At 47.1% G+C, this 215,262-nt stretch overlaps 3 protein-coding genes across 6 annotated transcripts; 1 reads left to right on the top strand and 2 right to left on the bottom strand.

Moving 5' to 3' along the window:
- The first annotated feature begins 20,224 nt into the window (after nt 1-20,224).
- On the top strand, nt 20,225-98,866 carry ABCG4 (ATP binding cassette subfamily G member 4). Its single transcript, XM_061550798.1, is given in 16 exon segments — nt 20,225-20,444; nt 37,765-38,035; nt 61,713-61,830; nt 63,415-63,547; nt 65,701-65,751; nt 79,584-79,729; nt 80,909-81,032; nt 86,672-86,786; nt 89,027-89,184; nt 93,324-93,428; nt 94,100-94,268; nt 95,041-95,141; nt 96,306-96,359; nt 96,361-96,465; nt 97,674-97,792; nt 98,610-98,866. Coding segments are annotated over 16 exon segments (2,043 nt in total). The 5' UTR covers nt 20,225-20,402; the 3' UTR covers nt 98,842-98,866.
- Nucleotides 98,867-115,312: 16,446 nt separating this feature from the next.
- LOC133342021 (beta-secretase 1-like) lies at nt 115,313-144,679 on the bottom strand. 4 transcript variants are annotated; one of them, XM_061550888.1, is made up of 10 exons: nt 144,272-144,679; nt 140,987-141,271; nt 134,129-134,217; nt 133,281-133,497; nt 132,038-132,169; nt 130,555-130,689; nt 128,628-128,729; nt 127,921-128,070; nt 124,690-124,861; nt 115,313-122,724 (listed from the first exon to the last, which is right to left on the bottom strand). In XM_061550888.1, the coding sequence occupies exons 1-10, from the start codon at nt 144,344-144,346 to the stop codon at nt 122,474-122,476; spliced, it is 1,608 nt and encodes a 535-aa protein (XP_061406872.1). In that variant the 5' UTR covers nt 144,347-144,679; the 3' UTR covers nt 115,313-122,473. The 4 variants fall into 4 exon arrangements, with proteins under 4 accessions (XP_061406872.1, XP_061406873.1, XP_061406875.1 ...); XM_061550889.1 differs by having other exon boundaries at nt 144,290-144,679; XM_061550891.1 differs by lacking the exon at nt 144,272-144,679 and adding an exon at nt 144,006-144,029.
- A 19,196-nt stretch (nt 144,680-163,875) lies between these two features.
- On the bottom strand, nt 163,876-214,310 carry LOC133342020 (ATP-sensitive inward rectifier potassium channel 10-like). Its single transcript, XM_061550887.1, is given in 3 exon segments — nt 163,876-176,785; nt 176,787-176,925; nt 214,150-214,310. Coding segments are annotated over 2 exon segments (1,188 nt in total). The 5' UTR covers nt 176,898-176,925; nt 214,150-214,310; the 3' UTR covers nt 163,876-175,708.
- Nucleotides 214,311-215,262: the final 952 nt, after the last annotated feature.

Raw genomic sequence — 215,262 nt, 5'->3', positions numbered from 1 at the left:
GGGCTGGGTGGGGAGGGTGGGGCTGGGAGGGGTGGGGCTGGGTGGGGGTGGGAGGGGTGGGGCTGGGTGGGGAGGGGCTGGTCACCCCGTGGTGCCCTTATAAAACTCAACGTTTAACCTACTCACGCCGGCTTGTGCCCGCCCTCACAATTGGGCATATTTGCGGAATACACCACGCCGCCGTTGACCCTGGCCATTGACCGAGCAACCCAACGTTCCTACCAGCTCCCTCCGCAGGAATGTGTTTTGTTCTAAAAAAAATGTAGTTCGTTTTTGTTTAGCTTTAGATGTGTTGGAATTACCGCATAGCAATATTTATTTTCTCCCTATTAGAACCAAGCAGGTCGATGGCTTTGATGATGGAGTATTAGTCTCTAACACAACACGTGCCCACCGACATTACCTTCTCATGCAACTGCTGGTGGGAAGACGACCACAATGGACAGCACTGAAGAGCTCCTCTCGAAGAGGAGATTGTTTTTTTTGCCTACTCCTCCACGCTTGCCAGACGTCTTGGAAGAGGTGGGAGTTCCAACACTTTACCCCACCACTCACCACCTACCGATCAACTGTGGTGTCAGTGTGTGTCTATACTACTGCCGCACCAGGAGATGGAATGGAACCGGCGACCTCTAGATTGAGATGTGTTTTTTTGTTTACCAGGTAAGGAGGTCCACTGAGATACACAGCGCTTTTTAAGAATCGACCTGGCCACAAATGATAGCTCAACGAAGTGGCTTATCACGTGTAAATCTCTTAACAGTCAAATACTCTAAGGGCCTGTCGACTTTAAATGTGGAGGGAAAACCCAGAGGACCTGGAGAAAAATCCACGCCACCAGCGAGAGAGAACATGCACACGTCAAATTGACAGGCATCTTGATCGAGATCGAACTCACAACATCCTCCATACTAGGCGAGGCAGATAACGTCTCAATTCTAATGCGCTGAATATCACACACCGGCAGTATCCAGTCCCTCGTGTGTCAAGTTTTTTTTCTTCCCCCAAACACTGGTTCCTCTTGCTAAATAATACAGTACTCCGTAGGCATTGGCCATGGATCCCCAATAGGAATATGAAAGAGTCTTGAGGACACGCATGCTCCCCAGCATTCACCAACCTACGCTGGCTCGCGTGGTGAAGTATGGGCAAGTGGGGGGCCCCACATGGCTTTGGAGATGTTCTCATTTGGTAGGGTGGATAGGCTAAACTTGTAAATGTATACGATAATTTTTCGATTTAAAGCTTTCGTGACTGCAGAGATTAATCTTCTTGGTTTTTTCGGTAAAGTCACGTAGAAGGGAAGTAATAAAATAATAAAAATAAAACATAATAAAATAATTCTCACGACGTTTCGGCCACAACGCAAGCAGCCGTCCTCAGGACGACTGCTTGTGTTGTGGCCTCAGGGCGGCTGCTTGCGTTGTGGCCGAAACGTCGTGAGAATTATTTTATTATGTTTTATTTGTATTATTTTATTACTTCCCTTCTACTTGACTTTGCCGAAAGAATCCAAGAAAATGTATACGAGGTAAAACATTTTTTTTTGCTATTGTGCCAAATAGCAGAATATGAAAATAGCGAGCGCACAGAAAGCCAGATTGAGTACGCTTTTGTATACCCTCTGGGATCATTGATGCCCGGAGTTGAATGACGGGCCCGAGAGAAATAGCCCCAAGGAAGAACTCCCGATAACGTTCGTCTGCGTTAGTCCACGAGTTCCTGCCCTGGCATAACGAACGGTAAGGCACCAGTAATTCCACACAGCAATGCATTTTTTGCAGACCGAGTTAGGGGCCGTCCATAAATGACGTCACGCACCTAGGGGGGGCGGGGGGGTCAGACATTTGTGACGATGTGTGACGAGGGGGGGGGGGGTGTTGAGAAATGTGACGTCACCAAAATGCGCAATTTTAAATAAATATAGTCAACACGTTCGACTTAATTAAATAGACTTTTTTTTATAAATGTTTTCTCCAACATCAGTGCAGCGCCATTTTAAATACGCACTAGAATGACAATTGTTTAAAGAGATTTGAAGCATTATGAGATCTCCTTTACCAGTGTCAAAATATAGTAATAGGTTTTTACTCTTTTAACTGGTACAAAATCTGACACCTTTATACAAGGCATCATGTTTGCAATAACCTCAACACAAGAAGTTAAAATGCAAACAAAAAGAAACAACTCTGATGATAATGATATGCACTGTCCTTGAAGTTGATTGGTCCACACCCGAGACAGCTTTCTTTAGAGCCTAGTCTCACATGGTGTTGTACCAGATGACGCCAAAAGATTTGAAGCATGTTTTATTTTTTTTTTGGGGGGGGGGGGGGGGGGCACAGAGCTTTGTGACGTAATATTTGAGGGGGGGGGTCTGGCTTTTTGTGACGCCGTGTGACGAGGGGGGGGGTCAAAAATCGTCCATAATCGCGTGACGTCATTTATGGACGGCCCCTTACCTCATTAGCTCATCAAGTTTTTTTTTTTTTTAAGTGCGTTGACGGCATATCGACTCCGTAGCATCATGGCCCTCGTGTTAAAGGAGAGGACGCAACACCGACTCAGCGCGGAGGAGTGGAGGGGGGGTGCCACGACACAGTCAACGTGAAATACGCTCTCCGCGGTGGCTGGACGCGCGACAGAGCGAGCTGAGATGCGATCTGCTTGTTGTCCCCACCGTGTACTCGACTCGAGCTTCAACACCCCGCTCGTGGTGCGCACGAGGAGAGGCTGCTAAGCACCAGAGGTCGCAAACGGGTTTTGATTCCTTACCCGTACCCGGCCGCACCAGCGTCGAAAACGGGTACCCGTACCCGGCCGGGTAGGGTACGGGTATCGGGTACCTGATTGCGACCTCTGGGATGAAGCCATGTTGCAGGCGCGGGTGGGTTGGTTCTAGGAACTCGAATTGTGAGAAGAGACACAATACGTTGGGAAATGAGTGACAAACGGTTACTCACCAGTGACTCACGGTCTACCCGTACCCGGCCGCACCGGGGTCGCAAACGGGTACCCGTACCCTACCCGTACCCGGCCGGGTACGGGTATCGGGTACCTGATTGCGACCTCTGGGATGAAGCCATGTTGCAGGCGCGGGTGGGTTGATTCTAGGAACTTGAATTGTGAGAAGAGACAAGACGTTGGGAAATGAGTGACAAACAGTTACTCACCAGTGACTCACGGTCTACCCGTACCCGGCCGGGTACGGGTAGCCGGGTATCGGGTAGGGTATGGGTATCGGGTACCCGGTTGCGACCTCTGCTAAGCACGCCGCTTAATTGCAATAATTGCTACGTTTCGTCCAGCGCCCTGCAATGAACATCGCTTTACTTGATCAGAATTTAGAAGGAGACTGACTGGGGCTTCATCAGGAGGAGGAGGCGATCATCCCCCATCCCTGATTAGCACGGTTGGCTACGTACGGCGCGAAAGAAGTCCAGCATATTTAATACATACTCCATACCCCTCATCCCAGGACACTAGGGGGCCTGCAGCCATCACATTCACGGCGTTGTTGAACCTTTGCTCCGTCTGCTGGAATTAGCTGGGCACTTTCTGAGCATCTACGTGACTTTACCGAATGACCCAAGAATATGAATTCCTGCAGTCACGAAAGCTTTAAGTCAAGATTTTTCACAGTAAAAGTCGCGTTACACAGTACTGCGTCGCCAAGACGCTCCTTTGAGATATTTAAAAGCGAGCGGTAGCAACTTGTCATGAATTCAAGCCTCAGTGAGTTTGCATGCGCTTACGGGTTTGTGTGTGTGTGTGCCATAAAAGCCAGGCAGTAGCCCTCCAACAACAACGTAGGGCAGATGAGCGACGCTCACAACAACGAGCGGAGCGCCGGGCGACTAAAGCACAGCTAGTTGGCACATTAGGGGGGCACAGGTGGTGCATCGGCCACTCATCTCAGTCAGTCGACCCGTGGCACCTGCTGGGTCTGCCCCGTGACCTCCTGCCAGCGGGCGTTCGATACTTCACGTGGCCTCAACGTGCACCTAGCCTGGCACAAGCGCCGTGGGGACGTCACCGCCACTTAGTGGCGGTCGTTGTTGTTGTTGTGTGACGGGTGGGTAGCGGTCAGCGCGCCGCGCTACGAACCGGTGACAATTATCTGAACCGGTCCTGGGCCTCCTCCCCTAGGTCGACTCAGCCTCAAATGATTACCTGGCGCGGTGTGGAGTAAACATCGCCACGCAGTTTACAGATGACTGCGCCATGGTCCCCACGCACAGATATTCCTGAACGCCGACCAGGGCTGTTACAGACGCACTCAACACACCGCACCGATATCAACGAGACTGTTCTGTACACAGGATCATGTTGTACGGGTTCTCATTTATTTTTTTATAAATATCAGCATTTGTTTGTTCACGATTTAGAACAGCGGATGCGCGTGTACCCCCCCTCCCCCATCCCTGTGGTGGCGATGCTGGAGCTAGAGAATGCCGCGTTTCTTCTTTGTCTGCATTCTATGACAGCGCTTTATCCCACAGTTTGCACTTTTGGACACTTTCACACCGAACTGTAATTTTGTTTAAAATTTTCATCGAAAATATTTAAATTTGTAAAAGTAGGTCGCTTTGTACCCAAAATCGGATAAATATATCGGGAACATCTTCCCCCCCCCCCCCCCATCTTCCCCAAAGCGCACTCAAAAAAATACCATGAGTCCCCCCCCCCCACCTCTTGGGTTGCAGCAACCAATTTGCTGAGACGCGTCGCGTCAAATCGCCGTCGGGCGTTGCATCCGTTGGCCTCCACCACCACTCAACTTCGCCTGGCTCTGTGTCGACCAACTTCACGAACATCGCTTCCTCGCCGCGATGTTCCCTGCCTCAGCCCGCACCCCTTTTTCTGAGTTGTTTCGATTGTATTTTATTTGGGGCCGTCCATAAATGACGTCACGCGATTTTGGACGATTTTTGACCCCCACCCACCAGTCACGCGGGGTCACAAAAAGTCAGACCCCCCCCCTCAAATATGACGTCACAAAGCTCTGCACCCCCCCCAAAACCATATTTCCATTTTGGAAATGAAACATGCTTCAAATCGCTTTAAACTATTGTCATTGTAGTGCGTATTTAATGTGGCGCTGCACTCTGATGTTGTAGGAGTGTTATTCATAATATAGGTTTTTGGGTCAGATCGCGTTATTTATAAATGTGTCGTAACCCTCCACCACCCGACACGGCCAATCAGTAAAAAATGTGTCACGTTTTTAAAAGGACAAATTAATTGACTTCTTTAGCCCACCGGTGTGCTGAAGAGAGAATCAACAGCATTTTAATTTTTTTTACTGATTGGCCGTGTCGGGTGGTGGAGGGTTACGACACATTTATAGATAACGCGATCTGACCCAAAAACCTTTATTATGAATAATATTGGTCGCGAAAGCCTACGTGTTAAATTGTAGGAGTGTTGTTATAACAATTCTATAATTTTTATTTATAGCTTTCGTGACTGCAGGGATTCATATTCTTAGTTCTTTCGGTAAAGTCACGTAGAAGGGAAATACATTTTTTTTATATTTTGTATTATTATTATTTCCCTTCTACGTGACTTTACCGAAAGAACCAAGAATATAATTATATCATTATTTAAAGTTGCGCATTTTGATGTGACGTCACATTTCTCAACCCCCCCCCTGTCACACATCGTCACAAATGTCTGACCCCCCCCCAGGTGCGTGACGTCATTTATGGACGGCCCCTTACGCATTCGAGACTGAACATCCTCTTCAGGGTCCCGCTGTCCACGTGGCTTCTCCCCGAAGTGTCACAGCGCTCAGTTCCACGCGGCTGACGCGAGAGGGTGCTCTTCAGACGCGGAGCTGTGCAGCTCTGGCAGCTAAAGCAATGCCCCCGTAAGCATCGTATTCGTCATATCAATAGGGCAATAACATATGAAGAATGTCTCAAACCATACACGTAGGTATAAAATAAAATAAATTTAATCTCGACGTCTCGGGCGCAACACAAGCGGTCCGTATGGATCGCTGCAGTCACGAAAACTTAAAATCTAGATTCAATGTCTCAAACCCTTTGCCAATCGCCTGCTGGATGGAGGTCTCCCTATATAGCGTGTCGCTCATGGGGAGTGTTTGACCGAGCCTCATCACACCGCTAAATCTATGCCGTGCGAAACAAAATACAACTAAAAACGTGAATCAGAAAAACATATTAAAACGAATAGAACATCTCAATGTTTTTTTTTTTAAATGGCATGCATCTCTGTTGCCTATCGTGCCACAGCCCCCTTGCGTCGCTGCACTTTATTTGCTTTAGAGGCGACACGCGCTAAGAATAACCCTGCCTGCTGCTATTCCGTTATTGCAAACTAGCATTGTGCCCGTCCAAGGACGGGTGTATTGCAGTAAATCTGAAACTTGCAAACGAAAAGCAGACCGCGACGTGATATATTCATTGCATGAGTTCGTGTGCAATTTGTAAGGCCGCGGTGACACAGACTTATTTCATTTACAGGTTATAATCCCTTGTTCATCATGACGTCCTTTTTGCTTCGATGTCTCAACAGCGTGACGGAGATCGCGTGACGTGAGGGTTCTGCCTTGTGAGTGAGGGTTGTAAGTTGACGCCGAGGAGGGGGAAGGAGGCGCCTCGCCCCCCAATCTGGAGGGACGTCACCCGCTAATTATTATTAATGGAGAGGGGGGGGTCCATGTGGAGGACGTCACCTGCTCATGATTATTAATGAGGGGGGCTGCTCGACGCGGAGTGACGTCACGCGCGTTACACACAGACATTCTTGGGTAAATATCGTGCAGTCAATATCGAGATCCGCTCGCCACGAGAAGGTTTCAGCAGAGTAGTCGGTGTCGCTTTTGCTGTTCCTCCTCCTCCATCAAATGAGCGCAGGCTACAGTGGTTGTCTACGATATGGTCCATATCGTTTGGGTTGCGTGGCAACACAACCGCTGTGGCTTGTGTCTTTAAATTGTCGCGGTTCAATGCCAGGAGACGTGCCCATCGGTCGGCCTGCCGATATCCTGACCCGGGTTGATGGTCGTAGCGGCGTCCTCGAGGAGGGAATGTTCAAGCCACGAGGTGCGACGTTGCGTGCCTGCCGCCGAGCGGGCGATTACAACATCGCATGAGCGTGAGATGTGGCGACGCGTTCGGTGGTGGCGGCGGAGGACTTCATGCAGCAGTGGATTGAGCAGGGCAGCTGATGATGAAGACTCACGCGTGCGCGGCTTCTCTCTCGAGCACGATGCGTCCTCAGATGTGTACGAAGCGAAACGAGACAATCGGCGTTTGTACCGTCGCACAAACAACAGCAGGGCAGCGTTCACTTTTGAAAGTGTCTGGGGTGGCCTCTGCCCCCGTCGCGCTAATTGCATCCCACCACCACCACGGGCAGAATGTGTGTGAGACGACCTCCCTTTTAACCTTCACACGAGGGTCAACACGAGGCAAGGTCAACGGGCGAGTTGAGCAACGCTGCCAACAACAACAACAACCACCTCAGAATCATCACCGAGACCATTAGATATCCGTGTTAAATGTTTGTGAGTGACTATGCATTTCTTTTGCACCGTACGTAGTCAAAAATGTGTACACACTGCAGCTTGGTAATGTGTACATAGCATGGCAGAGTTACACTTTGGCTATAGGTGTGGGATGTCTTTGGGTCTCCAGTAAAAAAGTTAAATCAAAAGGTATAAATTTCAATTTAAAGCTTTCGTGACTGCAGGGATTCATCTTCTTGGTTCTTTCGGTAAAGTCACGTAGAAGGGAAGTAATAAAATAATAAAAATAAAACATAATAAAATAATTCTCACGACGTTTCGGCCACAACGCAAGCAGCCGTCTTCAGGTGAAAACCAGGTCTGTCGGGGAGACAGCGTCTGAATGAAACAGCACCATGCTTGGAGCATATAAGGTGTAATTCAGGTTTTTTTTGGGGTTAGATCGCGTAAATATATAACTGTGTCGTTAAAACCGCCATCACCCGACACAACCAACTTGTGAGGGTTGTCACGTAAACAGAACGTGCCAATTCGTCACTAGTACAGCACACCGGTGTGTTGGAGAGCCAAGCCACAACACTTACAATCTGAGAACGACGTTTCGCCAGTAATTACAACCAGCTTCATCAGGCGACAGCCAGATTTGTGGAGAAATCCTCCTGTTTCGTTCCTTAAATAGAGTGGTAGATGTGATGGCATCACTTGTGAGCCCTTCTTGAGCGAAGTGGGGGGGGGGGGGGGATTAATGAATGTATATAAATGACAATGGGCATCCATTGCCGGTTGGGTTATGTATATGGTAATCAACGAACATTATGCATGCGCATTATGCAAGCCGATTGTTCTTGTACCTCTTCTGTCGATTGTGTGCACTAAAATAGCCGTGCCTGTTATTTTTAAACGGTAATCCCTATTGAAGTATGGTGACCTGTATAGGCATGCATTTAAACAATTCATTATTTGATGATTCGCTTCCAAGCAGCACTAATTCTGTAGCTATCCGAACGGTTAAAGTTATTTTTTATTTCTCTCAATTTCCATAGATTATATCATTAATCTTGATTCTATAATTAATTAGTCTTGGCCAGTAGTAACTAGTTATCAAAATCAATCGAGTGTCCTTGTAGACACGCGTTTTATGCCACTGCCAATCATAATGTTAATAACTACATAGAGGGTTTGATGAAACAAAGTAGTTGTACTTACGTGTCCTTGCTTAATTTGTCTTTCGATAATTTACCGTAAATATAAAAAAATGTAGCCATGTCTCGCACCCCCAGAAAGGGCATCTCGCTCCCCCATGAGGTGCCGTGACATCCCCAGGAGGTTAGGAACCACCGCACGAGAGAAAGCTGCATAAGAACCACATCTCGAGGCGCATCTTTTGACCACATTTAACCCTATCCACACGCGACCCTCCCGGCATCGACTAACTGCGGTGCAACCTGTTCACGCTGCTGGCTGGAGAGTGGTGACCTCCGGCTTGCAAATCCATTGTGCCGACCGCTTCACCGGGGCAGCATCCCCCCATCGAATGGAAACCTGCCCCCCCAAAATGTGTTTGTTTTGTCAATCCACGAATTCAATAATACGCGTTTCAAAGTGCACCTGACATTTTACTGCTTGCAATCAATAATCGTCTGGCCCACTCAGCGACTGAGACGGCGAGGCTGTAAAGAAACCCTCCCCCGCCGCCATAACTCCCTGTCCACAAGTCTCTCTTCACCTGGGTCCACACCAGCTGTGCAACTTTGGTTGCATGCAACTGAATCGCTTAGAGTTGCTGCCTATTACGCAACCGGTTGCTCACAGTAGAAACTACTTTAAAGCGATCTGCACAGCAATTCATCATCTATGTGCAGTTGTGAGCGCACTGCACCATAGGGTACAGTAATGTATGATTATTATGGCTGAGTGCACTCTAGTGGTAGTGCCTTACGCCGGTAATCCCACCTGCAAGCCAGCCTAGCGTCGTTCCGGAAATTATCTCATGCGAAATGAAGCCTTGGCTGTATATTAGAGTGAAATTTGGCACGGCAGGGCAGTGGTGTGGGTAAAATCAGGAGTGCAGTACAACTTGAGTCCACAAGGGGGAGAGAGAGCCCACTGAGACAGAGAGAGAGACCGAGACAAATGATGGTTCAAAACAACCGTGAAAGAAAGTGAGCAGCCCAAACATACAATAGCAACATTAAATAATCAATGTAAATACGGTATGCTCCGGATTATAAGACGCCTTCCCCGCGCCCGGTATTTTTAAGCAATCTAATACTCCGAAGGGCGTGTGCCCAGATTTTGTATAACTTTATTGACGCTCGGGCGCATGATTTAAACATTTCCTGAGCGTCTTATAATTCTTTTTGGTTTTTTCGGTAAAGTCACGTAGAAGGGAAGTAATACAATAATAAAAATAACACATAATAAAATAATTATTATAAAAAATAAAAGTAATAAAATAATAATTATTATTTTATTGTTTTATTTTTATTATTTTATTATTTCCCTTCTACGTGACTTTACCGAAAAAACCAAGAAGATGAATCCCTGCAGTCACGAAAGCTTTAAATCGAAATTTTACGTCTTATAATTATTATCGAGAACACGATGCGTGCAGGAACGATGTTTTAATTGAATAATTTTAAGCGATACACTTCACGCAATAAAATTGCCACGTTTGAGTAAAAATGAACAGGAGTGTTGATTTTTTTCGTGGCCAATGCTTACCACGTGGATCGACCTCCAGAGGTGTGGGAGGTCGAGACCTTTACAGCATTCCTCTGGGGCAGGGGTCGGCAACCTACGGCTCCGGAGCCGCATGCGGCTCTTTACGGGCTGCTTCTTGACGATGAGTACGTATGTACAGTATGTACTCAGATGCATTGCGGCTCTTGAAATACTGAATTTTGTACCGAATTGGAAAGAAATGGCTCTTCTTGTTATTTTGGTTGCCGACCCCTGCTCTGGGGCTTTGGTCTCCAGCTGTGACCTTTCTGTTCAAGTTAAAATCGAACATTTGAATAAATGCCATTAAAATAAATGCGTGCATTGTATTGAATGTCCCAGTATGAAAAATAACAACAATAAAAAAAATAGCTTGTTAAATAAAAAAAACTAAATTGCTAATAGAGCTTCGTGGTTAGTTGACATGTCTCCGAGCGACTGAGAGCTTAGTTCGTAAGGCAGATGGATGCCACTTTGTGGACACCGTCGCCCCGTCTTGATGCGCAAACTCCTGCAGCAAATTGCGCTCACTTCAGTTGACGCTCCAAGTGAGAACTGCGACTCTCAAAGGAGCGGTTGTCTCCCCGTGATATGTGGCTCAAACAAATCGTTCGAGACGCCGGTGTATGGCAGCACGAGCAGTTTGTGCGAATGCTGTCACAAGACGTCACACGTTTGGCGCAGCTGTCCTTCGCCGGCTCTGCGCGATGAATAAATTGTATGTCTCGTAAGGGGGTAGGCGGTAATAAAAACTAGCGTTGGAGACAACTGACCGAGCCAAAGCTGTCACTGGGGGAGACCCAAGAGGCCAGGTAAGCCCCCTGGGTGAGAAGAAAGCAGCCTGACCCTGCAGAGACCACCTCGTCCGTCGGGACCCCACTAGATCTGGACACGGATAAAAGGTTTGGCCAAAGGGGGTCCTGCCATCCCATTGTGTGTGGTTCCTCTGGGAGGCTCGTTGTCGAGAATATCCCAGCTGCATGTTTCCCTTCAAGTTCGTTCCAGTTCTGATAATTACGACGTCTGAATTTCCGTTCACAAGCGGTTTGTGTAAAAAAACAAAAACCTTTTGTGACATTTCCAATGAAGTGCTTTCCCTGCGGTAATGGTAAATGTTTTTGTACGAAGCTATTTTTTTAAAATAAGTACTAGTTATGTTATACAGTATATGTATGTAAGGTGTAGCCACATCATCTCATCTGGCTATTTTCAGGAGGGTTCTGCGATTCTAGATTTGAAGTTTTCGTGACTGCAAGGATCCATACTCTTTGTTTTTTTCGGTAAAGTCACGTATGTAAAAAATATAAAATAAAAAAATAAAACAAATAAATTAAATCACGACGTTTCGGAAGCGTTGTGATTTAATTTATTTGTTTTAATTTTTCATTTATTTTATATTTTTTACCTACGTGACTTTACCGAAAAAAACAAAGAGTATGGGTTCTGCGATGTTTGGCAGAATTAAATTCAGTTTAAGAGGGTGCTTTTGTGCGTGTGTTTTTACGAGGGAGAAAACGAAAGTGTAGAAAGAAAACAAACGCACAGGATGGGATGGCACTCAAACGCCTGCACGGGCTGGTCACAAACCCATTTACTGTACTGCAATCCCTTAGCCAGTTTGTAGCCTTGCAGGCAAGGCAGCTTCGCACGTGTGGATGGTTTAGGCTTTCGCGACCAATATCCATAATAAAGGTTTTTTTGGGCTAGATCGCATAAATATATTAAATGTATGTATGTTAAAAAAATTGTAACAGTACGTAGCCAACATCTACGATCCACCAACCATTGCCTCCAAAGCATTAGATTACTCATGACCATTAACCAAGTCACCTACGTGATCTTCTTGGTTCTTTCGGTAAAGTCACGTAAAAGGGAAGTAATAAAGTAATACAAATAAAACATAACAAAATAATTCCCACGACGTTTCGGCCACAACGCAAGCAGCCGTCTTCAGGTGGAGAACAGGTCTGTCGAGAAGGCAGAGTCTGAATGAAAAATTCACCTACGTGACTTTACCGAAAGAACCAAAGAGTATAGATTACTGCAGTCACGAAAGCTTCACATCAAGATTGATTTTCACATTTAAAAAATAAGATAATACAAATTTGCAACCATATTTTTCCCATGCACTGGCTGAATGAAGGCCTCCCTACAACATGCCAGTCACGTGGGGTTGTTTGACCATACCTCACCAAACTGGTCAGTTAAGGTTCATGAAGTGGGTAGACGATACGAGCTCAGATGTCAGTGACTCTCCGCTGGCGTTCACTGTGGCCGCGAATAGAACTCGGGCCACCAGCTTGACAGAGCAGTGCCCGAGACGGTTGTGTCACTGCTGTACATCCAGGCGCATTCAGTCAATAAACACACAATGACAGTACTATCAAGTGAAGTTCATATCTATGCCACTCACATGTACAGTACAGCAATGACAACACCAGTTACTGCAGAGGGCAGCTTTCATACAACGCAAAGGTGCAGCCCTGCAATTGCCTGATTTCGCCACTGCAGGCTGAAAACGCCTCCCCCAAGAGGGGAGCTCTACGGGGTGTTTGGCCTACTCTTCCACGCCGGCGGAGACGTCTCGGGAGAGGGTTTTCACTCGGCCAGGTGCCTCTCATCGCCGAGCCTTTGCGACAGCGTGATCGGCTGCCCGCGTGCGAGTTCTCGTGACACCCGCCACAACGAACTCTGTAGGGTCCGTGGACGGTCACCAACAATAACCGCAGCACGCGCGACGTTTCTTTGTTACAGCACCACGGCTGCCTGTCATTGAGTCAACCCCCCAGGCGGGTGGAGGCTGGCTGGAAGCGAGAGAGATAGAGAGAGCCGGCACCTGGTCAAGCGTGGCGTGGCAGGTTGAAGCCAGGGTGGGTTTTGAACCCGCTGGAGGATCTGCGATAAGGAACCGGTTTGGTGCGCAAAAGGTTGCCCGCCGTTCCTGTCCGTCAGGCCAGTCTCCGCCTGGCACGTCGAGAATGAATTGAATGTCGCGCGGCAAAAGGGTGGATGTCGGAGGTGCTCGTGTGGAGCGAGCGGGCAGCCTCGGGCTTGGCGTTTTGCGTCTTTCTCAGTGGCGGAGTAACGCCACATTTGATCGGCTCAAGGGGGGTGCGGCAATGGGTCAGGTGGGGCCCCCGACATTTGATTTGTCTCGCACGGTCGCATCCTCGACTAGAGGCTATTGTCCATCGCGGCTCCTCTTGTCTCATCACATCGTCGTTACGCTCACGGTCTCGAACATTTAGCGCTGTAGGGGTGCTCCATCTTCGCAAAATAAATTTTATTTTACACTGTTGTTGAAAGCATATTCTCATGGTGGTTGTCAAGGGGGGTCCAATTTGTAGCTTTGGCAACGGGAGGTGGTGGTTGTGGGGGGGGGGGGGCAAGGCACCCTCTGCCCCCCATGCTGTACGGCCGATGTAGATGCCAGAGCCACGTCTACGATGTCACGTGCACCACGTGGTCAAGCCCAAGACGGCCGCGTGGGGAGCAGTGGATTGTGTCGTCTCTGTCACGTCGCCTTCGCATTTGCGGATCGGACATTGCGTCGTCAACATGCCGTGCGGTCCGTTCTGGATGACCACAGCAGCACACCGATGGAGAGCTTGTATTTCTTTATTTTCAATAATAAAGGGTTTTGGGTTGGATCGCTTAAGTATAAATGCGTCAAATTTCGATTAAACTCTGCCTTCTCGACAGACCTGTTCTCCACCTGAAGACGGCTGCTTGCGTTGTGGCCGAAACATCGTGAGAATTATTTTATTATGTTTTATTTTTTATTATTTTCCTTCTACGTGACTTTACCGAAAGAACCAAGAATATAAATGTGTCGTAACCCTCCACCACCCGGCACAGCCAATTGGTAAGGGGTTTGTCACGTAAACAAAACACCAATTAGTTGACTACTTCAGCCCACCGGTGTGTTGGAGAGTAAATCCACAACATTTACAATTGTAAATTTCCTGTGTCCTGTGGAGGACGGTTATATTTGTAAATGTTGTGGATTTACTCTCCAACACACCGGTCGGCAGAAGTAGTCAACTAATTGGTGTTTTGTTTAGGCGACAAACCCCTTACTAATTGGCTGTGTCGGGTGGTGGAGGGTTACGACACATTTACAAATAACGCGATCTAACCAAAAACCCTTTATTATGAATAACATTGGTCGCGAAAGCCAGCTACGTGTTAAACTTGTTTATTTTCCATTTGCTCATCGAGGTATCCGCATCTCCTGCCATGGGTTGTGCCGTGGATGCCATTTATGGTGCACCATGAAGCTTGCACCACAAGCAACGCCATGGGGTGGCGTCCGTCTCCGAGTAGCTGGCAAGTTGCAACTTCCCGTCGAAGGAGTGCTGCTTAGGACTGGAAGTCGTGAGGAGGGCTCGGCCGAAAGGTTCTCGAGATGATGATAGTGGTGGTGAAGCATGGCCGTAGCCATGGAGTCAACATTGGGGGGGACCAAATCTTCCAGGGGGTCTGACCCCCCCCCCCCACCAGAAAAATGTCTAAATTTGAAAGTTAATTTCCTGCCTAAAATATTTAAAAAATCACTAACAAATAGGATGGACTTTTCATTTATTTTTTACAATAATGTCTAATAGTGTATTGTATTACATTGCTCTGTTTTTTTTTACCTTTTCTTGTTTCATTGTATGCAATGGCAGAGATTAGGGATTAATAAAGTACAACCATAACCACAATCATATAAACAGAAATCTACTTTATAGCGATATATTGGGGGGACATTTTGAGCATATTTGAATATTGGGGGGGATGTGTTCCCTCTTTGGAGTACTCTGCCGCTGAGCAGCAGAGAGCGATCGTCAAGTCGAGCTGCTCGCGAGCGCCACGATGAAGCAGCCAGCTTGTAAAGGAGGTTTTTGTTGTTGTTGTTTCCTTTAGCTGCTGCTGCTGCTGCTGCTGCTTTCTTCAGATGTGTGGAAGAGTCGGGAGTCACCCACACTTTACCCCATCACACGCGACCTGCCAGTGGACACATTATCGCGTCGCCGTGTCCACTGCTGGGTGGACAGAGGCACGGGGCAGGGGCGACTTGACAAACTTGCACCATTGTCTCAAATTCCCTGCCGGTGAGATGGGATTGAACCGGCGACCTCTGGATTTTGTGAAAGTTCAGCGGCGATAACTATTGCACCACTGTGGGTAGCATGGTAATAATGGGGCGCGACGGTGGTGAGATGTTAACTACCTCGCCTGGAATACAGGATGGTCGTGGGTTCGATCCCGACCACGACGCCTGCTGCTGTATATTTGGAGTTTGCATGTCTTTTTCTCCCCGTGGTCGCGTGTTATTTTTCTCTGGATTCTTCGGTTTCGACCTTCACATTTGGAAACATGCGTTTGTAGTATTTGGCTGCAAAAGATTTCTACGCGATAAGCCACTTCGTTGAGCTGTCATTTGTGGCCAGGTCGCTTCTGAAAAAGAGCTATGTAGCTCAGTGGGCCTTACCTGAAAAAATAAAAAAAATAGTTTTAAATAGTGTTAACAGGGTAATATCAGTGGTATACAGACAATTGACTCAGATATTTAATTCACTGATAGCGTCCTTAAAATGTGCACAGGAAGTTACGTTTAAAATGCCAGGAGGGACTAACGACGTGGTGAATTCTATTAAAACAAAAACAAACATAGAGCTGTGGGAGGAGGCTGAGACGACAGCAGATGCCGCTTTTGGAGAGATGAATGGAGACTGGAGGGAGGTGTGTGTGTCTTGTTCAGGGTGAGAGGGTTGTGGGGGCGAGCGTTGTTTTGCAAGCGTCTGAAGGGGGGAAAAGAGAGCCAGGCAGAGGAACGCAGAACGGGCGTCATTCAGTCTTCATCAGAGGCCGCCAGATGGCCCGATCAGAAGGCAAGGACACTTCATGCACTATTCATGAGATCTCGCCGAAGGACCGCCCGTCCCGTCTCAAAAACAACAGGACAGATTCAGTCAAGGCCATCCCAGACAATTGGTCTGTCACGCTGCGAGACAGCAGGGGTTCCGCTGGTACCGTGGGCGAACGATGCGAGTACACGCCACCTCTGCAAGGGGTGCCACCTGTGCTCACACATGGACTGCAGTTACTTGAAACAGCAATCGTGATGTGACGGTTCCACCTGAAGACGGAAGCTTGTGTTGCCTCCGAAACGTCGTGATTTTTTATTTTACTTTTATTAATTTTAATTTAATTAAATTTTTTACCTACGTGACTTTACCGAAAAAACCTAAGAGTATGAATCCTTGCAGTCACGAAAGCTTCAAATCTAGAATTAATGGGCTGCAGTAGTAGAGGTTGGAAATTGTCACGCTTTTTGGGGGTAGGTTATTCATTTGGAGCAAGGGATTTTTACGTTTACCATACTTCACCAGGCCGGACTGCTATTAATCTCCCTATCGAGCACAGCTACTCAGGTCGAGAAGGCACACAGCGCTTCTTTGCCGCAGCAAAGGCAGTGCTCCGTTGAAGAAGTGTGATAGCTACACTTTTAAGTGATGTCTTTTACCCAGAATCACTGTGTACCGATTCTTCCTCTTTCATCTGCACTAGACACCACTCGTCCGGTTACCCATGCATCAATGCATCATGTTAGTTCTGCTTAACCGAGAATAAGTTTGAGCCTTTCATCCGTGCTCATTTGCAGATGAGTCATCCAAAAGTGGTCTCTTTGGATCGCTAGATTCCTATTGTTCAACATTACATTTTTTGTTTGTTTACGCATTCGATTTGAGAATGTCGGGTGGAGCGGTGGCGCAGTAGTTAGCGCTCTGCACCATGAACCGAACGACCTAAGTTCGATTCTCAGCCATGGCGAGTGATATGTGACCCCGTTCTGGGCTCCCACTTCACCAACCCGCACTGACCAGTACGGCGAAGTATGTTCAAATAAACTCCATAACGAAAGGGGTGGGTAGGATTTCATCCAGCAGTGGACACATAACGTGCTGTACATATGACACTACTATTGCCTTCTATTTGGGACTGCGTCTCTTCTGACGAGCCTTCAGTGCGTGTCTGTCTCGTCTTGAATAGAACATGTAACCTACAATTTACTTGATGCTTCCCGATGTGGCTTTTTAAACAATGCTGAAAGTGCCTTAAATGACCCCACCTCTGTCTACCAGCAGTACCGCATACACGGGCACAATCATAGTCCATCGGCAGGCCCGCGTGTGGTGGGGGTGAAGTGTGGGTAACTCCCACGTGTTCCAGCGTGGAAGAGCTCGATTCGTTGCTCCGGAGGAGGTCCTGCACCTTTTCCAAACTGCTACGCGAGCAAGCACTTGCAGGGGCTGTGCCTTCATCTCCTTACGTCGGGGGAACATGAAGGTGAGCAGTGTGTGTGTTGCTGGTTCGGAGTCACACTGAGCTGTATAGTAGACAAAGTGTCACGTAGCGACGACAAACAGCTATTATACCCTATTCTACGGGTTCGAGGCCGTCCATAAATGACGTCACGTACCTGGGGGGGGGGGGGGTCAGACATTTGTGACGATGTGTGACGAGGGGGGGGGGTTTGAGAAATGTGACGTCACATCAAAATGCGCAACTTTAAATAAATATAGACAACACGTTCTACTTAATTAAATATACTTTTGATAAATGTTTTCTCCTACAACATCAGAGTGCAGCGCCACATTAAATACGCACTACAATGACAATAGTTTAAAGCGATTTGAAGCATGTTTTTTTTTGGGGGGGGGTGCAGAGCTTTGTGACGTCATATTTGAGGGGGGGGGGGGTCTGACTTTTTGTGGCGCCGTGTGACGAAGGGAGGGGGGGTCAAAAATCGTCATTAATGGACGGCCCCTTACGAAGCAGAATTTTCACCCGGTATTTTTAAACCAAAAGTTTGGGGTTAACCTTCTTAGAATCCGGTAGGTGCTCGTGTGACTACATTTGTACAACTTTATTGACACGTGTTTGGGGAGTGGGGGGATGGGTGCATCTTAGTCCGACTCACGACCATCACCGATGTGAGCATCACCACGGGAGGCGCTCTCTTCATCACATCGAGAACAATGGCACTCACCAACTCACAACTCTACATCTGTTCTCCTATCTCCTGAACTTAATTTTTGTAAGATATGTGTTTTACTAGGGAAGGCCTATTGAGCTATATAGCTCAAACGATCTGGCTATCACAAATGATAGCTCAACGAAGTGGCTTATATTTCGATTTAAAGCTTTCGTGACTGCAGGGATTCATCTTCTTGGTTCTTTCGGTAATGTCACGTAGAAGGGAAATAATAAAATAATAAAAATAAACCGATAAAATACAATTCTCACGACGTTTCGGCCACAACGCAAGCAGCCGTCCTCAGGTGAAGAACAGACCTGTGATAATAATTTTATAATGTTTTATTTTAATTATTTTATTATGTTTTATTTTAATTATTTTATTATTTCCCTTCTACGTGACTTTACCGAAAGAACCAAGAAGAAGTGGCTTATTACGTGGAAATGTATAGCAGTCAAATATAATCTAAACGCTTGTTTCTAAATGTGGAAAACCAGAGGACCAGGAGAAAAATCCACGCAAGCACGGCGAGAAGATGCTATCTCCTACTAGCACCACCTTAATATATCAGCAGCATGCCAGCATCCACTCATCGTTACCTCTGCTATCATATACACCGTCACTTACACGTTCATAACATAACCCTGACTTCACACCGGCATCAATTCCCTGAACAGCGTTCACGCTTTCATCAATGATTTCACGCCGTTATCGTCGTCAATCACATTCACACCGTTTGCGTGAGTCCCAGACCAATTCTAGATTTGAAGCTTTCGTGACTGCAAGGATTCATATTCTTAGGTTTTTTCGGTAAAGTCACGTAAAGTAAAAAAATTAAAATTAAACGTCGTGAATTTTATTTTACTTTAATTAATTTTAAAATTTTACCTATGTGACTTTACCGAAAAAAACCTAAGAATATAAGCCCCAGACCAGATGCAACTTCTCTGACACGCACAATCGCTCTCAATCACCACGTCTCACGCGCTCTTTAATGATCTCCAAACGCTTCCCGAATTGTGGCGAGTTATACTCGCTTGGGGAGTTCACCACTTCACCACCACCAAAACCACCACCGTTAGTGGGGTTGTGGATTACCCCATGGGGGGGGGGGGGGGGTTCGAATCATTAAAAAATTTGCGCACTCCACGGCCCACCACCCTTCACCCTCCCAATGTGAATGTATAACATCCTGGTGAGATAACAGAAGGAGACATCAACAATAAATACAAAATATGAATAGTCTCTATGTTAACGAATGCAGCTCATGTTAATCAACACGGGTTTATTTTTCACTCCGCACACTTATTTGATATTTATATTCTTAGGTTTTTTCGGTAAAGTCACGTAGGTAAAAACATTAAAATTAATAAAAGTAAAATAAATAAAAATCACGACGTTTCGGAGGCAACACAAGCTTCCGTCTTCAGGTGGAACTGTCACAGCCACGACAGCTGTATCAAGTAAATGAGAGATTGCAGGAGCTACCACTTCGTATATATAATGGTTGGAGAGGGGGGAAGGGCCAAGTACAGCACACTTTTTATTCATATGGTAAGGTGAGGCTTAAGAGGGTGAGCCTTTGTTATGGTTTGTGACAACTAAACATGGTAAACATGGTACACCTGTAATAGTTGTCTGTCAAATAATAAATAAGATTGGTCAAATAAGTGTAGTTAAATCTATTTGATATTTGTCACGAATTCCCCACCCACCACCACCACTTCCCACCAATGAACTACTCGGGATCCGTGTAAGCTTTTTGCTTGGGTTGTTTACCACCACCACCATCAACAACAACAACAGCAGCATAAACAACTTCTGTCCCGACCACTGAATGGGGGGGGGGGCAGTCTCTGCGTGGCCACGTGATGCGGGCAGCAGCACCACCACCAGCATCAGCAGCGTCGTCTGCTCCTGCTGCCGGCTAAGCGCGCATTGTGCTGCCACCTGCCCTGCTGCTGCATCCGGGCCAGTCAGCAGATGCCATCATCATTTAATTCTCTCTCCTCCCACACACACACACTCTTTCTCTCTCTCTATTCATTGTTGTTAGAGGCTGTGTCATTGCTGGCTGTTGTTGTCGCTGAGAGCAGCTGAGAGCAGCAGCAGCGACTCTCCCGTGTTTCGGTGTGGCCGTGGGCTCTCTTCCCACGTATGGCTTGCCTCACTGCTGCGTTCTCCTCCAAGATAGCCAAGGTGTGTGTTGTCTGTGTGTGTGTTTATGCCACTACTACATAGCACACACACACGTGTGGTTTGTATGTCTGCACGTACACGATGTGTTTTTTGTTGTAGATTTTTTTAAGTGTGCTAAAATGAAGGGTCGTTGCCCGAAACGTCGTCTATTTTGTGTGTTGTTTCGCCCATAGGCTAGTGTTATTGAATGACGAATGTGTAGAGTTTGTTGTTATTTGTGCTCATGCACCACTGCTGCCAACAAACAAAACCCTTTATGTTATACGGGTAAGCTTACAATCGACATGTGATCTGATGTAGGTGTGTCTAGTATAATATGTATAGAGTACAGTACTGCAATATACAAACCGGTTATGATTAATTGCCGAGTCTGTGATATTCTGTGTGCTGTGCAATGATTGCGATACACACACATTCTAAACATCGTCTTGTTCACTCTGTACACGGCAATATAGTTACACGTTCAGTATATTTGTGCAACTCGCTATACTCTCTGCCACCATGGAAGTTTGTATCCCTTCGCATTGCTCAAATCAACACAAACCAGGCGTGGTGTGCGTCTCCTGCAATTCACCCAGTAGATACACACACACACTATACACCTTGCAATAGATATATGCAATGATCCATATGTACATTTTGTGTGTGCGCGAAGCGGTGCACCGTGCCCGGTTTTTATCAAACTGCGCAGCATGAAGCACCTTGCGGAAATCTCTCCGAGTGTGCGCGTGTGTGTAGACTGCATGCAGTATACACAATGCAGCGCTTGTGTGTGTGTGTATATCCTGCATAGGTGTGGGAGACAACATTGACCTTCTCTCGCGGCTTTAATCGCTACATTGTTGCAAGCACGGAGGCGAGCTCCGATTGTGTAAAACAAAAACTTGTCACGATCGCTACAGTCCAAGCGTCAGTCTCGACATCATCAGCTGATCCATCCGCCGGTGTCGTGCCCGCAGCGATGTTTTCCCATCGCCTCGTGCAAGCGACAAACTCGACATCCGCACGAATCGTTGGTTGGTTTGTTTGCTTTGCTGCGTGCGAATGTGATTTGCTAAGCTTATGTAAGAATCGTACGCGCACAGAGACGCGTTGGCAACACAAGAGGAGGGACATTGATAGATAGATAGATCGTTTATTGTCATTGTCACCAGTACAACGAAATTAAAAATGCTCACCAGTCAGGGCATCATGCTCACCAGTCGGTACAACGAAATTTAAAATGCTCACCAGTCAGGGCATCATGCTCACCAGTCAGGGCATCATGATGATGATGTTGTTGTTGTGACTGCACTGGTTATAACATCAGCGTCATTTTCAATGGGTGATGCTATCCCCAGAGCTCTGTGTTATCACCACCACCCCCTCGACCGTGCTGTTCGGTAACAAATGTGTCGCCGTCTATAGAGGATGTGTTGCGTGTTCACACTCGCAGCTCGAAGGCTTCTTCTTTCCGAAGAAACTTTACCCAGACCTTACACAGAGCTCTAATTTTATTCGCGGTGATGTGATGATGGGACCTTCATCACGGATCATATTATTGTGTGGAAGTGCGTGGGGATTAAAGGGCCCATCCATTTAGTATGTACGCAACATATATGTCAAAACTTGACCGCCCCCCCCGAATCCTATAGAACGGCCGATATTTAATTCACGCAGAAACGATAAAGGATCAATAATATTGACGTGTTGAAGCAGACAGTCCACCGCCGGGCGATCTAACTTATTTGAAGGCCAATGTAGACACATTATTATCGAGACTTCACTACCCCCACGTGTTTCCTATGCGTACGAAGATTGTCAGTAGACCCCCCCCCCCCATACACACGCATTTAGGTTAACCCCCTTCCATGCGTATGCACTAAACGGATGGCCCCTAATGGGGAGATGGATGGTGGGGGGTGGGTGTGGGGTTAGTTGCTTGGCGTGTGACCGATTTGCGACACGAAATAATCGTGGAAAGATCATCGCGGATTTATTGGAAGAATGGGGATGCGGATAGTAGGGCTTCTTCGCGGGAGTCTGCATATACCACTTCCCATATAGGGTGGAGGTAATAGGGTCGCGGATAAGAGTTCTCAGAATCTAAATGTTGATTTCAGCTCGAGGAATCCGATGAGCTATTAAGCTCTTTTAAAAAAATGAAATTAAAATTAAAAAAAATAAAATAAAAAATCACGACGTTTCGGAGGCAACACAAGTCTCCGTCATCAGGTGGGACCGTCACAGCCGGAGACTTGTGTTGCCTCCGAAACGTCGTGATTTTTTATTTTTTTATTTTTATTAATTTTAATTTCATTTTTTACCTACGTGACTTTACCGAAAGAACTAAGAGTATGAATCCTTGCAGTCACGAAAGCTTCAAATCTAGAATTTTTTTTTTAAATTTACTTCCAGCAGTTTCACAGATGTCTCCATTTAGACAAACGTTACGTTTGAGTTTTTCACTTCTGAATTGTATTCTGTTGCAGCAAAATCCACGTTGTGCTGTACTTCTATGCCCCCCCCTCCCCGATACAAACACGGGCTGACCAGCCGTGGTGAAGTATGGTCAAATATAACCTGCAGCCTTGCTGGACATTCCGTGGCTTCTGCTGTTATTGTCGATGTCAGGCCGTACTGTATCTTGTAATGACAGGCGACAACGGGGACGCGACGTCAGGATTGAGGTTTTGATCGAGGGCCCTTTATTAAATGAAGGTGCGAGATACGAATCGATGCGTTTTCTTGTGCGTCGGTCAATATTATCCTTTATTTGAAATTAATCACCCACCCAACAAATATTCATGTAAACAAGGCCAGTTGTAGTGATTGGGTGGACGGATAGTGGCAGGAGTAGTTTAAGTTATTAAACCGGCCCCCAAAAAATGTTGTTCCATTTCCCCGAAATATCAAATTTCTGATTAAATTCGGTTATCATTGATATGGCCAACCTTACAAACGGAAGCGATTCCGATTCTGCGCGTCCCACGCGAATCGAATTGCGGCAACAGCGTTGTTCAATGGACTAGAATCGATTCGCGATCGTCGTCAAGAATCGATTCCTGCTGACTGCTAGTAACCTCCCCGTGTGACCGATAGTAACCCCCAGCCGCGTATCGCAAAACCCATTTGACATTTTGGTATAGCAACAAAAGCGCGCAAGCTCCGTACGAAGGACAATTAAACAACACCTCACGGAGTAAATCCTCAGTGTTCACTTATTAACACGTTGAAAAAAAACCTGCAATGCAGAAGTAATAGATTAATAACACAAATTGCTCGTTCGGTAAAACTGTATGCCGATATCGCAGTGATAGTGTGCGCATTTATTGTGAAGCCGTAACCAATTATATGGATAGTCATCGGTTATGTACTCTTATCAGGATGATGTGTACATTTTCACGAGGTAATTGTGGATTACAGTGACAATGCAGCGCCTTAAATATGCAGAACAATACATTGAGATCGATGCTTGCATACGGGACGATAATATAATTGCCCTTCTTCTTGGTTCTTTAGGTAAAGTAACGTAGAATGGAAATAATAAAATAAAATAAAATATTTTTATTATTTCCATTCTACGTGACTTTACCGAAAGAACCAAGAAGATGAATCCCTGCAGTCACGAAAGCTTTAAATCGAAATATAATTGCCCTTGTTCTGGAATTATATTGGAAAGAAAGTGGCCATCGTTTTGATCATCATTACTGGCTGATTGTTTGTGTATTGCAACGACACGTTTGACTCTGACGGTACCGCAGTGCAATGCTGCGCTTCCTGTATTGAGAGCTATTAAAGCCTCACATTCCTCAGTGGAATTATGACAGTTCATTGATGGTCATCAGTTATTGATGGCCTCATAAATAATACAGCAACGCATTGCTGTTCAGTATTTGTCTAACATATGGTGAAATCCGTGTGGTTTAATCCACATATAGGTGCACTGCCAAGTCCCAATGTAATACTGTACAGTACCACGTTTCGGCACTGTGCCCGTATTGCATTGATATCGTCAATACTTTACATCATTATACACATTTTTTTTCAATAACATCTCAGAATTGCGGTGTTGTTCATTTATCGCGAAACCGGTGCTGCTGTAACCGTGGTCGGGGCGTGAATGGAGGAAACGTAGCCCGCATGTACACATCGTTCTTCCACGTTTGATTAAATGCCCCTTGGAAACATTTCCCTGGCCAGTGCGCAATCATCCACGTCAGTGTCCTTCACTCGTTTCCAGAGGAGAGGCCACGCTTTCGCTGATAAGACATCGTCGGTGTGAGGGCCACCACACGTTTGAAACCATTGGGGGGTGTTTAACAGGAACACGATGAACGGGGCAGGGTGTTTTCATATTTGTGTGTTGTCGGGGGCCGCACAAAAGGCCACCCAGGACCCCCCAGTGACCAGCGGGCCTTGCAATGAACAACACCGCTCTGCAGTCTACTACAGCAGTGCTTCTCAACCGGTGTGTTTTCAGAATCGCAAGTTGCTGGGAACAAACTCCCTCCGTGCCGTTCAGTGGCCGATCCACCCACCACCTCCCCACTCTGAAGCCCTCTCCACATTGGCCGTGCGAGCGCGCAGTACGGCGGGTGGTAGATGGTCGTCGGCCCTCGTCATAGGGCCCCCCTCGTCCTAGAGCCCCCCTCAACCTCCCCCGTGGTCGCACAAGCGAAGTCGGGCAAAACTGTAATGTGCAGTCAAAAACGGGCAAAGAAGCACCGCTCACACCGGATTTGACATGGGAGCTGTTTGGGGTAAGGATACACTGCGATATTGAAACGTTCCCCCCCAAAGAGAAAATTCGGCAACGTCGTACGATATGAGGTCAATGATAGTCGTATCTTTCGATTTAAAGCTTTGGTGACTGCAGGGATTCATCTTCTTGGTTCTTTCGGTAAAGTCACGTAGAATGTCTGTGTTGCTGAAATATCGTCGAATCGTTGATGGGCATTGCTCGTTTTGTTGTTAACATTTGATTTGATTTCCTGACAAAATGTCTATGGATCAACAATAGTTCAGAAACACGGAGGCAATTATGAAATGGTAAAATAAAGTAGCCGCTACTCATGAGAGTAATGCTTTCTAAAACGTTTCCTGTAGTTTTAAGACGTCATCGTCATTTCCGTAGTTAATTAGATGAATTGATCATTTCTTTAACTGTCACTTGCGTGTGCTTTTTATGAGCGTTATATATTGTACAGTTACTATGATTACTCGCCTAGTGGCAGCTGGCTTATGTTGAGTGAACTGCAACTGAGCAACCTTTAAGTATCGCACAGTACTTTTCATTCGTACACGAAGCACAATGGTTCAAAAACAAGACTATAAAGATGGAATTTAACATGACAAAGTTGTGAGAAACTGAATCGCCAACTTCAAGATCCTCCATGGACTCGCCTCAGTCTACATCTCCGCTCTCATCTCATTCTGCTCCCCTGAATGAGACGAGAGGGAAGATGTAGACTCAAGGGCTTCCTCTTCACCTCTGCCTTGTAATGGTTACGATACACCGTATGCATAGCAGCCACATAGCAGCAAGTAACTGTACCTGTGGGATGGCAGGAAGGACGGCAAGGTCAAATTTCGATTTAAAGCTTTCGTGACTGCAGAGATTCATCTTCTTGGTTCTTTCGGTAAAGTCACGTAGAAGGGAAATAATAAAATAATACAAATAAAACAATAAAATTCTCACGACGTTGCGGCCACAATGTAAGCAGCCGTCCTCCTCCCACCCAGCTTAAAATACGCTGCCAAGCTTAGCAGTGTTAATTAGGACGCTGTCTTTCCGATAGCTTTGTTTCTTCACCTGAGGACGGCTGCTTGCGTTGTGGCCGAAACGTCGTGAGAATTTAATTTTATTATGTTTTACTTTTAATATTTTATTATTTCCCTTCTACGTGACTTTACAGAAAGAACTAAGAATACAGAAAGGTCGTTTATATGCGAGCTAAATTTGGTTGTTTTACCGTCAGGCGTGTGAGTTTTCGCCAGATATTCCAGTTCGCCCCCGCCCGAAAGCAGAAAATACTGAGAACGTGACCCAAGCGGTGAGGTGCAAAAGAAAGCGTAGCACGTGACTATTAGCCTCATGCCCTATTCACAATTAATATTTCACAACATTTACGCTAACCATAGGGTACAGAAATATTAAACATCTCAAACTTTTTGACGGAATAACATAAATAACAGTTTTTAGAATTAGACCATTGTGGTTACATTGGCAGATATACTGTGCAGGTGTTTGGTATAATATGCTAAATGAAGCTAAACAATACCATGCAGGACTAAATTACAGGAATTAAGACCTAACATGTCCATTGTTCAAATGTGTAAATGTTTGTGACTGTAATGACCAGGACCGCCAAGAGGTTGCTGGTGTCCCCAGGCCGGATAGAGCCTGGGTAGAATGTCACGTGGGGGGGGGGGTGGGGGGGTGGGGGGGGTGGGGTGGCCCTTATTAAGCTGGCAAAAATCAGGTCGGTTGTGGGGCCTCTTTGTGTGGTGCCTGTGGCAAAATTCCCCCTTTGCCCTCCCCTCCCTCTTTGGGCACACCTGGCAAATACTTCACATGTTTTTAACCCTTTCCCATTCCAAGACGTCTGCAAGTTGCAGGGTGGGTCCCGTTCACCGCTGAATCTTGGAACGTGCAAGCGGTTGGCGTTAGTTTTATTTAGAGAGGTGAAGCGACGCTGTTTTTAAAGAGATTGTACTGTACTCACCGCAGAGAACTGTAGCGACACGACCGCACTCTAAGATAGCTGGTGCCCAACTGTGCCACACGCCCTCCCGCATGGAAGTTTTACTTCCGATTCCATTCAGAATCGATTCCGATGACGTAAACGTACGTAATCGGAACAGAATCGGAAGAAATGCTGATAACGTACACGAACGTCATCGAAACGGGGAAGGGTGACTAGAAACATGACATGGCATGGCGGTAGCGCACTCACCGCTTGTTGCAGATGCCCACGGTTCGAATCTAATGGTCGCCCTGATTAATACTGCAGTTATTTTAACCACACAAAAATACACGCCCTTCTGCTGTGCAGTGGATTGTCAAAGATCCTGTGACGTTGTTCACAAGAGTGGGCCTCTGTGTGTCGGCGTCATGGTCTGCATTTGGAAAATAATCCGCAAAATTCTAAATTGGAATCTAACCAGAAAACATTGACGTCAACTGCGAAAACTTGGCAGTACCCTCTTGAAAAAAACCTCTTATTTGTAATACATTACTAATAACAATACCTTTTGGCATGTACAATTTTCAACTAATGCTGGGGGGGGGGGGGGGCATGCTAAATTTCTTAACAATGATAAAATTTGATTTAAAAAAACGTTAATGTTTTGTTGCTATGGGAGACCGACCTTGACAGAGAAGAAAGAGAGCGAGAAAAACCAGCGCTAAAAGGCTGCTATATAACATCATCAGTCGCCTATGGCACTGTTGGAGGAAGACCTCGCCATGTATGTGGCATTGCTCAGCCTTGCGCTGCCACCATTCATCTCGCTCATGTAATTGAGCTAAATACGGCACACTGCCTTAACAACAAGGGCAAATTACGAATCGATTCCACGTGCTCCTCCCCTTCACCAGTCGACCCTTTGCCGATGGAGGTGCACTCCCTCCACACTGCTTCTGACACTGCAGACTCGAGCGCTGCCGTTAATGTTGCTAATTAAACTGCGGTTGCCAATTAAACAACTGAGTACTTCCGAGGACAAAATGCACGTTGGAAAGCGCTACTAAAAGCCATTTCATGTGCACGATTTGTCTTGTTTTTTTTCGTTGATCACAGAAAAGGGTGGACGTACCGTTTCATTCGTCACCTGCCACCGACAATCGGCGCATGTAGTGGCATCGCGTTTCCAAAAAGCAGCCCTTGCTGGCCATTAAAAAATTTGGAATCGTGTTAACCGGTCCAAGATTTTCCCCTTGTCGTACAAACTAATTCCACTTGCAAATACAGGGTGCTTCAAAACAATGTTAACACTTACGTGGGACTATCGGTTTTAATAGAAAAATGACGGATAATGATAACAAATGTATGTTAATAGCGTCAAAAAGTCAGTCTCCACTTTTTCGCCACCATTGTCAAAACGTGCCTGGAATCTTCTCCAGGTGGTGTCCAGAGCCTCAGAGGTGTGGACTCGAGTCATGTGACTTGGACTCGAGTCAGACTCGAGTCATGAATTTGATGACTTCAGACTCGACTTGGACTTGCATAACAATGACTTTGTCCCACCTCTGGCAGAGCCCGGAGGCACATCTCTCGTGGTATTGTTGCAAATTCTCCGAAGTGTTCACATTTTTTTGAAGCACACTGTATTATCTTCTTGGTTCTTTTGGTAAAGTCACGTAGAAGGGAAATAATAAAATAATAAAATAAAACAATAAAATAATTCTCACGACGTTTCGACCACAACGCAAGCTGCCGTCCTCAGGTGAAGAACAAGTCTGTCGGGAAGACAGCGTCTGAATGAAACATTATGTTTTATTTTTATTATTTTATTACTTCCCTTCTACGTGACTTTACCGAAAGAACCAAGAAGATGAATCCCTGCAGTCACGAAAGCTTTAAATCGAAATTCACCCTGTATTAATCTGGAAAAAGGCCCACACACAGGCTTTCAGCTCAAATATTTTGTTATAGACACTAGTGAGACCTCCTACCCTCTACAGCCTTTAGTCAGAGAGCGGCGCGCTGAGGATGGTGGCAGAGGTGTGTGCGCTTGCAGGTGGGGAGCGGCAGTGTAGCGGTTAGCGCGCTGCACTACGAACCTCGCCACCTGGGTTTCATTCCCACTCTACGGCCAACACCAGTGACGATTATCTGAGCCGGTCCTGGACCTCCCCTAGGTCGACTCGGTCTCAAATGAGTACCTTGGTGCGATGTGTGAATATCACCACTAGGGAGACAAGTCAGACAACGGTGTTGATCGGGTGTGGTTTTTGGCCACCCAACCCGCTCGTGTGACGTGCCGAGCCTTAATGGGTGCCACTCGCGAAACAGCACTTGCCCCCAAAAGTCTGCTAAGGCTACACGGGTGGGAATCTTTGTCGTCTTTTGTGCCTGCAGGCGACAGACGAGCGTGGTTGTGGGTTGCCGTGTGGGCATTCGCGAGGAGCTTTGGCGAGAGGGAGGGCTGCATTTTCAAATCTGACATCACAAGGCATACAGCCGCCCTGCCACTGCGCACTCCCCAGCAGATGATGTCACGAGCGCCTCTTCCAGTCCTCTGCATCTCTCCCACTCCCACCAAGCAACAGCAATCCATCCAGCCAGCCTTGAGCCTTGAGGCAGGCATGAATATTTAATATCGACTCGCAGCTTGCGCGCACGCAGGCAGGCAGGCACACACACACACGCGCTACCAGCCGCAACGTATTCCTTATTTAGCGCATTTGGAGCCGACGCAAGTGTATACGCTAATTAGCTTTGTGTTGATTGTTGGTGCGTTGGATGTTGAAGGCTTCACGTAATTGTCCCACGAAGAAAGCTGTGTGGCTGAATGTTGACGTCAAGGTCATCCCAGTAAACTCGGTCCCCAAACGGTGCTCGCGTAGAAGTCGCGGTAGTAGTATACAGTGTGTTGCAGATACAGCGTGAGACGACAGGGTTTGCTGTGTGTGTGAGAGCAGTCTCCAGCCACACGGTGCCATCCAGGTGCTGTAATTGGACCGAGACTCGCACCTGTAGAGGTGAGTGTATAGTGACATTTACTAGTCGGTGTAACGGTGTAATGCCGGACCTTTGCTTCAAACGCTCTGTAAACCCACACACTTTTGTGTGTTGTTCCCTCCGCTCACCACCACTGCCGCTGCACCTTCGATTAGCACGGTTAGCTACGTACTGCGCGAAATTAGTTAAATGTGCACTTGTCACTTAGGGAAAGGGGTGCCTGCCTGTGTGTGGGCGTGCATGTTTTTCTTAATGCAACAGTGTTGCATGCGGACGATAATTCCGAATAGGTAATCGCATTTTGGTTTGTTCACAATACGTGTTGAACTGACTTTGGTTTGTCATCAGTTGTTTTCACGTTCCGTATGCGTACAAGACAACCGAATTGCTACTTTATCATGCTTTGAATGTCTGCTGTGAGTTGGACTGCGTCTATAGGCCACGTGACCAAACATAGCCGGTGTGTTGCGAGCAATCGCAAAGTGAGATCTAGAATTTGGTGAGGAGTTTCACGCAAACCATTAACTTGCCTGAAAGGCAAAGCAACGGAGATAAGCGATTTAAAGATATCTATGTATAATTTAAATGTGCACATTCTGTACCAAAAAAATAACACATCTACTTCATAGGTTATCACCTGTCCTGGTTTTCCCTGGATCGTTTTTTCCCTGAGTTTGCTTTCGCGGGAAATCAATACATCTTTCGAGAACATTAAATATAAGTATTTTGAGAAGGTCTACTTCCCATGATGATACACTGTATCCCGGTTTCTTGTACGGCAAGAAGTGGAAATTCGCATACTGTACTGCACTGCACTATTAACTATTCTATTAGGGAATCTGTTAAGGAATTGTACCGGATCTGTACAAGAAAGTAGTTCGTCGTCAACCGCTCTGAAACCGCGTTATAACGGCACGCATTCCTCGTTATGACGCGCGCCTTCTGCGTTATAACGGTACGCGTACCGCGTTATAACGGGAGCGTACCGCGTTATAACGGCGTGTGTTCCGCGTCATCGTGCGCGCCTTCCGGGTTGTGCGAAAAGTGTGGAAGAACCGCGTTCAGTTTTTTAGAAGGGAGTTTTAACTATCAAAGTCCACGTGGTAGTTAAAATGCATCAACTGCTACTTGCAAAGCACCGTGGTTGAGTGAGCACAAAGACAAATAAGGGCATTGGAGGGTAGTGAGTGAAGTCCATCGTGAAGGTGTTGCATGAAGTGTTAGATCGGTTCTGTGTTGCCCTTAATGGAAAGCGGAATGCTTTTCCCTCTTCCATGTACAGATATTCAGGATGTGTTCCTGATGTTCGGATTGTTCAGATCAGTTACATTTGGCGCCGAGAAACAACATTTAAAAAAAAATGTGATTACGAATCAAACTGATAATAATTACGTCAAATGAAGTGATATCTCTTTCACGACGTTGCAAAAAGTGATATTGCATGCCGTTCGGGTAACACTTTTTCGCGTGCAAACAGACACGTTAAATTATAACACAAAGTGATTAACGTATCTTGCCAAAAAAAAAATGAAATGCATAACTCTCATCTCTCGTGTAGAGGCAAGGCTAAAGTCAAGGTTGGGAAGGGTGTTACCTGAGCCGACGTGCTGAGGTGCGGTAACTAAACACCGAATGCTTTCTTTCTTTGCACGTGGACTTAATCGTCCGCACCTTGTATGGGCGTAAATGTGCTCATGTGGTCCCTCTCCTGCCTTGGGTGGCTTCTTGAGCCAATGCTCTCGAGCCAACCGCGGTTTGGAGAGCTTACAAGAAGGTTGAGAGAGGGGCTACATTATTAATCAGCACATTCATTCCACTTCCACGAAAGGGCCGTGTCGACTCCCAACAGCCAAACACGATTTATTATGCGGTGTTTTGTTTTACCAGGTAAGGCCTACTGAGCTCTATATAGTTATTTTTTCAGAAGCGACCTGGCCACCACAAATGACAGCTCAACTGTGTGGCTTATCATCACGTGGATAACAAATTTATATCAGCCAAATCCTCCTGAAGTGCGTGCTTCTTAAATGTGGAGGGGAAATAACTGGTGGGGCCGGAGAAAAATCCATGCCACCACGGGGAGAACTGGGTTAGCATCGAACCCACAACCTCCTGCATACCAGGTGAGGTTGTGAACATCTGGCCACTGTGGTGCCCCATAATTCTACTTAATCATCCCTATCTCCTGCAAATGGCTCTTACATTTGAAGGCGCAGAACATCGCTTTATCCGCAAATGGTACCGATGTACTAATTATGTGCGCCCCTCAACCCACCAGTGACAACCCTCCAACAATAACAGAAGAAGCAAACGGTGTACAGGAGGACCCTCTCACTAGCTGCGCGAGCCCTCGTGTGACCTCCGCAAACCCTCTCGTTGCTAGACGCGGTTGTCCCACGTGGCCAGGATTCTTCTGCTCGTTATCACTGCCCCGTGGAATCCTTCCTCCTTTCAGACTTCTCTTTTCACAGCCAAACTCGGCCCAATGCTGTAATGAGAGCGCATAGTCGGCGAACGTTTTGACTGCTCTTCTACCCCACGGCCTTTTGCAACAACAATTTGTTTTTGCTACCTCGTTGCCGGCACAAAGTGCTCAATGTATTCAACCGCGTATGCAGTGCAGGAAAGCCTCGCTGAACGTGGGGCGGTGGGGGTGGCTGGTTACGTTCCTGGAAAATGCCGCGTTGGGCAAAGCTGCGTTCGTTAAAACCGCGTTCAAGGCGAGGAGGGTTCTCCGAAACTCTAAACGCGCTATTTAGAGAGACGTGTTTTGTTAGTGTTTTGCCTCTTCTCCCGCTCTCCCGTAAAGACTTGACAACATTTAAGGAGATGGACCGTATTCTCTGTATTTTAAAGTAAGGCACGCACCTCAAGCATTGGGGGACATTTTGGAGAGAAAAAAAACCAGCCCAACAGTTATCTGGGAAATATCAACGTCCATAATAAAAGTCTCTTGTGAGAAAAAAATTGCACGTCTAATATATGAAACTATAACCATATACGAAATTTCTACTCTTTGGTTCTTTCGGTAAAGTCACGTAGGTATAAAATAAAATAAATCACGACGTTTCGACCACAACACAAGCAATCATCATCAGGTGGGGAACCACAGCAATATTTTTTTTTTGCTGAAGTGGGAGAGATGCCGTGGTAAGAGGTGTTATATAGGTGAGAAAGGGGGGAGGGGCAAGGGGGGGAGAGAGAGGGGGGGGGCTGTGTGGAACGCTAGCCTTTCTCACTTATGTAGGACTTGAAATATGACGCGCCACGCGTTCGGTTGTTCTGTTGCTATGCAAGCGAGCGGTGTACAGTGGGGGGTATCATAGGACGGGGTTGTTGTTGTCGGGCGTGAGGGAGACGTCGTTAAGATGGGCGACAGGTTTTAGGGGGTAACCGAGGATGCAGGCCGGTGATTGGTTAGGAGGGTGAGTAGTTAATGACCGGCGCCGCTCTGGCGGGAATAACAAGGCCACGTGAGGCTGGGGGCCTGGGGGCGAGTGACGAAGCAGGGGGGGGGGGGGTGAGATAATTGATTGGGACTAATTGGTGTGGGGATAAGAGGATAGCGTAACAGAGAGACGGGAGTCTTCATTGGGATTGGAGCTGGAGCGGTTGGTGCCAGGGAGAGAGACGGAGCAGCAGTGAGTAGAGAAGATACGATAACGGTAGCAGTGGATAGAGATAGGATAGAGTTCGGTAACAGTGGATAGAGATAGGACAGAGTACGGTAGCAGTGGAGAGAGAGAACGCAGAGTGCGGTAGCAGTGGTAGCAGTGCATCGGAGGAATAGAGAACAGGGTAGCAGCGGAGTAACGGACCTTGGGAGAGCAGGAGAGCTAACGGAGAGACATAGAGTGTCGTTGATGGCGGATAGTGTAACGGAGCGGACGAGGAGACACGGAGCGGTGATGAGGACAAGGTGTGAACTCTAAAGTGTGAATAAACGGAACGAGAAAGACAACCGGAGTACGTACACTTATATAACACCTCTTACCACGGCATCTCTCCCACTTCAGCAAAAAAATCTTGCTGTGGTTCCCCACCTGATGATGATTGCTTGTGTTGCGATCGAAACGTCGTGATTTATTTTATTTTATACCGACGTGACTTTACCGAAAGAACCAACGAGTATGGATTCCTGCAGTCACGAAAGCTTCAAATCAAGATTAGACGAAATTTTATTTTTAGTATGCGAAACCGCCGAGGTATTCGCGCTTTTCAGAGGTGGCCGGATGAATGCCGACACCACCAAGCGAGCTCTGGTGGTCACCCATCCACGTGCTAACCAGGTGCACCGCTGTTTAACACATAGTAAGCTTTCGTGACCAATGTCATCCTTAATACAGGTTTTTTGGGTTAGATCGCGTTAATATATACACGTGTCATTAAACCCGCTACCACCCGATACAGCCAATTCGTAAGGGTTGTCACGCAAACAGAACGTGCCATTTCGTTGCTAGTACAGCACGCTGGTGTGTTGGCGAGCAAATCCACCCCTGCTTAGCTCATCTGATAAATCCTTAAGCAACAGCTTTGGCGGATGATCAGGTACGCATGACACCTGGCAAAAGCAACGTGTGAGCTTATTTTATGTGGTCGTTTCCGTGCCCCCCCCCTCCTTTTTTTGCTTAGATCTAAAAGTGTTGCAAATATTGAAGTCCGTATGAAGCGCTGCCTTTTTTCCAACATTGGGGTCTAAAAATAAAATAAAAATCTCGTGTATAATGGTCGTTCATGCAAATTGAATTCTCACAATAGCTTGAATAACCACACGACAAGCTGGAAGGCCCCGAGGCAGTGAGCCGGTGCCAAGGATTGCTCTGCACTTCTCTATAATATTAAACAACAAAACTTAAACTAATAGGGGTTTTCCCCCTTTTTTCTGGCAACAAAACTGACACCTTTTGCAAGGAATCATGTTAACATTAACCACAATACTTGCAGTCAAATGCAAACAAAAAACACAACTCTGATAATTTATGCATTGTCCTTGAAACTGATTGGTCCACACCAGAGACAGCTTTCTTTAGAGCCTAGTCTCATATGGTGTTCGACCAGATGACGCCAAAAGGCGCACAGTTCAAAGACAACACATTATCAGAGTAATGAGAGCTTGGGGTGAGCAGCTACATCATGGGACCTCCTTTGCCAGTACCAAAATATACTAATAGGGGTTTTTCCCCTTTTTTCTGGCAACAAAACTGACACCTTTTGCAAGGAATCTTGTTAACATTAACCCACAATACTTGCAGTCAGAAAAAAGGGGGAAAAAACCCTATTAGTATATTTTGGTACTGGCAAAGGAGGTCCCATAACAAAACTTAAAGCAATTTTTAAGTTTTACCAGGTAAGGCCAACTGAACTACGTAGCTCTCTTTCAGAAGCGACCTGGCCACAAATGATAGCTCAACGAAGTGGCTTAAGTGGAAATGTATAGCAGGCAGATATTCTTAAACGCGCATTTCGAGAATATTCAAATGTTTCCAGCCAATTGGTGTATTTAGAGAAGGGGTGCTACACAGTGTGTGCTACTTTGAGCTATTTCGGGACGAGAGTCATTCGTTACCACTCGTATTGTAAGATTTTAGGTGGTAATTGATGCACTGACTGGATTCTTTCCGTTGACTATTAAGTTGTACTTTTTGTCATCATCCATGTTCAATCCACTGCTTGATGACATATCCCCCGCAAGATGCTGCCACATGTATATCATATTATTCATGATATATGCAACTTTTTATTTATTTAACTACTGCAGTTAAAAATTTGTTTTTTTAATTTAATCCCTTTTCTAAACGTGTACATTACAGTACTGTGTTTGCTTGTTGTAAAAATTAATCCTTTTGTGGCGAAAAATGGTACATTAACAGTTTTGCAGTGTTATATATTTTAAAAAAGTCAGAGTATTTCAACGATCGTATGTATGTGAACTTTCGCACCGTACGTAGCCAACCGTGCAAATCGGAGGTGTCATGTTTGCTTCAAAATCAAGTCGTTCTGAACTATTTCAACCACATTCACCCTTTGATTCGAGGAACCGCATCCAACTGCAATCTACGGACTGTCTGCCGTGCTAAAATTAGCCCTTTGAGCAGATGGTTAACAGTGATCTTTTGCCAAAAATGCCAAGTTCCCTTGCTTGACACCATTACACATGCATGCGCTCTCATGCAGAAACATTGACAAATGCATATTTCGCTGTATTAAAGGGACATTGTGGATGTGTTATTTTTCACACCTATTGTAACCCTTCGTGAAGGGGTGCATGAATGTCAAAAGCCAGCCGTTTCCCTTGTGAAGGGTGGCACAGAATGTGCACTTCTCGGATGTGAAAGTCTGTAATGCGAATGGGCCCATTTCGGTCGGCTGATATGAACGCAAAAAAAAAAATCTTAACCAAGGGTATGTGGTATGCAAAGCTTCGATTTTGTCACCTTTGCTGGTCTCGTCAAGGAGCATGAACCATCACGCGAGCTCCGGTCATCCTCGCAGCGGCTGCTTTTGGTTGGCCATCGAGCAAAGGTGGTCACCGCATCGCGCGCTTTCAGATGCGCTTTTGCAGGCGCCTGCAACACTCTTCCGATATTGGGAAGCAACTGGGGCTATGCACTTTTAAATCGAGCTTGAAAACTTATTTCTTTAGAACTGCTTTTTGTGTGCAGTTTATTGTTCTTCCCCAGGCACCTCCAATTAGCACAGATGGCTACGTACGGTGCGAAAAGAAGTTCAACATATTTATGTCCAACTGCCTAACCTCGTGTGTTTTTACAGCCGTTATCAAGATTTCACTTCACACTTGATGCAAACTCATGAAATCTGTGACCTTGACCGCCATACCAAATTGTAGCCATGATTAAATGTCATAGTTTTTCCGCCGATGAAGCAGAGCAATAATGTGAATTAGGTTTCGTTGTTGTGAGCAGACATGCTGACCTTACAGCAAAGTCCGTACCAGATTGGTTTGTTATCACCTTCTTCTTTATTGACTATTACTAAACATAAGTATATTATTATTTTGTTAATGTTTTTTTTATTTTCAATGTCCCCCCCTCCCACTAAACATGAAACAAATTGTCTCCCGGGTCACGACGGAATGGTCAAAACATGTAGTCGTCAAAGTCTCGGCGCGAGACCTAGTTTGTCCCGCAGCAGCAGCCCACGTTTGCTGCTGCCTCCCCTCCACGGTGAGTCACATGGTGGCGTAGGAACAGGAAACCATTCAGAAAAGCGTTGGCTACGCACGCTTTGGAGATCCGTGAAGTGCCGTGGATGTGGTGTACAGGCACACGCCGGTACCATCCCCACCAGCTGTCGCCACGAGTGTGAGATGTTAACTACCTCGCCTGGTATACAGGAGGTCGTGGCTTCCACATTTAGAATCGACATGTCTTTCCAGTATTTGACTGCTAGAAATGTCCACGTGATGAGCCACTTCGTTAAGCTATCAATTTTGATAGCCAGGTCGCTGCTGAAAAAATATCTATATAGCTCAGTGGGTCTTACCTTGAAAAAATAAAAATAGTTTAGTTTAAATTGTCATCAAGTCGGTTGTTTTGGCACGATGACGATGATGACGATGACGATGACGAGAGAGAGAGAGCGAGTGATTCGGAGACGAGACCCTGACAGTCCGGTTGCCCGTGCCTCTGCAGAGCTTGGGCGTGAACATGGAGAAGGAGGGCGATCACGTGAACGTGGCGATGGAGCCCATCGCGTGCCCGCTGCCGCCGTCTGCGATGTCCGGTGGTGGCGGCGCGGCGGCGGCGCCCGACGTGCCGCTGCTCGCCACGCACCTCAAGAAGGTGGAGAACCACATCACGGAGGCACAGCGCCTCTCGCACCTGCCCCGTCGGCCCGCACTCGAGCTCGAGTTCCAGGAGCTGAGCTACTCTGTCCGCGAGGGCTCCTGCTGGAGGAAGCGAGGTTAGCTGCTGCTGCTGTTGCTGCTCCTGCTGCTGCTGTTGCTGTTGCTGCTGCTGTTGCTGCTGCTGTTGCTGCTGCTCCAGCTGCTGCTGCTGCTTCTCTCTGCTGCTTGCCGCTGCTGTTTGGTCTGTCGATCGTTGTGTACGCGCGTGCTCTTTATTTCTTTCTATTATTCCGCTTGTTTAACCCGGTACTCTCGGTTTCACGAGGGTCCTGCCAAGTGTTGCCAATTGGTGGTGGTGATTGCAGTGTATATTGCAATGGAATAATTTGGGCTGTGATTTTCTAATTTGGAAACGCGTTTGGAGCGTTGGTGCAGTGGTCAGCTAGCGCACTGTGCAAGCAACCGAGGTGGAAACTGGTTTCTGAGCCAGTTCTGACAGTTGTATGGGGTTATATAAATGTGAATTCTTGATATTATTTGGGCAATAAGTACCTGGTGTGGTGCACGAACGGTATCTTTCTCTGCACTTACAGGCTGTTCACTTGTATATGTTGTTGTGTACATGTCTGTTCACATCTGTAAATGCATATTCACGGGATGCATGTGTGGTTATCACATGGCACGCATTTACACTACTGGCAGTCTTGGCTCCATTCTCATCCATTCTCATCACTGGTGTCATTCAGTTTCTCAATCTGGCCTGGGAATTCCCTTAGGTCGACTCGGAATTATTTGAGTACCCGATGCAGTGTGTCTAGATGAGAGGTCACTTAATTGGCGGATGGACACATCTTGTCAAGGAGCATAGACCATCACGCGAACTCCGGTCATCCTCTTAGGCAGCGGCTTTTGGATCAATCATCGAACAAAGAAGTCAGACGCGCTTCTGCGGCCGTCCGGAACGCTCTTCCTTCCGATATTAGGATGCCACTGGAGCTATGCACTTTTAAATCATCTCGATTGAAAACTAATTTCTGTAGAACTGCTCTTTTTTGTTTAGTTTGTCCTTCCCCCGCACCTCCGATTAGCACGGATGGCTACGTACTGTGCGAAAAAAGTTCAACATACTTCCAGTTCTGTGGTCAATCATCAGTCGGCCTGTGGAAACACTGGACCCCACCATAACATGGTGGAATTTCCACCTTTGTTTCAGGCCGGCCGATAGGAATGGACTCCACCGTAAGCTTGTGTGAGCAAGGTGCTGCTCGCCACAAGACAGCCACTGGACACTCAGTAAATGCGCGATTGTTTTTCTTCGTTTGATTTTGTAGATTCTAGACCAACACATTGACCGTAGTTTCACCCGTGAGCCTATTTTGCATTTTGTTCCCATCTATGTTTGAACAGGTGTGCTTTACAGTTCCGTGACAGGCATTGGCACCCGTGATTGGAACAATAGCAGTTGCACTAATTACACATTTTATGTTATTTGGCCAAATATGTCCACAAGGATTGATGAAAAGATGCCCCCCCCAACAAGAGGGGGGGGGGGGGGGGAAGACTCCACTCTTGTTGAGCTCCTCTTGATGAAGAGGAAAAAAAAGCTCAACACATTCGTAAAATTAACACGACCAATATTATTATGTTGATCAACTGTGAAACACATTCCTGCGGAGGGAGCTGGTAGGAACGTTGGATTGCTCGGTCAATGGCCAAGGTCAACGGCGGCGTGGTGTATTCCGCAAATATGCCCGACTGTGAGGGTGGGCACAAACCGGCGTGAGTCGGTTAAACGTTGAGTTTTATAAGGGCACCACGGGGTGACCAGGCCCTCCCCACCCACCCCCTCCCCACCCAGCCCCTCCCCACCCAGCCCCTCTCCACCCTCCCAGCCCCACCCTCCCCACCCAGCCCCTCCCTCCCCACCCAGCCCCTCCCCACCCTCCCCTCCCTACCCAGCCCCTCCCTGCACGACGGACGGACGGACACAATAATCCCCTGTGGGCTGGTGTAACCAGGAGGTTCCTACCAGTATGATCTATTCATATTGTAATTTATATTAATACGTTAACCCTCCCCCTTTTCTCATCGCACTGGATCGGTTAACAAGTGACGACATCACTTTTTTCCCTCTATTTAAGACCCAGACAGAAGAATTTCCCCACAACTCTGGCTGTCGCCTGATGAGACTGGTTGTAATTACCGGCGACACGTCACGGTGCTTGTATGGTAAATAATTGTGGGGTTTACTCTCCACCACATCGGTGTGCTGAACTAGTAACTAATTGGCCACGTTTTGTTTACGTGACAAACCTTTACTAATTGGCTGTGGCGGGTTTAACGACACATTTATACTTACGCGATCTCGCCCAAAAACCTCGATTATGAACATTCGTCAAATAGCGTTGCCCTAGAAGGAGTAAAGATATCTTCACACAAGTGACGTTTCAGCCCATAGCCCTTCTTCATTGCCACGTGCTATATGACCAAGGGTCATTACCCAATACGTCATCTCTTATATATTTTTCCCTTTTAGGGCAGTGTTGTTTGACAAATGTTGGTTTTTGTTGCCGTTTTTGCTTGTGCACCACTTATCCTTTCGTGTGGATTAATAACAGCAGATTTTAGATGTTATCCACTCCATTTAACACGTAGGCTTTCGCGACCAATATTCATAACAAAGGTTTTTGGGTTAGATCGCCTAAGTATAAACGTGTCCGCTCCATTGTCTGTCCGTAAGCAGAGTGGATCTCGCGTCCGTTCCTCCTTTACAGGAGTGACGGCAGCGGTAGCGGCGGCGTGTTCACGATGTGGCTCGGCGGTTTGGGATTGGTGGCCGCACCGCTCGCAGGCCGCCGCAATCTTCCATGCGCCATTTGTGGCATCGGGTGGCCGCATCGGCCACTTGGCCCAGGTCCCGATTCGGTTGATGGTCGACCATTGGCGGTGTGGACGGTTGAAACCCGGGGGGTCCGACGGTAGGGTTGTGCTGCACTGCCCAATGCAGTATCACAGAAATACGTTTTTGTTGTGTTTCATTCCAGTGATGAAAGGTTGAACACAAAGTTGAGTGGATCGCATTGTTGTAAAGTGTTGTCCTTCGGGCAGTTTGGAGACTCACAGCGGGTTGTTGCCACACGTGGTGGTCCGAGATGACGTGATACAGCTGTCGGGCTGTGACGGTTCCACCTGTGTTGCCTCCGAAACGTCGTGATTTTTATTTTACTTTTATAAATTTAATTTTTAATTTTTTACCTACGTGACTTTACCAAAAAAACCTAAGAAATAGACGTGACAATTCTTTAATTGAAACTGATTATTGTATCGCAACGATACACGCGCGCTCCATCCATGTATTACAACAACCAATTCATATTTAGGAATTATGAAAATGGCAGAGAACAAGACGGAACAAAATGTGAAACGGTGCAAAATGAGACGGAATGAACGCGACAAAAATAGGAGAGATGACAGTGATGTTGTCCGGATTCATGACAGTTCATCAATTTGTGAAGTTCACGTCGATTCCAAGTGCTGGTCAATTAGAACTTTGTATTCTAGTTTATTCCGCAGCTGTTGAGGGCTGTGAGAAGTCAAGTTGTGAATCGTTGCTTTATCGGACTGTCCTTTAAAGTGACAACTCGAGGTATGGTAACGTTGTGAGTATTATCCAAAGAAGAGACGTCGTTATTTGCACTGCATGTGCTAACTTACCCATAGCCTATATGCAGCCCTGTTAGATTGAAGTCATGCAGTTAAATATTGCTGTGTGCCTGGCCACAATGTATGTAAGTATACTGAACTTATTTCACATTCTTCTTGGTTCTTTCGGTAAAGTCACGTAGTTAGGGAAATAATAAAATAATAACATTTAAACATAATAAAACAAAATTCTCACGACGTTTCGGCCACAACGCAAGCAGGACGACTGCTTGCGTTGTAACCAAAACGTCGTGAGAATTTTATTTTATTACGCTTCATTTTTATTATTTTATTATGTTTGATTTTTCTTATTTTATTATTTCCCTTCTACGTGACTTTACCGAAAGAACCAAGAAGATGAATCCCTGCAGTCACGAAAGCTTTAAATCGAAATTCTTTCGCACTATAACCAACTGTTCTATCAGTAAATGAGATACCAAAAGGAACACGCGTAAGATTTAATTGGGAGATGGCACGGGATGCACTTGCGATGTCTCGGCTTGCCCCCACTAATTTAGTCACAACGTTTTTTCATACGCACGTTAATGTAATCAATGCTGCACATACTGCTGCATGTATGTATGTATGTTAAACTTCTTTCGCACCGTACGTAGCCAACCGCACTAGTCAGAGGTGCAGGGGAAGGACAACAAACTAAACACGAAAATCGGTTTTAAAGAAATTAGTTTTAAATCTAGATTTTCAAATGCCTAGCTCCAGTGGCTTGCTAACATTGTAAGGAAGAGCGTTCCAGACGGCCGCAGAAGCGCGCGATGCGGTGACCGTCTTTGCTCGATGGCCAGCCGAAAGCTGCTGCTGCGAGGATAACCGGAGTTCGCGTGATAGTTTAGGAAACCACGCAGTGTCTGTTTTAGGGAAGCATTTAATCTTCAAGCCAAAGTGACCGCAGCAGCCCCGCGCGGGGCACAATGTGACTTGCGTACGCTCAATTTGTCCCGGTAATCGGGGTCCGTTTTCTCCGTCACGGTTGTTGAGCGCAGGCCCCGAAGGCCCAGAAATGCCACGCGGCCAGCAATTAACAGCACACTTTTTTACACTTTGAACCTCGTGTTAGATGAATAATGCGTCTTGAATCGAGCAAGGGTCGTTTATACGAACCTTGGGGTGGTTGGGGGGGCGAGCTGGGGGAAGGAAAGAGACAATGGGAGGGAATTGCAAAGTTGAGCAGTAGAAGGGAAGAAGCGGAAAGAGGAGTGTTTTTATTTTCCTGGTTCTTTCGGTAAAGTCGCGTAGAAGGGAAATAATAAAATAATAAAAATAGCTTTTAAAAATATATATAAATGTTTATTATTTCTCTTCTACGTGACTTTACCGAAAGAACCAAGAATATGAATCCCTGCAGTCACGAAAGCTTTAAATCAAGATTTAAGGAGTGTTTTTATTTTATTACGTGCAGCGAGCGCGGTGGGTGGACACCGTGCGCACGAGACAACACGGTCCGGCAGACCGAACCTTCGACGGGAATCAATGACTCAAGTTCACGGGAAAATAATAACAATGGTGTAGGAGTTATAGCGGAGCGGGTAATGGGGAGACAGACCGCCGGTTAGGTTTAGTTCTATTTTTGTCTGCAGCGCGAGCGAGAAGGCACTGTTTAGTCCTTCGCATTCAATAAGCGCACCGCTCTGCGTTTCTGTGCTAATCACCGGTGCTGTGGTCGCTGCACACTCGAGATAAATGTTTGCTGTTGTACGATTGAATGGGCTTTCAAAATTAGGTGTTCGTGTATGCGTCAGATTGGTGGTGGGGAGCCGGATTTAGACGTCTAAACAGTCGTAAGGCTATGTTGTAGGCTCGCGTACAGTAGATCATCAACCTACTTGCTGTACTGATGCCTATAGGTGGCCTCACTGCCCTTGCAGGTGGGTGTCGCATTTGAAGATCTCCGCTCGATCCACATAGCTGAGTACAATTTGAGAAAGTAAGCCACACTTTATGCAGCCCTTTATCTGGTCATCAACTATATTTCTGTTTCGATTAAACCACAAGTATAAAATGTGCTATGCGAATGCTGAATACGGTTTTGGGGATTGGTTGTGGTAGCAATGCAGGACAGAAACATTTCAGCTTATCCGCAACAACCTAGGGGATGAACTTCATGGATAATAGCAGCAATTATACTATGCTCATATCTGAAAAAAATCAAATCATTGCGTAGTAGTAGTACTAATTTGTCCAATCAGCTCCTCTTATCCGTAAACAATTTGCGGATTAAACGGAGATTGAGTGATAAAATTGTTCAGGAGCTTGCATGGATTGTTGCATCACAGAACCGTGAGAGTTGACGATGGCTTGGGCAGGCCTTTATTCAGCAGCGGGATAGATCGTGGCTGATGATGGTGCACATAAGCTGCCATCGGGAGAAACAATCTTCCGGAGCAATTCAAATGAAATAAACGGTCTCCCTGGATTGAAATAAGAGACGTGCCCATGGCATTGCACTAATCGATGTGAATTATTTTGTGTTATCACGTGCATTAACAAATGAGAACTTAAAAAAAATAATGAAGTGTAATGCCAACGGGCGGTGATGGATAGTTGCCGACTCTACGTCACGCTTAGTGGAGAGCGGAAAGAAAGGTCACCGTGATGTTTTACGTACAAAGAGTTTTTAAGCCGTTAAAACTGCCCTTACATTTTATAGCGAAACAGCGCACGCCACTGTCTTTATAAATCCTTGGTCTGAAGTGCACAGTTTTCAAGTTTTTTTTGTAACAGTGCAGCTATTATTGTTATCATCATCTCAATATTGCCTCCTTTTTATATTTATTCAGCTTGAGCAGAGGAGTAGTCGGGGCACCCTTGTTGCAAGGACAACCCAGTCGCACGTAAAAAAAAAACAACACTCGTAACAGTGACCCGCTGAAAAGACACGGACAAAAATGACCAGCCCGCAGAGGTCGCAGTCGGGTTCCCGATACCTGTACCCTACCCGATACCCGGCTACCCGTACCCAGCTGGGTACGGGTACCCGTTTGCGACCCTGGTTCGGGCAGGTATGGGTAGGCCGTGAGTCACTGGTGAGTAACCGTTTGTCACTCATTTCCCAACGTCTTGTGTCTCTTCTCACAATTCAAGTTCCTAGAATCAGCCCACCCGCGCCTGCAACATGGCTTTATCCCAGAGGTCGCAATCGGGTACCTGATACCCATACCCTACCCGATACCCGGCTACCCGTACCCGGCCGAGTATCGGGTAGGGTACCCGTTTGCGACCCTGGTGCGACCGGGTACGGGTAAGGAATCAAACCCCGTTTGTGACCTCTGCCAGCCCGTGTTCCAGTAACCCTCAACACACCCCGGTTGTTAATGAGATCGTTCACACTTTTAAGGACAGTGAGTGGGTCTTGGGCAGGACACTTTGCTAGGAGGGATGATGGCCGGTGGCTAAGTAGAAGAACAATGACAACGGAGTGGTAGCCGAGGAACGGAACGGGTCAGAGAGGACGTCCACCGGAGAGATGGAGCGATAAAATCGGTTTCAGCTGCAGGGTGTATTTTTGCATCTCGGGATCGCGAGAGGTGGCGGCGGCAGCTTTTGGAGACCTTCATCAAGCAGTCGATTGATCATGGCTAACGATGGTGAATGCCTCTAACGGCTTAGCTAAAGAAATGCCAGACAAATATATACGCTGCAATCCCAATTCTGCGGCCTGCGGGTTCGCCTTCTCTTCACCGAGACGTCTGTTAAAAAGAGCTTCATAGCTCATCGGATTCCCTGAGTGCAGATAAATCTGTTTCCTACATTCTCAATTTTCGTTGCGCGTCGTCGTCGTTGCGAGGCGATGCCGCCGCCCAGTGACCTCTCGGAGCGAAATACCTCGACGAGCGACAACGGCGGTTGCTGCTCGGGCCTGCGGTGGTGATGCCGAGTGCGGTGTGCCGCATGGAAGCGGTTGGCAGCAGCAGGTGCACGCTCCCAATACCTGCAATTTCCCTTCAGCGCGAGCCAGGCGTAACTCACGCCGGCGTCGTGTCTCCGACGTGCCCCTCTGTCATCTCCGACCCTGAGGGGAACGGGGAGAGGGGTGGGGGGGGGGACGATTTTATAATAAACAGAGGGATTTTTTTTTTTTAGGATTGTTCCCGTTCACCTGCCCCGACTGCTCGTGCTGCAAAATTGTACAGCTTTTCAGCTGTGGGTCACTTGTCTGCTGTGAGAGTTGTATCGGGTGCACATCTTTAGATAAAGCGCAACTCCATCCGTCTCGGTGGCAAGATGTTAACTACCTCGCCCGGTGTACAGGAGGTCGTGGGTTAGATCCCCCCGACCGTGACGGCTGTATATTTGAAGTTTTTCCATGTCGTATGGATATTTCTCCGGGTCCTACGGTTTTTCCCTCCATGTAGAATCAACATGCGTTTAGAGTATTTGGTTGCTATTCATTTACACATGATAAGCTATTTATAATAGTTTTAGTTTAAACTCAACAATGTTTTATCTTACCAGGTAAGGTCCACTGAGCTATGCAGCTCTTTTTCAGAAGCGACCTGGCCACAAAAGATAGCTCAACGAAGTGGCTTATCACGTGGAAATTGATATCAACCAAATAATCCTAAACGCACGATTCTAAATGTGGAAGTTAAAGGACCGGAGCACCCGGAGAAAAATCCACGCGACCATGGAGAGAACATGCAAACTCCAAATATACAACAGGCGTCAGGGTCGGGATCGAACCCACGACCTCCTGAATATCAGGCGAGGTAGCTAACATCTCGCCACCGTTGAGCGTGAGAACTGTTCAGCAGTGGTAACAATGTCAGTAGTTTTGTCTGCCCAAGTACGTGCGCTGTGTGGCCACAAAAAAACATCACGAAATGAAGAGTTGCCTATGTCCTGAAAATGTTACGCGGCTGTTCAGTTGCGCGCGCGCGCGCGAAGGTCGCGTACGATCTGTGCAAGCCGACTCAGACTCGACGTGCCATCTGCGGGGAAAACCGAGTTAAATCATAGCCATCATTAGTCACGATGACGATCACGGTTTGTAAACCGTTTACTCAGGCTCGTCCAGAAACACAACAGCGACGGCCTCAAAAGGTTGAATGATATTGCAACTTTAAAGGGATGCCGTCGTGGGTGTAATGCAGAGGTCGCAAACGGGTTTTGATTCCTTACCCGTAGCCGTACCCGGCCACACCAGGGTCGAAAACGGGTACCCGTACCCTGCCGTACCCGTACCCTACCCGTACCCGGCCGGGTACGGGTAGGGTACGGGTATCGGGTACCTGATTGCGACCTCTGGGATGAAGCCACGTTGCAGGCGTGGGTGGGTTGATTCTAGGAATTTGAATTGTGAAAAGAGACAAGACGTTGGGAAATGAGTGACAAACGGTTACTCACCAGTGACTCACGGCCTACCCGTACCTGGCCGCACCAGGGTCGCAAACGAGTACCCGTACCCGGCCGGGTACGGGTAGCCGGGTATCGGGTAGGGTTTACGGGTATCAGGTACCCGGTTACGACCTCTGGTGTAATGATGAGGCGGGCTGGGCTTGCAATGCAGAGGTTGCCAGTTCCATCTCGTGGCGTGGCAGCCGAGTTGACACAATGGGCACGCTTCGTAAACACCCCACCCCTACCCCCCCCCTGTGTCTACCAAGCAGTACTCTCTGAATGAGTTCACCGCAGGTCTTGTGGTTAAGTGTTGGGGGTGCTCCCACCAATAACACACACCCAGTGCTGGATTATCCTTGTAGCCAGAGTAGCATATGCTACGGGCCCCGCGCTAAATGTTTTGAGCTATCTATTCCGTTTCGATTTAAAACTTTCGTGACTGCAGGGATTCATCTTCTTGGTTCTTTCGGTAAAGTCACGTAGAAGGGAAATAATAAAATAGTAAAAATAAAACATAACAAAATAATTCTCACGACGTTTCGGCCACAACGCAAGCAGCCGTCTTCAGGTGGAGAACAGGTTTGTCGAGAAGGCAGACTCTGCCTTCTCGACAGACCTATCAATTCCGGTTCGGTGATTCTGCACTTGCTCTATTACTATTGTTGTTGCAGGGCTGCACCTTTTACCTGACAGCGATTTGCTTCTGTGTTTGTGTTCGTGCTATTTACCGCTGCCTCCAATCATCGTCTCTACAGCCTCGTTCCTGTCATAAGCTCGTGGGTCATGCATGTGACACTGGCGCATACGCTGTGCCAGGAGAGGCACCGTTGAGCGATGGCTGATTGGTATTGACTCTCTCGTGCTCTTGCGAGCGCCAGTCACTTCACATGATCGGCAACGAGCTGCAGATTGGATTTAAGGAAATGGACTCTGTGGAATTTTTGCAAAAGGTCCTTCGGCTCACTAGATCAGCAGTGCGCACGTGTCCAGTTAACTTAAAACAAATTATAATGAATTTTTATTTGTTCGGCTTACAGCTAGATGTATTTTCGTGGAGCGAGGCTGGTGCGTGTGCAGACGGGGACTTCCTTGTGTGCTTGCGGTTGCCTGCGCTAGATTTCGCTGCTGCTCGTGCCGCGGCCTCGTATCATTATCATTATTATTGTTATTTTCTATCATGGTTGCTAAGCGCAGGTGCAATGGCCAAGCCGCCAGCAGCAAAACAACACTCAAGTTTGTAATAGACAAAGAGTGAATTCGTTGCTTGGGGAAAGTTTGACGAGTTTTGGGAAAGAGATGATGGCCACGAATTCCAGCGTGGAGGAATCGATGAGAGGGAAGAAACAGAAAGATAATCTTTGTGGCATTGGTGGTGGTGGTTGAACGTGGTGCGCAGAATGAGACAAAAAGAGCCCGTGTCTGACTGATCGAGACCTCAACATGGGTAGAGGAATCAATGAGTTTAGTTCAGAATCAGAATATTTATCCTGGAGAAATCCCATGAGCTATGAAGCTCTTTTTGACAGATGGTCCGGTAGGGGCGGGTCAGCAAGTTACAACAACAAACAATACAAAAACAACGATAGGAATTAAAAGTATAGGAAAGGTAAGAAAATCAACAATAAATAAATTGAAACTAAACTGTTTTAATTTTACATGGAAAAGCTCACTGTGCTGTTAGTTATTTTTTCAGAAACGTCCTGGCCACATTATAGCTCAACAATGTGGCTAATAATGGATAATCTAAACGCGTGTTTCTAAATGTGGAGGGAGAAACCGGAGGACCTGGTGGGAAAAAAAAAATCAACACAACCACGACGAGAACATGCACGTTCATGGCAGTAGCGATGAAAGGGTAACAGGGAGGCAGCCGATTGCCGGTGAGCGGGTGGCTGGAGTGAAACTTTGAGACGGATCATCAATCAATCTGACTGCTTTACGTTCCATTATATCATGCGTAGTGGGGTAGGAACTGGATGCTTCGCCCCAGATGTGACGGCATCATTTGAACCCCGGTCAAGTTTGGAGTTGAAGTAGGAATCTCACCCCGTTCTGTGCCTTCTGTTGTTGTCAAGTCGCGTCTGGTTGGGTGCGTCGAAGCCAGACAGCGGAGAGGTGAACCCTGCGTGGGGTGCCGGCTGCAACCGGCGTTCGTCAACGCCCCACAGACCCCCCTCCACCCGATCGTTTGCGAGACTAACGAAGGCTCGGTCACGGCTTGGTAATCAACTCGGGGTGCCCTAGCAGAAGCGAGGGTTGCAGCTTTGCGCCTCCTCCAGGGATCGCCAGCTGTCTCGGCCGTAGAGCGAGCGGCTCGCAAAATGTGGGGGGTTTGTAAGAGGATCGTTACGATGCCTGATGTATATTTTGATTTTGCGTGTCTCTTCTCCCCGTGGTCGTGTGGATTTTTCTCCCCGGGTCTTCCGGTTTTACCCCCTCCACATTTTAGAATCTTCATGCGTTTGGAGCATATGACTGCTATACATTTCCACACGATACGCCATTTTGTTGAGCTCTCATTTGTGGTGAGGTTGCTTCTAAAAAATAGCTGTATAGCTCAGTGGGCCTTACCTGGTAAAATAAAAATATTTTAGTTTTATAGTTTGGTTTTGTTCATTGGAGCAGCAAAGCACAGACCAAAGTCTTCAATGCGCTTAACCAAAGTCAACACTTAAGGTCACAGCCCGAATGGTCATCTAGAGATAATGGATTAGTTGTCTGCAACCACACGGATTCTCTGGATGAAGCCAAATCAATTGTTATCGGTTACAATCATCAATTGAATTTTCCTATTTGTTGGCTTTAACGGTGCATCCATTGACCTTGATTTTATTCTAAGTTAAAAAGGCACAAAAAGGTAATATCACAATTTCAGTTGCATTGGATGTCTTAAATTTTCATTCGTATTGATACAGCTTTGATCTTGACTTAAAGCTTTCGTGACTGCAGGAATTCATGTTCTTTGGTTCTTTCGGTAAAGTCACATAAATGGGTTCAAAGAAAATAACAAAAAACTACGACATTTCCATCACAACAGGGGGGGGTTTAACCCCCTTTTCCTGATGACGACCGCTTGTGTTGCGATCGAAACATTGTAGTTTTTGGTTAATTTATTTGAAACAGCTTTGGTTTTGTCTAAAGAGAAGGAAGATGCTCGGCGAATTGAGACGTGCCGTGCCGCATAATTCAAACTCCGCTTTTATCGCAATTTGTAAGCGCTGTAAGTGACATCGATTTCGGCTGGAGATTAAACACGGACTTCTGCATTGGAAGTAAGCAATTGTTTTTTTTCCAGTGAGATGAGGAAGAGCATCATTATCGTGTTTGTTTGAGAGTCTTGGGCAGTGAGCACAAAGACAACTAATTTATAACCAATGTTTATCTAAATTACTTCCCTTCGTCAATCAGCTGCTGGACGAAGGCCTTGCTGGACCGTATTTTTACCGCACGGCTCAATCGTGGGCACCAAGACCAGCTGGGGTATTGCTCACCACCGGCGTTAGCCGTGGCCGGGACTTGAACTCTGCTCGCCGGATTCACAATACTGTTGTTCCATTGGAACCTCATTGGCCAGTAAAAAATTATAATTGGTGTTTTACCCTTCTATCTGGCAACAAAACTGATCCCTTTTTTACAAGGAGTCATGTTTGCATAGACCACAATACCTGCGCCTTTTGGCGTCATCTGGTCCAACCCATGTGAGACTAGGCTCTAAGGAAAGCTGTCTCGGGTGTGGACCAATCAACATCAAGGATAGTGCACATTATCAGAGTTATGTTTTTTGTTTGCATTATGACTGCAGGTATTGTGGTCTATGCAAACATGACTCCTTGTAAAAAAGGGGTCAGTTTTGTTGGCAGATAGAAGGGTAAAACACCAATTATAATCCTGTTGTTTTTTTGGCGCTTTGTCATTGCAATGCCGGATATAGGCCTCCTTGTGTCTTGTCAGTCATGGGCGTTGATTGACGTTACTTCACCACGATTGTCAGCTGGTTGAGGGAAGAGGGGTGGGCGCCAGTACTGGTTCGGGTATCGCATGCCACCAGTGTTAGTCAGGAATTTAACTTGGGTGGGCAGGTTCGTAGCACGAGCGCGATCCTCGCTCCACCACAGTTGCCAATGCTCGATATTTTACCACGGCCATATCTATATATTACTTGCATTCACTGTGGGTTTGATCATCATCCACCAACTACAGGATGCAGGTCACGCGGTACTGTATTGCTCCAAGTAGGTTGTGAAATCTGAGCTGTGTGTACAGGTTCAGCCCTGCAGTTGCTTGCTCCTGCAGGTGGAAGGGCCTCCGCAAATCTGCGTGCGGTCACCTTTTGTTTGTTTCTTGTTTACCCGCAGAGAGAGCCTCACCGAGTCTCAAGACTTTTTTAGGGAGGTCCTGCTTAGTGCTCGCAGTAGAAGGGGGGGTTATGTTGCTGCTGTGCGTATTCCTAATTGAGTAATTTGTCACGTAATCTTTCAGCATTGGGATGTTTTGGCCAATACCGGCTCCACTGAATGTGTTTATTTTTTGCAATGGGAGGCAATTTTGTAGAATCTGTAGGAAAACCTTGCAGATAGGGGTAGAGCATCCAAACTCAACACGGAGATGCGCACCCACTTTGGGAATCGAAGCCAGGGCCTTCTTGCTGTGAGGCATGAGCATTACCACGGTGCCACTACCCTGGCGAATTTGTTGTTATGCAGAGCAAGGCACAGCATCACACTTGTACCGTCGTTCCTTGAGAGCACAGATAATGCTGGCATGCCACACACAACCCTTCCCTCGTCACGCTCACCGATGCAACCGTGAACCTTTCGTCTGTGTTGCGCGAAAGATGGCTGTCGCTTGTTTCTTGTCGTCCTGCGTGTTTGTTTTGTAAGCACACGCGGCACCTCTGGCCGTATCCGGTAACCGTAGCCGGCGATGGCCGGTCCTGTTTCACGTTTGGTGCCATCAACGAGAAGACAACGGCAGCGTGCAATTTGTAAATGTAATTATCCTTAAGAGAGGCTGCCCCGCGGTTCCACCTGTTGCCACGTGTGCCACCGCAGTGGCTAGGAGATGTTAACTACCTCGCCTGGTATGCAGGTGGTCGTGGGTTCGATCCCGACCCTGACGCCTGCTGCTGTAAATTTGGGAGTTTGCATGTCTCTCTCCCCGTGGTCACGTGGATTTTTCTCCGGGTTCCTTTGGTTTTCCCTCCACATTTAGTAACGTGCTTTCAGAGCATTTGGCTGCTATAAATTTCCACACGATAAGCCACTTCACTGAGCTTTCATTTGTGACAGAGGTCGCGAACGGGTTTTGACCCCTTACCCGTACCTGTACCCGGCCGCACCAGGGTCGCAAACGGGTACCCGTACCCGATACCCGTACCCTACCCGTACCCGTACCCGATACCCGGCCAGATACGGGTAGCCGGGTATCGGGTAGGGTACGGGTATCGGGTACCCGATTGCGAACTCTGATTTGTGGCCAGGTCGCTTCTGACAGCTATACAACTCAGTGGGCCTTACCTCGTAAAATAAAATATAGTTTTAGTTTATATGTCCACGTGGGGCCCCCTTATTTATTATTATAACAAGAACGGGTTCGTTGCAGAGCCCTCTTTTCTATGTGTGTCGAACTTATTTCGCGCCGTACATAGCCAACCGTGCTAATCGGAGGTGTGAAGCCCAAGATAAAATGACCCTTTTTGCACCCCCCACCTCTGCCCCCACCTTCTGGGTGGCCCTGACATTAAAGTAACGCGCAACTTTGCACTCGGTGCGCGTTGTACTGCATAGGGATTAGGACCACCACCACTACATCGTCGTGTTATTGCTACCAAAATCGTGCCGTTTAAATCCAAATTTCAAAGTTTTTCTTACGCCCTCGATTGCGGGGACGGTTGCACGCCCGCTGTAGCCCTGAACCAGTGGTGCAAATTCCACATTCCTACGGCAGCGGTGAGCCCCTAACCACATTATCCACTGTGGGGCATCATTATATCGAACGCAACATTTAGCGAGAATTCAACAGTCGTTCACAATGACGGATGAACCCATCCCTGCGCCACGAGAGTGTGGAATATGCGGAGAGACGAAAGGGGGGGATGAGTTGACCCCCCCTTCCTGCCCCCCAAATGGGATTTGAACTCGCAGGCTTCACGTTGATCGTCGTACACTCCAACCATCAGTGTTGACCCCTGGCTGAGTTGAGAAAGGAGCTTATTATCAGTATTGCTCGTGATTTTGATGTTGCGGTGTGCTTTGATACCACTGCTGCTGCTGCTGCACCAGAGTGGCCACTTAGGTAATGAGAGGTGGGAGTCAGAAAAAAGCAACCATTAAATTAGCCCGCTATGGGACAAACAAGAACAAAGAAAAAAAAACACGCCATCTGATTTCAATCGCCCCGCGGAGGTCAAAGTGGAGAATTAAAAGACGCCAGGAAGGCCAAAGTGCTCGATTGAAATACCCCGGGAAGGTGAAAGCTTTAAAGATAAATCGCCATTGGCCGAGTGCACGGACTCGCAGACATTAAACCGTTGTTGCGTAGCTCTCGCTTGAGCCTTCAGATGCTGCCACGGTGGTGCAACTTGCGGCGGCATTCCGGAGGTCGCCGGCTCGTTTGGGCTCTCGCCCCCTTCACTTGTCCACCCCAGCAGTACAAATGGGGACGCCGCAGTCCATCTGTAGGTCGTCTGTGTGGTGGGGTAAAGTGTGGGTACTCCCACTTTTTCCAACATGTTTGGCCAGCGTGGAAGAGTAGGCCAATATGTCCTCCCCATGGGGCTCTCCAGATCTCCTTCTAGTGGAGGAGGCCCTTCTGCCAGCACTGGCGTTAACCGGCGATTGCAGGGCTGCACCTTTAACACCAGAGCAGCAATAGGCGGTTGAATGTAATTTTTACATGACCCAGCGCTTGCCCGACAGCGAGTGCAGATTCTAAATGCGTTAGAATGGCAGAAAAAAAATCTAAATTGAGACCCCTGAATTGTGACAATTCATCAAAATGCACAGGAGGTGAATAGTTTCAAGCTGACCAAATGGTGTCTGTGGCCTCTGCTTAAAGATAAATGGCAGTTCCCTTACAGCTAAATTGGCTCATTTGTGGCACAATTTTCCATGACAAAAAACGTTGACGGATTTTGAGCATCGACCCTTGCCACTTCTGAAGGCCATGCAGCTGTGATCTGTGAGCTATAAACAGATCAACAAGACGGCCCTTTTTAAAAGCTCAAATCAGAAATGCTGCCTTCTTACCGCCGCATTCTGTGAACAATTCATTTGTGCTCACTGAATTCTCCCGTCAAGAGGCAATGGAGCAGTTTCCCTGCCTCCAGTGAATCGTAGCTGATTTGCTTGGTCGGTTGGTTTCTCTGGGGGCAGTTGGAAGTGGTGCAGAGATCAGTAGTGAGATGGATCATATCAGAATGTAGGGCAACAGAATACAGCCCCGATGCACGCGCGCACCCTGGATCTCCAGCTCCGCGTAGCCGGACCGTCTACACACGTTTATTATTCATATTAATGGGTTTAAGTGGTGCACAGAACACAGTATTCGTACGATAAAACTGGGACATCTGTTATTAAATTTATAAGTCCAACTGTGCCCCAATGATTTCGATTTAAAGCTTTCGTGACTGCAGGGATTCATCTTCTTGGTTCTTTCGGTAAAGTCACGTAGAAGGGAAATAATAAAATAATAAAAATAAAACATAATAAAATAATTCTCACGACGTTTTGGCCACAACGCAAGCAGCCGTCCTCAGGTGGAGAACAGACAGACCTGTTCTCCACCTGAGGACGGCTGCTTGCGTTATTATTCCCATTCTACGTGACTTTACCGAAAGAACCAAGAAGGTGTGCCCCAATGCTTTCATTTTTAAGATTCCAGAATCGTCGTTTGTCATCATCATCGTTAGCCAGTGGCCGACGGTCAAGATTAACAATAATAATAATAAAAACGTGGCAGCCCAAGGAATTGGATGCGTCCAAGATGACATCCACCAAGGTGGTAGAGCGATGGAATTGAGCATCGCCTGCTGAGGCTCTACCACGCGGTGGTGCTCTTCTACGGAGACTGATCCCCACCATAGGAATATGGAATTTACACAACACAATTCACTCGGAGATCTCAAGGGAGAGCATGGAGACCATGTTTCCATGGTCCTGCTATATGATAATAATAATTCGAATCTACAGAGCACCTGCACACGGACAATAGAACATCGCGGCTAAACCTTCATAACATACCCGCGAGGGCGTTGCTATCTAACGAGCTGAAATTTCATGAGATGAAGTAACAAGTTGCGAAAGTCATCGACATCGAACCAATTCTAATTGGCTAGATGATCCCCCCGACCCCCTCCTGATTTCCAACGGCTAATATTCCTTGTTGAAAAACAGACCATAGCCGCAAGCAGTTTTCAGAGCGACCTGAGCTCATATGTACGCACGATTGACACATAGACTGAGTTCATGTCGACGTGAGTGACATAGACTGAGTGAAATATAGATTGTGGACGCCTTTGCGCAATTTTAGTTTTCACGTTGAACTTCTATCGCACCGTACGTAGCCAACCGTGCTAGTCGGTGTCTGCGTGTCCAGATGCCGGGTTTCAAGCCAAGTAGCAGATTATAAGACGAATCCCCAACTTCTGCTTTCCAATAATAATGAAACAAAAAGGGGACTGTCTTATAATAATCAGGAGAAATGCGGTTCCCCACACACCGCTCGCCCTGCGTGTCTCACATTTACGATTGCTCTGCGTGCACAGTGCTGTTCACCTACGCCATCGGGGCATTCACACAAAACAAATAATTGACCACCGACGTGCACTCGTTTTGCACACGCGCAAGCGCTTCGCCTCGGCATTGCCTATCGATTTCCGAACAACACCTCCGGCATCGCCTTATGGATCTCCGTTTTTGTGCAAATAGCGCTTGCCCAAAATGCGGTTTACGTGCTGGCTGCTGCTCGCGGCAAGATAGGCCGGGTTACCTTGAGCCAATGCCCTCCAGTAAACCCTCGGCAGCATTTCCGTGCCGGTTTCCGGGAGGAGGAGGAAGGAGCGACACCGCCGCCGTTGCCACTGGCAGCGATTGACGGGAGCGCTGTGTGCGCGAGATGCGGGGGGGGCGGCGGTGATTGGCTCTCCCAGAACGCGGAATGAACGCGTTGCCCGGCTCGTGGCGTTTTGGGTAATCTGGGTCATTAATTCTAGATTTGAAGCTTTCGTGACTGCAAGTATTCATATTCTTAGGTTTTTTCGGTAAAGTCACGTAGGTAAAAAAATCTAATTAATAAAAGTAAAATAAAATAAAAATCACGACGTTTCGGAGGCAACACAAGCTTCCGTCTTCAGGTGGAACCGTCACAGCACGCTAGCTGTTCCACCTGAAGACGGAAGCTTGTGTTGCCTCCGAAACGTCGTGATTTTTATTTAATTTTTATTTTACTATTATTAATTTAGATTTTTTACCTACGTGACTTCACCGAAAAAACCTAAGAATATAATCTGGGTCAGGCTAGCGTCGTTCTCAGGGTGCTCGTGGCTGGCATTGAAGGCGCCTGCGTTGTCGTACCTTTTTTATGATGTGGGATGTTGATGAGCGTTGAACCCGTTTGACTTTTGATCGTGTTATTGTCTTCTGGCCCAAGTGTGGCAACTTGGTTTGGTTATTGTCATGTTTATGTTTGCTAACTTGATCATCATCGTCATCACGCTCTCTCTGTGTGTTATGTCCTCTCTCAAAGCCGTCGGCAATCGTGGCCTTCCATTTAGCCGTGTCCACGATGTTATTCAAGAACTTTGCATTCGATCGTCGGTGTAATTATGGGTATCTGCTTGGCTTCACGAGCAGATATGCTCCTGAGAAGTGGTCCCTAAAAGCGAAATTCCCATTGCCTCCCATTTTATAATTGGAGATGCGTTCTTACGCGGTAAAAATCCGGCCCCGAGGCGTAATTGAATCACACTCTAGAATGCAGCAAACTTTTTTTGAAATCACATTGACTAGAAAATCGATAATTGTATGATAAAATATGAATAATACTCAAAATAAGTCTGTAAATAAAAAAAATACTGTACAGTGCTGGTTAGAAACTGTGGTGATTGTCGCATGAGGCAATTGGTGCACACCTAGTATTTTTGCTTTCAAGTAATTGAAAAAAAATGATAATGTTTTATAATAATCAGGAGAAATGCGGTTCTCCCCACACAACGCTCACACTGCGTGTCTCACATTTGCTATTGCCCTGCTTGCACAGTGCTGTTCACCTACGCCATCGGGGCATTCACACAACAACAATAATTGACCACCGACGTGCACTCGTTTTGCACACCCGCAAGCGCTTCGTCTCCGCATTGCCGTTCGATTTCCGAACAACACCTCCGGCATCGCCTTATGGATCTCCGTTTTGCGAAAATAGCGCTTGCCCAAAATGCGGTGTACGTGCTGGCTGCTGCTCGCGGCAAGATAGGCCGGGTTACCTTGAGCCAATGCACTCCAGTAAACCCTCGGCAGCATTTCCGTGCCGGTTTCCGGGAGGAGGAGGAGGAAGAATGAGCGACACCGCCGATGTTGCCACTGGCAGCGATTGAAAGGGAGTACACGTAGAGTGAAGTACCAGCCCTGGGAATCTCCTGCACTGCGCTGCACGCTGCAGTACCAGGCGGCAAGGGCGGCACCATTTTTACATCCTTTATATTAAGTTCGCTTGCTTGCTTGCTTGCGCGCTTACGACCGTGCAAATCTTTCGGTCGTTTTTTAACCCACTTCCCGTCATCCAATCGAGCTGACATTTTGCACACAGACTCGTTGTGCGTGACAATTTATTTTCGTGAAATTTTTTCCCCAAAATTTTACACATTTAAGGAAAAAATGTATTATATTTAATTACCAATTGCTTAATAGTGGCAGGCAATCATCTGACCCATAGGTGGCAGCCATCTCAAGCCAGAGGAACGAGAGGACTCTAGCCGCCACGCATATGAAGGATTTATAGTGAAAAACTTTGTTTTTACGGGTTAATTTTTTTCCCCCACAACATTTAGAATGTAGAGATTCGAAATTCTGTAAAATGCGAATTTAACATGACACGTATTGAATTTGTGCCTTAATTTATACGTTATGTGAAACAGAAATTCCATACATTGAGTCGCCATATACGATGGATGGCTCCAATAACGGACTGGCAGTCAAGGAATGGTAATTGTCCCGGGGGCCATGGCCACGGAGGAGATGGAACGATGAAATCGGTGGCTGTTGCAGTTGCCATGTGGATTATTACACCGCAAGAGTTGGTGACGGCTTGAGGAGCTTCATACGGTAGTGGATTGACCATGGCTCATGATGATAGACGAACAAGTGATATCAGTGGATTGCAAAATCGCTGTGAATGATTATAATGCATGTATAATTAGCGACTGCCATCATTGTCCAAATGTCATCATAATCACCGTCGTAATCATTGAATTACCATAGCGTGTAGTAACGCCTGACTTTTATTATTGCCCGAATTCAAATAGTCGTGACTTTGACGAGCATCATAATCGCAATTATCTTCTGACTGGTTATCCACCAAAGCGGTGCGTCATTTGCCCTTTCCCCATATATTGTGTGCCCCGGTCTCGTGCCTGTGATAGGTGACCCCAATCTCTCAACCTGCAAAGAAACCATCTCTGGTTATCATTTCTCTGACACAGGTAGCTCGATACATTATCCAAATACATCCCTGGGCTAGACCACAAGAACATTATCTGGGTGGCTTTTTTTTTCTTCCCGTGAAATCCGATACGTTTCTGACCCTGCTTGCCATTAAGGCTGCTCCTTCGTTTCTATATTTGCCAATACTGTATATTATAGTTTATTTTTACAACGACGCGACGTTCATCTTTTATTCAGTAGAGCGAGCGCACTGTTGTTGTCGTTTGACTTTGGGCCTGCCTCCCTTTTGTCTGCACAGTAGAGAATAACGCTGCTTTTGTGTCGGTTTTTTTTGTGAGCAGCCTTGCAAACGACATTCAATTGAATTGTCCATATCAGTTGATTAAAATATCACATTGTATTCATAGTTGTGAATTATCTTGGTGGGAGCATAGCTGTGTTCCCGATTCCTCGAATGGTTTATATGTCATTACTTTCGTCAAGTGGTCTGTCTGGCTGTTGTCCCAGAAGAACCATTTCCCAAAACGCACAAATGTGTTCATCTTTCGGGAAGTGTTATTGAGCGACGTGTGAGTCAGATTTTATTATCACTGTTTGTCTATCACAGTATCATCATTTTTTCTTGATTCAACTAGAAAATTCTCAAGACGGTTCTTTCTTCACGAGCGTACTACTTTAGTAATTGTTTGGCCAAATCCTTGAATATTTTCAGTACGAATTGGAGGTAACCAGAGCACCATAAAGAAAAAAAGACTTGTGCATAAATGGAGATGATATTCAAGCTCTCGTACAGATGGCCTGCTAGCAACCTACTTTCTCTACGGACTCCTGCAGCAGGTTGCATTGTTGTGGGCAGCGGAGCACCGTTGTGGGTTATGGACTAAGTTCGCTTGTACGGGGAGGTGGGCAGGTGACTCCAAAGTCAAAGTGCTGAGCTGGCACTGATGCATGCATTGGTTTGAATCCAGGCAGCCGCCTGTAAATAACTAACACGAAACAATTTTTTTTATTTTACCAGGTAAGGCCCATTGACCTATATGGCTCTTTTTCAGAAGCGACCTGGCCACATGATAGCTCAGCAACGTGGCTTTATCACGTGGAAATGTTCATCAGCCAAATACTCGAAAAGAATGCGTCTAAATGTGGAGGGAAATGCCAGAGGGCCAGGAGATGAATCCACGCGACCATGGGGAGAGAACATGCAAACTACAAATATACAGGCATCGGGATAGGGATTGAACCCACGACCTCCTGCATACCAGGCGAGGTAGTTAACATCTCACCACCGTGGCGCCTGTGATTGCGACCGGGTCCCCGATCGTAGTGAGTTGATGGTCACCAATGACTGCACAAAAAAGCCATCGCAAAATTGTATTCTGCACTCGATTTTGAAAAAAGAATATAGCTCTTGACTGTTGTGTGCATCGGAAGTGGCAAGTGCTGCCATCTACTGCCTGCAGGCTGTATATCGCTGGAAGGGATCTCAGAGGTAGCTCTATGATTCCCACTTCTGTGGGCCGTTCTCCGACACGAAGGGTGTCTCCGCTCTGCGAGAGATCCGAATGGATGCTCCGTCACGCGACGACGTGACGCCAGACGGCACAGTCGGGACGACGTTTGGGTCAAATGGCACAACGAAAAATGGATGAGGAAAAAGAATAAATGCTTGCGCAGCTGTATGGCGGCCGCACAGGAATGTGGAAGAGGATTGGATTTCAAGTTGCATTGAACTGTCAGCTTGGTGGAGCCTAAATTGAATTCTGCCTAGAAATAGGATAATGCCGATGCGAGCAAACTCATTGCTGAATTTTTGCCCAAAGCTTTGCAGTCCATTTTCTGAGAAAATCCATTGAGTTTTAAAATGACTTGACTAAGAACCTTTTTTAAAAAGTTGGTATTGCTTTGGGAACACCAGCTATGGCACACTTACATTGAAATGGCATGCGTAGAATAATCTATTTAGATATAGGTTTATCAAATATGTTTCGTATTATAGGTCCTTATATGTAAAATCTTTGAAACAAAATGCTTAAACACATTCATGCGGAGGGAGCTGATAGAGGAACGTTGGGTTGCTCGGTCAATGGCCAGGGTCAACGGCGGCGTGGTGTATTCCGCAAATATGCCCGACTGTGAGGGCGGGCACAAGCCGGCGTGAGTAGGTTAAACGTTGAGTTTTATAAGGGCACCACGGGGTGACCAGCGCCTCCCCACCCAGCCCCACCCCTCCCACCCCCCACCCAGCCCCCCCTCCCCACCCAGCCCCTCCCCACCCAGCCCCTCCTCACCCTCCCCTCCCCTCCCCACCCAGCCTCCGTCTTGACCCCCACAGGCTGCAGTGTGAGCGACGCATGACCTCTGTCTTGACCCCCACAGGCTACAGTGTGAGCAACGTTTGACCTCTGTCTTGACCCCCACAGGCTGCAGTGTGAGCGACGCTTGACCTCCGTCTTGACCCCCACAGGCTACAGTGTGAGCGACGTTTGACCTCTGTCTTGACCCCCACAGGCTGCAGTGTGAGCGACCCTTGACCTCCATCTTGACTCCCACAGGCTACAGTGTGAGAGCGCTTGACCTGCATCTTGACCCCCACAGGCTACAGTGTGAGCGACATTTGACCTCTGTCTTGACCCCCACAGGCTACAGTGTGAGCGAGCCTTGACCTCCATCTTGAACCCCACAGGCTCCAGTGTGAGCGACCCTTGACCTCCATCTTGACCCCCACAGGCTACAGTGTGAGCGACGCTTGACCTGCATCTTGACCCCCACAGGCTGCAGTGTGAGCGACCCTTGACCTCCATCTTGACCCCCGCAGACTACAGTGTGAGCGACGTTTGACCTCTGTCTTGACCCCCACAGGCTACAGTGTGAGCGACCCTTGACCTCTGTCTTGACCCCCACAGGCTACAGTGTGAGCGACCCTTGACCTCCGTATTGACCCCCACAGGCTACAGTGTGAGCGACGTTTGACCTCTGTCTTGACCCCCACAGGCTACAGTGTGAGCGACCCTTGACCTCCGTCTTGACCCCCACAGGCTACAGTGTGAGCGACGTTTGACCTCTGTCTTGACTCCCACAGGCTACAAGACGGTGCTCAAGTGTCTCTCGGGTAAATTCTGCAGCCGAGAGCTCGTGGGCATCATGGGACCATCGGGCGCGGGAAAATCGTCGCTCATGAACATCCTGGCCGGATATCGGTGAGTGGCGTCCTCGCATCAAACGAAGTCCCGCACTTGAGTACGCGCGCTCGTTTCTAACACAGCGCCTGTGTTTTTCACAGGCGTGCTGTGCAGTACGCGCTCCGAAGGGGGCCATGATCGATATCTTTTCTCCCAATTGTTGCGAGGGCCTCCCAGTGCCGTGTCAGTCAGTTATGGGGTTTAAATGACCGTGCTGTCACCCTGCTCGCCATTGCGGCTTGGTGAAGGGCGGGGCCTGTTTACCGTTTTTTAGATGTCACCCGTAACCGATGTTGGCCGTGATGGGGGAATTGATTTCAGGTTATCGGGTTTATAGCGCAGTACGCTAACCGCTGTTTTCTACCGCGCCCCGCCTTGAGTAGCAATCACTTGAGCAATCTACTATTGAGACAAAACTATCTTGAATTCATTGATTGATCTCCTAATACCTTCAAGGCGTGGATATTGCAATACTTTGTTGATCTAGGCTGTGGCCTGGCAAGTTGACAATAATCATCTTCTTAATGCATTAACAGAATGCTGCTTGGGAACACACACGCACCGCTTTATCGCTCTACTCGTCCGATAGAGAAAAACTACATTGGCTCCCAGCCTCGGCGTGCATTGCTTTGAAGACGGTCATTATCTTTTCCGTTGGAACGATCGCTGTGGGGGTGAAGCAATGTGTGCTCCTGGGGTTTAGTTGGCACCCTGCGCTATGAACCCAGCAACCTGAATTCACGATTAACATCTGTGGCGAGCGATGTCTGAACCGTTTCTCGGCTCGCCCCCAATTCACCGGTCCGCACTGACCGTGTGCTAACGAAAATGAAACATTTTGTATTTTTTATTTTACGAGGGAAGGCCCACTGAGCTATGTAGCTCTTTTTCAGAAGCGACCTGGCCGCAAATGATGAATCAACGGAGTGGCTTATCGTGTGGAAGTTTATAGCGGCCAAATATTCTAAACGTTTGTCGATTCTAAATGTGGAGGGAAAAACCGGAGGACCCGGAGTAAAATCCACACATCCACGGGGAGAACATGCGAACTCCAAATGTACAGCAAGCTTCAGGGTCAGAATTGAACCCACGACCTCCTGTATACCAGGCGAGGTAGTTAACATCTCGCCAATGCGTGCCCTATTATCGTCGAAATGGCTTGGGTGAAGCCTTCATCCAGCATTAGATTGATTAATGGCTATACAGTACATAATTATTGTTGCTGTTATTGTCGGTAGTGGTGGTGGTGTAGAAGCCTCGACGGACCCCAATTGATGCCATCTGCGATCCGCAGCCCACGATGAGCTGCTGCTGTACCTCCCCCTGTGCATAGCTTGTGGAGCGCTACGGCCGGCGCAGTTTTGGGGTTCTCTGGCCCGAAGACCTGGAACCAGTTACTTGCGAGATGATGATGTTCGGGATCCATCCTCGAGTCTGAGCCAGTTTTGTATCGGGATTAAAAGCCGTGGTGTTCCAAAGAGCTTACCGCGGTGCGATCAGGCGCGGCGCATTCGTGATGGACTGCGAAAACAAGTGCTCACGCTTGCCTGGTCGTGGCCGAGAGAGAACCAAGTGCTGCTTCTGCTGCTGTGTGCGGTGCAGGAAGACGGGGATGAAGGGACAGATCCTGGTGAATGGGAATCCACGCGACCCGCGCACCTTCAGGAAGATGTCCTGCTACATCATGCAGGACGATGTCCTCCTGCCACACCTCACAGTGCAGGAGGCCATGATGGTGAGTGGCGTTAGTCTCCCTCGGGTGTGCGAGATTCGCGCTTTCCTTCCTTCGCCATTTGAGAGTGCCGCATGGCAGTCGTACCGCGAGTCTTGTAGGCACAGGGGATGCTGCTGCTGCTGCGGTGTAACGGTTCAGCACACTGTGACATGAAATCCACAGTTCGACAGTTTTGTATTTGATCACCCAGTGTGGCATTCGAAACAATGGAGCAAGTTTCTTAACTCTGTGCCCCCCCCCTCAACCCCCCACCGCCCCCCCCCCCCCCCCCCAGTCTCTCTGGACGCAGCAATCTCAATGGGTTCACCAGAGTTTAGTCGACCGGCGGTCGCACGTGGCGTTGTAAAGTGTGGGTACTCCCATCCTTTGACGGGCTGGCCAGGCTTGGAAGAGTAGGCCAAGACACCTTCTGGAGGGGGCTGTCTCAAGCGTCTTCTAGTGGAGGCCCCTCTACCGCCTTCAACTTGGAGGGTGTCGCTTCGTTTGCCGACATCAGTCGAGGAAAAGCTGTCGCTCGGCATTAATTTCAGGCTTAGTGGGCCCAGCGGAGGCATTCGGCAATTGCGCTAATTCATCTTGTTCGGTGATATAGAGCCACAAATTGGGTTGCCACCTGTCCTGGTTTCCCCAGGGTGTCCTCTTTCCCAGGTAGCTCTTCAGTTTTTTTATAGTCCTGGTTTTTGTAAACATGTTATTGATACACCACTCAAGACAGTGACTTTACGTGTAGGTCTCCCCGCTGTCTGGTATTTAGAGATTATTTTTCCCGTAATATTTTTTTGTACATCAGTAGTAGTGGTAACCTTGTTCACACCGCTGGGATCAGACCCATGTTCTTGAGATGGCATCTGATGGAAATTCCACTCCTGGTTCATTCCATTTACTTTATTTGTACCATAGTGAAGCTAGCATTGTAAAACATATATAAAAAATATATGCATAAAATAAAATGATTATCGGATGGATGGCAAATCTTCAATTCCAGTGTGGGGCTTCCAAAGAACCCGTTTCACCTTTTGCCTTCGCTGCAACCTGCTCCTATCCTGCTTCTATTTCCATCGAGAGAAGCCGACAAATAATGTTAGCCCGTAACCCCATCCTGGATCAATACGCCGCCGGTACCCAAAGCGGTCGCGACTGCGCGCATCCGGCAACAAAGTGCCAAAGCGACAAAGCCGTGTGACCGCCTCGTTAGTTGCGGTGCAATTATTATAATTAGGGGGTTCGCACCACGGAGCGATGGCACTTAGACCGTGACGTTTGCGAACGACGCCGTTGTGACGTTTGCGGAGGCCGCTGTGCCGTTGGGGGTTTGCACGCTTGGCATCCGGTGAGGGGACAAGGCTCCGGTTACCGATTTCCCAGTCAAGGTGGTAGGAATCTTAAGAGTGAGGTTCTTGTTCCATTATTGCTTCAATGCCACCCAGTGTTAACATGGAGGAAGACAGTTGATAGTAGATTCGAAGTTTTCGTGACTGCAAGGATCCATACTCCTTTGGTTCTTTCGGTAAAGTCACGTAGGTGAAAATAAAAATAATAAAATAAAATTATATTTTTATTGTTTAAATAAAATAATATTTTTATTTTTATTATTTTTATTTTCACCTACGTGACTTTACCGAAAGAAAAAATAAAATAAAATTATATTTTTATTTTTTAAATAAAATAATATTTTAATTTTTATTTTCACCTACGTGACTTTACCGAAAGAACCAAAGAGTATGTAAAGATAAAAAAATATATATTACATAACAGGGTAGAGCTGCAGCCCTGCAATTGCCAGCTCATGGCCATTGCTGGCGGAAGGGCCTCCACTAGAGAGAGCCCTACAGAGGCCCTCTGGAGTTTGTTTACATTTTAACCACTCGCAGAAATTGCCTTCTTCATTAGCATGATCATTGGCCCTGGCCGATCCCCTGCTGGATGAAAGCCTCCCCAAGTCCCTTGCCATCTCTCACGATCTTGCGATGTAACAATCGCCCTCTGCACACGAGGCTATTTTCATAGTTCCATCTCCTTGGTGGGCCACCCTCTCGGACACATTCTGCCCTCGTTGAGTGTAAATCCTGAAACGGAATTCTCTAAAATCTGCGCTGCTTTACCGATTTCTTTAGCCAACGGCTAACTCTCTGCTCCTCATCTCTTCATCGCAGGTCTCCGCAAATTTGAAATTGCAAGAGAAATTGGACGAGAAAAAGAGGCTGGTGAGTTGAGTTTGGATGAAACTGCTAGTGTGTGTCACGTGATTTTAATTGTTATTTGTTTGTATATATATTGTTTCTCCAGTACGTTGTATCATCCGTCTCGTGTTCATTACCGGTGCGGACCCCACCACCCCGTACGTCAGTGCTTTATTTGTCTTTAAATGGAATACTCTTGCCAATAACGTCTGGTAATCTGGCAGCATTTGGTTCAGAAACACGGCTCTGCTGCTGAGACCCATCATCTTGCAAACAAGTCCAGAGTTTGCTTGCTTGCTTGCTTAAATAAACACCGCTTGATAATGTTGGTCTGGAAATTCGGTAGGCTGCTGGACGAAGGAACGTTTTTAATTGTGTGTTACCAGCAGAGGCGGTTCCAGAAACAATTCCTCCGTAATTAGGTTATCGTAATAATGTCAGCAACGTACCTTTTGCAACTAGCTGTTCCACCCCCTAAGGTGCTGAACAATCGAATAAAAATTAAGTACAAAGATTGGAACATCTCGTGAAGAAGAAATTAATGCGGGGAAGATCCACGGGGGGGAAGGGGGGTTAGAGGAGGGGGGGGGGTTGGAGGAGGAGGGGGTGGCGGTTGGAGGAGGAGGGGGAGGGGGGGTTAGAGGAGGAGGGGGAGGGGGGGGGTTGGAGGAGGAGGGGGGGGGTTGGAGGAGGAGGGGGGGGGTTAAAGGAGGAGGGGGGGTAGAGGAGGGGGGTAGAGGAGGGGGGGGTAGAGGAGGAGGAGGGGGGTAGAGGAGGAGGGGGGGGTTAAAGGAGGAGGGGGGGTAGAGGAGGGGGGTAGAGGAGGGGGGGGGTAGAGGAGGATGGGGGTGGGGGCCTTCCGAGCTGTCGCGTGACCCCTGAGAGAGAGGAGACTTTGCGTTGTGACTCTCTCCGCACAATGGTGGCGCAGCGCGTAACCCGCCGGGTCTGTTGCGTCGTGCGGACGGCCGCCTGCTCTCCTCCACTCTTCGTTCGCCAGACCTCGCCGCTCGTTCGCACACGCACAAAGCACAAAGCACTTGCCGCAAATAAAAACCGCGGTACCTTTGCTGCTGCTGCTGTCGTCAAGCAGCAGCAGCAGCGGCGGCTTTTGGCTGCTGCCCATCGAACAAAGATGGAGGTCACCGCATCGCATGGCGCTTTCAGATGCGCTTCTGCGGCCATTTGAAACTCTCTTCCTTCCGATTTTAGGATGCCACTGGAGCTATGCACTTTAAAAGCTAGACTGAAAATTCATTTCTGCACAACTGCTTTTTGTGTTCAGTTTGTTGTCCTTCCCCCGCACCTCCGATGAGTACGGTTGGCTACGTACGGTGCGAAAGAAGTTCAACGTACAGCCATGGGTGAAGCGACACCCCAAGGCGACGCCACCTCTCACGATCCTGCGACTTAACAATCCACCCAACTTTCGATTTAAAGCTTTCGTGACCGGAGGGATTCATCTTCTTGGTTCTTTCGGTAAAGTCACGTAGAAGGGAAATAATAAAATAATAAAAATAAACCAATAAAATAATTCTCACGACGTTTCGGCCACAACGCAAGCAGCCGTCCTCAGGTGAAGAACAGGTCTGTCGATAAGACAGTCTGAATGAATTATTTAATTGTTATATTTTTATTATTTATTATTTCCATTCTACGTGACTTTACCGAAAGAACCAAGAAGATGAATCCACCCAAAGTCTGCGTACGCACAGATTTTATTGCTCCGTCTCCGCGCTGGACGTACTCGCGATCGCGGTCCATTCTTCGACTGCCGCTCTGTTTGGCCATTGTCCCTCCGAGTGGCGGCTTCCGATGGGCTTCAGCACTGCACAGCACTGATACATGTTTACTGCATGCAGTTTTGTTTATGGAGGCAATGAACGTGAGCACAATAGTACACTTGCAAGCGCGTCATATTCAGCTGTGAACTGCTTGCAAAGGCTTTGACGGTACAAAAAAATATATTTTCACCTCTAAAAATGTGTGAAAGAGACACAGACCGCGTGTCAAGAGTGTGCCGTACTTTGCTTGTCCAGCATATTTTCTTAGGAACCATTATCGGAGTGCTGTTACAGCCACTAGATATTGTCAGAATGCATGGCTGGCTGTTTCCAAACCATCTTCCCTATCACAGGCGGGTATCAGCACAGCATTACAGAGTGTGCTGTCCTCTGTAAGCCTGGTTAATCGCTTTCTGATACAATATTTACCGTATTCTCTGCAGTGTAACATGTTCCGGAAATCAAGGTGCAGCCCAAACTTTTGCCCAGTGTCAATATATTAAACAAAATCTGGTCACACACACACACCAGATTCTCAGACGCGCACCCCAACATTTTTAAATACAGGGAAAAAAGCACGTTTCATCATCTGGAGAAGGGTACAGTACAACTCGGCAGTATGAGGTTCCTTGTCGTGCAAACAATTTCACCTCCCGCTGCCCACTTGAGGAAGAAGGGGGGGGGGCTTCATAGGCAGCGTCTCCTCATTAATTTCCTTTCACCTCCAATTCATCGCGATGGTGCCGTCGGCGTCGTGTCTATCGGCGTTAAGAGTCGTGTTCGGGTCGCCCTCGAAGCAAGTGCGGCCCTGTGCGGTAGAGAAAGGGCCCACGAAAGCGGATGTCACAGAACTACCTCTGAGAAAATTCCTTCAAATCGGTGACGCAATATTCTCGGCATTATTTCGAGGAATCTGGCTGCCGTAAAGTTCCACGTGATAAGCCACTTCGTTGGGCTATCATTTCTGATGGCCAGGTCGCTTCTGAAAAAGAGCTGTATAGCTCAGTGGGCCTAACCTGGTGAAATAAAAATAGCAAAAGTACAGGTAGGAACAACAGGTTCCACACTGCCCACCAGGGATTATTTGTCTGTCGTGTATAGCCCCTCCCAAACATGTACGCTCCTGGATTGGTTTAAGTGCGTCATGTGACTGTGAGCTTTCTGTCGTGCACGAATGCGCTGTGGAACCAAGTTCCTACCTGCCCACTCCGAAGGAACGTGTTTAAATAGTTTCATCCCAGGTGACTGCCTGGATTCAAACCCAGGATCTAAGCGGTGCCAGCTTGGCACTTTAGCTGGCCACCTCGTTGTAAGAGGGTAAGAGTTTCGCGACCAATATTATTCATAATAGAGGGTTTTTTTAAGGTTAGATTGCGTAAATATGAATTCGTCGTTAAACCCACCACCATCCGACACAGCTAATTAGTGGTTTGTCACATTTTTGGCTGTCGCCTGATGAGGCTGGTTTGTAATTACCGGCGAAACGTCGTACTCGAATTGTAAATGTTGTGGATTTACTCTCCAACATACAAGCGGTGTGCTGAACTCGTAACTAATTGGCACGTATTGTTTACGTGACAAACCTTACTAATTCGCTGTTGGATGATGGCGGGTTTAACGACACAAAGTTACGCGATATAACTAAAAAAAAAACCTCCATTATGAAGGCGAATAAGTGAATCTGTGCGAGTTTTGTAAATATCTCGAATACAAACATGAAGGGTGCTCACCATCTGTGGTTTTACTTCGTACGCATCGTGCACCGCTACTTCGCTCTGTAGGCTCCAATAGAGGAGGAGGGGTAGTCCCCTCCGACAACAACAACAACAACGGAGGGTGGAGGAGTGATGCTCACAACAACGGGCAGAGTGCCGGCTGGCTAATAATACACAGCGAGTTGGCACAGTTGGGGGAGCACTGTTACTGGATCATCCGGTCATCTCCGCCTGTTATCCCATTTCACCTGGGTCTGTTCCGTGATCACCTGCCAGCGAGCCTGCGACACTTCACATGGCCTCAAAGCCGCACCTAGCCTGGCGCAGTCGCTGTTGCGATAGTCACCTGTCAGCGAACGGCGGCGGTTGTTGTTGATTGCGCTTGGTGGCCCAGTGTCTGTGTGCGGGACCTGTCTCCGCACTCCTATTAGGGCCTCTGCTGCTTCGTAAGTAACGGGTGACACTCGCTGCCCTCGAAATTAATAGTTTGCTAAGAATGTGAATTGGCACCAGGGCGGTGTCGAAACGGTCAATTGGAGAGGAACCCGCCAAAATAGTTGGAATCTGGTTTGGTGAGGCCCACCTCAATACTAATAATTACACAATCTAATTCTGCTCTGAATCGTCATGCACAAATTGCTGCATGTAAAGTTGTACCGCTGTAATTGCTATATTAACAACAGTGCTTAGTCCAAGGGTAAGTCTGCTTGCGGATTGGTTTGAAAGCGAGTGCTGTTTAGATGGCGCCATTTTTATTTTCTACAATTACACACGGGCATACTTAACCGAATGTGGAATTATTTACCCACTTTGTATTTTTTTGCCGATTTTCCGAGATTCACCGATGGCCACGGCAATCCCCCCCCCCCCCTCGTGCTAGGGAGTGGGATGGACCGTGGCAACCGCAGGACCGCGAGTGAGGGATGATGACAACTTGGGGAGGCCTTCATCCAGCAGTGGACAGAACACTGCTGATAATGATGATTGTCTGGCTTCGAGTCCAGCAGTGCGCCTGATGGGACATTAAGGAGTTTGGTGTCAATGTAACACCACGCTTAGGTCTTTTGCAAATAACAACACTCAAAGGTGTGTTCATAAACAGCAGGAAGGCACGACTCCCATCATGCTTTTGGTGCATGTCATGTTATCACCACATTCGCACGGTTGGCTTCATACAGTGCGAAATAAGTTGAACATAGATACATAAGTACAATGCTCACATTTTTGTCTAAACCACCAATGCATAAGAGTTGTTACATGCAACTTGGTGGTCACGTGACATACACGCAAGGCATGCTGGGAGCCGTGCCTTGATGCTGTTTGTGAGTAGGGGCGCACCCTCCAGCCTGCACGAATTGTCCCGTTGCGATGGGTTCTCTCATCATTTCGCAGAACGTGTTGGGTTTGACGTTTAAGCCTGTTGCCCTTTTTAGCGTGGGATCCGATGCACACGGCACGCTTGTGCCCTGTGTTGCGTTATGGCGGAGCGTGTCGGAACGGTACAAGACGGATGATTCGCATTACCAGCGTGTTCCATTTCCTTGCATCCCAAGCTGACGGTGTGGAATGTGATGAATGGAGCAGTTAGTTCGAGTGACCTGCCTGGCGCCCGCTGTGGTGCTCAGAGTTTCCTGGGTAATTAGAGCGCTGGATGCGAGTGCCGGGATCGTTGTCTAAGACTGCAGCGTGCTCTCCCTCTACACACGGAGCCCAAATTATATATACACAGTCGTAGCAAGCTCTTAGGCGATGGGGCAGTGACACGATTGCGATAACTGCTGATGATAATGATGACAGTGGGAGTCGAGCAGTGGCAGAGTGATTAGTGCACTGCAGACCTGCACTGTGAACCCGGAGAGTCAAGTTCGATTCCCGGCTCACGGCGAGCATCAGTGGCGAGGTGACACCTGAACCGACCCTGACTGCCCCATTTTACCAAACTGCGCTGACCAATTTGGCGAATTACAGTCAAACAACCCCCAATACTCACGCGGTATGGAGAGGCATTCATCCAGCAGTGGATTGGCAAGGGTTTTAGGTTACTGCTAATATTCCGCTTGAGGTCGTAACGATTTGCCCCTATGAATGAAGTCATCCTTGTGCTTCAGGATTGCTGTTCCGTTCAATAATTTGTTTATATTTTATCGTGTTGAATCTAGCGGCCTCTAGTGGCTGTAGGGATTCTGTGAAGCCCATTTGATATAGCAAGCACACAAAAAATTATTGAAATCTTAACGGCAGGAATTCGATGTGGGCACCGGGAACATACGGACTCGATATTAACTGATGAGTTGATGCATCGTTCCACCACACCGCTGCTAATCAGCAGTGGGTGAGTGTCTCACAAGCTGGCATTATCACCAGACAATGAGAATTACCCCCCTCCCCCCCCCCCATCAAGTGGCAAAAAAACCCACCCCAGATTAATTTTTAAAAGGCCACAGGTGTTTTGTATTTTGAAGGTTATTCGCTCAAACGACCTGTCACACACTCGCACCTGCCCATCGTTGGTGGCCGTTCATCACGTGGTTATTTCCCACGCTGGCCTGCACCATTACATACTTTACATTTAGGGAAATTAAAGTCGAAAGTGATGTTCTGCTCCCATTTGCATCCCTGGGTCAGTGGTGGAAATTCCACGTTCCTGGGGCCGAGGGTGCGAGCCTCTCCAGGGGACTACTGCCTTGGCGACGCAACGTTTCCGTCGCGTTTCAGCACCCCCCCCCCGCTCCCCAATGTATTTTTCTTGGTTTATTTCACGTAGCGGCGATTTGCATAAATCAATCTACGTCTTTGAACCTCGTCTTTTAAATCAGCGGGGACGCGCAGGGTTCGTGCAATGCCCTGCGCTATTACCCCCGACACGTTAACAGAGAAATGTCACCTTGGAAATAACCAAAAAAAAAGGGAGGAGCGCTGTGGAAATATGGCGTGGCAATGGTAGCCGCTCGCTGCGGCTTACGTAACACCCAGCAGCAGCAGCAGCCGCAGTGAGCTGGGGGTCGGAGGCTCCCAGCTCCGAAGGAAGATCGGGACGTCCCTTGGGAATTGTTGCAGTCGAGGCCCAGGCGTCGCTAGAGATCTGCGGCACTCTGAGATGCCTCGTGTTGCATTAATCGTGATGTCGTGCTTGTGGGTCACGGTGCTGGTGGTGTTGGTGTTGATTTGTGCGTGCCGTTCACCTGGCCGTTTCTCCTCCTTTGAACAAAAAATATTGAACAGTACGTATTCGTAGAATGAGCATCTTGCCACTCTGTTTAGCGATCAAGTCAACGTGTCTTTGGTTTTCACCTATTCCACAGATTTGTTTAATCGGCGCACGGGCTATGACAAAAACTGTGCAGTAAACTGGTAGACAACCATTCCTGCCTCCTGGACACTTCATTTAATTTACGTAGCGCCCTGGTGAAAGCGCTGAACAAACAATTAAATATTTGTACGGCAAAAAAATAGTGTGCGTTGAGATGAGGTTGATTAGAAAATGATGTCGTAGCACGCAATGTGAATATGACGATAAACGATGATGGGAGTGACAATGAGTGGTGAATGATGAGCGACTGATGATGAACGGGTGAGGGAAGTTGACAAGAGGGGATGGAGTAAATGATGGGGAAGGGAGGTGGAAAGGGAGTTTTGGGGGTGGCAGGGGGTTAACGCGGGGGGGGGGGGGGGGGGGGACAAGCCAGTTTTAAGGGCACGACAAAAAAATTGACGGCAAGGCTGATTGCCTGACATGTAGGGGACAGTTTGTTCCAGTGCGAGGGGGGGCGGGCAAGGAGCGACAAAAGAACAAAATCATGATTGGGCACAGGGAGGGAGGAGGAACTGAGACCGCTTGGGAGGGGGGGGGGTATTGTGAACGGGGGGAGGGGGGCGAGGAAGGAACGTGGAATGAAATGAGAGACACGAGGTTCGCTGGGGCGAGACCGCGAAAAAGATTTCCCGTCCTCCACCGGGTCAAATCCAAGCAGGTCACGAACCCTTCGTGTAACATGTTCACTTTCCTATTTCCGCTCTCGCTGCACACTGCCCAATGTCTCTCTAAAAGGAATACCGGTGAATGTAAGACTGTTTTTCGAACGGTGGTTTCTTACTAATGTACTTTTTCGAAGGAATATCTAGTGTAGGTGCCGATTTAAAGCTTTCGTGACTGCAGGGATTCATCTTCTTGGTTCTTTCGGTAAAGTCACGTAGAATGGAAATAATAAAATAATAAAAATAAAAATAAAACATAATAAAATCATTCTCACGACGTTTCGGCCACAACGCAAGCAGCCGTCCTCAGGTGGACCGGCTGCTTGCGTTGTGGCCGTGAGAATTATTTTTATTATTTTATTATTTCCATTCTACGTGACTTTACTTTACCGAAAGAACCAAGAAGATAGTGTAGGTGCATTTCGATAATTCAAAATTAAGCCAAGTGCTATGTTATTTCAATAATAAGCTAGGTGAGTGAAGGCTTCTTCACATGGAATCAGTCGTGTGTTGTTTGACCATACTTCACCACGTGGGTCTCAGTGCGGACTGGTTAACGAGTGAGGCTCACATATTGCACGCCACTGATATTAGCCATGGCCTGGAATTGAACTTGGGTTGTGGGGCTCGTAGTGCAGTACAACAGCTCACTCGCCACCATTCCCCTGCGTCACCCCAAGAGTAGTGCTATTAAGTAGCTGCAATTAAATTAACAAAAAATATCCGTGGAAAATACACAAGGTTACAAGATTCTTATTAATTATGGAGAGCCTCCAAATTGTAATTCCATGATGCCAAAGGACATTGATAAACATTTGGTTAATTGCTACAAAAAAATCAAAGGCAAAGTGCGCCGGATCGACTGCCCTTTGTGTTTTATGTCCCGCATTTAGCGGCACATTTTTTATTTTTATTTTTGTTCCGGTACAGTCACCGGCATTGACAGACGTATACGTCACGGCGGCATCGATTTTTCTCGAGAAATTAATTTTTTTATTTGGTCAACTGGCACCGGGGACTCGAGGCATCTTTACAATGCTGCGGGGAAACGAGTAATTCGGTTTGTGCACGGTTTTGTTTTTTTTGTTTGCGTTGAACGGAGGGTCCACCGTAGTTTATTTGAAGCAATCTTGCCAATAACATCCGATAATCCAGCGGCGATTGTTTAACAGGCCCTGACTGGTAGGACCCAGAAGGTGGAAACAAGTCCAGGGCTTGCTACAAACAAATGCTTCTTGATAATATTCGTCTGGAAAGCCGAAAGACCGATGGACTGAACCAGGGGTCGGCAAGCGACATAAGAAGGATAATTTTTTTTAGAATTCAATAAAGCAACTCGATTTCAAGAGCCGCCAATACATGTCAATATGAGACAGTGTTGGGTCCTTAATAAATAAACTGTCACGAAGCGGCCCTTAAAGACGACCCGCGTGCGGCTTCGGAGCCGCAGGTCGCCCACCCCTGGACTAGACAATTGTTTTGTTCATATGAAGACGGATGGAACGAAATTCTGCATATATTTGTAGGCAAAGGATGGGGTCCGGAAGATGAACATTCCATTGTGTGGCACACATTTTGTGGAGTGTGAATTCTGGGAACCGTGGATTGCCTTGTGGGTATGGCCAAGGAATAACAATGGAGGGTGAGAGGCTGCGACTGTTTCTTTTCACGATTGTCTCGTGCAAGGGACTTCTGGGCCCTCTGTTCAAAATGAGCTGGATGCTCGATGCATTTGGCGCGAATGGTCAAATCCACGATGGGAAAACTGCACGGCATACAAGGGGGGTACTGTGGCCAGCACCACACCTGGGCGCCTCTCAGTCTCCGCTATGTCCATGTTTACACCCCACGCCCAGGTACTCATTTAAGGCCAAGTATGGGGGGGAAGCTCAGGAGCAAGTTCAAAGATCACTCTCCGCTGATGTGCACAGCCGGGAATCGAACCCGGCTCCCGCCAGGGTCGTAGTACAGTGGCTAATTACAGAACCGCCTGCAACAGACGTGCACACATTTGTACATACACAGATGAATACGTGCGTACATCCACGCATTCAAATTCTGTCACCTGGTGAGCTACGCAAAGGACTTTTCTTGGCAGGATCATCATGACTAAGTCGAGTATCAATGAGGTGCATCATCCATGGCGATAAGCGCAGCTTCGCTTAAGTCCTTATTTTCTTATGTATTGCAAGTGGAAGGGACTTTGTTTGACTTCTAAAGTGGAAAAAAGCGCATTGGGCACGTTGTGCAGTGTTTGAGTGCAAAAACAAAGACAAAGATCCCCCGTGTAGCCTTAACTGACTGTTGGGACAAGTGCTGTTAGTGAGCACCTATGAAGGCCGGCACAGCACACCACGCCCAGCCACCTTTGTCTCCCCAGTGGCGATGTTTACACATGACACCAGGTACTCATTTGAGGCCGAGTCGACCTAGGGGAGGCACAGGACCGATTCAAATAATCGTCACCGGTGTTGGCCGTGAGCGGGAATCGAACTCTAGTTGCCGTGTTCGTAGCGCTAACCGCTGCACCACCACTCCCCACACGCACCCTGCCCATTGCAACTCGTGGTGCGTGCCAATGCAGGGCCCTTTCAAATTCGGAGAAAGTGAACAAATCTCTAAAATTGGCAGCAGTTCAATCAGTTATCTACCGGTGACATCCTTTTAAACGGTGGTATCCCATTGGGGGTGTACACAAATAGCTCCTGTGTTTGAGCAGACATGCATATTTAAAATTCCTCCTCATGAGTGTACAGTATTTCCTCGTTATTTGCGAGGGATACGTTCCAGAGATACTCGTGAATTGCACATTTCTTGGATAATGATATTGGCCCCCGAAAATGTTTTTTTTTAATTGCCTTGAATAAATACGTAGATAAGCTATCAAATACATGAACATTATCATAATAACTCATCTCTGTATCTTATCACTTTCTCTCTCATCGCTTTATCTCATCACGTTCTCTCTCATCACTTTATCTCTCATCACTTTATCTCATCACTTTATCTCTCATCACTTTATCTCATCACTTTATCTCATCAATTTATCTCTCATCACTTTATCTCATCAATTTATCTCTCATCACTTTATCGTATCACTTTATCTGATCACTTTCTCTCTGTCGATGCAGTCATGTAGAGTACCCAGATGCGATTTACAGACAGCAAGTTCGTGCATAACGGGGGAAGAACACTGTGCACAGGCACTCCTCGGTTTGCGTGCTTTTGTGGTCCGCCATTTTGGAATAACGCGCAGCTTTGAATTTAGACCTTTTATTGACGTACGCGAGGCAATTTTCGTAATAACGTCAACCGCAACGTGACGTTCGCCACCCATAGCCTGGCACCGCGACCCAACGGCGTTGCCAGCAGCAGCCGGTGCGGTGCGATGACGACTCGCGTGCTCCACCAGCGGGCTCTTCCCTTTGTCTCGCGTCTCCCTCCTCGTCTCCATCCATCTCGACACAACTCCGGCGTAGTTACAATACACGGGGGACTAAGTGAAGGAGAGACGTTGCACGGAGCCACTAGAGATTTATTAAATGGGTGCTGAGAGAAATTAGAAAGACAACGGGTTGTGAAGGGATAATTAAGAACACAGGTGGCCTGGGGAGTCTTAACATCCGGAGAGGAAGGGGGGGTGCAGGTGGTGAAGGGATTGTTAATGAGAGGGTACTGTAGCAAGATAAGATTTAAGGACCGAGAAGAAGATATAAAAGAGGAGCGTCGATGGCAATAGGACGATTGATATAGGCTAGGATAATATAGGCGATTATGTCTGCGAGTGTGAGTGAAATCCCCTAACCCCCTCCTTTATCAGTATTTCTTATGGGAAAATTGCTTTTGACATACTCGCGTTTTCCAGGAACGAATCTAACACGTATACGTCAAGGAGTGGTTGTATACACTCCTGTACAATTAGAATATATACATGCTACATTAAATAATATACCAACAGTAATAATAATGTCCAGCCCATTTGTCAATCCAGTGCTGGATAGCGGTTGCTTGACCATTCTTCACCATGCTGCTTCTTGAAGATTGATGAAGGGCAGAGGGGGGGGGGGTTCCATTACCAGTTTGAATGTCACTCATCACCCATGTTGCCCACAGCCAGGGTTGAACTCCGGCTGGTTCAGTCCGTAACGCACGATTTTGGTGAGTGCCTTTTAAAAATACACGGCGATTGTTGTTCATGCCTTGGCCTTGAGTCAAACTCAGGTACTGTAATGTCAGTGAACTTTTCTATTCTCTGATTCACATTGTGCTTGTAGTTTCACAAACGGCAAACAGCACACGTGGACGAATGGAACCAGGGTATACTGTTATCAACTCTATGTGCTCCTAGCTATGTCTGCATGTACGTTGAACTTCTTTCGCGCACCGTATGTAGCCAACCGTGCTCATCAGAGGTGCAGCGGAAGGACCACAAACTAAACACAAAAAGCAGATTGAAAGAAATGAGTTTTCAATCTCGATGATTTAAAAGGGAATAGCTTCCAGTGGATTCCTATTATCAGAAAAAAGTGCATTCCAGATGGCCGCAGAGGGGCAACTGAAACCGCGCGATGCAGTGACCGTATTTGTGATGATCTACGGACAGAGGGAAATACAAAAGCAGGAGAATGCAAAAGGAGAGGGAAGAGAACACACAACGGATGCTTTCTCTCATCGTAAACTCGCCTTGTAGCGTGCCGCACGCTATCCTCAAAGCTAAGAGAACGACTTGGAGGCACAGGAAACCACAGAGAGGCGGGAAGGCAGCAAGCCGGTCAGCTGGTGCCGAATGCGGCCCTCCCCCAAGCTCTGCTGTCCTCTGTTATATGTCGGTGTTACATTGGCCAATTCAGGAGTGTTGACGTGCGGGAGGAAAACCCAACACCCCGACATGAAACCCCCACACGCGTGCGAGGGGGCATCTGTCAAATCGAGTTGGAACCGTCAGGGAGTCTACATTTGGTCTGCCGCATTTTCCTGGCAAGCGGGGGCATGGCACTTCGACGCCCGCAGGAAGGGAGTTTCACAGCATTTGTGTGATCCACCAACGCTGTGTGTCCACGTGTGCATGTGTGTGCTCCCCCCACTCTCTTTGACCAAAACAAAGAGAGTTGGGAGCGGTAGTGCAACAGCTGTCCTTGTTTTGTGTGTGAGAGAGAGAGAGATGAAAGGGGAGAGACCCTAATGGGGTTGCCAATTCCACGATCCCATGGGCTGGGCACCCCCACAGCCCCATGCTTTTGATGAAATATCCACAAAGAAAAATATCCTGCACGGCTATTGGCCTTTACAGCGCACTGATGTCACCTGTGCACGGTTGCCAGCGATGCAATGGGCCAGTCTTTTTGCAACACCTTTTACACGATTCTGCCCTCGCAGCGGGCAGCCGAGATAGACTCTTGCAAATGTGAGAAAAAAACGTAATGGGCTCTCGAAGTCTGCGAAGCCGGGTTCGGGATAGCAATCATGACCAAAACAAAGGTCACGTTCCAATAGTTCGCTCATTCATTCCTCTCTCGGTTTGAACATAGTCATCGTATGTGTGCGCTACCCTGTTAGCCACACGTGTTTTATATGTGCATGTGTAAAAGTGGGGAGTAGTGGCAGAGCAGTTAGCGCGCCGCGCTACGAACCCGGCGACCCGCGTTTGCATCTCGCCCACGACCAACATCAGTGACGGTGAATATCTGAACCGCTTCTGAGCCTCCCCTAGGTGAACTCGGCCTTAAATGAGTACCTGGTGTGGTGCGTAAACATCATCAAAGCAACTGGGCATGATGCCAGCCACCCATCCCCTAGTGTGGCTGTGCCAGCCTTAATAGCTCTTTGCTAACAGCACTTGCACTCATCGGTCTGTGCGGAGTGGTAATGTAGCGGTTAGCGCGCTGCGCTACGAACCCGGTGACCCGAGTTCGATTCCCGCTTACGGCCAACACCAGTGACGATTATTTGAACTGGTCCTTGGCCTCCCCTAGGTCGACTCAGCCTCAATGAGTACCTGGTGCGGTGTGTAAACATCGCCACTGGTGAGACAAAGGCGGCCACACGTGGTATTGGCCACCCACTCCCTCGTGTGCCGTACCGACCTTGTAGGTATAAATGTTGAACTTTTTTTGCACCGTACATAGTTAACCGTGCTAATCGGAGGTGCGGGAGGACAACAAAACGCAGTTCTAACGAAACGAGTTTTCAATCTACATTTAAAAGTTTGTAGCTCCAGTGCCTTCCTCAAAACCGAAGGAAGTGCAGTCCAGACGGCTTCAGAAGCGCATCTGAAAGCGCGCGACGCGGTGGTGACCGTCACTGTTCGATGGCCAGCCAAGCGCCGCTGATGCGAGGCCTTCACAGGTGCTGCTCGCCATGACGGTCTCTGTCTGCGCCGCAGGTGTTTGAGATCCTGACGGCGCTGGGCCTGCTGGAGTGCCGCGACACGCGCACGTGCCGGCTCTCCGGCGGGCAGCGCAAGCGCCTCGCCATCGGCCTGGAGCTCGTCAACAATCCCCCCGTCATGTTCTTCGACGAGCCGACGAGGTGAGGGCCACGCGGTGACGGGAGTCCGAGACACGCGATCTCTCTCTCTCTCTCTCTAGCGTACGGCAGGTACGTGCAAATCTCACGTCCAAGTCCAAGTCTTTTGAGCCACGCGATAGCTTCAAGAGCAGCGCGACCGATACTGCCGAGTCCGCCGGAGAGAGCGGGCGTAGGATGCGGTTGTTCGCAATGTGGTCGATTGTCTGGTTCGGCTGGCCGCAGTCACACCGTGGGTCGTCTTCAATTCTCCGCTTGTGGAGGAGGAGGTGTGCGTAGCGACCTGTTGCCGTTCTGAAACGGTTGATGGAGCACCGAAGTTTTTTTTGCAGATCAACGCCGTGCATAGCAATGGTGGGGTCATCGATGGGGCTTTCATTTGGAATGTCCACGGAACTCCACAGTGTTCGCCAGCGGTCTTCAATTGACCCTGCTTCATCCAATTGGTTTCCGGGGTTTCAAACACGCGATGATGCACTCGCGAAACACGCTACCTGCTTCGTATGCTGTAGCTGGTGACGCGACTGTCAATATACTATAGCTCGTGAGACGTGTGTTAATATACTATCGTGAGACGAGTGTCGATATACCCTCGCTGGTGAGACGATTGTTGAGATACACTACCAGGTGAGATGCCGAGTGATAGAGAGTGTTGTTTATACGCGTGTGCGTATGTGTGTGATGTTGGTGCAGTGGTTTGTCCATTGTCAACTTCAGCAGCCTGGGAGACGGGGAGGCCTGCGGACGGGAGTGGGGTTGCCCACACCACCCACCGCGTGCCGTGCTGGCCATTAATGGAGGCTCGTTAACAGGCCTCACTCCTCCAATCCATGAGGCTAAATGGGGGATGTTTGCCTATGGGTGCGCGTGTGGGGAGCGGTGATGCAGCGGTTAGCACGGTGCCCATCAAAGCCTGCGAGCGTGCGTTCGATACCCGCTCTCGACCGACACTGGCGACGAGTAACGGACTCGGCCCCGGTTGTTTGCTGGGTCGACACGACCTGGTGCGGTGTTTAAACACCATCAGCACTGGGGAGAGACACGTGTCTGGGCGTGCTGCCGGCCCACTCCACGCCGGCGGCCTTCGAGAGCGCCCCGCTATTGGGAACTTCCCCCAACGCTTCGTTGCGAGGTTGCCTATATTTGAGGTGCCCTTTGCCCCCTTTTTTCGTTTGTGTGCAGTGGCCTGGACAGCTCATCGTGCTTCCAGGTGGTGTCCCTCATGAAGACGCTGGCCCTGGGGGGACGCACGGTCATCTGCACGATCCACCAGCCCAGCGCCAAGCTCTTCGAGATGTTTGACAAGGTGAGCGCCGCCACTTGGGAGTGGCGGGGGATGCTTTGCCTTGAGCAGAAGTCCCAAGGTTGAACCGTGACGCTACGCCCCACCGTCTGTGCTCTCCTGCCTTTACCAAGTCGCACTGACCAACGTGGCAAGGCGTGGGGGAGGCCCTCATCCAGCAGTGGATTGACACGTTTGTAAAAATAAAACGAAGCATTATTAAACTCTTGTTAGTTTCAGTATTCAGCATCATGAGCCATGGTCGATCCACTGCTGGATGAAGGTTCTCCCCATTTCACTGCTACCTCTCACGATCATGTTCTGTAACAATCCGCACGCCACTTGCTCAAGAGGTGATGCCATTGCCCCATTGATTGTGCAGATGTTCCTGTGCGCATACCAAAAAAAACGGCCTCAAATGTTCACCAGAATGGTGTCCTCTTTGCTACTGCGAGTGAGTGAGAGTAACTTGCCGCTAACTTGATGCGTGGTTCAGAAACATGGGCAGTAACCAAAGGTATGGAACAAAATCAGAAAATTGCGCAAAGAAGCGTGGAGAGACGCACGCTTGAAATTTTATTAAGAAACAACGAGGGTCGTGTGTATTTGGAGAATGCATGCATGTTAATGGCATCATTCAAACTGTTACTAAACGTAAGTGGGCTTGAGCACGACGAGACGGGATGATGGGCAATGGTTAAGAATAATAGTGGAGTGGCAGCCAAGGAATGGAAAAGATTCCTTGCAGGATGTTTGCAGGGGAGATGAAGCGATGAGAATCGGGTTGTGTGCAACCGCTGGATGGATTCTGCCATCGCAGCGTTGTGAGATGTGGCAGTGGCTCTTGGAGGATTTCATCTAGAAGTGGATTGACCATTGCTGATGATGATGTTGATGATGCTGAGTCGAATAGATTAAGTCTTTCTGTATGTAAGGTGGTGTTTGTGATTGATAGAGGAGTTGTAAAGAATGTTCAACTTGATTTAGATCAGAACTGGGAAAATTCAAAGGCCAATGTGGATCTGATAAGAGCGAATCCCATCAAGTTAAGCTGCTACAAGATCAGACATTGGTATTTACACAAAACCCATGCCCAAGAACAACAAAAAACACATTCCTTAATTATCTTTTTCATTTTGACCAAGGTATGCTTTCATCTTGGGGTGGAGCAGTAGCACGGTGGTTATACCTGGCAACAATCCCAGTTCTGTTCCTAGCCAAGGCTCACATAGGTGGTGAACGATATCTGAACCAATACTTTGAAAGTACGGATGGTGAAGTATGGTCCAATAACCTCGATGACTGACAAGGCAGGGTCAGGCCTTACTCCAGGAGTGGTCGCTAGGTCAGTGCAGATGGTGTAGAGCCTGAGATAATTGGTGGGTCACAGGCTGGCCGAACCACACAGGTGGGACCCGACCAGCTTGACATGCGCGTTTGTGGTGACCAGTGTTTGAGCCAAAATTTGAAGGCAAAGGTACAGCCCTGAAATTGCTTGCCCATGCCCCTGCTGGCAGATGGACATTGACGCGGCAGAGGCAGTAGAGGCCTTGCATGGAAAATGTTGGACTCTTTCTTCCAAGCAGACCCCAACTTATTTGTTTTCCTCCCACAAAAGCCAAAGTCTCACGAGATAGAATTTGTCAAAACTCACTGTTAGCGGGTCCTTCCTGAGAATGTCTTGAGGCTCGGTGTGGTTTTTATCCCGGTTCAATGAACGACATGACAGGCGCGTCCGCCTCGCTTAACGAGCGAGACACCGTTTCGCAAAAAGAATTGCTCGTCAAGCTAAAACTCGTTAAAGACGATCATCCTTTTCCCATTCACTCATCCCCATGTCAAAAGCTGAGCTACGTTTCAGCCCCAAAATGTTCACTCTAGAACTTTTTTTTTTACGCGACAAACACAAATTCGAATTTTTAAATAAAGAAATCAAACATAAAAATGTAACACTTGCCACACATGAAGAGCCACAGTGCTTGCAGTTGCCTGGCATTTATGTTGTTTGAAAGGGGTTAGATGATGTTAGTGGGTTTGTGGAGCAGCAGGGGCCTTGCAAGATCACTCGCCACTGATGTTAGCCGTGGCTGGAAATCGAACCAGAGTTGCTGGGTTCATAGCCACGATACGGGGATGCGAGATGGAGCGCGACTTCCTGTCCTCAGTGGCACCAATTAATTAGCGCCCCCACCCACCCACCCACCCCTCTCCCCACCCACCCACCCACCCACCCCTCTCCCCACCCACCCACCCACCCCTCTCCCCACCCACCCCTCTCCCCACCCACCCACCCACCCACCCCTCTCCCCACCCACCCACCCCTCTCCCCCACCCACCCACCCACCCCACCCCTCTCCCACCCACCCCCACCCCCCCTCTCCCCACCCACCCACCCCTCTCCCCACCCACCCACCCCTCTCCCCCCCCACCCACCCCTCCCCCACCCACCCACCCCTCCCCCACCTACCCCTCTCCCCCCCACCCACCCACCCACCCACCCCTCTCCCCACCCCCCACCCCCCCCCACCCCTCTCCCCCCCCCCCCACCCCTCCCCCCACCCACCCACCCACCAACCCCTCTCCCCACCCCCCCACCCACCCCCAACCCCTCTCCCCACCCCCCCACCCACCCCTCCCTCCCCCCCCACCCCTCACCCCCTCCCCCCCCCACCCACCCACACCCCCCTCCCCCCCCCCCACCCCCTCCCTCCCCCCCCCCCCCCCCACCCACCCCCCTCCCTCCCCCCCCAACCACCCACCCCTCCCCTCCACCCACCCACCCCTCCCCTCCACCCACCCACCCACCCCTCCCCTTCACCCACCCACCCACCCCCCCTTCACCCACCCACCCACCCACCCCTCCCCTCCCCTCCACCCACTCACCCACCCACCCACCCCACCCACCCACCCACCCCTCTACCCCTCCACCCACCCACCCACCCTTCCACCCCCCTCCACCCCTCCACCCCTCCACCCCCCCACCCACCCACCAACCCCATCCCCCTCCCCCACCAACCCCATCCTCCCCACCCACCCCACCCTCCCCCCCACCCACCCCACCCTCCCCCCCCTCCCCCCTCCCCCCTCCCTCCCCCCACCCACATCACCCCTCCCACCTCCACCTATGGTCACCTTCTGTCGCAAGGCGTGAAAACAATAATATTTGCGTTCGCCAAAATACACGCCGGCGAATGCCACTTCACGCGATATCCCGCAGTGTTCCCGGTCAAGCGAGAGCCCGCCGCAGCGCAGTCGCCTCTCGTCCTTGTGCAAGAGACTTTATAATAACACACGAGAGGGCGGCTGCACTTGAGGCGCCGCGCGTTGCGTTGGCAGCATTTCCTTTTCGAGCGAGAGGGTTTTGTTAGAAATGTCAAATCTAATTAAATTCCCTGCTCTGTGTGCGGGGCGCTCAATTAAATTAAAAAAATTCCCACCTACGATAAGATACATGCAGCACCGTCTAAAATGAGATTTCATTCTAATCGCGAAATATGTTTTCCTGAAAATAATTCCAACAGCTCACATTTGCATTTGCTAATACTTTGCCCTTCGTCAATCCGCTTCTGGACGAAGGCCTCTCCCCAACTTCTTTCGCTCGTGATGGGGGGGGGAGGGGGTTGATTGGCCACACTTGACCCCGCTGGGTCAGCACGGGTCGGTGAAGTTTCAACAGCTCACTCGCCACTGATGTAAGCCGCGGCCCGGATTGGGAACTCGGGTCGCCGGGTTCGCTGGAACAGCGCTGCGCCGCTCTGTCCCGCTCTCCACATCGGAGGTACAGGAATAGCCCCGGTGACATTTTGCAATCTGTGTGGTGGCGGCAGTCTGGTAATATTTTCCAAAGATCCAATTTGTCCCCCCCCGCACCTCCCCCCATCCCCATTAATAACGGGCTTCGTCTGCCAGCGGATGTATGCACTCCGCGAAGAGATATCACCGCAAAGCAACTAAATTATACATGCGTCATCTGCGTTCAGCGTTGCGGCCAAAGTACATTGCGTCATTCTAAATTAATAACGATCGTTGGGGGGGGGGAGGGCGGTGGATGGGAGCATGTTGTCGCCGGGGGGATATTGGGGGGCTTGTGTGCGAGTGTGTGCATTACATCCTGACGCGTCATGTGCCCCTCCACCTACACCCACCCTCACACCGGATTCCAACAGAGGGCATCTATGGGTTTTATGGATCTATGGTGAACTCCGTTGCCGTTTATACGATGGGATTATTCAAGTACTCTTTGTTGGGCAGTGCGGTGGCGTTGTGGTAACAACAGACAAATAGACCTGGTTTTGATTTCCAACTCGGAACCTTTCTGTGTGGAGTTTGTATGTTCTCCCCCTGTATGTATGTTAAACTTCTTTCGCACTGTATGTAGCCAACCTGCGCTCATCGGAGGTGGGGGGGAAGGACAACAAACTCGAGACAAAAATCAGTTCTAAAGAAATGAGTTTTCAATCTAGATTATTTAAACGTGCTTAGCTCCAGTGGCTTCGTAATGTCGGAAGGGAGAGCGTTCCAGACGGCCGCAGAAGCGCACTTGAAAGCGTGCGATGGTTCGCCAAAAGCTGCTGTTTTGCATGGGTTATCTCCAGGTTCTGCTGTTTCCTCTCATAGCTAAAAAAAATACACACAACGTAACTGGTATTGTCCAGAATATCCCAATGCCGAAAAACGATCTTCCAATTACTCAATTGTGGCAGCAGCATCTCCCGCCTACTGCGATAACTTGGCAGGACCCTCCTGAAAAAGAGTCGTAAGACTCAGTGAGGCCTTCCTGGGTAAAACACCATTAATAGGTGCGCACAAGCAACAGTTTTCCCTAAAATGTAACTTGGCTAACATTGGTATGTTTACGTGTGCGTACGTACGGTAATGTACAAGGCCAACTTGTAGATTGTTTAAATAAATATCATTGTATTGTTGTAAAATGTTTAAATTACACAGTACAATGGCAAGGTCAATAATTATTAAACGTTGTCTAAGCATGGTGCACTGAAATGCTGCACACATTATGCAGAGGAAATGTGTATTTCATTTAATGCAGAATTATAATGCTTCATGCATATTACCACATCACCCATAATGCACCCAATCTCATAAAGTCTCAAGCTAAGCCAATCTATGTCCAGATGGGGCTTGGGATGGTTGACCGACCGTCGCAGGTGCTATAGGCTTCGGGGTTAAGTTGTGGACAGTAGAGGGCAGTGCAGCCAGATCGATTGCTGTACCGTACTTGTGTGCGCACACATTTGTGTGTCCCGCCTCTCACCAACCGGCTCTGACCAGCGGGGCGAAATTTGGTAAAATAACCCCCGCTACTCAAAAAACATACGGGGAGGCCCTCATCCCCGTTGTCGATTGGCAAAGGGCCGTCGGTTTAAATGCACGCAATGCTTCAGCGCACACGTACACACACACACATTGTACTACATTGTAATTTGTTTTGCGGAAAGTTTTTTTTTAATCAAAGTAGAAGAGAAATAGAACTCCAGTTGTCGGTTGCATACGACGCTCTTGGCCGATTTTTTAAATTGGAGGATTTTATTACTTCGGGAATGTTACGCACCTGGCCACAGCCATTTCGTTCCGTACTGCCCCCCTGCAAAACCCCCCCGAATGGTGATGCGTGGTTTAAAGCGACGCCGTGTTCTCTGCTGCAGCTGTACATCCTGAGCCAGGGCCAGTGCATCTACAAGGGCACGGTGACGGAGCTCGTCCCGTACCTGCGAGGACTTGGCCTCCACTGCCCCACCTACCACAACCCCGCCGACTTCGGTTCGTAAGCCCCACGCACGCACACACACATATACACGCACGCACACACACGCACGCACATACACACACATACACACACATACACATGCACGCACGCACACACGCACGCACGCATACACGCACACACGCACGCACACACGTACACACGTACACATACACACACATACACACGCACGCACACACGCACACACGCACGCACACACACGCACATACACACACGCACATACACACACACACATACACACACGCACGCACACACGCACGCACACACACGCATGCACACACACATACACGCACACACACGCACATACACACACACACACATACACACACGCACGCACACACACACACACATACGCACATACATACACACACGCACACACATACACACGCACGCACACGCACGCACACACGCACACACGCACACACACGCACGCACGCACACACGCACGCACGCACGCACACGCCGTCGCGCTCCATGTGACCGAGCGTGCGGGTTGATTCGACACGGGAGGTTTGCCCGCTCGGTTGTAATCCCAGGCGTGGATTTCGGGCCGTGCGTTTTGGGCTTTTTTTTTTAAATTTCTCTTCGAGATTTTGCCACGCGCTGCTGCGGGAAATCTTCGGGAGTTGAATTCAAAAAAGCTTGGACGGTGCTGACAGTAGAAGTGGTTGAGAGGAGAAAGCCACACTGGGGACACACTCGTTCGTACTTGGATGGGAGACCGGGAATGCCGTTTGTTTTCAGACTGGCCTGAGAGTTTCCCAATGAGATGGCACCGCAGCAGTGGATTCTTGAAACTCTTGAGGATTTCCTCGGTAAGAGGGAGATTCATCTTCTTGGTTCTTTCGGTAAAGTCACGTAGAAGGAAAATAATAAAAATAAAACATAATAAAATAATTCTCACGACGTTTCGGCCACAGACTCTGCCTTCTCGACAGACCTGTACTCCACCTGAAGACGGCTGCTTGCATTGTGGCCGAAACGTCGTGAGAATTATTTAATTATCTTTTTAAAATTATTTTATTATTTTCCTTCTAAGTGACTTTACCGAAAGAACCAAGAAGATGAATCCCAGCAGTCATGAAAGCTTTAAGTCGAAAAAAAGGGAGATTATTCATGCTGCGTCGCCTCACATCAACGTTACTTGACTAACAAGAGTGGTCCATATATTTCACTGCTTTAGTCCACTAAACTGACATAACTAATTGGATTTCGCAGACAAAAAAATCCATGGATGATTGTAGACTGAGTCTATTGACTCAAATGTAAATTATGGCTAAATTAACACCGCTTGAGGCTCATTAAGGCATTCTTAAATATGTGCATGGCATTGCGATTGTTACGCAAGTGTCACTAAAGCACACCATGTGCCGTGAAACTGACGTCAATGATGCTGTGACATCGATCATCGCCATGGAGAAATGTGCCATGGCCTTTGCTGGCTTGCAATGCACCACTCATGTATTTGGCATTGTTTGATGGTGCTTCTTGTAAAGGGAGCGTGAGGAAGGAGGGATCGTTGCGGCTTGGAACATGTGTGAAGTAGAATGGATGGTATATGTGCCAGACTTCACTAACGTTCTACAGGTCGTCGACTAGTCTCCGACTATAGCTCAAGTGAAAAACAGCTGACTAAGGTTAACACTCATTTCTAATTTATTTTTGGGTTTAGGCCGTATGATGACGTGGCCAATTTTGTGCTGCGTCACCCTACAGTTGCACTGTATGAGCATTTAACGCGGCCAATTATTATTATCGATTCAGCTCGCCGGTAAATTGAGTAACAATTTGCGGTAACTAAATTCAGCGCTGTAGATGCAGTGGTTCGCTCGAGACTGCGTTGAGCATCCTCAGGTCATTGATACTGCCGCAGTGGCGAGATGTTAACTACCTCGCCTGGTATATAGGAGGTCGTGGGTTCGATCCCGACCCCGACGCCTGTCTATTTGGAGTTTGTGTGTTCTCCCCGTGATTGCGTGGATTTTTCTCCAAGTCCTCCGGTTTTTCCCTCCACATTTAGGAACGTGCATTTAGAGTGTTTGCTGCTATACATTTCCACACGATGAGCCACTCTGTTGAGCTATCATTCATTGCTAGGTCACTTGCGAAAAAAATCTGTATAGCTCGGTGGGCCTTAACTGATAAACTAAGCAATAGTTTAGATTATAGTTTTCATTTTAATCGTAACGCCGGCCACTGACGCCGCCCGTTTGCCCGCGACCGCCCACGTGTGCAGTGATCGAGGTCGCCTCGGGGGAGTACGGCGACCTCAACCCCATCCTCGTGTCGGCCGTGACTGAGGGCCGCTGCAGCATGGAGCCCAAGAAGTCCCTGGACGGGGACGGGGCCCTGGAGGTCGTGCCATCGGACGCGCACAGGAACGGCGCGCTCACCGTGAGTGGCCGCGCACGTCAGGGCCCTCGCCGGCCAGCTCAGCGGAGCTGGGAAGGAGTGGAGGGGGTTGGGGGGGGGGATGGAGCTACCCTGTGTCGTGGCCAGTGTTAAAAGTCCTTTGGCAAGGCACTCTTCCCCCCTCCAACCCAGCTTAAATATACGCTGCCAAGCTTGGTGGTGTTCATTCAGATGCTGTCTTTCCGACAGACCTGTTCTTCAGCTGAGGACGGCTGCTTGCGTTGTGGCCGAAACGTCGTGAGAATTGTATTTTATTATGTTTTATTTTTATTACTTTATTATTTCCCTTCTACGTGACTTTACAGAAAGAACCAAGAAGAGTGTTAATTCAGTCGGACGTTTTGTATCCTCCGCAACGAGCATTCGGGGCGTGGCTCAGGTCACTTCGTGGCATTGGAACAGCAGTCCAATTCCCCAGAAATAGGAATTTGGAATTTCCACCACTTGCTTCAAGCAACCCGAATGCTCACCGCTTGCCCAGGTTACCGTGCTGGCTGGTGTTGTCGGGGGGCGGGGGAGGAGACATTTGGACTTTTTGGAATCGCTATTGGCAGTCCTGATCCAGAGGTAATACAATTACACAGTAATATGGCAGGGAGCAGTTGATTATCAGGGCAACCGTTGCCGGACCTTCCACAAAGTCACTGCTCACCACGGTGGTGCTTCATTTACTGACCCCACACAGAGAGCTGATGGGCCGAGTGGACCCACCGTTAAGTGTGACATTGATTTCTCCGAGGTACGCGCGCCCACCCCAGCGCAATTTGGAAAGCACCTTTATTGTGGGTTTCTTCAGCACGTGTGCGGAGGATGGCGCGCGTGCGTCGCTTGCCGGCATTTTGCTTGCGTGAGACCTGCGTTTGCGCTGTGATTTCCGGCGCGGAATTTTTTTTGCACACTAGCACCGCCGTGCCGCAAAGGTAAACGGAAACGCGGAGGAGTGTGAGTATGCACGAAGTCTTAACGCGGTGAGAGACGCGGGTAATAATGGATGCACTCTGTTGCCAAGTGTAAACCCTTTAACATTTGCTCTCCGCCGTAGCTCTTGTAACGGGTCGTTGGGCAAACATTTCACGTGGTTATAATGCGAGGTATATGCAAAGGGCACTGCGATTTTCTTCGCTGTTGGTATATTTACGCCGTCAATTGTCAGAGCTGACGAAAGACTCCCCCCCCCCCCCCCCCCGTTGCTCAATCAATACAAGTGTGCACTCATTGAGCACTGCGCCTGTAAATGAATGAGTGGCAATGATTCACTCGGCCTAAAGACCCGTTAAACCCCCGCTGGCCCTGCCTAACAGCTCCCTCTGCTGAGTGCTGGGAGACAGGGACCTCGGTTATCTCTGCCTAAGGAAACCAATGCGAAGTTCAACGGGACGTTTATTTGTTTGTTTGTATCCTGCATTGAACCAGGAGATGGAATATATGTGCATTGAGACACTTGAGGCAATGCCACGTTTGCTAGGGGAAAGCTGAGTTTCGTGAATATTAATTTACCTTGTAAATAAAACTATTTTTTATTTTTACCAGGTAAGGCCAACCCGAGCTTAATATCTCTTTTTCAGAAGCGACCTGGTCCAAAAACAATAGCTCAACAGAGTAGATTATCACGAGAAATTTCTCGCAGCCAATTACTTTCAATCAATAAAATTATCCACGAGATTTTTTTGGGATTGAGATTCATCACAACCTTCACTGCAAAACTATAAATAATGGAACATTATTAATAGTTTAATAATTGAACATTTAAGTGTTTCAATTACAGGGCAAAACGCATCGGTTTTGATTTTGTTAAAACTCCATAGAATGGCCCGTGTATAAGTGCAGCTTGTGATTGGTCGGTGTGTAGGTGGTGTGCGGTGTGTGCACTGGCGCTGTGTGAGTGGTCGGTGTGTAGGTGGTGTGCGGTGTGTGCACTGGCGCTGTGTGAGTGGTCGGTGTGTAGGTGTTGTGCGGTGTGTGCACTGGCGCTGTGTGAGTGGTCGGTGTGTAGGAGCTGTGCGGTGTGTGCACTGGCGCTGTGTGAGTGGTCGGTGTGTAGGAGCTGTGCGGTGTGTGCACTGGCGCTGTGTGAGTGGTCGGTGTGTAGGTGTTGTGCGGTGTGTGCACTGGCGCTGTGTGAGTGGTCGGTGTGTAGGTGGTGTGCGGTGTGTGCACTGGCGCTGTGTGAGTGGTCGGTGTGTAGGTGTTGTGCGGTGTGTGCACTGGCGCTGTGTGAGTGGTCGGTGTGTAGGTGGTGTGCGGTGTGTGCACTGGCGCTGTGTGAGTGGTCGGTGTGTAGGGGCTGTGCGGTGTGTGCACTGGCGCTGTGTGAGTGGTCGGTGTGTAGGTGGTGTGCGGTGTGTGCACTGGCGCTGTGTGAGTGGTCGGTGTGTAGGTGGTGTGCGGTGTGTGCACTGGCGCTGTGTGAGTGGTCGGTGTGTAGGGGCTGTGCGGTGTGTGCACTGGCGCTGTGTGAGTGGTCGGTGTGTAGGTGGTGTGCGGTGTGTGCACTGGCGCTGTGTGAGTGGTCGGTGTGTAGGTGGTGTGCGGTGTGTGCACTGGCGCTGTGTGAGTGGTCGGTGTGTAGGGGCTGTGCGGTGTGTGCACTGGCGCTGTGTGAGTGGTCGGTGTGTAGGTGGTGTGCGGTATGTGCACTGGCGCTGTGTAAGTGGTCAGTGTGTAGGGGCTGTGCGGTGTGTGCACTGGCGCTGTGTGAGTGGCCGGTGTGTAGGTGGTGTGCGGTGTGTGCACTGGCGCTGTGTGAGTGGTCGGTGTGTAGGGGCTGTGCGGTGTGTGCACTGGCGCTGTGTGAGTGGTCAGTGTGTAGGGGCTGTGCGGTGTGTGCACTGGCGCTGTGTGAGTGGTCGGTGTGTAGGGGCTGTGCGGTGTGTGCACTGGCGCTGTGTGAGTGGTCGGTGTGTAGGTGCTGCGCGGTGTGTGCACTGGCGCTGTGTGAGTGGTCGGTGTGTAGGAGCTGTGCGGTGTGTGCACTGGCGCTGTGTGAGTGGTCGGTGTGTAGGAGCTGTGCGGTGTGTGCACTGGCGCTGTGTGAGTGGTCGGTGTGTAGGGGCTGTGCGGTGTGTGCACTGGCGCTGTGTGAGTGGTCGGTGTGTAGGGGCTGTGCGGTGTGTGCACTGGCGCTGTGTGAGTGGTCGGTGTGTGGGTGGTGTGCGGTGTGTGCACTGGCGCTGTGTAAGTGGTCGGTGTGTAGGTGTTGTGCGGTGTGTGCACTGGCGCTGTGTGAGTGGTCGGTGTGTAGGAGCTGTGCGGTGTGTGCACTGGCGCTGTGTGAGTGGTCGGTGTGTAGGTGGTGTGCGGTGTGTGCACTGGCGCTGTGTGAGTGGTCGGTGTGTAGGTGTTGTGCGGTGTGTGCACTGGCGCTGTGTAAGTGGTCGGTGTGTAGGTGCTGTGCGGTGTGTGCACTGGCGCTGTGTGAGTGGTCGGTGTGTAGGGGCTGTGCGGTGTGTGCACTGGCGCTGTGTAAGTGGTCGGTGTGTAGGGGCTGTGCGGTGTGTGCACTGGCGCTGTGTGAGTGGTCGGTGTGTAGGGGCTGTGCGGTGTGTGCACTGGCGCTGTGTAAGTGGTCGGTGTGTAGGGGCTGTGCGGTGTGTGCACTGGCGCTGTGTGAGTGGTCGGTGTGTAGGGGCTGTGCGGTGTGTGCACTGGCGCTGTGTGAGTGGTCGGTGTGTAGGGGCTGTGCGGTGTGTGCACTGGCGCTGTGTGAGTGGTCGGTGTGTAGGTGTTGTGCGGTGTGTGCACTGGCGTTGTGTGAGTGGTCGGTGTGTAGGGGCTGTGCGGTGTGTGCACTGGCGCTGTGTAAGTGGTCGGTGTGTAGGGGCTGTGCGGTGTGTGCACTGGCGCTGTGTGAGTGGTCGGTGTGTAGGTGCTGTGCGGTGTGTGCACTGGCGCTGTGTGAGTGGTCGGTGTGTAGGTGTTGTGCGGTGTGTGCACTGGCGCTGTGTGAGTGGTCGGTGTGTGGGTGTTGTGCGGTGTGTGCACTGGCGCTGTGTGAGTGGTCGGTGTGTGGGTGTTGTGCGGTGTGTGCACTGGCGCTGTGTGAGTGGTCGGTGTGTAGGTGCTGTGCGGTGTGTAGGTGCTGTGAGCTGTGTAAGAGCTGTGTTCCCCTGTGTGTCGTCCAGGAGCGAAGTGCTGTCAGTGAAAACTGCCACAGCTTCTCAACGGGTGGATTCACGCAATTCTCAATCCTATTCAAGCGCAGCATCCTCTCCATCATGAGGGACATGGTGAGTCACAGAGACCAATACCTTATATTTTCACCTCCGATTATCGCAGTTGACTACGTACAATGCAAAAGAAGGTTAAACTGTACATTAATACTACATTTTCATGTTGTTGCCTTGTATAACATTGTGAATACAATTCAATATTATTGTTTACCCAGGAAAGCCTCGCCAATTATTCAGACCCTTTTTCAGGATGGCCCTGTTAAGTTTGCTCCTCGGGGGAAATATTGTAGTGTGAAATTAATATTTTCAATTTCAAAAACTGAGTTATCGTTATCAAGTGTTAATTAAACGTGTTTGGTACTGCGTGTAAATGTAATGTAACAATTAATGATGTAATTACAATGATGAATTCGTTTGCATATGATGGACGTGCCCTCTAACCGCCAAGGCTGTCCCACCGCTCCCCTCCACGAGTCCGGCTTGGAGAGGCCTGGCCGTGAGGCTGCATGGCGGTCGTCCCCTCCGTGTGAACGTCGCCACGAGGGAGACGCAGGCGTGGCTGCTGGCCACCCATCCCCTCGTGTGGCGTGACGGCCTTCATAGCCGCTACTCGCTGGCGGCACTTGCCCCCAGCAGTCTATGAGGCTATCGGGGGTGGGATCTTTGTCTTTGTCGTCACCTTTGCGATCGTGCGCAAGCCCCGAGCCCGTTTGTCGTCGTCGTTTCAGGTGCTCACCCACATGCGCCTGGGCTCCCACATCGCCATCGGCCTCCTCATTGGCCTGCTGTACCTGCACATCGGCAACGAGGCCACCAAGGTCTTCAACAACTCCGGCTTCCTCTTCTTCTCCATGCTCTTCCTCATGTTCGCCGCCCTCATGCCCACCGTGCTCACCTGTGAGTTCTCCTCTGGCTGGCGACTCGGTGTCGAGATGTTAACCCCCTCGCCTGGTATGCAGGAAGTCGTGGGTTGGATCCCGACCCCTGACGCCTGTTGTACATTTGGAGTTTTGCGTGTCTCTCTCTTTCTCTCATTATCATCACGGTGGCTAGGAGATGTTAACCCCCTCGCCTGGTATGCAGGAAGTCGTGGGTTCGATCCCGACCCCTGACGCCTGTTGTACATTTGGAGTTTTGCGTGTCTCTTTTCCCCGTGGTCATGTGGATTTTTCTCCGGGTCCTCCGGTTTTACCCTCCACATTTAGAATGAACATCACGCGTTTAACAGTATTTGGCCGCTATAAATGTTCACGTTGTGAGCAACTTCGTTACGCTATCGTTTGTGACAGCAAGGTCGCTTCTGAAAAATAGCTGTACAGCTCTGTGTGCCTTACCTGGTAAAATTAAAAAAAATAGTTATGTTAACTACCTTGCCTGGGAAACTAAAAGCCGTGGGTTCGATCCCAACCCTGACGCCTGTATATTTGGCGTTTGCATTTTCTCCCCATGATTGCGTGGATTTTTCTCCAGGTCTTCTGGTTTAGAGTATTTGGCTGCTAGAGATTTCCACACGATGAGCTCGCATTAGTGATAGTCAGGTCGCTTCTGGAAAAAAATAACTACATAGCTCAAGTGGGCCTTACATGGTAAAAAAAAAGTTTAGTTAGAATTTTGTTGTATTTTATATATAACGTTAGTCATTGCGGGTGTGTATTTTGTGTGCCCACAGTCCCTGAGGAGATGGGAGTGTTCATGAGGGAGCACCTCAACTACTGGTACAGCCTCAAGGCCTACTACCTTGCCAAGACGATGGCCGACATTCCCTTCCAGGTAGCCGCTCGCCGCTGGGATGACCGGCGGCTTTCCCGCTCAGAGGCCAAGGCAACGCCCTGCGATGCCTTAACCGTAGTCATCGTCAGTTATCGTCACAATTACCATCATGCTCGTCAGCATCATCATGGTCAGCAGTTTCACTCTTGTTGGCATCATAATTGTTCTTCTTGGTTCTTTCGGTAAAGTCACGTAGAATGGAAATAATAAAATAATACAAATAAAACATAATAAAATAATTCTCACGACGTTTCGGCCACAACGCAAGCAGCCGTCCTCAGGTGGAGAAGCGTTTTGTCTCTGTCTATTTCCATTCCACGTGACTTTACCGAAAGAACCAAGAAGATGAATCCCTGCAGTCACGAAAGCTTTAAATCGAAAAAATCAACATTGTTATTATCATCGTAAATGTTTGTTTACGAAGGACTCGGCAACGCCGTGTTGGTCCAAGTGGTTGTGTGACCATACTCTTTTTTTTTTCGGTAAAGTCACGTGGGTAAAAAATAAAATAAATGAAAAGAACTAAATTATATCACCTCCGTGACTTTACCGAAAAAAGCAAAGAGTATGAATCCTTGCAGTCACGAAAGCTTCAAATCTAGAATTAATGTGTGACCATACTTCACCATGCTGGTCAGAGCACTTTGGTGAGGGAGGCGGGGATGGGAGCGGGATCCAGGACCGATTTGAATATCGCTCGCCAATTGACGTTAACCGTGACCAGGGATCAAACTCAAGTCGTGTTGTTTAGTTCACAGCGCTATGAACTACTCCACACCGGTCTTCATGACCATCATCGTAAAGGTCACAATACCGCTTCTCTTTTTTCCTCCTCCTCCTTGGGAAATCCCTCCCAATCGTTGCTTTTCTCAATTCGGGAAGCGTATAAACTCTTACTCATCACACCGTCGGTTTGTTTTATTGCCGATCGCTCAGCGTTTTGGGCACCTCCGATGAACGCGGTTGGCTACGTACGGCGGGGTGGGGGGGGCGGCCGAAAGAAGTTCACCGTGCCTTGTTACCTGTGGCTTAGCAAACGTGATAAACAAAAAAAGCGTCACTTCATAATTGTCGTGAACGATAGAACCGCCGCCGCCGCCGTGGTCGTCGTCGTGGGTGATTCACGCCCGCGATGGTTTGGGATGAACGTCGCCCCGCGCGCAGGTGGCCTTCCCCATGGCGTATTGCGCCATCGTCTACTGGATGACGTCGCAGCCGCCCTGAGCTGCTGCGCTTCGTCCTCTTCACGGCCATCTCCGTCATGACGTCGCTGGTGGCGCAGTCGCTGGGCCTTCTCATCGGCGCCGCCTCCACCTCCCTACAGGTTCGCGCTGCCCCGCGCAGTCCCCACCGCTGTATTGGGGGGGGGGGGGGCGGAGAGGGAGGGCTTCCTTCGAGCCATTGGCTTAACAAATTGCTCGACGGTATTACCTGGTTCTAGATTTGAAGCTTTCGTGACTGCAAGGATTCATACTCTTAGGTTTTTTCGGTAAAGTCACGTAGGTATAAATACATAAATAATAAATAATACATCGCAACGTTTCGGAGGCAACACAAGCTTCCTTCATCAGGTGTAAAAAGGCACAGCAAAATAACTGTAGTGACTGTAACTCACTGGCATGGCAGATGCTGTCACTTTTTTTTGTCAATTTACTTTGAGATTGACTATTGTGTATAGTAGCTCTGCTTTTTTTTTATTAGGTAAAGGTCGTTAAAGAAGGGTATCGTAGTGTGTTTGATGGAGAATGTCGGTTTTGGAAAGAAAAATGTCTGTATGTATGTATGAACTTCTTTCGCACCGTACTTAGCCAACCGTGCTAATCGGAGGTGCGGGGGAACTACTTGAAACACGTGACCACCCCATGTACAACACGCTCGCTTTAGGCCAGGGGGCTACATGGTGGGCAGCAGAGGGTAGTACGGAAAAATACATTGTCGCATTGTATTTGTACGTTCCCAAATCTGTGCCAGCCACCTTCACCAACCCGCGCTGACCATCGTGCTGAAAGTGTGGTAAACTAATCTCCACTCACGCGCACGGTGTAAGGAGGTGCTCGCCCAGCAGTGGATTATCACCGACTGACTTGTTATGATTATTGTTGTGAGGGGTGACGTCACTGTGGTGAGACGTCACGCACGCACGCGCGTGCTAGTGATTACGTTACGACGCGCCGTGTGTGCTAATGATTACGTTACGACGCGCCGTGCGTGCTAGTGATTACGTTACGACGCGCCGTGTGTGCTAGTGATTACGTTACGACGCGCCGTGTGTGCTAGTGATTACGTTACGACGCGCCGTGTGTGCTAATGATTACGTTACGACGCGCCGTGCGTGCTAGTGATTACGTTACGACGCGCCGTGTGTGCTAGTGATTACGTTACGACGCGCCGTGTGTGCTAGTGATTACGTTACGACGCGCCGTGTGTGCTAGTGATTACGTTACGATGCGCCGTGCGTGCAAGTGATTACGTTACGCTGTGCCGTGCATGCTAGTGATTACGTTACGACGTGCCGTGCGTGGATGAACCCAGGTGGCGACGTACGCCGGTCCGGTCACCGCCATCCCCGTGCTGCTCTTCTCCGGCTTCTTTGTCAGCTTCGACACCATCCCCACCTACCTGCAGTGGATCTCCTACATCTCCTACGTCAGGTAGGGGGGCTGCTGGCCATCACGTGACGACGCGTGGCGGGCGTCCTGCTGTAAGGCCCCTGGCAACAGGATGACTCCTTCGCATTTCTGGCAAATCGCCTGATGAAGCTGGTGGAAATCGCCAGTGAAAATCGTCGTTAACTCAAATTGTAAATGTTGTGGGTTTTACTCTCCAATAAAATGAATTAGTAACCAATTTGTACGTTTTGTTAACGTGACAAACCTTACTTATTGGCTGTGTCGGGTGGTGGTGGGTTAACGACACATTTATATTTACGAGTTCTAACCCATAAAACGTTTATTATGAATAATAGTTATCGCAAAAGCCTACGTGTTAAACAAGTGTCTTACTTGTCCAGTTATAACCCCCTTTACGTTGTCCGCAAACGTTTGGCAGCAGCAGCAGCAAACAGTCCTCCTCTGCTGGTGATGATCATCACATCACATCTGCTGCTGCTTTTGTTTTTGGGTCATTCCCCTCTCTCTTCTAGGACCACCACCACCAGGCCACACCAGTCCATCTTTTTCTTGTGTCATCCTCTGCTTCTGTTGCCCTCTACGGGCATTGCCAATGCTCCTGCTGGATTCCTTGTTTTGCGGCATTCTTTTGACGAAACCGTAGCAGTCTGTTCCTGAATCTTTCCCGTCGTCGTTCGTTCCATTTTGAAGTTCGCTCTCGCGCGTCCTGTTATTCTGTTCAACCTTCTTCCTGCCCAGTATTACTCGTAGGCTGCGGCTCCTCTACCTTCGCGCAGAGACGGACCCACAACCCTTGCCAGCTCTCTGAACTTTTATTAATTTCCGTCTGCGCCGACAGGTACGGCTTCGAAGGCGTCCTCATTTCCATCTACGGGCTGGATCGCGCCGAGCTGAACTGCAACTCCACGGCCGCCCTGTGCCCATTCCAGCAACCGACGGCCGTGCTGGAGCAGCTCGCGGTGCAGGACGGCAAGCTGTACCTCGACTTCATCATCCTCGCCGTGTTCTTCCTGTGCCTGCGCCTGCTGGCCTACGTCGTGCTGCGGATCCGCGTCAAGGCCGAGAGATAAAAGCTCCCCCCCCCTCCCGTGCGGGTTTCGCCGGTAACGCGTTCATGGCCCCCCCCCCCCCCCCCCCCGTGGTGGGGAGCAGCCAAGCGGGGGCGGCGGCGAAGGAAGCGTGGTGGGCGGGCACCCGGCGGAGGAAAGCAACAATGATGAACGGAACAATAACTCGCGAAACGAGCAAACAAACAAATCGAAAATCACTCTTCACCCACCGATAAATCACGCCACGTCGCCCGCCAAAACAGCTCGCACGCGTGCCGTCGGGGGGGGGGCAGGGGGGGGGGAGAAGGGGGACGCGTCGCGTCTGCGCTACCGCGGTGGTCGATCACGCGAGCCGCGGGAGTTTTGGCGATCGTGAGAGAGGCCGTGCCGCTCTCTCGGGGTGGATGTTGAAGTCAGGAACTGGACCCGGGCTTTGCTGATGCTTTTGTTTCGTAACCGCCGTGGCAGAGGGTGCTGCTGCTATGCTTGGGGTACGGAGGCATTATCGGGCGCCACACCTGGATGTTAATTGCGAGTATTTCTCGCAAAGATGAGCTTCCCGTTGGCCAGCCCGCGTTGCTTTAGTAAACTTGGCAGGCCATCAGACAGCTCGATATTTGTCAATTAAAGGAAAGCTGGCTTTTTGAGCAGCCTGCCAACGGAGCTCATGCTTTGGTATTCAGCAGCAGTGCGGTCGGCTGGATGTGCCAAAAGCGGTGGATGGATTCTTTTCAGCCGTTCGTTTTTGGTACGTCGGGCATTGGAGAGAGTCTTGAGCCATTGCAAGCAAATCTTCGCTGACTGCACCAAAAAAATAACAACGGTTGAGTGTGGAACTATTTTGACATCTGCCCAACAATGTGTAAAATGCACTCGTTGACTGGATGTTAGAAAATGACCACAGGCAGAGATTGAGAACCACCCTCAATGCGAAGAATCCATTGCCCCCAGCAGCCGGGCTGAGACCGGTGGAATAGCGAGACATTTTACAGGATCGTGTTACAGTTACGGCAGAGTATTGAGATGGCAGTACGAATTAAAAGTGTTGCTTCCCTGTGCTGTGCAGTTCTGCTGCTTCTTTGCAAGTGGTTGCAAAAATTTTACGATCCCGAAGGCGAGCAATACCCGCTAACCCGTCGGCTTGTATCTTTGTAGTCAGCGCAAATGTCATTGTAGCTTATTTATTTTTAGGACATGCTGGGCCGAAGTTTATTTATTTATTTTTATTTCGGAATGATTGTACGTGGCAATCATAAGCCGCGATGTCCAAGTTCGAAAATCAAGTCGTTGGCTTCATGGGGACGGTGAATTTAATGGCACGCGGCCGCCCAGAATGAGTCCAGCGGGCACGAGTTTACCGAGTGAGCGACCGGTTTGTTTCGGTGCTCCCGCAGTCACGCGGCGGATAGTCGTTCACCTTTCACGTGTGGAGCAGGTGTCCCCCCGCGTCCCACGATTTCCACTTGCGTGGGAGGGGGGAGAGATAGTTGTCTTCATTTAAATACTGGATTGGGTCACACGGCACACATTCCTGGGTATCATTCCACTGTTGTCCGATGCTCTTCGACCTTTGACGGGGAGCGGCAGTGATGGTCCAATAAGGCTTTCTTGATTTCAAGGGGGGTGTGGGGGGTTGGGTGTCCAGTGAGGACGTCGGCATGTATCAAGAGGGTCTGGGGCACCGCTGCAGCGGTTCTATTCCCAAAGCTTTAATTTCTCCACGTGTTCACGTTGAGGGATTCTTCCGCATTTTTATTTTAAATTAAACGTGCAAGCCTTAAACAGATTGCTCGCTCATCGACTCCGGTTGTGGCAGAAGGTATATCTTGTCATCTGGTCGAAATTGCTGGATGGCTATATTGGCATTGAGCCATCAACAACAAAAAAAAATAAACTAGGATTTCGCAGTCTACGTCAGACTCGAAGGGGACCACTTTAGACGCCGCTCGCCACTGATGTTAGCCGAGGCTGAAAATTGACTTGGGTCTTGGCACTAAATGGCTGAATATAAAACGGACACATTTTACGCTTGTGTTGTCAGCGGATGTTCACCATTAAGTGGGTGCCTACGACAACAGTTTTGAGTCTTAATGTTTAACAAAACGCACGGGTTCCTCGTGTGTACAGCGTACATTTTTATGCACAAGGGACATTTAAATAGATATTGACGATGCAATGCAAAGTTGCAGGGAGATAATCGTAGGCCTATTTGAAGCCTATTTTTTTAATCCATAGCCTAGGATAAGTGCATGGATGTTCTGAGTAGCCGTTTAAAAACTAAAGCTAACAACGATGTGAGTTTGTTTGTACTGCTAAGTCTCGTTCTCTAAATATCTCGACCACCCCTCGCACACACACAGACAAGTAGTTGTGCACGTGTGAAAGCAAGTCCTGACTTTTTCCTTAGTTAAATTAAGCGGATTCGAGTAGGCGATCAACAGCTGTTGTGGTCGTTTTTTTTACGTCTCTGTGACCTGTGGATGTTTGTATCTCTTTTCAGGCGATACAATGCTTTTATTTGAGTCCTAAGTTGGTTTTAATTATGTTATTAATCATACCAATAAATAATGGTACTTTGTTTTGCTTGTTTTTGGTTACCTTTGGCATTGTCTCCCGTTCACCTGTTAGACGGTTTTTACCACCTTTATTATGGAGCTTGTAGATGCAGGCACAGGAGTTTACATGTGGACTGGCCAAAGTCGAGGCATTTTCTCCGTATAATGAAAGCTCTAACAATATATCTTTGCCGTACCGTCGCTCACAGACAGGAATTGAAATCAGATTCCCCAAGTGCGTTATCCTTTCATGGCGTTAGATAATTTATCAGCGGACGACTGTTAGAGGCGCGGACAAGGGCCGCATTGGTGTGAAGTCTAGACAAACATTCGCCTATCCCCACATTTCATCGACCTTATCCCAAACGCCTTACTTTCCAGTCCACTTCCTTTTGTAATTAAACGTGACATTTTATTTTAGTTTCTATTAATTGGTTTTCGAGCAGTCACCGTTATAGCACGCTGTCGCCGTACGCTGGTTTACCATCACCTGCTCAGTCTGCGATGTAAAGCCCGAATGATACATTTGTTGGTATCTATATATAAATAATATACATATCCTCCGTGTTGCTTTCAATATTTTAAGATGCGTCCACACCTGAGCGATCAGTCGTGCAACCAAATCTCTCCAAAAAAATATTGCAGCCGAATCGTCTGTAACTGCTTTGTCCACATCGCAGTAGTTTCTGCAACAAGGGTGTGTCTGGGTTGTGGATAGATTATCTGGCCATGCCCACTACAGCATGACCCCTTGCCCTTATCCTGGTTAACAAAGGAAACGTTGCCCCTATAGCCTGAAAAAGTGGTGTTAGTGAGCACCTAATGAACTAATGAAGGCCGCCACGGCACACGAGGGGGTGGGCGACCAGCACCAGACCTGGCAGCCGCCTTTGTCTCCCCAGAGGCGATGTTTACACACCGCACCTAGGTACTCATTTGAGGCTGAGTCGATCTAGGGGAGGCCCCGGACCGGTTCAAAAAATCGTCGCTGGTGTTGGCCTTGAGCGGGAATCGAACTCGGGTGGCTGGGTTCGTAGTGCAGTGCGCTAACCGCTACATTACCACCCCATCCCGCCAGCCACATCACAATTCTAATGACCTACCATAGTTCTCGCATGTGCGCAACCGATGCACATTGGCGGTCAACCGATGCACATTGGCACACAAGCAAATCATTTTCATGCAACTGACCCGACCTACTTGGTGATGCTGCAATGGAAGTGGTGCACACAGCAACAAACTCGACATATCCGTCATTGGCACTGCCTTGAAAAGGATATTTTTTTTTGCACCATAGATTAATAGGTGCCGTGAGCAATGGTCCTTCGTAACGCACAGAGATACGCAGGAGAGATAGTAAAGAAGAGTCAGAGGCTACACTTTTCACCACCGTAGGGCCTGATAAGAATTTCATTTTTTAAATGTTTCCTGATGAACATTTTTTAAACTGGCATGTGGTTACCTCTAAGTAGCTACTGAGTACCAGACAAACCTCTCGGTTATCAAAAATGTGTTACTAAATAAACGAATTTGAATTAAATGTATGGGTTGCAGTGTGTGATCTTGTGCAATTATTTATCACAAATGATCATTCGCATTGTCTCCGTGGTGACTCGTACACTTGGTGGCACAGCTGATCACTCAGGTGTGGGTACACGTTGCGGTGGTGTGCTACCTTGTGAGCCATGGTCAGGGGTAGGCAATCTGCGGTTCCGGAGCCGCGTGCGGCTCTGTAAGTGACTGCTTCGTGACTTTACTTATTAAAGACCCCACCGTGTCTCGTATTCACGTGCGTTGCTGCTCTTGATATTGATTTGAGTTTTTTTCTCCACCCAATTTGAAAACGGTGGGCTCTTGTTGTTGTTTTGCCTGCCGACCCCTGGCAGTGAGGTTTTGTTCATTGTTTCATCGAGAAAAAAGAAACCTTCCCCCGCCTGTAGTAGATTTAACACGGTACAGCTGGTAGTGCTGGTGGTGGTGATGATGTTATACCAAATAACAAATGTGCCGGAGGCTTGAAGACTTCAGTGCTGTGACCCAGTGCTAAGAATTGAAGTCGGAATTCGGTTTGACAACTTGGACACGAGTGGTCTTGTGCGGCAGACTGGAAACACAAGGAAACATTTGCAGTTATCAAATTGGAAAAAAATATATATTTACAATATATGCATTGTTCCTGCGCGTTGGTGTTTGAATAATATGAGTGTTCACTTGTCTGTGCTCACAGTTGATGTCCTACACGGTAACCTTTGTGGAATCACTGTGGTTATGATGTATTTAACACAGCAATGCTTCCGTGTGATAGCCATGTAGAGTGTGTGAGTTGTTGCTGTTGGAGGAAAACGCAATGCAGTATTTTGGCCAGGCTATAGTGGGGTACTTGCTTATAGCTAGCAATGTGAAAATATTCTGAATAATAATAATGACGATTGCACATATGCGCGATGCTGGTTCTTTGTTGGTGATGAGTCTTTTTAGTTTGTTTGGATGTTGAACCACTGTACGAGAAGTGTTTTATGCTCACGTGCATGATGACAACGCATGATTTTGAAAGCAATTTCTGAAAGAAAAAAAAATGGACACGTGTTAAATGTATTTCATGCAGCATCTACTGGACATGCTGAGTGTTTTATCAGGTAATACTGTAGCAGACAATTTTTCATATAACTGCGCAAAAAGACGGTGTGTGTTTTTTGTTTTTGTCTTTAATGTTGGGTTGAAGCTTGGGTTTTATTACCACAAAATACTCGACCGCGTATAAAATGAAATGCCCCAAATTGTGTTCGCGAGGGCGCACGTGTTGCGAACGACCTTGAGTATGGATTGTTTTGGCAAAGTTCACTTTACGCTTGTGATGGTGGGTCCCGCAGAAATGGGCGTCGCGAAGCAAGAGAGGCCACCAGGAGGGCGTACGGTATGATGCAGAGGTTGCTGGGCAATACACTTGAGGGTACCACACGGATTTTTAAACAATGCAAGCTCTTTGTGAATCTACTCTCACCAAAGTTAGGGGGGTGGTGTGGTGGTTTCATCTCCTCCTGTTTAGTACCCTGTCCTGTTAACACCGTGTTAAAAGGTGTGATTTTGTCTGTACTGTTAACAACCATGTACTGTAAACACCATGGGAAACGGTGTGATTTTGTCTTAACGCAACCAATGGGGAAAGGTAGCACCCACAGAAAGTGTTTTTCATTTTCAGGGATTCTCCAACGCAGACTGCTGATGGGTGGCGAGTTGCATCAGGCGGGATTCAAACTCTCACCTCTAGGAAGGAGATGGTTGCTCGCAGCGATAATGACCATGTTAGGGTACAGGGACTCCTTCACTTACGAATATTCGACTCATGAACTTTCAGAGATACGAACAAACCTGCCTGTTCGGAACGAGTCGTAAGTTCAACCGCTACGCAATAGATGGCGGTGATTGTTCGGTGTCATTACCCAGCATTCCCAGCATTTATACCTGGGCCGCCGCCATTGTCTGTTGTGTCGTCGCTGTACGGTTAACTACGACGTTTTCTGTGCTTTTCATGAACATTATTAACCCTCATTATGTCTCAGAAGCATAACAGTGGTGAAAGTGTTAATGGTGGTAGTGACATCTACAGGAGATTATACAACTTATAAAGCCATTCCCCGTGTTTAGTGTACATGCCGTACAACATGTTTGGAATCGATAGGCGTAAAGTTGACTTACTGTACAATTAGACTTATGAACAGAGCTTATGGAACCTAAATCATTCGTAAGTAGAGGAGGTCTCTGTACTGACACATTCAGCCAATAGATTGATGATACAGCAATTGCACAAAAAGCCATCCAAATTATTTGCACTCGTTTTGGCTCGCCGTAAATATACGATAGAAAATATCAGAGATGGAGCCGAGTGTACATTCACCTCCACGGAGATATCCGTGTTTCGATTTAAAGCTTTCGTGACTGCAGGGATTCATCTTCTTGGTTCTTTCGGTAAAGTCACGTAGAAGGGAAGTAATAAAATAATAAAAATATTTTATTATGTTTTATTTTTATTATTTTATTACTTCCCTTTTACGTGACTTTACCGAAAGAACCAAGAAGATATCCGTGTTGTTCTCTGTGGGAATGTGGCCCCTGCTGTTGTTTCTGAGGTTTGGTGGTGAGATGTAGTTTTCCTGTGCATCCATCTGCATAACAACGTTTCAAAGGGGAAACATGTTTACTGCTTCCAGTTATGAATGCTTTGCTCCTGCAGCGAATGACAACGTAATAATAACGTCCTTTGTTTATAGTGGAAAGCCTCAAGGAGTCTTCAGTAATGTTGGTTTCAGGAGGGTCCTGCATTGGAGATGCTACACAAATCCCACCGATGAGCGGCACGTGCGAAGAAGGAAAGCCACACAAATCAGAATGTTTAATTATCTTGGCGGAATCCGATGAGCTATGAAGCTCTTTTTCACAGATGTCTAGTCGGGGGGGGGGGGGGGCAGAAAGTTACATCGACAACAACAAAATAATACCATGAAGGTTATAAGAATAAGATAGAGAAAAGTGCAAGCAACAACAACAACATAATACCATGAAGGTGATAAGAATAAGATAGAGAAAAGTTACATCGACAACAACAAAATAATACCATGAAGGTGATAAGAATAAGATAGAGAAAAGTTCAGCAAAGCCCGGGAGTACAAATTGCACAAGTGCATAAACTCCTGAATATTTGTTAAGACCAAATGCAAGCTTGGATCAAGCAGCAAAGCAACAAAATAATCTAAGATCACAACAAAACACCACAATCCTTCGAGTACATTGCACTTTAAAATGAAACTATCGATACCATTGCTATGGTTCATAGTGCCAAATCGCAGTTGCAAATGTGGTTGTATCTGTCACTAGTCTTCAATTGCAGGATATATTTATAAGGAAGATTGATTGGGTTAAGGGAGGTAACAAAATTGTTCCAAAACGTCGGTGCTGCAACGGCAAAAGCTTTTGTCACCCATTACAAATCTTGTTCTCGGTTTTTTGGGCTTTGACAATGGTGTTCGTGAATTCTCTAAGTATAGTGCAGATTTGCCAATAAGGATTTTATGGATGAACAGGGCCCAATTTTTCTTGCATCAAGTAACTTGACATTGGATTTTAAGCAGAGGGCCACAATAGTGGGTCCAGTGCACATCGAAGAGCAGAATGATAAAGCGGGCGGGTGAAGTCTTGTTGTTTAATGGTGAATGAGTAGCTGATCTGTAAGCAACGTCACAGGAGCCAAAAAATGGTAGAATGTATTTGAAGCAATCCTTTTGTTTAATTATGTGCTTTCTAATATTCGTAATAGGTGAAGGCAATTAAACGGTATTTACGTGTGCAATGGGTTGATGGATGAGATCTGCCACTAGTGCAAATGTAGGAAACTCGCCTTCTCCTGTGGATGATGACGATGTCTCAATTGATGCTTATGCAGCACGGCCGGCCAGTTCAGATGTGGGTACGAAACGAGAGGTAGGAGACGATGATTTTTACAAACATTTTGAAGGTTGGTGCGTGAAGGGGGAGAAAGAGGCCGGTGATGTGAACGGTGGTGAATTTGGAGGATAAATTTTACCCTGGTGTGTTTTGTCAAAGACATGTCCTGCCGATCCAATATTATGATTATATCCGTTGACAATATCTCGTTTTGTGGATAGTTCTTTGTCACCCAGGAAGAGTGTCATTAGTAGAACATTCTTCATTTTCAATTTAATTGAATGTTTGCCAGAAGAGTCTTGTTTTTTTTTATTGTTACAATAGTATGGAAATGTAGTTTGTATTGCTTGACCAGTGCATCTATTTCTTAATGAAATATAAGTAATCCGATCAGGGAGGCTGCTCAATGGTTTTGCATTTAATCTAGGCGATAGCTCTAGCATTTAGGAATTGGTTCTTAAAATATGTCCAAGCATTTTTAAAAAACTAAATCTTGCTCACCGTATCCCAGGCAGAATGCAGTATCATATAAATGCTTGAAGATGAACATTATTCAATGATTGTTTTATCATGAATTCATGAGGTGTTTTCTTGTGTGTGATGAATGACAAAGATAAAGGCATGGTCACTGGGATGGTTACACAAGACTCGTTTAGAAAATTTACCGGGTGAATTTATCAGTAGGATATGGACGAGCGGTCTGATTTTATATATTGGGTCTAGTGGTTGATTCATCACGTGGTAGGTTTTGCTAGTTCCAATTAAGATCCCCTATGATTTACCAGTTCACCTTTTTGGAGTGGATAACATTATTTCATCCAGAGATTCATTTGCTATTTTGCTATTTGTTAGTGTATAGCAATACACAAGACTAAAATGTTGTATTTCCTGGAAGATAAATGTTTTGCCCGATACATTCAAAGGAGCACGTGTTGAATACAGATATAAGTTGTAAGCAGATATCGCCACATCTCCTCCTCTTGATTGTCTGGAGTTGAGGTCCAAACGGCTGAGCCACAGTAAAGGCGGGCAGCCGTGCCTCAGTGAAAGCGACCGGGCAGTGTTGGAGGTGCTTAGAGTCGTGGCAGATGCAGCTGAGCAGTGGCAAAGGTGGTCGCGACATGCGGTTGGGGGGTAGGAGTAGCAGTCAAGCCACAGCGGAGGGAGTCAGGGCCAAGAGGGGGTGGCAGGGTCTGCCATGTCACGGTGTTGTGTCAGGTGGCCATGGTGGTGGTAGCCGGAGCCAGAGCCACAAGAGGTGAATTCGCTCGGATGCAGATTGCGATGAGGTCTCCGCAGAGCCTCGGTCTCACTGAGCGAGCCCGGACGCTTTGAGGAAAGGGGGTAAGCCAACCGAACCCGGTTGGGCTGCCCTGGTGACAGGGAAACAACGGGCTGTGTGTGGAGACGAAGAAAGAAGGCCCCGCCAGCCGGTTAGTTTGTTCATCTAGGGTGGAGGAGACGCGCCGGTGTCATTTGCTGTTGAAGGACATCACTCGGCAAGTTTGTCCAGAAGTGTTTCGTGAACGGAACAGCTGCGCCACACAGAATGATCCAAACTGTTGCTGTACTGCCATCTCCTGGCCACCTTGCAGGCCAGGAGGGTATGCAGTTTTGCAAATCCGCCAAGCCTTAAATTCAACCTGCTGGAGCTTCGATGTGTGACCTCGCCTCCAGAGCCGGCCCAGCCACTAAGCGACCCTTGCAATTGCAAAGGGCCCCGTGGCCAGCAGAGGGCCCCCTTGAGTCACTGCTAGCTAGTGGGTGAAAAAAATCATACATCAAAGGGGCCTCCAACCAAATTTTGCTTAGGGCCCCCAAAGGTCTAGGGCCGGTTCTGCTCGCCTCGTCCGATGACATTACAAGAGAATGTCTCAATGTGGCTGCTGCCATCTCAATGAGACGATCTCTTGGTGATGTCTGGAAGAACTTCATCTCTGAGCTCATGACCCGATGAGGCTCAAAGCAGTTTGAGCGAAATGACAACGTCTTTTGTCGATGCTAAATTCAGTCATGAAAAGTAGAATATACCTGTGAAGAGCTTTATTGTGAGGTTTGTCGTTGGATGGTGGAGGGTTAATTTTGGCATAAAACTACCACTTGGACGAACCCAAAAAATATGAATCAATTTCTCGAAGATTCCGTGCCAGTTGTGTTGGTTAATGCATTGTCCAATGGATAATTGTACGCAGGAAATGTATCGTTGATGCATTCAATACCATTCTTGTTACGGCTTTTTACCATCTCATGTGACCTACTCCAATAATAATGAACAGCACTTGTCAGTCCACTGCTGGATGAGGGCCCTCCCCTTCACTTTGTTGGTCACGTGGCTTATTTGACCATACTTCACCGCGCGGCCCGGCCCACGAACTGCTTCGGATATCACTCGCCACTGATGTCAGCGAGCCTCTCGCGCCCCCTGCTTAGCGCTCTCATACGGCTCCCAAACGACTCGGAAGTGAGTGGCGTGAATTCGTGCTTGGCATAATGTGGCATGGCTTTCTCAGAGGTGTTCTCTTGCGCTTGTGTGAAGTAGCGGATTTTTCTTTTTACTCTCGGGGCTGCGACTTCACAGCACGCCGATGAACTTGGCTGTTGGGAGACATACGTGTCGTAACACACGGGTCTTGCCATGTCCCCAACATGTTTGTTGGACTATCAATGCAATTACAGGCGAGTGTGTGCGTCTATTTTACGAGAAGCTTTGGCCCGCTCGGCTGTCCGGCGGTGTTGATGAATCCTGTAAGAAATCGACGACTTGTTTTATCATCGGCGCATGAGATGGTGTTCATCTCACGCACGTGTTGGCAATAAGATAATTTGAGCGTTCCGTTGCGTTTCGGAGGAATCTTGAATATGTTAAGATGTAACCACTGCTATTGTATCATTTGGTGCAAGCACTCATGCAGAATGACCTGGAGATTTGGTATTGTGGGTATCGTGAGAATTGTCCACTCGATTGGTTGCACAAGCCTGCACCAGGCATTCCAGGAACATTGTTTCACAACTGTTAGGGGGACATATGCTCCATCCTCCGGGGATGTAACGGTGCATCGATTCGCCCATTTAGTGTTGGTTATTGTAGCTTGTGGAAACGCACAGGCGTGTGGAATCGTGTGCGTAAAGAGTCGTCGTTTGTCCTGTGTGTTTACACATCGCTGTTGGGATGTGGATGGAGAGCCTTGACTAAGAATGTCACCTTTATTTGCTGATTGAGCCCAGTTCAGCTGCGAAAAATTCCCCTGCTTATGTGTTTAAAAGGCCAAAAAGAACTCCATTATCGTTGCCTCCACATTAAATAATATTCGTTGTAGTCCATCAAGCCTGTTGACTTTCCAGCCCAATATATCTAAGCAGCGTTTGGTTTAATCAAGGCGAACTGCGGAGTTGGGTTTGTTAAACGAATGCCGGTCGGATTTACCTATCATGCCATTGTAGTGAGCACACTCATTGAGCGTTTAACGTTTGTGGCGAAAACATTGGTGTCTGCCTCCACCTTACTGTGTATTCAATAACTCTGTTGTCATTTGTTAGAGAATAGCCATGACAGTTGACCCTTTCTTAACTGTAGCAAAAATACGCATCTTTTTATTATTATTATTTTTCATTCAACGCACCCATAGCCATATATTTTTTACAGTTTCGATTATGTGACTGAAAATCGTGTGTTTGGAGCAATTAAGAGTCCGTTTATCATACCCGTCAACCCCTTATCAGTGCCCACCTTATTACAAACCAACAAAATACTTATTGGTCACCCCGTGCCCCTTATACATCTCAACGTTCATCAACCAAAGTCCCATCACAAGGGAGAAACACAAACACATAGATATCATGAAACAGACACATTTTTGTTGGCCCGTATTGAAACGGCTGTACGCCGCCGTATGGATCTGAACACAATTTCCCCGTACAAGAATACGGGGTAAACCGTATGGGTTGACAGCTACGGTGTGTGTGTGTCCGTTGAACTTTTTTCGCGCCGTACGTAGGTCACAGTACTGTTACGCGTCAGTCTGCAGCGAATGGCCCTTGCTGTTATTGCAGGCGGGGTCGAGGAAGAATGACAGCCGGGAGTGGGGTCATTTAAAAGAAGGGAAAGGCAAGTTGAAGGCATCCGTGACACGATTGTATTTATTTCACTGCTACCGTATTCGGGTACCAGTTTTTAACCGGTTACCTGGCAACGATTTACACCTTGTCCTCACACTTTGTTCGACACGTCTGCAGTATATCGCTTTCTCACTCTATATATACTGTGTATAGGTGTGTGTGTGTGGTTGTTTCCTAATAGTACTGTAGTGTACGTATGTGTGCGCCTTTCTGCGTGTATATACTACGATTAAGCGATTGGCAAGACAGTTGGCTTTAATTAGTAAGCTTAACGTAAAAACACGTTTTGTTGCCTCATGAATGAGTTAATATTACTCATGTCATATGTATTTGCTAACATAGTATCTTAATGGGTTTTTTCAAATTACACATCACAGTTTGAATTCTTGACCAGTGTATCTCAGCCATCACCTATGTGAAAGTGAGGGCAACAGTTCCATGAATTTACTTGCCACAAAGTCATCTCCAGTCTTATTTTCACAGCATCATAACACAGTCTAATGATTCTAACCTTCAAGAAAACCAATTAAAATATATATTTTTAAATATTCTTGAAATAAAGGTCATAAGTTGCATGAGCACAGCCATTTGTGTCATCATTACATTTTAATACTTTGCTAATCTGAGTGTTATTTTGGTTCTAAAACTGTAATTAAGAGATAGTATTTGTCTAATAATATTTAACCTTTATTAATAGATTTTTTCAGAAGCTAATTAAGGCCGTAATATTGTTTTGTTGGACGTTTAATTTACTTTCCAATGTCTTTGCATTCAGTGAAATTATCAGGACTGTGAACCTCATGAATATCTTTTCCCAATGGTGTAGATGGTCTCCATTCATTAAAACAGGTTTGAAGAAGATGCTTAGTGGTCGATTTGAAGCTTTCGTGACTGCAAGGATTCATACTCTTTGGTTTTTTCGGTAAAGTCACGTAGGTAAAAAATAAAATAAGTGATAACTAAATTAAATCACGACGTTTCGGGCGCAACACAAGCGACTCGGTGGGGCTTTCCTGGGTAAAAAGAGCGTAATCAAAATACATTTAATGAGTGTAGCCTAAAGGTTATGGGCTACAGTCATTTAAAACCTTTAAAACAGTCTGCATCAGCAGCAGACCATGCTTTCCCACCCGAAACGTCGTGATTTAATTTCGTTTTCATTTATTTTATTTTTTTACCTACGTGACTTTACTCAAAAAACCAAAGAGTAAGATGCTTAGTGGAAGGAAATGCATCTCGATTTATGTGACTGCATTAAAATGTACACTTCCAAGTAAATTAGTTACCACACAATTGCTCGCTCAACACAAAAGTAAAGTCACCCCAGTGAGATAATTTGCGTCGTCATCATCATCAGCCACCATCTCTCACGATCCTGAGATGTGACAGTCCTGCTCACCAGCCGATTTCAACCGCTCCATCTCCGCTGTAGACGTCCTCACATGCGTTCCATTCCTTGGCTACCATTCCGTCATTGTTCTAGACGATCGGCCCACCATTATCATCATGATCATCATCCCTTTCTCACAACTATGCATTCCAGTTTATTTTTAATCGCTACGCACTGTGGTTATTACATTTCGGATAGCGAAACCTCAGTGAGGATGCTGGTGAAACGAGTCTTATCAGTTTGTAGAGAAGTGGACGGTTTGCTGCACATAGCGAAGCATGCTCTGATTGATAAGTCGTCATCATGGGTATGATGGTCAAGCAGGAAAGGGTCTCCGAAGGTTTGGCAAAATCGGGGTTTGGTGTGAGTTGTCTAAATGTCCTCAACATCACTTGGGCCCCACTGGAATATTGTATTACTTACACAGCAATCTTTGACCCCTGCTGCTGCTGCTGAAAAAAAAACCTGGCAGGACCTTCCTGGAAAAAAAAAATCGTGTCGACTCCGGTGGGGCTTTCCTGGGTTAAAAGGAGCGTTATCAAAATAACATTTTAAAGATCCAAAGGGTGACAACGTCGGTGAAGCATGGCAGATTTTGATGTTGGGAGTAATGCACACCATCGAAAACGAAAACGTACACAACCTACCAAAGCTGTCAACTTAATTTTTAAATTAGAATGAGGGATTTGTTTATGTTTTTTATGAGTAATCCTAAAATTTGGTCCCGATAAAAAATATATATATTCGACGTGCAAGCGACCGTCGCACGCTGGCGTGGTGAGGTAATGTGTAAGCGCTTTTGCCACCAAAACTGTTGTCACTTTGATTAGGGCCAGACGACACGCACATTTATTATAGAATGCAAGGCATCGGATATCCGTAATATTTTTAGTTTAAACTCATCCCTAGAGAATATATGCACGGTGAAAACTCCACATCCGCCCTCCAATCTGCAAATCCTAGACATTCGCCGTGCCCACACGATGCGCGTCTCATACAAAAAAAAATCGCACTTCTCCGTGAACGAGAGGAGTTATTGATAATTGGGTTTTTACTCTTTTATCTGGCAACAAAACTGACACCTTTTTTTACAAGGAGTCATGTTTGCATTGACCACAATACCATTCCGACCGCAGGTATTGTGGTCAATGCAAACATGACTCCTTGTAAAAAAAGGTGTCAGTTTTGTTGCCAGATAAAAGGGTAAAAAACCAATTATCATATTTTGCTACTGGCAAAGGAGGTTCCAATGGTGAGAGGAATTATTGTTTGCGGTGTACCGCGAATTACAGGATCTGGGAATAAATTTCCACCCCTCCCCCCCGTGAATCGGTGGAGTTTAGTACAGTTTCCCACTCTTCGTCATTATCTCACCGATGGAAACAGTCTCGCAGTGTTACGCTGTTCGACAGACCCCTCGCCTCGATTGTGTTACCGCCATCAGAGTCTTTACGCTCGGTCCTCTGTGTTGTCACTCCGGGGCGGTCGACAGATGCTCGCTCGTGAATTGTGGAGCGGAGCGTTGCTCGCTCGGCCCCCTGCCCTGTGCTCGCGAACGTTTGGTTGTGACCCAAACGGTGTCAGAGGGACGCTAAAAGCCAGCTTTGAGCGAAAAGCCAGCTTTGAGCGACCCGAATCGACCGTAGCCCTTGCAACTGCTTTGCCCCCACCGGCCACTGCGTCTGAGCGAGCAGTTGAGCGCCAAGGGAATTCCAGTGGAACGTGACATTGCAACACAATTCTAGATTTGAAGCTTTCGTGACTGCAAGGATTCATACTCTTCGGTTTTTTCGGTAAAGTCACGTAGGTAAAAAAAATAATAATTATGAAATATAATAATAATAAATGAAAATAACTAAATTAAATCACGACGTTTCGGAAGCAACACAAGCCTCCCGTCACCAGGTGTAACTGCTCCGGTAAAATCCTGTTCACACGCTACAGCAATTTTACTGGAGCAGTTGCACCTGATGACGGAGGCTTGTGTTGCTTCCGAAACGTCGTGATTTAATTTGGTTATTTTCATTTATTATTATTTAATTATAATTTTTTTACGTACGTGACTTTACCGAAAAAACCTAAGAGTATTGCAACACAAAGCAAACACGAAACGTGGCGCGCAACGGAATGCGTCACTGAAACGTCGTTGAGATCGGTTTGAAAGCCTGTTGATGTGCTCTGTGAAGAAGGGCCCTGGCCTGAAACGTCACCTGTTTTGTATATTTAATTTTAAGGGCAGTGTTATCGACGAATGCGATGTTTGTTGGTCTTGTGCACCGCTGCCAGTGGCAGTCACCAAAAAAGTTTGAACATTGGTGCCTCTGCAATAGTAATCAACCCGTGCAACTGCTCGCAACTGGCTTGCACACAAGCCACGCAGTTGCATGCAACCAAGTTGCGTTCGTGGTCCGCTTCAGTGTGGGACCTGTGTAACGATGGCAGATCAAGTAAAAACGAAAATTTGCTGCAGATTAAAAAAAATTCTTAAGTTTTAACGATTCAATGCAAGTTTGACGTCACGTATTGTTGTTTTTTTATACTGTAGATGGTTCTTCTCCATGGTAAGTGCATGTGGTTTAATGCTAAGTAACAGTTACTTGAAAAGTCGAAAGTATGTTTCCTCTTTGTTAATGCAAGAGCGGTGCAAATAAAGGTATCATTCCCTGTCATTGTTTCTGGTTTGTTGTGGCGTGCAATGGTACGTGCATCTCATTGTGTCGAGGGCATATCAGTCAACACATTGCTTCTGAAGTCCGTTCATTTATGGTCTAATGATATATACGAGTGTGTGAAAAAATTCGTTGTCTTAAACTTTTTTTCATTGAGATTTCTCTCTCGTTTGTGGTTGTGACCACCAGTTAAACGTGTTTGGTACGCAATGTGTTTTGCTGTAAATGGAAAAATACTTTAACGAAAAAAATCTGCATTTAATTTTCATTTGTCTTATATTTCATTTCACGAATACAACAAAGGAAACCAAGCAAACGAAATACACTTTTCACCGAAAGGTTTATTTTACAAACTTATTTTTCACATCGATCGATAGCAAACTGTTCTCCTTTAATTATTCGATACTTTTATTTTCTTATAAAATTCTGCCCGAAAGCTGCAAATTTAAGTTTGTCAAAATGTATGATTATAGATTGTACGATGATCATTTTTATTCATATAACATCGCCTCGCGTGCACTCTTACCCTTGTACAGACACGGGCAGTAGAAAATTACTCGTTCGTTGGAAACAAAAATATCTTCATGAACCAAAATAAACTGCATCTGCAGCTAATCCAGGGATCGATCCATCGGTCTGCTCCACCTTCTAAAAGCAGAACCATCATTGCAATCTTCAGAGTTTGTGGTTTAAACTACGTCTCAATGCTTAAGGAACAAACCTGTCAACCTTTTATACAAGTCACACCCTATTACACAATGCACATTGTTCCATACCATGCCTCTCATTTGCTGCAGAATGTCTCCAAGGTTACCCTTTTCAGGGTAACCTTGGAAATATTGGAAACATTAAATTCTGCACTCATGGTCGAAGTATTAAAATCCAGCCCGGCAAGATATGACACGGCAAAGATTGACAATTGTATCCCGGTGGGCCAGACCAAATATCTAAATTGTTTGTTGCCACTTGCGATGGCAACACATTAGGTTTACTAAAATTCAAATCACCAATACAAGGGAATTGTGCAGTAACCTTGCTTAAGAAAAATTATGTTCTTACATAATCCACATCTATTAACCATACATAGAAACTGGTATTGCTAAATATGTTCCACCACCCGTGGGAAGACATTCTGCTCCGGCCTATGAGAATAACGCAAGTTTTAAATTTAAATGTACATGTCTTTGAAGAATGTTGCAGAGTATCCTTTTAACTCTGATACAAATCCAAATCAAAGAGGGTGCTGCGTAAATTATTTTGTTGGAATATTCTGAAGCAGTGACCAAGAGGTTTAAATATTCCAATATACTTGAATAACTTTTGAAAACTCCTGACCAAACAATTTCCAGTGCCACCAACCAATTACAATGTTCAAACTATCAATCAATGGATTCGCTTTATTAATCAGGTTAAATTGGAAGTTGTAGCAGCAAATTATTAACAAACACGTTTTCAAATGCTATCAATATATACATTATCCATATGATATGATGCACGGTCCAATGTATTTTGAGCTTTTCAACCGTACGTAGCCAAATGTTCTAATCGGTGCAAATGGTAAAAATTATGTAATGGTTATACAAATGTAAAGCCTCATTTAAGTGTTAATGGTCATAGGTTGAGGTTAGTGTCTGAAAATATTTAACTGTTATTTATGCATAATTAAGGTCCCATTCTCAATAGTTTGTACCCAAAGTTTATTATGTAATTAAGACAATGAAATGGAAGACAATTCTAAATTAGTCCACTTGTTATTTTGTTTCCATTCTTTCTCCAGTAGCGAATGCTCATTTAAGTGCATTATTAAAAAAAAGCAACATTTTAACCAACAACGTGATAACTACCAGGACAATACAAAACATCAAACAACCGTTATTAGAATTACCTGTACAATTCCAACATCTGGCAACTAAAAATCAAATCAAATGTTTATTACAGTTTGTGGTATTTGATTACAGGCGTTTGGTTCTGTGCATATGGGGGGGGGGGGGGGGGGGGAGTATGCAACGCTCTTCATATTCAAAGAATCGAGTGATGAGCTTTTGTTAGTAAAGCAGCGTACAGTCATGGCAATGGCAGTGAGATATGTAGTTGCGAGACAAAGAAAACCGGAAAATTGGCATTCGCACAAAGTTGTTTGGCAGGGCCACATTGCAAACGGACCTTTAATTTGGCAAAGGTAACCGTTCTTACAAATAATAAAACAGGCCTATTTGTTCCTTATCCATGTAAATGCAGTGTTCATATGATAGCAGTGCTTTTTTTCCCCAAATCTAAGACTGGGAATTAAATCTCGATAATCTTACCAGATCAGCTATGTTCAAGGAACACGTGGATGTTAGTCAACCAAAGACTGAGTAACTGTGGACTGGATTCTGCTCCCGAAATTCCTCACGTGATCTGCTGTTGTTCAACTCGCCTGTGAGTACTCACAAACTAAAAGGTGAGACGCGTCAGCTTGCCAGAAGTCAACCATAGCAATTGAAGCAGCAGCCACCAGTTTCAAACTGCAGTTGTTTTTTTTTATCCCTCGCTTCACGCGGTAGTGGAAGATGTGTCCAAACAACAAAAAGGGGTTCTAGATTTGAAGCTTTCGTGACTGCAAGGATTCATACTCTTAGTTTTTTCGGTAAAGTCACGTAGATAAAAAAAATGAAATTAAAATTTATAAAAATAAAATAATAATAATAAGTGAGGCACTTGATACAGCACATCTGGCTGTGACGGTCCCACCTGATGACGGAGACTTGTGTTGCCTCCGAAACATCGTGATTTTTATTATTTTATTTTTTATTAATTTTAATTTCATTTCTTACCTACGCGACTTTACCGAAAAAACTAAGAGTAACAAAAAGGGGGGCGCATAAAGCGAAACCCGCACGAGACAGCAGCTGCCTGCAACGTAGCGCGCGCACACGGTTCACAGCCCAGACACGTGGTTGTCCCACGTGTGGCCGCACACGAGTGAAGGATTCGAACAGCGAAGAGCAAACTACGGGGAGAAAGATTCGCCGCATCTACGCGCAATCGCACACTCCGAACCCGCGCGTCGCTCGAGACACGTGTAACAATTTACGTGCATTTGATGCAAAACATACCAACAATGCGTACAACTAATTTATTACCGCAATAAATCAATGCACAAAAAAGGCACTTCAAGTTGGCCTGAAAACTCGTGGTCAAACAGGATCGGATATTGCTGCAAATGAGTTTGGAGTGAGTGGAAAGATAAAGCCGTGCTCAGGTTCTAAGCCTCGGAAACAGCTGGACTGCCCGAGGTTTTGTATTCAAACATTCCACTTCATCCACAAGCAGAGGTCGCAAACGGGTTTTGATTCCTCATCTGTACCCAGCCGGGTTCGGGTATCGGGTACCCGATTGCGACCTCTGGGATGAAGCCATGTTGCAGGCGCGGGTGGGTTGATTCTAGGAACTTGAATCGTGAGAAGAGACAAGACGTTGGGAAATGAGTGACAAACGGTTACTCACCAGTGACTCACGGCCTACCCGTACCCGGCCACACCAGGGTCGCAAACGGGTACCTGTACCCGTACCCGGCCGGGTATGGGTAGCCGGCTATCGGGTAGGGTACGGGTATCGGGTACCAGATTGCGACCTCTGTCCACAAGATATGTTTTGGTCAGCTGTGAAGTAGTCACAATATCATTAAGAATCAATTTGGATAATATAAACAATGGAAATTCTCCACCGGTTTCCAGTTTGCCTGCAATTACACCCAATTTTGTTCAAATTCTGCTGAAATTATACCCAATGCAGCCAACGGGACGTGTAAAAAAAAGAAACGTGTAATTTTCTTGTGGAGAGAAAAATGTGGAGACGAATTGTGTACTTCGATTTTTTTTCTCAAGAGTTAGATGAGCATCCAAGATCAGCCAAGTGTCTTGCAGTTAGGCTTAACCAACACAACCTACACGGGTTATTATGCTTCACACTGTGCAACAAAATGTATATTTCTATAAGTTAAACCATGTATTTTAAAAAATAAAAGTCGATTTTGGGTAGCAGATGAGAAAGCAAAAATCTAAATTGGAAATGCAATTTCACAAGTTCAGTTATAAAACAGGTCCTGTGTATTTAAGTAAAATAACTAAGTACTGAATATCTATTAAATGCTTTAATGTCATTGAATAACTTGCACACTCAACGAATTGAAAATCAACAAAACATTACTGAAAATGCAATAGCACGGCTTGTACTGCCTTCGGGTACACGCGCAGTCACATTTCCGTTCATGAATACAAACACATTTTTCATTTATTATTTAGCACAAATGTTTTGTCACAGCTGCTCGTGATTCTAAGTACGATTGTCCGTGTTGGGCTGCATGCTGGGGCGTTTCTCTCTCTCCCCTTCAGCTTTCAAAATTCACCACTGCGGGCAAATGCGGGCATTAAATTCGGGGCGCTGAATTCGTGGCATTGAATTCGTGGCATTGAATTCGACATGCAGTCCCAACATGAAAAAAAATACTTGGGTTGTCTAAGAAGAGTGTCACTGGCTGGCATATCTGCACAATAGAATCATATGGCGATGTCACACAAAAGTTTCCCTTCAAACTTCATACACAACAGGCATTTAATTTCAAAATAATGAAAAAACATTTTCCACTAGCATAGCGTAGCACCACATACTTTCCATCTATTTGTCACAAATACACAGATTGTTAGTGTGCAGAATGTCCGGCAATGAGCGAAGGGAATTCTCTTTGGCATAACTTCACGTAACATCCAGCTTTGCACAGCTGACTGAGATTCTCAGACCCAGCTTGTTGGGCCACACGTGTGCAGCAACAGAAGATCGTGTACATCGTACACCGAGGATACAGATTTTAGTTTGTTTTTAGTGTTCATTAGAAGGAGCCCTTCAATTGCTTTTTCACGCCAATCCTGGCAGAAAGACCGACTACACTGGAGGGAGCGCGAGAGGTAGTTTGATCTACTCTTCCACGATTGCCAAACACCTTCAAAGAGGTGGGGATAGCCACACTTTTGCCAAACTGTGAACCCATTTATACTCCGTTTTGACCAGAGATCGATTAAATCGAACCGGTAACCTCTAGATTAGTGTGCTAACCATGTCTCCATGGCAGCATTATTGTCTTTTGTTTGTTTATTATGAATCAGTCGAGTATACTATCAACATAACATCAACATTGAATTCTAACATTTTACCATTTCAAGTCGTATATATTTACCGCAGTGCCGGGAAAAAGTTATGTTTTTTAAAACAAAAGTTTGATAAACGTACACCTCTTTAGTTAAACCAAGAGAAAATGACTTACAAACTATGCGATACTATACTGAACATCCAAACCCAGCTATCACAAAAGACTTGCACAACACTTCATGATAAACCTACTGCAGTGTTGACAGAGAACCAGAACTCTTCAATTGTATTGTTTTGGGATGTGCACGACCTGTAAGTCCATTTCATTGGCAGGTACAACACCCATCCTTGATTTAACAAAACAACTTAAAATAACGCACGTCAAACTTACTAGAGTTGTCCAAACAGCTTTGGCCAGCTTACAACTGCTGAAATAATTTTATACACATTCAGCCACAAGAATATATTTTCCTTCTATCTGACCACCAAAAAATATAGATTTACAGGTCCCCAGTCTTTCCAAGTTTGATTTGCAACACTCCTTCACTTTCATTCGGGTCCCTTCGTTGCCAGCGAGCCATTTTGTGGGAAACATGAAAGCAACGTTCATTTTACTGTTGGTCCATAACTATGCTGGACAATTGTTCTGGAGAAATCTCAAGGCGGTCCAAAAACAGTATTCCAACAGGTGGCCTCCGTAGGTTTTCCTCATCCGACGCCGAACGCATTGCACACCAAAGGCAACTTCAGCCGATTACCCCAAGCTATTTGATATGCTCAAATGTATTTTTATGGCCATTTGATTTTCATGCCGGCTCGCATAAAGCCAGACAAAATACAGCAACAGGCTCCAACTCAGCCTTCACAATGAGGATTTTTTTTTTGATTTTGTGACAGAAAAATGAAAATAATTTAAAAAGACCAAAGTTTACAAAATGTAATTACAGAATGAATACATTTTAGAATTTCTTTTAAATAAAGTGTCATTAGATTACATGGAGTTTATACACTTGTACGCATGTGTGTATATCTCGGTGTAAAAAATTATCTCCCCTCAAGTTTTACAGTTTGGTGGAGTGAAATTATATCAGCAAGCACCGATAAAGCAGACAGTGCTACAGGTGGTATTGGCATACAAGTATTAGCCACCTTTGTCTTCCCACTGCAGATGTGAAACACCACACTCCACGAGGTACAATTATTTTTTTTTATATATAAACATAGCCCAAGGCAGGGCCTGGCCAGGTTTTAATATCAGTTACCACTGGGTATGACATTTAGCTTGACGGGTCCACAATGATATTGCTCCCCACATACACTCACACACGATAAACAAAGACAAAGATCGCATGTATTGCCTTAATAGACTGTTGGGGCAAGAAGTGTGAGTGAGCACCTATGAAGGTTGGCATGGCACACGAGGGGGTGGGTGGCCAGCACAACGCACGACTGCCTTTGTCTCCCCAGTGGTGATATTTACACACCACACCAGGTACTCATTTAAGGGTGAGTCGACCTAGGGGAGGCCCATAACTGGTTCAGATAATCGTCACTGGTGTTGGCTGCGAGCGGGAATCTAACTCGAGTCACCAGGTTCATAGTGCAGCGCGCTAACCGCTACGCTACCGCTCCCCGCAACATATACACACACGTACGCACACACACATACGCATATATATACATGTGGGCAGATGATGCTGTAAAAGAATGCCTGCCTCACAATTGGAAACGTCGTGAATTTTAATGCTAGACAGAAAGTCATAACTCAGCCCATCATCTTTCCAGGTTTGGTAAAATATGTACTTGCCCTTCTGAGTGATCGGTAGTGGTTGTCTTACTGGAAGACGCTGCAATGCCACCAAGTATGGCATTTTCATACTTGTTGGCATTCAGATTCGAGCACCACCAAGTGCTGTTAAGCGAGCACCTACGAAGGCTGCTGGCACGGTGCACGAAGTGGGTCGTATGGCCACGCACCACGCAGTATTTACAAAAAAAACCATGTAGCCTTTAACAGACTGTTGGGGCAAGTGATGTGAACGAGTACCCATGAAGGCTGGCACGAGATGGGGGGGGGGGGTTGGGGTGGGGAAGGGAAGGGTTGGACTGAAGTGTGGCCAGCACCACGCAGTATATACAAAGCCAAAGGTCCTCGTGTAGCCTTTAACAGACTGTTGAGGCAAGTGCTGTTAACAAGCACCCATGAAGGCTGGCACGAGATGGGTGGTGGACGAGGGTGTGGCCAACACCACGTGGTATAAACGTACGCTACGTGCGCACACACACACAGGGCTGGACGGCCAAGTGCCAAAGGGTCTCCCTCCTCCTCGGAGGGAGGGGGGGAGGCGCCGCCGCCGCTATTTGAGCAGCGACGTGTCGTCGGTGAGCTCGTCGCCAGCCCTGCGCCGGCAGCGGCCGCACTGGCCCTGCAGCGTGAGGAGGCACACGGGCAGCATGAAGAGGGCGCAGATGGCGGCCATGACGTACGCGACGGTGAGCAGCGCCGTCTCGTCGGGCCGCGCCGCGCTGTACGCGCACTCCGCCATGTTCACGTCGGGCAGCACGAAGGGGCCCGACACGCTGGGGGAGTCCCCGGGGCCTCCTCGCACTGCAGGTGGGGGAGGGAGGGAGGGGGGGAGAGAACCCGGCACGCGCGTGCGTGCGAATAAGCAGCACGCAAAAAAACATGAAGATCAATTGTGAGTTATAATCGAGTCGTTATTTAGACTTCCTGGATTGTATGCCGACTTTCCTGGCTTGGACCTTGTCTGTAAGAGCTGCTTTGGTGTCAAGCGATATGTCGTATCGCTAATGCAGTGGTTCTTAACCTTTGCTGCAGCCTGTACCAGAGGTCGCAACCGGGTACCCGATACCCGTACCCTACCCGATACCCGGCTACCCGTACCCGGCCGGGTACGGGTACGGGTACGGGTAGCCGTTTGCGACCCTGGTGCGGCTGGGTACAGGTACGGGTAAGGCCGCGAGTCACTGGTGTGTAGCCGTTTGTCACTCATTTCGGGTAGGGTACGGGTAGGGAACGACCACCCGTACCCGGCTGGGTACGGGTACGGAACGACCACCCGTACCCGGCCGGGTACGGGTACGGGTACCCATTTGCGACCCTGGTGCGGCCGGGCATGGGTATGGGTAAGGAATCAAAACCCGTTTGCGACCTCTGGCCCGTACCCCCCCTTTGGTTCTCAATCGTTACAATTTAGTTATAGATACATAGGTTTGATGAAACAAAGCAGTTGTAGTTAAGTGCCCGTGCTTAATTTGTGTTTTCGATGATTTAACTTCTAAATAAATCTGGCATGTCTCGCACCCCCAGAAAAGGCATCTCGTACCCCCAGGGGGTGCGTGCACCCCAGGTTATGAACCACTGCGCTAATTGATTCGGTTGGTGATGAGAATTGTTCTTTAATGCACCCGTGAGCTGATGCAAGTGATAATTGGCGCGTTGTTAAGCGCTTGTGCGCGCGACATTTCGTTTGGCTGTGTCGAGTGTTGGGAGGGGTTTACGACACAGATTTGGCCAGATCATTTATGTGAGCCGACCCAAAAACAATTCTGAATTACACAGGCGCCATTCATGCAAACTGCATCTCAAAACGCTGTACAATTTGTACCGCGCGGAGTGTTTTGCACGGACGAGCGTCAATCAACAGACAAGTAGGGGAGGTGGCCAGAACCAGCACCAACAATTGCCTGGGCTTTGTGGCCCTAAATTCATATGATTGGCCAACTCCATTAAATGAGCATTATACATGTCCTTGTGCCTTGGCACCGTACAGTTCAACGTTTTTAACCCTTTCCCATTCCGATGATGTACGTGTACGTACATAAGTACGTGTACATCATCAAAACAAAACTGGAAGAAAAACTAAAATGGAATAAATGTATCCGTACCGAGGCTCCCCCAAGGCCACGCGGGGAGAGCATGTGGCACAGTTTGGCGCCAGCTATCAGAGTGTGGTCGTGTCGCTACAGTTCTCTGCGGTGATTACAATGTCTTTAAAAACAGCGTCCCTGCACCTCTCTAAAAAATGTTTAACACCAACCTCTTGCGCGTAAAAAAGATTCAGGGGTGAACGGGACCTACCCTGCAACTTGCAGACGTCTCGGAACGGGAAAGGGTTAAATGCACCGCCCGTTTTGTCAAAGCACCGCTATTCTAGGGCCTCCCCGTAACGTACAGGTCATGGGGACTATGTGACCACCACTGTTGGTCAGTTCGGGATGGTCAAAAGGCGGGAACCATAGACGTGCGAGCACAGTACGGTATAACAATGGCATTTGCTGCACTGCCATCTGTTGACGTATCCTACCAGCGAGCTATGCAATTTGGTCGCCCACCGAAGTGATATCGGAACTCAACCCTGCTTAGCTTGAGGTGTATGTACGTTGAACTTCTTTCGCACCGTACGTAGCCAACCGTGCAAATCGGGAGGTGCGGGGGGAAGGACAACATCGAGACAAGATCGGGACGAATTTGGGCGACAGGCGTAACGGTAAGTACGTGCGTGCGCGTAGGTGTGTGCGCACGTAGATGCACGCGGGTGCGACGACGCACCTGAGCAGCGGCTGACGGCGAAGCCGACGCGCTTGTGAGCGCGGTCGAACACGACGTAGAACCCCTCCATGACGACGGCGCCGATCACCGTGCCCGTGCTCGACTGCGAGATGGCGAACTTGTAGCAGTCGTCGAGCATCGACGCCACGTCCTCCACCGCGCGCAGGTATTGCTGTGGCCGACGCGCACGAGGGGGCGACAACGTTGAGAGGGCACGCCGCCGTGCGTTTGCGTGCGATGGATTGTGGCGCGCGGCAGTGCAGGGGTTAGCGCGCGCCGCGCTACGGAACCGGTGACCCGAGTTCGATTCTCGCTCGCGGTCAATACCGGTGACGATTATCTCAACTCGTCCCTTGGTCGACTTGGCCTCAAATGAGTACCTGGAGCGATGTTCAAAAGTCGCCACAAGGGAAACAAGGGCGGTCGGGGCGTGGTGGCGGGCACTCACCCCCCCCTTGTGTGTCCACCTCAATAGGTGCTCGCTAGCAGCACTTGGCCCAACAGTCTGTTATAACAGTACATCACACAACGGGGGTATCGTTGTGTGATGTACTGTTTCACGACAATGAGCGGAGCGCCGGGCGGCTAAAACACAGCAAGTTGGTACACAGTGGAGAACGTGGGTGGTGGGTCTGTCATTCATCTCAGTCAAGTCACAGCATCTGAGTCATTGCTTGTGGACTACACACACAGCACCGGGTCTGTCCGATGATCTCCTGCCTTCCACACTGCACGCGATAGCCTCCGATTGTACATAGCCTGGCACAAGCGCTGTGGTGACATCACTACCACCTGGTGGAAAATGTCAGCCGTTGTTGTTGTTGTAGTGTGTGTGTAGTCCACAACAATGACCTTACCAGCTAGCCTTCAACACTGGCCTTAGCAACCACCCTTGTGTATATGTGTGCAGGGAGCAGAAGAGTCACATTACTTTGGGGAACAACGGCATAGTGGTCAGTGCACTGCGTGATGAACCTGGCGACCCGATTTTAATTCCCGGTCATGGAAAACATCAACTCAGCCTTAAATCAATAACTAGTGCAGTGTATAAACCATGAGCACTGGCGAGACAAAAGCGGTCGGGCGTGACGCTTGCCACACTGCTGCAGTGGCGAGATGTTAACTACTTCGCCTGGTATACAGGAGGTCGTGGGTTCGATCCCGACTGACACCTGTATATTTGGAATTTGCATGTTCTCCTGGTAATTGCGTGTATTTTTCTCTGGGTCCCCCGGTTTTTCCCTCTACATTTAGAAAAATGTGGACGCGATAAATCTCCACGTGATAAGCCACTTCGTTGAGCTATCATTTGTGGCCAGGTCGCTTCTGAAAAAGAGTGAAATAGCTCAGTGAGGCCTTACCTGGTAAAATAAAAAGTAGTTAAATTTCATAGTTTTACACTATGGGAACCTCATTTGCCAGTAAAAATATGATAATTGGTTTTTTTACCCTTCTATCTGGCAACAAAACTGACACCTTTTTACAAGGAGTCATGTTTGCATAGACCGCAATACCTGCAGTCATAATACAAACAAAAGAACATAACTCTGATAATGTGCACTGTCCTTGAAGTTGATTGGTCCACACCCGAGACAGCTTTCCTTAGAGCCTAGTCTCACATGGGTTGGACTAGATGACGTCAAAAGGCGCACTTAGAGCCTAGACTAGGCTCTAAGGAAAGCTGTCTCGGGTGTGGACCAATCAACTTCAAGGACAGTGCACATTATCAGAGTTATGTTCTTTTGTTTGTATTATGACTGCAGGTATTGCGGTCTATGCAAACATGACTCCTTGTAAAAAGGTGTCAGTTTTGTTGCCAGATAGAAGGGTAAAAAACCAATTATCATAGTTTTAGTTTATCTCCTGTACTGTACCGGCCTTCATAGGTGCCAACTAAGAGTGTTACATGAGGGAACTCTGTCTTACACACACACAGTAGACATCTCACAATGGTTGGCCGATTGTCCTGGCAAGTTCCAACATAAGCTGTCAGGTCAAATCAAAAACATCGTGGCTAAAGGGGACTCGAGCATTGAGGCTGGCAACTCGACAGAAATGCAATTATCAATAGACTAGGAGATTTTTTTATTTAAAGCCTTCGTGACTGCAGGGCTGTTTGCGAGACTTGGCCAAAGCCTGCCAGCGCGACGGGTTGGTAATAAAGAGGGGAAGAGGTTCTGATGCCACTCACCACTGGCGTTAGCCGTGGCTGGGAATCTAATTCAGGTCGTGGGGTTCACAGCGCAGTGTTATTATTTTAATTAGACCAATACAACTATACTCTTAGGTTTTAATCGGTAAAGTCACGTAGGTAAATAATAATAAAATAATAATAAATGAAAATAAATCATTAAACTTGATATCACTTATATTATTGATTCTTTCGGTAAAGTCACGTATAAGGCAAACAATAAAATATTTTCATAATTTTATTGTTTCCCTTCTGACACCTGTATATTTGGAAAATATCTATTATTATTTTATTGTTTCCCTTCGACGTGACTTTACCGACAGAACCAAGAAGACTAGGAGATGTAAACAATAATAATCCTTAAGGTGTAGAAGGCCAATCAAGGAAGAAAATATGTTTACACAGTATCTATAAGAGACAACCTGGTGGTGATGGGGTAGAATTCTTAACTCCCAGTTGCAACAGGATGATTTCAAATCTTGGGCAGGAGGCAACACAGTCCATCATAACCATAGAGTGCATAAAATAGGTACCGCTTTGTGTGAAGTCAACAGTGGTTGTAAAGTGTAGCAACTGCCCTTTTTCATAGGAATGTGGAATTTCCATCACTGGTTTAAAGTTTCACATGCAGATTAGCACTACCCAGTGCGTGTCTAAGCATGAGAAACACACACATGATTTTTTTAAATTTGTACTTCCATTATTAATCACTGCTAAACGCATATTTATTGTGTGCGTATGATACTGTTATTTACGCACGCAAACAACAAACGTACACAGGCCATGTCTTCATCGCTGCAGCGTCATTAACCTGCAGCGCGCACTGCCGCCAACTTCGTGGCACGCCACGCGACAGACTTGCACAGCAAAGTGAAACAAATCGTTAGACTTGTGTAAACACCCAGGGCCACGAGTAACACATCTCGAATAAATCACAGACAGCAACAGAATTCCGAGTGGCACTGCAGGCAACCGCGTCTCTTTGGTAAAACGTGACAAACAACCCCACTGATTTGAAAACGCCCAATGGCTCTGCTCACCGCGGGCATGATGGTGACCCTGAAAGACTGGTTGGTGGCCTCCCCCATGAGGTAGAGGGATATGTTTGGGAACAGATGCCATGGGGTGCTGCCCGGTCTCCAACAAACCAGCTGCTCTCCCAGCCAGAAACCCTCGGGGAACTTCTCCGTCTGCAACACGCGCGCACACACGCATGCACACACACACGAACGGACGCACACGCACGCACGCACAGACACACACATGGATAAAGATCCTCCACCAATCATTGTGCACAGACCGTCAGCTAAAGTGCTGTGTGCGCAAGCAATTAACGGACCTGGCAAGGCGCGTGGCCGGTGATGTGGCCAGCTCATCGCATAACCCTGTTGTCTCTGTATGTAGAACTTATTTCGCACCGTACGTAGCCAACCATGCTAAATCTTAGGTGCCTCAGATCTCCTCCCCGCTCTGTAATATCCATTTCGGTCGTCTCCTTTCCAAAGTTCTTACAACCTCGCTCAATCCCAGAAAAACTTACGAACTCTTACACTTTAAATGGCCCTTTGCCATTTTAGGACTTTGGGCCTGTGCTCGGCAACTGTGGTCTAGAAATAAAACTACGATTCGGAAACAATCGACTGCTACTACAGGCGTGGTTTGATCGCACGCGTCATGAGCGAGCGTACGAGTCAACACGTGCCCAGCCGCGCACGCGTTGCGCAACCGGCGTCCGTGTCAAACCCACGGGAGAGTTGCGCTTGATGGCGGAGACGACCGCGTTGAAGACTCGCTTCGGGAGGCGCAGGTTTGTGGTGCCACTGTCGACGATGCTCTTGTCGTAGTTGTACTGCGAAGGGGGCGTGAAAACATGACGTGCTTCAAAATGCACACGTGTAAACATCCGTTCCCACAGCATCACACGATCAAGAGGCCAAGTGTCCGTTCGGATTTCTCTCGTGGAGAAGCGGAACCCTTCCCGTTAGAGAATGGCCGACGAAAGTTGAAATCACGCAGCAGGGTCGTTATTTTATTACAAATCGCTGCAATATCTATCCCACCCTTGTACCAGCATGGCCATGCAGCCAATGGAATGCGCGGAGCTGAGCTATCACGGGCCATTCTACGACCGGATAGCAAGTCTGACTACACAACACACGTTGCCCCGTAGACCAATAGTATATCTCCGTGCGAGTCAAACTAAGGCATCGCAACGCGACCGATTTCTTCAGTCAGTCAATAGCGGTGAGAAGTTTTCAACAGTTTTGAACCACTGTGAGAGGTAACAACGTACAGTCTTTCCTTGCTGTCGTCATTGCCTGTCATTTCTATTGTCAAATCCAGATTAAAGTCTTTTCATTATAAAGCATTAAAACCCACAGGGTCCCCATACGTACACCGCACAGAGATTCCATGATAGTGGAATGGGCGGAATAGAACAAGGAGCAGTGATTGAACTCTCCAAAGACTTAAACAAATGGCAGTATCTGAGCACAAATACAAAACACAAATAAATAAAACGTCAACAACATCTCAAAAGGAACAATATATGACTTAAAATTTTCTTGACTGCAGGAATTCATATTCTTTGGTTCTTTCGGTAGAGTCACGTAGATGGAAAATAATAAAATAAAATAAACAAAAATAATAATTTTTTTTATAAAAACCAAAAACTCACGACGTTTCGATTGCAACACAAGCGATCGTCATCAGGCGGAGAGAAAAGTGGTTGATGACCGAGAAGACGGTTATAAAGTCAGCAATCATTGGAAAGATGTCATCCACCACTTTGGGTTATGACTTGATTTGTAATTTCTTGTCAACCTCCACTGTCAGCAATGTGGATGTGTGAAGCGAGGCGCAATGCCCCCCATCTCTACCCCCTCTCTCTCTCCCCTCTCTCTCCCCTCTCTCTCTCCCCCTATCTCTACCCCCCCTCTCTCTCCCCCTATCTCTACCCCCCTCTCTCTCCCCCTATCTCTACCCCCCTCTCTCTACCCCCCTTCTCTGTCCCCTATCTCTACCCCCCTTCTCTGTCCCCTATCTCTACCCCCCTTCTCTGTCCCCTATCTCTCCCCCTCTCTCTCCCCCCATCTCTACCCCCCCTCTCTCTCACCCTATCTCTACCCCCCTTCTCTCTCCCCCCTGTCCCCCCTCTCTCTCTTCCCTATCTCTACCCCATCTCTCTCCCCCTATCTCTATCCCCCTTCTCTCTCCCCCTAACTCTACCCCCTCTCACCCCCCTCTCTCCCCCCTCTCTCTCTCCTCCTGTCTCTGCCCCCTTCTCTCTTCCCCTTTGTCTTCTCCTACATCAGCATTGACTGCCCCGCCCATGCTGCTGGCACACTTGGACTGCGCTGCTCAGCGCTGGCTACACGGCTCTTGTGCCCCGCCCACTCACAGCTTTGGCTCGTCTACGCCCATTTCAAGCCTTTATAAACAGTTGCAGTTGGAAGCTTGCACCCCCCCCCCCCCACTATTCTCTCCGCCTGATGACGATCACTTGTTTTGCGATCGAAACGTCGTGAGTTTTTGGTTTATATTTTTTTCCATCCACGTGACTTTACCGAAAGAACCAAAGAATATGAACAATATCTATTAGGTAACATTTTGGGCAATGGTCCTTCTTCATGGCACATGGAATGAACGAACGTACACATGTAGGGCGCGCTTACCTCCTTGCAGTCCATTTTAAGGTCCCTGCCGTGCACCTCCATACGCACAATGATCACCTCGTAATACCATTCCCTCCGTATGGGGCTGTACCACATGTCTCCGATGTACAGGTCGGTGTCCACCCCACCCAGAATCTGCAAAGATAGCCGCAGAGGGAGCGACATCAGTGAGTGAATTCACACCGGGGAAGTATTATAGAAAAAAAACAGACTCAATGCTCGTGCTTTACATTAGAAGAACTGCATTGCCCTCCGCTCCAATGAGCAACTGAGACGGCACAAATCTCCATCGGTGGCGCAGAGCACGTCAGAAATTCCACCAGTATTTCTGTGTGATAACTGCTGCTGACCAATCATAAAGTGGTAATCAATGTATCTACCCAGGAGGAATGATTGGCCGAGTTGGCCCTCGACCAAGATTACTCTTGACCTTCTGATTAGTCTTAATCTAGGTTGCCTTGTGGTTGTTGTTTGACTTGCATCCCACTGGGATTTTTGCACAAAGCGTTGGTGTACGGTGCTTTTTTCTGGAATGTTTGCACAAAGCGTTGGTGTATGGTGCTTTTTTCTGGAATTTTTGCTCTTTTTATTCCTGGATTTTCAGTTTGCACATAGTCACAGAGTCACTTTAAGATGTTTTCTTGTTCATGTTTTTGTTTTTTGTTTGTTGCGGTTGCACCCTATTCAAGAGCCGAATGGCTCACAGGGCTATACCTAATAAATGAACTTGAACTTGAGTCGAGCGTTCTAGCCCAAGCGCCACCACGACAGGTCATAAAATAATCACTTCAATTACAACACTTTTAAGTGAATTTTACAATACCGAGTATTCTTGCAAGTGGACGAAAAGGAGCGCCCACAGAAACCAACATGGACGCAAAAGGATCGCGCACCCTATTCAAGAGCCGAATGGCTCACAGGGCTATACCTAATAAATGAACTTGAACTTGAGTCGAGCGTTCTAGCCCAAGCGCCACCACGACAGGTCATAAAATAATCACTTCAATTACAACACTTTTAAGTGAATTTTACAATACCGAGTATTCTTGCAAGTGGACGAAAAGGAGCGCCCACAGAAACCAACATGGACGCAAAAGGATCGCGCACGCGCTGACGGGTTATAAGTACAAGAGACACCCCGTGTAGCCTTTAACAGACTGTTGTTGGGGCAAGTGCTGTTAGCAAGCGCCTGTTAAGGCTGGCACGGTGCACCAAGAGGAGGGTGGCCAGCACCCATGCCTGGCTACCTTTGTCTCCCCAATGGATACACACACGACACCAGGTTCTCATTTGAGGCCGATTCGCCCTAGGGGAGGACCCAGGACCAGTTCAGATGATCGTCACTGGTGTTGCCCATGAGAGGGAACCGAACTCGGGTCGCCGGGTTCGTAGCGCAGAGCGCCAACCGCCGCACTACCGCTCCCCTAAAGAATCGCAGACGCACACACAGAGGCACGCACAAACACACGCAAACCGGGCGCACCATAGTGCCTCCGGCCGTGCCGTCCGTGGAGTTTGGGTCGGGGAAGAGGCCGCATAGCTGAAGCGAGAAGACGTTGGGGATGCCCGTCTGCTTCACCAGCGAGTCGAAGAACGGCTCCAAGGAATCGTCAGGCTGAACGGGCATGATAGGCAGCGGTATTATCATCATCATCATTACCGATAACACAAGCATCACCATGAAAAAAACACCTCCAGCGTCACAATAACAGCCATTATTATTATTATCGCCATCGGTATCATCATCATAATCAGAGCTATCATGTGCACCACCACATGTGTATGTGGTCCCCCACGCCCACGGCCACCCCCCCTGTTGCGGTTTAAACTCGGCAGGCCGCCCTGGTTAATAGAACAGCAAATATGCGTCTGCTTCGCAGTAGAGGTTGATCACGTGACATCAATCAAAACGAGGGGGACACGGTCCAAGTTGGAAAATTCTAAAAATTACCCCGCAAATCACTCAATTGGGTTTGAAATGAGCAATCAACACCTCCCACTGGCGATGATTGCAAGTGCAGCAGCAGCAAGTCCCCACTTGACGCGGAAGTTGCGTTCCTGCAAACAGCCGCGTAAAGCGAATTCGCGTCAAACGAATTTTCCCACAAGGAACACTGGTAAAGTTTCGGTGGCCATTCCAGCCCGTGAGTTTATTCTTGTTCTTATTTAACAGTACATTCTTTTACATGTTTCTTTTTAAAAGTGTCGTGTTTATACGGTATAAAAAAAAATGCTATGTCCGACAGGCATTTCATTAAATACAAAAGGTGCGAGAGATATGGCGAGTGAAAAAGGGAGTGAAGGCGATAGATCGTACGAAACGATGACGCCACGCACACAAAGGTGCCGGAACAATGAGCGAGGACGAGGAAGGCACTGAACCTCGCAGCCGACACCCACGTAGCAGCTCAGAAAAAGTAGCCCCTCACGCGAGCTAGACTCGCGTCATAGCGGGCGCGGTGAGCGTTAAGCTTAAAAACGGTCCGTACAAAGGAAAAAAACACGCTCAAGCGAAAACGCGTCGCGTGAACGCCACGCGTTAAAAACGAGGATTTTACTGTGCCGTGCAGGCCAGGTGATTGTGCCACACAGGCATAACGAACACCTGGGGGGTGCCCTTACAAATGCACCGAGATGACGTGTGATGCAAGTCGCTCATCGCGAAGGAGAGCGGCTCTAAAACAAACCATCGTCACCATCATCATCATCATCGTCGTCGTCGTTACCCGCGCGATGTTGGCGTAGGCGAGCCCCAGGATGCCCTCCCAGTTGGAGCCGTTAATGAAGAAGCTGTTGGAGTAGGTAATGGCGGCCACGTTGGCGCGGACGCTGGAGTTGCCACCGTGTGGCACGGAGACCAGGTCCGTGCCCAGGTCTCCCTGCCAGTTGCCCTGCGTGTACGGCACGTACACGCTGGAGCTGCTCGGCCGGTACGTCGATGACCTGCGGCGTAGGCGGTGGCACACAACGCGGCAGGGCGTCGCTTTACAAGCGTCGGGATGCGATGGTATCTCAAGGCTCTGCGCAACAGCGGAAGGCGTCATATTTAATTATTATGATGTTATTATCACGACCTGCAACGCCATTATCCATGATAATCAGCATCGGTGTTATCACTCGCAGTCAACACTGTTAGCAAAAACCAGAGGCATCACCAACACCGGCACAATCACCAATACAGAACCATAAACACCTGCACAATCATCGTCACTCATAACGTCATCATCTTTTTTTTTCCAGCATGCCAGACATCCTCTTTAAATTGAAATGAATATCTCGCCAATCAGTCTGGCTTCGAGAGGCTTTACTGTGCATCCTGTCACACAATTTGCGTAGGCGTCGGGGGTTACACAAGAGGAGTCGATATCTGATGCACGCATGGCAAAAGCAGGGTATGCAAATTGTGTTACCTTCCCTACATCGCGATTGCTCAAAGGTCAAACTGGCTTAAGTGTGCATTTATATTTGCACGTTTCATATTAAGTTACACGTGCATGCAAGCGCACAAGAATACCAGTAGCGGAGCACCTTTTACGCAGGCCGAGATTGAACCACAATGCCCGACGGCACTTACTGCTCGGGGCGGTAGTAGCGCTTGAGGAAGAGGTGGGGTGCAGCGCCCACGGCGAAGTTGCTGCTGCCCGTGTCCACCAGAATGTTCAGCTGCAAGCGTGGGGAGAGACAAAGAGGCCGTGGTGATAGTTTCATTTTGAAGTGGCAGGTGCCTGCACTTCTTCGTTGCGCGAGCAGGTGGCAGCCCAGCGTGACACAGTACACCCCTTTGGCGAGGGAGATATAAACATGTTTCAGCTGCATAATTATAATCGCGTCATTCGTGAAAATGTATATGGCGTCATTGATACAAATCTGACGATCACTAAGGAACCACAGACAAGATGAAAAAGGCAATATTGCGGTTAGCTGGCGCCAAAATATTCACAAGCTCTGCAGTGCTCTATATATCAAGGTTTTTTCATCGAATTAAGGTGTGTATATTCGCGTGGGAGGAAACCCGAGCACCTGCATAAAAATCCACGCGTGCTAAGGGGCAATATTCTATCCAATACAGAAGGGACAGATGTTAGTTTATACTTTACTGTATCGTCTTCTCCTAGCAAGCCGGGGCATGGCACCTCGAAACCCATTGGAAGGGAGTTTCACAACATTTCTGCGATCAACCAACCCTCGCCTCCACAGTACTGGATTACAGGTGTTGGCCACCACTGCCCGGGCATGCACGCATTACCTATGTTTTACATCTATATATATAAAAAAGACAAACATTTGGTGGAGGCCAATCAACCAGCAGTGGCATGAACAAGGAACTGCAGGTCTGCACCTTTACATGACCTTTTTTACACACATACATACAGCGAGTACATACAGATCCTCCACGCAGTCCTCTGTAAATGCACTGCTAGGTAAGGGCTTCAACAATACTGAGGATCATGGGAATTTATTGGCTGTACTCCACCATGCTGCTCAGTGCAGGTTTAAGATAGGGAATATACATGTGGGAGCACAGAAGTACAGTACAACAATGTATTTTGCTGCACTGCCCTCTGTCATATGCACCGATGGGGTCACCTATCCAGGCGCTATCCAGGACCAAGGTTTGATGGGACGGGAAAATCATTTTAGACAGTCAAATGCATGGATTATGTACACACGAACATTAAACAAGGTGATTTGCTGCAAAATTCAACATATGGCAGTGCTCATCTCCAGTTTAAATCCAGTGATGGCAATTCCACATTCCCAAGGCAGAGGTTGAGTCTTTAATAAAAAAAGACTAAATACTGTTAACTCCCCACAAAGAATCTACTTTTGTTAACCCCGGAGGAATGAGAGGGCTGGCTGAACTGACCCTCATCGAGGCTTTTAACCCTCACCCACATTCAATAACGCTCTTACATTAAAATTGCCTCTCCTTTTAAACTCCGTATACATTTCCGAAAAAAACCCCCGATCAACCCCTCTGGCGCAACGCAATACACCGCAGCCCATTAAATATACCGGGGCCGTGCGGTCAACCCGGCAGTGACCGCGGACTGCAATTCCAACTGACAGGGCCACCTCATTCAAATGTCACGAGATGTCGTTCACGGACTCGCAAGCGTGGCTCAGCGGCCACGCGCATTTTGTGCTGCCACGAAAAATTTCGCGGGGCCACGCTCACCAGAGGGGGGGGGGGGGGGTCACACATTCCTCAGCTAGGGACGAATCAGGTGGCTGCCGACAAGCCATGGACCTCATGACTGCGGATCACATGCCTTCGCATAATGCCCTCACCCATTTACTGCACTGGTGCCAGATGATGCTCAAATACTGGGAAAATGAGAAAAACAACCACTTACAATCCGTGAACCCACAGTTTATAGTTTGATGATGATGATGATATACGTTAAAAGAAAAGGGTGCAGCCCTGCAATTGCCTGCTCCCACCACTGCAGACAGAAAAACCTCCACCAGAGGGAGCCCTAGTGAGCCCCGATAGTGTATCTTTGGCCTACTCTTCCACACTGGCCCGACATCTTGGAAGACGGTGATGATAATAACCTTGTTTTAAAGACAACATAAGGGACATGGGAAAGAATATCGCCTTGGTGAACGTGCTATAAAGAAGACTTTGATATATATGCATTGTGGCTGTGTTGATGGAATTTGAGTGCTGTGAATTCCACTAAGGTGTAACCGGATACTTAATATCCTTGTCATCTGCACCATTTATACTCGTGTGTGTAAAATGTCAAGTCATGTACAAATATATAGCTCATTAAAATTTAAGCAAGTCGTTTTTTTTTACACCAAAACCAACATAGAAAAATATGCATCGTGCCACACACACACAGACACACTGGACAGATGTACATGCTCAGTCTCACCAAAAGACCCTTTGCATAATCTCAAAGCCATATGAAAGCACATATCTTAACCAGCATTGCTTAAAGGGAACACCGCCAAGTGCATTACTCCCATTGAAAAAGGCACTTAGAATCTCCATTGGTCACCGGTGTATGAAAAATTGGATTGGGCCCCTCCAGATGTATTGTGCTGGAGTGGAGCAATTACATTGGTAAGACTTCCTTTTGGTGAAGGCAACCATGCGTAGGATATTGATTGAGCTGATAATTTTCCTCTCCTGATGATTTCTATTACTGAGCACCACAGTGGATATGAAGTCCACCGGGTCAATGATTTTCTCCTCCCAATAAGTACAATGATGAGAAGCTGGGTTTAAGCCGTACCGATTGATGTGGGACAACCTTTATCACCCTAAACACTACCAAAGCATTCCCTGCTGGTGGCAGGGCAACCAGCTGCCTGAAGCACATCTACAGGGAATTATCAGATCGACCGATAAGCAAAATAGCATTTCTAAATTTAAAACCAGACTTTCCCATTGCAGGTCTGTCGAGAGAGAAAGGCAAATACGAGCATGCTAAAGCTTTAACTTGACATGCAATAAAAACAAAATAACCTCGGCATATCGGTGCATGTTTAGTTTAGAAAAATCCAGGACGTGTATATTGCGACTGCAGATTAATTACAGCAAATGCCCCACATCTGTTTATCGTCGTTTTTTAAGAGTGAATGTTTTTTTTACGTATCTTATAAACGAATTCTAAGCACAACTTGCACGGGAAGTGGAGGGACAAAGCTCTTGGTCGTAAGATACGGGGACGATTAAATAGACGGCAACGAGAAGTCAAACATGAGACCATATTCAAACGTGGAAAAAGGTAAAAAAGTCACATTGCGATGAGCCCACACTACTGTAACACTACAGACCCATTGCTGTGTAAGGATAAACTTGACAATGCACAACTCAGGAATGCTCCAAGTCAGCATCCTGTGACTCAAGGCAGAAAAATGTGGCCTCACATAGGAATGACTGTAATATTGTTTTTCACGACTCTTAAAAGCTGGTCGAAAACACTCTAATAAGCAGTGTCTCTTTTTTCCCACGTGACCGTGCCGCGTGTTCTTTTGCCAGGTTCGGCCAATGCCAAAAAAACCCAGAAGAACCTTTGTGCTAGAAATGTTGCTCAAAGAGTGGCAATTTAAGTAATTTGCCTTTGCATGGAAAATTGCCCTTTAGGGATGGTTACATCACTGCACAGCAGCATTCCATACTAATCAATGTAATGCACTCTTGCGGATCGGTCCGTCCAGTCCCCTTGAAAATCGGGGCTTATAAACACCGGGAAACGCACGCCAATTCCGCGTACGGCTTCTTACAATCAAGTAAATGTTGCGCACTGCAAGGTGGTCACAAATGTGCACCTCATTGTGGCATACAAATCAGAATCGGAATATTTATTCACACTGGAGGAATCCGATGAACTACAAAGCTCTTTTTCACAGTTGTCTAGTCGGGGCAGGTCAAAATAACAAATATATTGCATACCTATGTAAATGTATTCATTTAACTTCACCGTGATTGCATAATATTGTATTTTTAACGTCTATATTCATGGGTTAAAGTATGTAACCATATTTGACCCAATAGTATTTTCGGCACTTTTTCCGTCTTATAATGCATGGCCCTTTGTCAATCCACCGACTCATTCTGAGTTGGGCGTAAAGGGTTGTTTGACCATACTTCACCACCCTGGTCATGCAGGTTCAAGGGGGGACCCCAGGATTGGTTGAGATAGTGCTCGTCACTGCAGTTAGCCGTGGCCGACAATTAAATATAGTTCGTAGCATTTCTATTCCAGAGGGCTAATTACTGTCACCACTCCGCTCCTCCACTGAATGTTCAACAACATTTATACAAATTTTGAGTCACCATATTGTCAAGAGTGGAACATTTCAAATCATTCTGTGCTGCGTGTTATGGCTTAAAAAAAAAAACATTTTAAATGTACAAGTATCCATACACTCGTGCAAAAGATCACAGCGACTGTATACGTCACTCAAATACTGTCCAGTCAGTCATTTTACATGGAGTGCTCTTGCCAACATTGTCTGGTAATCCGGCAAAATTTGTTTTTAACAAGCTTGACTGCCAATGAGACCCAATAGGTCAAAACGGTGCCGGGTTTGCGTACGTAAAGAAACGCTGCTTCTAGATCTAGGAAGCTGATAGGCTGATGGACACAAACACAATTTATTCATGTATGAAACACAGAATAGAGTTCTGATTATGTTTACTATGCAATAAAGAGAGGACCTGTGTAATGAGATGACTCACGTCCTAAATAAATATTGCCTCCTTATATATTTGTCCATTCACTGAAATGTATTTCTGCCACAACTCTGCTGGTCACAGAGTCTTCTGGGAGTGAATCCTATCAGCAGCATTGGCCGAATACAAGCAAGCTCGGAACCGGCTGCAACCTTCAGTGTCTCATCAGTAGTCATCCTTGCTTTACAACCAAATCTGATGAACTGTCAGATGTTAATGGGAAGACACTTTCTGATGAGGGCTATGTTCCTAGTTTATATAACTGTGGCTTGCTTAGAAAACTGACACATTTAAAACAAGTAGAATATAAAACACAGTATTTTGGCTCTCACGAAAGCACAGCGAAAGAACGTCGTACACTTTTATTGAGGCTCAAAGCCCACAACCAAAACATGCAGGGCCCATTAAAAACAGGTTAAATACAATAGGACCATTCCAGATTCTCACCCCACTTGTACAAGCATAGTTTACTTTTGTCATGTCTTCCTTTGGATAAGATTAGCACCGTGTACACATTATGAATACACACGGAGTGAATTAGTTAGGTCAACAAATGTCTGCTGCCTTAAGAAGATAAAGAGGTAGAGAATTACAACAGTGAGGGAGAAGCTAACCGAATGTTTGAAATCTAAAAAATAAACGAAGGATTTTAGTCTATAGCAAGGGACATGCAGTTCACAGGTCATGCACATTACCCAGAATTCAAGTTAAATATCTGTCTTATATGAGTGTCATGAATAAAATGAAAAGCAGTGGCAGTGTGAATTTCAATTCATGTGAAGGCTGGAATGAACCAAAATAGTACAAATGGGACAAACATTACCTACATCTTGGAGACAAATATGTGCCAATTATACAATAGCTATACATTCAAGTTTGTAAAGCATTCGATGACTGACAGGCAGGAAACATTACTTATAGTGAAGAGAAGCACACGGATATAGTTGAGGCTAAAGGTGCAGCACTACAATATTTTGCCCGTGCCACTGCTGGCAGAAACGTCTCCACTCGAGGGAGCACCTGAGATCCCCTCTAGAGGCTATTTTGGTCTACTCTTCCACGATGACCAGATGTCTTGGAAGATGTGGGAACACCCACACTTTACCCCACCACGTGCAACCTGCTGATCGACGAACTGTGGCACACCCATTTATACTTGTTGGGCGGACACGTTGATGGATTGACGAATCTTGCATCATTGTTTCAACTTCTTAGGTTTTTTCGGTAAAGTCACGTAGGTAAAACATCAAAATTTATAAAAATAAAATAAAATAAAGATCACGACGTTTCGGAGGCAACACAAGTCTCCGTCATCAGGTGGGACCGTCACAGCCAGATTAGCTGCATCAAGTGAGGCAATGATTCAAGATGTAATCCCTTAAAAGCGAGTTGTGACGGTCCCACCTGATGACGGAGACTTGTGTTGTCTCCGAAATGTCGTGATCTTTATTTTATTTTAATTAATTTCGATGTTTTACCTACGTGACTTTACCGAACAAACCTAAGAATATGAATCCTTGCAGTCACGAAAGCTTCAAATCTAGAATTGTTTCAACTGCCACGTCGGAAGACAGAATCAAGCTGGCAACCACCGGATTGCAAGTCCAGTGCACTAACCTTGACAACACCACAGCAGCCTCGCACACTTCTGTACGAAGTTCCAATTAAATGGCGCCACAAACTTACGTGGTGCCATCTTCACCGACCACCGCTTCACATGACGTTGTCCCGCACACATGTAATCCAGTGCGTTCTCTGGTTGGTGTATTGCACAGGAGTTGGCAAAACAGCAAATGGAGCTGTTCCCTTGTTAATAGTGGGATTTCTCTGGGTACTTGAGCGTATTCCCACACAACATACACATCACCCTCAACATGTAATTGGCCAAATATTCCAAAGCAGGAAACGCCTGAACACGGAGTGTTGAGACACAGGAAGGTTTTCCAGCATAAATAACACCGTTATTATACTCTGCTCCGCTGGAAGCGAGAATTCTAGGAGGACATTTATTTTCTCCGAACACGATACAACCGACATATGACTGGCGTTAAAATGGAAACAAGGATTGACAACAGAACTCCTCCACTGCTGGCCCCGAGCGAGCAGGCGATTGAGCGAGCAGGCACGTAAATAAGCGCGAGTGGAGCGAGCGAGCGAGCGAGTAAACGAGTTTGCGAGCGGTTCAGCGATAGGCGCGAGCCAGGGAGCGCCGCGAGCGATTGCGCAAGCGAGTGTTACCATCTGGGGTGGGGTGCCCAAGGCCATCTCGATGTAGTATCCCTGCCCAGGTTTCCCTCGCAGGTTGTCCAGCATGCCGGGGACGTCCACAGCCTCGGCTCCCAACGCCAGCGCGTCCCCATCCTCGGGCGGCCGCGGCGACGCCTTCGCCGGCACCACCCCCACCAGCTCCTCCTGCAGGGCGACGGCCCTCGGCTGGACGTGCCGATTGTATGCGGTGGGGCCGGCGGCGAGGCGGCGAGACACCAAGCGCTCCGTCCTCAGCGGGATGCGCACGGAGCCGACCTGGAGGTGGGACGATGGAGAAGGCGGGAAGGAGGGTTCCACGAGTTCATCTCACGGGACGCGCACGGTGCAGACTAAAATTGACAATGAACGCCGAGAATTCACCTCGTTCAATCTTGTCAGACCTGGGAAGCTAAGGAAGGTTAAGCTTAGAGAGTGCTCAGATGGGGGACCGCCACACACAAAATGGGTGTTATAGGGCAATGGTGTTGGTAGTACAAAGTCACTGCCGCACTATACAACGATGCCCTCCCACGTATATGCCTGCCGCATTCGCCAACCTGCACCGACCAGCGCGGTGAATTATGGCCAGTGAGTCTGCCCCTCATACGGGCTCTTTGATAAAAAAAAGAACACGTATATACAGGCACGATAACAAGCCAACATTTTAGACAATGGTCCCTGTTTAGAGCAAAAGATCCACCGAGAAAAATTGTATACAGTACGAGCTGAGTGTTAACCTTTATGGGGTACACATTTCTCTGCTACAGCATTAATGAAAAAAGGTTAGACTTATATATACTCCTGCCAGAAGAACCAATTATTCATCTTTCTTGAATACAAATGTCAATTGCTTATACAGACTGGGAGTAGAATGTAGCGTGTAGTAATGGTTCACTTTTAAGGAAAACATCAGCCTGCTTGTTTTGGCTATCACTGTGCGTGCGACATCACTCATTCTCCCCCGGAGAACAAAGGGGCAAACTCTCCCAAGGTGCGGTTTTTCAGGTTGGGCTGCTGCGTGCTGGGAAATTATTTTCTCAATAGTGAATTCTTAAATTCCTGAACAATTCCGGCTTCCCAGTGGGTGTGTGGCTCAGAAGCTTGAGAGAATTAAATGCTGAGCACGCAAGCCCAACCCAGGTCGCATTTGGATGACAATTTAGCTGTGGAAACTTGCGCCTTAAGCGCACGACTGCCATTTGTGTCTACAAATGTGAACGCTAATGTACGTCAATTGAGCCCTGCTGGGCTTTTCAGACCAAAGTTCTCAAAGGCAGCAATTTTTTTTTGTCGAGACAAGCACTGGAAATATTTCGAAATTCTGTGTCGGTCGTGTTAAATACATTCTGTCGTTACCAGGTGTTATCAATGGCAGAGCCAGGAATTTCAGGTAGTGGGGGGCAACCCCTCCAGCAATGAAAAATGATAGAGGAGTTGTTAGTAAGTAAGGACTTGTCCCTTGCTTTTTATTCGACGCGTGTGCGGCGATGGCGCAGCCATCGATCCAGGGTCGAATTCGAACCGCGTTGTGTGATCGGCATCGCGCTCGCTGAAGGTGAATGCCTTCAGAGAAGTCGTGTAATGTATACGCGACTGCGCACAAGTCTGAGTCACTGAGAACTGCTTTGCCGTTACTTGTTGCCAATTATGGACTCAGACTATTGTCCTATCATCTCATAAAGTCCCTGGCATAAAATAATATGCTACACAGTGGCAGTCGCAAAATAACGATTAATTACGAATAAACCCCAATGATCCGATCGAAAGAAGGGATTTCGATCAGATTATTGGGGGGGCACGTGCCACCCCCCCCAATGGCTCCGCCAGTGAATGTTATTGGCAAGAGAGCTCCATACACACTTGCGTGGAATCCCGTTGAGAGACGTACAAAAGAATATTAATCCAGAATTTTCGGTCAACTTTTCACGGGGCATCTGAATTTTAAGTCACGCTCCACTTTTCAGAGCTTATTTTGTTGAACCAGATGGGACATCGCGAGACAAGGATGCGCCAAAAATGACAAAGGCAACAATGGTGGCAATTACAATTTGTGTAATCGATGGTACTTTCGTTCTTAGTACGTCCATCAGAATGTACTCGGCAACTCCGTACAATTTACCCGCCTCAACAATGGATGCAAGGCGGCAATTGGTGAACGAAAATTTCTAACCAACTCACAACCAATTTGGCCATTTACCCCCCCCACCTCATCCTCATCCTCCTCCCACACTCCCCGATGCGTGGTTGAATTATAAAGCACCGTCCCTTCATCGATGTAATTACAGCAATGAAATGAAATGATCACACAACAGCCTTGCGATAAACTGCGGGTTGGTGAAAGCAGCACGCACATTAAGCACTATACAATTAGCGCGCCGGCATCCGTCAACAAAGGGACGAGAGGTTTCAAACTGCGTATTTCTCAACATGCACAATTTTACGATTCAAATTCAAAGGCTGGACCAACAGCAGCAACGCCATCGCATCACTGCCACACAGGCAATACCTCTCATTTGTGAACGCGCGATTGGATCCAATGCTCGGCTAAATACAAACGCACGTGTTTTGAACTATCACCAGCATGATCATCATCGGCCGTGGTCAATCCACTGCTGGATGAAGGCACTCCTCCCCCAAGCAGACGTGGGCCACCTCTAACGATTTTCGGCTAAGTAACAACCCGTGCCAAGCATGTGCAAACGACAGCTCCCATCTTCTCGGGCGCGTTCCACTCCCGTCAATCTTCACCACAACCACCATCATCATCATCCCTTGTCCCTGGCCACCATAACTCCCCACTCACTTAATTTCGAACGCCATTAACCAACCTGCGCTAATTGCCCAATTACAACCGCGTTCATCTTTCGGTCGCTCAGTCTAAACCGCAAAAAAAATAAAATTTGTGCGCATTACAAATTAGTTTTTTTAAGCGTTCAACGCGACTCGCAACCGAATGCCACACGTAGCAGCTGTTATCTCAAACGCCGTACACACTCGAAGCAACGTGTACCCTCGGCATAACGGAGGAGGGTAGGAAGAAGACCCGAAGTGCAATTTAAACCCACGGCCGAACACGTGTTGGGGTCAAGCCAAAGCCGGAGCCGCTACTACCGAACACATTCGAGACGCGGCGCAGCGCTTAACGACCGCCGCCGGTGCGGCAGCAGCCGCGGGGGCCCTGCCAGTGCCCCCGCTCTACGGTAATTACGGTGATCGAGTCGAAAGTAGTGCGTCAGTCGCGCGCAGTAACACACACACAACGCACACAACACGCACCTCGGCCAGGCCGCTCACCGCCTCGCACACCATCGCCGCAGCAGCCACCGCCGCGATCAGAAGCAAGTCCCGCATCGTCGTCGGCGCGTTCGGCGGGCGCGATGTTGTCACGATCGTAATAAATAAAAAACCCGCAGCGCTAAACGGGCGATTCGTCCGTCAAAGGAGCTCTCGAACAGCTATCTCGACGGCCCCTTCCTAGCCCCTTCGGTTCGGACGTAGCGGCCGTGAGTCCAGCGCCGCTCTCGCCTAACGCCGGTGCCGGCCGAGGCTCTCCGTGGCCCCGCGGGGACCTCCCCGTCCCGAGCCGTCGTCCCGCAGCGTCCGGCCGAGCGGCCGCGATTTCCTCCCCCTCGGTTCTCGGGCACCGCGAGCTCTGAGCGGCAGTGAGAGACAGCGGAGACTGAAGACGGGAACCACCCCCCAGCCCCGCCCCCATCCCCCCCAGCCCCGCCCCCATCCCCCCCAGCCCCGCCCCCATCCCCCCCAGCCCCGCCCCCATCCCCCCCATCCCCCCCAGCCCCGCCCCCATCCCCCCCAGCCCCGCCCCCATCCCCCCCAAAACCGCCCCCATCCCCCCCAGCCCCGCCCCCATCTCCCCCAGCCCCGCCCCCACTCCCCCCCAGCCCCGCCCCCTCGACCCCCCGCTCGTCGATCCCCCCCTCCCCTCGCGGCGCTTTTACAAAGTGTACCCAATAAGCCGTCCGCCTCCAATCTCGTCTCACTCCTCCACGCACTCTCCTACCTCTCCCCTCTCATCTCACTCTACTCCTCTCCACGCACTCTCCTACCTCTCCCCTCTCATCTCACTCTACTCCCTTCCACGCACTCTCCCACCTCTCCACTCTCATCTCACTCTACTCCCCTCCACGCACTCTCCTACCTCTCCCCTCTCATCTCACTCTACTCCCCTCCACGCACTCTCCCCCCTCTCATCTCACTCTACTCCCCTCCACGCACTCTCCTACCTCTCCCCTCTCATCTCACTCTACTCCCCTCTACACACTCTCCTACCTCTCCCCTCTCATCTCACTCTACTCCCCTCCACGCACTCTCCCCCCTCTCATCTCACTCTACTCCCCTCCACGCACTCTCCTACCTCTCCCCTCTCATCTTACTACTCCCCTCCACGCACTCTCCTACCTCTCATGTCACTCTACTCCCCGCCACGCACTCTCCCGCCTCTCATCTGACTCTACTCCCCTCTACACACTCTCCCACCTCTCCCCTCTCATGTCACTCTACTCCCCTCCACGCACTCTCCCCCCTCTCATCTCACTCTACTCCCCTCCACGCACTCTCCCCCCTCTCATCTCACTCTACTCCCCTCTACACACTCTCCTACCTCTCCCCTCTCATCTCACTCTACTCCCCTCCACGCACTCTCCCCCCTCTCATCTCACTCTACTCCCCTCCACGCACTCTCCCCCCTCTCATCTCACTCTACTCCCCTCCACGCACTCTCCCCCCTCTCATCTCACTCTACTCCCCTCCACGCACTCTCCCGCCTCTCATCTGACTCTACTCCCCTCTACACACTCTCCTGCCTCTCATCTCACTCTACTCCTCTCCACGCACTCTCCCCCCTCTCATCTCACTCTACTCCCCTCCACACACTCTCCCACCTCTCCCCTCTCATGTCACTCTACTCCCCTCCACGCACTCTCCCGCCTCTCCCCTCTCATCTCACTCTACTCCCCTCCACGCACTCTCCTACCTCTCCCCTCTCATGTCACTCTACTCCCCTCCACACACTCTCCTACCTCTCCCTTCTCATCCCACTCTACTCCCCTCCACGCACTCTCCCGCCTCTCCCCTCTCATCTCACTCTACTCCCCTCCACGCACTCTCCTACCTCTCATCTCTAATCTCACTCCACTCCCCTCTACACACTCTCCTACCTCTCCCCTCTCATCTCACTCTACTCCCCTCCACGCCCTCTCCCGCCTCTCATCTCACTCTCCTCCCTTCCACGCACTCTCCCCCCTCTCATCTGACTCTACTCCCCTCCACGCACTCTCCTACCTCACCCCTCTCATCTCACTCTACTCCCCTCCACGCACTCTCCTACCTCTCCCCTCTCATCTCACTCTACTCGCCTCCACGCACTCTCCTACCTCTCCCCTCTCATCTCATTCTACTCCCCTCCACGCACTCTCCTACCTCTCATCTCTAATCTCACTCCACTCCCCTCTACACACTCTCCTACCTCTCCCCTCTCATCTCACTCTACTCCCCTCCACACACTCTCCCGCCTCTCATCTCACTCTCCTCCCTTCCACGCACTCTCCCCCCTCTCATCTCACTCTACTCCCCTCCACACACTCTCCCACCTCTCCCCTCTCATCTCACTCTACTCCCCCCCACGCACTCTCCTACCTCTCCCCTCTCATCTCACTCTACTCGCCTCCACGCACTCTCCTACCTCTCCCCTCTCATCTCACTCTACTCCCCTCCACGCACTCTCCTACCTCTCATCTCTAATCTCACTCCATTCCCCTCTACACACTCTCCTACCTCTCCCCTCTCATCTCACTCTATTCCCCTCCACGCACTCTCCCCCCTCTCATCTCACTCTACTCCCCTCCACACACTCTCCTACCGCTCCCCTCTCATCTCACTCTACTCCCCTCCACGCACTCTCCTACCTCTCATCTCTAATCTCACTCCACTCCCCTCTACACACTCTCCTACCTCTCCCCTCTCATCTCACTCTATTCCCCTCCACGCACTCTCCCCCCTCTCATCTCACTCTACTCCCCTCCACACACTCTCCTACCTCTCCCCTCTCATCTCACTCTACTCCCCTCCACGCACTCTCCCACCTCTCCCCTCTCATCCCACTCTACTCCCCTCCACGCACTCTCCCCCCTCTCATCTCACTCTACTCCCCTCCACGCACTCTCCCCCCTCTCATCTCACTCTACTCCCCTCCACGCACTCTCCCCCCTCTCATCTCACTCTACTCCCCTCCACGCACTCTCCCCCCTCTCATCTCACTCTACTCCCCTCCACGCACTCTCCCACCTGTCCCCTCCAATCTCACTCTACCCTCATCCACGAACTATCCACTCCAGCAACCAATGTTTTCTGTCAAATCCCACAGTCAACTTTTGCTGAGCGGGGTATCAGTATTTTTCCTGTCTGGAACACCCCTGTATGCTGTTGGCTCCCTGCCCATGTTTCAGTCCAGTCTCAAGACATTCCCTTTCATTACTGCCCATGACTGACTGCCCCTCTCTATAAATGTCAACTGAAGGCCCGTCCAGCATCTTCAAATTTGGTCACACGTACACGCTATATATGTCAATCGACGTATTGAACAAGGTATCTCGTAATATTGTGTTGGCAGTGGTGCAAATGCAGTGGTGCAAATGCACAAATAACGAATCCAACACATTTGTCATGTTCACTTGGACCTTGAAGGGAAATATATAATTGGTGACGTTTTGGATGATTGCCCTTCTTGATAGAGAGCAAATTGGCCAGAGAGACAGAGTGGATACGAAGTGTTGGAGACCGCACTAGAGCATTGGGCTATTACATTTGAGAACAGTTTCCCGATGAACAGGTTTTACATTGACATGTGAAATCAATACAATAGCAAATATATAAGAGACAACGCCCGAATAAGTCCGGTTCATTGACAATATACAAGAGGAGGCGATGTCCACGCACATGTCATAAAATGATGAGCACACATCACCCCACAAACAGCCACGCCTCCTTAAGAGCTTATAAATAGCAGAATTCTAAGAAATAATTATCATTGGTGTTCTATTTCAATTGAAGCCCTTTGAGGTTCATTATCTCTCGCAAGAAACACCAGCAGTGAGACTATTGGGATTCATTATCACTTTTTAAAGGATGCTAGAATGAACAAAGTTCTTTAAGGGCAGGAATTACAATATTTTTTTTCCTTTTAAAGTGTGTCTTTTCCCCCAGTGTCATTCGTTAATGAGACAGAGGGCCCGTTTGGACAGTTTGCAGGACAGTGAACCTGTGTGTCCGAGAATGCCTGCAGAAGACTTAATTTTAACATACTTCTCCCAATAAACTATTCAATGACCCTTCTCATTCTTCACTTCTTGGGGCTCACACAATCCCCAATACCCTCTTTACAAATGCCATGAGATTGTTTGTCGCATGACGGTCAAACGAAAATAAACTTAACGCGATGGTGTTTTTTTGTGCATGTATTTGTGACCAACGTAACACCATCAACTCACGACATCCGAGAACCTGTTTTCATCACACATGCAGTTTTGTGTGATACTGCATTGGCGGTGGTGCATACAAAAGACACATTCGTCAATAATTCCATCATGAAAGCAACACGTGTAATAGGCGATGTTTCAGGCAAAGGCACTTCTTTTTTTTAGCAGAAATAGTCTTTAATGAAAGGCTGTTATGATTCAAACCCAGGAACATCAGCAGTGATGGCTGGCTTTGTTCTCTGACCTCTTGCCACCTCTCAGTCTTTTACACATTTATTTAAGGATATATTTCAGATTCCGGCTATGAAATTGGGAACAGGCAAAAAGTCCATCCTCGTTCGGTGATGTTAAAGTCTTTAACATCAACTTTCCAGCAGAATACACGCATTTGGTAACTACCAACAAAAAGAGACATAGGCTGCATGTATTTAACCATTTACTAAAGTGCAAGTAGTCAAATGGCTTTCTGGCCACCCGCGTTCATTTACAAAAATGTGTTTTTTAAATTAACATTTACAATATAAGCACGTATGATTTTGCAGAGTTGAATTCCTATCGTATCGTTGGCCATACAAATCATTGTGAACATTACCAGTCTTATCAACATTTAAATGCAGAGATACATTTATTTTGAGAATGCGGCGCTGTGGGAAATGTGTTTGTCGAAAAGTCTGAATATATTTTAAAGCAAAAGCTCAAAGTTCTTCTAGATATATTGGTAAAAAATTTGGTTAGATCATGTTTATATAGGCCATTTCAATAGATTGTTTTTAGACCAAATATTGATGTCCTTGCTGAAAATACAATTGCTTTTATTGCCATAACCAAATTATGAGATTTACAACGAACAAATGATTGAGTTACGACCATATCCGGCCTACATAAAAAACACCACTACAGTGTATGGATTACATTTTTAAGGGTCACTTAAAACACGATAATGCGCGTGAATTATAAAATATAACATTCTCTCTTTCTTTTAGTTTTACGCCTATTTAGCTTCATTTTGGATGAGTCACGAGTCCTTTACTGGCATTATTGGAGTGAGAAATGTGTGGAAATAAAGCGCCCTCTCCTCATTAGATGACCCAGTAGTGTTTGTTCATTGCAGAAAAATCAACCCACGCAAAACACAATCTGCTAAACCTTGCCTAATAGCGTGATAACACATCTTATCCTCTAATTTTCACTTCAAAATTACTTGTTATTTTTCTCATGTCTGCATGCGCATTTTGACCTTCATAAGCAATAATTCAGTGGCATATTTTTTTTTGTATTCATCATCATCAGTCATGCTCAATCCACTGCTGGATGAAAGCCTCCTCCCTAAGCCGCCACCACCTTTCACAATCCTTGAATGTAACGATCCACCCAGCACCTGCACACACGCTGATTTAATCGCTCCATCTCCTCAGTGAGCACCCTCTCAGATGGACTCAATTCCTTGGCTCCCACTCCATTACTATGTTTGACCGATGGTCACCATCGCTTCTCGTGTTCCTTGCTGCCCAAGCCCAGTTTTCCTAAACGTTTGAATGATATCATTAACCTGCATTTATTCTCGAATACATGTGCTCCTCTTTCTGTCTCTCAATGTAAATTCAAACGTGCATTTCGCGACCAATATTATCCAAAATAGAGGCTTTTGGGTTAGATCACATAAATATGAATGTAATCTAGAATTGAAGCTTTCGTGACTGCAGGAATTACTATACTCCTTGGTTATTTCGGTAAATTTCGATTTAAAGCTTTCGTGACTGCAGGGATTCATCTTCTTGGTTCTTTCGGTAAAGTCACGTAGAAGGGAAGTAATAAAATAAGAAAAATAAATATATTATATATTATTATATTGTTTTATTTTATTTCGGTAAAGTCACGTATGTAGAAATAAAATAAAATTCAAATAAATCACATCGTCGTGACTTATTTTAAATCACATCGTCGTGATTTATTTTAATTTAATTTTATTTGTGATTTATTTTAATTAAATTTAATTTTATTTCTACATGCGTGACTTTACCGAATGAACCAATGAGTATAAATATGAATGTGTCGTTAACCCCCCCCCCCCACCATCCGACACAACAAATACCCCCCCCCCCCTTCCCTATGGCATTCACACCTGACTAGCTCACAAGTGACGACATCACATTTATCCCTCTATTTAAGGAACGAAACAGAAGGATTTCTCCACAAATCTGGCCGTCGCCTGATGATGCTCGTTGTAATTACTGGCGAAACGTCGTACTCAAATGGAAAATGTTGTGTGTTTACTCTCCAACACACCGATTTGCTGTACTAGTAACAAATTAGCACGTTCTGCTTATGTGACTAACCTTGCTTAATTGGCTGTGTCGGGTGGTGGCGGGTTTAACGACACATTTATATTTACGTGATCTAACTCAAAAACCTCTATTATGTATTATCAGCGTAATGTAAAGTTTTTGTTGTTGTTTTACTATCTCATACGAAACATTATGCAAAAGGACTAAACTTCCAATGTTTATGGTAAAACATGCAATTTGTCTTATAGCAGGGTATTGCTTTAATTTGAACAAACTAAAATAATGATTAAATATACCCCCATCTTATCGTTTCATCTGCAGTGGCCACCGTCAATGGACGTGTGTCCTCTCCTTTGGCTGTCGTTTTATCGCCAGTCTCGTCTACGGATCATCATGGTTCCTGCCCAATCCCATTCACTTTCTCTCATAGTCAATATGACGTCGCATTTTGAATTTGTTTTCTGATTCATTGTGTCCCTGTTCGTGTCTTTCAAAGTCATTCCAAGCGTGAAATTGTAATGTGACGTGAACATTTTAATTAATCTTAACACCAGGGGCAAAGCCAGAAACACCAGTCATATGGAGGTATTGAAATTGCATATAACAGCCTTACCATCCATTACACTGCATCGATTATATTATTTTTCGTTTATTATGGGATGCTTAATATCGTCACGTATTGTCTGGTGGAGTAGCCTCATTTAATTATATTTAAAAAATATTTCTCCAAATTGTATTCAAATTGTGATCTTGCCATTCTGTCACAGATAAGGAATCCGTTCGGAAATCTGTTCGGGACTTTGTCATCGCAGAGAGCTGCACGCAGAGCAAGGAACCGCTTCTGACATGTTTTCAAGTAACTTCTTATGCACACGAGGGATCACCACTCTCCCACCTGCCCTAGCATGGAGAGAAATGTCCACCGTATAACAGTAAAACCGACAAATATAGTTTTTAATCTGGAATGTCACCACATTGAGTGCAAAAGCCACTTAATTACGACAGCTTTTCGGTGCAGTCATTGGTGAAAGGGCTAAGACCAGCAACAATTGACAACCCGGCTTGATCACAGGCATCTGCTCGCATTTCGAACTGCCAATCGCCTCAGGTGGAGAAGAGCACCTGAGGGAAGGGGAAGGCGGTAGGTGGAAGGACCATCGACGGAGAAAATTCCATCTCGAGGTGCGCGAGCTATCTGGATATAGCCAACGTCCTCCACAAGCGTCAAACATCTTCTTGGTTCTTTCGGTAAAGTCACGTAGAATGGAAATAATGAAATGATAAAAATAAAACATAATACAAATAATTCTCACGACGTTTCGGCCACAATGCAAGCAGCCGTCCTCAGGTGAAGAACAGGTATATCGAGAAGACAGAGTCTGTTCTTCACCTGAGGACGGCTGCTTGTGTTGTGGCCGAAACGTGAGAATTATTTTATTATGTTTTATTTTTATTATTTTATTATTTCCATTCTACGTGACTTTACCGAAAGAACCAAGAAGATGAATCCCTGCAGTCACGAAAGCTTTAAATCGAAATTTAAGCGTCAAACACTTGAAGAATACACTGGTCAACACACTTTTTCTGGCATAAGGTATTCCAACGGTTTAATGTAAATTTGCGGTGCTGATTCCAAATCTGGCATCAGTTTTTGTCTATCCCATCAGGTTTTTGAGATATCAAATATTGCATTTTCAATAAAAACTGTAGAAGAAAAATATTAAATAAATGTGGATATCTACATAAAATGATATTATAAACACACTATCCTAAAAATACAGCACCATATTTTAACACTAAAGCAATCACTGACTCACAACAACTTGCAATCATAAGTGACAGAGTTAATTTCGGGTTAAATAAATGAAAATGGGGTATGCCGATAGCATAAAAATGAGATGTGATAGAGCAAATCTGAGATCAGATTTGGAATCAGCACCCTGAAATCAGTCTAAAACAGCTGCAAAAGTCCAGACCAGATTTTTCTTTTTTGACCAGTGATATTGACCGCAGAAGGAAGGGACAGGAATATGTTCTCGGTCATCGTCAGACGAGCAGAGCCGTGGAATCGGTAAACAACAAACAGCAATGGAGGGACTTCATTAAGAACCCATCGTTGGTGCTGAGCAGACGGACAGACGCTGAAGAAGACAGAGAAGCCGGGCGATTCGATCTCAGCTCCTGCTCGGCGCTCAGACCTCTGAGCCACCCAGTCAGAAATTGCACCGCATCATCTTCTTGGTTCTTTCGGTAAAGTCACAACGCAAGCAGCCGTCCTCAGGTGAAGAACAGGTCTGTCGAGAAGACAGAGTCTGAATGACACACCGACCTGTTCTTCACCTGAGGACGGCTGCTTGCGTTGTGGCCGAAACGTCGTGAGAATTCTTTTATTATGTTTTATTATTATTATTTCTCTTCTACGTGACTTTACCGAAAGAACCAAGAAGGTGAATCCCTGCAGTCACGAAAGCTTTAAATTGAAATTCGCACCGCATCAGTTAACAAATCCGCCGAGGGGCTACTCGAAGCTAATAGCTTTTAAAGCAGTGTTTACGGACCTGCTTCATGAACACAACTCGATGTTAAATTGTGGTTACAGAGGGTGGCAAGGCCCTGGGTGTATTTTTCACCGCGGGCAATTCGCGAGAAAGCCACGCTACAGCGCGGCTTGATGTGTGGTTACGCATCACGCCCAAATGATGATCCACAGGGTTTAGTTTTTTAAACAGCGGGAAGCCAATGTGATTTTTCGTTAGATACATTCACAGTCCGTGGCAATCGCGAAGACGTGAGCTCGACGCACAGCCGAGCACCTCGCGTTCATTATTTTCTCTATTTCGGATTGGTATTTTAGAAACATAATAAAAAGTTGACTTCCCATATGACGATGGAGTGCTTGTGTGTTGTATTTAACGCAAAGATGCTATTCGTTTTAGATAATGCATTCTTACGTTAAAATTATGATTTAATTGGACCTCGGTATGAAGATTTCTTCGTAATTAAAAATTATGGTTTTCACCTGAGGACGGCTGCTTGCGTTGTGGCCGAAACGTCGTGAGAATAATTTTATTATGTTTTATTTTTATTATTTAATTACTTCCCTTCTACGTGACTTTACCGAAAGAACCAAGAAGAAGAAAAATTATACTTTTAGTTTCACTGTAACGTTGGGAATTTAATGTTATGCACATCACCTCTGTTCCCCCTCAGACGAACACTCAAGCATAGACCCCCATCCTCTACCACCCTATCCCTGCTCCCCCTCGCCAACACCTCGCTTTAAAATAAAAGGAACTTTGATGTTCAATGAGCGTGAACCATAGACAAGAAAACCTACGAGAACACAATGCCGGGTATAAATAAATCTGTATTGTCGTTTGCAAGTACTGAAACTATGAACAAATACATGTTAAATTTTGATTTAAAACTTTCGTGACTGCAGGGATTCATCTTCTTGGTTCTTTCGGTAAAGTCACGTAGTAGGGAAATAATAAAATAATAAAAATAAAACATAATAAAATAATTCTCACGTTTCGGCCACAACGCAAGCAGCCGTCCTCAGGTGAAGAATGAAACACCACCAAGCTTGGAGCGTATATTTAAGCTGGGTTGGTGGGAGAAGAGCGCCTTGACAAATGAATTTAAATATCAAGAGGAATTTAGCATATTTATGGGAAATGCAGATATGGGATTAGTCACTACTTGTGAAATGCGTAGGAGGTGACTTTGAAACCCCCCGCCCACCTCCTACGCATTTCACAAGTAGTGACTAATTATTTTATTGTTTTATTTTTATTATTTTATTATTTTTCCTTCTACGTGACTTTACCGAAAGAACCAAGAAAATAAATGTTACTTAAAAAAAAAATGCCACGTCCCGTGTTTGTGCATTCTCTCCTCATCGGCTCTTTGCTGCAATACAAGAAGCCGAGTCTCAGTTGGGCTCTCTCGTTTGATTTACTGACCCATTAAGCTGGATATTCCATGGCACAGTGCCCAGCTCTCTGGGGGGCTACCAGCAGCTGAGCTTGGAGGCTTTCCCAGCTCCTGCTCTCACGCATTGCAGGTTGGTCCAGTTTCGAGCGAGCCATTAGCCCATAAGCCCAGCCGGTTATTTTTTCATATTTTACCAGGTAAGGAGGCCCACTGAGCTATCTAGCTCTTTTTCAGAAGCGACCTGGCCACAAATGATAGCTCAACGGCTTATCACGTGGTAATGTATAGCAGCCAAACACTCTAAACGCGTGTTTATACATGTGGAGGGGAAAACCGGAGGACTCGAAGAAAAATCCACGCGACCATTGGGAGAGAGAGAGACACGCAAACTCCAAATATATATATTTATGCGTCAGAATCAGGATCGAACCCACGACCTCCTGTATACCAGGCGAGGTATTTAACATCTCGCCACCGCGGTTGATCGGTACCCCACGGGTCGTGTTCACCGTGGGATAAAACGTGTAAACATTTCGGGAAGATACTGGTTCATATGCACACTTGCTATTTATTTTCACATTTCGTCCATGTTTCATGTTTCGTTTACGACCTCGTTTGTTGGTTGTGCAATGTCCCTTTAAGCACCCTGGACAGTACTCGTTCTGTGCAATGTCGATCTTCTTGTGTGTTGTGTTGTTGTTGCTGTGCTGCTTCCGCTGCTGCGCCAGTGGCACCACATATCTCCCTTGAAAAAAAGCCGGGCAACTGGCAAATCGGGACCATCCGGTAAACACGTAAAAAAAGTCAAAGGGGCCGTCCATAAATGACGTAACGCGATTTTAGACGATTTTTTTACCCCTCCCCCCCTCGTCACACGGCGTCACAAAAAATCAGACCCCCCCTCAAATATGACGTCACAAAGCTGTGCCCCCCCTCCAAAACCATATTTCCATTTTGAAAATAAAACATGCTTCAAATCGCTTTAAACTATTGTCTTTGTAGTGCGTATTTAATGTGGCGCTGCACTCTGATGTTGTAGGAGAAAACATTTATTAAAAAGTCTATTTAATTAAGTAGAACGTGTTGTCTATATTTATTTAAAGTTGCGCATTTTGATGTGACGTCACATTTCTCAACCCCCCCCCCCTCGTCACACATCGTCACAAACATCTGAACCCCCCCCTATGTGCGTGATGTCATTTATGGACGGCCCCAAACTGATATGACGTCAGTTTTTTGTTTGTTTGTTCCAAACAATATCCTCGATGGAACGCATTGCGGCACCCGTTACTTTAACAACATTTTATTCGTAAAAAAACAAACTACCACAGTAACCGTGCTATCATAAATACAGGAATATGATCGAAAGGTAAAATATATTTTTTTTTATTAGCGTGGGCCTTTGCCACACTGGGTGGTACTGATAACACTGGTCAACACACTTTTTCTGGCATAAGGTATTCCAACGGTATTAAGGTAATTTTGGGGTACCGATTCCAAATCTGGCATCAGTTTTTGTCTATCACATCAGGTTTCTGACATATCAAATTTTGCATTTTCAATCAAAACTGCAGAAGAAAAATATTAAATAAATGTGGATATCTACATAAAATGATATTATAAACACACTATCCTAAAAATACAGCACCATATTTTAACACTAAAGCAGTCACTGACTCGCAACAACTTGCAATCATAAGTGACAGAGTTAATTTCAGGTAAAATCAATGAAAATGGGGTATGCCGATAGCATAAAAATTAACCCGTAAAAACAAAGTTTTTTCACTATAAATCCTTTATATGCGTGGCATCGGTTTTATTTTATTATTCATTTCTGTTTTTCTTGAGTAAGAGTTTCATTTTTATCACATTGGTATTTTAAATTAAATATTAATTTTTTTTCTTCTAAAAAGTGGAAAATTTTGGAAAAACTTTTTTCACGAAAATAAATTGTCACGCACAACGAGTCTGTGTGCAAAATGTCAGCTCGATTGGATCACGGGAAGTGGGTTAAAAAACGACCGAAAGATTTGCACGGTCGTAAGCGCGCAAGCAAGCAAGCAAGTGAACTTAATATAAAGGATTTAAAAATGAGATATGATAGAGCAAATCTGAGATCAGATTTGGAATCTGCACCCTGAAATTAGTCTAAAACAGCTGCAAAAGTCCAGGCCACAAAAAAATGTTGTTTTTTTGTTGACCAGCGTAATCCATTTATGAGCCAATGGCCTCAGTGCTAACCTTCGTGGCCGGCTTGCCCGGCAACCGACACTCGCTGCTCGTACAATGGTCCCACGGGGTGCGCGGTGATACAGCAATTGCAGATACACGGTCTCACGCCCGGTTTATAAATACCCAAATGAGAAGGAGACAAAGGGTGATCCTGGAGCATGGCATTATAAACAGGTACAAAAAAAATCAATGTCATCCATTCTCAATCCACCAATGAACGAAGGTCATGTCGGTCATGACAGGGGGGGGGGGAGTTGACCATACTTCACCCAACACGTTAGTCAGCGCGTGACGGCAAAGGCGGGGAGCATGGATTTGGTGGCATCGAAGCACGGTACAACAATGGATTTTATCTTCTTCTTGGTTCTTTCGGTAAAGTCACGTAGAAGGGAAGTAATAAAATAATAAAAATAAAACATAATAAAATAATTCTCACGACGTTTCGGCCACAACGCAAGCGGCCGTCCTCAGGTGAAAACCAGGTCTGTTGGGGAGACAGCGTCTGAATGAAACAGCACACGAGCTTGGAGCGTATATATAAGCTGGGTTGGAAGGGGGGGAAAGGGCTCTTCGACAAAATAATTTGCATATGAAGATAAATTTAGCATAATTTGTACTCCAGTAGCCTCTGCAGCCTCCTGCTGCTGCATGATGGTCATACATTACAGCACTGTGCAGGTTTACTTCGGTTTAGCTTCTGAGATCTGGTGAGATCGGGCACATTCCAGGCCATTTGGTAGTAAGCAAGAATTTATTTCCCACTCGATATTCTCGTAAATGCTGCTTAGCTGGCTGAGGGTAGGGATGATTGGCGTAAGGCACTACCACCAGAGGACATGGCACGCCTATGCATAATCACCCTGTGTTTATGTATACGCTATATTGCCGTAATCTCGCGAACATGTTTATCGGAAAAAAATACGGTGATGTGGATACTGCGTGCCAAAAAAATTCCCGGAACAGCGTTATGGACTGTTCCGGCTTAAGATAAGCCCTCGTCATAGAGATGAATATCTCTTAATAGAGTCAAATGTCTACACTATGGGGACCTCATTTGCCAGTAAAAATATGATAATTGGTTCTTTACCCTTCTATCTGGCAACAAAACTGACACCTTTTTGCAAGGAGTCATGTTTGCATAGACCACAATACCTGCAGTCATAAATACAAACAAAAGACATAACTCTAACTCTGATCAGGGTTATGTCTTTTGTTTGTATTTATGACTGCAGGTATTGTGGTCTATGCAAACATGACTCCTTGCAAAAAGGTGTCAGTTTTGTTGCCAGATAGAAGGGTAAAGAACCAATTATCAGAGTCAAATGTGTTTGTTTTTTAGCTTTTCTTGAGGGTGGCTGTCCTTCGAGAAGCACTCGATGCTTATTCACAAGAACGCACTGTACCTTTCCCACGTGGGGGATGTCAGCCGATCGTGCTTCTTGGTTGACATTTTCTGGTATTACATTTCACACTTAAAAAAAAATCGTTTGGTAACGGGTAACAAATACAAACAAACACCCGTCGGACCTTTTCACGCAGCAAATGTTGGATGACTGGCACGGGTTGTATGCCAGAGTTCTCATTTTATTAATTTTTATTTTAGTTTGTGCTAACTGCCCACAGGCCGCCGTGACGATTTTAATGAAGAGACAAGACCTCATGGGTGCCTTCATCTAGCAGTGGATTGTCATGGCTGATGATGAAAATGTTCTGTTCCTAATCGCATGAGACGGCACGGCGCATGATGTCATGGGATTGGCCAGAAAGGCTGTTCGTGTCGGGGGTTTTGTTTTTGCAGAGTTTTGGTTAACCCTTCTTGCTCATGAGTTTATAGGGTTGCCTCCCTATAGCAACCCAACTCTACGTTTGATTCATATCGGACCATCTTTACGAGAGTTATCGTGACCCGCCTTCACAGACAGACAGACGGACGGACGGACACACGTTCTGATACACGAGCAGAGTTAACGCATTAGCGCTTTTATCTTTGCTTGGAAAACATGAATGAAAATGGCATCATTAATAAAATAGTCTCTCGCCTACCCCTGCCAATGCCGCGTGCCTCCTCTGCTGCCTTACTTTTCAATCGAGGCAATGAGTCACGGATGCATTACTGAAGGCGTGTTAGACGATCAGCTTGCTTCATGCTGCAATGCGATGGTTGGCAAGAACCCACCACTAAGTTGGCTCGGCGATGGCCAATCAGGTGATAAATCAGTATTGAGCTTTCCCAAGCATTTAGAGTGGGCCGGTATAATAAACTATTACCTTGTTATCCGAACGATAACATGCTCCGGAGAGTAAGATGCACCACAAGCTTTGGGTAATCGGTAATGCTCCAACGAGTAGTCTTCCAGCGGATGATCATCATGAACCCACAGCTTTAAAATCGGGAGGGATGGCTTTTGGGAAGATGATTCTGAACATCTGGCGGTGTCCTCTGGCTGGTCACGTATCGATGATTCTGAACAACTAGGTTCAAACACTGGTATCCCTGAGGATGAATGTATCCCAAAATTTAATTTCGACTGCGGGTGGTCGTGAGTGGGGGGAGAGGGAAAGTTTAATCTTTTAACCCAGAGAATGCACGAATCAAATATTGATTAAAATGTATGCCATCTTAAAAACTGTAAAGACTCAACTTTACAGCAGCAGCGTTAATAATTGAATTGAAGAAGAAGACTGTTTTGGAACGGCAATTTGCGGCAAGCCGCGAATGAGCGCCACGGCCATCAACTATTTTGTGTGAACACCAAACTGAAACCTTGTACTGGTAGGAACCTCCTGGTTACACCAGGCCACATGGGATTATTGTGTCCGTCCGTCCGCCGCGCATCCAAAAATGGGAGGGGTGGGTGGAGAGGGGAGGGTGGGGAGGGGCTGGGTGGGGAGGGTGGGGAGGGTGGGGAGGGTGGGGAGGGGCTGGGTGGGGAGGGTGGGGAGGGGCTGGGTGGGGAGGGTGGGGAGGGTGGGGAGGGGCTGGGTGGGGAGGGTGGGGAGGGTGGGGAGGGGCTGGGTGGGGAGGGTGAGGCTGGGTGGGGAGGGGCTGGGTGGGGAGGGTGGGGCTGGGTGGGGGGTGGGAGGTGTGGGGCTGGGTGGGGAGGGGCTGGTCACCCCGTGGTGCCCTTATAAAACTCAACGTTTAACCTACTCACGCCGGCTTGTGCCCGCCCTCACAGTCGGGCATATTTGGGAAATACACCACGCCGCCGTTGACCCTGGCCATTGACCGAGCAACCCAACGTTCCTACCAGCTCCCTCCGCAGGAATGTGTTTGTGTCTGTTCACAAGAGGGACCACCTCATTATATTCATCATGTCTGCCGCAATGCAGCCGTCATTATACTGTACAGTATCTCTATAATCGACAACGTCTATTACTAGATAAATACGCAGAAGTCTCTAGAACCACGAGAAAAAGGACGAGAATATAAATCGAACACGACGTATTACCACAAAAGGCGATGGGGGATGTGAGCAGTGATGGAGCTCGCGTTGATGATTAAGCGAAACGGAACTAGAACGCGAGATGGAATGACAACACGAGTGGAGCAATTATAATCAGATTCCGCCTTCTCCCGAGATTTTGTCCCACACGGTAGGGGTCCGCTTTCGGAGTCTTCTCTTCACAGCCGACAGCGGTCGGGTGACCAATATCCAGTCAACCACTGCACCCCCCCCTCCACTTCACCAACGCGCATTGACTAGCACGGTGAGGTATGGTGAAACTAATAGCGTGGGGAGGCCTTCATCCCAGCAGTGGATTGAATAAGAGCAGCACACGTGTTTATGTATTTCTTTACTATATCATGCGCACTGCATTGTGGGTACTCCTCCGAGACGTCTGGCCAGGTTGGAAGAGTAGGCCAAATGCCATCTTAAGGGGCTCTCTCGTGCTCCCTCTAGTGGAGGGCCTTCTGCCAGCAGTGGCAAGGGCAAGACATTTCAGCGTTGCGCCTTTTAACTTTTCTAAACGTGTGTACTGATGTTGATTTTTTTGACCGTACCCTACAAAGACAAAGACGAGCACCTGTGAAGGTCTGCACGGCACACGAGGGGGTGGGTGGCCAGCACCACGCCCGGCCGCCTTTGTCTCCCCCGCGGCGATGTTTACACAGCGCACCAGGTACTCATTTGAGGCCGAGTCGACCTAGGGGGAGGTCCAGGACCGGTCTCGTGGCACTCAGAATATGCCCACGTGTAACTCGACCCAGGCAAACGTCTCCGGAATAAACAGTTCATGCGGTGCAGTTGCTCGGTTGGTTCGGTGAATATTTATAGCCACTCTTGATTTTCTGCACGTGACCCAGGGTCCACCCCTCACCCCAGTGCATGGCGGGGGACAATCAGCGAGCGTCGTGCATCGGAGAGCAAGCGACACCCAGTGCCACGCCACCAATCAGGTGCCGCACATTAAACACCCGCGGGTTGCCTTGACATGCGGTCGTTTTGGGGCCGTCCAGAATTGACGTCACGCAATTTGGACGATTTTTTTTACCCCCCACCCCCTCCCCCCCTACGTCACACGGCGTCACAAAAAGTCAGACCCCCCCCCCCCTCAAATATGACGTCACAAAGCTCTGACCCCCCACCCAAATATAAAATATGCTTCAAATCGCTTTAAACTATTGTCATTGTAGTGCGTATTTAATGTGGCGCTGCACTCTGATGTTGTAGGAGAAAACATTTATAAAAAAAGTCTGTTTAATTAAGTAGAACGTGTTGTCTATATTTATTTAAAGTTGCGCATTTTGATGTGACGTCACATTTCTCAAACACACCCCCCCCCTCGTCACACATCGTCACAAATGTCTGACCCCCCCTCCCCCCCTAGGTGCGTGACGTCATTTATGGACGGCCCCCTACGTGCTCCCGCAGTGAGTTTCGAACAAGAAGCACTCGGCCATTGTGCAGTACGCACCAACAAAACCAAATCATACTTTCTTGAAGAGGTGCATTGTGGTCCACCGGTCTAAGGCATGTTGAACTTCCTTTACACCGTTCGTAGCCAACCGTGCTAATCGGAGGTGCGGGAAAGGCACGTCTCATGCTTTCACAGCGTTTCGCAAATACGCCGTCACTTTATTAACACCGATACCTGCTTGGCTTCGCCTCAACTCCCCACACTTACGTCGCTGACAGCATCGTTCGTCCGTCGTGTCTCGTTATCCATTGCCTCTCAGCCATCGCCTCCTCCCCCCTCCTACCCTGTAAGTCGCTTTGTCGGACGTCGTTTCGATATTCGTTGTCGCACCTTTCAGGAACGCATCTCCGACGTAAACCGGGGTATTACCGTAACGATTAAAATCAAATTTGAGCAAATGTCATCAACTGAAAGAGGCAGTGACGCAGTGGTAGATGACGATATTAAAACGCTACTCTTTGGTTCTTTCGGTAAAGTCACGCAGCAGACCACGCCTTCCCACCTGATGATGGACGCTTGTGTTGCAGCCCGAAACGTAGTGATTTATTTTATTTTACACCTACGTGACTTTACCGAAAGGACCAAAGAGTATGGATTCCTGCAGTCACGAAAGATTCAAATCAACTATAAACCAGTTGGTGATGGGTTTGTTTGTATTTACCCAGACGTTTTACACATTTTGTGTCAATCTTGTGTCTTGTTTTTCTCTCCAGCCTGTCCATTCGAAATGTATTGCTGCAGAAGATTGCTGCATCCAAACCGGACCCAAGGAGTGACCAACAGTCGAAGTTAGAAAAAGGTTGCGCATAGAAGAAGACAACCTGATGACTGCAGGCAGTGATGATAATAACACTGACACTATTTGGACACACGTGTAGGATGGACAAGAACAGGAAAATGTAAAGTGTGTTGTTCGGAAAAATAGGAACCAGAAAGAGAGGAAGACCTAACTGAGAATGGTCTGACGACGACATAAGAAAAGATCGGTGCCAGAAATAAGTGGTACTACTTGAGCATATTGGCACAAGGCAGAGGAAAAGTGAAAACAAATGGCACAATGTGCAGAAGACACCTACGGGTTATCTGCCAGTGGATAGTGATGATGACTCTTAGGGTGGGGGGCTTTTAATCTTCGTTTACAGATTTAACTTCTACAATGATGAAGCTAAAATGTTATTTCGTGGAGCGTTCTCTCTCGCAATGCTCTGCGAGACTTCCGAATGGATTGGCTCGTGTCGTCACGTCGTTAATGAATTGGGAAATAGACACGGAAAAGGGGCCGTCCATAAATGACGTCACGCGATTTTGGACGATTTTTGACCCTCCCCCTCCCTCGTCCCACGGCGTCACAAATGTCTGACCCCCCCTCCCCTAGGTGCGTGACGTCATTTATGGACGGCCCCAGAGTAAAAACAAAGTAAGGTTATGAATTAAATTCCTGGTCAGGAATAGACTCTTTCGGCTTGGGCGGGAGAAAAAAAAAACAAGCCAAACATCAACAGTGATTGACCTGTGCAAACTTAACCCTGCCACAGAAATATGGAATTTCCACCACCGGTGCAGTGTTTGCCCACGTGCTTTTTAAATCCTTTATATTAAGTTCACTTGCTTGCTTGTGCGCTTACGACCATGCAAATCTTTCGGTCGTTTATTAACCCACTTCCCGTGATCCAATCGAGCTGACATTTTGCACACAGACTCGTTGTGCGTGACAATTTATTTTCGTGAAAATTTTTTTTCCAAAATTTTCCACTTTTTAGGAATTTTTTTTTTCATATTTAATTTAAAATACCAATGTGATAAAAATGAAACTCTTACTCAAGAAAAACAGAAATGAATAATAAAATAAAACCGATGCCACGCATATAAAGGATTTATAGTGAAACACTTTTTTTTACGGGTTAATTTTTTAAAATGTGAAACCGCGGTTGTGACTCGTCTTTGTGCAGCAATGTTAAGGTTGACTCAAAGACTTTCTTTGTGTATCAATAACAAACACGACAAATCAGAGTAAGAGTAAATAGAGTTTTATTAACATTATTGCAATAGTCTTGAGTAAAATCACAATTCAAATAAACACAACGATCTCGCTTTGTATATCTAAAGTGCAATTGTATGCCTACTATATCAATACGTCTGTGCAACACAAGTTAACAACCTATTTGTTTACCATTCGGAAAATAAAATGTTAAAAGATTTACAATTTCGTGAACACATTATTATAATTATACAATTATTTAAAAAAAAAACACTGACCACGTTCAGTTTTTTTTTTATCAATTACGGAAACTTTAAAATAACATTAGTAAAGCTAATTTTACATTTCAGTAAAAAAAATATCAGGGCTTGGATTTTGTATACAGTGTACAGGTTATTATATCCAACGTACGCACAGTATATGTAAAAACATGACGTTTGTCTGGGACGGATCTTAAACGATGACAAATACTTTTGTGATGGTTTAAGAGATTACAGTGCTCAGCAATTATTGACTTTTAAAAGATGGCTTCATCATCAGCAGCAGCAGCAATCATAATCTACCATCATCTATCCACTGCTGGACGGCATTCAATCTCCATGACGAGTCACACAAGCAGCAGTTTGCTTCACACCTACTCACGTTTTATATTACTGTTATTGTCACCTTATTACACAGCCCGATAGGAAAGTTGACTAGAAATCTTATAGAGAGCTTCAACTTGATTTTGTAACATAATCTACCTGGATGTTTTAGGGGAGGGAGATTAAAGTTTTGACTGTGGTTCACAGAAATGCGGATTTTTCAGTACCTGTTAAAGTTAATAACGCGTGTCTGTTGCACCAAATCAAGCGACAGCCCCCCACTTCAAATGTTACATTCATCAGTGCAAACCAAAGTAAGCGAATTCAGTGTTTGCAATCAACGTGGCTTTGATTTTAACAAGAACCCCCCTTAATGAACGATAACACTTTTTCAGTACAGTATAGCCTCTTCTTAGCTTAGCGTTACCCAAATTCTGTCAATTTATTTTCTGCAGACATTCTCAAGTCGTTTATGTTTGTGCACCTTACCCTACTAGCAGCAAGGTAGAAACACGTCCCAACAGCACATTCTTACATGATGGGCTTGCACGTCAGTAGTCACACAATCTCTTAATTCTCACATTTGACTCCCAACGTCCCATGCAAATACTCTAGTCCATCACAGTTAGTGGAACGTAGGTTGCATTGCTACTGGCAACAAAGCCCCAATGACCTTAACCAATCGTCGCCTCGTGAGCTCATACCGGAGGTATAGTGCCATTTTGCACGGCTGCCTATCCATCAGCCCTCCTGTCAGCCAGTCCCTCCTAGCAGCACTTATTCGGCGTAGAAATTTGGGCAGGGCACATGGCAGTGGCCTTCGTAAATGCCACTGCCAATCTCCCTCCAGCGACGTGGGGCCTTTTTTATGCGAAGCGTGCAAACGTCGAGAAGACCCGGGCGACTGCGTCGTGGCGCGAGTGTCAGCATCGAAGCGGCACGGACCAGGTTCGCGGTGATTCTTGGCAAAGTGTCCAACGAACACACCTGGTGGGCGAGCCCCAAACATCGCAACTGCCCTGCGTCCGCAACCCCGCCGAACAAAGACGGCGGTCAACGCATCGCGCGCTTTTGCGGCCGTCTGGAACGCTCTTTTCCTTCCGACAAGAGGAATCCACCGCACTTTGAAAACATCTAGATTGAAAAAAAAACCCGGATTTCTTTAGAACTGCTTTTGCGTTTAGTTTGTTGTCCTTCTCCCGCCCCCCTCCCATCAGCACCTTTGCCTACGTACGGTGCGACAGAAGTTCAACAACGCGCACACACACACAGCTCAGCTCATCAGCGAGCCAACCACCACGCTGCTCGGCTTCCATCGCCACGGAAACAAAGTCGAGCGCCTTCACCGGATCCCGCACAAACCGCGGAGGATGCGGACACCTGATGGGCAAAGTGGAGAATCCCAGAGACTCCCTCTCAGTGGCGGAGTCAACTACACTATCAGCTCTGGGAGCACGGACATTAGTCAGGCAGGGTCCCCATCTATTTAATTTGTCTCGAATGGTCGCGATTATATAGCGCGGTTCCTCTCGCACAATCACATCATCACGCTCGCGGTCTCGAACATTTAACATGTCTAATGGGGGTTGTCAAGGGGCCCCAACTCGGAGCTTTGGCCAGCACTGCTCGTTACGCTGCTGCTGCTGCCTCTCCTGTGTGCCGACTGCGGTCAGGGACACTGAACCACGGACCCCAACATTTCACGCTGCCCCCCCAATACAAATGTGTTAGGGTGGGTGGGTTGGTTGTATCTGTAATTCACCGACTCTCAGACAAGGCGATTGAATGGCCAAATCACTTCGCAATCGAACCTCTTACGTTTGCTTCACACACGCGATGCTGAAATAAGAGACAGACAGACGCGAGATGCCGGCATGGGGTGTAGCGAGGAATACTCTCTTAGAAGCATTGTGTTTGAATAACAACATATCACGGCTCAGCTTACTATTCCTCTATGTCCCCCCCCCCTCTATTTCCCTCTGCCTCCCTGTATGTAAAACTTGGAGCCTTGTACAGGTGAGGGGAGGCAATTACCCATATAACTGTTCTTCACCCACACCCCTTGATAATTCATTGAATTGTCACGATTCGAGGTTGCCATGCATTGATCCTCTCATCTACCATCGTCAAGTGCGTCACCTCTCGATGGCTGCCGGTGCCGTGCGAACGTATGTGGCAGGTACGGATTAAATTGCGGGCGCGATGCAATGCATGTTTGTTGTAACTTTCTGACCCCCCCACCCCCTTTACTGGACATCTGTGAAAAATAACTTCATAGCTCATGGGATTTCTCCAGGATAAATACATTCTGGTTCCGTGTCGCAAGCATACGTGCACATTTTGGGTTTGTGGATCGAGGCACCGCTCCAGCTGCAGCCGATCAGAAGCCCCATATCGACATCACGTGACACGCCAAAACAGACGGACAATCCCGCGAGCTTGGTTGTTGTACGAAAGTTCACGTGGCGACAGAAAGAGCATTTTTGTTCAAATTTTTTACGATTGTTGATGGACGTTAAAAAATAAATTGCTATCCTACAGATTCATAGATTAAATGTGGAACGCAGAAGTCAAACCTGAATGACGCCGCAGAGTAGACGCAGCCCTGCAATTGCTCACTCTCAACTAAACGATTTCGTTTTTTTACCAGGTAAAGCCCGCCGAGCTATATTGCTATTTTTCAAAAGTGACCTGGCCACAAATGATAGCTCAACGAAGTGGCTTATCACATGGAAAAATCGACGCGACCACGAGCAGAACATGCAAACTCCACAGGCGTCGTCAGGGTCAGGATCGAACCGACAACCTCCTGTATACCAGGCGAGGTAGTTACCATCTCGCCACTGCAGCACCCACTCGAACCACGGCTGGTAGAAAGGCCCTCCACAAGAGGGAGCAGAATTTACTCCTTAAATGTCACATTGCAGCGTTAAAATATAGCTGCTGCAATAACCTGTAGGCTAGACAATGTAGTTGATGGAAACTGTGTAAGGACTAGAAATATAGACAGCAGATCGTGTTTAACATTCAAAATGTATCTGCAAGGGCCGCAATGGTCAAGATTCCGTTGTAACGGACCCACTGCATGAACACAGCGTTCCAGGTTCCATAAAAATGTGTGGCCGATACATCAAACAAGGATAACCGCTCACTGCAGGACGATGCAATTGTCCCAAAGGCATTTTGGGTCAAGGTGATCACTGTAGTGCGAGAAGAATTGGGCTCTAGCAAAGGACGGTCTTAGTTGTGTGATTTGGAAAAACGGCTCGCTTGACTGCGGTAGGCACTGGAGTGATATCGAGGAGAATTATGTAAAAGGAACTCCACTAATTTGACTCTGTGCAGAGTGGCGGCATTAGACACGGGACGCGTCCGACAGGACATCCATTGAGGATATGGGGGCGATTAAATGTGGTTTGCGTGAAGGTGTGCGCGGGGGATTATCTCAGCACAGAGGTGGCGGTGGCCATGGCGGTGGCTTGAGGCCTTCATTCGGCAGTGGGGTGACTATGGCTGCAATGTCAAAGTCCTTAACAAGATTTGACTTTGATGAGGGTGCCCTTTATGCCGAGGCATTTCAGAGCACTAAGCGACTCGCATCTAATCTCAAACATTTTGAAGGTTACCCCCCCTCCCCCCACCCATGTCAGACGCCTCTGTATGGCACAAGGCAACTTACACTTAGCACCTGGCCTGCAAGTGGGCCTTAAGTCTGGCAGTCGTCGGCAAATATTTGAGCAATATGCTCATATGTTTTGGAGTTCAAATTCCAATAAGGGTTGACTCATCACCAAACTTCAGCGGTTAATAAAGTAAACACCACGTAGTGAAACATGTACTGCTGGGTAAGAATACTATGCAAGGTTGTCTTACAGACAAAGTAGTCCTGGCCATAAACATGTGGAAATTGCATCCTTACAACCGAGACAACCACTACCAAACCGTAACTACTGCTGACCATGGGATGACTTATTTAAAAAATATATATCAACGTGCAGTACACTTTCTAGAACAGCAACATGTTAGTGGTGTCTTGGAGCCACGTGTCAGTGGGTGTTGTTGGTGGGTTCTGAAAACCATAATGTCGGGACCACACCCGAGCGACCAGTTGGAACCCAAATCTCTCCTGACATTTCACAACATAAATCTCCGTTGCAACTGCTTCGTGCACATCAGGGCGGGTAACCACGACGTTTTTTGCCTCGCCGCACGAATTCGGCACGACGCTACGAATCGGACTTATTAGTATTATCGCAAGGAAATGAAACTGTGTATTCAGCACAGCAACAGCCAAATCATAGAAGGCACGGTCCCCCCTGTCTCTAATGTGAGCTACCGATCGCGCAACTGCTCGCAACCGGTTGTCACAACTGCTCGCAACCGGTCGCAGAGCTGTCTGCGCATGAGCGATTGAGTTCCATGCGACGGAGTTGCGTTCAACCGATCACTCAGGAGTGGAGGACCCGGTTAAAAAGCGTGCCAGTGGCCACCACCCTGTCTCGGTTGATATAAGCACATCGAAACCCTCGGGGGGCTGGGTGAGTTGGTGGCAGCTATAACAACAATAACAACAAGAAAGTTGGACCGCTGGAGCAGACACACTGGTTTGGAGTGGGGGAAGGGGTCACACTCAGGAGTCAGTCTGAACTTTAGCCCCTCACTCAGAGAGAACAGTGGTGCGTAACTCCATCTTGGGGAGAAATACTCCTTCATAATAACGATCATTTGATTGCTATTATGGTAGATGTGATGCCGTTAATCCCAGCTCATGTGCGTCTGCAGCCGCTTGTGTTCCGAGCGGAAGATGCTCACAGGAGCGCGTCGCTAAAGCTTGAGAGAAGAAATGGGGAACACGCAGAAACACGGCGCGCTTAAGTGGCTGTCAAATTACCCTTTGACATGCAATTGTCAATTCTCGTAGCCATACAAAGAGGGCAGAAGTGGATCTGGTTGGTATAGGTGCGTGCGCGCGCGTGTGTGTGTGGTTTCGCGAACTGTAGGCATTTATTTGAAGTGACGTAGTGGACTTTGAGAAAAAGGCAGCACCAAACCCAGTAATATTCATTCCTAAACGTTTCTTCATTCCCCTTTGCGTACAGTATTCCGGCGCTTATCGATAACAAACCAAAACGAATTAGATATTTTTTTTTACAAAAAGGTTCGTGGATTTCGACGACACATCGTACGAATTTTTCTTTTTTTTTTACCAACGACAGTTACATTCAAGATTTACCCAAACACAGGCACCCTTAAACAACAACAACAACAACGTACAGTGACTTCGGCGTTCAAAGCGTGTAATATTTCCTTCTGACATCAAGGCACCTGGGTAAAAATAAGTAAATAACAATTCTAAAATACACATTGCAAGTTGTTCAATATCAAGTTAGAGCTAATATATTAAATTATAATTAAAATGTTTACTTGATATATTAGGAAGATATGTTCGTTTGTTTGTAGCCCTGTTATGAAGATTTTTTAATTGTGTGTCATCGTATAGATGTCCCACTTTGGAATTAATTTGGCTGTGTAGGAGTACTATGAATTATAAAAAAAAAGTTATAACAAATATATAGACCTATATTAAAATCACAAATAGACTAATGGTTCCCAAAAGGAGTTTTACCTTGGCAGTTCAAGCGTGAGTTAGAGACGTTGTTTTTCCGTACGACGCTAGGTTGAGAGCTATGGTCAACATTAGGAACGATGGAGTCTAGTAAGAGTCATTTTGAGGGCCTCTCAACAATTCAATGATGCCCGAATTATAATTAAAGGTTTGGGTTGCAATGGTTACAGTCAAACGATGGGCAGGTAAACACAGTCTAGAAATAGTCCATCCTCAGTGTTTCGATCACAAAGGATGATGCAGTCTGTAAGAGTCAAGATAATTAATTGATTTTAATTAAAACACTCCAAACGTGAAGACGATACTTGTGCTGATACTTGTGCTCTAAGTATTAACGTTCATTCATTCCCAGTTTTTAGGCTTTCCAAGTCTTGACAGTGTGCACATTTGCACAATAAATTTCTAGCTAATTTAATATTCACTTCCCTTTGAAAATGTGCATTAGTAAGCCCCAATTTAATCCGAGATTTGGATAAATTGTGCACGTTTATCAAATCCAAATAAAATATTAAATATATGCATAAGCAAGCACCCAGCAATATTAAAATACCATACGTTCCTTATTACTTCAATTATACAGCAATGTTGCAACAATGCAATATGGCCATTTATTAATAATAATAATTAAAATATGTTTTATTTGTTTTCTAAGGAGAAGCCTTCTTATTTTAAAAGGGTTGTGCTTTTTTTTAATTGGCCAATTTATTTCGGGGGGGGGGGGGAGATGAAAGGTAAAGTCGACCCTTCCCAAGTCTCCGTTGCCATGTTATTCGGAGCAACCACAACCACCGTCTTTGACCGCTCGCGTAACACGGTGCGCGCCTCGAGTGCACAATCGATGCTCCCTGAATGCACCATGGGAAATTACCGTGATGGTTTTTGTCATAAGCAAGCCATTTTTTAGCACTGGTTTTCATTTAGCGAATTATAGTGGGAAATTACTGTGATGTTTTTTGTCATAAGCAAGCCATTTTTTAGCACTGGTTTTCATTTAGCGAATTATAGTGGGAAAAAAACCGAGATGTTTTTTGTTATAAGCAAGCCATTTTTTACACTGGTTTTCATTTATAGCGAATTATAGTGGGAAATTACCGAGATGTTTTTTGTTATAAGCAAGCCATTTTTTACACTGGTTTTCATTTATAGCGAATTATAGTGGGAAATTACCGAGATGTTTTTTGTTATAAGCAAGCCATTTTTTACACTGGTTTTCATTTAGCGAATTATAGTCTATGAACCAGAGCAGGAATTGGTACCAAGGTAGCAAATCTTTCGTCGCAATTTTTTTTATCTATGTGGCTAATACGAATAAATACATCTAATAAGCCACTTAATTTATAACAATTGCCATGTAATTCACTGTTTGTGGATAAGGTTACCACCTTTTAAGGTTACCACCTTTTCCAAACTGTAGTAAAACAAATGGAAACATATTTTGTCACTCAGCAACTAGATCTTATCAAAACTCTACAGTGTCCTGTAATGAAGTTGACCACAACACAAAACCGGCACCCGATCTCAAGACTCTCCAGGTCAAAGCCAACCAATACGGATCTTGCCATTTGTCACTTGAAGTGCCACCTGTTCAGGTTCTACCTGGACATGTGGCAACCCAAGTTTTTGACCGCAAATAAATCAGAAACGCGAAAAGTTGTACCATCTGAGGTGGTACTGAAAAGTAAAATAATATCTGGTCTGTGCTCATGGCCTATTGAATGTTCATCCAATGTAACAGCCTCCCAAACCTGCTGCTTTTCCCATATACCTCCTTCATATCAAGCACGACAGTAATTATTTAGAAATCCTGAAGCAATACCACTTGCTCAACACTTGCTCTCATTCTCGGCGACTTGCAGTCGTGTCTGTTCAAGCACCAAGCACAGACTCAGCATCGCCTGCAGTCCCAACGGTCAATGCATTACACATTAACATCCATAAATTGCGTAGGGTGATGGATACAAACCCTAATGCCTTCATACACTTGGCACCACACATCCGATGGCACTAACGCACTCCGTATATTGGCGTGTATAAAATGTACGCTACTACACATCACACACACACACACATGTACAAACCTATTGTATCGAGCAGTCCCATACACCCAGGGCTCAATTTCTCACTCGATATTTTGCACAGCACTGCCAGGCTTGGCTTGGAGTAGGGGTTATCGGTGTGATAAGGCACTACCACGAGAGTGCAAAGTACGTATATTTATAAGAATCCTATATTATCGTTACAGCAATATATATTCCTGCAATTCTATGAACACGATAATAAACTGCATCATAAGAACAAAATAAGGCGAGATGGATGTGCCGTGTCCAAAAAATGATGACATAGACGCGGTTCTAGAGTTGTTCCGGCTGAAATTAAGCACTGGGTATGGAGACAAAGTTCCCCCGAATAGCCTTAACAGACTGTTGGGGCAAGTGCTGTTAGCCAGTACCTGTGAAGGCCGGCACGGCACACGACGGGGTGGGTGGCCAGCACCACGCCCGGCCGCCTTTGTCTCCCCAGTGGCGATGTTTACACACCGCACCAGCTACTCATTTGAGGCCCCAGGACCGGTTCAGATAATCATCACTGGTGTTGGCCGTGAGCGGGAATCAAACTCTAGTCGCCGGCATGGCATAGCGTTGCTAACCACTACACTACCGTTCCCCGGTATATCCACACGTGCACACACATGAGAGCCCATGGCACCACCACTCTGCGCACATAGGTGCTATGCGCCTAACACTGTGCCAAAGCTCTTTGCAGCTCACATCGCACCGTGGCTCTGTACAAGTTCGACTTCACATCCGCTGCAAAGTGGCCAACATTATTTAAAGCCACAATTTAGACGAAATAAAAAAAAACACTTTGCTGTAACGATTTTCAGTCGTGGAAATGTTAAAGGAGATCGTCACGGATTCCTGTGGTTTTGATCTCAACGCAGATTTTGAACGCAAAGTTAAAATCACGGACGTAGTTGCGGCATTACGGTCTACAAACACATCACTGCGGTTGAGATTCGATTGTGTTACGTTGTAAAGACATGACTCAGCTGTGATAGGGGGGGGGGGGGGGTGTTGGAATGGCGCGATTTGCCAACTCTGAGAGAGATAGTCACGTCCCTGACACTCTGCCCGTAACAAAACACACGCAAGAAAACAGCAAAACACCGAATCAATGATTGACCCCTTCTCTCAACTAATCACGAAACATCGCTGATTAGTCATCGAATCATTGAGTGATTAACCACAGATTTGTGCTTGTGTCATCAGTTCGGAGGGGGGGGGGGTGGGAAAAACTCCCGACAATAAAACAAATAACAATTTAACCAGATGAATCCTTGCAGTCACGAAAGCTTTAAATCGAAATTTAACCAGAATTGAGAAGTATATTTCGCGTCGCCTCTACGAAGTTCATCGCTACCAGGCACCGCGTGCTGTTTCAGCACCTGCAAGTGGACACTCGCGTGAAGAAGGCACATCACCAATCATCCTACACAGGGACAGGTGAGCAGAGGCGTGTAGAGGTCCAGCATTGAGCAATGCAGGCGTGTTCACCGCACCGTATTTATAACCGCAGATGTGACTCATTGGTTTAGAGAGGCCAATTGCCCTACGGATACTGGCAAGCGGTCAGCCTCACACAATGGCACTCTCTTACATTGTCCTTGAACTCCTGGCCTAGCCCATGGTACCATCGAGGGCGCAAAATGCTAACAAGGATTTACGTCAAACTTTGAATCTCCACATTACAAACACCTACCGTTGTAGCGTTTATTGATAGTTTAAAAAAACAATTATAATTTAAAAGGTTGCTAAAAACTAATTTTGTTTAAAAGCGTAGCACGTTTGATAGAGAGAACATCGTTCGAGGAAATTAAAAACGAATGTGATCGCGAGTCACCTGGGCGACACGTGAAAATAAACAGCAAGTCCGACTCTGACATCGACAGAAATTAGACGCGGGTGTCTGCTCGAGGCACGACACTGGTAGAGCTGCTCCCACTACCTGCGGAACCGACCCAAATCACTTCATTGACTCACGGGGGCTCTCTCTAAGTGGAGCCAAAGAAAAGCAAAGGACAATTTTGCTTGCAGCAACTTCCCTTAGCCACTAGTGGGCCACAGATGACAGCCATTGGCAGCCCCTTTTCCTCCCGCTGAGGGTGTCTCACACTTCGTAAAACGTGTCCCTTGCCTGTGGTGAACACGACGAGTGTGTACACTGTATGATGCATAATTCGTGCAGGTATCCCTCGATTTACCAAAAGGGGATGCCGGTCTTGGGAAGAAAAAAGACCGCGCGAAAGACGAAATTTCGTGAAAACCGGAATCGGCTTTTCCCCCATTAATTTAATATAGAGAAATTGAGAGCGGGTGTGTTTCGGAAAAGTTACTCCAACTCTTAACCTAACAATATACACCTTCATCACTTTTAACAATACAAAAATAATAAAAATAATAATAATACGGAACATAAATATTACAACGATTGCATAATAATTAATTAAAAACTAAAAAAAGAAATAATTGACCTTTTCAGTGCACGCACCAAAACATCTGCATGTTGGAATGACTGCCAGGGTGGTGATTGTGATGGAGGAGTTTCCTGCTGCACTGCGTGTGGGATGATGATGCAGCGGCCTCCTCTGGGTGGCTTCTCGTTTCATGATCTCACGGCGTGCGTGGCACGCAGTGACATTTCGTGAACGCGGAAATTCGATTTCGTTCATCGAAAATTTCCATAATTTGTCGATTGCGTTACCGCGAAATTTCGCAAACACAACGTTTTTAAATCGAGGGATACCTGTACCATGATCAGAACACTCCCCATTCATAACCATTGTGGGCATCTTAGTGATACAATTTAACGTCTCATTTAAATCACCGAGATCAGAGATTACACACTTAAATTAATACATGCCAAAGCTCTTGATATGATGTGATTACTATCCATTTGATTTTATCAGTCGCACTTGTGTACATTTGTATAACAATTTGATGTATGGTTTGGTGGCAGTAGTAGTGGTGGTAGTGTAGTGGTTTGCACACTGCTCTACGGATCTGCTGACCTGATTTTGATTTCTGCCCACGGCTAACGTCAGTGGCGCAGTGATATCTAAACTCGTCCTAGGCCAACCCTCCCCCTCCCTTCGCTCACCAGTCCCTGTTACCAGAGTGGTAAAATATGGCCAAACAACCACCGCAACCCAAGTGGCATGGGGGAGTGGCTTCCCAAGGAGGTGTAAATTAATTTGTTTACATTTTAACAGTGTAATTAGACGGCTGTAAAACATCAATGTATCCCTCGTGTGCAATTACAGATTTTGTTCACGGTGCACATATGCATAGGGCACGAATTCGCATCACACAAACAGGGCTGATACCTCCTACGTCATTCATACAGCCAAACAGCAAGGCCAAGCGTCATTTGGACTAAAATGTGCAAGGGTTAATGTTACCATTAAAAACATTTTTGTTCTTACCATTCGGTAGAAGCGTTAAAAAAAAAAAAAAACACGCATTCTGGCAGTTGACGGAAATCTCAGAGCCGGACAATCATTCGTAGTTTTGTAACATGAGCCCATTATTCCGGCGCAAGTGCAAGCGGGAGTCCACGTCGTCAAAATGAATCGGTGACGGCCGACGGCGGCAGGCAATCACACGTTGCTGATGCGCATGTTAATGCGGTTCTCTTCGGATAGGTCCTCGCTGCCCGAGTAACAGGACGAGGCGGTCACCTCTTCGAACGTGGGCAGGTGCTGCTCCTCCTCCTCCTCCTTCTCCGCTTTGGGGAGCTTGGGCGGCGGCTTGAAGGCCTCGAGGTTGCCCGAGGTGCGCGTCACTTTGTCGAAGAGCGTGAAGTCCGCCACGTACTTCCCGCTGGGCGACAGGGACACCACGGGGGCGAACTCGTACCCGAAGAGAATCTCGTCGGGCAGGTACGAGGTGCGCACCTGGCAGCTGGCGCTCGTTGACTCCACGGTGGCGTTGAGGAAGACGACGATCTCAAACTCCTTGCTGCGTAGGCCCGAGGCCGTGAGGCCGAAGAGGGGGCTGCGTTCGTCGATGACGTGGTAGAAGGTGAGGGGCAGGATGAGGAAGGGCGTGTCGGTGGACGTGTCCACCTGGAAGTCGACGTTGGTCTGGCTGAGCCGGACCGTCTCCTTCTCCTTGGTCACGTACGTCTGCAGCAGCTTGCCCGTCACCTGGCAACCCAGCAGCATGCTCTTGCGCATGTTGGCCACGCGCACCATGAGGCACAGCTTGCCGTCGTGCCTGCATATCGCGGCGTGCTGGCTGAACTTGATGGTCTCGGCGCGCTTCTTTGGCCGCGCGATCTTGGCGAGGAACGTGCCCGTGATGAACACCTCCATGACGGTGGTGAGCACGAGCTGCACGATGAGCAGCATGATGGCGAGGGGGCACTCCTCGGTGATGCAGCGGAAGCCGTAGCCGATGGTCGTCTGCGACTCGAGCGAAAAGAGGAACGCGCCGGTGAGCGTGTCCACGTTCATCACGCACTTGGTGTGGTTGCTCGGGGGGTTGAACTCCGCCAGGTCGCCGTGCGACAGCGCCAGCAGGTACCAGAAGATCCCGAAGACGAACCAGGTGCCGACGAAGGTGATGCTGAACAGCGCCAGCTTGTAGCGCCACTTCATGTCCAGAAACGTGGTCCAGATGTCGCGCATGTAGAGGGAGCTCCTGTCCTCCACGTTCCCGATCTTGACATTGCTTCCGGCCGTCCTTGGTCACAACCCTACGGAAGCGGCGTTGGACCAGGGTGCTGTTCTCGTCCATCTTTGACTTCACCCCGTACGAGGACTTGCCCTCCGAGTCGGATTCCATTCTCCTGCCCCAGCGGCGCTTGCGATGCCTGCGGCGACACACAGACACACGCAGCCCCGGGTTGAGCGTTGGGATCACCTCTGCCACAATTTGCCGTGCGCGCTATTGCCCGAGCCCCATGATGTCGGAGGCTGTGTGCACGCTTTATTGACACGGACGTCTGGGACGGGATTTCTTTGACACTGTTCTTGATTTGTATTTAAGAACTGATTATTGTTTATCCGGTTTGCAGTAGGGGTTTTACCATGGGATCTACGGATTAAATGCACCTTACAAATATATGCTGTTGTTATAATTATTAAATATTTTGTTATTTTTCTCTCATGTTAGTTTTACACGGTCCCTCCATCCTGCAATGTGCTGCAGCTGCCATCACTCCCAACAGCTCTGCGGACCTCGTGACCGGAGTTCAGTTTCCGTTCACGGCCAATGACAGTGGCGAATATTTGAACCGGCCTTGTGGCCACCTCTAGCCTTAAATCGCTACACCTGCTGTGGTGTATACACATCAGCACTAGGGAGACAAAGGCGGGCAGGTGTGGTGTTGGTCACCCCATCCTCGCGTGCTGTTGCCGGCCTTCGTAAGTCCTCGCTAACAGCACTTGTCTGATTTAAAGCTTTCGTGACTGCAGGGATTCATCTTCTTGGTTCTTTCGGTAAAGTCATGTAGAAGGGAAGTAATACAATAATAAAAATAGAACATAATAAAATGCAATTCTCACGACGTTTCGGCCACAACGCAAGCATTTCGGACGCTGTCTTTCCGACAGCCCTGTTCTTCACCTGAGGACGGCTGCTTGTGTTGTGGCCGAAACGTCGTGAGAATTGCATTTTATTATGTTTTATTTTTATTATTTTATTTTTTCCCTTCTACGTGACTTTACCGAAAGAACCAAGAAGATGAGCACTTGCCTGTTTACGGTTACTGTATATTGTATATAAACACATGCACCTTCACAGGTACCCGTTGCTCTGCAGTTCAAAATACGGGAACACCCACTGCTATATATCTGTTGCCCACACCCATTGCCACGCACGATTGCATGTAATGGTCATTGAAATGGTAGACTCCGACCATGAGAACGCGCCTGATAATATCGACCTGGATGACACTGGAGACACCTGTGAAACCGGAGCCGATGGATCTATATAAATGCCCCCATTTGTTTACACGTTTATTCAACTAAGCATGCTGCAGTTTTACTGTCGTCATCATCGTCATCAGTCAGCCACGATCAATCTACTTCAGAACTAAAGGTATCCCCCCCCCCATGCCACTGCCACTTCTCACAATCACGTGATCTAATACGGGAGGAGATGCATTGAGGGAGGGAGCGTTAGAAGAAGGGACAGAGGATAGAGAAACCTGACATTGACAGAGGCAAAGTGAGAAATTGAGATCAACAAAACGGTGATATACGGCACAGAGAAGACAAGAAAAAGGTGGAGAGAGACGGGGCTCCATTTAAGATTACACATTTTGCTGGCTAGGACAGGATGGACGGACGGTCACAGTCCAAAGGACGTGCGGGTCGCTAGTTTATTTAAATAATTTTATGTTTTCAACTTGTCATGTGCCCGTCATTCGCTCACTCTCACAGAGAGAATGACTCCGTGGTGCGAGGAGGAACCGACAGTCAAGCAGGCGAAGGCGGCCACGTGGCGAGCCCGGCTGCAGCAACAACTGCCCAAGCTCTGCGGTCCTCTACATATAAAGGTGTTGTCGGCCAATTAACGAGTGTTTACAACGTGGGAGGAAATCGGAGCACCCAGAGAAAACCCCACGCGTGCGAAGGGGGGGGGGGGGGGCAAACACGATCCCATACGGAGAGAACAGCTGGAGTCCAGATCATTGCTTTCTCCTGGCGGGCCAGGGTGAGAACAGCCCTCAACGTCCACGGGAAGGGAGGTACTCAACATTTGTGCGATCCACCAGCCCTCGCCTCCGTCGCGCTGGATTATCGGCTGCGTGCATAGCCACCGCCGTGCGGCTAAATAAACATACAATTCCCCTTATTGCAGGGTATTGCTTGATAATTTGAATAGGCGAGTGAATTAAAAAAATACACGGAAGCAGATGCAAAGCACCCACGCATTTAGCAATTTTGGTTTTTTTACGCGTCATTTTGCACGTTCGTGTGATTTAATAATTGCTTTTTTCTAAGTCTACAGTTCATCAAGTATTTAAGAAACAGCTTTAATTTGATCAGCAAAAGTCAAATTGAAGGTGATGTTCTGTTCAAATGAGCAAAGACGCAGTGCTCGATCTCCTATTTACAGCCTTGAGCCAATTGAGGAAATTCCTCATTCCTAAGGCAGGGCTGAGGCTGTCCATAGGAAAACCACCGTTGACTGCCCCAGCAACCAGGAGTTGAGCTCGCAACCTTCCCACCGCGAGCCGCTCGCTCTACCACCGAGCCAGGCGTGGCTGGGCGATGCACTTCAGCGCAACTCATTATTTGTGCATCGCTGAACTCGTAATCATGAGCACCGAGCCTCTAGAAGTCCACTCCCCGGGTCGAGTCGCGACGCCGCGAGTTCCTCCGCGAAACAAACATCAGGCGAACGTGGCCGACGCGCCGAACAAAATAAAACTGCGCGCCGAGCGATAAAAACCCAAAAAGTCCGCACGGAAAACAACGAGGACTCGTTCTCTCCGTGACGAGGCCGCCGCCGCCACCGCACACGAGCGAGACAGAGAGGAGGGGACACTTTCTGCGAGCAGCACCAACGTCGCGACTTCGACCGAGACCGCGGGAGAATATTACCGGTGTACTCCTAGGGTGTCTTGACCGTCTCCCCCTCTCTCTCTCTCCTCCACTCAAATTTTATTCCTCCTCGATCAATAGCGAGGAGCAATTGTGTCTTGCGAGACGACCCTGGGGAGAGTAACTAAAAAAAAAAGTTTCCTTTACGACTCAGCGGTCCTGCGCTATCACCTTTGTACCCTGCACCCCAGCTGTACCACCACACTTAAGCAACGGGGACGAATGAACCTTTGGCCGCAAAGCGACGTGTTAAGTTGAACCACCCCGTGGCACATACCTCTGCACACAGCGAAACTGAAGTCGGCTTGACGCAGATTAAATATTAATCGGACAAAATGTACACTTGCGGTGCGTGTTGTTTTTATATTTCTAGGTTGTTTTAACAAAAGGGTTTAGAATGTGTAGACGGGGCAGAGTTGTAAGAGTAGAGTGACGACTGGTGACATTGGCTAACTTGCCTTGAGTAGACATTTCTCAATGTCACGATGATTATTGTCCATTGTCTATCCATTGTGTCGTCAGCTCGTGTTGATGTCACAACCTCCAATCGTACACATCTAGCTTTGTTGTCAAAGGATAAAGGTGCAGCCCTGCAATCGCTGTATCATGCCACTGCCGGCAGAACAGCCTCCACGTGAAGGCGATCCAGGGAACCCATCTAGGGGCTACTTTGGCCTGCTCTTCAACTCTGGCCAGACATCTATACGTATGTACTTTATGTTGAACTTATATTTATTTTATTTTATTATTTCCTTTCTACGTGACTTTTACCGAAAGAACCAAGAATATGAATCCCTGCAGTCACGAAAGCTTTATCAAAATTCATTTCGCATCGTACGTAGCTAACTGTGCTAATCAGAGGTGCGGGGGGAGGACAGCAAACTAAATACAATAAGCGGTTCTAAATAAATTAGTTTTCAATCGAGATTATTTAAAAGTGCACAGCACCACCAGTGGCTTCATACTATTGGAAAGAAGAGCGTTCCAGGACGGCCGCAGAAGCATGTCTGAAAGCGCGAGCGATGCAGTGACCGTCCTTAGTTCGGAAAGAGGTGGGGAGAGCACGCTTTGGTTCTTTCGGTAAAGTCATTTATTGTTCGACTTGCATCCCACTGGGATTTTTGCACACAGCATTGAGATATTCGGTGCTTTTTCTGGAAGACTTTGCTGTTTTTTTCCTGGATTTTTCTGTTTGCGCGTCGTCACTTTAAGATGTTTCTTGTTCATGTTTTTGTTTGTTGCGGTTGCACCCGATTCAAGAGCCGAATGGCTCACGGGGCTATATCCTAATAAATTAAATGACATGAAAATGAAGCGTAGAAACAGTACCCACAATTCACGACACCATACGTAGAGGAAGCGGTGGAGGGTGGTGGGTTAAGACACTTGGCACCATTGTTTCAACTGCCAGTGCAGCACAGCGAAAGGAAAACCGGCGAACTGTCGGCTACAAGTTCAGCGTGAGAAACATGCCCTTTGTGCGTTAAACAAAATCCTAAATTCATGCAAATCGCATGCAAATTACATGCGAATGTCCCTTTAGAGTTTAGACGAATGGGCTCATTGGGACGGAATAAACAGGACGGAGCATGGTCAGACGGACAATGCAAACGAGGCAGCGTTATCGAGACAACACTGCAATAATTTATTCTTGAATCTGGGACAAATGATAAAAGCACCAAGGGAGCGAATCGTTGCACGCATGATCACGACAGCAATGGCGGAGATATCACAGGACGGCGAGGCAATTCTCTGTCATGAATGACGAGGCCGTGGCAAGAATTGACCTGTTGACTTAGCTGAAAATGTTAACCAAGTGGTGCAGTTCGCTCGGCTAAAGATTAAGCAGCTACCTCAAGCGTTAAGCGACCTGGACGCACAACAGCAAGAAATGTAATAGCCTCGTAAGAATGTTGCTTACATTCAACCGGCATTTAAAAAGAGAAAAAAACTAAACACTGTAAAACATTTAAATGTCCGTCACGTGTTATTTATCCATGAGCTGCGTCTGAAACTCAGCTGCAATTGCAGAATGCCGTAACTGCGTTTTCAAATGTTTTTTTTGCGACCTCTGATTTTTTTTCGAGTCACACATTAACTCACACTTCGCCGCTAAATGGGCCCTCTGAAACGTTGGTAGTTGGACGGCTAAAAAAACATCGTGAGTGTCTGTTTACACTCACCTATAGTCTCGTGTTTAACGCGTGTCAATTAGGACATTGTCAAAGGGACTTAACAAACATGTCCAATGCTTGACACAAAATGAAGCTGAATAGTTAAAGCACCCCAGACTGGTGAAAACAACGTTTCAGCGACAATAGTTGACATTGTGAAGTTGCTATGTTTACTTATTTTAGTTTCCCTGAACCGATGTTTTGCAGCAGCATTTGTTCAAGTAGAAAACTCTGTTGGTTTAAACTTTTCTTTAAAATGTCGTCAACCTTCTGCAACCTGGGAGCTGCCTTGACACACGGCTGACGAGACACTGCATGTCGAAATCGACTGAAAAACAATGCTGCTGATATTATGCAATCCCAGAAGGCTATGCGCAGCTGATGGGTTGTTCAAGAAAAACTTTTATTTTTCACGTGGAGTGATGGATACATGAAGTTGACTTTGCCCCCTTGTTTATTCTGCGATTCAGGGTTGCAGCACCCACGCCAGTCATCAATCCGTGTCACCCTTACCAAAACGGGAAGACTTCCTCACAATTCTGGCAAATCGCCCGATGAAGCTGGTTGTAATCACCAGCGAAGCGTCCTGCTCAGATTGTAAACGTTGTGAGTCTACTCTCCAACACACACCGGTGTGCTGAACTAGTGACTAATTGGCGGGTTTTGTTTATCGCGACAAACCTTCCTAACTGCAGGAACGATTCAAGAAACTCGCACCGCTGATCGAGGTGAGCTCACCGTTGTGCCATTGAACTGAAAAGGACACACAGGCGATCCGTTGCGTGTGTTTCCCTCCTGCGCCCAACACTCTCTGGTAAAAAAAAACAATTTATTGTGCCATAAAGCAACCCTTAAACCCCCCGTGACCTAAAAATTCGAGGTAGTCAAGTCAAGATAACGTTGTATGCACCCCACAAATGCACCTCATTGTAAACCTTAACAGAAGAAAAGGTCATTGTGTCCGTGTGGCTTGGCTATCCAACAGAACAACGTTCATCTACCCCGGTTACCCTGATAAGAAGTTTGAGGGACCGTCTTGATGAGTTCAGGACACTTGTGTAACCCTTGTTGAGGCTGCGTTTTTCTTAAACGACGTGACATATCGCAATCAATAATAACGCTTTTAGTAGGTTAGATCGCAAAAAATATAAATGTGTCGTTAAAGCCACCACCGCCCAATACCGCCTCTATGTACCCGGCAGCAGCAATGGATTCATCGCGGTTAGTCGACCGGCAGTTAGCGGGCGGTGGGGTAGAATGCAGGGCATGCCCCCCCACCCCCACCACTTCTTCCAACGCGTCTGGTCATCGTGGAAGAGTAGGCCAAACACCCATCTCCAGTTCGCGAAGCCACTCCCTCCCCCCCCCACCCGACCCGATCAGAAGTGGCGCAAGCGAGGAATTGCAGGGCAGCGCCGTTTTGTTCAATAAAGTAAGACTATGCGGGGTTCCTCACTTCATTCAAGAAGCATCGAGTTTCTTACATTGACGGAAAGCTGAAGGTATGTGATCGAAGTCAATTTGGCAGAGGGGCAATTAAAACAAAGCCTTGCTACCCCCAGCTTCCTTTCTCAACAATGACGTGGACGAAGTCGAGAACAGACATTGCCGGGGAGGCTCTTGCTGCAATTTCGTGCGGCCATTCCTCGGTAAATGTGCACACTTACATTTAACACAAGGCAAACAGCGATGTGGCAGTCATTTGGTATCACGTCTGTGGCTGGATAATTAAACCGTGGGATGGTGCAGTGGTGTAATGGTTAGCCATGAGAGGTTTTAAAATCCTTTATATTAAGTTCACTTGCTTGCTTGCTTGCGCTTACGACCGTGCAAATCTTTCGGTCGTTTTTTAACCCACTCCCCGTGGTCCAATCGAGCTGACATTTTGCACACAGACTCGTTGTGCGTGACAATTTATTTTCGTGAAAATTTTCCCCCAAAATGTTACACTTTTTAGGAAAAAATAAATTATATTTAATTACCAATTGCTTAATGGTGGCAGGTAATCATCTGACCCATAGGTGGCAGCCATCTCAAGCCAGAGGATGAGAGGACTCTAGCCGCCATGCATATAAAGGATTTATAGTGAAAAACTTTGCTTTTTACGGGTTAATTTTTTTTGGGTTAGATTGCGTAAATATAAATGTGTCGTTCAAGGCACCACCAGCCGACACAGCCAATTAGTAAGGTTTGTCACGTAAACTGCACATGCCAATTCGTTTAGCATGCAATTGTAACTGTTGCGAGTTTACGCTCCAACACACCGGTTGTGCTGAACTAGTAACGAATTGGCACGTTTGATCTCCTGGTGTGGCAGTTGAAACAATTGTGCAGGTTGATAATTGTTTTTTTACCCTTTTATCTGGCAACAAAACTGACACCTTTTTTACAAGGAGTCATGTTTGCATAGACCACAATACCTGCAGTCATAATGCAAAAAAAAAACATAACTCTGATAATGTAACTTCAAGGACGGTGCATACATTATCAGAGTTATGTTTTTTGTCTGCATTATGACTGCAGGTATTGCGGTCTATGCAAACATGACTCCTTGTAAAAAAGGTGTCAGTTTTGTTGCCAGATAAAAGGGTAAAAAAACAATTATCATATTTTTTACTGGCAAATGAGGTTCCAATGGTGAATTGTGCAGGTTCCTTAAACGCAGACCCAGCAGGAGCACGAATGGGTGAGAGCAGAGCGAGTCCATCGGTGGGGTGAAGTGTGAGTACTCGCACCGCTTCCAAGATGACCGACGACTCGCGGACGAGCAAACCAAGTAACTTCTAAAGTGCACTCTATCCGAGCAACTGTTCGCAGGGCTTACACTATACGGTACCTCTAAATTATGTACTTCAAATCGAAATTTGACTAAATGCCTATACCGTACCAAACCCACGTGTATCGGAGGATAAATGCCACACAGACTAAGTAAACAATTAAAATATCACCTGGAAAAAAATATGCACTCTCCTTTGCAGTCAATCATCAAATGTGAAAAGTCACAATTGAGTCTGGCTCCTGTGTAACACGCCACCGTCAGATTTACCCCCGTGGCTACACGCCAACTCACGCAGCCGTGAATCATTCAGCGTTTAACGATGCAAACACAGAGCGCCGTTGTGTTTATGCTCCGAGACATATACATCAAAATGACTTGGTGACGTCAATCAACGAAGCTATGCCGTCCACTTGTGCAATAGCGCGTCCTGTAAAAGCGGCGGAACAATTGAAGTGCTTTGTTCACACGGCAATCGTGCTACCTGTCTGGCAATGTCACAATTCCACAGTTCTTCCCATCATATTAACAGCGATATATTCTTATGCGTACCAAAAGCATCGATCTGCTTTGGCACAATCCCATGTGACCTGTCAGGCATCGGAGATGCTTGGCTTAATTTCCCTTGCCAAAGCCTCGTTACGTCCGAGCAATTTCCCCTGCCGCTGTACGAAGCACAGATTCGCCCGAAGTTGGAATCTAGCTGCTGTCATATCTGGGGTGCAGCACCCAGTTTACACCTCACTATACTTGATCGATGTTAGCCGCAAGTGGCCTGCGCTTGATTGATGATCCGGCATTCGCCCATTCACCGCAGCCACTCCCTCATTTGGCGATCGGTGGCCTCCTTAAAAGTACTCTTAGGTTTTGTCGGTAAAGTCACGTAGGTAAAAAATAAAATAAAAAGCTAATAAAAGTAATAATGGAAATAAAATAATAAATTACGACGTTTTGGAGGCAACACAAGTCTCCTCATCAGGTGGGACCGTCACAGCTAAAATTACTGCATCAAGGGTGTTCTATTGTTATTACCACAGGGGTGTGCCGCGGTGGCTAGGAGATGTTAACTCCCTCGCCCGTTATGCAGGAGGTCGTGGGTTCGATCCCAACGCCGACGAAGCCTGTGTATTTGTAGTTTGCGTGTTCTCCCCGTGGTCGAGTGGATTGTACTCCGGGTGCTCGGGTCCCCCCCCCCTCTTTAGACTCCACGTGCCTGAAAAGTATTTGGCTGCTCTGAATTTCCACGCGATAAGCCACCTCGCTGAGCAATAATTTCGCGGCGAGGTCGCTTCTGAAAAAGATCTGTATAGCTCAGTGGGCCTTGCCTGGTAAAATGTGACGTTTTCAGTGGTTAAGTTTTAGCTTTAATAGTTAATGTCAATGCGAGCTTCGCTACGGTTCCTCCGCCCATATTGAAGCCTCTTCGTACCCAACCGACCGTTCCGTCTCATCTAGCAGGCGTTTAACCACCACACTGAAGTTCATCGTAACACACCCACTCTCTCTCCCAACTCGCCACGCGGTGGATCAAAACACTTCTCTTGACGCGCCTTCCCTCGCGCCGCTCCACTTTGGAATTCCCTCCCATCGTCTCTTTTCCAAAGATCTTATAATAATGTTGGTCAATTTTAGAAACACGCACCGACTCTCATCCGTTACGCCTTCAATAGTGCTCGCGTGGTGCTGGCACCTTTTGGGCCTGTGCTCAGCAAAGCTGATAAAAAAAACAACTGTCAATACCTTAGCACCTTACGAGGGCTTTAATCTTTGCTCTTCCAAATATTTGTTTTTAAGCAGGAGCAGCACCAGTTTTAACAAGTATAACCCGTAAAAACAAAGTTTTTCACTATAAATCCTTTATATGCGTGGCGGCTAGAGTCCTCTCGTCCTCTGGCTTGAGATGGCTGCCATCTATGGGTCAGATGATTGCATTGCACCATTAAGCAATTGGTAATTAAATATAATTTTTGTCCTAAAAAGTGCAAAATTTTAGAAACATTTTTTCACGAACATTAATTGTCACGCACAACGAGTCTGTGTGGAAAATGTCAGCTCGATTGGATCACGGGAAGAGGGTTAAAAAACGACCGAAAGATTTGCACGGTCGTAAGCAAGCAAGCGAACTTAATATAAAGGATTAAAAAATACCGCCGATTGGCCAAGCATATTTGCCATTTGCAAAATGTGACGGTTGCAAATGTTCAACTGACGTCCAGCATTGCAAGCCAGTTTATTATCGTTGAGAAACGCAGAACGCTTTAAAAAAAAAACCCATCAGTAATTATTGTAGCCTGTAGATATGAACTTTACCATCAGCTTATCCAATTCGTACATTGTCCGCCAAGCAATCCAAGCCGGGCAGTGATGTCATGGAATAACAAGTGGTAGGATATCGCAACAGCATTTGTTTTTTGCCTATTCCTCTATTTCAGTTGTGCTATCAGTGTTCTACCTCTTCTAAGACATCTAACCAGCGGGGCAGAGTAGGCCAAACACCCTATATCTAGAGGGGCCCTCAAAAGTTATCTTTATTGGAAGTCCTTCGGCTAATGTATGCAAAAAATTGCAGGGCTGCACCCTTGCCTTTTGTTTCTGTGATATCGTCATGAGAAAAATATATTCGGAACTCTTGCAGTGAGCAGTGCACCACCCTGTGTGTCGTTGCATCGCTGCTTGTGAAGTGACTACAATAGGTCCCACTTGATTCGTACCTTTCGTGCGCCCCCACCCAAAAAATGTGAAGATAATTGTATTTGTTATTCATTGCTCAGAGCTGGCATGCTCCCACATAAAGAGAAAAACAATATTGAATACGATGGCTTCTTTTGAGTGCAGTCACTGGTAATTGAGTTCTCAACTTGTTGCCCTCGAGGAGCCAGTTTAACCGATCATACACTGAATGCTTTTACCCACAATACTCAATGGTATTGCTTTTTGTATTGAACAGGGCCCCATCATTTCAATGGAGTGCTCTTGCCAATAACATTTTGTTGATCCAGCAGCATTTGTTCAACAAGCCTGAACCTGCTGATGAGACCCACAAGGTCAAAGTGAGTCCACAGTTTGCTTGCTTGAAGAATTGCTGTTTGGCAATATTGGTCTGCAGAGATCAAGGGACTGATAGACTGAAACATTCATATATACAGTGTACGTGGAAACTTAGACGGGAATTCTACTTCATACGCGCTTTTACCTATTTTTAAATCCTTTATATTAAGTTCGCTTGCTTGCTTAGGACCGTGCAAATCTTTCTGTCGTTTTTTAACCCACTTCCCGTGATCCAATCGAGCTGACATTTTCCACACAGACTCGTTGTGCGTGACAATTAATGTTCGTGAAACATTTTTCCCAAAATGTTACACTTTTTAGGACAAAAATATTATATTTAATTACCAATTGCTTAATGGTGCAATGCAATCATCTGACCCATAGGTGGCAGCCATCTCAAGCCAGAGGACGAGAGGACTCTAGCCGCCGCGCATATAAAGGATTTATAGTGAAACACTTTGTTTTTACTGGTTATACTTATAACTAAGCGTGGATGCGAGCCCACGATTCTCAGAAGGCGCTGGGGGCTCCGTCCTCTGACCCCTGACGACCTGGCTGCCTCAGCTGGCTGTAACCCAACGTGTAACCATTTGCCTCTCGTTTGGCTTAAAACTATAAGCCCCCGAAATGTGCTACTCAGGGCGCTGACAAGTCAATGTTCCCCAGTTCGAGCAAATGACAAGCATAGCTTGTGCAGGATCACTGCGGCGGGCAGCGAATGTGATATTCGCGGATTACATAACACCAGCGCCACTCTGCTGCGCCCGCGCGCGTATTATTTTGAGCGATTCGGCGCGATTCTTTATTGTTTGTTCGTTTGATAATATTTGCGCGGGCTGAGAGAAGGGCTTCATTTTCGAGGGGGGTGCACCAACCTCGCTTCGGATTTCGGGACGCAGATTTAATTGAGCGCGATTCAAATCAGCCTTGACCTCAAGAGACAATGGACGTCACTCTTCTACAGCTGATATACAACTCGCATGGCCTGGTGTGAAAGCAAACTGCATCATCATCATTAGCCATGGTCAATCCACTGCTGGATGAAGGCCTGCCCTAAGCTACTGACATTATGATTGTGCTGTTTGTTGGTGGTCGCTTTAGGCACTGTGCTCAGCAACTTTATAGATATATAAAAAACATGTTTTACTATTAGGCATTAATTTGTTAAAGACGTAAGGTATCACACGATCGTTGCCTGTTGAGGAAGTGTTTAAATCTGCACTCAACGCCCACATTTTTACCCGCACTCTTCCCGACTTTTAATTGGTGCTGGATAACTGATGAAAATCTTCAAACACGTGATCTATGTCATTCCGATTTACTTTTGTTTACGAGCGCTTCGATTCGCTTCGTGAAAAAAAAATTAGCACTTTGATCGAACGATGAACCGATTGTTAAATTAAAACGCCAGCTTATTGACCGACTGCAACCAGCACCGGTCCAGGCACTGGCCAAAAAGTCACCCAAGAGCCCCTTTTATGCAACGTCCCATTTGTCTCGCGAGGTAATAAATCATGTGTGGACAACATTACCTCAGGCACAACAGTCGCTTCACTGTTACCGTTCACCCGTATCTGACAATAACCATGACCATTTGTCGTGGGTGTTTCCTCCCCCACCCACCCTACCCCTCCTTGTCTAATCTTTCCAGTGACATTTAAGTGCAACGCTGTGGATGTTTTTTTTTTTAACGGGGGAATTAGAGAGAGAGGGAGAGAGAGAAAATAATATATTCTTTGTTAATTCAGGGCTGGGAAAAGAAATCGAAAACACGGCGAAAAGAAATGAAAGAATGAAAGAAAAGGCGCGTTCTGCTTTTCACCGGTCCACTTTCACCGCAGAAACATTGGTGAAAGCTCAGCAATCTGTAATTCTCGCCGCTCTCCATGGCGACTGGCTCCGGTGAAAAGGAAACTGGCAGCGCCGTATTAAAAAAGGGGGCCTTCATGAATGGTGCTCTCACATTGAGAGGCGGCTACAAAGCGGTGGGCGCGCGCACACACGCACGTTCTTCTCGCCTTACAGGCGCTCACGCCTATTGGGTACCACCACCCCCCCACACCCCCCACCCCCCCACCCCCCCCACACCCCCCACACCCCCCCCACACCCCCCCACCGTTCCGTTCCGCCGGTCCCCCGTAGCCTCCCCGTTCTTTCTATTGCTCTGCTGCGTTGGAATGGGGATCATTTCTGGTTTCATTTCAACGTTATCAAAAAATAAATAATTTCCTCCCAAGGAGTCTCTCTTTTGTTGCTGCTGCTGCTGCCGCCGCCACCGCCAGCAACGCCGCGTCCGCCCCGCTTTGTTATCAAACAAAAGCGAGTTGCGGGAGATGGACCAGAGCCAGGGTGGTGGCAAGAGAACGCATTGCTGCTCGCCAATGTGCCGCGAGAGGCTATCATTGATTTTTGTTCGGTAGCAGTGTCATCGTGATTGAACGTGGGTCACCTTTCTTGAACGCTGGAGTTCTGGGTGTATGCAGGGTGATATAGAAAGCCGTGGGAGGATAGGTGTCTACGACAGAGGTCACGTTTCTTATTTATTCTGGCGAGACCCCAAGGCGGACAAGTCTGTTATTGTGGCATAATCAACGGTGTGATATTACATGTCCTCGTGAAATGCGGCTGCATTTCCATGCTGTGTCAATGCAAGCTGTATTGGACGTTGTGGGAAGCGGTGATGTAACGGTTAGCATGCTGCACTGCGAACACGGTGAACCGAGTTCGATTCCCGTTCACGACGAACACCAGTGACGATTATCCGAACGGGTCCTGGGCCTCATTCCCTAGGTCGACTCAGCCTCAAATGAGTTCCTGGTGCAGTGTGTAAACCTCGCCGTTAGGGAGACAAAGGCGGCCGGGCGTGGTGTTGGTCAACCCAACCCCTCGTGTGCCGTGCCGGCCTTCATAGGTGCTCGCTCACAGCACTTGCCCAAACACTCTGTTAAAGGCTACACGGGGTGATCTTTGTCTTTGCGTTGTGCGTGTGTTTGTGTTGCATTTGTAGACGATGCTACCGTGGTACGCGGTTATCGCACTCGACTCGCGGCTAGTCGCCTCGATCACCGGGGGCGAGGCAGTTGAAGCAACGAGGGTCAGTCTCGTCTCTGTCGATCACTCGGCGTGCGCCACGGGTTTCTCGATCGGCACGAGGTGCGTGTGACCCCCCCCCCCCCCCGAAGAAGAGTCTTGAGACTCGGCGAGGCTTTCCCCGGAGTAAACACGCAGAATAATAATCATACTAATGATGAGAAGCACGCTGGCCAGACATATGCATGTATCTTCTTGGTTCTTTTGGTAAAGTAACGTAGAAGGGAAGTAATAAAATAATAAAAATAAAACATAATAAAACAATTCTCACGACGTTTCGGCCACAACGCAAGTAGCCGTCAAGGCTCCCCCTTTCTTCCCCCCTTCCAACCCAGCTTATAAACATGCTCAAAGCGCGTGTGCTGTTTCATTCAGACGCTGTCGCCTCGACAGACCTGGGTTTCACCTGAGGACGGCTACTTGCGTTGTGGCCGAAACGTCGCGATAATTGTTTTATTATGTTTTATTTTTATTATTTTATTACTTCCCTTCTACGTGACTTTACCGAAAGAACCAAGAAGATGAATCCCTGCAGTCACGAAAGCTTTAAATCGAAATTTAATATGCATGTATGTTTGACTTGCATCCCACTGGGATTTTTGCACACAGCGTTGGTGAACGGTGCTTTTTCTGCAATATGTTGCTGTCTTTCCTTGGATTTTCAGTTTGCACATAGTCACACATAGTAACTTTAAGATGTTTTCTTGTTCGTGTTTTAGTTTTTTGCTTCTTGCGGTTGCACCCGATTTAAAAGCCGAATGGCTATACGAAATAAATGAAACTGAAAAACTGTTAAACTTCTTTCGCGCCATACGTGGCCAACCTTGCTAAATCGAAGGACGCCTTGGAAGGGGAGACTTTGAAGACTCTTTTGTTGTTGTTGTTGCGACGAGTGCCACGTCACGACGCATCGCCATGGACACTTGCGAGCGGTTCCGCAACAACCCTTGGGCTGAACATCAAGAACACCGAGACCTTTGAGACGCGCGGATCGGTGCTAACGGAGGTCAACCACCGCCCCCCCCTCTACCCCTGCATTTGACGGTGGCATTCGAACAAAAAGTGTGGGTCGCCCCCCATCTACTTGTGCCGAGACTGAGGAGAGAGAGAGAACAAAACCACCACGGGGGTTTGTTTGTCGGAGCAGCGCACCGTACATTACGTCAGACGGACGGAGCAGCAAGCGCCAGGCAAGTGCTCACTTCAGCTGAGATTTGCTCTTTTGCGTTCCGGGGGGTGCGGGGGGGCGCAGTTGATCTGTGTTTTTTTTTTTCAATATTTTTTCTTTCGTTACGAGGTGGAACGAGCACAAACCGATCGCTGGTGCCCCCCGGAAGCTTGGCGACAACGTTCCGTGCCCCCCCCCCCCACTTGTTCTGTTCCGCGTCGCGGAGATAAGAAACTGATATTTGGAACGGCAAAAATTGCTCTCGATCGATGTACAAGTTCTTTAGCCGTTCAGCCGCGTCAGTTGCCAGCTGGTGAATCGATCGTTGAGGATGCGATATTGGTGGAGCGATGAGCGTAGCTCAGGTGCAGGAGCTGGATTGATGCGCGTACATATGTTGAACTTCTTTTGCACCGTACGGAGCCAACCTTGCTAATCGGACGTGCGGTGGGGGGGGGGTAATAAACTAAACACACAAAAAGCAGTGCTTAAGATATGAGTTTTCAAGAAATTAGGATTGAGGCATCACGCCACCATGAGAGATGGTGAGACAGTGTGGTGTGTGGGTAGGGGGTTCCATTCAGAATTAATAGATCTATTGACGATGCTTATTGTAGTGATTCAGCTCGTATTAACAATCTAGCATATGTATATATTTTAAACCTTGCTCTCTGAATAGCAATTGAAAATGCATTTGCCCCACCCGTGCAATTATTCGATGTTGTTTTTCTCTTCACGTGTGAGCATTCCAGCTCTGAGGACTAAACGTTATATATACATGTTTTTGTTCTCGGGGGCACACAAAAGGTACGAATCGAGCGGCCTATTGTGGTCAATTCGCACGCAGTTATGCAACGCACAGACACAAGGGCGGTGCACCGACATTCAACTCCTCTTTGACAGAGGCACGGGCTTTTTAGCTTCCACCCCACCCCTCTCTCTTCTTCTCCTCCCCAACAAAGCTTGGGTGGAAAAATCCCGCTGCTCGATGCCTCGCTTCGGCATCCAGGAGAGATTGCGGTCCGTGAGGACAACGGGCCTCGAGTCAAGTGAGCATAGCCCACACGGCGCGCATTGGGCCCACTCGGCTCACGTATTGGGCCCTCTCGGGCGCATTCCCAATGGCCAGCGTTGTTGCACATCCAGTTGCGTAAGAACGAGGGGGGGGGGGGGGGGGGCCATCCATGGACAAATAACAGCAGCGACGACGAAAATTAATCACGTCGTGTCTCAGCGATGTTTTGTTGTTGCTGTTGTTGTTGTTGTATTACACTTGATCAAAGACAAATAAAAATGTTTTTTTGTACTTCCACCGTCACATGAACTATTTCGAAAGCTTGCAGTCGGGTTTATATAAACGGTGCCAATAAAAGCAAACCGCAACTTGGTTTATTGCACTGCTGAAGAGCATAACTGCTTAAAGATCAGATTTCACATCAGTAATATTACCAATAGTGAATGGTCACTGTTGAGTATCTTTATGTTTTTGTTGCTTAGTCGACGTCAGAGTGATTTGCTGCTCAAATGAGCATTGAGGCATTGGTGCTCGTCCCCTGTTTACAGCCGTGAGCCAGTGGTGGAAATCCCTCATTCCTTTGTCGAGGGCCGGTTTCTCCAGAGGATGACCACATCGCCTACCCCACAAAGTGGTACCTATTTTATAAACCCCAGTAGGATGATGAGACGAGTCAACCCCCAACCAGGACTTGAACCCTCAACCTTGTGACTGCGAGCCACCTGCTCCACTGCCGAGCCACCGGCCCACAGGATTGTGGTTTACAAGGGACTATGTTTCTCATCGCAGACAAATGTGGATGCATGCAACACGTCAACGTTCCCAAGTATAAGGATATCAGAGTCTCTTTTCGGCAGGTGATTTTTTTCTGTGCGTATTTCTATACCAGGGGTCGGGAACCTTTTTGACTGGGAGAGCCATAAAAGCCAAATATTTCTAAATATATTTCATTGACAGCCATATAGTATTTTTTACGTATAATAAATTAAATATGTCTTACTTTTAATGCGACTTCTGGTCACGGGACCCGTGACCCGAGAAATTTTATCTTCAAAACTAATTTCTGTTTACTTTAAAATGACACGGTATTATTAAGCAATATCACAAGTATTTAAAAATCAGTTCAAAACTGATTTTATTTTTATTTTATTTTTGTTATTTTTTTCAACTCAAAATTGTCTGGGAGCCATATGCCGTCACCGGAAGAGCCATATATGGCTCGCGAGCCATAGGTTCCCGACCGCTGTTCTATACCGTTGGGGTATTTTTTGTTTCACGCAAATCGGAACTTGCAATACACAATTGTCCTTGCATAAAAATGCATGCACTGCCATACATGATCATATTTAATCAGTGACAAAACAACAGACAAAGATTCCCCTGTATAGCCTTAACAGACTGTTGGGGAAAGTGCTGTTAGCAAGCACCTATGAAGGCCGGAACGGCACACGAGGGGGTGGGTGGCCAGCACCACGCCCGGCCACTTTGTCTCCCCAGTGGCGATGTTTACAAATGTTGCCAGGTATTCATTTCAGGCTGCTCCGATCTAGGGGGAGGCCCAGGAACCGATTCAGATAATCCCCAGCTGGTGTTGGCCGTGAGCAGAATCGAACTTGGGTGGCTGGGTTCGGAGCGCAGCGGCACTAACCACCACAACGCCCGCTCACCACTATTTCATCAGTGACACATAGCGGCACACACACACGATAGCAACAACCACCATTCACTACTCATGTTCCCCGATATTATTTATATTATTGTTCAAGGGGTGGAGGGCTATAAATACACTTATACTGCAACCACATAATTTAGATTGTAAAAGCGTACTTATCGATCACCTGGAGTGCGTCGTTTGTTTTTATTTCTCAAAGTGGTCGCCAATAGGTTTCATGGTTAAGTGGCCACTGAGTGACCCTTGACCCTAGTAACCCTTGAAGGTCACGGTGGCGAAATGTGAACTCCCTCGCCCGATATGCAGGTGGTCGTGGTTTCGATCCCGACCCTGACGCCTGCTGCATATTTGGAGTTCGCATGTCTCTCTCTCCCTCCGGGTCCTCCGGTTTTCCCCTCCACATTTAGAATCGACACGCGTTCAGAGTAGTAGGCTGCTATGAATTTCCACGTGATAAGCCACTTCTCGTTGGGCTATCATTTGTGGCCAGGTCGCTTCTGAAACAAAGCCTCATAGCTCAGTGGGCCTTACCTAGTAAAATAGAAAGTTTAGTGTTTTAGTTTAGACCCTTGTCGAGTGGAAAGCAGGGCGAACTGAACCAGTGCGCACTCGTACAGTTACACAGGGTGGCTCAAAAGTCAAGACCCATAGGGTTTTTTTTATTTTATCTTTACACTGGCATTTCATAGTTTGAATTTTTTCTTTTTTCAAAAGGTAACATGTTATCTATTACCATTATTCATATCGATTTTTCTTCTTCCCTTTCAGATGACGTTATAAAAATGGAAAGGAAATCGACTCAGGACAAACGAGTTCAATTAAGCTTTAATGTTACGCAATTTCGAAAGAGAATTCATGCGTGCATTGGTTTTTTTTTATGGACGTCAGTTTGAAGAGTTGTTCAAAGAAATATAACCCTGTGTGTCCTAACTTTTGGGCCACCCTGTGTATATTTATTCAGCTTAGATCCCAGTCCCCTGCACCCCTTCACCAAGCCGCATTGACAAGTGCAGTGAAGTATGGTTAAATTACCCCCCCCTTCCACGCCGCTTGACGGACATGTAGTGGAGGGGGGGGGGGGGTCCTCATGCAGCAGTAGGTCTGTAAATGATTGAGTCATAAGAATACCTACCTCACAGGGCACGCTGCCCGTTATGATCAACTCACAAAAAACAAGTTAGCTTGGACACGTAAATTAACATGTTGTTTCCACATATATTTCCACCGCCCCACACCCTCCCCTCGCCGGACCACCTCAATTATTACGGAACACTGATGCCAAATTTTAAATCACCTTTTAAACGACCAAATGAATTTTTATTGACGCTTTGTCCTTGAGCGGGCCCAGTCGTACGCGCTGGTGGAAATAAAATTTAAAAAAACGGACCGCGATTGCCAATGTGGCCGTTTTAAGCTTAATGGGAAATAAATTAACGAATCGCACCTCTGCTCTCTGCTACATCGCCAGGGGAAGGTCTTTCTCCATGGTGCATGGCCAGGTCTGTGCCTCCTCGTGTGGACAAGCCTCACGTGAGACACGTGGAGTACTCAGCACCACCTGGAGTGCCACATGGCCACCGAGACTCGGGATATTTGGGTTTGCCTTGGGTGGCACTCTGTGGCGAGATGTTAACTACTTCGCCTGGTATACAGGATGTTAACTACCTCGCTTGGTGTACAGGAGGTTAACTACCTAGCCTGGTATACAGGATGTTAACTACCTCGCCTGGTTATACAGGAGGTTAACTACCTCGCCTGGTATACATGATATGTTAACTACCTCGCCTGGTATACAGCAGATGTTAACTATTTCGCCTGGTATACAAGATATGTTAACTACCTCGCCTGGTATACAGGAGATGTTAACTACCTCGCCTGGAATACAGGAGATGTTAACTACCTCGCCTGGTATACAGGAGATGTTAACTACCTCGCCTGGAATACAGGAGATGTTAACTACCTCGCCTGGTATACAGGAGATGTTAACTACCTCGCCTGGTATACAGGAGATGTTAACTACCTCGCCTGGTATACAGGAGATGTTAACTACCTCGCCTGGTATACAGGAGGTTAACTACCTCGCCTGGTATACAGGATGTTAACTACCTCGCCTGGTTATACAGGAGGTTAACTACCTCGACTGGTATACAGGAAATGTTAACTACCTCACCTGGTATACAGGAGATGTTAACTACCTCACCTGGTATACACGATGTTAACTACCTCGCCTAGTATACAGGAGATGTTAACTACCTCGCCTGGTATACAGGAGATGTTAACTACCTCGCCTGGAATACAGGAGATGTTAACTACCTCGCCTGGTATACAGGAGATGTTAACTACCTCGCCTGGTATACAGGAGATGTTAACTACCTCGCCTGGTATACAGGAGATGTTAACTACCTCGCCTGGAATACAGGAGATGTTAACTACATCGCCTGGTATACAGGAGATGTTAACTACCTAACCTGGTAGACAGGAGATGTTAACTACCTCGACTGGTTATACAGGAGATGTTAACTACCTCGCCTGGTATACAGGATGTTAACTACCTCGCCAGGTATACAGGATATGTTAACTACATCGCCAGGTATACAGGATATGTTAACTACATCGCCAGGTATACAGGATATGTTAACTACATCGCCAGGTATACAGGATATGTTAACTACCTCGCCTGGTATACAGGATATGTTAACTACCTCGCCTGGTATACAGGAGGTTAACTACCTCGCCTGGTATACAGGAGATTAACTACCTCGCCTGGTATACAGGAGGTTAACTACCTCGCCTGGTATACAGGATATGTTAACTACCTCGCCTGGTATACAGGATATGTTAACTACCTCGCCAGGTATACAGGAGATGTTAACTACCTCGCATGGTATACAGGAGATGTTAACTACCTCGCCAGGTATACAGGAGATGTTAACTACCTCGCATGGTATACAGGAGATGTTAACTACCTCGCCTGGTATACAGGAGATGTTAACTACCTCGCATGGTATACAGGAGATGTTAACTACCTCGCCTGGTTATACAGGAGGTTAACTACCTCGCCTGGTATACATGATATGTTAACTACCTCGCCTGGTATACAGCAGATGTTAACTATTTCGCCTGGTATACAAGATATGTTAACTACCTCGCCTGGTATACAGGTGATGTTAACTACCTCGCCTGGAATACAGGAGATGTTAACTACCTCGCCTGGTATACAGGAGATGTTAACTACCTCGCCTGGAATGCAGGAGATGTTAACTACCTCGCCTGGTATACAGGAGATGTTAACTACCTCGCCTGGTATACAGGAGATGTTAACTACCTCGCCTGGTATACAGGAGATGTTAACTACCTCGCCTGGTATACAGGAGGTTAACTACCTCGCCTGGTATACAGGATGTTAACTACCTCGCCTGGTTATACAGGAGGATAACTACCTCGACTGGTATACAGGAGATGTTAACTACCTCACCTGGTATACAGGAGATGTTAACTACCTCACCTGGTATACACGATGTTAACTACCTCGCCTAGTATACAGGAGATGTTAACTACCTCGCCTGGTATACAGGAGATGTTAACTACCTCGCCTGGAATACAGGAGATGTTAACTACCTCGCCTGGTATACAGGAGATGTTAACTACCTCGCCTGGTATACAGGAGATGTTAACTACCTCGCCTGGTATACAGGAGATGTTAACTACCTCGCCTGGAATACAGGAGATGTTAACTACATCGCCTGGTATACAGGAGATGTTAACTACCTAACCTGGTAGACAGGAGATGTTAACTACCTCGACTGGTTATACAGGAGATGTTAACTACCTCGCCTGGTATACAGGATGTTAACTACCTCGCCAGGTATACAGGATATGTTAACTACATCGCCAGGTATACAGGATATGTTAACTACATCGCCAGGTATACAGGATATGTTAACTACATCGCCAGGTATACAGGATATGTTAACTACCTCGCCTGGTATACAGGAGGTTAACTACCTCGCCTGGTATACAGGATATGTTAACTACCTCGCCTGGTATACAGGAGGTTAACTACCTCGCCTGGTATACAGGAGATGTTAACTACCTCGCCTGGTATACAGGAGGTTAACTACCTCGCCTGGTATACAGGATATGTTAACTACCTCGCCAGGTATACAGGAGATGTTAACTACCTCGCATGGTATACAGGAGATGTTAACTACCTCGCATGGTATACAGGAGATGTTAACTACCTCGCCAGGTATACAGGAGATGTTAACTACCTCGCATGGTATACAGGAGATGTTAACTACCTCGCCTGGTATACAGGAGATGTTAACTACCTCGCATGGTATACAGGAGATGTTAACTACCTCACCTGGTATACAAGATGTTAACTACCTCGCCTGGTATACAGGAGATGTTAACTACCTCGCCTGGTATACAAGATGTTAACTACCTCGCCTGGTATACAGGAGATGTTAACTACCTCGCCTGGTATACAGGAGATGTTAACTACCTCGCCTGGTATACAGGAGATGTTAACTACCTCGCCTGGTATATAGGAGATGTTAACTACCTCACCTGGTATACAAGATGTTAACTACCTCGCCTGGTATACAGGATATGTTAACTACCTCGCCAGGTATACAGGAGATGTTAACTACCTCGCCTGGTATACAGGAGATGTTAACTACCTTGCCTGGTATACAGGAGATGTTAACTACCTTGCCTGGTATACAGGAGATGTTAACTACCTCGCCTGGTTATACAGGAGATGTTAACTACCTCGCCTGGTATACAGGAGATGTTAACTACCTCGCCTGGTATACAAAATGTTAACTACCTCGCCTGGTATACAGGAGATGTTAACTACCTCGCCTGGTATACAGGATGTTAACTACCTCGCCTGGTATACAGGATGTTAACTACCTCGCCTGGTATATAGGAGATGTTAACTACCTCGCCTGGTGTACAGGATGTTAACTACCTCGCCTGGTTATACAGGAGATGTTAACTACCTCGCCTGGTATACAGGAGATGTTAACTACCTCGCCTGGTATACAAAATGTTAACTACCTCGCCTGGTATACAGGAGATGTTAACTACCTCGCCTGGTATACAGGATGTTAACTACCTCGCCTGGTATATAGGAGGTCGTGGATTCGATCCCGACCCTGACGCCTGCTGTATAACTCGAGTTTGCATGTTCTCCCCGCATTTAGATCAACGTGTGTTTAGAGTGCTTGGCTGCTCTAAATTTCCACGCGATAAGCTACTTCATTGAACTATCATTTGTGGCCAAGTCTTTTCTGAAAAAGAGCTATATAGCTCGGTGGGCCTTAGCTGATGAAATAGCAACAAATTGTTGACTTTAGACTCCCGTGGTCACTGTTGGTGAACTTAACCCATTGATTACTCCACCAATGTTGAAGACTCTTGTCTATCAGCAGGACTGTTCAATCCTCAGTGTGTCCAACCACCGCACTGCCGGTCACGCCACACTCACTCACTCACAAGACAAAAGATCCCCCCGTATAGTTTTTGACAGACTGCAGGGGACAAGTGCTGTTAGCGAGCAGCAATGAAGGCTGGCATGGCACACGAGGGGCATGTGTGGCCAACACCAAGCCCACCCGCCTTTGTCTCCCTAGTGGCCTGGATAATTGTCACTGGTGTTGACTGTGAGCGGGAATTGAACTCGGTCACCGGGTGCGTAACGCAGAGTGCTATTCATTGCACTAACGTACCCCACACTCACTCACCCACTCACCGACTCCGGGAAATACCGGAGGACTCGGAGAAAAATCCCCGCGACCACATGTAGAGAGGACATGCACACACCAAACATACAGGGGTCAAAGGTCGAGATTGAATCCACGATCTCCTGTATACCTTGCGAGGTAGTTAACAATCTTGCCACCACGGCGTTCCTGGCAAGCCAGGAGATAGAACCTTGATGCCCACGGGTAGGGAGGGAGCTTCACGAATGTGAGATCCACCGACTTTTGCTGCCTGCAGAGTGCAGGATCACAGGCCACGTGCAGCAGAGCAATCAGCGCCACGCTAAAAGTATAACATTGCCACGTCACTTACTATTCAAAGCAATGGTAAGTACATTTTGATTTGTGTTGGCGAGATTAATGCTGACAAGTATATGCACCCACAATATTGAAAATGCTAATTAAGAATGTGTTTTTATTTGTATTGAAGAGGCCAAATAATATGTTTCAGATGTGCTTCTGCAGGCCGTCTGGAACGCTCTTCCTTCCGATAACAGGAACATACTGCAACTATGCACTATTGAATCGAGATATAAAACTCATTTCTTTACAACTGCTATTTGTGTTCTGTTTGTGGCCCTTCCCCGCACCTCCGATCAGCGCGCTTGGATAGTACTTGCTGCCGTGTACATACATATTACGTCCGGTCTAAGATTAACTTTGTTGTAAAAATCAGCTGTGTGAACAAGGCGCGCGAGCAGTGGTGTTTTTAGGGTCATTATCAACACAGTCCCCAACATCACACGCGAAGGTGGAATCGGTTCTTTCGAATATTAATAGCAAAACATCCAACTTGATGGCAAAACAAAAAGAGTTAAAAAAACAATCTATTTAATTCACTTCAATACAATTTTCATCGAAATATGAGCTCGTGTCTTAAGCGTTGATAGCAGAAGAGCAGGTGGCATTATTGCAAGTGTCATATCTCTGGGCTTGGAGGTCAGTTCATGATTTATTATTTGGGTCTTTCGGTAAAGCCACGTAGATAGAAGAAAAACAATGATATAAAAATAATAAAGTATCACGACGTTTAGATCGCAACACAACAACATTAGAATTTTTTTTGTATAAAAAAAATTCCTGCCTCAGTAGCTCTCCCGCTATTTTTTTTACCTGATGACGATTACTTGTGTTGCGATCGAAACGTCGTGATATTTTATTATTATTAATTATTATTTTTCTTCTATCTCCGTGACTTCGCCGAAAGACTCAAAGAATATGAATTTCTGCAGTCGCGAAAGCTTTAGGTCAAGATTTAATTCGTGATTTCTTCTCTCAAACTTATTCCGCGCATTACCTGCGGGACATTTCCGACTCGGCTCCCTGAATATCCCTGCAGTAGCCCGTGGCTAAGCTTCACAGAAAATCCGCTTAACACGCAGCCCAAACCGGGAAAACCACACTTGATTTCAAGTGGCCTGGAAAGCTTACGCGTTAAATCGCTCCACTATCCACCCAGTAAACATGCTTTGGGCAGTTTCCCTTTGTCCCGTCTTATGCCCGGGTCACTCGCGAAACCTTTTCCAATTCAAATCTACGGAATTCCTCACCTGCTTTTTTGGTAATAAATGTTTAAACATTTGTAGAGGCTAAATCAACACGAGTATTTACACCGGGCCCCGAAGCCATCGGGTACTTAATAAGTAACCAGTATTACAACCCGAACCTAATGACTTTACACGCAATTCGCCAAGTCCTGGCTCACAGCTCTTAATTTTAACAGCACCCTTGAAAACAGGAAACGTGCAGTTGTTCAGGTACAAGGAGTGCCACTCAGCCATCCCAATTAAATTGTGTCGGGGGCAAACACGGAATCGCTTCATGTATTTAGTCACGCGCAGACATTGTGGCTGGCTCGAGTTACAGAGCGAGCGGCTCACGGGTGGAAGGCCGCGCGAGTTAAAAATCCTGGTCTGGGGTCGACCCGGCCCATCACCCTTCAAGGGATTGGTAAAATAGGAACCACTTTGCGAAGGTGGGCTAAAGCGGTTGTCCCTCTGGAGAAGTCTGCCTTCGCCAGAGGAATCGGGAGTTTTCACCGCTCGCTCACGGCTGTCAAAAGGAGACGGGCACCATCTCCTATGGATCAACTCGCCCCTGCCATAGAACCGTGGAAATGTCACCACCGGCGATAAACACCGCCTCGTTGCTCATTTCAGCAAGGGGTCACTTTGACCTTTGTGGTGGCGAGATTGTTAGCACCCTGCACCCTGACTTATACACCCATCCACACTAGGAGCAGTGCTGCGTGGTATTGAACCGGTCCAAGGCCAAAGGAATGGAAAGTACAGCAGGGTAATCCAAGATGTAGTGTCACCATACTCTTTGGTTCTTTCGGTAAAGTCACGTAGGTAGAAAAAATTATATATCACGACGTTTCGATCGCAACACAACCTGAGGCTGCACCCATCTCAAGCCTACATAAGAGACATTGTTTCAGTAGCTTTCTCTCGCTCTCACCTGAAGATGATCGCTTGTGTTGTGATCGAAACGTCGGGGTATATTATTTTTTCTACCTACGTGACTTTACCGAAAGAGCCAAAAAGTATGGATTCTTGCAGTCACGAGAGCTTCAAATCAATTAATTCACCCCGAACATTTGTTTTGCCTTTGAATGTCCATTTCTGTTTTAAAATGAACGTTCCTTAAAAATATGACGTTTTAGATAATTAAATTGGGGTCGCAAGACATCTGTGGTATTGCACCGGTCCTTCCCCCTCACCTCCAATTAGCACGACAACATACACACATCTGGACCACCCTGTCCGGTATGGTCAGACGACACTCATGACTGACAGCGCAGTGGGGCTTGATCCAACGGTACATAGACAGGGCGAGAGATTGTTATTAATACTGTGAAGGGTGACTGCCTCGTCAGGAGTTTTTCAAGCTCGATATTGTTTCTTACAACCGGATGAATACACTTTTATTTTTCGAGATCTGGGTTAAATAAAATAAAATAAACTCTATGCAAAAATAACTACTGAAATGCGTGATCGTTATAGCAAAAGAATGTAAAAATCTTCTTAAATGTAAAAAAATTATAAAGGCAGAAATATGTTTTAAAGTGAAAATATTGAACGAATGAATGTGAACAGGGTACAAACTACGGGAGGTGCAAGGCAATAACACGGAGTATTTTATTCAAAGTAGATGATAAATTATTAGTAAGTGCATTTAACACAAACACTGATAAAAGCGTTGAAAAAGTGCACCGGGACTTGGATATATTCATTTCCATTGACGACGACGATGATGATGATGATGATAACGATGATGATGATAACGATGATAACGATGATAACGATGATGATGATAACGATGATAACGATGATAACGATGATGATGATAACGATGATGATGATAACGATGATGAAGATAAGAACAATGATGATGAAGATGATGATGATGAAGATGATGAAGATGAGAACAATGATGATAATTCAGATGCAATTCATGATAATAAATTAAATCTCGAAAATAACTTGATAATTCTCATGCGCAGACGTGGTTTTTTTTGTCACGAGGTAAATAAATCGGAATTAAATAAATAAACACTCACAATTTTACATCAAACTGGTTTCCTGCTCATCAATGGAATGCGGCGCTCGTATCTACAATTACACTCCTGAGGAAGTGCTGGAAATTCAACATTCCTACGGTGAACAATTAATCTATTACCATTAAATTCTTGGTTCTTTCGGTAAAGTCACGTAGAAGGGAAATAATACATTCATTTGTATTATTATAATAAAATAAAATAAAAATTCCCTTCTACGTGACTTTACCGAAAGAACCAAGAATATGAATCCCTGCAGTCACGAAAGCTTTAAATCTAAATTTAATCTATTACTATTTAAACTAAAAAATATATATTTTACCAGGAAAGGCCCACTGACCTGTACAGCTCTTTTTCAGAAGCCAAATACTCTAAACACGTGTCGATTCTAAATGTGGAGAGGTAAACCAGAGGGCCCGGAGAAAAATCCACGCGACCACGGGAAGAGAGAGAGACATGCAAACTCCAAATATACAGCAGCAGGCGTCAGGGTCGGGATCGAGCCCACAACCTCCTTCATACCAGGCGAGGTAGTTAACATCTCCTAGCCACCGTGATGATGATGAGAGAGAGAGAGACACGCAAACTATAAATATACAGCAGGCGTCAAGGTCGGGATCGAACCCACGACCTCCTGCATACCGGGCGAGGTAGTTAACATTCCGCCACCGCGGCGCCCCGTATAAATGGTTACACCAATGTATCGGTAGGTCACGTGTGGTGGGATAAATTGTGAGTACTTCCCACTTTTTATCTAAATGTCTGTCAGGCGCTTCCACCAGCAGTGGCATAAACAAGAAATTGCAGGGCGGCACCTTTGCATTTAAGTTTTGGAACATTAACTTGACAATTCCATTCGGTAATTATCAGGCATTCGAGTCGTTTTATCCGAGTGGGGATGAATCTGTAACAGCAGCCCTATAGCAACCAGGTCCCACAAAGCAGTGCTCGAGTCAAACAGGACCCTCTAAAGTACGTTTTGAGGCGGATTAAGGTTTTAGATGCTAAAACAATTACAGTGTTTATTAAGTAAACACGTTGTGTTCATTGTGGATTTCGCAGTGGTTAAAGTTTGAAAATGTAAATCACAGTCGTGGGTTAACTCGGCGTATAATGCCTTGGGTGTTGATCAAACAAACGAATTAACACTTGGTGGGAGGTCGTCTGTGGTTGTCTTACAAGGTGCCACTGTGGCGAGATGTTAATTCCCTCGCCTGGTATGCAGGAGGTCTTGGGTTCGATCCCGACCCTGACGCCTGCTGTATATTTGGAGTATGCGGTGTCTCTCTCCCCGTGCTCGCGTGGATTTTTCTCCGGGTCCACCGGTTTTCCCCTCCACATTTAGAATCAACGTGCATTTAGAGTATTTGGCCGCAATACATTTCCACGCGATAAGCAACTTCATTGAACTATCATTTGTGGCGGCCTGTTCGCTTCTACAAAAATAGCTATACAGCACAGTTGGCCTCCTTACCTGGTAAAATAAAAACAATTACCCTAACTCGGTTGACCCAACGTCCCATGTCCACTCCTCTGGATTGTAAGTGCAATGTGCCAACCATTACACCACACGGTGGATGGTGTAGATTGATCACGATAGAGCGCGATTGGGCGACTGTATTTCGGAATGCGGCTCTACTGGGAAGTTACAGAGTTGTGTGGTTCTCTCCGGTCCAATGCTCACAAGTGGTCGGCCTCGAATGCCAGCAGGCCGCCCCGATGGATCGGCGGACAGTGGTTGGGCAAGTTTATATTAATTGATAACACAGCTGTTAATTAATTGGCTGCTCGATGGCTAGTTAGTAGGAGCTGGGCAGGCAAGGGCTAATGGGAAATCTGTGTTTTCATCAACAGATAAAAGGAGTCCTTACTCTGTTTTTTTTCGGTAAAGTCAAGTAGGTGAAAAATAAAATAAAAATAAATTAAGTCACGACGTTTCGGAGGCAAAACAAGCTTCCGTCTTAAAAAAAGGAGTCGTGTTAGCTGGGAGTTAGCCATTCTCACATCTCTTCTTAAAAATATCAACACATACACCCCCTTACAGCTTTAATATACTTTTGGGACAAGTGCTGTTAGCGAGCGCCTAAAGAAGGTCGGCACGGCACACGAGGGGGTGGGTGGGCTGCCTTTGTCTCGCCAAACCAATGCTGCTGCTTACACATCGCACGAGCACTCATTTAAGGCAAAGTCAACCTCGGGGAGGCACACAGCACCGGTTCAGATATTCGTCCACCGATATTGGCCGTGAACGGGAATCGAACTCGTGTCCCCGGCTTCGTAGCGCAGTGCGCTAACCGCTGCACCGCCACTCCTCAGTGGACACACACACACCTCAAACGCCGTCGTGTACAAACAGCTAACCCTGGACGTTGAACAAACGCCTCCCCGTACCTCTACTTAACCTGAATAAACTCATTGAACACGTGTGTTAGCGAGTGCCTATTAAGGCCGGCGTGATTTATACTCTGGGTGGGGGAGTGTAAGGGGGGGAGGGCAGCACTATGCCCAGCCATCTCCGCTTCCTTTCTCCGCCAATAATTAATTTCAGGCCGAGTCAATCTAGGGGAGGCCCAATCATGGTTCATACACCACTCGTCAGCGCTGCAGTATCACAACCACGTAGGTCTTCGCGATTGCACCGTACATGGCACTCCGATGTGTGTGTTTTCTTTCTTCGGAAGCTCCCAGGACGTGGAGCGAAACGTCGGGTATCTTACAAACTAACACGAGAGCTGCTAGTGGCCAAGGTTAAAACCCAGGCCGCCAAAGCCAGTGCCGTGTTTGGGCATGTTAACACACACACACACATAACATACACGCACACATAGACACAGATAACATACATACGAGTGTGCACACACCTCTGATGTGTGCGAACACCACTGATGCGCGTGTGATGGACACGGACGGAAGCACACAAATGTGCACGTGCTGCAAAAATCGAGGCGAAGGCTCGACACTTTTGCGACATTGCCCACGTGGTCGTTGTGGTCCTTCTGCTACCCGCAGGGCATAGGGACACATCTGAGCTGTGGGGGCCGGTCGGTTCTGGTGAAAACTGGACATCAAGAAAGTGTCTCCCTCCCGCTGCTGCGGATGGCGTTGGCTGTGAATGAGTGTATCTGGCCCCTTGCTGTTGCTGGGGCCCACTGATGAGGTGGGACCTTGTGCAAAGAAAGTTGATAATTAAAGTCACAGCATGAGGTGGTTTATGTTGAGAGTTCTGGCAGGTGTGCTGCATTCATCCCCATAACAACGAATTCCGAGTGGTCTAAAGGTTAGTCAGTCCGTCTATTTCGGGTAAGGGAGCTAAGAAGCCCTCTTTTTTTTCAAAGTGGCGAACCAGCCTACAAATAGTCAAAAATCACACGTTACTTTAAATGTTATTTTTTTTAACAACAGACACAAAGCCCCCTACCCCCCCCCCCCAAAAAAAACGCCAAGCGACCAACAACAAACAGATCTATTAAAGTCGCGTTAATATGCATACACGTATGTTAAGGCATCTAACAGTAGAAAATTCAAATGATGGGTGGAAGCGCTGGTGCAGTGGAAAACGCACCGGGCGGACACCTGGGGGGTTTGATTCCTGGCCACAGCTGGCATCAGTGGTGAGTGGCATCCGAATCGGTCCCAGTCACCCAAGGTTGCTCGCTATTATCTGCACACGAGTTCCCTCCCGCAGATATTGTAATCTCTTGACGAAATGCCGATTGCAAAGTTAATATAATTTGGAAAAAAAATACACAAACTCAAGCAGCCACTTACTTGGTCGTCGCATCCTATACTTAACCAGGAGATGAGATATAAACCCTTGAGACACATGCGACCGCCAGGCTTATATTAAGTTAAATTGAATTCACGTTACATTATTTTTTTTACGTAACAAATCTAGAAAAAAAGTAACAATTTAAAAAAGTTGCAGTTTGTACCAGCATTTGTGAAACGCTACCAACCACAATGTCCATTTGCCAGTTAATATAAGAAACTGTCTTTCGTTCTGTGCCACAGGACAGACGGCATATTCGGCATCCTTCGATAAGCACAAATAACTTATCGACAATGTACAAAAACAACAAACACAGCCTGTAGCCCGAGGAAGGACCAGTGACAAAACTGGACCTCCACTTGAACCTCTATAACTTACATTTCGATTTAAAGCTTTCGTGACTGCAGGGATTCATCTTCTTGGTTCTTTCGGTAAAGTCACGTAGAAGGGAAGTAGTAAAATAATAAAAATTAAACATAATAAAATAATTCTCACGACGTTTCGGCCACAACGCAAGCAGCCGTCCTCAGGTGAAGAACAGGTCTGTCCTTTGTGGCCGAAGCGTCGTGAGAATTATTTATTATGTTTATTTTTATTATTTTATTATTTCCCTTTTACGTGACTCTATAACTTAGTTGCAGAATGTTTTGCCCTTTGTCAATCCACATGCCGATCAGAATCAGAATATGTATTGGAGGAATCCGGTGAGCTATAAAGCTCTTTTTTCCACAGATGTCCAGTCGGGACATCTGCTGATGGGAGGCTAACCCCACGTCGCCACGTTTGTTCATGGAATTTGTATTACCACAGTTTCCCTTGCTGGTCAGTGCAGGTCAGTGCTGGTCAGTGCTGGTAGGTTGTTTGGACGTAAGGAGCTAAAGGCGCAGCCCTGCATGAGTGCTTGCTCTCGCCACTGCTGGTGACAAAAGGGGGCTTCGGAGAAATCGGTGTTGTTCGTGAATTTTCTGAGCAGAGCCACTTTCGCCGATCTTTTGTCAAGGCGCCCTTCCCCCCTTTCCAACCCAGCTTAAATATATGCTCCAAGCATGGTGCTGTTTCATTCAGACGCTGTCTCCCCGACAGACCTGGTCTTCACCTGAGGACGGCTGCTTGCGTTGTGGCCGAAACGGCGTGAGAATTATTTTATAATGTTTTATTTTATTATTTTATTATTTCCATTCTACGTGACTTTACCGAAAGAACCAAGAAGAAGACATCGTCAGTGCGAGGGTGGTTGTCACGTGTCGTGTATTGTCGGGGGCCCGCACTGAAGGCCACCGGGGGCCCGCCAGTGGCCTGTGGACCTTGCAGTGAAGAACGCCGCCTCTAGAGGGTAATTGACCTCTTACACGCCGGTCAGCCATAATAGAACAGGGTAGGGATACCCACACTTTACGCCATCTCACGTGACCTGCGGAACCACTAACATCGGGTAAGATTTAAGTAAGTTGCACCGTCAGTTTAAATTGATGCGACAGGAGATGGAATCGAACCGGCGACTTCTGGATCGCAAGCCCAGGGCGCTCACCGTCACACCACTGTGGCAGCGTGCCTGGAGAGTTTGAGGACGGATGTTAATCTCCGATTTGATGCATCCTTACACTCGTAATTCTTAAGCAGGGAAATAAAAAAAAGTATATTTTTTGGCACTTGGCGAAAAGATAGCATTTTTTTTTTACATAAAAGGTGACTTCAAGTAGCATCTGGAAGTGATCATTTTGAAAGAGCCATGGAGGTCTCCAGTACAATTTTATTCAGTAATAAAAGTGATTTTTAAAATGATTCAAAATAAATTATACGTAAAAACCATAAATGTTTCACTGGTTATATATATCCCACAGCTCATCATAATGATGTTGAACAGCCAGTTAAATATGTTATAATAAAGGCAACACGGTAGACAATATATTAAAGTCACTTCTTGCTAAATTTGGATATAATAACCTGTCGAGTGACCAATGCAGAAGCAAGGAACAGGTTGCACACAGAAGAAGACCTGGTTGATGCAGGCAGTGATGAGAAGGACACTGGCACTAGTTGGACACACGTGTAGGATGGACAAAACAGGAAAATTAAAAGTGTGTTGTTCTGAAAAATGGAAGGAACCGAAAAAAAATGGCTTTACGACGACATAAGAAATTGGTGCCAGGAAGAAGTGGCACTACTTGAGAATATTGGCACAAGGCAGAGGAAAGTGGAAACAAATGTGAAGTGGACACCTACGAAGCGAGATGATGATGAACCTGTAAATAATTGAAAAAAAAATGCGTTTGACATAAAAATGCCACAGTTACATTGGGTTGCATTTCCAAGACCTGCTGTTGCTATTCAGGTTGAAGGTGCATTGGTCTGGCACATGCCAGATCAAACCTGTACGATCCAGCCCCCCCAAGTGAGTGACTCGGGTTACTATCTGAGCCTTTAAATCGGGTTTGTTTTCATTCCCGCGCTCTGTAAAGGTGCACTCAGAGGTAGTTCCTGAGAAGAATATAAATAACAAAAGAGCCTTAGCCATGCTGGCTTACAGGTTTGCACCCCCCCATTCTCCCTCCACCCACATTTTTTTTTTACACAGAAATTGAAAGTGGCGTTACCACGTTGGGCAGAAGGTGAAATCTGCCCAACGTCACGTGTGGTGTGCCCAATATTGTTTTTGTCAATGTTATAATCGGCGTGCAAACACAATTGTTGGGTGAAGTAAACAGAACACGCCAATTGGCTTGGCTCTCCAACACGCCGGTGTGCTGTACTAGTAACGAATTGGCCACGTTCTGTTTACTTGACAAACCTTACGAATTTGCTGTGTCGGGTGATGGCGGGTTTAACGACACATTTATATATTTACGCGATCTAACCCCCCCAAAAAAACATCTTATGGATGATATTGGTCGCGAAAAGGCCTACGTGTAATGATTACGTTTTCAAAGTATCTGTGATAAATCACTGCTGGGCAAATGAACCCCGACCTGGAGATAATGCCGACATTCATTCAATGAGGCATTGCCGTAAATGAATAATGCATGCGTTAAGTATGTTAAGTATACCACGTATCGAGGCAAGATCCTTTGAGAAAAATACAAATTTATCAACGTGTGGCAAAGTTCAGAGAGGTTGTGTGTCCCAGGAACAAGAATACAACCGCTTCTAAATTTCAAAAACGCAACCTAGTCAATGACATGAGTTCGAATCGTTGGCAAGCCGAACATTATATGGAAACATGGGTTAAGGCAGTGGCTGCAGAGATTTGTGTTGATATGTCTCCTCTCCACACGTGTTATTGTTCCACAAACAATCCTTGAATTATGCTAGAATGTCTACTTTGTGAAAAGCACCCAATTGTTTTAGTTCCTAAAATTCCTCCCCGACAGCACACGCACAACAACACCTCAGCCACTCGCATCGTTTATCATCAGATATCAATCGACATACGCCTCTCATGTCCGATACTCTCACTGTATTCTCGTACATTGTGTCATTGTTACCGGAACGGGCAGAAGAACTGGGGTTGCTGCATGAGCGCACTGCACTACAGCCGGGTTCAATTCCCCGCCATGTCGACAGCTTCAGAAGCAACCGAACCGGTTCTAAGCACTCGCTTCGCCAATCTGCAATGACCAGGGTGGTGAAGTGTGTACACATATATCATTACCCAATCATTAAGATGATATTATGAACGGAAGTGTTTTTGAATTATGTTTTGGATGCTTCCACTTTTGTACTTTTTAGTGTGTCTAACCCTGCTACCTCCCGATCACAACCACTTTAGATTCACGTAGCAAAATAGAAGCATAAACAAACTTGTGATGCGTAAATAATGGTATTGTCTGAGATCCCTATGTAAAAGTCACAATTGTGTGCGCACACGTATGATGATCACCCCATCTATGATCAATATTCAGTTATCACAGCAACAACATTTTGTAAACTGACAATTCCGACAACGGATGTTCTCTTTGCATGTAAAACAAAAATTAATCGCTCTAAAATATAGAGGTATGGGTGACAATATTATTTGGGTCTTTCGGTAAAGTCACGTAGATAGGTTTACAATATATTGTTGCTGTGATAACGGAATATTAATCAAAGATGGGGTGGTCATCATACGTGTGCGTACACAATTGTGACTTTAACAGAGGGATCTTAGACAATACCATTATTTACGCATAACAAGAATGTTTTTTCTCCTAGGATCTTGCCTCGATACATGGTAAAGTCCCGTAGATAGGTTTCTTTCAACCTATCTACGTGACTTTATCTAAAGACCCAAAGAATAGGAATCCCTGCAGTCACGAAAGCTTTCATTCAGGGTAGGTGACAAGTTGAGGTATCATGTAATTGAAAAAGCAATTATGTATGAGAATGCATTCTTTTGTTTAACAGACAATAGACCGTAGTAAATGGGTTACTAGCTGGTATTGCCTTTGAAGATGCTGTTGTTTAAATATTAGTTCAGCTGTAAATGCAGCAGTAAACCGCATTTCCTCCCATTAGTGGACTGCTGTCCTGACTCTAAGCCTAGTGTATAATCTATAAATACACTTTAATAATAAGCCCGCATTGCATTCCTCTTAAAACACAGCTTTGAATACTTGACATCTAGAAAGGTCGAATAACCGTGGATCACAACTTTACAGTAAAATATTTACATGCCACTTTAAATCAGTTCTGAGTGACATTGACAGGCAATAACTATCTGAGCGGCATGTTCACCATCAGTGCGGTGCTGTTAAAGTGTTCGGTTCACACCTTCACATAGCAGCATATCCCGAGCACGTGGACCATAACCTGAGCACGTACATTATGACCTGAGCACGTATATCATAACCTGAGCACGTATATCATAACCTGAGCACGTACATCATAACCTGAACACGTATATCATAACCTGAGCACGTATATCATAACCTGAGCACGTACATCATAACCTGAGCACGTACATCATAACCTGAGCACGTACATCATAACCTGAGCACGTATATCATAAACCTGAGCCACGTACATCATACCCTGAACACGTACATCATAACCTGAGCACGTACATCATAACCTGAGCACGTACAGCATAACCTGAGCACGTACATCATAACCTGAGCACGTACATCATAACCTGAGCACGTATATCATAACCTGAGCACGTACATCATAACCTGAGCACGGACATCATAACCTGAGCACGTACATCATAACCTGAGCACGTACATCATAAACCCTGAGCACGTACATCATAACCTGAGCACGTACATCATAACCTGAGCACGTACATCATAACCTGAGCAGTACAGCATAACCTGAGCACGTACATCATAACCTGAGCACGTATATCATGACCTGAGCACGTACATCATAACCTGAGCACGTATATCATAACCTGAGCACGTACATCATAACCTGAGCACGTACATCATAACCTGAGCACGTACATCATAACCTGAGCACGTACATCATAACCTGAGCACGTACATCATAACCTGAGCACGTACATCATAACCTGAGCACGTACATCATAACCTGAGCACGTACATCATACCTGAGCACGTACATCATAACCTGAGCACGTACATCATAACCTGAACACGTACATCATGACCTGAACACGTACATCATAACCTGAGCACGTACATCATAACCTGAGCACGTACATCATAACCTGAGCACGTATATCATAACCTGAGCACGTACATCATAACCTGAGCACGTACATCATAACCTGAGCACGTACATCATGACCTGAGCACGTACATCATGACCTGAGCACGTACATCATAACCTGAGCACGTACATCATAACCTGAGCACGTATATCATAACCTGAGCACGTACAGCATGACCTGAACAAAGTTAGAAACACAAATATTAACAACCGCTATGTTGTGAAGCTTTTGGGAAGAGCACTCATACCAATGTTCCATTAACGAAGCAATACCACCGAGATGGGAGAATGATCCCATTCCCACGAGTTCACTCGAAGTTAAACGCGGAGGTAAATCCGCGTTCAACGTTGCATCAAAGCCCGTGCGGGCACGCGCAAGCAATTATCTCTATTCATGGGAGAAACTGATAGGCAATCACATTGTTAAATATAAGCAGCAGGACTCGTAACACTTTAAATGAACATTGCATTGCTGGGGTTGGACAACGCCTCTCACACACATCTCTGTTGAATATCACTGACAAAGCACACACACACACAGTGACCTCCTTTACACTTACCGTCAGTGCATCACACAGACCAGCACACCTTTCAAAGACACTTTTTATCGTAACAAAGACGTTTAAAGACACTTACACGAGTGTAACAACAAAAAAATCAACCCCAACCCCACCACAAAAGTTGGTTTTACTTCTACGATAGTTTTAGAGGCGCTCGCGAATCAGGTGCGGGACGCTTACGTTGGCGTGTGCGGTGAGAAAAGTACTGGCCTCGGACCAAACTCCAGACTCACCTGTGTGGGTGATGGGGTGGGGGGTGCGGGAGAGTTAAAACTAAATGTGATGATCTGTGATCTCGCAGCGCGTGTGCAGCCTCTCTCTCGACGGCGCTCACGAAGTTCGCTCGGCGCTCATCAGGTCGGGGACGAGCTCATGTGGGTGAATCTGCGTTCAAACCGCGTGAAGTTTGTCAGGGAGGGAGGGGAGGGGGGTGGTTTTTGTCCGCGTGCTGCCTGTGCCGTGTGGGAACTTGGGGCGGAGTCAGCCACTTTGCCACAAGGCGGTGGCGGCGATACCCCCCCATCCACACCTCCCCTCCTCCCCCCCATCCTCCCCCCCATCCCCCCCCCCATCCCTCCCCCACCCCCCCATATCCCCCCCATCCCCCCATCCCCCCCACCCCCCCCCATCCTCCCCATCCCCCTCCCATCCATCCCCCTCCTCCTCCCCCCCATCCAACCCCATCCCCCCTATCTCCCCCATCACCCCCCCCCCCATCATCCCCCCATCCCCCCCCATCCACCCCCTCCTCCTCCCTCCCATCCAACCCCCCATCCCACCCCCATCCCCCCCTCCTCCCCCCCCTCCTCCTCTCCCCCATTAACCTCCTCCTCCCCCCCATTCACCCCCCCCCTCCCCCCCCAAAACCCCCATCCCCCCCTCGATGCTTCATGATTTTTGCCCCTCTTATGGATGGGGCCGCTGAAGCCAAAAGCCGCGTCGCGTAGAATTAGCACCGACAAACACCCTTGTCAGACGGGGTGGGGGGGGGTTTCGGTGGCTGCACTTGTGCAACGCCGATGCGACCACGCGTGCAGGAGGGGTCGACGTTTTGATTGTCGTTTGCCTTTTTGTTGTTCGCTGTTGTTTCAATAAGAAACCAAAGCACCCACCGCCAGTGCCGGACTAAGCTAGTGCGGGGCCTGTAGCGTATCTTATAAAGGGGCCCTAAATAAAAAAAAAAACTGACGTAAATATTAAAACACATACATTTTTAACTTGCACAGTAAAGTAATTGTATTTTTTCATTTGTTAGCCAGTTAATACGACAAATCGCTAACCGTAAACACCCAGTCGTTCATAAAAGTTGCAGGTGGTATAGTACTATAGTAATAGAGCAAGTGCAG

The sequence above is a fragment of the Lethenteron reissneri genome, chromosome 13, assembly GCF_015708825.2.
Source record: "Lethenteron reissneri isolate LAM-NWPU_2019-01 chromosome 13, ASM1570882v1, whole genome shotgun sequence".
NCBI lineage: Eukaryota > Metazoa > Chordata > Hyperoartia > Petromyzontiformes > Petromyzontidae > Lethenteron > Lethenteron reissneri.
The sequence above is the reverse complement of the archived record's forward strand: the minus strand, read 5'-3'. Positions and strand labels throughout refer to the sequence as shown.

Bases quoted from the DNA above. Each gene is read 5' to 3' on its own strand.
- LOC133342021 (XM_061550888.1), bottom strand. From the start codon at position 144,346: ATGCGGGACTTGCTTCTGATCGCGGCGGTGGCTGCTGCGGCGATGGTG. The intron at 134,218-140,986 runs GTAACACTCGCT...CCACGCTTGCAG, and splicing joins TGGGCACCCCACCCCAGATG to CTGAACATTCTGGTGGACAC. The intron at 128,730-130,554 runs GTAAGCGCGCCC...CCCCCTTCGCAG, and splicing joins TTAAAATGGACTGCAAGGAG to TACAACTACGACAAGAGCAT.